General features: G+C 40.9%; 7 protein-coding genes across 20 annotated transcripts; 3 read left to right on the top strand and 4 right to left on the bottom strand.

Annotated features, from left to right (window-relative positions):
* Window positions 1–3,419: 3,419 nt before the first annotated feature.
* On the top strand, window positions 3,420–21,321 carry PIAS3 (protein inhibitor of activated STAT 3). 4 transcript variants are annotated; one of them, XR_011487610.1, is made up of 15 exons: window positions 4,170–4,284; window positions 6,192–6,609; window positions 6,768–6,852; window positions 7,096–7,146; window positions 7,389–7,479; window positions 8,196–8,330; window positions 8,533–8,638; window positions 9,358–9,431; window positions 9,574–9,734; window positions 11,010–11,143; window positions 11,224–11,392; window positions 11,529–11,662; window positions 11,840–11,877; window positions 16,346–17,416; window positions 21,121–21,321. XR_011487610.1 is itself a non-coding variant. In XM_020904160.2 (14 exons), the coding sequence occupies exons 2-14, from the start codon at window positions 6,195–6,197 to the stop codon at window positions 12,682–12,684; spliced, it is 1,860 nt and encodes a 619-aa protein (XP_020759819.2). In that variant the 5' UTR covers window positions 3,420–3,570; window positions 6,192–6,194; the 3' UTR covers window positions 12,685–13,584. The 4 variants fall into 4 exon arrangements, 3 of the variants coding, with proteins under 3 accessions (XP_020759819.2, XP_020759814.2, XP_070323318.1); XM_020904160.2 differs by lacking the exons at window positions 4,170–4,284; window positions 16,346–17,416; window positions 21,121–21,321 and adding exons at window positions 3,420–3,570; window positions 12,418–13,584; XM_020904155.2 differs by lacking the exons at window positions 16,346–17,416; window positions 21,121–21,321 and adding an exon at window positions 12,418–13,584.
* NUDT17 (nudix hydrolase 17) lies at window positions 10,838–16,192 on the bottom strand. 4 transcript variants are annotated; one of them, XM_070467221.1, is made up of 8 exons: window positions 16,090–16,192; window positions 15,596–15,782; window positions 15,339–15,364; window positions 15,095–15,187; window positions 14,744–14,842; window positions 14,393–14,529; window positions 13,854–14,006; window positions 10,838–11,379 (listed from the first exon to the last, which is right to left on the bottom strand). In XM_070467221.1, the coding sequence occupies exons 1-8, from the start codon at window positions 16,135–16,137 to the stop codon at window positions 11,376–11,378; spliced, it is 747 nt and encodes a 248-aa protein (XP_070323322.1). In that variant the 5' UTR covers window positions 16,138–16,192; the 3' UTR covers window positions 10,838–11,375. The 4 variants fall into 4 exon arrangements, with proteins under 4 accessions (XP_070323322.1, XP_020759867.2, XP_070323321.1 ...); XM_020904208.2 differs by having other exon boundaries at window positions 15,949–16,174; XM_070467220.1 differs by lacking the exon at window positions 14,744–14,842 and having other exon boundaries at window positions 15,949–16,175.
* On the bottom strand, window positions 18,161–30,384 carry POLR3C (RNA polymerase III subunit C). The gene is made up of 15 exons (XM_020904186.2): window positions 30,099–30,384; window positions 28,962–29,128; window positions 28,109–28,364; window positions 27,815–28,000; window positions 26,709–26,797; window positions 24,623–24,727; window positions 24,400–24,492; window positions 22,911–22,991; window positions 22,604–22,655; window positions 22,055–22,115; window positions 21,460–21,610; window positions 20,590–20,691; window positions 20,431–20,480; window positions 19,857–20,006; window positions 18,161–18,356 (listed from the first exon to the last, which is right to left on the bottom strand). The coding sequence occupies exons 2-15, from the start codon at window positions 29,106–29,108 to the stop codon at window positions 18,275–18,277; spliced, it is 1,605 nt and encodes a 534-aa protein (XP_020759845.2). The 5' UTR covers window positions 29,109–29,128; window positions 30,099–30,384; the 3' UTR covers window positions 18,161–18,274.
* Window positions 30,385–30,495: 111 nt separating this feature from the next.
* Window positions 30,496–100,245, top strand: RNF115 (ring finger protein 115). Of its 3 annotated transcripts, none has more exons than XM_020904228.2 (9): window positions 30,496–30,699; window positions 49,682–49,740; window positions 53,853–53,895; window positions 71,568–71,779; window positions 89,971–90,021; window positions 91,211–91,283; window positions 92,210–92,303; window positions 94,408–94,523; window positions 95,208–100,245. In XM_020904228.2, exons 1-9 carry the CDS (start codon window positions 30,598–30,600, stop codon window positions 95,337–95,339), a joined length of 882 nt encoding a protein of 293 aa, XP_020759887.1. In that variant the 5' UTR covers window positions 30,496–30,597; the 3' UTR covers window positions 95,340–100,245. The 3 variants fall into 3 exon arrangements, with proteins under 3 accessions (XP_020759887.1, XP_070323323.1, XP_020759893.1); XM_020904234.2 differs by lacking the exon at window positions 30,496–30,699 and adding an exon at window positions 50,487–50,538 and having other exon boundaries at window positions 49,704–49,740; XM_070467222.1 differs by lacking the exon at window positions 30,496–30,699 and having other exon boundaries at window positions 49,681–49,740; window positions 53,861–53,895.
* A 5,551-nt stretch (window positions 100,246–105,796) lies between these two features.
* CD160 (CD160 molecule) lies at window positions 105,797–125,718 on the bottom strand. The gene is given in 6 exon segments (XM_070467119.1): window positions 105,797–106,289; window positions 106,292–106,366; window positions 113,576–113,757; window positions 113,759–113,790; window positions 114,565–114,698; window positions 125,637–125,718. Coding segments are annotated over 6 exon segments (600 nt in total). The 3' UTR covers window positions 105,797–106,194.
* A 3,261-nt stretch (window positions 125,719–128,979) lies between these two features.
* On the top strand, window positions 128,980–178,252 carry PDZK1 (PDZ domain containing 1). Of its 2 annotated transcripts, none has more exons than XM_020904133.2 (9): window positions 128,980–129,003; window positions 162,284–162,495; window positions 163,251–163,497; window positions 165,433–165,569; window positions 166,410–166,605; window positions 168,777–168,973; window positions 175,111–175,335; window positions 176,032–176,328; window positions 177,768–178,252. In XM_020904133.2, the coding sequence occupies exons 2-9, from the start codon at window positions 162,286–162,288 to the stop codon at window positions 177,819–177,821; spliced, it is 1,563 nt and encodes a 520-aa protein (XP_020759792.1). In that variant the 5' UTR covers window positions 128,980–129,003; window positions 162,284–162,285; the 3' UTR covers window positions 177,822–178,252. The 2 variants fall into 2 exon arrangements, with proteins under 2 accessions (XP_020759792.1, XP_020759782.1); XM_020904123.2 differs by lacking the exon at window positions 128,980–129,003 and adding an exon at window positions 141,162–141,249.
* A 734-nt stretch (window positions 178,253–178,986) lies between these two features.
* Window positions 178,987–225,999, bottom strand: GPR89A (G protein-coupled receptor 89A). Of its 5 annotated transcripts, none has more exons than XM_020904146.2 (14): window positions 225,820–225,997; window positions 216,950–217,009; window positions 215,461–215,564; window positions 207,917–208,023; window positions 207,263–207,364; window positions 200,169–200,289; window positions 199,446–199,526; window positions 195,066–195,175; window positions 193,060–193,148; window positions 191,787–191,879; window positions 183,898–183,993; window positions 182,264–182,353; window positions 179,767–179,832; window positions 178,987–179,635 (listed from the first exon to the last, which is right to left on the bottom strand). In XM_020904146.2, the coding sequence occupies exons 1-14, from the start codon at window positions 225,859–225,861 to the stop codon at window positions 179,429–179,431; spliced, it is 1,368 nt and encodes a 455-aa protein (XP_020759805.1). In that variant the 5' UTR covers window positions 225,862–225,997; the 3' UTR covers window positions 178,987–179,428. The 5 variants fall into 5 exon arrangements, with proteins under 5 accessions (XP_020759805.1, XP_070323310.1, XP_070323313.1 ...); XM_070467210.1 differs by having other exon boundaries at window positions 179,574–179,662; window positions 225,820–225,998; XM_070467211.1 differs by lacking the exon at window positions 178,987–179,635 and adding an exon at window positions 180,317–180,390 and having other exon boundaries at window positions 225,820–225,999.
* Window positions 226,000–226,585: the final 586 nt, after the last annotated feature.

Below are 226,585 nucleotides of genomic sequence, written 5' to 3'. Positions count from 1 at the left end.
CTGCTCTTCGAGTTACCACAGAATAGAAAAGGAATATAACAGTCCTTATTGTATATGCAGTGAGGAGTGGGAAGAATGCAGAGATGGCTGAGAGAAGGGCCCAGAGAAGGGGAGATCATTTTGCTAAGTTCGAGTCAGGAAACAGTTCTGGTAATGGAAGTCATGCCTTTGGCTTCCTCTGGGGTTCCTGGAAGCTGATCCCAGGATGGCTGAGCTGTGGGAATGGTCAATGATGTTAATATTAACACAGAAGTAGAAACTTCTCCAGCCATGGGTTTTCCTAAGTAGTCTCCCTTTATACAACCCCCAAAACTGTTACCCAACAACTCAAGCCCTGACATTTTCCTTGATTTCATAAATAAATCTTTCTTTCTCAAAGTAACTCTAGTCTTAATGTTCCTGTCTTTCCTCCTGGACTGTCTCTTTAGTAGAACTTCAGTAGGGACTTAACTATTCCTGCTTCACTTCTCTCTCCTTCTTCAGATGGGATGTATGCATGAGAGGAGGTGAAGCTTGGTGAGCCCTGATGGGGTTTGAACCCCACACCATGTTTTTGAATGTCCTCGATCTGAAACTTGGTTCTGATGTGCAGTTCATTCTTTGTCTGGTCACATAACTTTATTACACTGATGTGAAGAGGGTCTACTAAGTGCTAGGCACTGGGGATAGACAGAGCTTGCAGGCAGGATCAGACCCAGGAGCCCTGGTTCCTAGTTCTGTGTTATCCTATAGGGATGCTAGAACTTAAAACTGCAATTAGCTTTCTTTTTTCCCCTTGTGAATTTGTTTTTCTTGAGATATAGCGGATGGGTTGGGGAATATCTCCATGAGTTATGCCCCATCAGTGAAATGTCCATTCTAATCTCCTTGGGATAGCTTTTGGAACTTTCTCTTGGAGCTGCTGCTCTTGCTACTGTTACCGATCCAAGTTCACTCTGCTTGCTGCATGGCAGGCCAAGGACTCTGAGAGACAAGATGTTGAGGCAAGGAATTTTATTTGGAAAACTGGTTGACCCAGAAGATGGCAGCATCTCAAAATAACCATCTTGTCCTGGGTCTGGATACCAGGTTCTTTTATGGATCAGAGATGGAGGGCAGTGGTAGGTGAGGAAACAAAGTAAAAAAAAGGCCATTAATCTTGCAAATATCTCCTAGAATGGCAAGCCTCAGGCAAGGGGATGTGTTAATTTCTTTCTTCCTGCAATCTACAAGTGGACAGGGTTATGAACAAAGGCACTTTTGCTTAACAGTGAGGCAGAGGGGCAGAATTCTCTGAAGTAGGGCTTTATGTATGATTATAATAACAAAAACAATGGAAAGCAAGTCAAAGAAACAGTTCCAACATGGAGTCAGAATTGACTTCTCCCTGCAACACTATCAGCAACCTCTTCAAGTCCATTGCTGAGCAGCTCCTCCTCGGAAGAGTGTTTCCTCTTTTTCTTGGGGATTCAAATGAACTATTATAGGGGATCCCTCCTTTATTAAATTACTAGCAATCAAGGTGAGGTTGACTTTTTTCCTTTATATTTTTACAGCTTTATTGAGGTATAACTGACATACAATAAGCTGCACGTAAAGTGTACAGTTTGATCAATTTTGACATATTTATTATAAAGTCATAAGGGGCTTCCCTGGTAGCTCAGCCAGTAAAGAATTCGCCTGCTATGCCGCAGACACCAGTTCGATTCCTGGGTCAGAAGGATCCCCTGGAGCAGGGATAGGCTACCCACCCCAGTATTCTTGGGCTTCCCTGGTGGCTAGACAGCAAGGAATCTACCTGCAATTCAGGAGACCTGGGTTTGATCACTGGGCTGGGAAGATCCCCTGGAGGGCATGGCAACCCACTCCAGTATTCTTGCCTGCAGAATCCCCATAGACAGAGGAGCCTGGTGGGCTATAGTCCATGGGGTCGTAAAGAGTCTGACACAACTGAGTGACGAAGCACAGCACATACACCCATAAACCATCACACCATCAAGATGATGAACATACCCATCATTTCCAAAGACTTTCCCCATCTCTCTCTTTTTTTTAATCTTTCCTATTCTCCTTCCCCTGAAACCACTGAAAATTCTAGAAGATATAAACTAGTCCACATAACTTTTGATTTGTTGCTGTTGCTCAGTTAGTTGCTCAGTCTTGTCCAACTCTTTGCAACCCCAATGGACTGCAGCAGGCCAGGTTTCTATGTCCTGCACCATCTCCCGATGCTTGCTCAAACTCATGTCCATTGAGTCAGTGATGCCATCCAACCATCTCATCCTCTGTTGTCCCCTTCTCCTCCTTTGATATAGAGGACTTAACAAAAAAATGAGCTCAGGGTTTGATGAAGACTCAAGTGTTGGAGGGAGCAGTTGGGATTTAGAACCAAATATTTGAGCTTGAGGTTTCACTACTGCTGGCAGCAGGGCAGCAAGGAAAGAACCTGAATGTCAGGAGAGGGTAGACATCCTCTCTAGGGACAAAATCCACAAAGTAGTTGGGCATGGTCCAGTTCAGCAGGTACCGGGGGATGTTGGTAGGCTGGCACCTTCAATCTTACAGTTTTGGGGTCTCATGGGAAGGATTATATTGAAAGTAAGCAAAATGAGAGGATTATTCATACTATTTACTAAAGTACTCTTTCTGTATGCCAATTATTGGTTTAACCATCTGGCTGCTGCTAGACTGGAAACTCCTGCAAGGATTTTATGTCCTCACCACCTAACAATCTCTGAACAGTAATCAAATATTTATTGAACAAATGACATTATCACTTAGGTCCCAACCAACTAAGTACAAAATGCTGTGTATTTTTCCAATACCTAGTTTGGGTAAACCGCTGGTATCAAGTTGGTATTTTCAAGGGAACTGTCTGCGAGTGATTAGCTTAGTTGAGAAGGTCTATGGCTTTGGAGGAAGGAGAGTAGGCAGTTCAGAGAGAGGCAGAAAAAGCGCCCTTCCTCGGTGAGAAAACCTCCCCTCCATTCACCTTCAACTACATTAAAGCTCTTAAGTCTCTGGTGACAGTCTGTGTATTTGAGGTAGGAAGTAGGGGACCACAGGTGGAGGTAGGGTTTAGGTACACTTCGGATTTTAGCAGCTCATGTTTTCTTTCCCGTAGGGAGAGACTCACTGTAAGTAGGTACCTCTTTAAGCGATCGGATTTCTGGCCCACACCGTCTTATTTGCAGCATACTTCCACTCAAAACGCATACAAGGGTTTGCTTGCAGGGAGTCAGAACAGTAGTGAGAATGGCGAGATCCAAGAACGTCTCTCGCATCCACTCCCTAGAGGAGTTAATCTTTCCTCCGCAGACTCAGAGTCCCGCCCTCTCCCGTCTCAGACTCCGCCCCCTCCCCACTTCTCCGCTGTCCTGGCGGGCTCATCCAGGAGGGGGCGGCCCCAGCCCCAGCGCTGGGCCGGGCTGAGCTCCCGCCCGGGCGGAGCTGCGGCTGCAACGTCCAGCTGCCGGACCGACCTCCAGCCGTGCAGACCTTGGGAGCGGCGCCGGGCCCCCTCCCCCCCCATCTCCCCAGCCCACCCTCGGAGCGTCCCGAGCCCCCTCCCTGCTCCCTGCAACTGTGCTGGTAAGTCCCACTCTCCGCACGAAACTTTTTTGCTGGCGAATTTGAGTCCTGCCGCGGGACCAGGAGATACAATGTAACCAGTGGGGGTGGGGAGGGGGTGAAGAATTGAGAATAGCCGTCTTGAAATAAACTATTCACGACTCCATAGCGTCCCTAAAATGGATTAGATCTCAGCCATTTCCCGAGTTCGTGAAACTCTTATTTGGCTGGTTAAATTTGTAGATAGGGAGATGAGGGGGTTTGCTCCAACTTCGCTCTCCCCTCCCCCATTTCTCTGAGATTAAGCCCTTCTCGAGACTTTCCCCTCCATATCCCAAGTATCTTTGGCTTTCTCAAAGCTCATCCCTTCCCGACTCCGGCGTGGCAAGGCCCCCCTCCCCCGGGTACTTCGGGTTCACCTCCTCTCCCATGCCACCGGGGACCCCGCGATCCTTCGGACTGCACACTCCCTCAGGGTCTATGGGTCTGGCACCGCGGCCAAAGACGTGCAGCGGCTGGGTCCGGCTGTGGAGGGAGGGGCTGAGGCTGGGGTTCGTCCGAAACCCGGCGGGCGGGGCCGGGAAGGGGAGGTGTAGGGGGCCGGACGGGGCGGAGCAGGCGGCATTTGCGGCCGGCGCCGGGGTGGAGAGTTGTGCGCCGGTCCCTGGGCCTGAGCTCCGGCTCGGGCTCGGGCGCCTGCGATGTCTCAAGATGGCGGAGCTGGGCGAATTAAAGGTACCGGCCCCCTCCCCCATCCCCATCTGGACTGAGCCCGGCTGTACGCCGAGTCTGGGAAGCGACCGAGACTGGGTGCTGAGGGCTCGGGTGGGGGCCGGAGACGTGGTGGGGACTGGCTGCTGGGGATGGTGAGAAGTGGCTGTGGGCGAGGAAGGGGCTGCGCGGGGCTCCGGGGGCGGGGCCGCGGGGCAGATGTAGGGGTGGGGCCGAGGGGAATTGCAGCTGCTGGGGGCCGAGGCTCAGGGGGCGGGGACGCGGGGTAGAAGTCGGATTTGGTAGTAGGGGCAGATGTAGGGGCAGGGCGGGGAGGAAAAGCTGCTGTAGAGGCAAAGTGGGCGAGTCGATCGAGGCCTAGAGATGTGACAGTAGGGGGCAGATGATGGGAATGGGGCTGGGGGGCCGATTACCGGGAGGTTCCTGGGGGAAAGGCGCTGAGAGGATAGGGACTTTGGGGCTGCTGTTGGGATCCGAGCCTTGGGAAGTACCAGTAGGTGGCTGAGATCTAGGGGGCGGGGCTGTACGGATAGATCGAAGGGGTGGGGCAGAAGCATCCTGAAGGCTGAGAGGAAGGTCCTGCCTTAGTGAGTCGGTATCTCTGGGCAGAGAGAGAGGTGTGAGACTATGGGATTGAAAAGGAGAATTTCTTGACAAAGTTAATGGAGAAATAAAGACAGGACAAAGGAGATAAGGATGGGGATAAAGGTAGAGGAGCAAGTTTTTAGTCATATTCCTCAAAAGGGGCCCAAAGCCATAATGCCTTCGTAAGAATTTCAGATGACTAGTTAGATCGGCCCGTGACAGGGTCTCCTGGAGATTCACAGACGTGAGTCCTTTAAGCGGAGAGTTTACCACTACCAGAATCTTGAGGATAACCATCTCGCAGAATCTTTAAAAACCATGGGGTTCACCCCCTTGCCTCCTGGCTTTATTCTGCCTTTTGAAATGGAACCAGAGTCATGGGAAGGCCTGAGGTCTAGTCACTGGTTCCAGCTTCCTAGGAGAGCGTGCAGTTCTGCAGTCTGGCTCAGGGGCTGCTCACTTTCTCCCCATTCTTCCAGGGGCTCTCTTTAGAGCTTTCCCCTTGTTTCTCCCACCGCTGTGGAGGAAGGGAAGGATCACTTACTTTCTCTGGGTAGGAGAAGCAGGTTATTAGTTCCTGGCAGATGAAGTAAACAGGTAAACAGGAAGGATACCTGGACTTCACAATTCATTGTTAACCCCTCACCCCAAGATTTGGTCCTGTTTCTCTCCCAGAAAAAATAGGACTGAGGGGTGAGTGGTTATGTAAATAACACCAATAAAAGGTTTGGGGAGTTATGAGCATTGAGCCCTGACCTGGCCACAAAAGCTTGGGGAAAATAGCTGAGGTAGATTGAGGTGTGGAGAGGAGTTGACTTCGAGGCACAAGCCTCCAGCCACCTGGCCCCTTTCTTCCCTGCGGGGCTGTCTGGCCTGAATCCTCTTCTCCCTCTCCTCTCTGTCTCCTGTCCTCTTCCCAGGAGGCTAGGATGGGTCTGAGAGTCTGAGAAAGAGCAGGAGAGGAGATAAGCGGCTTAAAGGAGGGTCCAGGGTCAAGGCAGGGAGGTGGGAGGAGGCTGTAGTGGACTCAAAGGTGTGGTGTAGGGTGGCATGCACCCTCTCCCACCTGGTCAACTCACAGGATGGGGAGACAGGATTGCTCAAGCCTGGGGGGTAGTGGAGAGGTGACCTGAGGGTTGCTAGAATGGGACTTAGATGTCCTTTTAGCCAGGTAGGCAGTGTGGCAGTAATCCACGGGCTACAGAGCATTTTTCAGATCCGTGCTGGAGGGAAAGTGCGTTGCCCACCGAATAGCTCAGCCCCAGTGTCTTTGGCAGGACAGGCCTGTGCAAGGTAGGATCCTCAAGCTTCTCTGATCTCCACAGCACATGGTGATGAGTTTCCGGGTGTCTGAGCTCCAGGTGCTCCTCGGCTTTGCTGGCCGAAACAAGAGTGGACGGAAGCACGAGCTCCTGGCCAAGGCCCTACACCTCCTCAAGTCCAGCTGTGCCCCCAGCGTCCAGATGAAGATCAAAGAGCTTTACCGCCGACGCTTTCCCCGCAAGACCCTGGGGCCCTCTGATCTTTCCCTGCTCGCCTTGCCCCCTGGAACCCCTCCTGTAGGCTCTCCCGGTCCTCTGGCTCCCATTCCCCCGGCCCTCTTGGCCCCTGGTACCCTGCTGGGCCCCAAGCGTGAAGTGGACATGCACCCTCCTCTGCCCCAGCCTGTGCATCCTGACGTTACCATGAAACCATTGCCCTTCTATGAAATCTACGGGGAGCTCATCCGGCCCACCACCCTCGGTATGGCTCTTTGTGGTCCCTGGGTCTTCCTGGCCTCCCTGCCTCTTCCTCAAGCCTTTCTTAGGCTTTCATCCTGTGAGATCAGCACGCTGGGATGGGGCCACTTCTGTGGCCACCTGGGCATGGGCTTGGGAGTAACTGCCCCTTTGTGTCTTCAGCATCTACTTCTAGCCAGCGGTTCGAGGAAGCGCACTTCACCTTTGCCCTCACCCCCCAGCAAGTGCAGCAGATTCTCACTTCCAGGTATGTCTCTTTGAGTCCTCCTGCCTCATCCTTGGGTGGTTACCCTGAGACTCTGCTGTCTGACTTTCTTCTTTTCTTTTTTGCCCTCCTTCTCACCATCTTCCTGCACCTGTTTTTTCCCTCATTCTCTTGTGTGTCTCATCTCTATCCACTGGACATCTAACTCTCTGTTTATCTGTTCACCCCTGTGCTACCTGCCAGGGGCCACATACTGACATCTCTCCTTCTCCCTCCCTGTTTCAGAGAGGTTCTGCCAGGAGCCAAATGCGATTATACCATACAGGTGCAGTTAAGGTGAGTTGGTGCTGTCTCCCAGCAGGACTCCCACTGAGGGTGGGAACGAAGTGAGGGTGTGAGTGTTCCTATTAGGAGATATCCCTGCTCCGTTCACATCCACCCTAGCCCTGGAGTTCTTGTTTGGAAGCTAAAGGCTACAGATATCCTTGACTGATTTTCTGAGATTGCCTACTTCTCTCTATCAGATTTTGTTCCAGAAACTGCCTCCCACACTTTCATCTTCTCTTATCTGTTACCAGGTTCTGTCTCTGTGAGACCAGCTGCCCCCAGGAAGATTACTTCCCCCCCAACCTCTTTGTCAAGGTCAATGGGAAACTGTGCCCCCTGCCGGTAAATGCTCTTCTTCTTCTGACAGTCACCCTGTCCTTATTTCAGTTCTTCAATGTTAGCTACACATCTATTATGAAAGAGACATGCCTAGTACAGTGCCTGACACATAGTAGGTGCTCAGTTTACTGCCTGAATCAATATAGTCTAGTGACAACTAGGACAGGGATGAATAAAGGTTCTCTTAGAACCCAGAGGAGGGACATTGTTGTTGTTCAGTCGCTAAGTTGTGTACAACTCTTTGCGACCCCATGGACTATAGCATGCAAGTCCTCTGTGTCCTTCACCATCTCCCAGAGTTCACCCAAGTTCATGTCCATTGAATCAGTGTTGGTATTCAATCATCTCATCCTCTGCTGCCCTTTTCTCCTTTTGCCTTCAATCTTTCCCAGCATCAGGAGGGATATTAGTTCAACTCAAAGACTCAGAGAAGATTCTCAGAAGTGATGATCCTAGAGTTGAGGGTTAGAAGAAATCAGGTATCCCTACTCTTCCTTTTTAAGAAAGCAGTGAACAGGTTCCTTTATCTTTGGTCAGTGAATAAGCTCTCCTTTTCCCCCAGGAATGAACCTCACTCCCAATCCTAGATAGTGCCCCAGTTTTCTGAGTCACTGAATGGGCCCCCATCTCCTTGGTCAGAGAGTGAGCTGACCTTTTCTCTGGGAACTGAGTAACCTAAGACAAGATGTGTTGACCAGTCTGCCCCCCATCTCCTCCAGGGTTACCTTCCCCCTACCAAGAACGGGGCTGAACCCAAGAGACCCAGCCGCCCCATCAACATCACACCCCTGGCTCGTCTCTCGGCCACTGTTCCCAACACCATCGTGGTCAACTGGTCGTCTGAGTTTGGACGGGTGAGCATGGTTGAGGCAGGGAGCCTGGAGAAGCCTGCAGGGAATGAGAGGGAACCATTAAGTGTCTTGGGCTGGGGAATCACCCATCTTTTTGTGGGTCTCTCTCCCTTAACTTGCTGTCTCTGGCCCTCGTGTGACAAAGCGGAGGTGGTGGTAGTCGTGTACAATGCAGAGGCTAATTGTTTCCCCCACCTCCAAGTAGAATTACTCCTTGTCTGTGTACCTGGTGAGGCAGCTGACGGCAGGGACCCTGCTACAAAAACTCAGAGCAAAGGGCATCCGGAACCCAGACCACTCCCGGGCACTGAGTGAGTAACATCTTGTCCCTCTTCCCTCAACCCAGATCCAGTTTTTCTTGGCCCCTGGTCTTTATAGTTAAACTTACACCCTTCTTGTGACAACTTACCTTGTTACCTTTTACATGAACCCTCACCCTTGTGGTACCCCTCTTACCAGTCTTTGTGGTTGAAAAGTGGGGCCATTCCCCACTTTTGAGGCATTGGGTGACACTCTTGCATTCCCAGTTATACATCTGCTTTGTACCTCACAGACCCTAACTGTTGGAATATGGGTTCTCCAGACCAGAAAGTCTTTTTTAAACTTAAAATTTTAATTATTTATGGCATGCAGGTTTAGTTCCCTGACCAGGGATTGAATCCGTGCCCCTTGCAGTAACATGAAGTATTAACCACTGATCACCAGGGAAGTCCCTAGAAAGAGTCTTAAGTATCGTCTACTCTAACCCTCTTGGCGATACTTCAGTTCCCTCTAGGTTTTCTCTACCGAGTGTCTAGGTTGTCTCTGCCAAAGATGCTAAAGATTAAGCATCTTTAGGGACTGGGAGATGCCCTTCCCCCACAGCCTTCATAATGCAGGCCCCAGGCCACCCCCATATGATATCCCATGGGCCCCCAAAGGCTCTCTCCCCAGCTACCTCTCAGCCGGGGCCATCTGCTTCTGGCTTTAGCATCTCCCAGGCCTCTCCAGCCTTGCTGACCCTGTGGCTCTGGCCCCACTCTTGTTTCAGTCAAGGAGAAGTTGACCGCTGACCCGGACAGTGAGGTGGCTACTACGAGTCTCCGGGTGTCACTCATGTGCCCGGTGGGTACCAGGGACAGGAGGAGGAGGAGAAGGGGTTGGAGGGGTGGGATGAACTTCTGGATGCAGATGAGGGTTTGTAGGGCAGTTAGCAGAAAGCTTTCTGGGACATGGGGACTCTGACCAGAGAACTTGTCTCTCTCAGCTCGGGAAGATGCGCTTGACTGTCCCTTGTCGCGCCCTCACCTGCGCCCACCTGCAGAGCTTCGATGCTGCCCTTTATCTACAGATGAACGAGAAGAAGCCAACGTGGACATGTCCTGTGTGTGACAAGAAAGCTCCCTATGAATCTCTTATCATTGATGGGTAGGACCATTCTACATTCTGCTTCCTTTTACTGAGGATATCTGCTATGACTGCCCCCCCCCCCCATATATAAATCCATATCTTTAACTTAATTCCCCTCCCTTGAACCCTCTTACTGGTCTATTTTATATAAATATTATGTATCTTCCCAACATTGAGGACTCACTACACATTGTGCTGAGAACTTTGCATGCCTTATCTCATTGAATCCTGTGAGATGCCAATAACCCTGTCATCATAGGTGAGGGAAGCTGAAGCCTAGAAAGATGGAGTATCTTGCTCAAAGTTATACTGTAAATCAAGTGGCAGAGCCAAGTATATGAACTGTTACATAGAACAATCACCTGACGTCTTACTGTACATAGCAGTCAGGTTCTTTTGAGGTCCTGGATGTGCTGATCTAGCAAGTTTTAACTCTCTTCCAGATTCTCTGTTATGGTTCTTGTTACCAGTGCCTTTTTTGAAGTGGTTTATAGAGTTCTGTACAGAGGGCTTCCCTGGTGGCTCTGAATGGTAAAGAATCTGCCTGCAATGCAGGACACCCGGGTTCAATCCCTGGGTCAGGAAGATCCCCTGGAGAAGGGAATGGCTACCCACTCCAGTATTCTTGCCTGGGAAATCCCATGGACAGAGGAACCTGGCAGGCTACAGTCCATGGGGTCACAAAGATTGGGACATGACTGAGTGGCTAACACTTTCGTAGTGTTCTGTACCTCTGCGCCTTCTGTCTTGTCCCTAGTACCACACGAAACAGATTTTTAAGAATGTATTTATTTTAAAACTTAGCATTTAAAGTTTTCACAGCTCTTTTATACACCTTGGGCTTCCCTCATAGCTCAGTTGGTAAAGAATCCACCTGCAATGCAGGAGACCCTGGTTCGATTCCTGGGTCGAGAAGATCCCCTGGAGAAGGGATAGGCCACCCACTCCAGTATTCTTGGGCTTCCCTTGTGGCTCAGCTTGTAAAGAATCCACCTGCAATGTGGGAGACCTGGGTTTGATCCCTGGGTTGGGAACATCTGGAGAAGGGAAAGGCTACCCACTCCAGTATTCTGGCCCATAGAGTCCATGGGGTTACAAAGAGGCAGACACAACTGAGCGACTTCACTTTCACTTTCTTTATATACCTTATTTTGATTCCAACAACCCAGAGAGGTCAGGAGGGTGGATAACAGCCCTAATTTGCAGATGAGGAAACAGGTTCAGGAAGGTGAGTCCTAGAACTCTGTGGCCACTGTTCCAGCCACGTGAATTCCCATCTTTCCTCTCCCCCAGTTTATTCATGGAGATTCTTAATTCCTGCTCGGATTGTGATGAGATCCAGTTCATGGAAGATGGATCCTGGTGCCCAATGAAACCCAAGAAGGAGGCATCTGAGGTTTGCCCCCCGCCAGGGTATGGGCTGGATGGTGAGTGACCCCCTGTCTCCCAGTTGAGCTAAGTCTTGTGTGGCTTCTTCTCTGAGACACAGTCTTCTTACCACCCACAGGCCTCCAGTATAGCCCAGTCCAAGAGGGCAATCCATCGGAGAGTAAGAAGAAGGTTGAAGTTATTGACCTGACAGTAGAAAGCTCCTCAGACGAGGAGGACCTGCCCCCGACGAAGAAGCACTGTCCTGTCACCTCAGCTGCCATCCCGGCTCTACCTGGAAGCAAAGGGTATGAAGAAACAGACTGAATCTACAGCACAGGGCACAGAGGGAGAAATCAGGAATGCGCAAACCCTGGGGCAGAGAGGGGACTTGGGATGCTGAACTGGGTGAGGGCACCTGTGATTCCACCTCTTCCCTCACAGAGTCCTGACATCTGGTCACCAGCCCTCTTCGGTGCTGCGGAGCCCTGCTGTGGGCACGCTGGGCGGGGATTTCCTGTCCAGTCTCCCCCTCCATGAGTACCCGCCTGCCTTCCCTCTCGGGGCTGATATCCAAGGTATGACACGGCTCACAGCATGGGGCCCTGCACTACCGCGTCCTCCCCCAAACCCGCTCAGAACCCTTGCTTTTCTGTAAAGGGCTACAATCCAGGGAACTTCTTTGAGTGTGTGTGTCTGTGTGTCTGTGTGATGTTTAGATAGGAGGCTGATTTTAATTTTTCTTTTCCTACCAGGTTTAGATTTATTTTCTTTCCTTCAGACTGAGAGTCAGGTAAGCGGTCCCTTCTCCACCTCAGATCTCTGAAGCTTTCTCTCTAGGCACTGATGGGGCCCCTCATTTTCCTGGGAGACCTAAATCGGCTTCTTCATGAAGGAAGGGTGGGGTGGTACGGGCAGATTATTTCCCTCGGAGGCCCCGCCTGGGACGTCCTCAGATTCTCACCCGTGTCTTCCTCTGTCCCGTAACTTACTGTTTGTCTCTAGTTTTTGGGTAGTTCTGCTCTTGTCTGCTCACCCTCACCCTGCCCCCAACCCATGTGCACTTGAGCACCGTGACTGCCCTAGCCGGACATTCCACACATTTCAGACGCCCACAGGGCCGAGCTGGTGGGGCTGTCTCAGGGCAGGGAAGAGGGGTGGGGTGTGGGGATGTGGGGGAAGGAGTCAGAGGAGAGCTCTCCTGCTTCTCAGAGAACTCTTTGGGATTCTGAGGGGTTGATTTATTCCATATGATATTTGTGAGATGAGTGACTGGGAGGCGGGTAAGGAAGGTCCGGATAAAATCTTACACCACACTCTTGCTTCCTCCCAGCACTATGGTCCCTCTGTCATCACCTCACTAGATGAACAGGATGCCCTGGGCCACTTCTTCCAGTACCGAGGGACCCCTTCCCACTTCCTGGGCCCGCTCACCCCCACGTTGGGGAGCTCTCACCGCAGTGCCACGCCGGCACCCCCTCCTGGCCGTGTCAGTAGCATTGTGGCCCCTGGGGGGACCTTAAGGGAGGGGCACGGAGGACCCCTGCCCTCAGGTCCCTCTTTGGCTGGCTGTCGGTCAGACATCATTTCCCTGGACTGAGTCTCCCAACACTGAACAAGTATGCTGTGGAGTCTAGACTCCTGGCCGCTCTGACCCCTTGGGGTGGGGAGGGGGCTTTGGTCAAAGGCCAGAAATACCTTCATGGACACTGGTTTTTTGGCCTTATCTCTGCCTGACGAGGCTAGCACCCAAAGGGTTAATATTTAACCTTTTTAAGGACATCTGGGGTCTGTTTTTGGAAATGTTCTTTGACATCCAGCACATTCCTTTGGGTCCGTTAACCTAGGCAGTGGGAGGCAGATGGGATGGGACGTGAGTTGGGGAAAGGGCTGAGTCCTCAGCCTTGACTGTCTTGAGCCTTGTGGGGAGGGGGCTTTTCTCATGTTCCCCAGATGCCCTCTCTTCCCAGCCCCCACAGCCGGCTCTGTTCCTTCCCCACTCCATCGTCTCTTCACGTCCATTCCGTTTTCTTTGGCCAAACAGACAGGTAGAGTAACTGAGATAGGCAGACACGTGGAGGGAGAATTCTATTTTGGGTTGCAGATATTTTGTGCGTAAACAAGAAAAACCAAAATATTCCAAAGATGACTTTCCTTGCCTCCTACTGCCCAGTATGACTGAGGAGGAGATAAGGCCTTAGCCCGGATTCCCAGGCGTTTGGGAGAAGGGCCTGGCTGACTGCCTGGGTCTCTATTTATATATTTAAGTTCACAACGTTGCTTACGCTGACCAGCCTGGGGCCTGAGCTTCTCAAGGCTGGTGGCCCTGGGGTTAGGTCTGGCTCATTCTGCACCTTTCCTGGGAGGGGGGAGCATCCTTGTGCTCTCTCCTGTCTCCCTTTTCAGGCTCCTCTGGGGCCTAGGATCTATGTTGTAATTTTACTTTTTATTTTCACAGTTGTAGCAAAGTTCTTACTCATAATAAAGGTTGTGAATGTTCTGTGAGTGTCACGGAGGTGGGCTGGGGAGGGGATTAAGCACTCGGCTTTCCAGATCCCTGGTGTGGGGAGGTGGGGAGGGAGGTCCATGCTCTGTTCTTCCCTTGCTGGCCCTGGGTCCAAGTGAGCTCCACTTCCTCATGGTAGGGGTGTTACACCGAGGACTTCCCAGGGTAGTTGCTCTTTCTTCCCTTCTTTTCCCCAAGCCCATAAGCACACTAGCCCCTTCAGCCCAACACTGTGGAGTCCTTATGTCCTTCCTCATCCTTACCTGCCCAGATGTTGCAGCCAGAGCGTGAGGGCAAACTTGGTCCCAGAGCTGACCCTCTCTCTGCAGTCTGCCGTGGCTGGTGTTGTCCGCAGCAGGGTAGATGTGGGCAAGGCCAGAAGGCGGGCTCCTCCATTCTCTGCTAGTTCCACTGCACTGCAGAATGACGGCTCCTGTCTGGGCTGGGCCTTGTGGCTTAGCCAGGCCCACTTCTATATCCATTAGGTCATGTGATCCTCCAACCACCACAGGAGAGGGGTTGGGGGGGGTTAACCTCATTTTACAGAAAGGAGGGTAAAGTGACTTGCCCCAATGAGAGTGCGGGACTGAAACCCAGGGAGGTCTTCAAAGCTAGCCAGTTAGACAGGAACCCTTGGGAGTATCATAGGCAGTGTCTTTGATCTATGTGCTTTCTTCATTATCAGTTGACCAACTCCCTCCCTAAATCTCCCCCACAACACACATCTTCCCCTGAGGAGGAGACAGAAGGTGAACTTCTCAGGGTCTATGTGTTGGAGGGATAGGGAGAAGTTCCTACTTACGGGACAGAAGATGGTAGGTCCTGGGGAAGATGTTTGAGGGTCTCTGTCCCATCCTCTGTGGCAGCCACTGCAGCTGCTATGTCTGGTCCCAGCCACATGAAGGCACTCACCTCTCCTGCATTTGGTTGAATCCGGGCCTGGGGCCAGACATGTTGATCCTTTAGTCAAGGCCTCTCTTGGAAGACCTGTTCTTGATCACAGCCTACCCACAGGTGGAATGGAGAGACTTGGAGCAGGGACAGGGGAGAGGCTATTGTATTTCGTGGTTATCTCTGACTTTCCCCCCAGCTTAGTCATCGTTGGAACCAGTTTGTCTGGGCCTCAGCCCCATTTCCTTTTTGTCAGCCCTACCTGGAGCTGCTGCTGTGACTCCTGGGAGATGACAAGTAGGTAGAGGACGATGTGATGGTATTTGGGGAGACCCCAGCTCAGCTTAGGGGGGTAGGCAGACTAAGAAGAAAAATAGAGAACTTCCTGTCCCTTTTTGAGACTTTGAAAACGCAGCTGAGGAAGTGGAGAGTAGAAATGGTATAGGAGGGACATGGGTCAGAGTCATGGGATTGGGGACTCCAAACCACCCACACTCCATCAGTTCCCCTGTGGTCAAGGCAAGTAGGGCTGTTCTGTGGGCTTTGTTGGGTTAGTATTTTTTACGTGCTCTTGGTTAGATAGGAAGGAACCTCTCCCAGGCCCCTGTCTCACCTCCCATAACCCCAGAGGGACCCAGGAGAACTGGCCCTGGGGCAGCTGGAGTCCACTTTCCTCCCAAAGCTCTCGAAGCCCCCCATCCAGCAGCTGGGGGGTGAGAGGATAGGAGGTCAGAGAGGCCAATGCCTGGCTCCTACAAGTCCTGTGTTTGCCCTTCCCCCAGCCCACACTCCAGCCTGGTCCCAGACAGGGTCTCTTCTTCAGCAGAGGGTGCAGGTTGGCTGGGTTGATTGGTTACCTCTTCATCAGGTTCCACATGCCCACCTGCAACAACAGTGGGACCAGTAGGTGAAAGGTAGTGTTCCTGTCCAGGGACCCCCCCCATTCACTATGCTTGCCCCCTCCGCCAGTGGGCACAGGTGCAGTTGTAGCCCCTTGTGATTCGGGGACCTATCACACTTCTGGGCCTACTTCTGTCATTCTGAGACTGGGAAGAGCACTGTGGGGTAGAGGCAGGCTTCTTTCCTGGACATTGGGCCTTCTCCGGTCACTCACCTGGCGGTACCCAGAGGTTGGGCGAAACTTTGAGGGTGCTTGTCCTTCGCGTCAACAAAACAGTCTGATCGCTGGACTGCAGAATGACCGCCACACCCAGATCCACACCTCGACCATTCGGGGGCAGCTCGACCCCCGGAGCCCTGGGCTGTTGGTCCAGGGCCGCAAAAGGGCAGAAAGGGGGTCGCTGGCGGGAGGGAGCCACTGGGGTTAACATCGCAGGAGAGACAAGGAACTGGAGGAGCCCGAGGCAGGTGACCGGCCCAGGCCTCTCGCCTCCAGCTCCCCCCCACCCCGCTCCCGGTCCCTTCCTTCGGCCCTTCACCCGCCCCGTCGCGTCCCCTCCGCCCCACCTGGAGCGGAAGCCTGGCCGACGCGCCTGGGAAAGGCTTATCCGAGAGAACCAGTTGTCCGCGCTTCAGGCCGCAGTGCGTGGGCCACGGCCCGAGCCCCGACCCGCCCAGGAGGCCGCACACACTCTGCGCGAAGCTCACCGACTCCGGGCGCCCGGAGAGGAGTAGCAGCACCCGTGTCGCCGCCATCACGGCTCCGGCGCGCTGGGCGCCCTCTGGTGGCCCAGCAGCGCTTCCCCTCCGAGCTTTCCGCCGGCTCGGAAGGAAGCCGGGCTTCCGGAACGGCCCAGGGGGAAATTTAGGGAAGAGCCTTGGGGATGATCCAGGAGTGTAATAAATGACAAAGCGGAACGCCTCTAAATCCTCAGCTCCTCTTGTCCTCCCATCTTCTGTTTAGGAAAATGATCCCCAGACTGAGTGATTTCTGGACTCACGTGTCATTTCCCACCAGTCAAGGGTGGAACTATGTAAGTATCTCTCCGGGGCACTCTGCACACCTGTGCTAGCAGGTTAACACCTGGGATTAATTACATCTATCTCTTAGCCAGACACCCAGGAAGCATTCTTGTCACCTTCTCTTTCTTTTCACTCAAATGGCAGCCAAGTCCACCAGATTCTACCTCCTTAAATGTTCTCAAATCCGTGTAATCTCCAGCCTCCAGTGCCCTAGTTCAAGTCTTCCTCATATTCTGCCCGAGGTATTATTGCAAGTCTGTAAGTAGTCCATCCTAAAGGTAATCAGCCCTGAATATTCTTTGGAAGGACTGATGCTGAAGCTGACACTCCAATACTTTGGCCACGTGATGCAAAGAACTGATTCATTTGAAAAGACACTGATGCTGGGAAAAATTGAAGGCAGGAGAAGGGGACGACAGAGGATGAGATGGTTGGATGGCATCACCGACTCAGTGGACATGAGTTTGAGTAAACCCTGGGAGCTGGTGATGGACAGGGAGGCCTGGCGTGCAGCAGTCCATGGTGTCACAGAGTCGGACGTGACTGAGTGACTAAACTGAAATAGTCCTGCCCCCACCAATTCATTCTCTACAGTTCAGAGTGATCTTTCCAAAACACAAGTCTGCTCATTTTGCTTCTCAGTGCTCTCAGGATAAGCTAAGCTACTTACCACAGCATAGCAAGGACCCACCAGTCCTTGCTCCTGCCTGTCAATTCTGGCAGGACTTATGCCGTTTTCTAGTCATATCCTATTTGTGGTTCCCCTAAGAAACGCTCTACTTCCCTCTGGGGTCTTTCCCCCTTTCACCTGGTAAATCCCTATCTTTCAAAATACAGATTGTGTCACTTCTCTTTGCTTACTTCTTTGCCTAACCCTTCCCCCCTTTACTTCTATACTACAGTCCCCCAACACATCCTTGAACTTATTTGTCTTCTTTCATTACGTTTGTGCTCGAGGCTATTCATCATTGCATCCGAGTACTGGGGACGTAACTTGTGCTGAAAAATAATGGTAAGTGTCTTGAAGGCAGAGACGGTATTGTATTAAGAGTTATCTTTGTATATTGTATCTACAGTTAATTGGCATTCCAATATTTAATGAATTAGGACAAACACTGGTAGGAGCAAACTGAAGTGATTATGAAACAACACCTAACTGCTTTAAATGAAATGAAGCTGCTGGGACAAATTATACCAACTAGAATAGTCATCTATCCACAGTACTGAGAGAGGGAAGTTACAATTGCCAGTTTTTAGGAATAATGGTGAAGAGAAAGTCAGTGATTTATTGAGTGCTTATCATATGCCAAGCACTGTGCTAAGTGTTTCACACACATAATTTCAGATGTGTTAGAAGCCCAGAGCTGGCAAATGTGACATTTATCCATAGATTCTAGTATGGCTGCTTGGGCCAATCCACCTGCTAGCCCTAAAAATAGCTTTTATCCCCCTCTCCGTGGTAGTCTTTCACATTCTCTACACTGTGTGTGTGTTTAATATTACAGTTTAACAAAGTAAAGAGCAGGTGCAGCTTTTTGAAAATGGAATAAAAAGCTTAGGAAGAAGTTTTTCTCATTGTCAGAGATGTTCAAACACAGCTTTAGCTGTGTTCTCGGTGGGAACTGATGCATCTAATAGATGATTAATCTAGTTGATTTAAGGTTCTTTCTCCTGCCAAGATTTGATGAGGGTAGAATATAATGATGGTTCTAAAACAGGATTAGCAAACTTAAAAAAAAGACAGGTCACACTCTGGTGTACTCTGGGTGGTAGGGAGAGGGAATGTCAGTACAGAATCTGGATCCTCTCCTACTCCTTTATTCGTCCTTCCAATCCCCTCAGATCTCTGGAGGGAAACTTTTCTTCTGGGTCACTGTCTCTTCATGGTGCTCTCGATGTATGACTCCAGCAGGAAGATGGTTTCATCCACCTGGATCTCACAGGCATCCAACCTGAATGAAAAAAATGAGAGCATCTGTCCAGACTGAACATTTATCAGCGTATTTAAGATTAGAGGCTGGACTGGTTACCCTCGAAAGTACTGGGCAGAAGGCAGGAGAACTAATAGCTCATTCTCCCACTGACCAAGCATCTAGTGTGTGCTAGGCACTGTGGGAATTGCTGAGGGTTCAAAAAACAACGCCTCTGTTCCAGGAGAAGTTATAGTCTCATTTGCAAGGAGGAAAAAGCACATGTTAAAGGCACAGGTGTAAAAGGACCTAGTGTCTTTTAAAATAGAAGCTGAGAGTGGCTGAGGCTGAAAGTGATTAGGAATAGAAGGGAGTACTGCTTCTACTGATATACTGATAAAAATCATCTATGAAAAACCCATACTGAGCATCATACTTAGTGGAGAATGACTGAAAACTTTCCCCCTATGATTAGGAACAAGACAAGGATGCCTGCTTTTTACTTCCATTCAACATTTCACTGGAAGTTCTAGTCTGGAAATTAGGCAAGAAAAACAAACAAAAGGCATCTGGATTTAAAAGGAAGAAGTAAAGCTATTTCTAATTCACAGATGACATAATCCTATGGACAGAAAAATCTCAAAGGATCCACAAAAAACTTACCACATCTAGTAAATGAATTGGCAAAATTGCAGGATGTAAAATCAAAACACAAAAATCAGTTCTATTTCCACACACTGGCAATGAACAATTCAAGAATGAAATTTAAGAAAACACTAAAACAGCATCAAAAAAATAAACAGGAATAAATTTAACCAAAAAAACTGTAAGACTTGAATAATGAAAACATCATTGAAAGAGATTAAGGAAGAACTAAGTAAATGGAAAGACTTTTCATATTCATGGGTTGGAAGATTTAGTATCATTAAGATGGCAATCTTTCCCAGAGTAATCTACAGATTCAAAGCAATCCCTATGAAGGTCTATGGTGAGGAGTGAAAGGAAATGAGGATGAAGGGACAGGCTAGTATGAAACCATGAAAGGACTTGTATGTTAGGCCAAGGAGGCTGGTCTTTTTGCTGTAAACAAGAAGTCAATAAAGCATTTAAAGTAGAAGAGTGATATCAATCCCTTTAAAGAAACTAACTTTGAAAGCATTATAAGAAATGGTTTGAAGGGGGAGGTGACTGCAAAGGTCTGGGAAAAAGGTGAGAAGGGCGTGCATGGAGAGCAAGATGAAAGGCCAGATTTGGGACACACAGCTGAAGTAACATCAACAGTTGTGGTGAACATGAGACAGAGAGAGAGAGGAGAGAGAAAAGAGATGAGAGGAGAGAGAGAGAGGTGAGGGACGAGAAGCTGAGAATATCTTCAGAAATTTGAGCTTAGGAAAATAGGTGGATTAAATTCTGTTAATTGACGTGAGGAGGAAGATAGTGAGTTTCAGTTTGCTCATGTTAAGAAGGAGGGGCGGCAGGACATCAAAGTGGGTTTGTTTGGAGGGTACTTTGAAACACAGCTTTGAGGTTTGTGAGGCTTACTTGTTGACGTTGCGTTTCAGGGTCTCTAGCTGCTGGCGTTCGGGGGCTGTGATCATCTCCTCTATTTCTTGTAGTTGTGCCTCCTCTGCACCTGTAGCCTGCATAGATGCAATGATGGCTTCTACCCTCTGAGACTTTTCTAGTAGACGCCTGTCAGAACAACACAACTCTGAGGCATGTCCCCTAGCCTTGGAAATTCTTTTATCCCATAGACCTGGGGCATAACTCCCCCTTTACTATGTTCCTGGTCAAAGTGGACAGTGTCACTCTCTAAGGACGTTTTCTACGAGTTTAATTAGAAATGTGACTATTCCTGAAACTCCTGCTGCTTCTCCCTTGTACTTAAAATTTGGTGCCAGTTTACATGTTGCTCATAAATTCAATCTGCAAAACTATTTCACTGGGGATATATGAGAAAAGTGTATACGAATGCATGATTATGCCAAACTAAGCCAATAATTCAGTGCAACCAGACAGGTTATTATCTCTATTGGTTTCCGTTTCTATAGGAAATTTCCCCATAAGCTTTATGGCCTTGAAAAATGTAATTACTCAGTTGAAAAATGTTACTCACTTGTTTTCTTTGGTTTCAAATTGTCTCCTTTCTATTAAGTTCGCTACACTCTGAGGGGAGAGAAGAAATGCACATAGTTCTATATAAGTAGCTCAGGCAAAACAACTAAAGGGGGTGCCAGGGTGAGACATCTCTGTAGAGGGGATGGGGAGGAGTTACCTTGTAGCACCTATGCAGCAGCATCCGGGCAGCTGACAGGATGCTCACAGTGTATAAATAGAAGGTCCGGGATGGGGCATGGTCTGGTGTTTTGGGAATTTCCTGTTTGTCCACAGAAAGAAAAATAAGGGACATTATACTTTCCTTCAGAACTGGCAAAGTAAATACCTGTGCCATCTGGAGTTACTAAGCCCTCTCTTTCACCTATATTCCCTCTCCCCCAGGCATACAGCATCTGTGTTTATAGCATAATCAGCCATATGGAGCGCTGGGATGTCCTGTTTTTCCCTTTGATTGTCAACATCCTGAGTGGGGAAGAAAGAGAAGGGACTTAACATTTACTGAGCAACTCTTATGTGCCAAGTAGACTGTATTTGATTTTTACAACAAACTATATTATTTCTGTTACCTCCATCTATAACCATTTTGTAGGTGGGAAGAAGGACGGTAGGTAATTTGCTTAGTGTAACTGGGTGATAGACAGAGCTGTGATTCTGATTCCAAAATCCATTCTATCTTACTTCCTTTTAGGGTAGAGTACATAGCTCTGCATGCAGTGAGGACCCAACAGGTGCTATTGATAGACTGACCGGTAATAAACTTAAGGCTTGAGGAAAGGATAAATCACAGGAACAAGGAGCTAAAGAAAAAAAGGTAGGGTGATTCTGGGGTGATTTCTTGGCTGTGCCTCTTTTTTACAAGTCCAGATAAAGCTCCATAGTTATCTTGCAAGTGCTTGCTATGTCTTTGTCAATTTTTTTTTTTTTTATTCTGTCTCAAAGATGGATACAGAGTTTGTTTGAGGTTCAGAATATTTGCTTCAGCAATTTCTCTCATCTGTCACCTCTGCTGGTTGGCAATTATTGTTACCTGCAGTGATATGAAATTTTCTGAGAGCATCTTATAAAGCATATCCTTTGCCTCCTTTGCTGGAATCATTGCAAAATCTTCTACTTGCTTCTGCTCCAGGTGTTTCTTTTGTAAAACTAGACGGAATATTCTGGCACAGCGAGATCCAAATCTGGAAAGGAATAAAGAAAGCAAATGGCATGCCAAAATAAATTAGCTTTAGTTCTTAGTCACAGAGGGTTGTTTAGTGTCTTATGTGTGGAGCAAGGACCTGAGAGGAATAGCAATCAGAGAATCCTTCCTAACTCCACAGATCAATGACAATACTGCTTATCATAAGAGTGTCACCAACTGCTGACTCGAATGCCTCAGTTCCCCCATTTGTAAGGAAAGGTGTTAGGAAGGATGATGAATTGGCATCCCTGGGAATTAAGCAGCAGGGTATTTAGGGTAAAGAGCAGTAATAGATGGGATCCATAGCAGTCCAATAGAAAATGGGGCAAGATGTACCAAGGTGTGCCTATACTGGTTGCTTACCTAATGATCAAATCACTTGTTCAAATGGGGTGTGAAAGGAAGTACCTGACCCCCAAACCTTTCAGGGTAACCCTCTTACCTCTCTTGTACGACGGACTCCAGAGTGGCCGTGGCTAGAGATCCTAGAGCCTTATGCAGGTCTTTATGTAGAGGGTAAAGGTCACTCCATAATGTTTTGGCCTGAATATTGTGCTCTTAGTTTTACTCCCGAGTCGTTAATTTAAAATTTAAATACTATTTTTTCACATTAGTCTCATTTATGTTATGTAAGTATTTCAAAACCTTAATTAACTTAAGGTGCTTAAGTCAGGGTTTTGATTAACTAAAATTTAGTTAGTTAACAGTCTGTTTTACTTCTTTATCATCAGTGTTTTAGTTCAATTTTCTAACTTACTTAGTATACTGTATGTGTGTGTTAGTTGCTCAGTCGTGTCCAACTCTGCGACCCCATGGACTGTAGCCTGCCAGGCTCTTCTGACCGTGGAATTCTCTAGGCAAGAATACTGGAGTGGGTTGCCATTCCCTTCCCCACTTAGTATACTAAATATCAAATCTTTCCTAAAGTCACCCTTCTGTTTCATAGTTCAGGCTGCCTGACTGTTAAGGAAATAACCACCCATAAGGATACTGATGACATACATTCCTCCACCACTGTCGCCAGACTTTCCAACAAACTCTAGCTATTAAAAAAAGAGGGAGAGAGAACATGTGTTATCTGAATGGAAAGTCCAGTGATTCTGTTTCCAGAAGAGCAAATCCACTAGAGTCGGTAGCAGGAGGCTCTCCCATCAGGCGATGGTAGAGAAGTTGTCTGAGCTGGCTAGGTAGAGAATGAAGCCGCAGAAGACTGCTACCAGTTATCAGCGGCAGAAATTAATCCTAAACACAATAGAAAAAAGAAAGAAAAGAAAAAAAAAAAAGAAAAAAAGACTTACTGGATCATCTGCCAGCAGAGTGAGATACTGATCAAGAACTTGCTTAGAGATGTTATAGCCAACAGGTAGGGATCTGAAGATCTATGGAGCAAAAAGAGACAGTGAAAATGGGTTTGGGAACTTAGAACTGGTGACATTGCTGAAATAAAGATGTTTTAATTTTAGATATCACAAGTATAAAAATGTCCCAAAGCACAGCAGCATTGTTGATAAGAGTAAAAAACTAGAAAGAATTCATATGTCCAATAATAAGAAATTCATTAAAATATAGTACAGTGTGGCCCCTTAAGTGGAATGTGATATGGCCATTATAAAGAATGAGATAGATCATGAAAAGGAAGTTTATGTATACTGTCATATGAGAGAAGCAAGTTTAGAATAGTATCCAGAGTATAATCCCTTTTAAAATTTTTATTAAAAAATATACATATACCCACATTTGAATGAGACTATATGTAAGATGTCTGAATAAAGATATGTACCAAACTACTGACAAAGATCTCTGGGGTTGGGATTATGCAAAACTACATATGTATTTAAATTAGAGTATGTTACATACAAGAAGCACAGATTGTAAGGATTCAGTTTGATGAGTGCTGATAATTGTATATACCCATGTAACTACCATCTACAAGATACAGCACTTGCCTGCCATTTCTGAAAGTTTGGGGAACTACAACTTTGAAAAACTATACATTTCTAGGGACTTCCCTGGGGGTCCAGTGGCTGAGACTCTGTGCTCCCAAAGCAGGGTGCCCACGTTCAATCCCTGGTCAGGGAACTAGACCCCACATGCTGCAACTAAGTTTGCATGCTGCAATGAAAGATAATGCATGCTGCAACAAAGATTAAAGATTCCACGTGTAGCAACTAAGACCCAGTGCAGCTAAATAAATAAATAAATATTAAAAAAGAACTATAGATCTCTAAATACAGGTCCATATAATTATTTTTGTCATTGGAAAAACATTTGTATTTAAATTTTTGTTATATAATAACTTAAAAAAATCTAAACACTGTAAAAACACAACTATATTTAACATGGATAAATATTGGTATGATTACAAACAGTAACAGAATATAAAGTATTTGATATATTAAATCAATAAAACTTAATAAACAAAATATTAAAACATTAAAAAATATATAATATACTGAAAAAAAATACAAGCAGCCAAATAATATCACTTTGCTGTAGAGCAGAAATTAACATTGTAAATCAACTTTACTTCAATAAAATATATTAAAAATGAAAAAAAAAAGAATTACTTGTACTTTGACAAAATAGTGGTTTAGGTTTTTAAAGGCTGAATTCCTAAGAGGCCAAATGTTTCAGTACGTACCACCTGGGGATAATCACTGTTCCACCTCAAATGGCAAAAACCCTTTCTTTCAAGGTCTGGACCTAACCTAATCCCAGGCTCTACGTATAATAATTAGAATATCCAAGAATCTGTCAGAAAACTAGTTTAAGAAGCATGAAGCTCACCTCATTGGAAGACAATGGCTGGGTGAAGGGGGCACCAGAGGGAGTGGTGACCTCACTCATCCGGAGCATGGTCCTCACGATCTCACTACTGGTCTAGGTTTGAACAGTGAACTGGAATTCAGAATTCACTCTGCTGCAGGGGCTCTGGCTATATGCCAATGGCCACGTCCGGTAAACAGTGTCATGTTCCTGATAGCCACTGTCCCACCCATTGAGATATCACCTGGTCCATCCTGTTGGCAACTGCGCTGACAATGGCTTGGTCACGGAAGTGCTGGTGGAATCTGTCAAGGTTGGCCTGCCAATAAATCCCATCATCTGGAATGGGCTGAGGAGGAGAAAAGTACCAGAAAGAAACATTTAGATACAGTGAAGTTTTCAGGGGAGGGGTTTGGATTTCACTGTTCCTTTTCCTATACAATAGTGACTAAATTGGTTGGAGAAAAAAAACATTCAATTGTGTGGATTTAGTGAAGTGAAAGTTGCTCAGTTGTGTCCGACTCTTTGTGATCCCATGGACTATACAGCCCATGGAATTCTCCAGGCCAGAATACTGGAGTGGGTAGCCTTTCCCTTCTCCAGGGAATGTTCCCAACCCAGGGATCAAACCCAGGTCTCCCACATTGCAGGCGGATTCTTTACCAGCCGAGCCACAAGGGAAGCCCAATCAGAGGTCTACTTTTCTTTATCTTGTCATTACCTTATTTTAGGCTCTAATCTTGACTCACCTGAATGACTATAGGTAGCCTCCTAACTAATTTTCTTTTTTTTTTTTAATGAACACTATAAAAGAGGATAATTTGGTTTTCTGTTTTTAATCTTTTTTTTTTCGCACTGTCCTCCCTGTTTCTCACAGAGCTGTGCTTTTTCAGCTTTTAAGGTACAGTTCCCCTGAAGAATCTGAAAAAAGCTATGAGTACTCTATAGAAAAATGTACATATGAACAAGTACAGGTGGACTCTCTGAAATGCATCCATGAAATTGTACAAGTTATGAACCACTGTACTATAGTAACATTTCTAAAACTTAAATCTAGCTACTTCATTCACCTGTCTACGACTCCCCCTTATCTTCAGGGTGAAGTGTAAACCTCTTAGTCAATCAAAAAATATTTATTGATATTATGCTAGTATTCCAGGTACCAGGGACAAGATATTGTCCTCAAAGAGTTACAGTCTATTGGGAGCACAAATAATACATAATTTCATCTACCTTTAAATGCTGTGAAGATGAAATGGGAAAATGTGGTAGAGAATGGAGTAGAGACTGGGCAAAGGTGCGCGAGCTCTTAAAAAACAGCATTTGAACTGAGATCGGAATGATGAAAAAGAGGCAACTACATGAAGATCTAACGAAGAAATCCTAGGGACGAAAGCCAAAAGACTAGAAAGAGCATGTATGACACATTTGAGGGACGGAAGGAAGAGCTGAGATTGGAGAGCCTCGTCTCCAGCAGATCATGCAAAGACTTAGTTCATGTAAAGGGTAATAATCCATGGTAAAGATCTAGATTGCTTCTAGGAGTAATGGGAAGTTTTAAAGGAGTCAAATATCAGTGATGGGTTTTTCTTTTTTTTAAAGAACAATTTAGGAAGTCATTTTGGCTCTTATGTAGGTATGAATGTAGGCAGAGAGACCACTTAGGAGAGCGTTGGTGAAGTCTTCACTACAGTGATAGTGGTTTGGACTAAGGTGACTGGTAAGAAATAGTCAGATTTGAATTAATTTTAGAAATTGGGTTGACAGGTTTTACTGTGAGGTCAGATGGCTCCCAGGACTTTGGTTTAAGCAAATGGTATCCTAGGTGGTTTGTCTTGGTGATGTCCCTAAGATGAGGAAAGCTTAGGAGGGAATAGATAGCTAGGAATGAGAAATCAATTACTCTGTTCTAGTCATACTACTTTCGGGATGCTTACTAGACATCTTTAAAGGGATGCTGAGAAGGCATTTGAATGTAAGAGCTCAGGCCTACATATATCTTTCTAGACTCATTTGTGTCCACTCATCCCTGTGGTCTCTATAGTCCAGCCACAGTGATCAATTTAAACTTTTTCTAGGCCCTTTATTTTTGCATAAGCTACTACCTCTGTCCAATGAGGTTGAGCCTCAGAAGGGAGACAGTAATGGACAGCAGAGAGACAGTAATGGGGTGCCCTCTTTGTTAGTCTGTCCCAGGCCAACATTTGATGAAGTTCATAATCCTACTACTTCTCAACCCAAGAAACTTGAAGCTCTTTTGGGGCTTGTTATCTCAGTGCTCTTCCTGGCTGGCCTCAGAGTGAAGACTCCAAGTCCAGAAGCATCATTACCTCTTTGTTATCTGTGGTCTGTTTTGGTCTCTTGGCCTTGGGCTCCCCAGTAGCATCTTCATCAGACGATCTCCTCCTTTTACCTTTCCCTGCCAAACAGAACAGTTGCACTGATAGGCTACATCTCCTATGATGACAGGAAACGGCGGAAGGTGACAGCAGGTGTCGCTATCCCAAAGACATCTGTAGTGGCCTCTAGGTAAGAGATGTTGAGGAGATGGAGAACTACAAGAAATTCAAGTTAATGATGAAGTCATCTGAAACTCAACATGTTCAAAAAGAAACTCATAGTCTCTCTCCCTCAAACTGCTTCTGTTCCAAGGCTTCCTTTCACAGTGAACGGTATGCTCATCCTTCCATGTACGCCAGCCAGATGTCATTCTTGATTTCTGTTTTCCTCACCCCTTCTATGCCTGATTATTCACTGGTTTGTCTACATTTACTTTTGCCCCATCCTTTCTGCAGACAGAAACATATTTTTAAAATGCAAATTAGATCATGTTACTTCCTCTAAAATCCTTTAGTAGTTTTCCTTCGCATCTAGGATAAAGAACAAGTGCTCTATGAGGTCTTGCATGATCTATTCCCTGCCTATCTCTCTAACCTTATTGTATGGCTCTCTTTCCTTTGCTCTCTATGCTTTAACTACACTGATCTTCTTTTAATTCCTCAAATATACTGTTTTTTTTCCCTCACTACATACAATTTCTTTTGCCAAGAATGCTTATCCTCTGTACCTCTTCACACCTTACCTCACTGACTGGCTCCTACTTCTGCTTCAAATCTTGGTTCAAATGCCATTTTCTCAAAGAAGCATGTGCCCCCAACTCCCAGGTAAATCTGGTCCCCTGTTATATATTTTCCTAACACTGCTAACACACTTTTCATACTTTTTCTTTGTGAGACTATCTGATTAATGTAATGCCTTATGGAGGGCAGGGACCATAATGTTTTTTTCATCACTTTATACCACAGTATCTGGCATAGAGCAAATCCTTGGTAACTGCTTCATTGATTAAGTCATTCATTTAACAATCACTATGAAACTTTCATGAAAGAATCTACAATTAGGGCAAGTCACAGATCTCAGGGGCAAAATTCCTTACCTATCAAGCTCAGTTTAGGAACCAGGTACATGTCCTTTTCATTGATGACAAGAGTGGGGGCAGGTGGTGGCGGCCCAGTGTCTGAATTCTCAGTGGCAGGCACCAAGGGGCAACGCTGCACAAAGTGTGTGTCCACGAGTCGCACAAATGTGTTTGACACCTCAGCATAGTCCATGGTCTTGCCATCTGTATGACAGGAGGAAACAGGCATGAGACGGCCTCAGATAGCTAAGGGTTCACTCCTGCAGCCAGTCAATCTATGCTTTCGTCAACAGCCGTGGACACAGTACTGACCTTCCATAGTCTCTGTGAGCCTATCTGCTACTTTCTTCACAACAGCGGACATTGTCATTTTGCCATTCAACAGCAGCTCCTCAACAATCAGCTCTCCCGTGTCACTGTACAGTGTTTTGGCGGTATAGATGTACCGGGGATACCTAAGCATTCGCAACACCCGGCTGCACTGGGCTTCATACTCCACCACGCCACGTTTGTGCACTTGATGTATCACCAAGTTGTGCTGGATGAGGACACAAAGGGCTTTTTTTACCTAGAGAGGATATAAAAGAAAGAGAAGAAAAATCTGAAGATGCAGTTCATTACTGCTGGCAAGTTTTGTCCAACAGTTTCCTAAATATCAAGAGACAGCTGCAAATTGCTCCCTCTCTCCACTGGAATAGTTAGAATCGTGAGTGGAAAAAATCAGGAAGATTCCTTACTATGATGCTCATATTTCCTCCAATCTTTATCTTTCAAAGTACAGTTTACTTCCCCTCTATTATTCTCATTCCTAAAATGTAGTACTGAGATTAACAGACTCATTATGAATAAATGAAGTATGGGATAGAGGGGGAAAGATTTGCCTAAGAAGATACAAGGAGCCAGAACTCTTTGAGAAGCAGAACCTTGGGCCCTATGTCTCATTCTCTCTCTCCTGTTAAATAACACCATTCTGATCCTAGGGCAGACTTTGCTCTTTTCCATTTTGTAGGGTTATCCAGTCTCTTACTCATGTCTGACTCTTTGCAACCCTATGGACTGCAGCACAGCAGGCTCCTCTGTCCTTGTGGGGCAGGCAGTAACAATATTCAAGGGTAGGTAAAAGAAATTAATGAAATGAAAGCAAATTGATGTGATCCAAACATACCTGATCCAGCGAAGTTCCTGTGTCATGGGCAATAACTCTTAGGGGCTGGCCGCCAGTTCTGATTAGGTGGACTCCAATTTTTTCTACAATCTCTCCAAAATGCTCTTGCAGCAACAAAGAACACAGTTTAATTTCTGCTTGAGTCATTATGCTGAGGAGTCTCAGAGCTAGGAAAAAAATAAAAGACAGTATGATGGGAAGTTTTTCTTTTATGTTGGGAGCAGAATTGCTGAATGTAAATTCATGTTCTTCCTAGATGGCAATTTGACAGTAGATATACCAAAAGCCTTAAAATCTTGCATATCTTTGACCTAAATGCTTTTGTTTTGGATATTCTGTTCCAAGGGAATGATAAAAATATGTCACTTTAGAATAATGATATTCTGGGAACCTAATAAGTGATTATTCCAATAAATTATGGTATATGCATATAATGGAGTTCCATGCCAACATTCATAATACAATATGTATTAGTGTAGAAAAGTATTCATTAAGTGAAAGATGCAGGTTACAAAGCAAAATGTAGAGGAAAGTTTAATTATTGTGAAAAAACCCCCACACGCATTGAAAAAGAAGACTGGAAACCTATGTATGTGAGATTTATCTTTATGGGATCATGTATGGTTCTAATTTTCTTGAAAGATTGGGTGTAGATGGTTTTGCGATCTATCACAGACCTTAGATTCTATACCTCATTGTTTCACTCCTATTGGGACTGAACAGGCAAACAACTTTGCAAAGTAAGTTAGGAGGTAAATGATAGGGTGTTTCAGATAGGAGATGAAGTATGTTGTTAGCAGGGCAGTATTTAATTCTGAAATTTCGATTTCTTCACTAAGTAGACACAAAAAGAAACAGACATGGTTAACTATACAATCACAAGTCCTATCAAACACTGGTTTGTGCATTTATTTCTCCCAATTCTTCAGAAGCCAACCCAGACTTTGCCTTTCAGCTTCACTATTCCCATCCACAGGTCTTTCGGGACACATCTCCAGACCCTCTGCCATCCTCTAAAAGGATTTCTAGAGAGCCTGGGTCCTGGCTCTTCACTCCCTTCCCGCTGGTTCCGGTTCCGGATTGGATCCCCGGGTCCAGGGACAGGGCTGCCTCTTTCAGACCGCATTTTCCACTAACCTCTGGGTCAGTGCAACGTAACGCCGCCGAGTTCCCCACGACTGCTTCGTGAGGTTCCCGCTGACCGCCGGGGCAGAGGGGGAGCCCAAGGTCCCTTCGCGCAGGAGCGCGGCAACCGAGGAGGACCGGCGAAGAGGAAAAACGTGTGCCGCTCTACCCCAGCGTTTCGGTGGTTTCCGGGGACGCTCTTTCTTTCTTCTCGCTGGGAGTTTGGAGGACCGGCGAGGGGCTGTTTGAGAAGACGGCAGGCGGGCGGCGGCGGGCTGACTCTCCTTCCTGCGCCTCTTTGGTTCTGGGAGGCGGGCCGCGGGGTCAGCAGCCGCGCCACCGCCGCTGTGGGCTGGGCGGACTCACGTGACTCACGCGGGCCAGATCTGGAGAGGCTGGCAGCACTGAGGAAGCGGCGGCGGCGGCCGAGGAGGCGACAGCAGCCGGGAGGTAGCGGCCTGGCGAAAGACCGGCCGGCTGCCCTCTCGGACAGCCGTGGCGAAAGAGAAAAATGGCGGAGGCTTCGGCGGCCGGGGCCGGCGCGGGCTCTGCGGTTGCCGCGCACCGGTTTTTCTGCCACTTTTGCAAGGGCGAGGTCAGCCCCAAACTACCGGTAAGAGCCCGGTTTCTCTGCGCTCGGGCATCGGCCCGGATTCCTCTCCCAGATGTCCTGGAGTGGGGGTTAAGCTTCCCATACAATCCCGATTCACCTGACATCGGTCTCTCCAGGAGCCTGCTGCCCCGGCGTCTCGGCCCAGACTCCGCACTCTCGCTCGGATGTTCCACCTGCCCCTCACTTTCTCTCCCGTCTTGACCAGCTCCTCCCTCCCCCCTCCCGCGCTCCATTTTTAATTTTTTTGGCCTTCTTTAGCAAGTTCTCTTCTGACATGTCCCCTGTTTTCATGCACTCTTCTTCACCTTGTCTCCTTCCCACGATGACCTCTCTTTTCCTGCAGTTCGATATTCTTTCCGCTGTTGTCTCTCACCTTTATTCCTTTTCCAATTTTTACCAGACCCTCCCCCTTCCCCCTCATTAAAGCAAAATAGCGGATTGCCGAGAATTGTCCTTATTCGGTCGTCCCTAGGAAAGGAAGCAAGAAAACTCGGAGAGAAAGAGAGGGTTGGAAGGTAACTGGGATGGAGAGGGGGATTTTGCTCTTCAGGGGTTTCCAGTGTTCTTCTGAAAGTGAAAACGGCAGTGTGCTAATGACTTGCAGACTGCCTGCGCTCCCTATCACTATTGAAGGAAATGGCTTTAGGAAGAAGGCAGAACATATTGTTTCAACTTGCTTATTTTGATTGTCATGCTGCCAGTGTCTTTCGCACCACCTGCCTTACTCACCCTTCCTCCTCTGGTTCTCTCTTCGCTTAATAAAAAAGATCTAGGACAGAATGCTGGGGACTGCATCATCTAATGTAAAATTGGTTTTCACTACTCTCTGCCGGATTTTGTTAGTCCCTAGAGAGGTAGTGCTATGGCTGTGAAAAAAAAAGTGCTTCTGCAGCAAGCTCGTCAGCTACAACACCGAAACCACACAGGCTTTTTTGGCTTGGGCTATAGACCCACCAGGATGAATGTTAATCCTGCCTTTGGCCAACCATCTTTAGCTAGTTATGATTGTTTTTCTCCTTAGAAGTATCTGTGTTCAGCCTTAAGTCAGGGTGCCTAACAACTTCCCTCGGTGTTTACAGCGTCTCTGATAAAATCTGTAAGAAAACCTACTAAAGTGTGTCTGTATATCTTATTTCTTAGAAACACCAATGGAGGCCAGGGAGAAAGTGCCTAAAGGTAGAGCCTTTTTGCCTAAAGGTTGTGCTTTTTCGGGCTCTTAGAGCATTTTGTTTCTTCACTATTTGCCCCACCCCCAATTTTGTAGTCATAGTTTCATCTACATGCTGTTTTAGTTTTGTTTGCTGCTTTTTGGTTGTGTTTGTGTCTGTCTGCTTTTTGCCATACTGCTCCTTACTGCTAATCTTGATCTGTCTATCTCAACTTCGTGTGTTTTTGATTTGGATCCTCTCAGATAAGAAGACAAATTTCTTTTAGAAAGGAGGTACTAAGAAATGAGGGGGAAATCGTGAAGGGAATTTTATTTTTTATTTTTTCCTGGAGAAAAAAGTTTAATAACATGTATACCTCCTATATACAGGGGAGATGCCAAGAAAAACTGAATCTCTCCCTGAAATGACTATAAAGCCATTACATTAAGTACTATCTTCAGCTAGAAACAGAAAACTTTGGGGAAGAGGGGAAACCAGTTTTGGCAGATTATCATGCAAAACATGGTAAACAAGCATGATTGTTTGCAGATTTAAGTCAGGACTTCTCCATTGATAAGAATTGAGGTTTCACTATCCTTCTGTTTCTGGTGCAAAGAGGGACAAACCCTTACAAATGGAGATTTCTGTGTTGTTAGTGTTCTTCACAAAAGGGCAATGGCTACTCAGTTTTTTTGAGATTTTAGAATGAAAATATTATTCGGTGGTATTGTTAGGTTTCAAAAAAGTCTTCATTTTAGAAGTGAATAATGATTCAGGAATTTTCTTTTTTATTAAAAATGTTTCCCTGTTTACAGTGAAAATAGTTTTAGTAAAATTTAGTAAATATTAAACTTGGATTTTATTTTTAAATTAATTAATTAAGTTTTTTGGAAAAGGAAAGAGTGGCTTTATTACTTTACCAGGCAAAAAGAACTGTGCCCTCCTCCCTGGTGAGTTGTTATTCAGTCACTAAGTCCTGTTCGACTGTTTGCGACCGTTTTGACTGCAGCACTCCAGGCTTCCCTGTCCTTCACTATGTCCCGGAGTTTGCTCAAATTCAGGTCCATTGAGTCAGAGATGCCATCCTACCATCTCATCCTCTGTTACCCCCTTCTCGTCTTGCCCTCAGTTTTTCCTAGCATCAGGGTCTTTTCCAGTGAGTTGGCTGTTTTCATCAGGTAGCCAAAGTATTGGAGTGTCAGTTTCAGCATCAGTCCTTCCAAGGATATTCAGGGTTGATTTCCTTTATGATTGACTGGTTTGATCTTGCTGTCCAGGGGATTCTGAAGAGTCTTCTCTAGCACCACAGTTTGAAAGCATCAGTTCTTCCTCTCTTAGCCTTCTTTATGGTCCAGTTCTCACATTCGTACATGACTACTGGAAAAACCGTAGCTTTAATTATATGGACCTTTGTTGGCAAAGTGATTTCTCTGCTTTTTAATACGCTATGTTTTTCTTCTGCATGAAAGACAGAAGTCTTTCTTCTGTCACAGCTTTTCTTCCAAGGAGCAACCGTCTTTTAATTTCATGGCTGAAGTCACCATCTGCAGTGATTTTGGAGCCCAAGAAAATAAAGTCTGTCACTGTTTCCATTGTTTCCCCATCTGTTTGCCATGAAATGATGGGACTGGATGCCTTGATCTTCGTTTTTTGAATTTTGATTTTCAAGCCAGTTTTTTCCCCGGTGAGTAGGGAGAGGTTATATAGTTGCTGCTGCTGTTGCTAAGTCGCTTCAGTCCTGTCTGACTCTGTGCAACCCCATAGACGGCAGCCCACCAGGCTTCTCCGTCCTTGGGATTTTCCAGGCAAGAACACTGGAGTGGGTTGCCATTTCCTTCTCCAATGCATGAAAGTGAAGTCGCTCAGTTGTGTCCGACTCTTAGCGACCCCATGGACTACAGCCTACCAGGCTCCTCCATCCATGGGATTTTCCAGGCAAGAATACTGGAGTGGGTTGCCATTGCCTTCTCCGTTATATCGTTAGGCAGGGGTATATGAAAAGGATCAAGGCAGTAACAGTCTTGCACTCTCTGCAAGGTTTCAAGAGGGTGGGGTTGTGTGCAGGGTCTTAGGTGGTAGGTGTTCGGGTTTCCTAATCTTGATGAGCCTCTCTGGTCCCTTAATCTTGCCTCAGGTGGTTCATTGGCTGCTCCTCCTTTGATTAGCAGTTGTTTTGCCCTGTGGGACTCAAGAGAAGGTCATGGAGGCTGGAGTCTTCCCTATAAGAAATTGGGCACAAAACAGCCTCCATGTGTAGTAGCCCCACAGGACCCTGCTTGGCATCAAGCTGAGAGTGAACAGAGAAGGGTCCAGAGGCCTATAAACAAGTGCATCCAGGAAGCCATTGATAGCTTAAGAGGAAAGGAGAGGCAGATCACTTAGGCTGGGGTCTGAGTCAGGGAAGGTTTCTTGGAGGCATTCCAGCCTAGAAAAATCAAGACAAGTGGACAAAGATAGGTCAGCATATTCCAAGTGGCCAGCATGGTTGGCGCTTAGGCAAAAGCAGAGCAATGCATGCGCTCTATGCTTCATTCAGGTCTGCCTCCTCTTGCCAATTTTTCTCTGAATTGGCATTGGGTGAATCGGCCTTACAGCTGTCTTCTTTGTCTGCCCCAGATGAGTTAGGGAGGGAGAGGGTGAGTCCTCCTCTAAACTTGGATTTTAAAATAAAGGATTTTGATTATATGGTCTGAAGCCCTAGTATTTCAAGTTTATATTAAGTATCATTGGGTAAATTAGTATTGTATATTTTTGATCATCAGATGACAGAGGAAATACTTAAGTAACTTAAAGTTATTTTCAGAATATAGCAGAAGCTTCTGCCTCACCTGTCTATCCACTGAGAGACACTGTGAAGCCAAGACTGATGGAGTTAAGTACGCAGCACTGAGAAATGCCCCTCAGGGATGACTGGGCGGTGCCACAGAGATCCATACTGTCCTCTCCCCTTTTAAAGTCAAGGTCAGGGAATATTACCTATGAGATTAAATTCTGTAGAGTCACTGAACAGGTGAGATAAATCATGCAGAGTAAACAACTTTTAGTATTGATGAAACTAGGGTGGTTCCTAAGTGTTTTATGGAGATCAGAGTATCTAGGCTGGCGAGGAGGCCAGTCTCGTTAAGGACTGCAAGTGTATTACTCACCTCTGAGGCTTTGCCTGAAGAAAATAGCCAACTTCTCTCCCTCTTCCGTCTCTTTATTATATCACCTTTGGACTAATAAAATGTCATCCTTATTAATAAGTAATATTACCTAGTTTGTTTCTTTTCCAGGTACTATACAAATCCCTTGTAGCTTAGTTGGTAAAGAATCTGCCTGCAATGCAGGAGACCCAAGTTTGTTTCCTGGGTCAGGAAGATCTCCTGGAGAATGAAATGGCAACCTACTCCAGTGTTCTTGCCTAGAGAATCCCATGAACAGAGGAGCCTGGCAGGTTACAGTCCATGGGATTGCAAGAGTCGGACACGACTTAGTGACTAAACAACAATACAAATCATTGTTATTGTGCTATACTTGTAATGACTCTAATACAGGAAAACTTTCTAACCACCCCATAAGAGAAGCTCGAAAGTAGACTTCTTAAAGACTTTGTGATTCTTAAAGCTCTAAGCTCCCTGTCCTTACTTTTTATTTTTTTTTAAATTTACTTACTTATTTTTGGTTGCAATGGTCTTTGTTGCTGTGTGTGGGCATTCTCTAGTTGTGGTGAGCGGGGCCTACTCTTCGTTGGGGTGCATGGGCATCTCATTGTAGTGGCTTGTTGGAGAGCACAGGCTCTAGGCATATGGGCCTGGTAGTTGTGACCCAGGGGCTCAGTAGTTATGGTGAATGGACTTTTGTTGCTCTGTGACATAGAATCTTCTTGGACCGGGGATCTAACCTGTGTCCCCTGCCTTGGCAGGCGAATTCCTATCTACTGTACCACCAGGGAAGTCTGACCTAGAGTTTTAAAAGTGCATGACTCTTAGGAAGATCCTAGAATGGTGTCTTAAGTAATATTAGTAGTTTTGTTGAACTGAAGGAAGGAATTAGTGGTTTGAACTGGATTTTAGAGGTTTTAGATTTCTTAAATTCTGCTATTGGTGACTTACCATCTAAAAAATCTGCTTGATAATCTAGCATCTTTCTGTGCTTTATAGCAGTTGCTTATTAAATGTCTCTTGACATATTCTGAGTTGAATTGTTATAGAGCTGGTAAGTTGTGTCTGACTCTTTTGCGACCCCATGGACTATAGCCCGCCAGGCTCCTCTGTCCGTGGGATTTCCCAGAGAAGAATACTGACGTGGGTTTTTCCTTCTTGAGGGGGTCTTCCCAACCCAGGGATCGAACCTGCAGCTTCTGCATTGGCAGACAGTCTTGACTGCTGAACCACCAAGCTGAGCCATCAGGAAGCAAGCCCTTGAGTTATTTTTAACTATTGAGTTACCCAATAGTTATTTTTAAAAAGTAGTGGTGTTAATGGTATGAGATCTTTATCTAAAAGGCTTCGGTGGAACAAAATGCAACCACTATCATGCGAAGTTTGAATATAACAGTGTCAGTAATTATATTCCTGCAAGGAGCTAGAAGAAAGATAGGCATGTTCTTATGGGTAGAAGGCTAGTTCTAGTCTTGAGATTCTGCTGATAAATTGACTTTTATGTATATCTTGGGGAAATCTTGGGATTTTTTTCAGTATGAAGAAGAACAAAAACCTTAAACTCACCACAGGTGAAATTCCTTATATTTTTAACGGGAAGTAGCACTTTTTGGCTGCTAATACTTTTTGTTTCTTTATGTTTACTTGGCTTTTTATGACCTTTGCTTACATTAAGGGAGAGGATGCTGAGGTCTCTCAGCCAGCCATCATATCCGAAGAGGAAAAACCATGTGGATTGTTTCTTATTCTCTCTAGTCAAATTAGAAGGGTCTGAGAATAAGCCTGTAAATGCTGACTTCTTTTCAACTCTCCACAGCTTAATGTTGATTGATAAAGGAGATAATGTGGAGCAGTGGTTCTCAACTGGGGGCAGTTTTACTTTTTAGGAGGAAATTTGGCAATGTCTGTAGACCTTTTCTGCAGCAGGGTTGTTGTCGCAGCTACCGGAAAGGGAGGCTTGTTGCTGGCTCCTGGTGGATAGAGACTGGGGATGCTGCTAAACCTGCTTCAATGACCAGGACAGCCCCAACAGCAAAAAGTTATTGGGCCCAAAATGTCCAGAGCACTGTGGTTCAGGAACCCAGGTGTAGAAGGATAAAAGGATAGTCGTTGTCTTGTGTCACTGCTGCTGAAGGTTTTGTCCTGGGGTAGCTTTGATTTCTAATTTTGGAATCCTGTTGAGAGTTTTCAGTGAGATAAAATTGAGATAATTTTAACTAAAGCCCTGATGGGAGGGATTGTTTAGAAGGTAGTTAAGTGGCATTCTATTATAGCAGTATCACTTGGGGTCACTTTCTCTCCTTGTGGTTACCGAGACCAGAGAAATTGGATCACGCCTCTCAAGTTACACACTGGGGCAACTTCTAAAAGTATGCAGATTTTTTTGTCAGTTGGAAATTAATTGAAGTAGTAACACAACAAGTAACTTAGTAAGACATCTGGAAATTCCAGTTTGAAAACAAAGTAAAAAGCAGACACCAAGTCTAACTTGCAGTTTTTCTGTAGCTCATCTTTGCATTAATTAAGCATTACTTTCTCTGTTTCTCTTAATGTTCTTGAGAGTTTTCATGAGCTTAGGAGATTTTGTGCTTAAACTTTTAGTTTCCCCAAATTCTTGGTTGAGTTGGTGAATTGAAGTTATCAAGCCTTGTTCTAATACTGTTTGTTCATAGGATTGAAGTTGAGTCATCTGACCCTCTCAGTTTGTCTTGGTGTATCCCACTGTAAAATAATACTGAGGTGTGCCCATTGAAAGCTTGAGTGGGCATTCAGAGAAATGGAGCTATGTAACCTCTCATTGAAAGGTTGTGTAGGAACGAGCAGTCCTTATTTGTAGAGAAATAAGGCCTTTACCATAGTAGAAACATTTTAGGTGGTTCTTACAGTTTCACATAAAAAAGTTTAGGTTAGATCCCGAAAGATTTTTTTGAAGCCTTTTTTTTTTTAAAGTTCAGTTGTTATTTCAGAGTTCCTTAGAGGTATACAGATACATGTATAATAAATAGAAGTGACTGGTGATTTTAAACCAGGCACACTGTTAAATAGATTGCCCAGCCTCTTTCCCCAAAACAGGCCAGTTAGTTTTGTTTTCCTTGAAAATCTGTTAAGGTACTGATCTCTTTCCTTGATGAGTTCGACAGGTATCACAGGAAGTAGGCAAGGTATCCTATATTCACCTACTTGCCACTCACTTTGATGCTGTGCAGATCTGAACCTAAACTACTGTTATTTTGATTGCTGATATAGTGTGAAAACTATAATGGTACATTTACTTTTTGTTTAATAACATGTAATAGGTAAATTCAGCAAATTAGCTTTTACTGCTGTTTTTAATTTGCGTATTTATGATTAAAAAGTGTTGGGAAGTAATATTCACAAATAAGAATAATGAAAGTGTTTAATTCCCTAAATTTTTCAACCTTATTTTACTAATCACTAAAATTATTGGCTTATTATTATTCTATGCCAAGTGTAGGTGCTAATTCAGTTAGGGAGACTTGTTTTAATAATATACTAGGATTTTGGTTCTTTTTTGTTTGTTTTTGAAATGGAAAATTTTATTTGGGCCAAACTGAGGATTTTAACCCTGGAACAATCTCTTAGAAAGCTTTGAGAACTGTTCTTTACTAGCATTCTGTTTTAGCATACAATCTGTATTCGATGAGCAAATTCAGAGTTCCCAAGGTTTTTAATAAGGTTAGCAGTGTAACATTGGTCTTTCTCATCTTGCAACACTCGTGCCATAAAAGGATTCCAGAAATCTGTTACTGAGTGTGAATTAGTTCTCTGAACTTAAGTATTAAGTGATTGTCCCCCTGACTGTTATTCAGGAAGAAAACCAGTTTACAAAAATAAAAGTCTACCATCAGGCCACAGTTTTTTAGTGTTATACAAAGATACCTTTACAGTTTAAATATTTGGAGAGCTGTGACTGAGTTTCAGGCCATTAGAACTGCATTTATTCCCTAAAAATAGTAACATTCACAACCGTCATCATTTTGTTCCTTCATTCCAAACCTGAAAGGTTGACACTATCAGGGATTCCAAACAGGAATATATAGTCAACCAACTTTCTTTGGTTCATTGTGTAACAAGGCAGAAAATCAGGTCAGGAGACAAAGTGTTATTTGATATAATTTGATCAGATGGTCAAGAAGCCAGATTTTCTAAGGAAAAAATAAATTGACTAAATTACAAGAATTATCAGAGATAAAGTTAATACAGTGTAGCCAGAAAGGGTTTAGTTATAGTGTTCTTTGCTTGCTTACAGTAAAGGCAGCCAGAAGGGGAACAACTCAGTGGCATAGATATAAAATGGTAAGTGATCCTAAAAGTTTGCCCTTAGTTCTGTTGTGTGCCGTCACAGTCTGAGGGAAAAGTTTGTCTTCCTACGTTCAGTTTAGGCTGATAGAGTCTTCTTACTTAAACTGACAACCTTCATGCATTCAGCAATTATATTCTAAGCTCTACATTCTAAGCATTGTGCAGAAAGAAAAGCATACTTGGTGGGGAAAGAAAAATAACCTGGGATTAAAAGTCACTGAAATCATGTACAAAGTTTATGTTCTAATAATAAAATTCCACTTAGGGAAGTAAAGACATATAAAACAAACTTCTGTGAATATCCTAATCTTAAGTGTGGTTGTTGTTCAGTTGCTAGGTTGTGTTCTTCCTCTTTCACAGCCCCATGGACTGTAGCTAGCAAGGCTTCTCTGTCTGTGGGATTTCTGAGGCAGGAACACTGGAGTGGTTGCCATTTCCTTCTTGAGGGGATCTTCCCAACCCAGGGATAAGACTGGCATCTCCTGCTTGGCAGGTGGATTCTTTACAACTGAGCCACCTGGGAATCCCCCAAATCTTCAGTATTATTTAACCTCAAAATAAGAATTGAATGAACGAGACTTCTTGTTTTCCTGAAGGAGAGTTAGAGGAGACAAGTAAATGAAGACAACATTGGTGTCTAGAACAAACTGTGTTCTAGTTTTACAGATGGAGAAACAGGTCTTCCCAAAGACCATGAACTGGTGGAACTGGGAATAGAACCCAGAAGTTCTGTTACTGACTTGGGTCTGTGGACTCATTAATCAATAGAAATTGATGAGAGGCCAGCTGAGAAGTTCAGGCAAGGCTTTATTGGGACTTGTGCTTCAAGTAAGAAACAGGTACTCTTGCTCATTTTCTGAGGTGAGGTGAGCTAGTGGTTCCTTAAATGAGGTAAGGGTAGGGGTGGATGGGTGGGTTGGGCAGGAAACATAGTTTAGGTGGTCTGCCCACCTCAGGTGATGCTGTGTGCAGGTACCATGTGCTTTTGTTCCCAACACTGCCTACATCTCCGAAAAGTCAGTCAGTTTGTGGCCTTTTTGTATCTTACTGTTCATAATTGCCCCAACTGCACGTATATGCAGTTACTGTTCAATTCAGTTCAGTCGCTTAGTTGTGTCTGACTCTTTGCGACCCCATGGACTGTGGCACCCCAGGCCTTCCTGTACATCACCAACTCCCAGAACTTGCTCAAACTCATGTCCATCGAGTTGGTGGTGCCATCCAACTATCTCATCCTCTGTTGTCCCCTTCTCCTGCCTTCAGTCTTTCCCAGCATCATGCTCTTTTCCAGTGAGTCAGTTCTTTGCATCAGGTGGCCAAAGTAGTGGAGCTTCAGCATCAGTTCTTCCAATGAATATTCAGGACTGATTTTCTTTAGGATTGACTAGTTGGATCTCCTTGCAGTCCAAGGGACTCTCAAGAGTCTTCTCCAACCCCACAGTTCAAAAGCATCAATTCTTTGGTGCTCAGCTTTCTTTATAGTCCGACTCTCACATCCATACATGACTGCTGGGAAAACCATAGCTTTGATAAGACAAACCTTTGTCAGCAAAGTAATGTCTCTGCTTTTTAATACACTGTCTAGGTTTGTCATAACTTTTCTTCCAAGGAGCAAGCATCTTTTAATTTCATGGCTGCAGTCACCATCTGCAGTGATTTTGGAGCCTAAAAAAATAAAGTCTCTCACTGTTTCCATTGTTTCCCCATCTATTTGCCATGAAGTGATGGCATGATGATAGTTTTTTGAATGTTGAGTTTTAAGCCACCTTTTTCACTCTCTTTCACTTTCATCAAGAGGCTCTTCAGTTCCTCTTCACTTTCTGCGTAAGGGTGGTGTCATCTGCATATCTGAGGTTATTGATATTTCTCCTGGCAATCTTGATTCCATCTTGTGCTTCATCTAGGCTGATATTTCGCGTGATGATTTCTGCATATAAGTTAAATAAGCAGGGTGACAATATACAGCCTTGACATACTTCTTTCCCAATTTGGAACCAGTCTGTTGTTCCATGTCCAGTTCTAATTGTTGCTTCTTGACCTGCATACAGATTTCTCAGGAGGCAGGTCAGGTGGTCTGGTATTCCCATCTCTTGAAAAATTTTCCAGTTTGTTGTGATCCACACAGTCAGAGGCTTTGTCCTAATCAGTAAAGCAGATGTTTTCCTGAAACTCTTGCTTTTAGTTGCTTAGTTTGTCCAGGTGCAAGCACTCCAGTAAAGGGTCCCAAGTCCCAGCCTATTTCAGATCTATTAACTTTGTTTTGGGGTTCACTTGATGCTTTTAAAAAGGCAGAAAGTGTAACCTGGATTGTAAAAGAATGATCATAGGAGATTATGGAAAACTTAAGGGCTTCCCTGGTAGTTTAGCTGGTAGAGAATCCGCCTGCTGTGCAGGAGACCCCATTTCGATTCCTGGTTGGGAAGATCCACTGGAGAAGGGATAGGCTACCCACTCCAGTATTCTTGGGCTTTCCTGGTGGCTCAGATGGTAAAGAATCCACCTGCAATGCGGGAGACCTGGGTTTGGTCCTGGGTTGGGAAGATCCCCTGGAGAAGGGAATGGCTATCTACACCAGTATTCTGGTCTGAAGAATTCCATGGACTATATATAGTACATGGGGTCGCAGAGTCAGACACAACTGAGCAACTTTCACTTTCTCTAGGAGAAAAGCAGTGTGGTTGATGTTAGAGACGTAAGTTGACATGAAATTCATGGTGTGGTGGGTTCTAGCCTAGGTAGGAGCTGTGGTGTGTTTCAGTTTGTTCCTAATCCTTCTAATTAGGAGTTTCTCAGTAATTTGCCTTGTGATACTCTGGAGAATATGAACAATAGAACATGACTGACTTAATATTGTGATCTTAGATTTGGATTCTGTCAAATGACGCAGAAAATAGGCTTTTCTTTTATCTAAAATAAAAAACTGATTTTGATTGTGAACACATAGAAAAACAAAGCTGTGGAATTAGAAAATAAATAGTAAGTTTTTATATTGTATTTCATATTATGAATAAACATTGGATATAAATTTGTATAAGGTTCAAGGGTATATAAATTTCACAGTATGGGATTTAATATAAATAAGTCTTGGCTTAGGTTATTGTTTTACCAAGACCTCACATTTTGTGATATTAGCCCATGAAATATGAGAAGGAAAATAAAATAATGCATTAAAACCATCCTTTCCCCCTAAAAACCACACACACAGAAAGAAAAACCCCAAAAGTCCCTTTTCACTTACATTCTGAGTGCTTTGTGTCTTCTAGGACTATTCTTCTAAGTGAGTTAAACATCAGGGCTAAGCTGTACTTAGGGAGTTGTCCCTGATTCAGACTACTAATGGTGAAAAATACTTCTCCTTGTGGATATTTTTAGATGAAACAGGCAGTGGATCTTCCAAAGTAGTTCATTCAAGTGTACCTGCTACTGAGTGCCTTCGCTGGAGTTGTATATAGTAAATGTTCAGACCCTGAAGGAAAGCAGTTTAGTTTGGAGACATGCATAGTGCCGGACCTGTAGTGAGCCTTTAACTTCACTTTTATCCTTGTTTTGCCCTCCCCTCCAAAACCTATTATGCTTAAAATTTAAAACTCTGTTATCTGGATATATTCAGGATGATATACTAAGACCAAGGCTTGGATGTGGGAAGAGTGTAGAGTCAGAGACTAGGTTTGGTTCTTGTTTGATCTTCTTACAAATTCTCCTTAATTCATGGATGTTCCCCCAAAGTGAACTTAATATTACTTCTGAAAAAAAATTAGGAAAAATTAAAATGCCACGTTAGCCATCTTTAGAAGTGACCCAAGAGAGAAATACTTAAAATCTAGTCTGGGTGTAATCTCAGTGTAGGGCAGGACTGAATTGTGATTGTAAGTAAGAAAATATAGCCAAGTAATTGTATTATATTTTAACAGGAGAAAGAATGTACTTGTTAGAGGAAGGTGTGGAAATTGTAGATCAGCAGTGAAAGAATAGAAAAAAGAGTCAGGGGCAAACATACGCTGTTTTCTTCCTGCCCAGAGGGAGAAGAAACACAGATCATTGATTTTGAGAATCTGGTTTTATGCTGATAGTGGAAATTGATATATTAGGCTATCTTAGCCTGATGACACAGGCTATATATTCAGTTGCCTACTGCTCCGAGTCTCTGCTTTTTTAACAGGTGATTATAATCTGGAATAACTACAGTAACTATATTATATGTCTAATGTGGCAATCATTGCATTAGGTTATTTGCAAACAGCTTAACCTTTATAATAATACAACTCATAAATAGAGACTTGAGTTTAGAATAAAGGTCTGTGATTCCAAAACTCCTCTATTCATGTGTCTTTCCTCTGTTCAGGTAGAATTATTTATTGAGGAAGACTGTGCTGAATAGTAAAAGTAAATGAGCCACTCGGTAACTTTTTCATTGAAATTAAATTGGCATTCTGGTTTTTATATACATGGCCTCTTAATTTGTTTTTATGTGAATCTTCCTCTTAAGAGACAGGTCTTCTCTAGGTGCTAGATTAAATTACTGATCTTGTAAGATAGAAGGTTTCACACCCTGAAATGTGTTCATCAGGGTAATTCTGTCCTGTTAAGGAGAGGAGGGGGCTGGAATGTTGCTGAATCTCCCAAGTCCTCATTTGGCCTTGACATAAACTTTTCCATTCAATCATCAGCAAATTATAGTTCTATTCCTTTCTTTAAAAGAGTAATTATTGTCAATCAGTGAGGTGTAATGAAAAGAATATGGGGTTTTAAATTCAAAAAAGACCAGGATTCAAAGCTCTTCATCCCTTGGTCAATATTCTGGTTTTCTCTTACTGCCTAAAGAGTCACCCCAAACTTTAGTGACTTGAAACAGTATTATCTTTCATGTTCCTGTGGATTTATAGAGTTGAGCTGGTCAATTCTCACTTGAGATCTTTCATATGTTTGTAGTCCACAAAACTGGAGGGAGCCGTCTGAAGGCCCTGCTGGGATGGACCTCCAAGGTAGTTTTTCCCTCTTACAATCCAGTCCTTCTCTGATGTCTCAGTGCTTGTCTGTGTGACCTGTCTGTCCAGCAGAGCTGTTGTTTAATTGCTAAGTCATGTCTGACTCTTTGTGACCCTATTGATTGCAGCATGTCAGGTTTCCCTGTCCTTCACTGTCTCTCGGAGTTTGCTGAACTCGTTCGTTGAGTTGATGATGCCATCCAGCCATCTCATCTTCTGTTGTCCCCTTCTCCTGCTCTCAATCTTTGTCCGCATCAGGGGTTTTTCCAGTGAGTCGACCCTTTGCTTCAAGTGGCCAAAGTATTGGAGCTTCAGCATCAGTCCATGCAATGAATATTCAGGGTTTGATTTCCGTTAGGATTGAGTGGTTTGATCTCCTTGCTGTCCAAGGGACTCTCAAGAGTTTTCTCCAGCACCATAATTCAAAAGCATCAATCCTTTGGCACTCAACTTTATGGTCCAACTCTTATATCCTTATATGATTACTGAAAAAAACCATAGCTTTGACTATACAGACTTTTGTTGGCAAAGTTAATGTCTCTGCTTTTTAATATGCTGTCTAGGTTTGTCCTAGCTTTTCTTCCAAGGAGCTAGTATCTTTTAATTTCTTGGCTGCAGTCATTGATTGGAGTGATTTTGGAGCCCAAGAAAGTAAAATCTGTCACTGTTTCCACTTTTTCCTCTTCTGTTTGCCATGGAGTGATGGGACTGGATGTCATGATGATCTTTTTTTGACTGTTGAGTTTTAAGCCAGTCTTTTCTGTCTCTTGTTTCATCCTCATCAAGAGGTTCTTTAGTTCCTCTTTGCTTGCTGTCCAGCAGAGTAGCCCAGACTTGTGTGGCTGCTCAGGGCTTTAAGACTCAGAAAGCAGAAACTGTTAGGCAGTTAAGAGCATTGTCTGGAATTAGCTCAGTATTCTATAGGTAAAGAAGTCACAGGGCTCTCCACATTCAGTGATCTGGTTCTTAGAACTATGTCTGGAATCACGAAGAGAGAACTTGTACATTTCTCTACTCTAAGTCAGTGTGATTCTTGCTTCAAGTCTCTCTTCTGTCTTCTCAATTATGATACCTACCTTCTGAAATTATTTTCTTTTTATCATAGTTCTAAACATCATTGAAAGTTCAGGATCAGTGTAGATGACCCTTTAAAGACCTTACTTACTCCATGGTGGGAATGTAAATTGATACTGTCACTATGGAGAACATAATGGATAGTGCTTAAAAAACTAGGAGTAGAATTGCCATATGATGCAGTAATCCCTCCATTGGGCATATACCCTGAGAAAACCATAATTGAAAGAGCCACATGTACCCCAGCTTTCGTTGCAGCACTATTTACAACAGCTGGGACATGGAAGCAACTTAGATGTCCATCGACAGATGAATTAATAAAAAAGTTGTGGTACAGATACACAATAGAATATTACTCAGCCATGAAAAAGAATACATTCAATCCTAATGAGGTGGATGAACCTAGAGCCTGTTATACAGAATAAGTCAGAAAGAGAAAAACAAATATCGTGTATTAACACCTATATATGGAATCAAGGAGCCTGTTCGCAGGGCAGCAGTGGAGATGCAGACATAAAGAACAGACTGTGGACACAGTGAGGAAAGAAGTGGATGGGGTGAATGGAGAGAGTAGCGTGGAACATAACTTACCATATGTAAAATAGATATGAAAATTTGTTGCATGATGCACCAAGCTCAAATCAGGTGCTCTGTGACATCCTGGAGGGGTGGGATGGGGTAGGAGGTGGGAGGGAGATTTGAGAGGGAGGGGACATATGTGTACCTATGGCTGATGCATGTTGGTGTATGGTAGAAACCAACACAATATTGTAAAGCAGTTATCCTCCAATTAAAAATTTAATAAGTACATGTATAATATTTCTATACATGCTTAATGTTGATTATGAAATAAATGTGATTATACAATGATAATTGTATAATTATTATACCACCTACTCTCATAGCTTTATCTTGGACTTTGTGATCATCCAAAACACTGCTTCTTTTGAAATCTTAGGCTTCACTATCCCATGAGCAGGCCCCAACTTCTTAAACTTCCAGCTCTTTTAATTGTTTACTTTCATTCTTACCATTCTCTGATTGTATTAGATTCTGGTACTTTGACTCCTAGTTGTGAGGTGTGTGGCAAGTAATTTCATGTTTGTTTATTCAGTAAGTATTTATTGAATACCTGACTGTCTTAGGGATATAATGGTAAACAAAATTGATCTGAACCCTGCCTTTATGAAACTTAAAGCTTTCTGAATGGGTACAGATATTAAGAAAGCATTAAACAAATATATAATTACAAACTGTGATAAGTGCTATAAAGGAATGAATTAGGTGCCATAAGGAGAAAATAAGAAGAGGAGGGGACTTCCCTGGTGTTACAGGTGGGTAGGAATCTGCCTGTGAGTGCAGGGAACACAGGTTCAATCCCTGGCCCGGGAGAATCCACACGCTGCAGAGTGGCTGAGCTTCCGGCACCACCGCTCCTGAAGCCTGTGTGCCTGGAGCCTGTGCTCCGCAACCAGAGAAGCCACTGCAGTGGGGAGCCCATGCACCTCAACGATGAGTAGCCCCTGCTTGCTGCAACTCGAGAAAGCTCACACACAGCAACAAAGACTCAGTGCAACCAAAAATAAATAAATTCTTTTCAAAAAAGAGGAGGAAAGCACTTTAGACTGAATGGTGAAAGAGGGGCTTTCTGACATGACCTTAAAATGGAGACCTAAAAGACTGGAAATCCCTTGCCATGCAAAGAGTTAGGGGAATAGTGTTTTCAGTTGTAGGAGCAGAATGTGTGAAAGCTTGAGGCAGGGATTAGCTTGATGAGTTAGAATGATTGAAAGAAGTTCTTTGTGGCTGGAATTCACTGAGGCAGCGTAGCCTAAAATGAGGTTGGCAAGTTAAACAGGGACCAGCTGAATCAAGGCCTTGTAAGTAATTTTTAAGACTTTAATTTTATTCTTAGTGTTTCTGGAAATAGTTGAAAGGTTTTAAGATGGGATGATATGGTCTGTTTTATGTTTTAGAAAAATCATTCTGACTTTATCACGCAGAACAGATGGGAAGAGCCTGGAAGAGAAGCAGGACAGCACTTGAGAGGGAACTTATTCATTGTTTAGAGCCAGTGCTGGCTTGGGTTATGATAGTGTGGCAAAAAGGCATGGAGTAGATTTGAGAAATGTGTTCGCAGTAGAAGTCCCAGGATTTGATGGTTGGATGTGGAAAATGACAGAGAGGGAGGAGTCGGGAGTGGCTCCCGACTTTTCCAGTATGAACAAATTTGATATGCCACCTCTTGATAAGTGTGTGTGTGTAAGAGAGAAAGAGCATGAGAGAGAATACATTTGAGGAGAAATGAATCTGGAGTCCAGAAGAGTGACCTGGGTTGGAGATAACACATTTGGGAGTTGTTGCACCTAGAGGATATTTATTTATTTTTATTTTTTTATTTTTCATGTAAAACAGTGGGAATGAATGAGAGAGGAAGAGAAAAGAAAGAGGAGGGCCTGACATTGGGATGCAAATCACAAATCACAACATTTTTTAATTGATTTTTTTCTTTTTAACTTTAAACATTAAAATAGATTTAAGGTAGCTTTCTGTAGGCCATCTCACTTGCTTTCAGATAACTTTCTTTGTGGGAGAGAAAGGAACATAGTTACTGCTACCTGGGAGGATAGGGGATGAAGGAGCAGAGGGAGGGGCTCAGGAATTTATATGTTCTCCAGATTATTTTCTGCCTGGGGTAATTCACAGTATGCCCATTACTAGTGTTTCTCATCTTTCATGTGTGTAGAGAAGAAAAAAGGTTGAGAGTTTCTGCTCTACAGGATAAATTTCATGGTAATCTAAGTTTTCCATAGTCTGGTTTTAGCCTGCCTATTCACACTAATCATACCGTTCCCCTCTAACCACCTTGCATGCTATATTCTATTATGATTTTTAGCTCATAATTTCCTTTTTTATTGAGCAAATAGACTAATATTTTAAGTCTCTGTTTCAGATAAAGCTTTTCCTGATTCCCTCAGGAGAACTTTGGTATTTGTTTATATTCCCAGTGTGCATTGCTTAAAGCAATTGTTTTATTAAATTTAAATGTTTTTCTTACATTGACTGCTCACCAAACTAATCTTCTTGATAGAAGGGATTGATTTTTTTCTTTTTGCCTCTTTTAAGAAAGCATTTGAATGTTTGAGTTACATTTCTAACTCTGTTTGAGTAGGCAAATACAGCTTACTTTTCCTTCTGATAAGACGAACTTTGGGGTTTAGAAAATATAGCGAGCAAGAAAATAGTTGAAGATGTCTTTTCCAGATCTATTTTAATAGGTATTAATAGTTAAAATATACTTTTTAAAATTGTGGTAAAGCAACCTCTGAAGTATATTCTTTCTTATCAGCCCCAATGTTGTTCAGTCACGTCCAACTCTTTGTGACCCCATGGACTGTAGCCTGCCAGGCTCCCCTGTCCATGGGATTCTCCAGGCGAGAATTCTGGAGTGGGTTGCCATTTCCTTCTCCTGGGGATCTTCCTGACCCAGGGATTGGACCCCCGTCTCCCGCATTGCAGGCAGATTCTTTACTGTCTGAGCCACCCAATTAGAGCCTTGGAGTGGAGAAATCCATCAAGTTAACCCAGAAGTTCTAGACTCAGATAATTGGCCCAAAAGCTTGATATTTAATTAAAAGAAAGATTCCTGGTAATGAAGGAAATAGAAGCTGACCTAATGGAATTATTCTGGTTATTTGAATTAACATGTCTATAGAATACCTGAGAATATTTAAGTTTTATTTGGAACCATTGATAATCAAAAAATAGGTTAGAAATACTGTAAAACTTCACTGTAAATTCCTAGTCTACAAATTGATTTATTCTGTGATTCAGTTTATGTCTCCTGTCGTTGTTCAGAGCCAGTACTAGCTTGGGTTATGATAGTGTGGCAAAAAGGCAAGGAGTAGATAAAGGAAAAAAACAGCATAGCAGGAAAAAAATAGCAATATCTGTGCCCATTGAATGTTATAATCTTTTACTGCTCTGATACATCTCTTGGAGCTTTTTCACTAGATTTGAAGAGAAAATTAGATAATGAACTCATTACAGTTAAAAAAAAAATTCAAGTTAAAGAAAACAAACTTTGACATTCTTCCTTTTAGCTTTCAGTGGGAATCACTTATGAAGCCATTCTATAATTATCACATGGAATTCATTACTTGCTGGAGTATAACAGAAAAAACTATCCTGAGAGTCAGCAAGTACAAACAGCATTTCACAACATCAGCTTGTGTACTGCATATTGTTCTGTAAGTATATACTTAGCTTTCTGGTGAAAGACTCATTTTTGTCTTCCTTTCTTTTATAGGAATATACTTGTCCCAGATGTGAATCAGGTTTTATTGAAGAAGTGACAGATGATTCCAGGTATAGTACAAGCCCATGAATAAATAAGGCATTCTGTTATAAAAATTATGGTTTTTAGCATCAACTGAATAGAAAGAAATTTGTTTTATAATTTACACTCTGCTGAGAGAGAGAGAAAGAAGAAAAGTAGCAGAGCAAAGGGAGAGAAAAATGGGAAAATTAGGAAAATGTGATAGTAGGTGTCTTGAGATCTACTGTGGTGTTCTTGGGAAACCTCTGTATCCCTATCAGAGTAAATTTGATGAGTTTTCATATATTTTCTGAGACTTTGGGGTTTCTCTTGGATTATTGGTTGGTTTTTAGTGACTACTCTGTTGCCTGAAGGTAGATTGCTGTTATACCCCTTTGGTGGGCTGGGGAGCAACTTATGACAAAGATTACCTAGTAAGATAAACAGGCTCTTCTAGCCAGGGAAACTGAGTTGTTATTCTTGAGGAAGCCTTGGGTCCTTTGTGCTTATTAGGATTATTGAGGTCAAACATACCATCTTGCCACTGTAGTATTAGTGTGTTGGTAATGCTTGAAATTGGCTCTTGTTGCTCTTACTGATGGTATAAAACCTATAAAAGGGGGAAGTTATTTCTGAAAGTGACAATGTTATATATTCCTTCTTGATTAATATGATTAAAACTATGAAAGCTTATTAAAAAGTAAAATAGTGTTGACAGGAGGGCTTCTTTTAACCTTGGAGTGACTTTGGGGGTTTTGATGGCAGTAAATAATTCCTTTACTGTTGCTGTTGGCAGAATATAAAGTTGAAGTTCCCTTCCACAACCAGGAAAAACTACACATTTTACAGTATGTACAATTAGTTTAACTTTATTAATGATCAGTGATTATATGTATAATCTGACCTGGAGCTTCTGGGGCAACATATGGCATGAGGATCTAGTTTGCTACAAACACTTGATGTAATAATCTTGGTTTTAAATAACACAATACCAGCTCAGTCTAAAAGATTCGCATGATGGCAGAATTAGCAATTTTGTGTGGATGGCATGCTAACTTGGGATAGCTTTTTATTTGTGCTGTTATAATTGCATCATATACTTGTTTCAAGCAGGGTATGCTCTGCATGTGTTATAGAGCATGTTAGTTGTTTTCGGGGGGAGCATTTTTTCAAAGGTTTTGAATACTAATTTTGGTTTCTTTAGCCATGAGGTTGGTGATTAACTACAAGATGAATCTTTTCTAGAAGAAAACGGAATTCTGTGGCTCCTGCTCTCACTTGAGTTACTTTTTTATTTGTGCTTTTGTGAGTTAAAGGTTGTCTTGTACAGGTGCTATTGGTAGCAGATGCAAAGATCATGTCTTTTGAAAGATCAGTGTTTTAAATAGTTGAAGAAATCTTTGCTTAGAATCAGTGTCTTAGAGGTAGCAGGGTATTTATTTCCTTCTATAAAGTTTATGAACATTTGCTGATTTGAATACTTAGCAATTACAGTGTTAAGTAGTGGATGGTAAAAATTAATGAGAGCAAGTCCTTATGTGAACATTGGATAATGGGTTCCATTTGCTATTAGACATTCATCTGGAGGAGCATCTTGTAAATTTTCTTAAGCTTTGTAACATTTCTCAGAAAAATGTGTTTGTTTTTATTATCCCTTTTCTATGATTAGCCCTATCATTATTTTTTTAAAAATTATTTATTTGTTTTTGGCTGTGCTGGGCCTTTGCTGCTGTGCATGGGCTTTTTACTAGGTGATGCGAGCAGGGGCTGCTCTCCAGTTGCGGTGCTCAGGCCTCTCATTGTGGTGGCTTCTCTTGTTGTGGACCAAGGGCTCTATGGCCTGTGGGCTCCAATGGCTGAGGCCCGAGGGCTCTAGAGGGGGCTCAGCAGCGGGCACAGTGGTTGCAGCTCCCAGGCTCTGCAGCACGGGCTCACGAGTTGTGGTGTACAGACGTGGTTGCCATGCTGCATGTGGGATCTTCCTGGATCAGGGATTGAACCTGTGTCTCCTGCATTGGCAGGTGGATTCTTCACCACTGAGCCACCAAGGAACCCCAGCTCTGTCATTTTTAATATACAAAGGAATTTAAGGAAAGGGAAGGCTGGTGGAGTTGCAGGGATAGAAGAACCCTAAAAGAAAGATTTGGTAGCTTTAATTACCAAAGATACCTGAATCCTGGAAGCTGTCAATATATGGTAAAGGCAGTAAGAGCCCTGGAAGCCTGTCTGCTGCTGCTAAGTCGCTTCAGTTGTGTCCGACTTTGTGCGACCCCATAGACAGCAGCCCACCAGGCTCCCCATCCCCGGGATTCTCCAGGCAAGAACACTAGAGTGGGTTGCCATTTCCTTCTCCAATGCATGAAAGTGACAAGTGAAAGTGAAGTCGCTCAGTCGTGTCCGACTCTTAGTGACCCCATGGACTGCAGCCCACCAGGCTCCTCCATCCATGGGATTTTCCAGGCAAGAATACTGGAGTGGGGTGGCATTGCCTTCTCCGGGAAGCCTGTCTAGGCTTGAGCAATAAAATGGATACAGTGGTAATTTAATTATTTATAGAGGCACTGGTAATTTGGGGCTTGTTCTACATAGGAAGTGTTTTTTACAAAAGACATTAAACTTTTGAAACAAATAACAGTTGTTAAATGGTTTCTAATCAGAGAATAAGGCTTGAGAATGATGCCATAGATAGAGAATGGCGTTAGCTTTCGTTTTTTCACTTTTGGTTCCAGACTAACCAGGGTGTGTGTGTTTTCTCAATGAGCTGAGTGCAGTGCCTGGATTGCTATTGTAATTCTGAAAATGAAAGCTGCTGTAGTAATTTGTGGACTTTATAGCGTTGGGGTGAGTGTGTGCATGCTTGTGTGCTAACGTGTGTACTTTTGTGCCCTTGTTTGTCTCTTGAAGTAAAAGTGATATCCAGCAGTTCTTGGTATTCTTTCCATCCCCTTTCTGTCAAAGTGTTTTAGCCAGTTTTCTCTCTTTGCAAATTTCGTGAGGACAATGGGATCTAATATTTTTTCCTAGTCTTTGGCAATTGGTTTACACATGCAATATTAATTCAGTAATGTTTACTTTTGAGTTATCAATGCAGGATATAGTAAAGCAGCATTATCAAAAGTGGTGAGTGCTGTGTATAATGGCTGATATATAATAAATACATATATTTGTGGTATTAATAAAATACAGTATTTACCCTCTGAATTTTATGTTTCTGAAAGAAGGGTAAGAAGTAGAAATGGATGAAACAAGTTCTAGATATGTATAATATAAGGTCAAATTTAGAATCACAATCAAGAGTGCAGAGGGCTGTGGATGAGTCTTGTTTGGTGAGTTTCAGTTCAGTTCAGTCGCCCAGTCATGTTTGACTCTTTGCGACCCCATGAATCGCAGCACGCCAGGCCTCTCTGTTCATCACCAACTCCCGGAGTTTACTCAAACTCTCATGTCCATCGAGTCGGTGATGCCATCCAGCCATCTCATCCTCTGTCATCCCCTTCTCCTCCTGCCCCCAATCCCTCCCAGCATCAGGGTCTTTTCCAATGAATCAACTCTTCGCATGAGGTGGCCAAAGTATTGGAGTTTCAGCTTCAGCATCAGTCCTTCCAATGGTGAGTTTAGTAAAGTCTTAATGGAGGATGGCTCTGAGGGGTGGGTAAGATAATCATCATCAGAAGAAAAAATATTTATTGTGCCCTTTTATAAGATGCTAAATATTGTACCAGACCCCTTGCATTACTACATTTAATCATTTCTAGTAGTTTCAAATGTTGTGTGTTCATCTGATGGTTAGTGGTTTTTTAGTGAAATATTATTTGGAGAATCTAGTTTTATTTTTTAGCTTCTGAGAATAAATATTTTTCTTCCTTTGCTCAGGTTTGAGTTGCATTGCTGGCTGTGGGTCCTTCTTCCTTCTCTGTGATGGCCCCTCTCTCTAATTTTTCATTTGGTTTTTCCTTGATTTTGTAGTTTGTTATAGTATTTTTCATAGATTAATCCACATGCAGGTTCTTCATAATTTCCTTTGTAGGTGTCACATTGGAATGAGCTATTTTTCCTTATTGGGATTTGTTCTCATTGTACCATTCTATATTTAGGTTCTGGGAGGGAAGCTTATTCCTGGGAATAGAAAATAGAATCACTTCTCATTGCTTTTTCTCTTCAGTTTTTTAGGTGGTGGCAGCAGCACATCAACACAGTTTTCAGAGGTAAGTTTTTCTTTGGCTCTATGGATTCTTTAGGTAGTGGGCTCGTGCTAAAACAGTGACAGATTTTCACTTGCCAGTGCAGCAAAACCTCAGAATGTTTAAGGAAAATGTAGGCAAGAGTAGTCTTAGAAAGATTTGTGTTCAATAGTTGGGGCTTTGGCATGTTATTTTTAGTAAACCTTGGATTAGGTGGTGTTTTCGGTTATTTTCTGCTTCTATATTGTGTATGTAGTGTGAGATTGGAAAGCTTGTGTTTTTTTTTTTAATAACTGTGTTGCAGACTCTTAGTGGTGTGACTGTCAAGTGAAGAGCAGGGGATGAGTTATAATTGAAGTCACAGTGAGGCACAGCCTACAGTTTTACACAGAGGTACTGGTTTCTAGAGATTACCTTTAATGAATGTGGTAGTTTGGTATATGTATTGGAATTTGGGTGCCAGATTAAGGATAAGATATTTACTTGCCTTCCAGGTCTCAAGATAGGACCTGTAGTTAATTTCCAGTTCTTTATATAATGTGGGTTCTCTTCCTGCGAAGCACAAACTCTGGGGCCTGTGGGCTTCAGTGGTTGTGACAGTGGTGTGACAGTGATGTGACAGTGTGACAGTGGTGGACTCAGTAGGCGTGGCTCTTGGGCTCTAGAGCGTGGGCTCAATAGTTGTGGTGCACAAGCTTCGTTGCCATGTGACGTGTGGGATCTTTCTGAATCAGTGAGCAAACCCATTTCTACTGCATTGGCAGGTGGCTTCCTTGCCCCAGAGCCACCAGGGAAGCCCTAAGGTGTACAGTTTTAAGTGACATTAAGTACTTTTTGTTTATAAGCATTAAGAGACTGTATCTCACAAGGGTAGACCCCCCTCTGCCTACAGAAAACACTGGTTTGCTTTTGCTCCTACTGCCATATAGTTTGGTTAGCCCTAGAAAGCTAACAGATGCTAAAAGAAAAAAAAATCAAATCCCATAACGGAATTTCTCTGTATTTCAGGATCACATTAACCTTTTTTTGGAAATAGTTCAAGTTTTGAGAATAAGCAAAACTTTTTAGTGTTTATTTGTGTATAAATTAAAACTGTATTTGCAGGTATTTCTGAAAACTGGTATTCAGTAAGAAGCCCATAAAACCCTAAGCTTCTCTCCTGTATCCTCTGAAAATTATTTTTAAGACTTGCAGCTCCCAGACTTTTTTTTTTGGCCACACTGTGCACCTTGTAGGATCTTAGTTCCCATCCTAGTTAGTTCCTCGACCAGGGATTGAACCCAGGCCCCAGTAGTGAAAGCACCAAGTCCTCACCACTGGGCCACCAGGAAATTCTCAGCTCCCCAGATTTTTTATGTTATTGGATTTATAGTCAAGAAACTTAATGTTTGGGTAACAGTCCTGTTTTATTAAGGGTATTTTCTTTTACTTACGGTCTGTGGTACTTCCCAATATCCGGTATTGAACTTTTTACTTAACTCTGAACTGACTTGATACGTGGGTTGGTTAGTGTGATTCAAGATAGATTATGTCTTTGAACTCCCATTTTATTGTTTTGATGGATGAAAAAACATTACTTAAAATTGATTCCGCTCACCAGGCCTGGAAGCCTTTCCAGTTTTAGTATGTTTTTTCCCTTGTGTGTGCTATTCCTGATAACACAGATTGTCACTTAACTGGTTATACATATGCAGAGGAAAAACTTCATCTGATTTTCCTTAAGTGTTCTCTTTTAGGAGATAGAAATACAAGTTTTGTAGTTATGACTCACTAGGAGAAGATGCATTCAGAATTAAAATAAATATATATATATTTAGTCAGTTTCCTAACTTTAGTAATGCTAAATCTGACACTGTGTGAGTTATCCTTCAGGTGTTGAAATAATTTCGCCTAGTCATAGCCTGTGACATCATGTTCTTCAGGATTTGTAGCAAGGGCATGATTACACCCAATTTTCCCTTGTCATCAAAGGGAATATTTCCGTTTTCTCCTTTTAAAATATTTTGTACTTATATAGAAAAAAATCTGTCTTCTAGTATTGTAGAAGTTGTCAAGGATTAAAATCAGCTAAGAAGTGTATGTTGAGTGCACTTCCAGCACTCTGTTAGAAGTTGGGGCAAGAAACAAGTGTTACAGTTGCCTGGAGTGTGAGGAACTTATAATTTAGTTGGGGAGCAAGTGCAAACATATGAAACAAGTATGAATACAAGAAAGAATGTACAGAGGGTATAATAAACTTATTGTGGGGTGTATATGACAGACAGTATAAAGGACAGGTTAGTTGGGCTGCAGTCTTTGAAAAGACTAAGATGTTTAGGAAAAGAGGTCAAATGACGTAGTGATATGCCCAGATCCAGATTGCCTAAGTTTAAATCCTGGGTCTACTGCTTACAGACTGTGTAACCTGGGCAAAATTACTTAGAATTTTTCACTGCCTCTGTTTCCTCCTTTGTAAATTGGGGAAAATAATAATACCTGCCTCAGAGAGGAGTTGTGAGGATTGAGTCGATATATGCCAGGTGTGTGGGCCAGTGTGCCTGCCGTATAGTGAGTGCTTAATAAATTTTAGCTGTTATTAATACTTCATGGAGAAGGTTAAACAAGGCTTCAAGTACTAGAGCCTTAAAGGGTAGGTGGAATTTAGATAAGCAAAGAGATGAGAAAACACTAACACTTTTCCTCTAGACAGTGTTCATAGGCTTTAAGTTCATAATTATACCCATATCCCTAGAGGAAAAGCTTAGAAAGAAAATTATGTTTGGAAACGAAGAGTTGTTTTTCTTTTCTATATTTCAGTTTATAATTCCAGCAAATGCTTATGCTCAGTTTTGCTCTATTTTTCTTCAGAGTTGCTTGTACAATGTAGAGATTATTTTCTTAATTATTATTTATTAATGCTGGATTCTTAAAACACTAGATATATTAGAAGAGGCTTAATCCAAGCGTATGTGTGTGTGTGTGTGTGTGTGTGTGTGTGTGTGTGTGTGTGTGTGTGTGTTTCCTAAATGAGGTCTGGGGTGGGGGAAACAGGAAGAGTGGATGAGGATGGAGAAGAGTTGCCAGTGAAATGGGAACAATGTTTGAGTAATGTGTGAGGGTTGGTGGAGAGTGAATTTAGAAATGTTGCTAATAGATTGTAGAGAGAGAGGACATAGTTATACTGAGGTCCCTGTTGATAATCTGGGGAATTGAACCCATTGCTATCTGAGCATTTCATTGATTACTTGAAAGCTTCTGACCCTGACCTGGTGCCAGAGAGACATCTGATCTGAAAGTTTCAGCTTTCCTGAGTATATCACTTCAGTGCAAGAGTGGCTATGGCTTCTGCCTCGGATTAGCAGAAAATAAGATAGATAGTTTTCTAGAAAAAGAACTCCCAGGTGTGCAAGAAGGCAAGGTACTCTGAGCAGCCTGATTTATATTTATTTAAATAAAATTTGTTTTTGTACATATGCAGCACTGTATTAGGCAATAAAAAAGGTGTTAAAATACATCTGGAGTTCCACTGTTCTAAGAGCCTCCTTTATATATTTCCTTTCAGGTTTTGTCCTGAGGCATAGATACTGAAAGATATTATAACAACATGAAGAAGATTTTTAAAAAATCTTCCATATTATCATTACCTTATTTTTTATTTCATCCTTTCCTTCCCTCCCTTTTTCATTTTCTTTCTTTCTCGTACTTTCCATTTCTCACATTCATGCTTCATAACTGTTTTCAGATGTATCATAGAATATGCTATGTTGTATTTCTGATTTTTAAAATTTACTTAGGATTATAGCATAAATTTTTTTCTTGACTCTTCCTAATTATGAGTTATCTATTTTATGGCTTCATATTCTTTCATGCCTTCTCTATATTAAACTGTTTTCCTGTGTTAAAACATGTCTGGCTGTACATGATGGTTGATTATTGATTATACCTCTTCACTTCATCTCAGAGTCTAGAACATGCTGAGAAGTAAAGTATAGATGCTAGAGAGATGGAAATAAAGATTTAATTTTTATTCAGTGAAGTTGGAAACCACATTTGACAAATGATGTGGCCAAATGAACATCCTAAGTCTGCACAGGATGCCCCTCCTGAGAATTAGAGGCAGCAGAGCAGGCACAAATACTCAGAATCACTTTTTTGGCCTTTGTGCAGAGTCCTTATACATGAACTCCACCAACTGGAGATATGTGACTTAGCAGATGTTAGGTTTTTGCTACTTAGCAATCAGATGCATCATTCCTCTGGTAGGAAAGAGTAATGAGGAATGAATAAAGAGGTTAGAAGTGGACGTGGAAGCTCTTGAGTCTTCCCTTCTCACCTTTGAGTTTAATAATTGAAGTCTGTAGTTAGCAAGGATCTGGGACTAGTACCTCTGGCAGTTAGGCGAGGAGATGAGTGGTCTGGGAGGGCACTATTATGTCTGCTTTCATGAAGCCTCTCTCCAGTACCCACTATCCTCTTGTGTGTGTGCTCCTGGGACCTGTGGAGAAGGCTCTGAAGTAATCAAGAACAACAGTAAATTAAGCTGAGCTAAATAAAATTGTTAATATTCTATTGTTCTTGACCTACAAAGATGGTAATTTTAAATGATTAAACCTAGTAAAGACAGTAAAGATTTCAAATCTTTAACTTTCTTTTCTCAAGTAAGTCTTCCCTTTAGCTGTTTGCTGTTCTTCTCAGTCTCAGCCAGAGGGCTTGTACTCAAATGCCAGGTAGAGTTTGGATTCTTTGAGTAGCTGCACCCTGGATGTGATCTTAAAGGATGAATTAATTCAACCAGGTCTTTCATCTGTCTCATTTTTTAGTATAAAGAGTTAAAAGAGCTCATTTCACAGTGCTACCTGCTTTATATCCAGTCCATTTGGAAATATCAACTCCAGAACTCTTCAGCAGTTGTTCAAAGAATAACTATGTTTCTCTAATTCAGTACTAAGTTCACACCAGTAATTCTGTTGCCAAGCAAAGAATGTAATATAAACTCAATGGTAACTGAAAGAACAAGAATGAAACAGAAAATAGTTTTGGTGTCAGCCTTGCCAGTTTTTTGTTCAGTGACTGCCAGTTGACCACATCTATAGTCTGTAAGCTTAAACTCATTTGGAAAAAGGTGCTTTCAAGACATAATTTATGGCACAGTGTTTAGATTTTAAGGAGTGGGTGGGCACTGGACATCATATTTTTTTCTTTGTGAATAGCATTTGAATACTCTGTATTTTTATAAAATTTAGGAATTTTATATTTGATTGAAAACTTGTATCCAGGCTATGTAGAGACCTCTTAAAATGGAATAATGAGAAAACAACCCATTTTTAGAAAATTGCAAAAGATTTAAACAATCTCCTTTACCAAAGAAGGTGTACAGATGGCAGAAGAAATCTCAACATTGTTAGTTGTTGTTTGTCGTTGTTTAGTTGTTTAGTTATGTCTGATTCTTTGTGACTGAATGGACTGAAGCATGCCAGGCTCCTCTGTCCCCCACTGTCTCCTATAGTTTGCTCAAATTCATGTCCATTGAGTACTTAGGAAAATGCCATTAAAACCACAATGAGGGAATTCCCTGGTGGCCCAGTCGTTAGGCCTCTCGAACTTCCACTGGAGAGGGCATGGTTCAGTTCCTGGGTGGGAAACTAAGATCCCACATGCTATGTGGTACGGCCCAAAACAAACGAACAAACAACTCGCCAAAGTGAGCTACTACATAGCTATCAGGATGGCTAAACTTTACAAGACTGACGATATTAACTTTTGGTAAGGCTGTGGAGCAACTGAAATTGATTGTAAAAATGGTCCAACCACTTTAGCAAACAGCTTTTTTTTTTTTAGAAATATCAGCCATATGATTTAACCATTGTACTCCCCTAAGATATGTACATAATTGTGCATAGCAACTATTGTAATAATAAAAATTAGAAACATTACAAGTGCCCATCAACAGGTGAATGGATAAACAAATTGTGGTATATCCATAGTATAGAAATACTATTCAGCAATATAAAGTATGTGGAATGTGACTCAACATAAACCCTTGATTCATGTAAAAATTAGAATGAGTCTCAATTAAGCTGAGTGAAAGAAGCCAAAGAATACATACAGTATGATTCCCTTTACATGAACTCCTGGAAAGTATAAAATTTGAGAAAATGCAAATCACAGAGTGATTAGTGGCTGCTTGAGGGCAGGGAGGGGCAGGAGGAGGGGATTACCAAGATGCATTAGGAAACATTTGGAGGTGATGAAAATGTTCTGTATCTTGATTTAGTGCTTTCGTAAGATTGCTTGTGAACTTTTTTCAAAATTGCACTTCTAAAGTTAGTAATTTAGAAATCACCCTCAGCTGACTCATCTCTGTAGACCATAATTTTTTTTTTTTGGAGATATAATTCAAATCCTGTGTAAAGTATACATATTGTGGTTTGGTGTATTCACTAACTTATATCACCATCGCCACTGTCTAATTCTAGAACTTTTTCATCACCCCTGGAAGAAACCCTGTATCCGTTAGTAGTCAGTCTGTTTTCTCCGCAATTCCCCCAGCTCTAGGAAACCATGAGTTTGTTTTCTGTTTCTGTGCTTTTGCCTGTTTAGGACATTTGATATAAATGGAATGAATGATACAGTATGTGACCTTTGTGACTGACTCACTTAACATAATGTTTTCTTGACACATCTATGTTTCATAGCATGTATCGGTACTTAATTCTTTTTTATGGCTGCATGACCTGCTGTATGGATATACTACATTTTGTTTATCTGCTCATCAGTTGATGGACATTTCCATTATTTACACTTTTTAACCATTTTAGATAACATTGCTGTGAATATGTGTAATTTTTTTCTGTATGTATTTTGTGTGTTCTCAAGTATATAAGTAGGAGGGAAATTGCTGGGCCATATAGTAACTCTAACTTTTCAAAGAATTGACCATAGTATTTGAGGTGCTCATATAATCATGGTTCAGTTCGGTTGCTCAGTCGTGTTCCACTCTTTGCGACCTCATGGACTGCAGCACGCCAGGCCACTCTGTCCATCACCAACTCCTGACACTTGCTAAAGTTCATGTCCATTGAGTTGGTGATGCCATCCAACCATCTCATCCTCTGTCATCCCCTTCTCTTCCTGCCTTCATTCTTTCCCAGCATCAGGGTCTTTTCCAAGGAGTGAGTTCTTCTACATCAGGTGGCCAAAGTATTGGAGCCTCAGCTTCAGCATCAGTCCTTCCAATGAATATTCAGGACTGATTTCCTTTACGATTGACTGGTTTGATCTCCTTGCTGTCCAAGGGACTCTTCAAGAGTCTTCTCCAACACCACAGTTCAAAAGCATCAGTTCTTCAGAGCTCAGCTTCCTTTATGATCCCAACTCTCACATCCATATATGACTACTGGAAAAACCATAGTTTGACTAGACAGAACTTTGTTGGCAAAGTAATGTCTCTGCTTTTTAATATGCTGTCATGTCTAGGTTGGTCATAGCTTTTCTTTCAAGGAGCCAAGTGTCTTTTAATTTCATGGCTGCAGTCACTACCTGCAGTGATTTTGGAGCTCAAGAGAATTAAAGTCTGTTACTGTTTCCATTGTTTCCCCATTTATTTGCCATGAAGTGATGGGACTGGATGCGTGCCATGATGATAATTTTTTGAATGTTGAGTTTAAGCCAGCTTATTCACTCTCCTCTTTCACTTTCATCAGGAGGCTCTTTAGTCCCTCTTCGCTTTCTACCATAAGGGTGGTGTCATATGCATATCTGAAGTTACTGATATTTCTTCCTGCATTCTTGATTCCAGCTTGTGCTTCATCCAGCCTGGCATTTCGCATGATGTACTCTGCATATAAATTAAATAATCAAGGTGACAATATATACAGCCTTGATGTACTCCTTCCCTAATTTGGAACCAATCTGTTGTTCCATGTTCGGTTCTGACTGTTGCTTCTTGACCTGCATATAGATTTCTCAGGAGGCAGATAAGGTGATCTGGTATTCCCATCTCTTTAAGAATGTTCCACAGTTTGTTGTGATCCACACAGTCAAAGGGTTTGGCGTAGTCAGTAAAGCAGAAGTAAATATTTTTCTGGAGTTTTCTTGCTTTTTCGATGATCCAACGGATGTTAGCAATTTGATCTCTGGTTCCTTTGTGTTTTCTACATCCAGCTTGAACATCTGGAAGTTCATGGTTCATGTACTTTTTAAGTCTTGCCTGGAGAATTTGAGCATTACTTTGCTAGCACCTAATTGACAAGTTCTGTCTTGAAAAACTGAAAATGTTACTCTGCATTGGAGGTAAAAAAATGATGCTTCAAAAAATATGTGGGCTGAAATACTTACATGTTCAATATAAAAAAGATGGAGTGACTTCCCCAGTGGTCCAGTGGCTAAGACTGTGCTCCCAATGCAGGTGGCCTGAATTGGCTCCCTGGTCAGGGAAGTAGATCCCACATACAGCATACATCCTCGCTTGGAGAATTTTGAGCATTACTTTGCTAGCATGTGAGATGAGCGCAACTTCTGTAGTTTGAACATTCTTTAGCATTGCCTTTTTTTGGGATTAAAATGAAAACTGACCTTTCCCAGTGCTGTGGCCACTGCTGATGTTTCCAAATTTGCCTTCATATTGAGTACAGCACTTTCACAGCATCATCTTTTAGGACTTGAAATAGCTCAGCTGGAATTTCATCACCTCCACTAGGTTTGTTTGTAGTGATGCTTCCTAAGGCCCACTTGACTTCGGACTCCAGGATGTCTGGCTCTAGGTGAGTGATCACACCATCATGGTTATCTGGGTCATTAACATCTTTTTTGGAAAGTTCTTCTGGCTAGCTTATATAATCGTGGTTAGTGTATAGCAAATTTTGCTAATTCTCCATATTATTTATTTATTTCGCTGCACCAGGTCTTAGTTGCAGCATTCGGGCACTCTTAGTTGCATGTGGGATCTAGTTCCCTGACTAGGGAGCCAACTCAGGCCCCCTGCATTGGTAGTACAGTCTTAGCCACTGGACCACCGGGGAAGTCACTCCATCTTGTGATATTCTTGTGATAACCTATGTGAGAAAAGAATCTAAAATAAACAATATCTGTTTTTAACTTGCCTTGAATACCCAGTTTTATTGTGTGAGCTATTTTTTTCTCTTACGTTTGTCTTAAGTCTGCTCAGAGGCAAATGACCTGAAGCTATTGTTTTCCTTAGTGTTGATTTGGTGGAAATTTGTGTGGTGTGCTCTTTTTATCAGGTGTTGTATGGTCAACATACAGTAGTATCTTGGGACAAATACATTGACTGCTACTGTCTGTTTGCGCTAATTTGCAGTTCTAAACAAGTAGAAAATGCCTTATGCTGATGTTGAAGCTGCTTCTAAGCTTGGGTTCCTTCAGAATTTTTACAAATGTTAGATGCAATAATTCATGTGTAATTATCAATGCAGATTATTGATATTATGAGTTTGGTGCTTAATTTTTCTTCTAATCAAAAATTTCAAATATTTATCCAAAGAAGACATATGTATATATAGATGACCAATAGGCATATGAAAAGATGTTCAGCATTACTAATTATTACAGAAATGAAAATCAAAACCACAGTGATAGCTATCACGAACAAGTCTACAAATAATAAATGCTAAAAAGGGTGTAGAGAAAAGGGAACACTCTCACACTGTTTATGGGAATGTAAATTGGTGCAGCCACTTTGGAGAACAGTATGGAGATTCCTTAAAAAACTAAAAGTAGGGCTTCCCTGGTGGTCTGGGGGTTAAGAATCTGCCTGCCAGTGCAGGGGACATGGGTTTGATCCCTGTTCAGGAAGATCCCACATGCTGTGGGCCGACCAAGCCCATGCACCACAACTACTAAGCCAGCCCTTTAGAACCTAGCCACAACTACTGAGCTCGTGCTTCGTAACTACTGAAACCTGCGTACCCTAGAGCCTGTGCTCCTCGACAAGAGAAGCCTCCGTAATGAGAAGCCCACGTACTGAAACTAGAGAGTAGCCCCTGCTATCCGCAACTAGAGAAAGCCTGTGCATAGCAATGAAGACCAAGCACAACCAAGAAGAAATAATCTTAAAAAAAAAAACCATAAAACTAAAAATAGAATTACCATATGATCAAGCAATCTCATTCCTGGGCATATATCTGTAAAAGACAAAAAGTCTAATTTGAAAAGATGTATGCACTCCAGTGTTCACAGCAGCACTACTTACAGTAGCCAAGACATGAAAGCAACCTAAATGTCCACTGACAGATGAAAGGATAAAGAAGATGTGAGGTACACACGCACATATACACATGCACAATGTAAAATACTACCCGGCCATTTAAAAATAATAATGCATTTGTACCAACATTTGTACCAATTTCTAGGATGGACCTAGAAATTTTCATGTGAAGTAAGTCAGACAGAGAAAGACAAATATCATATAATATCACTTATATGCAGAATCTAAAAAAAGATATGAGTGAATTTATTTACAAAACAGACCCACATAGAAAACAAACTACCAAAGGGGAAAGGATAAATTAGGAGTTTGGGATTAACTGATAACAAAGCTATATATAAAATAGATAAAAAACAGGGAGATATATGTCTATATATGCACATATACATACATATATTACACATATACACATATATAAACATATATAACTGAATCACTTTGCTTATACCTGAAACTAACACAACATTGCAAATCAGCTATACTTCAATACATTTTTTTAAAAAAAATATTTAGTTTTTATATTAACACAGCTCCACCCATCAACAGAAAATTGGATTAATGATTTACTGAGTATGGCCCCACCCATCAGAACAAGACCCTGTTTCCCCCTCTGTCAGTCTCTCCCATCAGGAAACTTCCATAAGCCTCTTATCCTTCTCCAAGAGGGCAGATAGACTGAAAACCACAATCACAGAAAACTAACCAATCTGATCACATGGACCACAGCCTTGTCTAACTCAGTGAAACTATGAGCCATGCCTTGTAGGGCCACCCAAGACGGATGGGTCATGATGGAGAGTACTGACAAAATGTGGTCCGCTGGAAAACGGAATGGCAAACCACTTCAGTATTGTTGCCTTGAGAACCGCACGAGCAGTATAAAATGGCAAAAAGATAGGACACTGAAAGAGGAACTCCCCAGGTCAGTAGGTGCCCAATATGCTCCTGGAGATCAGTGGAGAAATAACTCCAGAAAGAAAGAAGAGACGGAGCTAAAGCAAAAACAGTACCCAATTGTGGATGTGACTGGTGATAGAAGCAAGGTCTGATGCTGTAAAGAGCAAAATTGCATAGGAACCTGGAATGTTAGGTCCATGAATCACGGTAAATTGGAAGTAGTCAAACAGGAGATGGCAAGAGTGAAAGTTGACATTTTAGGAATCAGTGAATTAAAATGGACTGGAATGGGTGAATTTAACTCAGATGACAACTATATCTACTACTGTGGGCAGGAATCCCTTAGAAGAAATGGAGTAGCCATCATAGTCAACAGAAGACTCCGAAATGCAGTACTTGGATGCAATCTCAAAAATGACAGACTAATCTCTGTTCATTTCCAAGGTAAATCATTCAATATCACGGTAAACCAAGTCTATGCCCCGACCAATAATGCTGAAGAAGCTCAAGTTGAACAGTTCTATGAAGACCTACAAGGCCTTCTAGAACTAACACCCCAAAACCATGTCCTTTTCATTATAGGGGATTGGAATGCAAAAGTAGGAAGTCAAGAAACACCTGGAGTAACAGGCAAATTTGGCCTTGGAGTAAGGAATGAAGCGGGCAAAGGCTAATAGAGTTTTGCCAAGAGAACGCACTGGTCACAGCAAACACCCTCTTCCAACAACACAAGAGAAGACTCTACACATGGACATCACCAGATGGTCAATACTGAAATCAGACTGATTATATTCTTTGCAGCCAAAGATGGAGAAGCTCTGTACAGTCAGCAAAAAGAAGACCGGGAGCTGACTGTGGCTTAGATCATGAACTCCTTATTGCCAAATTCAGACTTAATTGAAGAAAGTAGGGAAAACCACTGGACCATTCAGGTGTGACCTAAATCAAATCCTTAATGATTACGCAGTGGAAGTGAGAAACAGAGTTAAGGGACTGGATCTGACAGACAGAGAGCCTGATGAACTATGGACGGAGGTTCGTGACATTGTACAGGAGACAGGGATCAAGACCATCCCCAAGAAAAAGAAATGCAAAAAAATAAAATGGCTGTCTGAGGAGGCCTTACAAATAGCTCTGAAAAGAAGAGAAGCGAAAAGCAAAGGAGAAAAGGAAAGATATACCCATTTGAATGCAGAGTTCCAAAGAATAACAAGGAGAGAGAAGAAAGCCTTCCTCAGTGATCAGTGCAAAGAAATAGAGGAAAATAACAGAATGGGAAAGACTAGAGATCACTTCAGGAAAATGAGAGATACTAAGGGAATATTTCATGCAAAGATGGGCTCAATAAAGGACAGAAATGGTATGGACCTAACAGAAGCAGAAGATACTAAGAAGAGGTGGCAAGAAAACACAGAAGAACTGTACAAAAAAGATCTTCACGACCCAGATAATCACGATGGTATGATCACTCACCTAGAGCCGGACATCATGGAGTGTGAAGTCAAGTGCGCCTTAGGGAGCATCACTACGAACAAAGCTAGTGGAGGTGGTGGAATTCGAGCTAATCTATTTCAAATCCTAAAAGATGATGCTGTGAAAGTGCTGTACTCTATGAAGGCAAATTTGGAAAACTCAGCAGTGGCCACAGGACTGGAGAAAGTCAGTTTTCATTCCAGTCCCAAAGAAAGGCAATGCCAAAGGATTCTCAAACTACCGCACAATTGCACTCATCTCACATGCTAGTAAAGTAATGCTCAAAATTCTCCAAGCCAGGCTTCAACAATACATGAACCGTGAACTTCCAGATGTTCAAGCTGGTTTTAGAAAAGGCAGAGGAACCAGAGATCAAATTGCCAACATCCGCTGGATCATCAAAACAGCGAGAGAATTCCAGAAAAACATCTATTTCTGCTTTATTGACTATGCCAACGCCTTTGACTGTGTGGATCACAATAAACTGTGGAAAATTCTTCAAGAGATGCGAATATCAGACCACCTGACCTGCCTCTTGAGAAATCTCTATGTAGGTCAGGAAGCAACAGTTAGAACTGGATGTAGAACAGCAGACTGGTTCCAAATAGGAAAAGGAGTACGTCAAGGCTGTATATTGTCACCGTGCTTATTTAACTTATATGCAGAGTACATCATGAGAAACGCTGGGCTGGATGAAGCACAAGCTGGAATCAAGATTGCCTGGAGAAATATCCTCACATATGCATATGACACCACCCTTATGGCAGAAAGTGAAGAGGAACTAAAGAGCCTCTTGATGAAAGTGAAAGAGGAGAGTGAAAAAGATGGCTTAAAGCTCAACATTCAGAAAACAAAGATCATGGCATCCGGTCCCATCACTTCATGGCAAATAGATGGGGAAGCAGTGGCAGACTTAGTTTTTTGGCCTCCAAAATCACTGCAGATGATGACTGCAGTCATGAAATTAAAAGTAACTTACTCCTTGGAAGAAAAGTTATGACCAAACTAGACAGCATATTAAAAAGCAGAGACATTACTTTGCCAACAAAGGTCCATCTCGTCAGAGCTATGGTTTTTACAGTAGTCATGTGTGGATGTGAGAGGATAGTATAGTATAGATGGACGGTAAAGAACGCTGAGTGCCGAAGAATTGATGCTTTTGAACTGTGGTGTTGGGGAAGACTCTTGAGAGTCCCTTGGATTGCAAGGAGATCCAACCAGTCCATCATAAAGGAAACCAATCCTGAATATTCATTGGAAGGACTGATGTTGAAGCTGAAACTCAAACCCTTTGGCCACCTGATATGAAGAACTGACTCATTTGAAAAGACCCTGATGCTGGGAAAGATTGAAGGCAGAAGGAAAAGGGTACGACAGAGGATGAGATGATTGGATGGCATCACCAGCTCAATGGACATGAATTTGAGTAAACTCTGGGAGTTGGTGATGGACAGGGAGGCCTGGTGTGCTGCAGTGCATGGGATCGCAAAGAGTTGGACACGACTGAGCGACTGAACTGAACTGCACTGAGAAGGCAGTGAGATAACATATTTAAAGTGTTGAAAGAAAAAAATGGCCACCTTGAAATTCTAAATCCAATCAAACTGTCTTCAAGAATGAAGGAGATATTAAGGCATTCCCAGATAAACAGTAGCTGAGGGAGTTCATTACTATATGGTTTATACCATCTATACAAGAAATGCTGAAGGGAGTCTTTCAGGCTTACTATAGACCTGTTGAGTTTACTTTCTGCAGTAGGATAGAAAAATACACATTTAAAAAATCAACCCCTTGTAGATTCTTATACACAGAAAACAGAAAGAGAAACCTCTAGGTGATAACAGTTGTTTTCTGTCTTGAAGACTGGTAAAAACTATTTTTTTAAAAAAGCCCTATTATCAAGTGTTCGCCAGGATTTGATACAGTGGAAACCCTTCAACACTCATGGTGGATGTGTAAATTGGTTCAACCACTTTGGAAAACAATATGGCATTAATATAGACCATATATAAAGTTGTATAGACCACTAACAGAAACTCCCTGTCTTTATAGCAGAAAACATATATAAGAATGTTCACACTGGCTGTTTGTAATGGCAAAAAACTGGGAACAGTATGTCCTTATGTTTATTGAGGGAAGAAAAGATTTTAAAAAGTGTGGCATAAAGTGTGTGTGAAAATAAATGTGTGGAGACAGAAAAGCAAGTGCTTTCATTAGGCACTTTCATATTAATTCATAAGGCACATTTTATTTATGGATATGTATATTTGTGGTAAAACTATTTAAGGAATGGAAAAGAAAAAATTGAGGGTAGTGGTTATCCCTGGAGGTTGGAGGAGGGAGGGACAAAGGGTTTCAGTGGTTTTGGTCATATGAGCTAAGAGATGGTTACATGACCATATGTTTTCTTTTTTAAAAATTTTAATTTATTTATTTTTACTTTTTTTGTTTGCGCTGGGCCTTCATTGCTGTGTGCAGGCTTTCTCTAGTTGACGGAGAACTGGGTCTACTCCTTGCTGCGGTGCACAGGCTTCTCATTGTGTTGGCTTCTCTTGTGGAGTACAGGCTCTAGGGCATGTGGGCCTCGGTGGTTGTGGCGCACGGAACTTGTTGGTTCACAGCATGTGGGATCTTCTCAGACGAGGGATGGAACCCATGTTTCCTGCATTGGCAGGTCGATTCTTATCGCCACCAGGGAAGTCCTGTTTTATTTTCTTATACCTCATTTATTGTGTCATTTTACATGTGTCAAATGCTATATATTATAATAAGAAATGTTAAAGACTATATAAAACATAAAACATCCATACTGTGCTGTTGTTGAAAAGAATGATATGCCTTTGTGTGTTCTGAGTTATTCATTGGAAGCCTTTTTTTCCTTTCATGGCATTGTTTTTTTTTGGAGGGAGGGAGAGTGTTGCTCTTTCCACTTGAAAATGAAATCTTTTAGGGCACAAGTTCTTATTTGTTTTTTGACATCTTGTTAATCGCTCTATTCTAATCATTCCCAGAAAGTGATTGGGATATAGTACATGCTCAGTAAGTATTTGTTGAATAAATGTGTGTGTATGTTTGTAAAAACTGGTGAATGTATGTACACATATATATTTAAAGATCTGGAATTCTAAAGCTTTACCAGTGAGAATAGGGGAGTGTCGCCATTGCTGTGCTGGCCCACTGTGAATGTGCATGCTGTCAGATGTCACAGACTGGGTGTTCCACTGCTCCGTTTAACCCCCTCCTCAGCCTCCCCATCATTTGGGGCAAGGGCTTTAGGCCATAATTTTAAAAGGAGGACCTGAATCCAAAGAAAGACACAGTCACAGCCTTTTATTGATTGAAAGGCTGGAAAATGACTTAAATTTGTCATACCATTTTTTTGCACTGTATTTTAATGTTTTGAAGTTTTATTTGCTTTTGTTTCATTTGGGTTTGTTTAGTTTTTGCAGTTGTTAATATAGGACCTATTTGGGGGGATGATTTCTCAGAGGTAAAATAAGTCTTTTCATAAACTAAGGTAAACTTTTCATAAACTGAAAGTCTCTTAATATTTCTTTTCTAGTCATTGTGTGTATTCATCAGATAGTTCTGTCTCTATGTTCTCTCAGTTTCTATTAGTGGAATGGCGCCTGTGTTCTAGAACTATAACAAACAACAACAACGAAGTCATAAAATATAAAAAGGAAAACAAAAGATAAAAATTTAACAATTCCCTCTCAAGAAAAACAAAAACAAAAACTGGAATTCTGCATACCAAATTAACCTCTCAGTAGTTCTTTGGAATTAGGGGTAGGGTTTGGTCACAGATGAGAGAATGGAAGCTATATTGTACTTTGTATTTTATATTCTGCACTTGCATTTTTATAATTTATATTTATTGCATATTTTTAACTAAAAAGGGAGAAAGCATCTTTGAAAATAAAGCAGAAATTATAAATTGGAAAAATTAGCAAAAAATGTTATCGACAAACCTAAACAAACCCCTTAACTTCAAGAATTGATGTGACAAATTATTGGAAGGTAGATTGAGACTAGAAATGGTCCTGGAATCAGCTTAGCTTAATGTGCAACTGAGCTGCTAACCCTTCTCTGAGTATTTCTAAAGGAGGCTGTTGCTAGTATGGGTCTCTGGAAGAAAGATCAGTCTGGGGTGGAGGAGCTGTGAGGATTTTAGGATCTAAGGTCATGTACTGAGTAGTTTAATATTTTAGTAACTTACTAAAATACAATAAATAATTAGGTTCTTTTTATTTTATTTAAAACTTCAAAACAACATGAAAAGACCAGGATGTGACCAGAGTTATGTACTTGGTTGGATGGAGTGCAGTAAGTTGTGTTCTGTGGAGCTCTTGAAATATCTGATGCCCAAATAAATAAAATTTAAATTATTTTAGAGGTGACTTGGATTTTTCCCCTCTTACTCTTTGTTTAGTGATTCCTTGGCAAAACCCAACAAACCCCTTCCCCCTTGCCCCTAGACATGCCTATCCCATGCCAATGCACTTTTAGTAAAAAGTGTGTACAATAGAATGGCCTTATCAGACCTTCTTGCACTGCTTTGGCACAGCTTTGACACAGATTTCTCATGCACCTTCTATAAGTTAAGTATTTTATAGACATCTGTCTTCACTTTGTAGTGTTGATGCTTTTTTTTTCCCCCACAGTGTATACATCCATTTTATTTAATCTTAGGTTATTCTATGGTAGAAATGTGGATGTCATTGTTACAATACACAAGGTTATAATGTTGATCTAGATGATTGATTGTACTTAGGACAGAAGTTCATGATCAACCTTTGGCTCATGTTTTTTATTTCAGTGTGGGAAACTGGTCAGAGCCATGTGGCTATGAGCTCAGTATTAAGGTCTGGCCATTGACTTCTTTCTGTATGAAGGGAATTATTTCTTGGTATACAAAATCTTCCCCCTGTGCATACACTTGAAAGACTTCTCTTTTTTCTTCCATGAAATTGGGAAGCATACATTTTTAAAATTTGGAACTGCTGAATTTTGAAGTCTTAAAAATTAATCCTATCTTTTTTTCAATATTTTTTTCATCCTGTTTCCTTTGTCACCTTTTCTTGAAACAAGTAACATGTTGTTTATTTTTGGTTTTTACTAGTTCTGGGACCGTTTGGACCCCACGATGTTTTTCCAAGATTTTAGACCCTTTCTAAGTAGCAGTCTACTGGACCAAGATAACAGAGCCAATGAGAGGAGTCACCAAACTCACTCTGACTTCTGGGGTCCAAGTCGGCCTCCACGGCTGTCAATGACTCAGAGATACAGATCTCGAGGAAGTACTCGTCCTGAGAGATCCCCAGCTTTTGAAAGGTGAGTACTCAGTTGTTATTTTAAATTCTTTTTAAGGGTAGTTTCAGTGAAGGACATATTGACATAATCTAATTGATATAAGATTTTCATACTTACTATCTTTGTGGACAAGATGAAAATATATATGCAGAATGAAAATGAAGCCAAATTGAATGTCTATACTCAACTAGTACCAGTTTACCAATGATGATAAACTGAAAGATGATAAAACTGATTACATAGGTCTCTAGTTAACATTTTTATTAATATTTCAGATAAATATCTAGGTGATATGTTTATCAAAGTTTCAGAAGATACTGAAAGAGGTAGCGGATATATTGGATAACATTAGGATTCAAAAAGACCTCAATAAATTGGAGTGATGGAGTTAATATGAAATTTAATAGAAAGATAGAATCTTGTGATTGCAAAACATTCACTCAACGAATACTTATTGAGTGTCTTTTATGTTGGGACACTTTACTGGATACTGGGGATTATGATGGTGAGCAAAACAGATAGTGGTCCTTGATCTCATGGATGCCATTTAGTAGGAATGATAAACACTAAATTTTTAAGTGTTTGCCATATGCATAGCATTGTGCTTTGTGCTTTTTCTACTTATCTCATTTAATCCATGTAAAATGGTAGGTGTTGTTGCTGTTCTCATTTTGTTATTGTTCAATGGCTAAATCATGTTTGACTCTGCAACTCCATGAACTATAGCATGCCAGTCTTCTCTGTGCTTCTCCTGGAGTTTGCTCAAACTCAGGTCCATTGAGTCTGTAGTGACATCCAACCATCTCATTCTCTGTCACCCCCTTCTCCTGCCCTCAGTCTTTCCCAGCATCAGGATCTTTCCCAGAGTCGGCTCTTCGTATCAGGTGGCCATGTGTTGGAGCTTCAACTTCAGCATGAGTCCTTGTGATGAATATTCTTGGTTGATTTCCTTTAGGATTGACCAGTTTGATCTCCTTGCTGTCCAAGGGACTCTCAAGAGTGTTCTCCAACACCACAGTTCAAAAGCATTGATTCTTTGGCACTCAGCCTTCTTTATGGTCCAGCTCTCACATCCATACATGATTACTGGAAAAACAATAGCTTTGACTATACAGACCTTTGTCACCTAAGTGATGTCTTTGCTTTTCAATATGCTGTCTAAGTTTGTCATAACTTTTCTTCCAAGGAGTGTCTTTTAATTTCTTGGCTGCAGTCACCGTCCACAGTGATTTGGAGCCCAAGAAAATAAAATCTGTCACTGTTTACTGTTTCCACTTTTCCTCCATCCATTTGCCATGAAGTGATGGGACCAGATGCCATGATTTTAGTTTTTTGAATGTTGATTTTTAAGCCATCTGTCCTCTGTCACCTTCATCAAGAGGCTCTTTAGTTCCTCTTCATTTTCTGCCATTAAGGTGGTATCATCTGCATATCTGAGTTTGTTGATATTTCTCCCAGCAATCTTGATTCCAGCTTGTGATTCATCCAGCCCAGCGTTTCACATAATGTACTCTCCATATAAGTTAAAAAAGCCTGATGACAATACACAGCCTGATGTACTCCTTTCCCAATTTTTGAACTAATCTGTTGTTCCATGTCTGGTTCTAACTGTTACTTCTTGACCTGCATGCAGGTTTCTCAGGAAACATGTAAGATGGTCTGGTATTCCAGTCTCTAAGAATTTTCCAGTTTGTTGTGATCCATGCAGTCAAAGGCTTTTGCATAGTCAGTGAAGCAGAAAGTAGATGTTTTTCTGAAATCTTCTTGCTGGAGTATAAAATTCTAAGAGAGAAATAGCTGGGTCAAAGGATATGACCATTTGAAAATTGATACTGTTCAGTTGCTCTTCTGAAAGACTATAGCATTATATTCTTACCAACAGTATTTGAAATATACAGAATATCCTTATCAAACTGTTATCAGTCTTTATCTTTCATGATCTGATAGACAAAAATATGCTAGTAATATGCTAAATATTACTTTCTATGTCTTTTTAATTTTTTCATTTGATTAAGCTTATTTTCATATAATTATTAGGTGTTTATATTTTTTCTTTTATGAATTGTTTATTAATATTCTTTGCTTGGTTTTCTTATTATGGAATTAAAAAATTGTTATAGGGGTTCTCTCTATGTAGCAAAGATCTTAATCTTTTATATATATATATATTTTTTTACTTTTTCAAGTGATTTTATTTTTTTATTTTTTTTATATATTGTTTACATATTACATATTTTAGATTTCATACCATACTTAGAAAGTCTCTCTCCTTATTTCATGATTTTAAAATATTCCCAAAAAACAAAAAATAAAAAAATAAGATATTCCCATATTTTCTCCCAGTATTTTTTTATCTAGTGCTTTTTGGTTATAATGGTCAGAACTCTTGTTATAAGCAATAAAAATTCAATTTAATATAACTTGAGAAAATTAGAATGTGTTGGTTCATATAACTCAAGTGGTTCTTGGCCATATCAGACCCAACATCTCTCCTTTTTTAGCAAATATGATATCATTTCTTATTATCCTGATTTAGAATTTGTTCATAATATAACCTATAAAATATATTAAAACATTTATGCCTATATTATTATTCTCCAACTAATATAAAAGAGAACTAAAAGTAATACATAAAAAATATGTTTTTAAATTTATAAATACTTGGCTGTGACTGATTTGGGAGGCTGTGAAATACCAGATGCTTGCTTCTGTGTGGAGAATCACTAAGAAAGTGATAGTGCCTTTCTGTCTGGCAGCAGCCGTTAGGTAAGCCAAGATGGGTACTTGTATTGATACAAGTATTAATACATCCAGGAGCTATAGAGGAAGAATCAGTAGATGTAATGCACTTTCTTTTCAGGGTACAGTATTGCCAGCTCTCAGAGCTCTGTGAGACTGCCTGCCCCACTTGGCTTGATAAAGTGCATAGACTGGGATACAAGGCCAAGTGAGATTATGTTGTATATTGGATTTGTGTGTATTTTAGTGGCTGTAAATGCACATTTCCTAAGGATGCATCCTATGGCAGGCCTGTCCATCAGGATGTTAAGCAGTGGAAATTTGCTGAAAGCCTTCAGTCTATTGCCGAGGAGAAAGCTAGATGCCATTATGGGGCTGAGAGTCACCACATGCAAAAGAATGAAATTGTCTTATACCATCCACAGACGTTAACTCAAGATAGATTAAAGACTTGTACATAAGACCTGAAACCATAAAATCCATATGAGGTAACATAGGCAGTAAGCTCCTTGACATTGATCTTGGTGATGATTTTTTGGATCTGACTCCAAAAGCAAAAATGAACAGTGGAACTGCATCAAAGGATAAAAAGCTTCTGCTCAGCAAAGGAAATCATCTACAAAATGAAGGGCAAATAGCCTAACAATCTGTTTAAAAGATGGGCAGAAGACCTGAATAGACATTTTTCCAAAGAAGACATACAAATGGCCAGAAAGGACATGAAAGGATGCCATGCATCACTAATCATCAGAGGAATACAAATCAAAACCACAGTGAAATATCACCTTATACCTGTTAGAATGGCTGTTATCAAAAAGACAAAAAATAAGTGTTGATGAGGTTGCGGAGAAAAGGGAGCAAACCCCTTTACACTGTTGGTAGGAATGTAAATTGGTGTAGCCACTGTGGGAAACAATATGGAGGTTTCTCAAAAAAATTAAAAATAGGAGGACTACTTTATGATCCAGCAGTTCCATTCCTGGGTATTTATCTGAAGAAAACAAAAACACAAATATGAAAAGATACATGGCATCCCATGTTTGTTGCAGCATTGTTTTCCATAGCCAAGACATGGAAACAACCTAAGGAGCCATTGATGGATGAATAGATTAAAAAAAATTGTGATATACATATATATATGTGCGTGTATGTTATTCAGCCATGAAAAAGGATGAAATTTTGCCATTTGCAACAACATGGATGGACCTTGCAGGCATTATGCTGCATGAAATAAATCAAAGAAAGACAAATACTGTATGATCTTATAGGTGGAATCTTAAAAAATAAATTTCATTAGCCAGGTTCATAGATACAGAGAACAGATTGGTGGTTGCCAGAGGGATTTTAGGGTGGTAGGTGGGTGAAATGGGTGAAGGGTGTCAAAAAGGACAGATTTTCAGTTATATTATAAATTAAGTCATGGGAATATAATGTACAGTGTGGCTGCTATAGTTAATAATGTTATTGCATATTTGGAAATTGCTAAGAGAGCAGGTCTTAAAAGTTCTCATGTTAAAAAAATTTTAAACTATATGGTGACGAATATTAACTGGACTTATGTGATAATCATTTCACAAATACATACAAATATCAGATTTAAAAAGCTCTTTAATTTGTTAAAACATTTTCTGCAGATTGCTTCGTGAATGCATTGGGAAATTATGAGAATTAAAGTGCAATAATATTAGAAGACTTAAGTGATAGTGTGTTTAATAAGATAAATAGTTTTATCTTTTACACCCCTTTATTTATTTATTTATTTTAAAATACATTTTCATGGAAATAGTTCTAAGGAGTAGGCCAGGAAATGGGGCCTGGGGGCGACATTAACATCATCCATACAGTATTTAACATGAATCAAAGCCTTACTGACAGCTTAATCCTGAAACTCTATAGAGTTAAAAATCATGTGGAAGCTGCTCATCCCTGGCTTTATGAACACTTTCATCTTTGCTTTATCTTATTAGGGAGTTATATGTCAGTGTTTAAAATGCTGTGTGGTATGAGAGGTGTGAGATAAAATCTTCAAAAGAGGGGTGTAGAAACCACCCCTGTAGATTTGTTGGTGCGTATGATGAGACCTTCAGCTTTACTGAGGTGATGCAGTGCTCTGCTGGTTTATTTTTAAGTAACTGTTTTAGTTTGGCAAGGACAAACTTTCAAATTATATTTTGATTAGAAATGTGTAGAGTGGGAAGAGGGATTTCCTAACCTTTTGCCATGATTATATGTAGAAAAATAATGAAAGTTGACCAGTGCCCCTATTTTTAGGTTTAATCCAGCATCCCATTTATATACCTGCTGCTTCTGAAAGGAGAAAAGTTTAAAAGAGTGCCACCATTTTTAGGAGAATTAAATAGAACTGTTGCAGAAGGGTTCTCTTAAAAATGAAACAAATCCTAGTTAATCTGGTTAGCTCAGTTGACCTCAGTCTTCATAATGCCTTTGAATTTCACATAAAAGATGAAGGCTTCTCATTGAATTCCATGTCTCCATGGGGTCTATGGAATCCTGATTATGCAAAGTAGTCAGTAGTGGTATCCACAATGGTATGTATTGAAACTGATGGAAATTGGACATTAGGTAAATGAGGTCCACCTTTGTTTAAAGGTATATCATTGCTCAGTTCAGTTATCAATATAAGTTCTTGTTTGCAGTCTTACTTTTTCTATAGCTATTTTTCTCATCCCCACTCTCAAAATCCTTATCATTCTATAAACTTGCCACAGGCCATCAATTGTGTCCTCCTTAAAAAGCATACCACCAGGAGTTCCCTGGTGGCCTAATGGTTAGGATTCCGGGCTCTCACTGCTATGGCCTGCGTTCCATCCTTGGTCGGTGAACTGAAATCCCACAAGCCACATGGGTGGCCAAAAAGCATACTACCATCTTCTGTTTAATTTATTCTGTTTGCATTATGTCTTCCAGTAGAGCAGGCATCTCTTTGCTAGGGTAAATCTGAGCATGTTGGAAATACAGAAGAGGAATTGTTACAGTTCTTTCCAGTTCTGAATGTTTAGAATTAAGAATAAGTAGTTTGATTTCAAAATTTTAAATGCTGATTTTCTTGAACCAGTTTTTCTCCTGTTTTGTTCCAGAGTCTCAAAGGGCTCAGTTAAGTGATCTCCAGAAAATATGTTGCAGGCTTATCAAAGCTCTTGAGACCTTGGATTCCTTTCCACTAAAAAGAAATTTTAAGCTATATGTTCTGATTATGTGTATAGATTTTTCAAATAAAGAATAAATGTCTATAATTAAAAAAAAAAGAATATGATAGGCAGATGGTATGAGAATGTAATATCTACCATCTCCGTCTACCACAAACAGCATGTCTGACTCTTTGCGACCCCCTGGACTGTAGCCTGTCAGACTCCTCTGTCCATGGGATTTCCCAGGCAAGAATACTGGAGTGGGTTCCCACTTCCTACTCCAAGAGATCTTCCCCACCCAGGGATCGAACCCGTGATTGCTAGTGTTAGGATTTTCCAAAGTGGTGAAGACTTCCTGGGAAAGTGCTGGGGGTTGGAATGTATAATTTTCCCTTAATTTTCACTGTAGATGTGTTACTAGAAAATTCAGTTAATTCTAAACAGACATTCCCCAAATGAATGTCCAGGCAGGATGTTCACAAATTACGTATGTTGGAAAACAGTTCCCGGCTGTCTTCCCATTTCTTGGCAGGATGACTAGTACTGCTCCTTCCTATCTATTGAGTATGAATGGTACTACCTCATTTATTGTATCTAGCAAAACCGTCTCTTTGGATTTCTCAGTTGCTGTGTGGGGGCAGTATTGACCACTGATGTAAATTAGATGTTCTTAGATGGATCTAAGTGGTTGGTCAGTATATTATCATCATCTGTCTCTGTCCTCTCTTTGTTGGCATCATTATTAGATAGCTCTCCTGTGTAAAATGATTGACAGCTAATGGTAGTTCCAAGTTTATAAGAACATTAGAGCATTTATCCCAGTGGATATGTGCCTCTATCCACTTCCAGGGAGGATATCTGTGTTTTGTGCACACACTTCTGGTACTGAGTGGTATTGTTCTTGTGCATTTTTTAAGTTACTATGTCCCCTCCAAATATATGAGTATAAAGTTATTTCGCATTATCATTTATTAAATAATCCATCTGACTTGAAATGTTACCTTTGTTATGTATACAGTTTCATATTCATCTCTAGATTCTGTATTATGATCTGATATTTTTTTGGATGCTCCTTTGCCTATGTCTTCCTGAATTACTTTCTATAGTTTTGTAGTATGATTTGATAACTAGTAGTGAAAATCTATTTCATTATTATTCATTTTTAAAAACTGCTGAGTGCTTCTCTTACATTTACTCTTTCAAATGAATTTTAAATGTAATTTGTCAATCTCTGACTTCTCTTATCCCATTGGAATTTTGATTGGAATTTCATTTATTTGGGGACAGTTGGTACTTTTTATAATATTGAAACTTCTCATCTGGACCCATGGCTCATGTCTCAGTTTGTATGGTTCTTTTTTGGTGTATTCAGTAAAATTTTATAGTTTCACTTAATTTTTAAACTGATAGATAGATTGCTACCCAACACCTTGCTCCTTAATTTAGTTGTCTTATTAGCTCTAATAGTTATTCATTTTATTTTCTAAGTTTTCTAGATTAACAGGTGTATCATTTACAAATATTGATCATAGTTTTTCCCTGTGTTTATGCCTCATTATTTTTCTTATCTGTTGCATTGACTTTATTATCAAAACAAAGTTACCTAATAGTTATCTTTGTCTTCTTCCTGACTTCAGTAAGAGTGAATTAGTGTTTCTTTATTAAACATATTTGCTTTTGGTTCCTAATATGTGCACTGTCACATTTATTTTATTCCTGATTTATTATGGGCTTTTAATTGAGGATGGTGAGTGATTTTATCAAATGCTCTTTGCAGTCCTGTGAAGATGACCCTTATAGTTTTTCTCCTTTAAACAATTAGTGCATTTTATTAATAGATTTTCTAACATTGAATGAACACTATGAATTCATCAGACTTTGATTAAAAACTACTTTGTAAAAGAAGCATTGATCTTTTAATGCATTGTTGGAGTTGATTTCTTCCTAATCTTTTTTAGGATTTTTGGGAAGCTGGTAATTTTCTTGTATAATCTTTATCAGATTTTGGTATCAGGGTTATTTTAGTTTGGTAAAATAAACTGGGAAATCTTGGTTTGTTTTTATGGTTGAGAATAGTTTAAATCAGGAATTATCTATCTTTTAAAGGTTTGATAAAAGTTACCTGTAATTTTTATCTGGGCCTAGCATCTTTTAGGGGACCAGATCTGTTACAACCTTTTCAGTTACTTCTGGGATCAGTGGTTTAGGGTGGCATTTTATTCATATTTGTATTCCCAGCTTCTAGTTAGTGTCTGTTTTATAGTGAATACTGTATATATTTGTGTTGAATGAATCTTCTGGAGAAAGAAGTGGTAACCCACTCCAACATTCTTTCCTGGGAAATCCCATGGACAAAGGAGCCTGGCAGACTCCAGTCCATGAATTCACAAAGTCAGACACCACTGAGCACAAACACACAACACACACACTTTATGTTTGTGTTGAATGAATGAATAATTGTAATTATGTTTCTAAGAGGTAAATGGAACATATGAATTAGTAGTAATAATAGCTAAGACTTTGTGCCAGATAGTAGTTTGAGTGCTTTACAATTATTTGTTTAATCTTCATTATAACTCTGGATAAGTTACTATGAATATTCCATTTTACAGTAGAAACTGAGGCACAGAGAGGTTAGGTAAATTGCCTGAAGATATGAAGCCAGTTAAATATTGGAGCCAGAATATGGCAAGAATGATGATATTTGTAGTTGGTGGGATTGTGACTGTTTCAAAATACTTAAAGAAATTTTAATAGTGTTTTATAGTCTTGACAATTAGGGGAAAAAAAGAATTAAGCATTTGCCTAACTTTCTCAAAATTTTCCTTGTAAGGAACACATATTAGTGTGTCAGTAAGTAAAACTTAGGAAGTTTTAAGTTCAGTTTATTTTTTCTTTTTGTTCATGTAAATGTAAATGGAACACATCTTTGGGGCATATCAACCCAGATTGTTCCACATGATTGTTATTACTTTACAGTAGTTATCATTACACTGTTACCCAGTATTTTGAAAGTACTGTACAATTTCATATTTTATAAGTTTTTTTATTGATTAAATTTTGGCTTGGCTTCTTCCTGATAACAGTTTGTCCTATTGATTTGAGAAGTAGTATAACTTTTTATCCTGCTTGTCAGGTTTTCAACCTAAAATATGTTCTCCTGAAGTTAACCCTAGGTTCTGGGACCATTGTTTACTGACCACTGCTCACACTCAAATTTTTAGAATTGACTTTTTCTGTTATTTAAAAATAGTAGGTTTATTTTGTTTTGTTTTTTGGCTTGGGTTGAAAAAACAGCATTACCCAGAAATTAGCCACAGTTGTTTCTTGATACATAATCATGTAGACCTTTTACATAAGTATATATGAGATACCTACATCTATATAGTTGAAAAGGAATCATACTATACTTATTTTATAATCTCTTTTTTAAATCTTCATAGATTGAATATATTTTTCAATGACTATCTGATTGGGCCCCATCTTAAGGTCTCTTAAGTCATTCAATAAGCGTTTGTGTATTACTGCCAAGTGCTATTCAGGATGTTGGGCATACTACATTAGTCAACAAAACAGTAAAAAAAAAAAAAAAAAAAAAAGATTGCCCTTGTGGAATTTAAATACTAATGGGGGATGACAGACAAGCAAAATAAACCTAACCATTAGAGTGTTAAACAGCAGTAAATGATATGGAAAAGAAAAAGGGGAGGGAGTTTGGGAGTGTGGGAGAAGTGAAGCTTCAAAAAGTATAGTCAGCAAAGGCCTTATTCAGAACATATTTAAATAGACATAAAAGAAATGAGGGAATGAGCTAGGAAGGTACCAACAAGGAGAGTCTGATGTAGAGAGAGCAGAATAAGTGAGGGGAATAGTAGGAGATGAGGTCACAGAGAACTTGTTGGGGCCAGAGATCAGGAGGTGAGTCTGAGATCATGTAGAGACTGGTAGGCTATTATAAAGGCTTTTATTCTGAGTGCAGTGGAAGTCCAGTAGGAGTTTTACAGTAGAGGAATGGCATGGTCTAACTTACACCTTTAAATGACCATTGTGACTGCTGTGTTGGTAAGAGAATGGCGAGTGGCATGTGTGTGTACAAGGGGCACGGGGGCAAAGACAGAAGCAGAGAAACCAGTTAGGAGGCTGTTGCATTAAAGTTAGAGATGCCAGTGGCTTGGATGAGGGTTAGTTTAAAAAAAAAGTTGGATTCTAGGTAAAGATTGACATTGGGCATGATAGGATTTACTGGCAGATTGGATATGAGGTGTAACAGAAAGAAGAGTTAAGGATGACATAAAGGTTTTTGTCTGAACAACTAGAAAAATGGAGCCACCATCAGCTAAGATGGGGAATGCTAGAAGGGACGGGTTTAGGGGAGAAGATCTAAGAGTTCAGTTTTGGACATAATAAGTTTGAGGCTCTTACTACACATTCAGGTGATGATGTTGAGTAGGGAGAGGTCTTGGCTGGAGATAAAACCTGGAAGTTGTTGCCTATATATGGTACTTAAATATAAAACTGGATGAAATTGCCAAAAGAGTTAAGATAGAAAATAGAAGAGCTCAGGGAATTGAGCTCTGAGCCCTCCTTGATTAGAAGTTTGGAAGGTAGGAAGAATAAGTAGAGGAGACTGAGAAGGGAGCTAGGAGCAAAACCTAGAGAGAATATAGCTCTGGAGACTTAAGTGAATACTCTTATCTGATTTTAGCATTTATCTTCCCTTCCAGACCCTGTGGATTTATTTTTCTCTTCTGTGGGTTGCTAAAATTAAATACATAAACCTCTTCCCCCACCCCTTTTAGCTCCTGTTACTTTAACAAGAAAGTATTTGTTTAAAAAAAGTCACTGTAAATACTGTGTATGTATCTATTGAAGATAATTTCCTGACATCAGCTAATACACTTACTGGGGTCACCTTGAGCTGCTGAGATGGAACCTGCATCTCACTTCTGGAGAGTAAGCAGCTGATAAAGGCGAAATCAGCAGCTGATCCCCTGAGGTGTCCCTGGCAGTTCCAAGTATTTATATAGGGTCTGTTTTAGAGCCTCAGGGAACTAGAGTCTTTCTCTCTGTCTCTGTCTCAAACTTGATTATTACCACTTACTTATTGGTTAATTCAAGTATGTGATTAACTGTTCTAGTTAGTCATCCCTCAGTATCTGTTGGACGGATTGGTTCCAGGACACCCTGTGCCCCCTGCTGGTCCCCAACTCTGAGAACTCACATCTCTGATAGAAAACAGTATTTGCAAATAACCTATAGTACATCCTTCTGTATACTTTAAGTCATCTTTAGGTTACTTAGCACTTAACACTTTAAACAATGTAAATGCTATATAAATAGTTGGTGGTGAACAGCAAATTCAAGTTTTGCTTTTTGGAGCTTTCTTGAGTTTCCCCCCTCCCCTCAGTAGTTCACAGATGCAGAACCTGTGGGTACAGAGGGCCAGCTGTACAGCTCCGCAATTTTCATTGCACTTTGCTTTATTACACTTAGCAGATGGTCCATTTTTTACAAATTGAAGGTTTGTGGCAACCCTGTATCCAACAAATTTCTCAGTGCCATTTTTTCAACTGCATTTGCTCACTTCATGTCTCTGTCACATTTTGGTAATTCTCGTAATATTTTAAACTTTTTCATTATTGTATTTGCTGTGGTGAGCTTTGATCAGTGGTCTTTGGTATTACTACTAACTTGCTGAAGGTTCAGATGATGGTTAGCATTTTTAAACAATGAAATATTTTAAAATTAAGGTATGTACATTGTTTTAGACGTAATTTTATCACACAGTGGACAACAATAAAGTGTAAACGTAACTTTTATATGCACTGGGAAACCAAAAAATTCATACGAGTGATTTTATTGCAACGTTTGCTTTATTGCAGTGGTCTGGAGAAGGAAATGGCAACCCACTCCAGTGTTTTTGCCTGGAGAATCCCAGGGACAGAGGAGCTTGGTGGGCTGCTGTCTATGGGATTACACAGAGTCGGACTCGACTGAAGCGACTTAGCTGCAGCAGCAGCAGTGGTCTAGAACCACACCTGTGATATTGCTGAGATATGCCTTTACTAGCAAACGAGGATGTACTAGTCATTTGTTGCTGGGTAAACAGATTATACAAATTTAGCAATTTATGATAGATAGAGTTATTGCTCAGTCATGTCCAATTCTCTGCAACCCCATGGACTATAAAGTCCATGGAATTCTCCAGGTCAGAATACTGGAGTGGGTAGCCTCTCCCTTCTCCAGGGGATCTTCCCAACCCAGAGATCGAACCCAGGTCTCCCGCATTGTGGGCGGATTCTTCATCAACTGAGCCAGAAGGGAAGCCCAGGAATATTGGAGTGGGTGGCCCATCCCTTCTCCAGTGGATCTTCCTGACCCAGGAATTGAACCAGGGTCTCCTGCATTGCAGGAGGATTCTTTACCAACTGAGCTATCAGGGAACCCCATAGCAGCTTTTAACAACAGACATTTATCATCTCACAGTTTCTGAGGGACAGGAATTTGGGAGCAGCTTAGCTAGGTGTTTTTGGTAAAGTTCTTCGTGATGTTGTAATCAAAATGTCTGCAGTGGCAGCAGTATTCTGAATACTTACCTGGGACTGGTAAGATCCATTTCAAGATGGGTGAACTAACATTGCTGTTGGCAGGAGGCCTCAATTCCTCACTGTGTGGACTTCTCCATAGGACTCTTTGTTGTCTTCATGACTTGGCAGCTGGCTTCCCCTAGAGTAAGTGATCCAAGAGAGAAAAACGAAGAAGGGAAAAACCATAATGCCTTTTGTATCCTGATCTCAAAAGACAAATACTGTCACTTCAGCCATATTTTATCTGTAAGAAGTGAGTCACCAAGTCTAGCCCACGTTCATGAGGAGGAATATTAAAGAATTTGTGTACATGTTTTTATTTACAAAATTTAAAAAAAAAATTGTTTTTTCTTAATTTTTTGGCCATGCTGCACGGCATGTGGGGGTCTTAGTTCTCTGACCAGGGATCGAATCTGCACTCCCTGCAGTGCAAGCAGTGTCTTAACCACTGGACTGCCAGGGAAGCCCCGGACATATTTTTTTAAAACTACCACAATTTAACCTTTGGCCAGAAATTTCTCCCATGTGAGAAATACACTCACCTCCTCCCAAGACCCACCAGAAGTCTTGTCCCTTTATAGCATCAACTTTAAATCCAGGTGTCATTTACTTAGGTCTGAGTATGGATGAGGCTCTTTGGGTATAGACAGAATTCCCTTTGATGTGGAGATCTAGAAACCAAAGACCCAAGTTTTCTACTCCTCACATATACAACATATAGTGATGGGACAGGCATATAATAAACAGGTATAGAGATTTCTGTTTAGAAAGGGAGAAGATGTAAGGCACACAGAAGTTACTGAAATTCATAGCAATTTTGATGTTTGTCTGGGTAAATGTTGGACGGTCCTTGATTAGGACTTCATTCTACTTCTGCCCAGGAAGGCTTCTCTGTGGCTCTTGTTTCCTCCTTCCTGGCTCTTGATTCCACCCTGTGAGTCATTTTTTTCCATGAAAAGCAGTCCAGATTTGCAGCTCCATAGTTTTCTTAGCCTGCATCTTGCCAGTAGAATTTTGAGGGCCTAAAAGATCTCTTTTCATTTTGTACTGCCTCTGTACTTTTCAACTTAAGGTGGTAGTGTTTCTTTTTAAAACTTTGGGTCTCCTGTGAGTATTAGTAAAGTTCATGCCATTAACAAAAGCTACGCTTGCAAGTCTTTTTTAGGTACTCTCTTTTTTACCATGGACTTCTGCCAATATTGCTGAAGGACAGTATTTGTTGTGGGTAGACCTGTATACTCCACCAGTGTTCAAGTCCTAACTTCCTAACTTAGCTGTGAATATGATCTTGTTTGGAAGTAAGGTCTTTTATGTGTGTGTGTGCTCAGATGCTTCAGTTGTGTCTGACTCTTTGCAACCCTATGGATTGTAGCCTGCCAGGATCTTCTGTTCATGAAATTCTCTAGGCAAGAATATTGGGTTGCCATGCCCTCCTCCAGGGGAGTCTTTCTAACCCAAGGATCAAATCCACATCTGTTAATGTCTCCTGCACTGACAGGTGGATTCTTTACCACTGAATCACCAGGGTGGCCCCTGTCAGCATCTTGATTTCAGATTTCCGACTTCCAAAGTTATGAGAGAATAAACTCCTGTTGTTTTAGCTACCCAGTTTGTGGGAATATGTTATGGCAGCCCCAGGAAACTATTAATAATACAACATCCACAGTTGTTTAATTGAATAATTCTCTAGGCACTATCTTTCAGAGGTCTTCATGAAGAATTTTTATAGCCACACTCTTTTGTTTTGGCAATGCCCATGATTTGATCTTTGCTTGAAAACCATTTCTTTCTTTCTTTCTTTTTTTTAAAAGCCATTTCTTAATTTTAGTATCATTTGCCATCTGGAGAGGCTGGGAATTTTCAGAATGATCCAATCTTAACTCCTTTTTAAGTATTCTTCCTTTAATGTAGTCCTCTTCTTTTGCATTTTAATGCAGCAGGATGGAACCAAAAGGGACCTTCAACATTCCTGTCTGGAAGTCTTGTTAGCTAGATTATCATCCCATTCACGAGCTTAACTTCTACTTCCCATCTGATGACAGGCTTTTGCCACTACATAACAAGGATCTCTTTCCCTCCTGTTTTCCTCACTTTCCCTTAAGTACTCACCCATAACTCTTCCTTCCACCTCTGCCCTCTGCTGTATTCCAGAGCTATTTCCACATTTTAGGGGGTTTTTGTTTTTTTTTACAGCAAGCTTCCCAGGTGGCCCAGTCGTAAGGAATCCACCTGCCAGTGCGAGAGACACAAGAGACATCTGTTTGACCCCTGGGTCTGGTAGCTCCCCTGGAGGAGGAAATGGCAACCCTCCTGCAGTGTTCTTGCCTGGAAAACTCCATGGGCAGAGGAGCCTGGCAGGCTGCAGTCCATGGGATTTCAAAGAGTCAGACACAACTTAGCATGCATGCACTCACTTCTGGGTATCAGAATCTATTAGGTATCTATTGCTGTATGACAGTTACCCCAGAGCTTAGAGACTTAAACAACAAACATTTCTTATCTCATAGATTCAGTGGGTCAGGAATTTGAGGGCAGCTTAGCTAGGTGGTTCTGGCCCAGAATCTCATGAGCTTACAGTCAGTTCACTGGCTGTTGCTGTAGTTTTCTGAAGAATCAATTGGGAATTACTCAGATTTTGGCAAGTTTGTTCTGGGTATTGCCAGGAAGCCTCAGTTCTTTATCATGTGGGCATTTCCACAGGATTGCTTGATATGGTACTTTGCCAGAGAAAGTAATCCATGAGAGGGTGCAAGGAAGAAGCCACAATGCCTTTTATGACCTATCCTTGGAGAAGGAAATGGCGGCCCACTCCTGTATTCTTGCCTGGAAAATCCCATGGACAGAGGAGCCTGGTAGGCTGCAGTCCATGGGGTCGCAGAGAGTTGGACACGACTAAGCGACTTCACTTCCACTTCCACTTTGACTTTTAGAAGTCATGATTATCCTGCCATATTCTATTGTTAAGAAGTAAGTCACAACTGATACTGATATAGCCAGAATCACTGAGCAGACTCTGTCTGGAAGAGGAAAGCAGAGTAGCTGGAGGACAGGATGAGACTGGAGTAATGAGCTCACAAGCTAAATGCTCATCTACTCCAAGAGGAAATCAGTAAATCAATAAGTGAATGACTACAGCTGATTGATCAAGAGACAAATTAATCATGATAGTACTTAGGAACATGAATATTTAAGAATCCCAGAAGCAACCACAGAAAGTGACTCCCTCCCGGGAGCAGGAACAGGAGGTTGGATAAGACAGAGAATCTTTAAGAATCTGTTTAAATAAGCCTTTGTGTCTTATTTGACTTCCTTAACTTTGGCAATGAAATAAATTTAATTTTTAATAAAAAAAAAGAAGTAAGTCACAGTATGGTATTGGCATGAAAATAGACATCTAAATCAAGGTAACAGAGGGCCAGAAGTCTATGCATATATGGTCAATTAGTTTATGACAGAGGAGCCAAGAATATACAGTGGAGAAAGAACAGTCTGTTTAATAAGTGGTGTTGGAAAAACTGGATAGCCACAAGGAAAAGGATGAAATTGGATCAGTGTCTTACACCATACAAAAATTAACTCAAAATGGATTAAAGACTGGAACACATGACCTGAAACTGTAAAATGCCTATAAGAAAACAGGCAGGAAGCTCCTTGACAGCAGTCTTGGTGATGATTTTTTTGGATGACTCCAAAAGCAGAGGCAATGAAAACAAAAATAAACAGACTATGAAAAGCTTCTGCATGGCTAAGGAAATCAACAGAATGAAAAGGAAACCAACTGAATTGGAGAAAGTATTTGCAAATGATATATCCAACAGGAGACTAATATCCAAAATGACACAAAGAACTCATGCAACTCAACAATAAAAACAAACATCCGAATTAAAAAATGTGCAGAGGACTTGAATAGATATTTTTCTGAAAAAAACATATAGCTGGCCAACAGGCACATGAAAAGATGCTCTGCCATCGCTAATCATCAGAGAAATACAAATCAAAGCCACAGTGAGCTATCACCTCACACCGGTTAGAATGGCTATAATCAAAAAGATAAGAAATAACAAGTGATGAGGGTGTCAAGAAAAGAGACTGAGCCCCCGATATACTGTTGTTGGGAATGTAAATTGGTATAGCCAATGTGGAAAACAATATGGAGGTTCCTCAAAAAAAAAAAAAAAAAAAGAATTGCCTTATGATCCAGCAATTCCTCTTCTGGATATTCATCTGAAGAAAACAGAAGGACAAATTTGAAAAGATACATGCATCCCATGATTGTTGCAACATTGTTTACCATAGCCAAGACATGGAAGCAACCTAAGGGTCTGCTGATGGATGAATGGATAAAGAAACTGTGGTATAGATACAGTGGAATATTATTCAGCTCTAAAATAGACTGAAAGCTTGCCATTTGCAACAACATGAATGGACCCTGAGGACATGCTAAGTGAAATAAATCAGAGAGAGAAAGACAAATACTATATAATCTTATAGGTGGAATCTTAAAAAAAAAAAAAAAGAATTCAGTATCTAGGTTCATAGATAAAAGAGAACAGATTGGTGGGTTGCCATAGGCAGGGGTTGGGGGAGAAGTAAAATCGGTGAAGGGGGTCAAAAGATACAAATTTCCAGCTATAAAATAAATATTGGGGATATAACATATAGCACAATGACTGTATTATCAGGGAAATGTAAATGAAACCCACAATGAGATCGAGTATAGTTCATTACTATTAATTACATTACAGTATTTTAATAGTGTATTGTGTGTTTGAAAGTTGCTAAGAGAGTAGATCGTAAGAAAGTAAAATTTTATAACTATGTATGGTAATGAATGTTTTATTATGATGCATTTGTGATATATACAAACATCAAATCATGTTGTACCTGAAAAAAAAATACAATGTTATATGTCAGTTGTACATTAAAAAAAAAAAAAGTCATTAAGTCCAACCTACACCCAAAAGAGGAGTAACTTGTGAACGTCTTAGTTAGCTCTCATGGAATTGTTTTTTAAAAAGGCTCTTTAGGGCTTCCCTGGTGGCTCAGTGGTAAAGAATCTGCCTGCCACTGCAGGAGATATGAGTTCAATCCCTGGTCTGGGAAGATCGCACACACCATGGAGGAACTAAGCCCGTGTTCCACAACTGTTGAGCCTGTGCTCTAGAGCCCTGGAGCCACAACTGCTGAAGCCCCCATGTCCTAGGGCCTGTGCTGTGCAATAAGAGAAGTTTTTTTCACAGGAGTGAAAAACCTCTACAAACAGCACCACAACTAGAAAACAGCCCGAGCAGCAAAGACAACCCAGCACAGCCAAATAAAGGGGTGGGCGGGGATGCTGTACCTTTAAATAGTGTTTTGCACAATGTATATAACACATAAAAATGGAACTACTCTTGTTGCAAGGAGGTGGGTCCAGAATCCCACTGGCCTAGCATCTCTTTAAGCCTTGCATGTTGCTGCCAAGGATCCAGGAATCATAGTTTGAACACTAACTATACAGTCAGAGTCCTTTCCTGCTTAATTCATAAAAATCTATTATTACATAAGGCAGCATAGCTCAGGAAGACAGCCATAATAGCAAAGTAGCAGTCTACCAGGTAGCACTGATTTCTGGTGCTATTGGATACAGTGAAAAGCCATTGTGTTTTGGGGAAGGAGTTGGTGATGAGTCAGCCATGGATATCTATAGAGTACTTTCATGAGTCTGTTGTCTTCCCTAATTTTTTTTCTTCAACAGAGTACTACAACAGATCATTGCAGGATTCATTCCTGGATCCCCATTTTCTTGGTAAGTAACTAGTTGCCTTCTGTCTTACGCTCCTGGAGTAGCATAATTTCCAGTACTGTAGTTTCTGTGTCGTAATGAGAGACAAAAGGAACTGCACAGGTGAGTGTACAGGTGTGATTGGCAGGCTGTTGTCTGCTGAGCCCAGACTTAATCAGAACTTACTTTTGTATAATTAAGGTTGATGAGTGCCATCCTGGTCCTGGAGGGTGTCTGATTCCATTCATACTCAAGTCTGAGGGTCGTGCTAAGGTAGGGAGTAAGGTGGTCCCTACCAAGTTTGGTGTCTGATTTGTGAGTTTCTCTTCGAGATTATATGGGAAGATTTTATTCCTTAAGAATTTCTGAAATTAAAAACATTGCTTCACTTCCTTTTCTCAAAGTAAGAAGGTTTTTTCAGAAGAAACAAAAGGCTTAAATTCAGTAACAGAGTGACAGTTAATTACGGTACAGGTTAAAGATGAAATGTCTTCTTGTCTGGACAATTATTTGCCACTTCTGACTCTACCCCAGAAGGCTTCTTTGCTCAGAGGGACCTTGGTCCTTCCACACAGTTACCCTGTTTTCCAGTCTCTAGTTTCTTTTTTTTTTTTTTCAGCCTCTAGTTTCTTTAAGCATGTTCCAGCCAAAGAGTCTGGATATCTGTCATGCAGGGTAGTATACCAGCAGCTCCAGAAAGAGGTGCTGCCAAATCCCCTTTGTAACTGCTCTAAGTTGTGATTCGGAGATATGCTGTGGCTGCTTCTCTACTTGAAAGCTGCTCTTTGTGTAGGGCCACAGGCTGCCCCTTAGAATGAGGGAACTCTGCTGTCAATTTTGGCCACTCAGGAAGGGAAAAATCTCCTTAAAAAGCAGCTCCATCTATGTTTAATTAAAATGGGCACAGAGGAGACAAACTTTTAACCAGCAGGCCATGAGTTACTCTTTTTGCTCTGGTTTGTCAGGTGGTATTTTAGGTAACTACACATTTTATGTTCCATACAGTTAAGCAGAAATTCCTGGAGAATGAGAGACTGCCTCTGGATAATCTGTTTGACCTTGAAATCACTGAGAAGTTCTTTGCCACTTGGTTCTAGAGAACTAGTGACGTGCCAGCTCTGAGAGGGAGCAGGATTCCTCTGCCAGCTTTTCTGTGGTGTAAGGCGGAGCCTGGTCACTCCATCTAATGCTGTCTGTCTCATCTCATGTATAGGAGCGGGATGCTGCACTCCAACCCCGGGGACTATGCCTGGGGTCAGACAGGGCTTGATGCCATTGTAACCCAGGTGAGGAGCTGCCGTTTGAGGGTGTCTGTTTAGTCTGTCTCACGGTTCCACAGGCTTCCTGCTTTCCTTCTGCTACTTTCTGGAATGGCAGTCACTCTGCTTTCCCTAATATTTTGAGCTTGTGGGTTTCTGTTTTACTAAAGAGATAAATGGTTTATGGGTTTAGCTCAGCATCCATGTACTTTCTTGGTCCTAGGGAACTTTCTAGAAGATAGCTTCAACTCCAAAGGAAAAAACTTCTATAACAAACAATATTTTCTGTTTTGGCCTCTTGTTCATTCCTATGAGGATTCTATTGACAAGTACTTCACAAAAAAGAAAGGTCTCCTCACATGTTGAAGCAGGAATTTCTGCTAGATGGAGCAAAGTAGGGGAAGGAAGCAGAGAAAAAGGTATTCCCATGCCATGAATAATTGCTTCCACTTGTTTATGTTTATTTTAATTTAATTGGTTTTTCATTTCTCTTGTGGATTGCTGAGACTAGAAAGCATGTCATTTATATCCAGGTCTTCTTGTAGGCAGTAATTTACCTATTTCTTGGCTTACCTTATGCTACTTTCCATACTCTCACCTTTTTCTTTCTTTCAGCAAAACGAAGTTTTTAAACTGGTTAAGTATCATTTTCTGTTAAGGTGTAGTTTTATTTGTGACATCACAACCCTTTTGCTGCCTCCAAGCTGCTTTATGCCCAGAGGTGAGCCTTGCAATGATGGATCTGTCTGTAGGCTTATACTAATGTCACTCTGAAATTGTAAAACAATTATTCTGGCAACAGGAAAGGGCAAACCCAAGCCTCTCAGAGCCTTGTGGAAGCCAAAGCAACTAACATTTCTAATGTCTGCACTGTTCTCAGATGGAGCAGCTCCCTCCTTAGGGATAGGTCGATGTCTGCCACTTCTTCTTTGCCTTTTTTTTTTTTTTTGTAGCTTTTAGGACAACTGGAAAATACAGGGCCTCCCCCAGCTGACAAGGAAAAGATCACATCTCTTGCAACAGTGACAGTAACTCAGGAACAAGTTGGTAGGTTCATTTTCATATGTGTGTTTCATTTTATTATATCTGTTCAGAATCTGAGCCATGTACTGTATTAAAAATCTTCCATGAAACTGTAGCACTCCTAAAGTTCCTACAATAGGAAAGGTACCTATCCCTTCATTAGGGTTAGTCAACAGGTAATTCCTGATCAATTACCATGCTATTTTTCTAGTTGCCATGCAGGAAATAAAGAAGTACAAAGATATATAAAACTTGATTTCTTGAAGAACTTACTAGAGGAAGCAAAACTCACCAAATGATTAGACATTATTATAAAAAGTACTTGAGCAAATGATACTCTGGGGGAAAAGGAAGAAAAAAAATAGGAGGCTAGGAATTTGTTTCACAAATTAGGTAGGTACTTAGGTACATTAGACATAGATATTTTATTTATAAGCATGAAAAGAACTTAGTGATGAGGGACATTATTTTGTACTTGGAGTTTCTTTCCCCATGAATTCTACTTTAGAGAGTCAGAAGATTTTAAAAGACAGGATGGGCCATCTTAGATTATTCCATTTATGGCCAAGTATGAACCAATGAAGAACGTCAGTATGGACATGGAGTCTGAATTAGGTATAAGGATGTAACCTCATTAGATCTGAAATAGAATCTAATCTGTGGATTGATGGGAGGTATGTATGAATCGGAGATGTAATTGGATACGTATGACTGGAGAGGTCCTTGTTGTAGAGGACCCTGAAACTGGCAGAGGAGTTAGGGCTGGGTGTTTGAGGTAGTAGGTAAATTTTGTAGGTCCCTAACTGGAGGAATGAAGGAATTTGATTTTGGGGGAAGATTAGTTTGGAGGGTAGTATCTAAAATATTGGAAGAGGGAAGGAGCAGAAATATTCTTAATGGGCTATTGCAACATTCTGATGGGGTTCAGGTGATGGTGGCAGTGCTACAAAAGAAAGGGTAGACTCAGATCATTTTTGAAGAAAGGCTTTCCTCTTTGATTGCATAAGGTAAGGAGGGGAAAAGGGGGAAAGTTGATTCTAAAGTTTTGCAACTCTGTAACTACAGAGGTGGTACTGACATCATCAAGGATGGAAGAATTGTGAGCAGGCCCTGGTTTGGATAAGGAGGTGATGTGATTTTTTAAATTTTGAATCTGTTGATTTTGGGGATGCCAACTGAGAATCCAAGAAAAGATGAGCTGGGAATTGCTGTGGAGCTGGTAAAACTAACTGGTAGCAAAGTATAGGATATATTTGGAAGGCTTGGAGTCAGAGTTGTTACCTAAGAGGCTATTGCAGTAAACTAGGCATGAGAAGTAAAAGCTGGAATTAGGGCAAACATCGTGGGAGTAGAGAGGAGGGAATGAATCTTTTAAGTGGTATTTTACTCCAAATGCTGTGAATACTGTGGAGCATGTAGCATACACACCCCAGCTGCTGGAGAGATAGACTAGCTGGTGTTACTAGCCAAACTTGGGAAACTTGGAATTTGCTGCTTGGTAATCCTAGTTCAGTTTGTAGCCATTTTCTCTCAGAAGAAGGTTTCCTGTCTCTGGACTTGGAGCCTGAGTTACCCTTGGGCCTTGCAGTTCTGTAGCAGTACCTCCTGGTACAGCTTTTAATAAACAACTTGTAGAAAGGGCTTTAGGTTAACCATGATGAAATAGGATGTGTAATGTCGAAAGTAGTAGAGTGAAAGTGGCTTGACACATTGAATGAGAACTGCTAAGATTGCTGAGATGAGTCCTTTGGTTGTGGTGGACAGATTGCCAGTGTTTCCTAAGTAGAAACTGCCAGAAGACTTTCACACATTTGAGAAGATGTTTTTCCTGTTTTACTTAACAGATAATTTAAGCCCCAGTTCTTCCAACTCTTTATGTTGAAAAATAGGCCTCATAGAGTTGTTGTCTGGACCTTATTGGAACGGGCCCATTCATCAGTCCTTTTCATATCCCTGGCTATTACCACCTCTGTCCCCATTTTGAAATAAAATTCTGCTTCTTCTCTGCCTCCACCTTAGACGCACTTTGTTTTTTCTTTGTGTCCCTTTGGTTGGTAAAGACAATGGGCTGGGGTTTTTTTCCTTCTTTTTGCTTGTTTATTTTAAAAGGCATTTCCTTCTCTAACAGATAAGGGCTTAGAGTGTCCTGTATGCAAAGAGGATTACACAGTTGAGGAGGAAGTCCGGCAGTTACCTTGCAACCACTACTTTCACAGCAGTTGTATTGTGCCATGGTTAGAACTGGTAAGTACAGACAACCGTCATCTGTGATGGGGCCCCTGTGCCAGTCATGTCTTGGATCAGTAAGGGCATAATTAACGGTTAGTAGAGAGCCAAGCGAATCAGATTTTAGTTTCTGGCTAACTCCTCGTAGCACCATTACTGTGTTTTAGGTTATTAATCTGTTCAGAACTTCTCTGACCAGGGGTTAGCAAACTATAGCCTACAGGTCTCGGTGGCCTGCCACCTATTTTTGTAAATGAAGTTTCATTGGAACACAGCTATGCTCATTTGTTTACAGATGGTCTATGGCTACTTTTGTGCTCCCTCAGCAGAATTGAGTAGTTGGAACATTGGTGGTGTGGCCTGCAGAGTCTGAAATATTTACTATTTTTCCTTTTAACAGAGCAAGTTTGCTGACCCCTGCTCTAGACCATCTCAGGTCATTGTTTCCAGTTAGTTCTGTTTGATAGTATGTGTTAGCTATTGTTAAGTTGCTGCCTCGAATTCTTTGTCTGTTCTGTTAAAAGTTCTATTTGGGAGATGTCCTGGAGTTACAGTTGAAGCCCAGCGGGTACTCTTGTGAGAATGCATGCCCCTTTTGTTTATCTACATGCTAACTGTCAAGGTTTCTTAAGTGTTTAGTTAGTTCTTCCAGCCTCTCGGGTCAGGCTGTTCACATGGACTTGTATCTTCTTTCCATTTCAGCATGACGCGTGTCCTGTATGTAGGAAGAGCTTAAATGGTGAGGACTCTACTCAGCAAACACAGAGCTCGGGGGCTTCTGCAAGCAGCAGATTTAGCAGTGACAGCCAACTCCATGACCGATGGACTTTCTGAGACTAAAGAGCATGTCTGAGCCAGGGCCATGGTAGACCTATCCCAGCTATTAATTGTATCAATGCAAAAAAAATAGTAGGTGGATTTAGGAATCACTTAAGAAACCCTAACTCATAATATTAATTCACTGAGTGTTTTTCTTCTCTAAATTTAAAGTTAGTGTCTACAGATGGAATTGTATCTAGAACCAAATGCCTCTTGTTCCTGAATTCAGAGTGATAATTTTGTAAGTGTGAAACTTAATTATGTGGGTTTCCCCTGCTAGAATAGAATTGGTTAATTATGTGGGTTTCCCTGCCAGAATAGAATTGGTTCCTTAAAGTCTGCCTAGGGTCTTGCTGTCTGTCATGTTACCTTGTGATGGTTGTTTCCACCTCTTTCTTCAACGTCCACCGTCTTTAGTGTACTTTATAGTAAATACAGTGGAACCAGAGCCCTAAAGTCCTGCTGATAAAGTGCTTCTGTTTTAATTGTACAAAAGCATCTACTCTTGGCCACATTCGCCATGGAGTGAGGTACTGTTAAATCAGGAATATGAGACTATTGATTTTTTTTTCCCTTAAATCTTTAGAGAGCAAATCAAAACAAAGTTACGGTGGAAAGGCTTCTAATTGTACTCTTTGGTTTTCTCATTTTCATTTTTAAAGACTACTTCGTAAGATGCAGCTTCTGTAGAAACCAACATGACAAATGACATGTCTTAAGAGTTTTATGTTGGTAGGAATCTGATTCTGGTTCCTTTTTGGGAATAAGTTGGGCAGGATAAAGGCTCAGAAAGACAGATGTTTGAAATCTCTGGTTCTAAGGTTTTTTAGTGATTCTCAACTCATTGTTTATCCTGGGGACCTTAAAGTAATTTCCCTCACAGAAATAGGATTATTTTATTACTGCTTCTACAGCTAATTCATATTTTTTTTTTTATAATTCATTGGTCTTCAGGAATTGAGACTTTATGTTGTTTCATTTTAATTTTTAAAGTTCATTTATCATCTCTGAAACCTTTTTGTTTGCTTGGTTCTGGCTTTACTCGCAGTCATATTGATTTTTGTGATCATGCTGAAACAACTTAGCCTAGGAGAGATAGGCCGCCTTTTTTCAGCCTTTTTTCCCATGTACATGCACATGCTCTTTGGTGCATTTAAGTGTTTAAAGTTGAATAAATGAAGAAGCTTAAGAATGTTGTTGGAACTTCAAAGTCTTAAAAATAAATGATGGGAACATGTAACCACAGTTGGTGCACCAAAAAGGGTGACAAGAGGGGCACCATTGGTGTGGTCTTATCAGCCCTTCATGGTTGGAATGATCAAAACAATAAGGTGAGTCTTTGGTGAGTCTCTTTCTTGGCTAGGAGTCTGTCACACACTGGTTTTGGGCATGAAGGGTGGGGTTAGAGATATCTGTGTAATTTAGTAGAGGATAGAGGAGTAGGGGAGGGAAGAGAGAAAGTGGGAGAATTTAATGCTGAATTAATAGCCTGCTTCTAAAAGTTGTGACCATAAGGTATGATTCAGGTTGGGCCCAGAGAGAATGAAACGTTTTCTCATATGCCTCTTATGTTATACCTCTGTAGAGAGTTTCTTTGGAGAATGTGAACTGTTTACTATGGTTATTGAAATGTAACCCAGAGATACACATTGGCTTTGAATGCGGAGAGGTGATGAGTCAGAGGTGACAGAAGAGGTATATTGTGAACAGCCATTGCTTAGGTTGAGACGGGCTCAAACGAAGTTGAAGTATGTTATGGTTTTCAAGTAAAACAATATTGACAGTATCAGCTGTCTCAGAAAAATGATGTTAGCCTGGAAGTTTTGTTAGTATCTGGAGATGCCAGGACAGGCAGGTATATTTTTACTTTCAACTAGAGAACTAGAATGATGCCAGTTAGATGATGATGCTGTTAAGGTGCTGCACTCAATATGCCAGCAGATTGGAAAACTCAGCAGTAGCCACAGGATTGCAAAAGGTCAGTTTTCATTCCAATCCCAAAGAAAGGCAATGCTAAAGAATGTTCAAACTACCACACAATCAAAGAGTGTTCAAACTACCGCACAATTTTACTCACCTCACACGTTAGCAAAGTAATGCTCAAAATTCTCCAAACCATACTTCAGTAGTACGTGAACCATGAACTTCCAGATGTTCAAGCTGAATTTAGAAAAAGCAGAGGAACCAGAGATCAAGTTGCCAACACCTTTTGGATCACAGAAAAAGGAAGAAAGTTCCAGAAAAACATCTACTTCTGTTTTATTGACTATTCCAAAGCCTTTGACAGTGTGGATCACAACAAACTATGGAAGATTCTTCAAAAGATGGGAATACCAGACCACCTTACCTGTCTCCTGAGAAATCTGTATGCAGGTCAAGAAGCAACAGTTAGAACCGGACATGGCACAAGAGACTGGTTCCAAATCGGGAAAGGGGTACTTCAAGGCTGTATATTATCATCTTGCTTATTTAACTTATAGGTAGAGTACATCATGCGAAATGCCAGGCTGGATGAAGCACAAGCTGGAATCAAGATTGCTGGGAGAAATATCAATAGCCTCAGATACGCAGATGATACCACCCTTATGGCAGAAAGTGAAGAAGAACTAAAGAGCCTTTTGATGAAAGTGAAAGAGGAGAGTGAAAAAGGTGGCTTAAAACTCAACATTCAGAAAACTAAGATCATGACATCTGGTTCCATCACTTCATGGCAAATAGATGGGGAAACAATGGAAACAGTGGAGACTTTATTTTCTTAGGCTCCAAAATCACTGCAGATGGTGACTGCAGCCATGAAATTAAAAGTTGCTTGCTCCTTGGAAGAAAAGCTATGACCAACCTAGACAGCATATTAAAAAGCAGAGACATTACTTTGCCATCAAAGGTCCGTCTTGTCAGAGCTATGGTTTTCAGTAGTCATGTATGGATGTGAGAGTTGGACTATAAAGAAAGCTGAGCGCCAAAGAATTGATGCTTTTGAACTGTGGTGTTGGAGAAGACTCTTGAGAGTCCCTTGGACTGCAAGGAGATCCAACCAGTCAGTCCTCAAGGAAATCATTCCTGAATATTCATTGGAAGAACTGAGGCTGAAGCTGAAGCTCCAATACTTTGGCCACCTGATGCAAAGAACTGACTCATTGGAAAAGACCTGATGCTGGGAAAGATTGAAGGCAGGAGGAGCAGGGGGCGACAGAGGATGAGATGGTTGGATGGCACCACCAACTCGATGGACATGAGTTTGGGCAAGCCTCGGGAGTTGGTGATGGACAGGGAACCCTGGCGTGCTGCAGTGCATGGGGTTGCAAAGAGTCAGACATGACTGAGCAACTGAACTAATCTAAACTAGACAACTAGAAAGACTCTTGAGTGGCTTTACAAAGGTATGCAAACAAAGTGCTGGATAGGGATTTAACTTTTCAATATAAGAATAGCAGATGGCATCAATCTAAGTTATCTGAAATTTCCTTCACTTTTTTTTTATTCTTTTAGATAAAGGAGATAAATCTTTTTGCTGTTTCCAAGACCCCTCCTACTTAATGAATCTGTAGTGTTTCTTCAAAGAATAGGAAATGTGTCAGACTTCCAGGTTAATTTAGGTAAGGAGTGTTTAGGGTTCTCCAGAGAAGCTGAATCATAAGGTTGTGTGTGTACATGTGTATAGAGATTTATTATAAAGAATTGGGCCACATGATTATGGATCCAAACACAGTTTGATATAGTGCCCAAAGCAGAAGACTTTTCAGATATTCATTTCTTTACAGCCTGAATGTTCACAGACTCAGGAAACTGGAGCCTTACTTGGAGTCAGCCTTCCTAGGAGAGATGATTCAGCTTTCCCTCATTATCAAAGCGAATAGAAGAAAGTTGCAATTTCAAATCTTAGGCATTAGACTTGAGGCCTTTACATTTGTACTAAATGACCTACCCTTTGAGTTCCATGCAGAGATAAGCAGATTGTTTTCTCATTCATAAATATCTTTTTTTCCTTAACCTTTTTTCATTATAATTTGAAATAAGAGGAAATAAAACTTTGTTAGCATATAACAAAGTCTCTAGGAGAGACTTCCTAGAGATTGGTAGACTCGAAAGTTAAGAAGTTATGTGGGTCAGCTCCAAGCTGGCCTCCGAGTGATTATTGCTTCTTGGGTAGTTTCCAGATGAATTAGAATTGGGCAGTTGGGTGGGCAGGGCAAAATGATGAACATTCAACAGAGAGAAGGAATAATCCTGGTACTAACAATTAATTTTCCCTCAAAATTCCTCTTATTGCCAGTTCTCTGAAGAGTTGGGAAACCTGGAGAGTCCAAATAGCTTCCTTAGTTGTGAACATTTGCTGCATAACAAATGAGCAAATACTTGTTAAATGTTTTCCTTAAGCAATACTCTGTCTGGTCCAATAGTTACTTCTCAAGTTAGAAGGAAGATTTGATGAGAAGAACTTGTTTCCCCCTCAACGAGTCTCACTTGGATTAAATAATTATTAGAAAAGTTCCTTGTTTATGTCTTTATATTGAACATGTGTGTGGTGTGTGTCCATAGGCACATGCATATATGCACATTTCACTCTAGAGGAAGAAGGGATTTCGTGGGCGCTGAAATAGATAAGTGAGCAGGGATGCAGCAGAGGGCTGGAGCCTCACGGTCTGATTCCCTCATTGTACCTGCCTTAGGCCCGTGTGTCTCTATCCTTCTCTATTATGGGGCACTGTTGGCTTGGGCAGGCATCCTGTTATGTGATGTGTGGCAAAGGGTTTCACTGGAGCTACAAGTCTGGTTATCATTTTTGAAGGCTGAGAATAAATGGCTTTGAGGAAAGGGTGTTCATTACCTGTTTTTCCTGTATTATAATTAGGTGAACTCTAACATAGTTGTCTGTTGTTTTTAAAATTTCTTTCTTGATAAATTATTGATGACAAATTGACTTCTCACATGACCTTCGGTGTGCTTCACTTTCATTCTTCTTGGTGTCCAAGTGCTATTTCTCAAGGAGTACAGGTATATCAGTACTTGACAAAATCTAATCAGGAAGGGATTGTAGTTTGTTTTGAACAACAACAAGACAGCCTCTGGGGTTTAGAGAAGTGAGAGACACCACCTCAGAGTTGATTTTTAGAGCTGATCTAGGAAGGCCACTGATGTCTGTGAAGGAAGACGGATTTAGGAGAAGGAGCAGGGCTGATGAATAGATATTTGATTGCTAGGGGAAATTGCGTTGGTCTCTGTGGTAGAGAAGTAGGAAGATAAAGGTGCTGTTTGCAAGAATGTACCAGTGGAGATTTGGGAGTTTGAGGGTACTAGCAGGAGAGAGTACTCTTACTGAAAATTTCCAGAATGAATCTAGCATAAGTTCTGATGTAGGGAGTTGGGGGGAAGATTTGGTGGGGTAGACCAGGGGATCTCACCCCTGGGCCGTGGACCGGTACTGGTCCATGTCCTGTTAGGAACTGTGCCACGCAGCAGGAGGTGAATGTCAGGTGAGCAAGCGAAGCTTTGTCTGTATTTACAACCGGTCCCCCTCACATAACCATCTGAGCTCCGCCTCCTGTCAGATCAGTGGAGGCATAATAAATTGTACCACTCTTGAATCATCCTGAAGCCATTTCCCCACCCTTATCTGTGGAAAAATTATCTTCCATGAAACTAGTGCCTTGTGTCAAAAAGGTTGGGGAACACTGAGGTGAACATATCACAGGTGTCCATCCTGTTGGGGGGCGGGGAATTGTAAGTTGCAGTAATGTCAGCATTCCAGCAGGCTGTGCCATGGGTTTTAAAATAGAATGTGTAGAATACAAAGTGTACAACCAGAAATCTTTTCCAGGATCAAGAGAGGATCAAAATGTCTTATCCAGTGGACATTATTGAGGTTTTGATCTCTCATATACTGCCAGATAAGTGGAATTATAGGCACTCAAGTTTCAAATTTTTTACATGTAAACTTTGTGTTTTGCCGAATTACACTTAAGGTGTCCCCAGAAGTAGAGCCCATATGTTACCTTTCCTCTTTCACCTGAAACACTTAATATCTATAAATCATGGAATGTAAGCTTATGATTCCTTTTCTAATAAGATGTATCATTTTTGAGGTCCAAAAATTATTAGATTCCCTCCCAACAAGATTGTAATTGTAGTTTTAGCATCTTTTGCTGGAACAAACACACAGCAAAAAGCTGCTATGCTTTCAGTAATGCTTTTAAATCAATTCGTCTTTATTAATTACACAAGAATCTACATCCAGTTGAAGAGAAGTATATAGTTATTTGTAAGATTAAAATGTTAGAGATAATACCTGCCTTATGTTAGAGATAATACTTATACAGATTTCTTATGTAACTGCATGGCCTTACAGAGGTTCAAATTCCTTCGGTTATGAATCACTCATATAGATTGAAGTTTAGACGTGTGTCCAGAAAAGTACTTATTCATGGATGGAAATTTATAGGCTTATTTGAAATCAGTGGTATTAATACACTTTGAAAGTCAAGATGTAAGTATTTCAAATTTCTGTTTAACTGTCTTGAAATAAGCAGAATAAATAAATTCTTTAGAAGTGGGACTCCTGACTTACTGTTGGCTTTGTTTATTCTGCTTAGTTCAAGTCAGAGTTAGTAGTCTAATGCTCTTGAATGTCTTGATAAACTTGGCCAGTAATCATGTGTCCTTTCTGCAGATTTTTTTTATGTAGGCTATAATTAGCACAGCACAATGGATAAAAACTTTTTCTACAGTTGGATGTGGCTTCTTTGTGAGACTTCCAGTGATTGTATAATATGGAGTAGTTTCAGAAGAGTCTTTGAATAGTGAAAATGTAAAAGACGTCTCCGCTCATGTAAACTTAAAATTTAGTTAAAAGAACAGCACTAGTACATAAAACAGGTCAATAAAGATTAAAGTGAGTATACTACAGTGGAGAAAGCTTTGGAGACTTCAGAGTCAGAATTCCAGTGGTTCTGGGTTTAATTCCAGTGATTCTGGATTAGAATCTCATTTGATTCTCAGAAGAATCCTATGGAAACAGAAGATAAAGTAAGAAATATGCCATTTTATGTAGGGTCATAAGAAGCTGCAAATAACATAATCATATGACAACAAAGATATAATAAATTATGTTGTCTAAAAAAAAATAAAAATAAAGAAAAATAAAAAGAAATAATACTAAAAAAAAAAAAAAAAGAAAGAAAATCCAATTATGAATATTTAAAGTGAGCTTCCCTGGTGATTCAGCTGGTAAAGAATCTGCCTGCAATATGGGAGACCTGGGTTCAATCCCTGGGTTAGGAAGATCCCTTGCAGAAGTGTATGGCAATCCACTCCAGTATTCTTGCCTGGAGAATCCCCATATACAGAGGAGCCTGGAGGGCTACAGTCCACGGGGTCACAAAGAGTTGGACATGACTGAGTGACCTAGCATAGCACATTACAGCAAAGTGATATGAATATGAGAAAAAGGAGTAACAATGACATTTGGCTGCCACAATTTAAAAGCCAAGTCACATAGAGAGCATATGATTTTTGAGGGGGTTCTAGTATGGAGAAATGAAACAAATATATATAATGATGGGGAGACTGAAGGTGAGACAGAACCTACTGGCAGAAGATGAATCAAAGAGTCTACCCCAAAACACAGCAAAAATATTCAGAGAGAATGCACACTTTACCTCTATGGAAGATTTCTAATTACTTTCCACAGAATTACAATCTTAGAATAAGAAAAAAGAATCTCTGAGGTCATCTGGATGAATGATTTAAAAAGTTGATTTTCAAATGGATAACTGATTCTCAAGATTAAAAAAAAAAAAAAAAGAAATATGCCATTTTACAGATAAGTAGATACAAATAGTTAGAAATAGTATCTCAAAACTTCATTTGCCCAAGGACACGTAGACACGTAGCTTGTATGTTACGGAGTCAGAATTTGAATTCAGGCCTTTTGACTTCATGCCTAGTCTTTTTACCTCCATGAGACAACAAAATCCAAAATCCTTAGTTTGAGGTTCACTAATAAAGGTCTTAACCCATCTGTTTTCAGCCTTTCTCCCTCTGTTCCTATAAACTTCAGCTCTCCCATTTTGCAGGTCCTGGCCAAGGATCACAGGTAAGGTGTCTGTTTCCCTTTGATGGTTTGCCATTTAGCCCCGGTTGAATTGTGTTCCCACCTCTTTATTCATATAGTTAGTTCCTCCTATCAGGAATATCCTGCCCCCACCTCTCTGCTTAACTATGATAAGAGGTTATCTGTCCAAAGAGAGACAAGAGGATTTGTGAACTTAGGGAGAAAAGAAAAGGCTGCAAATACTGCTTTGATGTTTATTTAAAAAGAGAGATGATCAGCGAGGTTGACAAGTATACTTCATTGAAGCTGGACAATTAGGATCTGTGGTGCACCTGGCCTACACAAATAAATCTTTCTCTTTCCCCAGCACCACTACATGGATGCTGTTCAACACCAAGGTCTCTTTGTTTCCTCATTTTCTGCCAAGTCAGTTACTGAGTCTGGTGTTCTTTTCCTATCCTAACTGTGTTTGCTTGTTTCGTCCACCTTCCCTTAAGGGAAGTGTGAAATAAAATTTCTTCCAAAAACATTGGTGTTCTCATTTTGTTTGACTTGCTGGTTTATTTGACTTTGTTCAGAAGGCATAGAGGAAAAGCTCTTCCAGGGTACAAAAACACAACATACTTAGCCAGTATTTGAGTGAGAACTGTACACCAACTGCTTTTGTGAGAGCTGCACTGTTTACTGGTGCCCGAGGTAGGAAGAAAGTTAGCTTTGTTCTGGCAGTGAGGAGGGGAGATGAAGGAATACATTTACTTGCCCATCTTATATTTCCCATATTCTTGGCATACTTAGCCTCTCTTCACCTTTTCCCAGTTATTTCCTTCTCTGCATACTGTGATGTGAAAGATACCAAGCTAAAGAAAGTCAGTTTTCTCTTGCTGTAGCTTTTAAAAAAAATTTCTTCTGGCACAAAGCTTACAAAGCTGTAGAAAGAAAAAGGAAGGTTTGTATTATGCTACAAACTTAAGGATAGCAACAAAATACCTGATCTACTTCATCCTGGGATGTGTGTTTGATAGACCCTTATGACTGGAGGGAATGGACAAAGAAAGGAGGGAAGAAAGTCTTAACATGTGTTGTGTCTTACTGCTTAAAGTTGCAATTGTGATCTTGTGAAATCTGCATGATCCTGATGGAAGTGGAGAAGAAGCCTACCTTTGATCTCTCCTTGCTGGAAGGTAGGACAATGAAAGAAGAAATAGATGCCATTCAATTTCAAGGTATGTTTTCCATGTATTGCAATGAATGCCTGGCACAGTGAAAGGACAGGGACACTTACTGAAATTGGCTTCATGAACTGCAGGAGGCATAGAGATCCAGGAAAGTTCCCTCATTTTTGTCACTTGTATGCATGGTAACCTGACCTAGTCATTTCTCTGGGTCTGAGAAAATGTGTGTTTTTGTTTTACTGAACACTACCACATCCATAGTTCTGCTGAGTCTTGAGTTGGGAGAGGGATTAAAGGGATGAACTGTCAAAGTTCATTCTCTTCACCTGGCTGGAAAAAAGGAAAAGAGTGTAGAGATTTTTTTTCCTCTAGCATAACTTAGGAGTCGGAGGTAGTAATAAATGATAGTAGGTTGTATGGCTAAACCAAATTTCCTCTTTAAAGTTTTTAATCTGTATGAATAATTAAAATTTATTTTGTCAATGAAATAGCCACCTGAGAGGATTTGGAGTCAATAAAGAATTATGTCTGAAGGGTCAGACTGCATGATATTCATCAGTTTCCTCCTGAAAACTGGCATAGGCTTACATTTGGCAGATGCTTGCCAAGGAGCACAGATTAAGTCTTTGTTTTCTTTTGATAGTTTAGCTTAAGGGGTGAAGTAAGAGTGTTAGGTGGTCCTGCTTCTGGAAATGGGAGGAGGCAGTCTCAGAATGGGGAGAGTGGTGATGGAGTTGAAAGAGAAATTGCTTAGCATGTAGTAGGTGATCACTGAGTGCACAGATTTTAGAGTGAGACAGTCCTGTATTAATTCCTGTGCCCTGGGGCAACCTTTAACCTCTTTATACATATTTGCTGGTGAGTAATCAGGGAATCTTTACCTGAAAGGTTAGAAGCACCTTGTAAAGCCTAGCCCATCATACAGATTCTTTAAACAAATTTACTAAGAGCCTGTTATGTGCCTGATACTGTTTTTTTTGTTGGGGTAAAAAAGACAAAGACCTTACCATATTTATAGAGCTTGCATTCTGGTGGCACTTGGAAAGTATTACTTACTGTAGGTAATACTTAAAGTAAGAAAGTATTACTTTCTATTGAGGAAGGCCTCAATAGGCTTGAAATTAAGAATGTCAAAGAGAGGCAAAAACCTGTATCAGTTGCCGATTATGCAGACATGAAATGGTAAACCATTGTAAATTCCAGTGTCTTTTTTTATTTAATAGGGAAAATTGATTTACGTTGATGCTCAGAGGACTCAACTACAAGTGTTTTATGTACTCAGACTGGCCATCATCCTTTGCTTAAGAGCTGCATTGTTTAAAGCCCACCTCCAGACCAAGTCTGTTTCTTGCCTTTCTTATCTTCACACTGTAGCCAGACATCTGTTGCCTCAACTTGTAGCCTTCTGTTCATCCAGTAAGTTAGGGATGTTTGCTTGCCTCTCCCACAGGCTTTCTCTCATAGGTGTGACCTCCTACCCAATGGAAAGTCTGATTAATCTACCTCTCCTAGTTAGTATGAAGTCACTAGTCCATTTGGACCAGTTTTGCCCTCATACTGTCTTGTGGACAGCCAGGGCCTGGGGAGCATTTCACTGTCCCATTCTGGACTTCCTTTCCACTCATCTCCTGGAGGGGAGTCAAGATGTTCAAGGTATAGCACCCTCATTTCTTGTGGCACTTAAGGCCCTTCTGAACATACCTTGAAGGGTCACCAGGCTGGTGAACAGCATCATCCAGACTGTTCTCTCAGGAAACCTGAGCTGAGAACACATTTACTGTGGCCAAACTCAGGGTGTCCTCTGTGTTTCAGTACCATTACTGCAGTTCAGAAGAGAATCAGTGGATCAGGAGAAAGTTTTGAAAATTAATACCTCCTTTTGCATAATCTCAGGACATCTTTTTCATGATCTCCAAGGATACCTCTCAGTATAATTAGTTGCCCACATAAGTATTTTTTAACGTTTGTGGGTGGTGATGATGACGTATTTAAGCAACAGTACATAAATATAGAATCTATGTGTGTCACAGTGGGGATGCAAATCGGCCTACCTTGAAGGAACTCTAAAGGCCAGAGAGACAGCTAAAATAGCTTAGTTACCTTAGATTTGAGTGTCCCCAAATCTCATTTGAAAACCATGTTCTGGAGTGAGTCAAGCAGTTTAGTCTAAGTTAAAATCTTGGATTTTTTAATAGGTCTGGATTTTTATTTACCACTCTTTACTAGCTGAGTGAACTTAACACAGATTACCTTTGAGTTTGATCTGTCACATGACAAGAATACTGCCTACCTCAAAAGGCCATGAAAATTAAATGAAATAATATATCAGCACAATGCCTGGCACACAGTAAACACTCAGTACATGGTAGACATTGTTTATTGGTATTATCTGTTACCTCTTTGGCCTTATTTCACCTTCCAAAAAGAACCTTATTTCCACATTTGGTGAGCATCCATATTTACTGACTGTAGTACTTAAGTATGCTGAGGATGAGAAAGACTCTATCTTAAGGAGAACCATCACAAGTATTAATAGAGATACTTAAGGAGTAGTGAAGTGAAGTGAAGTGAAGTCACTCAGTTGTGTCCAACTCTTTGCAACCTCGTGGACAGTAGCCTACCAGGCTCCTTCATCCATGGGATTCTCCAGGCAAGAATACTGGAGTGGGTTGCCATTTCCTGCTCCAGGGGATCTTCCCAACCCAGAGGTGGAACCCAGGTCTCCCACATTGCAGGCAGACGCTTTAACCTCTGAGCCGTATACTCCCATTCTATTCTCCAAGGCTTAGCACTGTGCCTGGAATATGCAATCAGTCTGTTCAGATGAATAAAAGGGGAGTTTCCATTAGAGAGATTAACCAGAACAGTATTCACTTAAGTAGTAGAATGAAATTTCTTAGAGCACCTCCAGGGCCAGGCTAAACTAATTCACTGCTGCATGACAGTGAAAAGCCATCAAAACTCTGAATGGTGTGTAGTTTGTACAGATTTACATTTTAGATGTCTGGTGGCAGTATGGATTAGAGGTAGAGATCGTATTTAGAGATGATGGACTATTTATTAGGCAGTAGCTCAGTGCCAGGCCCTGAGGTAGGTGTGGGAGGTTAAATATTGAAAAAGACATGGGCAGATTTGAGATCTGAGGTTTACCACTTAGGAGACTATACTAACTGTGAGATGTTGAAGACCTGGAAAACACCTTTGGAAAGAAAGAAATGAATGTGGGAAAGAACTAGTACTTACTGACCAGATAGGGGAAGAGAAAAAGGAGGAACCAAGGATGTGACTGTGAATCATGGACAAAAATATGGTCTCAGAGATAGGATTTTGAGTGAGGAAATGGGAGGGCATTCAAGAACAAGGAGTCTAGCTGTCAGGATAGATTTTTTAAATTGAAACTTAGGAAAGAGGTTAGAGTTGATTTGTGGGTCAGTTGCAGGGTGTTGCAGGTTTAAATCATGAGGGTGGATGAGAAATTGGGAGAGAGAGTAGAAAGGACTGAAGGAGTGGGGAGTGAGTCTTGAATGAATTTTCATGTTTGAGAGGCGGGAGGAGGAAACAGGCAGAGGAAAGAAAAGAACAGCCAGAGAGGTAGAAAAACCAGAAAATAGTCACAGAAGCCAGTAGAGATGAAAGTTTGATAAGGGAGAGAATGGAAGTGCTGAATGTTAAGCTGGTTAGGTCAGATGGGAAGACACCAGAAAGCTAGGAGGAAAACAAATTCCCTTAGGCTGAAGTAGAAAATTTGGATTGACTAGTAACTGTAGGTGGTGATGAAAATATTTGTTAAAAGGCTCTGGGATAGGTTTTTATTTGGGGTGAAGTGTTAGTCAACCAGTCATGTCTGACTCTTTGTGACCCCATGGACTGTAGCCCACCAGGCTCCTCTGTCCATGGACTTCTCCAGGCAAGGATACTAAAGTGGGTTGCCATTCCCTTCTCCAGGGGATCTTTCCAGGAATCAAACCCAGGTCTCCTGCATTGTAGGTAGATTCTGTTTGGGGGTGGGTAGGTGTTTGAGTAAACTCCGGGAGTTGGTGATGGACAGGGAGGCCTGGCGTGCTGCGATTCATGGGGTCACAAAGAGTTGGACACGGCTGAGCGACTAAACTGAACTGAAGTGTAATTTAGATCTATTTTTCTTAAAGTCAAAAAGATAGTATATGAAAGTTCATAAAAAATAATAGTGTGCTTTTATCCCCAGAGACAACCACTTGATAGTTTTTTTTTTTTTTTTTTTTTCATTTATTTTTATTAGTTGGAGGCTAATTACTTTACAATATTGTAGTGGTTTTTGCCATACTTTGACATGAATCAGCCATGGATTTACATGTGTTCCCCATCCTGAACCCCCCTCCCACCTCCCTCCCCATCCCATCCCTCTGGGTCATCCCAGTGCACCAGCCCTGACACTTGTCTTATGCATCCAACCTGGACTGGCGATCTGTTTCACACTTGATAATAGACATGTTTCAATGCTATTCTCTCAGATCATCCCACCCTCGCCTTCTCCTATAGAGTCCAAAAGTCTGTTCTATACGTTTTGTGTGTCTTTTTCTGTCTTGCATATAGGGTTATCATTACCATCTTTCTAAATTCCATATATATGTGTTAGTATACTGTATTGGTGTTTATCTTTCTGGCTTACTTCACTCTCTATAATGGGCTCCAGTTTCATCCATCTCATTAGAACTGATTCAGATGTATTCTTTTTAATGGCTGAATAATATTCCATGGTGTATATGTACCACAGCTTTCTTATCTATTCGTCTGCCAAGGGACATCTAGGTTGCTTCCGTATCCTGGCTATTATAAACAGTGCTGCGATGAACATTGGGGTACACGTGTCTCTTTCAGTTCTGGTTCCCTTGGTGTGTATGCCCAGGAGTGGGATTGCTGGGTCATATGACAGTTCTATTTTCAGTTTTTTAATGAATCTCCACACTGTTCTCCATAGTGGCTGTACTAGTTTGCATTCCCACCAACAATGTAAGAGGGTTCCCTTTGCTCCACACCCTCTCCAGCATTTATTGCTTGTAGACTTTTGGATAGCAGCCATTCTGACTGGTGTGTAATGGCACCTCATTGTGGTTTTGATTTGCATTTCTTGGATAATGAGTGATGTTGAGCATCTTTTCATGTGTTCGTTAGCCATCTGTATGTCTTCTTTGGAGAAATGTCTGTTTAGATCTTTGGCCCATTTTTTGATTGGGTCATTTATTTTTCTGGAATTGAGCTGCAGGGGTTGCCTGTATATTTTTGAGATTGATCCTTTGTCTTTTGCTTCATTTGCTATTCTTTTCTCCCATTCTGAAGGCTGTCTTTTCACCTTGCTTATAGTTTCCTTTGTTGTGCAAAAGCTTTTAAGTTTCATTAGGTCCCATTTGTTTATTTTTGCTTTTATTTCCAATATTCTGGGAGGTGGGTCATAGAGGATCTAGCTGTGATTTATATCGGAGAGTGTTTTGCCTATGTTCTCCTCTAGGAGTTTTATAGTTTCTGGTCTTACATTTAGATCTTTAATCCATTTTGAGTTTGTTTTTGTGTATGGTGTTAGAAAGTGTTCTAGTTTCATTCTTTTACAAGTGGTTGACCAGTTTTCCCAGCACCACTTGTTAAAGAGGTTGTCTTTTTTCCATTGTATATTCTTGCCTCCTTTGTTGAAGATAAGGTGTCCATAGGTACGTGGATTTACCTCTGGGCTTTCTATTTTGTTCCATTGATTCTATATTTCTGTCTTTGTGCCAGTACTATACTGTCTTGATGACTGTGGCTTTGTAGTAGAGCCTGAAGTCAGGCAGGTTGATTCCTCCAGTTCCATTCTTCTTTCTCAAGATTGCTTTGGCTATTCGAGGTTTTTTGTATTTCCACACAAATTGTGAAATTATTTGTTCTAGTTCTGTGAAAAATACTGTTGGTAGCTTGATAGGGATTGCATTGAATCTATAGATTGCTTTGGGTAGTATAGCCATTTTGACAATATTGATTCTTCCAATCCATGAACACGGTATATTTCTCCATCTGTTTGTGTCCTCTTTGATTTCTTTCATCAGTGTTTTATAGTTTTCTGTATATAGGTCTTTTGTTTCTTTAGGTAGATATACTCCTAAGTATTTTATTCTTTTTGTTGCAGTGGTGAATGGTATTGTTTCCTTAATTTCTCTTTCTGTTTTCTCATTGTTAGTGTATAGGAATGCAAGGGATTTCTGTGTGTTAATTTTATATCCTGCAACTTTACTATATTATTGTTTACTATATCATTGATTAGCTCTAGTAATTTTCTGGTAGAGTCTTTAGGGTTTTCTATGTAGAGGATCATGTCATCTGCAAACAGTGAGAGTTTTACTTCTTCTTTTCCTATCTGGTTTCCTTTTATTTCTTTTCCTGCTCTGATTGCTGTGGCCAACACTTCCAAAACTATGTTGAATAGTAGTGGTGAGAGTGGGCACCTTTGTCTTGTTCCTGACTTTAGGGGAAATGCTTTCAGTTTTCACCATTGAGGATAATGTTTGCTGTGGGTTTGTCATATATATAGCTTTTATTATGTTGAGGTATGTTCCTTCTATTCCTGTTTTCTGGAGAGTTTTTATCATAAATGGATGTTGAATTTTGTCAAAGGCTTTTTCTGCATCTATTGAGATAATCATATGGTTTGTATCTTTCAATTTGTTAATGTGGTGTATTACATTGATTGATTTGCAGATGCCGAAGAATCCTTGCATCCCTGGGATAAAGCCCACTTGGTCATGATGTATGATCTTTTTAATATGTTGTTGGATTCTGTTTGCTAGAATTTTGTTAAGGATTTTTGTATCTATGTTCATCAGTGATATTGGCCTGTAGTTTTCTTTTTTTGTGGCATCTTTGTCTGGTTTTGGAATTAGGGTGATGGTGACCTTATAGAATGAATTTGGAAGTTTACCTTCTGCAATTTTCCGGACGAGTTTGAGTACGATAGATGTTAGCTCTTCTCTAAATTTTTGCTAGAATTCAGCTGTGAAGCCATCTGGTCCTGGGCTTTTGTTTGCTGGAAGATTTCTGATTACAGTTTCGAGTTTGTGATGGGTCTGTTAAGATCTTCTATTTCTTCCTGGTTCAGTTTTGGGAAGTTATACTTTTCTAAGAATTTGTCCATTTCTTCCAAGTTTTCCATTTTATTGGCATGTACACTATCAACTCTTTGAGGTGTTTTACCAGATTCCTACACAGAGCCCTAAGACTGCCACTTCTTGATGATAAAGTTTAGACATTGTCTACTGACTTTGTGTTACAGAAAATGAGGGTATAGTTCTCTTAAACCTCTACCCTTCTCTGCATCTTTCAAAAATCATTATATCACAAATTTTATTTTTACATAATTTGAATTCTGTAAATGTTACTTATTACAGAGCCAAATTGTGAGCTATAATTGTGCTTCCTTTTGTGAAATTTCGTGTTTTCCCTGGAGATGATGATTATCTTAAACAGGCAGAGTTTTCTATATCCATATCTTTATCAGATCTCTCATTGACCTTCAGAAAGATGATGCGTCAATCCCATTTCACCCCTTAGAGATCTTTCTGAGCCCTCTATCATTTGCTTTCTTCACAACTAATTACTCGTTTGGGTCCTTTTTCCTTCTAGAATTTCTTTATCCCCTTCCCCATATTAGTTTTCTCATTTTCTGGATCCCATTTTATCCGCTGTACTGATTCACCTTCTTGGTTTACTGAAGCACCTTTTTTTTTTGAGTCATTGTGTGTCAAACTGAGTATTCTTTCCTCATGTTTAACTGGTAGTTTGGTTGGGTATAGAATTCTAGCTGGAACATAATTTACAGTTTTGAAGACTTGCTCTCTTGTCTGGGAATAGGAGGAAGTCATATATAAAGTTTAAGTTGGAGTGCCCATATTTAGGCTGTGCTAAAGCCTGGTGACTCTGTGGTAAAGAATCTGCCTGCAGTGCAAAAGATGGTAGTTCCATCCCTGGGTTGGGAAGATCCCCTGGAGGAGGGCCTGGCAACCCACTCCAGTATTCTTGTTGGGAAAAATCTATGAACAGAGGAGCCTGGCTGGCTATGATCCATGGGGTCGTGAAGAGTAGGACATGACTGAAAGGACTGTGCACATGCACACAAAGTAGTAACAAAGCAGGGGAACATACACGCAGGAAACGTGCAGAGATGAGAGGGCTTGCCACCCCGAAGAGATTAAGACAGTAGCTCGGGCTCTGTTGGTTTTCTGGTTGCTGATTCCAGAACTCATGAGGGCTTGCTGTACTTACTGTTATTCCCTGCCCCCCAAATCTGTGACAATTTGAGTGGGTTTCTATTTCTTTTTTTTAATAGATTTTTTTTTCTGATGAACATTCTTAAGATTTATTCTTTAAAAAAAAAAAACCAAAAATTTTTGGTTGTGCTGGGTCTTTGTTGCTGCATGTGGGCTTTCCCTAGCTGTGGTGACCAGGGCTACTCTTTTTTTTTTGGGGGGGGGGGGGGCTACTCTTGATTGTGGTGCACAGGCTTCTCATTGTGGCTTCTTGTTGCAAAGCACAGGCTCTAGGCACACCAGCTTCAGTGGTTGCAGCACACAGGCTCAGTAGTTGCAGCTTGCAGGCTCTAGATTGTGGGCTCAGTAGTTGATGCACATGGACTTAGTTGCTCTGCAGCATGTAGGATCTGCCTGGACCAAGGATCAAACCCATGTCCCCTGCATTGGCAGCTGGATTCCTAGCCACTGTGCCAATAGGTAAGTCCAGGTTTCTATTTCTTATGACTAAATGCTCTTCAAGACACCTATCCACTTATAAATTAAAGACCAAATGAGATACCTTTGTATCCATGCTTTGAGGAAAGGCAGCATTTGCCAATGGGAGTGATGGCAAAGGATTTAAGTAATGGGAAGGACTCTTTTTCCAAGGTTATTGCCTTGGAAATAACCAGGGCCAGATTTCAGGATCTGAAATAACTACTACTGTCTCTAACTGTGGACCCTGCTCACTGTTCCACCTGGTGGCATTGGGATGACATCAGAAGCTTAGCTATGACTCACATAGACAAAAATGGCCCTGAAGGTGGATATCCAGCTTGCGGCTTCTGGCACAACATTGGTAGGTCTCACTGTCCAATGGAATGGCTTGGTTTATGGTGAACACCAACTGAGATGATACTTCACTAATACCATCTCTCCCAGGATCCTATTTAAGTCTCAGTTGCTTCAAGCTTGTCTCGGGAACAATCTCAAAACTTGTCCTTGCACAAAAAACACTATTCCCACCTCAGTCTCTTCTTTCTTAAGCCTTACAGTTGCTTTCCCTCCTGGGAAGTTGAGCTGAGGGTGTGCATTCATTCTGGAATAGGAAGGAAAGTGTTAGCCGTGAAAGACAGGTATATACATGGTTAACTAAATCCACTCACATAAAAATGTTGAGGCAGAGATGGGGCTGCTCCCTAGACACTGAATAGAAGAGTAACTCTCTCTGTTAGAAGAGTAACCTACAGACTATACCTGTATCTGAGGTAGGTCTGCAATCCCAGTTCTTCATTCTGAAGTGGTTTATATTTTATTTCTATTCTTCAACTTGAACTTCTATAGGTCCTTTAACTATTAAAAAGTTCTTTTGTATATATTTATGGTATAGGCCTAGAGACAGGTATTAGTTTTCCCATTTTACAGATAAACTGAGGCACAGAGTAGTTAAATGGTTGCTAAAGTTGACAAATACTGGAGTATCTGGATATCAAATCTGGATTTTATAAATTTATAGTATATAAGAGCCTAAGGGCCAGATTACCAGGTTTTTTGCAACATATAGCAGAGGCAGATGTCTGATGGGAAGGGCAATAGTATTAGTTCTTAAAAAAAAAGAAAAATAAACTGTATTTTTCACCCTTTCATTAGTGTCATGAAAAATGGGTCCTTTTCTTCCCCACCAGAAAAAAAAAAAAAAAAAAAAAATCATGGGTCCCATCCCTCATGAACTCAGGATTCTCCCTGATGACTGTCTCTGCTCTGGGGATCTTTGGATGGGCTCTGATCACCATGAAGCTAGATGTCCACAATTGCCAGAAGAATGGGTAGGGCACAGCAGCCTCTCCATCAGCATGTTGCATGTTGTCAGCAGCCCCAGTAATAGCAGATGTTGGCTCTGCTGGTGTCCTTGGCCTCGGTTTTCCTGAAAGCACAAGGAGATCTCCTACACTAGGCCTGACAGAGATCCAAGACCATCTCCCTGCTTCCAGCAGCAACCTCACTTAGTTAGTCTGATGTAGGTTTCCTAAACCCTACCTTGTACATGCATTATTTTGCTAACGATGAATCTGTAGAAATGGCATTGCTGGTCAAAGGGTATATGCGTTTGCAATTTTGGGAAAGTTGCCATATTGTCCTCCACAGAGGTTGCACCAGCATACCTTTCCACCAGCAACATATGAAATGCTTCCTCATACCCATGCCAACAACATGATGATAATTTGAGAAGTGAGAAATGGTCTTCATACAGTTCTAATTTACAGTTATCTTATCATGACCTATGTTAAACACATTTTATATGTTCAAGAGACATTTGTTTGTCCCTTTCTGTGAAATTGCTCATCTCCTATAGGGTTGATGTCCTTGGTCCATCCATGTTGCTGTAAATGGCGTTATTTCATCCTTTTTAATGCCTAAATAATACTCCATTGTGTATACAAATGACATCTTCTTTATCCATTCCTCTGTCGATGGACATCTATGTTGCTTCCAGTGACACTGATTTTATTTCATCCAAGAGCATGATATTCCTTACCATTTTTAAAAGTCTTGTGTTTTAAAATAAAGGTCTTGTCCATTTCTTAAGTTTATTTCTTAGTATTTTATATTTTATGTCACTATTGAAAATGTTATGTTTTTCCTATTGTATCCTTTATGTTTGTCATTTTAATTTTGTTATCATTCATTATACCTTTTATCTCTTCAGTGTTTTTCACACCTAAAAGACCAATGACGATTATATATTAATTTCATACCCAGTTACTGTCTCTTACTCAATTCTATAATTGTTTTTAATAATTTTTCAGTTGATTCTCTTGGATTTTCTAGTCATATAATCATCTTATGTGTAAACAGTGATAATTGCTTCATTTTCTGTTTTTATATTTCTGATTTCTTTTTCCTATCTAATTGTGTTGGCTAATATCTTCAGAAGATATTAAATAATAGTGGTGATAATGAGTCCTGTCTTTTTCCTTAGTTTAATGGGGGATTCTTCAATTGTTTCCTTATTAAGCATTGTGCTAGCTATTTTATTATGTTAAGGAATATATGTTTATTTCTATTTTATTGAATTTTTAAGATATCAAGAATAAATATTGAATACTTTATTAATTGCCTTTAACCATCAAAAAAAAAGTTCATTTGTACCATTTTTATTTTTAGATTCCACATACAAGTGATATCATATGGTATTTGTCCTTCTCTGTGTTGACTTAAAAAAATACACAATTGTGAGAGTTATGAGTTTACTTTATTTGGGGCAAAATGCGGACTGCAACCCAGGAAATTGCACCTCAGATAGCTCTTTGAGAACTACTCTATAAAGAGGCAGGGGGGAAGAGGCAGGGAAAATAAGTTATTTTGGTGAAGAGAATACATGCAATCAAGCACATGTTTTTCTGGAAGATTTCTGCTTGTCTCCTGAAGGTTTCTGCTAGTCATGAAGAATAGCTGTCACCATGAAGGATTTTAGTGCATTCCTAGATCTGAGAAGATACAAGAGTTGGACTCATAAAATCGACTCCTGAAAATATCTTACTATCTGTTAAATAGTTAGGAAGACCAGTTTTTCCTTGAGTCTACAGTGTCTCGTTTCTGTTCTCCCTGAACCCTTTTCAGGGGGTGTTGAAAATCAGCAGCTATAGCAGCACATGATTTAATCCTTGTAGAGGTAGATGGCAAGTACCAATTTGTGGTTGACATCTGTCTGACTTACTTCATTCAGTATGACAATCTCCAGATTCATCTGCACTGCTGCAAATGGCATTGTTTTTTTAAAATTACTGTAATATTTCATTGTAAATATGTACCACATCTTCTATCCACTCCTCTGTCAGTGGACATTTAAGTTGCTTCCATGTCTTGGCTTTTGCAAATAGTGCTGCCGTGAACATTGAGTTGCATGTGTCTTTTTGAAGTATGTTTTTCTGCAGATATATGCCTGGGAGTGGGATTACTGGATCATATGGTAGTTCAGTATTTCATGTTTTAAGGACTTTTCATACTGTTGTCCATAGCAATTGTACCAATTTATATTCCCACCAACAGTGTAGGAGGGTTCCCTTTACTCCACACCCTCTCCAGCACTTATTTTTGTAGATTTTTTCATGATGACCATTCTGACTGGTGTGGGTGATACCTCATTGTGATTTTGATTTGCATTTCTCTACTAATTAGTAACATTGAGCATCTTTTCATGTGCTTTTTGGCCATCTGTATGTCTTCCTTGGAGAAATGTCTATTTAGATTTTCCATCCATTTTTTGATTGGGTGTTTTGTTTGTTTTTTATATTGAGCTATGGCATCTGGTCCCATCACCTCATGGGAAATGGATGGGGAGACAGTGGAAGCAGTGTCAGACTTTATTTTTGGGGGGCTCCAAAATCACTGCAGATGGTGACTGCAGCCATGAAACTGAAAGACGCTTACTCCTTGGAAGGAAAGTTATGACCAACCTAGATAGCATATTAAAAAGCAGAGACATTACTTTGCCAACAAAGGTCCGTCTAGTCAAGGCTTTGGTTTTTCCAGTGGTCATGTATGGATGTGAAAGTGGGACTGTAAAGAAGAGCGCCGAAGAATTGATGCTTTTGAACTGTGGTGTTGGAGAAGACTCTTGAGCGTCCCTTGGACTGCAGGGAGATCCAACCAGTCCATCCTAAAGGAGATAAGTCCTGAGTGTTCATTGGAAGGACTGATGCTGAAGCTGAAACTTCAATACTTTGGCCACCTCATGCAAAGAGTTGACTCATTGGAAAAGACCCTGATGCTGGGAGGGATTGGGGGCAGGAGGAGAAGGGGACGACAGAGGATGAGGTGGCTGGACAGCATCACCGACTCGATGGACATGAGTTTGAGTAGACTCCGGGAGTTGGTGATGGACAGGGAGGCCTGGCGTGCTGCAATTCATGGGGTCACAGAGTCGGACACAACCGAACGACTGAACTGAACTGAACTGATGTGAGTTGTTTGTATATTTTGGAGATGAATCCCTTGTCAGTCACATCATTTGCAAATATTTTCTTTCATTCTATACATTGTCTTTTCATGTTGTTTATGGTTTCCTGATTTCAACTCTTGATGACTGTTTGCTTGTCTTGTCTGAGGTCCTCCCCTGAACTTTATTTCCTCATTTGTAAGTGAGGAGGCTGCCTACTTTTAAATATTGAAAAAACAAACACACAGATTTGAACCTGACTTTCTCCCCAATTGAAAGATTTCAGTGACTCCATGTGGTGGGTATTTGTCATTCTTGTGGCTACTCAATAGTATCTTTTGATGGAACCAGCTGCTCCTCCTTTCTCCCTCATTATCTCCCTGTGAGAGTGTTGGTAGAAGGCAGAACCCTGATTTCCTTCCAGGAGCCCAAAAGACCAGATACACCTTTTCCCCACCCTCTGAAAGATGGAATTGGACTAATAGGATGTTCCCATCAGGTCTTTGGCTCTTGAGGGTATGCTGAAAAAATGAGGTGACAGTGAAATAATACTCACTGGTGAGATTTCTTCCAAGTCTAGTACCTGCTCAGTGTCCTACCCTTATCATGATGTTGTAGCCGAGTTCAGTTTAGTTCAGTCACTCAGTCATGTCTGACTCTTGGCAACCCCATGGACTGCAGCACACCAGGCCTCCCTGTCCATCACCAACTTCTGGAGTTTACCCAAACTCATGTCCATTGAGTCCATGATGCCATCCAACCATCCCATCCTCTGTCGTCCCCTTCAATACCCCGAAGCTATTTTACAGCTGCATATTTCTGTCCATAATGTTTACTTCTCCAGAGATATTTTCATTTCTTTCTTTGCCTGTAAACTCTTAATTATCCTTCAAATTTCAGACCATGTCCCTATGGGGGTGGGGAACACAATAAAATAAACTAGTTGAATAAAAGGAAAAAGTAAAAATTAGGAATAAAAAATAATCATAAATATCAAAGGAATTAAAAATTATAAAGGGTATTTTTCTAGCATTGTATGCTGACAAGTTAGAAAAACAGAAATAAATTTCTATAAAATACAAATAACCAAAACTGAGTCAAAAAGAAAGAAAAAACCTAAAAGGCCAAATAACCATAGGAAAAATTGAGAGTATTATTTGGTACTATCTTTTCAGAAAGCACGACTTTGGATTCTGATGCTATTCAAATTGGCAGCATAGAAGAAGGAAGAAATCTGATTTCTTTTTACTAATACCTTCCTTGGTGGCTTAGACAGTAAAGAATCCACCTGTAATGCAGGAGACCTGGGTTTGATTCCTGGGTGGTGAATATCCCCTGGAGAAGGAAATGGCAACCCATTCCAGTATTCTTGCCTGGAGGATTCCATGGATAGAGGAGCCTTGCAGGCTACAATCCATGGTATTGCAGAGAGCTGGACACAACTGAGTGACTAACACTTCACTTTTCACTTTCTAATCCTAAAAGAAAACATATAAAGGTCTACAGACCAATCTCACTTATTCATGTGAAATTACTAAATATTCACCTGGAAATACAAAAGAAAAAAATAACAAACCAATTCAGCAGGATGTTAACAATGTAATGTTGTCAGTCATTCACTTATGACTCTTTGGGACCCTGTGGACTATAGTCTACCAGGCTCCTCTGTCCATAGAATTCTCCAGGCAAGAATACTGGAGTGGGTAGTCATTCGCTTCTGGAGAGGATCTTCCTGAACCCAGGGATCAAAGCTGGGCCTGCCTTGCAGGTGGATTCTTTACTACTGAGCCACCAAGAAAGCCTGTTGGGTCTCATTACCAAGCATTATCTGATTGGAAAAGAAAGATAAAAAGGACTGCAGTGATTCCACCAAAGGATGTGGTTAAGTCCAGCAGCTTGTGTCCAACTCTTGATTCCAAAATTTACTTGTGTGACAAGTTTCTTAGGCTCCTGGGACAGGCACTACACTAAGTCTTTAATAAATGAATATCTTTGACAAACCTGAACACCTATGATGTGTCAGGCAACATAGGACACAGAAAGAACTAAAATACAAGGACAAACTATTTTAGTGGTTAAATGCAGCCTGTAGAATTAGGATAGGTTTGTGATCTAGCTTGGACAATTATTAGCTGTATAATGTTGGGCAGGTTTTTAAACCTTTCTGAAAATCAGTTTATTTATCTATAAGATGGTGATAATAATATTCTCTTCCCAGATTTGTTGTGTGAGTTAAACAAAGCAACCTGTGTAAACCATATATTATAGCACCTGGCATAGAGTAAGGGCTCAAAAAATGCTAACCATGATTATGTTTTTAATGGTTCCTCACATTTGAGACAATTTACAGTGTCTCAGGCACATACACATACATGACTGTGTTTAGTTCTTTTTTGTTAACTTTACATTTAAAGAATTTTAAAAGTTTTGGCTGTGCTGGGTCTTCGTTGCTTCATGTGGGCTTTCTCTAGTTGTGATGTGTGGGCTTCTCCTTCTGGTGGCTTCTCTTGTTGCTGAGCACCGGCTCTAGGGTGTACAGACTTTGGTAGTTGTAGTGAAGGGGCTTAGTTGCTCTGCAGCCTGTGGAATCTTCTTGAACCAGGAGTTGAACCCATGCCCCATGCATTGGCAGGTGGATTCTTAGCCTCTTAGACCACCAGGGAAGACCTGTGTTTGGTTCTTATCAAACACTGAGGTATTATGGTTATTTAAAAATTTGTCATTTGAGCTAAAGTGCATGGAGGCTTAGAGAGGCACTGTGACCACTTTAAAATCACAGCTTCTAAGTAGGGGAGCAAGGATTCTAACTCCTAAGTTATGAGGTCTTTCTCTTGGAATTTTCTTTGCTTCTTTTCTCCCACCCATCCAGCCATTCAGGAACAGCTGCAACACAAGGGACTGATAACAATAATAAGGTTGTAAAGTGTATCGAGGAATAGGGATGGAGAAATTCTAGATGAGGGATCTGGAAAGGCTTCAAGGTGACAGTGGAATTAGGCCTTGATAGATGTTTGCTGGTGCCTTATGGGTGGTGAGTAGACTGGGGGAGATTTGACTTCCAGACCTGGCTCTGCATTCGGCTTTCCTCATGACTCAGTGGTAGAGAACCTGCCTGCCAATGCAGGAGACACAGGTTCGATCCCTGGGTTGGGAAGATCCCCTGGAGAAGAAAATGGCAACCTGCTGCAGTATTCTTGCCTGTGACAGGGAGAATACTGTCCCCTCCCCTCCCACGGACAGGGGAGCCTGGGAGGCTACCCTCCATGAGGTTGCAAAAGAGTCCGACAGGACTTAATGAATAAACAACCTGGCTTTGCACTAGCTAGCTGCGAGATATGAGGTCATATCCCTTTTCCAGGCACGTTCCCTAAGGGACTGGTGCAGCGGGACAGGAGGGGGCAGTGCAGGGAATGCTTCCAAGAAGAGAGCGGCAGACAAGTCTGGCAGGCTTGCCGGAGGTGATACAAGAGTCGCCGGGCTTCGTGGTGCCTAGGGCCGAGCTGGAGCAGAGCGTGTAAGTCTGTCATGGGCTGTTATGGAGGGCTGTGGGTAGGCGGGGTCCACGGGACAAGGATGCTCTTGGAATAAGTCACCTTGGTGCTTGTGAGCATCCTCGTGTGATGCAGGCAGAGCCCTGCTGGTTCTGCACTCTGACCACTAGAGGGCGCTGCCTTCTTGGAGCCTTCCTGAGCCCAGGCTTTGGCCCCTTGAGCCGGGCGCGGGGTGGAGCTTGCGGGTTCACCCAGGAAAACCTAAACTAGAAGCAGAGGTCTAGGGTAGGGATATGCAATTACGGGCCTGATGGGTCCTGGGGTTACAGCCTGTACTAGAGTTGCAGCTGGCACTAAATAGCAGGAAAAGTGGTGGGGCGGGAAGTTTGGGGACATTCTGGGTCCACCACATGTGTGGGGACAAGTCTTATCTCCCTCATAGAGCAGAACGGGCAAATACATGGATGCTGACTAGGCTGGCACCAACTGGCACCCTCACATTTTGGCCTTTTCCCGGGGTTTCCTGAACTCCCTTGGCTGCCTAGAGCCTGTGGACTCTCCATATGGAGTGACCTCAGCCGCAGCCAGAGGGCATGGACTCCTTTCCCTGACCTTTTCAAATGGGAGACGCCTGAGTCCTGGTTTCAGATGCAAGCTTCCTGTGATGGAAGGCACGTTCCTAAATCAGGCTCACATTCCTCTTGTGTTTCAAGCTGCATCATGGGCATGTGATGCTTAAATGGCACGTGAAGCTGTACCCGAGGTTTTCTGGGACATGTGGACTGTTACTGGTGGGGACAAGATTGTAAGGAAGAGACTCCATTCTCTCCTCTCCCAAAGCCCAGACCTAGCCTCTCAGAGGAGCTGGAAGGTTAGCAATACACACAAACACCTCTGTTTGCAGATCTCCCACAACATTGAAAAAAATGCTTGAGACTCAGAGACAGGATTTCATCAGTCACCACAACTTCCTTAGGGTAGAGGCAGGGTTGTCAGTCAGCCAAAGTTCAGTCAGGAGACTCTTGGATCACTTGTCTGCTTTCTCAGGCCTCCTACTCTGACCCCTCTCAACACACTAGAGCAGGGCTTCTCGACCTTAACATAAATGCGTTATCAACACTTCTGTTGTCTGGTGAAGCCTGTGGATCTTCTTCACAAAATAACATTTAAAAATTCATAAAATATATAGAATAACAAAGGAAACAAATTATATAAAAACAGTTGTCCAAACATTAGAAGAATGTGTGATAGAGTGATGTATGGGTTTCTTTAGAAGTAGCATCAGTCTAAATAAACAATTGTAATTTCACAGAAGTGATGAGCATGTATGACATATTAAAAAATCTACAACAACTCTAAAGAGATTTGTAAATAACTGTAATTTCTATTGATGGCGAATTCTAATGTGGTTTGTTGCCTACATTCATAATGAAAGCAAATGCTAACTTTTAACTAGAGACTGGTGAAGATAAAGATGTAACATTTCTTCCTAATTCACGATCTCATGAGTGAATCCAAGCACTCCCCAGTTAAAAGGTCCTGCAGGACTGGCTCCTTATTTTGTCTGTGGGGAAACTGAGGCAACCAGGTCTCCTGATTCCTAGGTGAAGGGTCTTCCCACTAAAGTGCATAACTCTGCAACCTGGGGAGAACTATCTCCAAACCAATATCTTCACCCCGGAATTTCCAGGTTTACTCTGCCAGAAACATGCCAGTGGCCAAAGCCTCCCTTGTTTGCATCACCCCCAGAGCCTACATCTGGGATGTGAGCTCCCCTCAAGGCACCTCACAGGGCCAGCTCTAAGCTCCATGGAGCCTAGTGTCTTTTCCCAGGCTAGGCTTGGGATCCAGAGGAGAATTGATTCAAGCCTTGGTAACTTTCCTCTGCTAACTATCTCCTTTTTATTGATAAGAATGACCCTTTTTCATTCATTCCTCAAGACTGAACAGAAGAAAGGAGCCTGGAGGACTTAGAACTGCATAAGCAATTTAGACTTTGTCAGGTACAGTTACTTCAAGGAGTTCACCTGGCTCTCCCTCCCATGCACACACAGTGTGGTTCCTTCCCGTTTGAGGAAATTGTCAGGACAGGGTGTACCCCTGAATGCCTCCTGGGGAAGATTGAGCACTAAGGCTTCGTGGGCGTGAGGGTCACTTCTCTTCCCAGGCTCTTGAGGGCAAAGAACATTTCAAGACATGGGGCTTCCCAGGGACCTCACTGGAAGCCTGTCCTTGCCTGACCAGTCCTGTCTACTGTCCCATCCCCGCTCCCAGGCCCCAGGTCCCCAGTGGGCCTCTTAACCTTAGGACAGAAGTTCTTTCCTGCTCTCAGGCTGGGGGCTCTGGTGAAAGCTCTTTGAGCTCTCAACCCTCAACTTACTCTTCATTTTTGTTGAAGCCCCATCCCCCTCTTCTGTCATTGCTGGTGCCCTCATTACTGGTATATATGGTCTTTTAACGCCAGAGAATGAGTTCTTTATTAGCAGTCACGGGTCTTTCTGCTTTTCTCCTCCTCCTCCACTCCCCCTGTGAAATCTTTTCTTCTCTGTCTCCTCTGCCTCCTTCTCTACCACTTTCTCTTTTTCCTCTGTCTTTTGTGTGTGTGTGTGTGTGTGTTAGAAATAGACTAAGGTGCTGAAAAGGCTGAGAAAAAACACTCTATTTTCTTCACCTTGAGGGACAAAGATTTTTCACTTGGTAGTTTACTATAAGGATAAGACTGAAATTAGAATATCTTAATATCTTGAAGATATAAGGACAAAATGTGCCCTCAAGTATAAAGTAAGGTGCCTAGTCTTTTCTTGAGAGAAGACTTGTTTAGGAGAAGGACACTGAGGTCCTGATAAAGACATTGGGATCTGGGGTCAATCTCCTCTGGGAAGGAAGGCCCTTACCAGGTTATTCTTTCTTTTCCCTCAGCTGTGAAGGTGCCAAAAATTGACTCGTGGGTGCATCCTGACCCTGACTAAGTGATGGCATTTTTATGTCTTTATTCTCTATGCTTTTACTTTTTACTTTCCAGGTGGGCCTGTTAATCTATGTGGGCCTACTTCTGACTCCAAAAATCCTGAGTCTGCCGTTTGACTCTCCAGACAACGCCTTCCTGTCCTGGGCTCATTCCTTGGCCACATTCCACAATCAGTCTAATTACTGGGTCTTGCCTCAGATGGTAAAGAAACCACCTGCAATGTGGGACACCTGGGTTCGATCCCTGGGTTGGGAAGATCCCCTGGAGGAGGGCATGGCAACCCACTCCAGTATTCTTGCCTGGAGAATTCCATGGACAGAGGAGCCTGGTGGGCTACAGTCCATAGGATTGCAAAGAGTCCAACATGACTGAGTGACTAAGCACAGCACAGGACAGAGAACAGAGCTGCTTCAGGATGAAGGGGAAGATGGGCCAGGAGTGATGCAGGGAGGCTGGGGGAGCAAGGGTGATGAGGGGTGATGGCAGTCAAATGGTCCTATATGTAGAGGTGAGGGGGTGGGCGACTGACCTTATTTCTTCACTCATGACCCCCTCACCCATTTCTATTCTGTTCTGTTCCTCCTTGGTTGTTGATGGCCGGGGAGACTGCGGCGATTATTCCTAAACTCTAGATTGTGTACTTTGGTAGAGAGAGCCTTGGTCTGAGAACGAGAAACTCTAACCTCTGCAAGACTGGGCCAGGCCCTGTGCCAGAAGGGAGCCAGCATGACAGGAAGTCCCCTGGCTCTGCAGCAAACTCTACCGTGATCACCAACCAGTGCTGGGCTACCCAGGGGCCCTAACTGGGTTGGGGGAAGTTTTTTTAATGACCAGAGTCCCTCTCCACTTGTGTGGACAGGGAATTCCTCTTTTGTGGTACTCTGTGCCCCACCCCCAAATAGTAACAGGACTTCTGGAGTTTGAGGTCCTTTCAATGGACAAGGAAACCATTGTCTGGGCATTGTCAGGTAAGACATACATCAGGAACATCTTGTTATTCCATCGAAGTATTCAGCTTTCAGTATTCTGAATGAGTCAATTTCAGGAGCCTGTGGTATAGAAACCCTTGTTGAGAAGGGGGGTCTTCCATCCCCTTTCCATGTCTCTCACCAGCATCCTGGTCACAAGGCCAGTCCACCACGGCCCACAGGACACCTGACCCTGCTGACATAAACTCTTAAATTGGACCTGGTATCTGGTAACCCGGTATCCTTCTTTGCTGTCCTTACAATAGTGGTCAAATTTGTGACCTCCTGGTTCCCTAAAAAGGAGATTTGTCCATGCTTGTCTCTGTGGGGTACTTAGAAGGTTGGCTCTGAGGGCATTCAGCATTTCTCATCATCCAGGGATTATATAACAAAGATTGTTATGAACACAAAGAGGAGCTGAACATAACAGGGCTGTAGATTCATGAAGGCGGGCCCCCTGAGCCCCAGCAGCATAGATATGCATTCCACTGGTTACTGCGAAAACCTCCAAGTTCTGCAGAGGCCTCAGGGCTAGAGACTGAATCATAGAAGGCTTGTTTCTCACAGTGAGGCGGCATCTGTGCATCTTGTAAATAGTCGCCTAAGTCATTTTCCTAAGGTGCTGCTTCTGATCCCTCCGCACTGAGCATCATTGTATGGTAGGCACTGGGGGGCTGATGTGCCTGAGTGCCGGCGTCCTCTCAGGAGAACACACTCTGCTGAGGCCCCACCTCTGGGAGCCAGAGCCGACCGACTTCTCCAGGTGCTGCAAGTCACCCAGAAGTGAGAGGACACCAGGAAGGAAAGCGGGAAGAGGGACTAACCCGCGCACCAGATACTGCTGGGCACTTTCATGAACGGTGACATTTGAACTGAGCTTTTAAAGAAGAGACGATTTCAAAAGGTAAGTGCTTTTCAGATAGAAGAACAATAGGAATGAACAAGGAGCGGGGACACTTGGGGCTTGTTTGGAAACCAGTGAAGTGGCTGAGGTGGCTAGAACGTAGGTTGCTTGCTGGCTCGAGGGGCAGCCCCGTTGCCCACAGTCTCCCAGATATTTATCTTGTCAGCCTTCACATGTCTGAGGTACCTGAGTCCAATCACACAATTTAAAGGCTGATATACTGTTTCCAAGATATTTCTATAAAGTGCTCCATGTTAAAAGAAAATCTGGTTAGTTGTTAAATCATACTTGTATCTCACTTTTGTAGAACTGTGAGGTCTTAGAGATGGAAGGGATGAACACAGTCATCTAGTCCAGTCCCTGGCAGGGTGTAGAAGCTTTCTTGTCAGTGGTTCTCAAAATTGAGTGTGTATCAGAATCACCTGGATGGTTTGGTAAAATACACATGTCTGGGCCCAGCCATTAAGTTTCTGATTCATTAGGGTTGCAGTGGAGTCCAAGGATCTGGGCTCCTAATAAGTCCCCAGGTGCTGCTGTTGCTGAAATTCTTGACAACTGTGTTATTTAATACTTCTTGAATCCTCAGCTTTTATCTCTAGTTGTGTGTGGCTCATGACCACTCACAGCTCCCACCCACTATTCTTTGTTGAACCCTCCAGTTGTTTGAAAATTCTCCCTTCTGTTGCCTTCAGAACTGCCTTCCTTTTACTTCCACCCAACCATTGCTCCTAATTCTGCTGAAAGTGCCACACAGAACATGTCTGTGGATGGTGGTTGAGTCACAGGCCTGGGCTCATCTCCTTACTCTCCCACTAGGTATGTGAACTTGGGCAGGTCTCTCAGCTTTTCTGAATTTTCCTGATCTGTAGAATGGAAATAATAGGTTTCTAAAATATCTAAATAAGATGTTTAGAGTAAATGATAAAATGTGTATAAAATAATTAGCTTGTTTTTTGGCACATAGTAAGTAGTCAACAAATGTTGAGTTTTAGCATTACCCGGATTTCCTTCTCCATGTGTGTATGCGCTCAGTCTCAGTCATGTCTGACTCTTTGTGACCTGATCGACTGTAGCCCACCAGGCACCTCTGTCCATGGGGATTCTCCAGGCAAGAATACTGGAGTGGATTGCCATTTCCTTCTGCAAGGTATCTTCCTAACCCAGGGATTGAACCCAGGTCTCCCACATTGCAGGTGGATTCTTTACTGTCTGAGCCACCAGGGAAACCCTTCTCTATGTGGGATCTCATCAAATCACTAAAGAAAGTTAATCATTTTAGCTAACATTTCTGCTTTCTGGGGTAAATATCCTTTGTTTCTTCACCTATTCCTTATGGCACAGTCAATATTTCCTTCATTTTTGTTACTCTCCTCCAAACGGTCTGGTTTGTAAAGTTCCCTTGTCAAGTGTGCATGGAGCTCAGACCTGCCATTGGCCTCAGCATAGTTGGAGGCTAGTATACTCACTGCCGCCAAAGATCACTTTAGCTTTTATGGCTAATTTCCACATTTCACTTGACCCCATCAGACTTTTTGGCAATGAAATGCCTGAGGCCACATCTGCACATAAGGAAAAATTTGTTATTCTGTCACATTTCCCCTTGAAGCTCCCCTGGCTGCCTCCTCATGGGGCTCTTACTGTGTGTGGGGTGTTGGCTGGGGAGATCACTCTGATCCTGGGTCTGACCTGGGGCTTACACTTGCTTTGTGACTGCTGTGAGAGCGACCTGGGCAACAGGCCATGTGAAGAAGCATGTCAGAGGCTGACAGAGAAAAGGGGTTTACTTTTTTTCTCTGTCTTGGCCTCTGCCTCTCCTGGCTTCATGGGCCTGGTGGGAGACCCGGCGTCTTCCCTGGGGAAGGGTGAACTGACCCCTTTGGTACAGCCAATAGTTTTCTGGAAGGAAACCAAACTTCAGGGCCAGAGGGCATTTAGAGCAAAGCTGTGTAGGCATTTCAGTCCCCACCCCCTGCCTCTGTATCTATTGGCCTCTTGCCCAGAGTCCTTGGTAACATCATGAGGAGAGAGTCAGAGCTGTTTTTTATGGGGATGGTGTGGCAGCTTTGGGGGTGTAGGTATTAGGATGACAAGGCAGGCTCTGGGAGCAATGCCTCTCACAGTTTCAATCCTAATTTCCAGTCTGTAGTGAATGGCTTACTGGGAATAATGACCTCAAGTTCTAAACTGAAGGCAGAAAAAAATCTGTCTGCCTAAGTCACTGGTGTTCAGGAGAGTGTCTTACCTCTTCCTGGTCACAGAGGACACCAGTTCCTTTGCAGCCAGGCCTCCCTCCTGCAGAACTGCTGGCTCGGCAGCCTGAACACCGCCACCTGCTCCACCTGCTGAGCCATATGGCGATATACCAGGTTTTTTCAGAATACAGCAGCCTGGTGACAGAAATGGCTGCAGTCACAGCTCACTGTCACCACAAAGCCACACTGTGCTGTGTGAGCAAATAGGAAGACAGCTCCTTTCTGCAGTTCCCTGCCTCTTAGACAGCAAAGTCACACAGCACGTGGCTTTGAAGCTACAGATCCCCATCTTTCTCTGCTTATTACCTTTTGACAGCTGCCCCGCAAGAGGCAGGTGTGAGTCCCAGTCCTGAGCTCTGTTATAAGGCTGCTGCCGAGCTCTGTCTTTGGCCAAAGGAGTCGAGGAAACTAGCCTCCTGCATTTTGTGACATCTGCCTTCCTACAGCCCCTAGGAATCCCAGGCCTCCTGATGCCCAAGTCTTTGAATCAGGGACTTAACATTTTGTCCTTCAGAAGATTTCCAGGCTGATCTAGGGGAAAGGAAAACGATGCTGTTTAGCAAGGGATTCACTGCTGAGGGTAGGATTTCAGCACTCCTGTAGCTGGGGGCATAAAGACTGTATACCACCTTATGGCATATCAGATGGGATCATCTTTAATCTGACGGGCTTCTGAGAAGAGGTACTTTCTTCAGTGGATAACGAAGGTGAGTATTGTATGTGCGTGTGTGTTTCCGACATGTTAGAATTCTAAGCAATGGGGAAAAACAGCATGCACACGACTTAGTTGGTTCTCTTAACTAGAGCGTCAAGGAGTCCTGAGATCATCCTGAAGGAGGCAGTACTTTGAGGCAGGTGTGTCTTTTAAATCATGCCATAGACTTGGGTCCATTAATCTGTTCCTTGTCTTTATTCTCTCTCACTGGCCTTTCACTCCTGAATGGGATGGTCCTCAGTCTCCCTGTGAGGGCTGGAGTCCCTGGCACTTTCCTTGTTTTCCTGTCCCTAAGCTTGTCCCTTTGGGGCCCCAGAGAAGCTGGCTCTTTTAGACAGAATCGAAACTTCCCAAGGACCACTGATCCTCCATTTCTGTGTCTTTCAGAAATAGGTAAGGATAGACCCTAATCTGTATTCCAAGAGTGCCCAGACTTTGATACATTCAGGAAGGGAGGACATGGCCTGTTCTTGCTCTGCACCTCAGTTTCCCGCCCCCGCCTCCACCAGTGGAAAAGTACTGTGTATTCTGACCCCTCAGCTGGGAAAAGGAAGAGGGAGGGAATAACTACTAAAGTATCCTTTGTAGCCAACTTGCAAGTATTAATAAGTCACAGCTCTCTCGGGGTCCTCAGACCTGCCTTGACCTGCTACCTGGTCGCTGAAAAAACACTAGGAAGTTTAACTCAGCAATCATGTGGGGCCACAGTGTGTAAACCAGCTGAGGACCATGACTTTGCCCTTCCTCCTGCCCATTGCCTGGTACTGCTGTAAAACATTTATCTCAATTCTCTATCTGGACCCTGGCCTAATAAATTCCTCCAAAGTTATGCAGACTAAACAGAATGTCTCTTCAGGTGTTGGATGAGGCCAGAGTAATCTAGGGAATAACAAAGAAGACTCTCATAAACATTGACTCAGTCAGGGGCAGAAAACTGCTGGAGCTTAAAATATCAGGCTCTGGGTAAGTTAATGAGCTACTAAAAAGACAAGGATAATCAGGTCTGAAGTTGGGGTAAAAATATGAACATATCACAGATATATCTGAAATGTAAAGGGTGGAGGCTAGAATCTTGTACTAAACCAGGCAGACTGGTGTAGTAGAAGGACATTGGCCTTGGATTTACTTTTTATTGAACTATAGTTGATTTGCAATATTAGTTTCAGGTATACAATATAGTGATTCAATATGTTTATAGATTATATGCCATTTAAAGTTATTGAAAAATAATGGCTATATTTCCCTGTGCTGTACAATATATTCTTATTGCTTACTTATTTTATACATAGTAGTTTTTTTTATACACAGTACTTTTTAACTTTTAATCCCATACCCTGTTTTGCCCCTCCCCCATTTCCTCTCCCACCTGTAACCACTAGTTACAGTTTGTTTCTATATCTGTGAATCTGTTTCTGTTTTATTATATTTATTTGTTTGTTTTAATGTTTAGATTCCACATATAAGTGAACACACACAATTTGTCTCTCTCTGTCTGACTTATTCCATTAAGCATAATGCTCTCTAGGTCCATCTACACTGTTGCAAATGGCAGAATTTCATTCATTTTTATGGCTAGTATTCCATTTTATATACCACATTTTCTTCATTTATTGATCTGTTGGTAGATACTTAAGTTGATTCCGTATCTTGGTTATTATAAACAATGCTGTAATGAACATTGGGGTACATGAATTTTTCAAATTAATGTTTCCATTTTTTCCAAATGTATGCCTAACAGTAGAATTGCTGTATCATATGGTAGTTCTATTTTTAGTTTTTTTGAGAAACTGTCTATTGTTCTCCATAGTGGCTGCACCAGTTTACATTCCTACCAACAGTTGAAGGGTCTCCTTTCTCAACACCTTTTCCAGCATTTATTATTTGTAGAATTTCTGATGATAATCATTTTGACAGGTGTGAGGTGGGATTTCATTATTATTTTGATTTACATTTCTCTGATGATTAGTGTTGAGTATGTTTTCATATGCCTGTTGGCCATCCATATTTCTTCTTTTTTCAAAAATGTCTATTCAGGTCTTTTGCCCATTTTTTTTTTTCATTTATTTTTATTAGTTGGATGCTAATTACTTTACAATATTGTAGTGGTTTTTGCCATACTTTGACATGAATAAGCCATGGATTTACATGTGTTCCCCATCCTGATCCCCCCTCCCACCTCCCTCCCTTTTTGCCCATTTTTGAATCAGGTTGTTTATTTTGATATTGAGTTGTATGAGTTGTTTATCTATTTTGGGTATTAATCCCTTATCAGTCATATCATTTGCAAATACTTTCTCCCATTCAATAGATTATTTTTTCATTCTGTTGACAGTTTCCTTTACTGTGCAAAGCTTTTAAGCTTTATTAGGTCTAGTTTTTAAAAATTTTTTCTTTTCATTTACTTTAGGAGATAGATCAAAAAAATATTCCTACAATTTATGTCAAAGAGTATTCTGCCTATGTTATCTTATACAAGTTTTATGGTTTTATGGTTTCAGGTCTTACAATTAGGTCTTTAATTCATTTTGAGTTTATTTTTATATAAGGTATGAGAAAATGTTATAATTTCATTCTTTTGCATGTAGCACTCCAGTTTTCCTAGCACTGCTTATTGTGGAGACTGTGTTTTCCTCATTGTATGTCCTAGATTAATTGCCCTCATGTGTAGATTTATTCCTGGGCTCTATGTTCTGTTTCAGTGTATGTCTTGTGCCAGTACCATACTGTTTTGATTACTGTAGCTTTGTAGTACAGTCTATAGTCTGAAGTTAGGGAGTGATCCTTTCAGCTTTATTCTTTTTCCTCAAGATTGCTTTGGCAATTCAGGATCCTTTGTGGTTCTGTATAGATTTTAGGATTATTTGTTCTAGTTCTGTGAAAAAGGTCATGGGTATTTTGATATGGATTGCATTAAATGTGTAGATTACTTTGGGTAGTATGGACATTTCAACAATATTAATTCTTCCAATGCAAAAGCACAAGATAACTTTCTATTTATTTGTATCATTAATTTCCTTCATCAGTGCTTTGTAGTTTCCAGTTATTTCACCTCCTTCATTGTTTACTCCTTGGTACTTTATTCTTTTTGATGCAATTTTGAACAAGATTATTTTCTTATTTTCTCTTTTGGATAGTTCATTATTAGTGTATAGGAAAATAGCAAATTTCTATATATTTACCTTGTATCCTGCAACTTTACTGAATTCATTTATTAGTTCTAACAACTTTCTGTGGAGACTTTAGGGTTTTCTAGTGTCATTTGTTGTCATTGTTGTTCAGTCTCTCAGTCATGTACCATTCTTTGCAACCCCATGGACTATAACACGCCAGTATCTCCTGGAGTTTGCTCAAACTTATGTCCATTGAGTTGATGATGCCATCCAAATGTCTCATCCTCTGTCACCCCCTTCTCCTCCTGCCCTCAATCTTTCCCAGCATCAGGGTCTTTTCCAATGAGTTGGATCTTCACATCAGGTAGCTAAAGTATTGTCAAAGTATTATCTAAGTGTAATGTCATCTGCAAATAGTGAATTCTACTTCTTCCCTTCTAATTTGGATGCCTTTTATTTCTTTTTCTTTTCTGATTGCTGTAGCTAGGACTTCCAATACTATGTTAAATAGAAGTGGTGAGAGTGAACATCCTTGTCTTATTCTTGATCTTAGAGGAAAGGCTTTCAGCTTTTCACCATTCAGTATAATGTTAGTTGTGGGTCTGTCATAAATGTCCTTTATTATGTTGAGATATATTCCCTCTATACCAACTTTGATGTGACTTTAAAATGAATGGATGTTGAATTTTGTCAAAAGTTTTTTCTGTGTCAATTGAGATGATTACATGATTTTTATCCTTCCTTTTGTTAATGTGTTTTATCACACTGGTTGATTTGTAGATATTAAACCATCTTTGTATCCCTAAAATCACAAGTTTTTTATCCATGGCTCTGTTCTGAACTTGGGGTTAAGTGACTTGGTTAAGTCACTTCACCTCTTTGAGTCATTTTGCATAGTAAAAAAATTGAGTTGGTACAACTCAAGAACAGAAAATCAAGCAATTTGATTAAAAAATGGGCAGAGGACTTGAATACACATTTCTCCAAAGAAGATATACAAAAGTTTTAATAAGCACATTTCTAATATTTTGGGAAATGCAGATCAAAACCATAATGAGATGTCATTTCACACCCATTAGGATGGCTATTATTTTAAAAATACAGAAAATATCAAGTGTTGGTGAAGATACAGAGAAATTGGAAGCTTTGTGCATTGTTGATAATGCAAATAGAGCAGCTGCTGTGGAAAAACAGTATGGCAGTTCCTTAAAAAATTAAACATAAAATTGCCATACAATCCAGCAATTACACTTCTGGGTATATACTCAAAAGCACTGAAAGCAGGAACTCTAACAGATGTCTGTACACTCATTTTCATAGCAACATTATTCACAATAGTCAAAAGTAATCCACTCAACAATGAGTGAATGAATACATAAAATATGTTGTATACACACAATGGAATATTATTCAGTCTTGAAAAGGAAAATTCTAATACATGCTAAGCATGGATAAACCTTGAAGATATTTGCTAAGTGAAATAGGCCAGTCACAAAAAGACAAATACTGTGTGATTCCACTTGTAAAAGGTACCTAGAGTAGTCAAATTCATAAAGACAGAGAGTAGAATGGTGGTTGCCAGAGCCCCAGGGGATGACAATGGGCAGTTGTTGTTTAATAGACGTGTAGTTTCAGTTTGGGAAGATAAAGAGGTTCTGGAGATGGATGGTGGTGATTGTTGTACAACAGTGTGAAAGTACATAATGCCTCTGACACTAAAAAATGGTTAAAATGGTAAATTTTATGTTATATATACTTTTGCGAAATAAAAACAATTGAGGTGGAGAGATCCAAGATTCTTGAAGTATGCCAATGCCAAGATATAGATCCCTTCCAATTGTGGATACTGTGTTGCCACCTGAGCAGGCATCACCCCAAGCTCTGACTGCTGTTTTTACATTATATAACAGAATACCAGAATGAAGACAAATGAACTACAACTACACACAACAACTTGGATAAATCTCACAAATACCATATTGAATGAAATGAACCAGACCACAAAGGAATATACCAGAGCAATTTATTGAAAAAAGACTTGCCTTTTCCTCTGTTGTTGTCATATTGCTTCTATTTCTATGGGTTGGTCCGGGGGCTTTTTAGTCTATTCCAGTGTTACAGTTTACCTTGAGCCAACGCCATATTGTAGTAGTTATTGTCTCTCTAGTATCTTGCCACCCAGGAGAACAACTCCTTCCTTATTCTTATTTTTTCAGAATGAGCTTGTCGAGTTTCACTAAAAAAACCCCAAATATATAACCAAACAATCCCTGTGGGAAATTTGATTAGAAATACAATAATCTGTAGATCAGTTTGGAGAACTATCTTAGAGCTGAAGTTTCAATCAATGGATATAGTAAAATCTTCATTTGTTTAATTTTATTTAGTTGCTCTCAATGATTTTTTAAAAATATTTTTACTTTTTTTTCGGCTGTGCTGGGTCTTCATTACTGCCTGAACTTTTCTCGTTTGCAGAGTGCAGGGCTACTGTTCAGTTGTGGTGCACAGACTTCTTGTTGCAGAGCACAGGTTCTAGAGGGTGGGCTTCAGTAGCTGTGGTATGTGGGCTCAGTTGTTGGCAGTCCCTGGGCTCTAGAGCAGAGGCTCAACAAATGTGGCATGTGGGCTTAGCTCTGTGCCACGTGGCATCTTCCCAGATCAGGGATCCAATCTATGTTTCCCACATCGGCAGGCAGATTCTTTACCACCGAGCCATCAGGGAAGCCCTCGATGATGTTTTCTAGTTTTCTACAAGCATGCCCAAATATTGATCCCCTCACCCTCTGGGGAGTCTGGGCAGAGCTTGGGACAGTTGGCCCTACGCAGGTCACTCCAGCATTAAAAAACCTCATCTGTTTACTCTAGGGATGAGCTATGTAACTGTTACCAATTTCTCCATGTGAACATGATAGGAAAAAAAATGGAAAGCATTGGGATTGTTGTTTTAGTTTTCTGTTCCTGATCACTTGCACAAAATGCTGTGTTGTGTGTGGGCAAAAATGCCATCCATGATGCCCCAAAACATTCTGAACTCCTGAACAAAATTGTCCACTGTGTACTTCTAGCCCGTTTATTTCCATGAGCTTGCTTGTACAACGTGTGCCCATAAATTAAGAAGTCTTGTTCTTGCAAAAACCACAATAATGTTATTTTCTATTGAGGGTTCATCAGGTTCTGGGTGGTCTACAAATGTCTTTTTAAGTCTCCAAGAAATACTCTAAGGTTGTTAGTATCTGTACTTCATAGAAGAAGCTGGAGTTTTTTTCTTTAATGAATTTTTAAGAATTGAAGTATAGTTGATTTACAATGTTGTGTTAGTTTCTGGTATACAGTGATTCAGTTATATCTATCTATCTATCTATATATATATAGTTATACATATATAATTTTCACATTCTTTTTCCTTATATGTTATTATAAGATATTGATTATAATTTCCTGTGCTATACAGTAGGACCTTGTTAATTTTATATATAGTAGTGTACTCCCAACCTCTTAATTTATCCTTCTCGCCTTTCCCTTTTGGTAACTATAAGTTTGTTTTCTATGTCTGTGGGTCTGTTTCTGTTTTGTAAATAATTTAATCTGCATCATTCTTTTTTAGATTTCATATACAAGTCATATATTTGTCTTTGTCTGACTTACTTCACTTAGTATGATAATCTCTAGGTCCATCCTTGTTGCTGCATGTGGCATTATATCATTTTTACTTTATGATGGAGTCATATTCTATTGGATATATGTACTACATCTTTATCCATTCATCTGTTGATGGATATTTAGGTTGCTTTCATGCCTTGGCTATGTAAGTAGTGCTGCTATGAATATTGGGGTATATGTATCTTTTTCAGGGGGGAGGAGGTGTGTGTATCTTTTTTAATTAGAGTTTTTTGTCTTTTCTGGAGTCAATGCCCAAGAGTGGGATTGCTGGATCATATGGTAACTATATTTTTAGTTTCTTTCTGACCCACTGAGTCCTTACTGTTGCTTGTAAGCATTCTCTTGCTGTGGTGAAAGGTGGCGACTCGCTGATTGTGGTGTGTGGGTTTCTCACTGCGGTGGCTTCTCTAGTTGCAGAGTATGGGCTTCAGTGGTTGTGGCACATGGGCTCCAGAGCATGGACTTATTTACCCCATGGCATGTGGAATCTTCCTGGACCAGAGATCAAACCCATGTCCCCTGCATTGACAGGCAGATTCCTAACCACTGGAGTACCAGGGAAATCCTATTTTTAGTTTTTCAAGGAACCTTCATAATGTTCTCCATAGTGGCTGTACCAACTTACATTCCTCCCAACAGTGTAGGAGAGTTCCCTATTCTCCACACCCTCTTCGGCTTTTATCATTTGTAGACTTTTTGATGATGGCCATTCTGATTAGTATGAGGTGAACCTCATTGTAATTTTGATTTGCATTTCTCTAATAATTAGTGATGTTGAGCATTTTTTTTCATGTGCTTTTTAGCTATCTTTATGTCTTCTTTGGAGAAATGTCTATTTAGGTCTTTTGCCCCCCCCCCCCCTCTTTTTTATTGAGCTATATAAGCTATTTGTATATTTTGAAGATTAAGCCCTTGTTGTTTGCATTCTTTGCAATTATTTTCTCCCAGTCCATAGGTTGTCTTTTCACTTTGTTTATGGTTTCCTTTGCTGTGCAGAAGTTTATAAGTTTGATTAGGTCCTATTTGTTTATTTTTACTTTTATTTCTTTTGCCTTGGGAGACTGACCTGAGAAAACATTGCTATGATTTATGTCCAAGAATATTTTGCCTGTGTTGTCTTCTAGGAGTTTTATGATATCATATCTTATATTGCAGTCTTTAAGCCATTTTATTTTTGTGTATGGTGTGAAGAAGTGTTCTAACTTCATTGATTCAGCTGCCTGGCTTTCCAAATACCACTTGCTTAACAGACTGTCTTTTCTCCATTGTATATATATAGTCTTGTCTCCTTTGTTAAAGACTAATTGACCATCAGTGTGTGGGTTATTTCTGGGCTCTCTAGGCTGTTCCTTTGATCCATATGTCTGTTTCTCTGGGCTCTCTAGGCTGTTCCTTTGATCCATATGTCTGTTTTTGTGCCAATACCACACTGCTTTGATTATTGTATGTTTGCAGCATTGTCTAAAGCTGACGTTTTGAGAGGCAAAGTAATGCTAAGTGATAGAATCATTTCTGGAAACATGGCAGACTAGAAAATCTGAAATCCATTTCTCTACAAAGTTCATGGAAATACTGGGTAAAATATATTTTAAAAATTGTTTTCAACTAGATAGTTGAACTTGGAAAAGAGGAAAGAAATTGCTAAGGTCCAGAAGTGAAGAGAAAGTGAAGTGAAAGTAAGTAAGGAGAAAGCTGAAAACCAGTAACCAAGTAGTCTGTTTCCCAGGGTCACTTTGGGACAGGAGTTAAGACCTAGGAACTGAGACCCTGCTTGGAGCCCAGAATCTCACAACAGTCTCAGTGAAAGGGTGGGGTAAAAACCAATCCTGTTGGCAAAAGGAGATTCATTTATTCACTCATTCATTCATTTTTGGAAAGCTTGCTGTAAGCTAGGCTTATATTCTAGGCTCTTGGAATACAGTGACAAAACAATGACAAATCTCTATTCCTGGGGAGATAATATTCAGGTGGGGAAGAGACAATATAATTAATAAACATTATATAAACATGATAAAAGGTGATAGGTTTATTTAAAAAACAGAACAGAGTAAAATGGATCAGGAATAAGAAGGAAAGCATCTGTCTTGGCCTGGACTCTGAGAAGAAAAAGAATCTTCTCTTGCAAGATCCTGACCATGGATCTGCTTTCAGGAGGTGCTGGTGCTATAACTGATATTCATTATTTGCATGATCTAGAAGCATTACAGCAAGTAACCAACATAAATTAAACCAAGGTTTTTCATGTCTTTCTTCACCATTCTGTGTGTATGGAGAAGATCTGCTTGACAAAAACAAAACAGAAAACGCTCCACCCAAGATGCCAGGTGTTCCATAGATAAAGCCCAGGCAAACTTAAGCTCACAATAAAAAATATAAAACTGTTAATGGCAGATTTAAGATTCAATTCAGCATCTGTTTGATGCCAAATTCCATGCTCATAACTCTTGCCCCGACACACACCGGGGCAGGAGTCCACTATATCCTCATGGGCAGGACCCACAGCATTTAGATTCACAGAATCTTGGAGTTGGAAGCAACCCAAGAAATCACCTACTCCAATCCCCTAACAATGCAGGACTTCTTTCTGTAACATGACACAGGTAATTGTCAGCCTCTTCTTGAGTACCTCTAGGGAAGAAGAGCACATTCCCTGGATGGTGGGAGGCCTTATTGTAGAGGAAAAACAATTCTACCTAAGGAAACAGACAGGCTCTGTAAGCCTTCTGAGCCAGGAGATCTGATAGGATAATTAACCACATAGATTTAAAGGCTTCTTATCTGTAAAATGGGGATATTGTCTCATAAGATCATGCTGAGGGTTAACAATAAAGGATATAAAGGCTTACCAGGCACACACAATAGACAATGTTATTTACCCTTGTCTTTAATGTCTAGATCTAAGTAATTGATTTAAATAACCAGCAAAAAGACCTACTCTGCTTTGCATTAACCAGATCACAGCCACTTATTGCCATGAGATTTTTTGAAATCCAAATTTTAGTGAGGGCAAACCTCATTCAGTTCCACAGTGGGGAAGAATTTTGTCATTAAAACAAACAATTGCTTGTTTCTATTTAATTTTGAACCCATAGTGTATCTGTATATCAAGGCCTCTTTTATTTCCAGTTTCCAGGCTATTGCTATTTATCCCATTTGGCCTGGGGTGAAGAGTAAGGCTAAGAAGTCTCTGAATACAGACTGAGGGTAAACTGCACTGTGAAGTTGCCTTTTCTTTTAATCATCCAATTTTTTTTTTAATTTTAGGAATTTCAAGAATAATTCTGCTGACTTTGGCTAGTTTAAAAATTAAAGAATTATTTCAATGCAACACAACTCATCCACTTGTAAGTGTATAGTTTGGTTGGTCATTGTAGGCAAAACCCACACTCCAGATAAAGAACTAATTCCCTCACCTCCAAGTTTCCCCTTTTGGCCTTTGATTTTAAGAGGAATGTTGACAGGCTGGGATCCAGGGCAAGAAGTATTGAAGTCATGGCAAAGGCAGACCACCTGAAGGAATGAAGGAATCCATTGACTCCCAGAGGAATGAAGGTTTATGGGGGATATGGCTTCCCTGGTGGCTCAGTGGTAAAGAATCTGCCTGCAATTCAGGAGACTGGGGTTTGATCCCTATCGGGAAGATCCCCTGGAGAAAGAAATGGCAACCCACTCCAGTATTCTTGCCTGGAGAATTCCACAGACAGAGGGGCCTGGCAGACTATATTCCATAGGGACACAAAGAATTGGACACGACTGAGCGACTAACATACACATGGGGAATACATCAGCCTTCAAATATTTGAAGAACTGCTATGCAGAATAAAGAGTAGACTTAATGTGTAGCTCAGAGGGAGCCGTGAGGACTCAGGGGCAGAAGTGAGAGATGTTTTGATTCAATATAAAAGTGACTTCTAAAAACAATGTTATAACAACCATTTACCTGATGAAAGTAAGTGAGACTCAGAGTTAAAAATGAATTCCTCAAGGTTTCTTGGTGGTCCAGTGGTTAAGAATCCACCTGCTAATGCAGGGGACATGGGTTCAATCCCTAGTCCAGGAAGATCCCACATGCTGCAGGGCAACTAAGCCCGTGTGCCACAATTACTGAAGTCCACACACCCTAGAGCCTGAATTCCATAACAAGATAAGAGAAGCCACCTCAACAAGAAGCCCATGTATCGCAACTAGAGAGTAGCCCCGGATCACTGCAACTAGAGAAAGTCTGACTGCAGCAACGAAGACACGAGGCAGTCAAAATAAATAAATTCCCCTAGATCAAACACTTGGTAAGCGATGGAGTCAGAATTTGAATCCAGGTGTTCTGATCTTACATCCAGATCTTTCCCCTTCTACTGTCTACTTTGGAAGACATGTAGGAGGCCCAGGTAGATGTGAAGGTGGAGATGACCTGATATGAGCTAGCTGCTCAGATGTTTGTCATTGTTGACCATTTACCCTCTGGCTCCTGCCATGCCTTCACCTGAGAGCAGCCAAGGCCCAGCATAGACAAGAAGCCCTTGGAATGTAGGTGGAGGAGGGCGAGGCCACCCTGTCCTCAGCCTGTGGTTCTCTTTGCTTCACTGCTCGGAGCAATCTCTTGCCCTGATTTCCAGTGTGGGCTGAGGATCCAGGTCAGTAAGAAGCCCAGCACTGGGTCTGCCTGTGTGGGTGCTGCTGATAGGGATCAGCTGCTCGGGGTTGGGGGCTGAGCTCAGGACGCCACTGGGCTTCCCAGGCGCCAGCCCAGGAGCTTGTGGAAGTGCCTGCACCTGCCCAGCTGGGCTTGCCTGAGAGGTTCTGAGCGTGGACGGGGAAACCAGTTGTCGGAGAAGAGAAACAGAGCACCCTCAGGTAAGACAGAGAAAGGGAAAAGAGAGAGAGGAGAGTGTATGAGGAGAGCAAAGGAGTTGGGAAATAAGAGCAGGGGCTTTACTGGCTTAGCTTCTAGGGAGCCTGAAAGTAAGAATGCCAGGTGGAGAGGAGGCAGGATGGGCGTACACGGAGCTTTGCTCCTTTTACCAGGACTTCTTGGCCTGTGGCCTCCTGCGGGTGAGGTGGCACAGGTACTGCTCCCCAGGAAGACCTCAGGGTGCTCAGGTGCTGGTGATCAGTGCTGCCCTTGGCCTGGGGGACAGTGGTGGCTCTGAGGCTTGGGTATTGCTTGGGTGTGACTGAGGCATCTGCCGAGCGGAAGGCCCCTCCTCCCCTCCCCGCTCTGCTCCCCTCTCTAGGCAGGTGGGCCCGAGCCTTGGGTTTGCTGAGGGTTTTCCAGGTTTGCCCAGCTCAGAGCCCAGCCAGCTGACAGCAAGCTGGACAGAGGTCATTTGAACTCAGACCACACATCCCTGTTAAATATATCAGCTTTTAAATCAACCTTTGTTCAAAGTCCAGTGAGTTCCAAGTAGAGCTCACCAGCAGAGAGAGAACTGCCTGGTGAAGCCAGTGGCGCTTCTTCCTCCAGGACCTAGGTAAGAACTGACTCGGGGTCCCTGTGACTGAGGGTCCTGACCACCTAGGCCCAGATCCCCTTCTTTCTTTTTCTTTTTCCATTTCTACGTAGTAGCTGGTCATCCAGGGCAGAAGAGAGCCTGGTGGGGAAGAAGGCAGGCAGGCCCGTTTGGTGATGGTGGGACTGGGGGGTGAGGGATTCTCCACAGTCTGAGGTTCTCTGTGCATGAGACACCCGGACCTTACAGGCTGGGGTCTGCTTCACAAGAGAATAGGTAATCTGACTCTCAGAGCAAGGTTTCCCAGGGTCGCACGGGCGTTTGATGTGTAGCCAGAGGGAGGGAGACGACAGACTTCACAGATTTCCAGGGAGATTCTCTCTCACAGGACCTTTTCACTGTTCAAGGCCTTTGGGTAGTAGAGATTTTCTTTTAGAAGCAGCCGTTAAAAGGTACAACCTAACAACTTTCTCACTGGATAATAAAAACACCTTTTATCATGTTACAGCGCTCAGAAATAAAAGTTGGTGGATTTTTAGGCTGACCGAATTTTAAAACAGATCCCCAGACTTTACCCCCTGGAGTGTCTAGTTCTCTGGATCTTGTGAGACCATGAAAAATCTTTTTTTTTCCTTCTGCAACATGCCTTCAGATGATTCTTGTGGGAAGGGACATTTGAGAGCCGCTACTTAGTAACTTACTTCCTAAGCGGAAATGGTCAAGGGACTTAAGTGTGACTGACGTCTTGGGGCTCCCCAGTGGAGGAGATTCCTGGTCTGGGCTGGCTCTGCAGGAACATACACCTCCTCAGCTACAGTTCTTGCAACCTTGTACCCATGAGCAAACTCTCAGTCCTATTTCCAAAAGGCACAGGGGCTCTTTGTCTCAGGCCATGGTTGTCTAGTCACCTGGAGTCACATGTTCTTCCCTGCAGCAAATAACTCAGGGACTTTGAGTCTCTGTGTTATGACAAAGTAAATTGTTCTTATCTTTGACTCTTTTGTTTGTTCTTTGCACCATAAACTATGAAGTTGCTAGTAATGATGTCTTATGTTCATAGACCACTGGTTAGACAACTCTTTGTCATCCCAGGGAAGGAACATGGGACTGGAATACAAATAACTTGGGCTTTGATTCAGTTGTTAGTGACAGGCTATTAGACAAGTCCCTTTGCCAACTGGAGCCTCAAGTTTATTGCCTATCAAAGCCTCTCATCTTTTCCCCAAGGCTGTATTGAAAATAAAATTAGAAATATGTGTTCAAGCATAACCACAAATGTGCTTACTTTTCAAATATGTGTCTCCAGAGGCCCTGTGGAAGAGTGGGGCAGCCTTGTGGTCAGCTGGGAGATCTTGTGTTTTAATCTCGTTGAAAGTGAAAGTGTTAGTTGCTCAGTGTGTCTGACTCTTTGCGATCCCATGAACTGTAGCCCGCCAGGCTCCTCCATCCGTGGGATTTTCCAGGCAAGAATCCTGGAGAGGGTTGCCATTTCCTTCTCCAGGGGATCTTCCCAACCCCAGGATCAAACCCGGCTCTCACTCATTGCAGGCAGACTCTTTACCGTCTGAGCCAACTGGGAAGTCCTTAAGAAATGTGGAACGAATTGTATTCATCTCACTGAGTCTCTGTTTACTCATCTGCCAGTAAGGGGCTGAGATTGGACAATTGCTGGTGTCCTCCCCCCAACCCCCGCCCCTCTCCAAATAGGATAGATGCTGGAGCTTTGAACGCTGGCTCCTGCTTGTCATTTGGGTATGAATGGAAGTGTTACCTTCCCCGGAATGGCTTTTAAATTCAGCTTCCTCCTTCCACCTCACCACTGGATCTCATCATTTGTAGGCTTTATCATCAGAAATCATCTTGTTTACTTTTTGTCGCCTTTGGCAGATGTTAAGCTCCAGAGAGCAGCAGTCTTGACTTGTGTTACCTGCTCTTAGAACAATACCTGGCATAGAGTAGATGCAAAGCTTCGCCGATAAATGGAATTTACTGTGGCAGGGAGAGAGCTGCAAGAATAGAGTCAGTATGTTTGGATAACGCCTTAATCAAGGAGGAGGCTGAAGAACTCTGATACTGTCTCAGGCACTTAAGGTCCTTGCCTGCGTGCATGCTAAGTCACTTCAGTCATATCCAACTCTGTGGACTGCAGCCCGCCAGACTCCTCTGCCCATGGGATTCTCCAGGCAAGAATACTGGTGTGGGTTGCCATGCCCTCCTCCAGGGGATCTTCCCGACCTAGGGATTGAACCTGTGGCTCTTGAATTGGCAGGTGGGTTCTTTACCACTAGTGCCACTTGGGAGGCCCTTAAAGTCCTAAGTCTGATGGAGTGGGAATGGATGTCTCTGGACATCTTGGTTAAATGATTTTCACATTTGTTGTACAGGAATTTGATGAGAGTGGCAAGGCAGAGCTAGAACTAGACGTATTTTCCTAAAGAGTTCAGCATCTCCTTTCCTTGGCCCTTCATGATAATCTCTTTGCCTGGTGAGCATCATCACTAAATGATTAAGTATTAGAAACCTGAATTACAGAGCAGATGTATTCTTACTCTCATGAGGAAATGAGGAAATTGCTTATTTCCTCATCAGTCAAATGGGCGTCATAGAACCTAGTTCCTAATGTTATGAGGAGACTGGAGAAGCGCATAGTACCTCTTGCACCTTAAGTGCTACTATTCTGGTGATCATCAGACAGTTTTATGACGGGCACGACCCCAAGGAAGGAAGAAACCCAGGCAGTGGGGAGGAGTTTTGATAAATATGAAAGATAGCTCCTACTCAACTCCATGGCAGCTGTGGTCCGAGATTCACCATTCATGAACATGTGTGCTTGCTTAGTCACTAAATCGTGTCCAACTCTTTTTGCTACCCTATGGACTGTAGCCCTCCAGGCTCCTCTGTCCATAGGATTTCCTAGGCAAGAATACTGGAGTGGGTTGCCCATTCCTCCTCCAGGGGATCTTCCCTGCCTAGGGATTGAACTCGCATCTCCTGCACTGGCAGGCAGACTCTTTACTGCTGAGCTACCAAGGATGTACCCTGCCCGCCCTCCCCCCCCCTTCCCCATTCGTGAACATGCCTCTGCTATTCCTTTTGCCTGGAATGCCTTCCTCCTCCCAGTCTAACTACTTGGGTTCCCTAACACAGCCCTCATGGTTGGGAGGCTGGGCAGATGGTGGGAGGAACCCAGATTCAACTGAGTTTAAATCCAGGTTCTGCTGCTTATCCAAACAGTCATGGAAAACCAGCTTACATTTTCTCTTGTGAAACGGACCATTAGGATTAAGTGAGAACTCATAAAATGTAACCTACGCTGGTGCTTGGAGCCTAGTAGGAGCTCAATAAATGTGTATAAAATAACAAACATTTTCTTTTCTAGTTGAAATTTAGAGGCTGGAGTGATTCCTTCAGAATCATTGTAGGGGTCAGGCAAGGATTTGCATATGACCTAAAATTTGAACTGAGCCTTGAATATGGTTAGGTCTTTAATTCATCCACTTGGAAAAAAATATGACTTACTATAAATAAATAGTTGGGGGTGGGGGCTGGAGGTGTTTCAGGCAGAGCATATGGAGTGAGCAAAGGGCGGGCTGGGTGTGAGTGACCACATGTGTGCCAAAAGGTGACACTGAGGAGCAGAGGGGGATAAAGTTGGGCTTGCTTATGTTGTGCCTCAAAGCCTGATCAAGGAGTTTGGACTTTTAGGTTCTTTTTTTTTTTAAACTTTTTATTTTGTTTTGGAGTATAACCCGTTAACAATATTGTGATATTTTCAGGTGGACAGCGAAGGAATGCAGCCATATATATACATGTTTCCATTCTCCCCTAAACCCTCCTCCCATCCAGACTGCCACATAACATTGAGCAGAGTTCCATGTGCTATACAGTACGTCCTTTTTGGTTATCCATTTTAAATATATCAGTGTGTGCACAACCTTCCCAAACTCCCTAACTATCCCTTCCCCCATCCTTCCCCACTTCCTTGCAACCATAAATTTGTTCTCTGTTTTGTAAGTAAGTTCATTTTTGTCACTTCTTTTTGAATTCCACATATAAGAGATGTCAAATGCTATTTCTCCTTCTCTGTCTGACTTACTTCTCTCAGTATGACAATCTGGTGGATTTTAGGTTCTTAAGTGATATTTTTAGAGACTAACATGATGAAAGAAAGACCAGGCAATTTGTCTGGAGGCAGTGTCTGGGAGAGGCCAGAGGACTTTAAGTTATAGGGAAAAAAGCCAGGGGGCAGAAATGCAGTTTCAAAAGGTATTGAAAAGCAAGATACTTTACTTGGGAGACACTACTTTGGAAGACACTCTCAGTTCTGGCCAATCCTCAGGCTAGTTTGGCTGTTTTCAGGGACCAGTTCTGTCAGCACCACAAAGTATCCTTTCTCCAAGGGCGACTCTTGTTTTCACGTGATACTGACTTCCTCTCTCTCCCAACTTGCAGCACTCTTAGATCAGCAAGTAGAGTGGGGAAGGCCTTGAACTCCAACCAGGAGTCCTGTCTTCTAGGACAAAGTATCGTTCATGATGGGTGGGTGGGGGGAGGGGCATTCAGTACCAGCAGGCCAAATAAATTTCAAGATAAGCAGATTCCATTCCTTATCGTAAAAGAGAAACAAGAATCACTCACCAGGCCTCTGGGCACTCTTCTCTACTGGAACACATTTCATTAATTTCCCATACTTGAAATTTATGGCTGCCGAAGACCAAACAGTAATCTTTACAGTGGGAAAATATAGTTAGCAAAAACATATCTTGGGGCCCCACTTATTTTTCTATTTTTGATACTAATTTAAAACTAATACACTGAGTGTTTTGAATTTCCACATCTGTTGCTTTTTAAAGGAGGAATCCAGCTGGCTTAAATATAATCTGCAGCAAAGATACTGGATCTGTTCTAGGTGAAATATTTTTGAAGAAGGATGAAATTGAATTTCATTTATCTCCTCCTTGCTTGAGACATCTGTCAATACCAACTGAGATACAATAGGATTTCTTTTATGTTGTTGGAAGAAACCGTGTCTCCCAAGGCTCTTAGGCAGGCTGTGAAAGAAGGCAGACACACCTGGCCCAGCACGGAGGCCCTTGATCAGGGCTGTCAGCTATAGAGGATTCTCTGATGGTCTATAGGTGCTGACATAATATCACCAGTCTCTACCAGTTGTAGTTTTCCAACGAAAGTCTGTGTTAGTCACTCAGTTGTGTCCGACTCTTTGTGACCCCATGGCCTGTCGGGCTCCGCTGAGCATGGAAGTCTCCAGGCAAGAAATCTGGAATGAGTTGCCATTTTATTCTCCAGGGGATCTTCCCAACCCTGGGATCGAACCAGGTCTCCTAGCATTGCAGGCAGATTCTTTACCAACCAAGCCACCAGGGAAGTCCAACAAAAGTCTAGTGATTTCTTTGTCTAACTCGTTACACAGCAATGCTGAAGAGGCAGCATTTCTCACAAGGGTGTGATATGTGGATATGCCTGGCTGAGCTTCCTGGGAAGGTTGCTTTCTCCTTACTGAAGTTCAAAGTGTTTTATAGACCAGCATGGAGTTTTTATGGCAAAGTGAATAACATTCAGTTTGAATGTCAGCCGAGAGTTCCTGCCCTCTCTTCCCCTCATGCCTCAATGAAACGGATATCATTTACTCTCTGGTTACATCCTAGGTTATACAAACATCCTCTTACAGTTGCAGTAACTAGGATTAAACATTATTGCCCACTATCTTGCTCAGTTTTTGTTCTTTGAGTTTTTCATGCCTTGGGTGTTGGTTACATAAGCACCTTGTAAGGAGAGGTTGTGTTTTCTTTGCAGTCTGACACTGTCTGCACCATTTATTCCTAACCATTTTCCTCTTATCTAAAATAGATGGAGTATCTATTTTATAAGATGGTGGTTGATCCAAAGCACTCATGACTGATGGTAGTAGATGACTGTATTTATAGAATGATCAACTACATCCTAGACTTGAGGAGAAAGACAAAGAAGACAGCACTGGGTATTTTCTTTCCTGACAGTAGTCATTGCACCTGGCTGTCTCTGATCACAGCCCCTTTCTGATTTCCCCCTCCAAGCAGAATGCTGTTTATCCCACATCCTTTCTCTAATCTTTTGGAAATCCGGTGATGCTGGTCCAGTGAGGGAACCTGTTCCCTAGTTACTCCCTGGTAACCGTGATCCAGCCACACCTCAGGATGTTAGGCGAAACTTCCCTCACTCCATCTTCTCCACCCTTGTATGTGGGTCCCTTGGCTGCTCTATCTTGTACTCATATCTGTTAGAACTCATTTTCTTCAGATGTTTGAACTCTCTGGCCAGTTTAATTCTGTAAAAGTTCCCCAGAATCTTTTACCTCCTTAACACATGGCATTTGGTTCCATTTTGGTAATTCCCTAGCTTTCAGTCTTACATGGTAGTTCTTAGGGAAATCTGAGTTCATTATTTGAGCTTGATTTCATGGGGAAACAAAATCTTCAGCCGACTTTTCAGCAGCTAAAACTAACTTTGCAGAGGTGGTCCAGAGTGAGGAGACAGAGAATCTCTGACCTGGCAATCCAGATGCCTGCTCATCCCTAATCCATCACTCAATCTCTTGTTGGCTTCCCAAGGAAAATCGCAACTCCGCTCAAATGTCATCACAGGGAATGGGATTCCCATGGACTCAGGACTTCCACCAGAGAGCAGGGAATATGGTTCACCTGGAGTGGGCTTCTCTGCTCCAGACACTGTGCTTAGATTGCTCTACACCATCCATCTTCAGTGATCTTGGCCTGGTGAATTGACCCACGTGCATTTCCTATTTCTGGTATATTTCTATCTCCAGGTCAAAATTAAGGAAGCCACACATGTTCTCATAGCTAGCAAGTGGTAACAGTGGAATTAAAAAGCGGGTTTGGCTTTAAAACTCTGGTTCTTTCTAATGTACTTTATCCAGACTAGAATGCTCAGGGAAAATGGAAATAAACTCCCTTCACATCAGGCACATACCTATGTTTAGACTTTTTGTTACTGGAAACTACTCTGTTTACTCTGTAAACATTGTTTAAGATGACTTTTCCTATGTCAGCCGCTTAATTTTCAAAACTGTTCTTTCAGTCCCCTCATCCTCCCTCTCCCCATTCATCCTGCCCAGTCAGAACTAGAATTAGAACTAGCACTAGGTTTCCCTTGTGGCTCAGCTGGTAAAGAACTAGCACTAGAACTAGAACAGAAGCTAGAACACTTCGTCTTTTCCATCACTCCATCTTTGTAGCTCAGTGCTGCATGCATGCTCAGTTGTGTCCGACTCTTTGTGGCTCCATGGACTGTAACCCAACAGGCTCTTCTGTCCGCAGAATTTTCCAGGTAAGAGTACTGGAATGGGTTGCCATTTCCTACTCCGTCGGATCTTCCTGACCCAGGGATCAAACCTGGGTCTCTTGTGTCTCCTGCATTGGCAGGTGGATTCTTGACCATTAGCACCACCTGGGAAGCCCTCATGCAGTTTCTCTTCCTCACAATTCACACCAGCCTCAGAGTCTCATGTTTTAATGAACTCTGGGCTCATTGTAAACACCTCCTAGCTGTCTGTTTTTAACATGTCATGCTCCAACCTGGGGTAAAAGTGACCACTTTCTTCTTCTATTCTTGATTTCTTAGGTAAGCCAAAAATTTGTTTGAGTTTTCCCATAGGCTCTTATGGAAAATCCTGAATGAACTTTTTGATCAACCTAATACATAGTGAGAAAAAGGCATGAGAAATCATGCTGATTGGTCTTGTATAAATTCATAAGATCTATATTTATCTGTCTAATGAAAAAAATATATTTTGCCCTAAGTTGTTACTTAGAAATTTTTATTCAACGTGTTGCCTGTTTATAGTGAAACAATGCTGAGGCTTTGGATAGCCTTTTTGCCAAGATTATAAACTGCCAGCCCAGGGGTCCAATTCTGTTTACTTTACATGAAGTTTTTTTTTAAACTTTGAAATTGCTGCCTGTTTTTAAATATGGGGACATTTCACATAAATCTGGACTTTTAAGTTCTCTTGAGAGATTGGAAGATCCAGCGCACTGGGCTCTTATTTCCTCATAGCAGTGGCCTTTGGAGGTAAATACTGCTAATCCACACTCCTCTCCTAGCCACCTTCACTGATTTATCAGTTTGGGGCCCAGTGGAGAATGTGGAATGGTCCACATTCTCAAAGTTCCTCATTTGTCTCAGTAAGTTGACCTTATCTTCCTCTTTGTCTCATTTCCCCCACTCATCTCCTGCCTCAGTAGAAGTATTCCATCTCATCAAGGCCAAACCCATTTTCTATGCTGTCTGTATCATCCCTTGATATACAAATGTTAAAAATAAACCCATCCACTAACCCTACTTCCCCCTCAAACTGCTATCCCAATGCTCTCATGTATCTGTTTCAGGATGTATCTCTATTCCTTGCCTCTGTTATTTACTAGGGTTCACTTGCTTCTTAGTCCCTTATCTGCCTTGAACTTCCATTTTCTAAACTTAGTGGTGTTTTCTGTTTTTATTCTCTTTATCTCCTAGCAGGGTTTTGCATTGTTAACTATGTTGTATAGAAATTCCTCTTTTAGATTGGACTGTAAAATCTTGGCCATCTGATTATTCCTTCTCAGCTTCCTCCTCTTGTCACCTAGATATCAGTATCACCCAAGGCTTTATCCTTGGCTCCCCTCCTTTCATGTTCTTACTCCCGGGCGTCACATAAGCACTGCTGTGAGGATTCTAGGCCACCAGTGCCCGAGCTCCAGGTCCACACTTCTGTCTACCTGCAGGATATCCTGCCAACTCCTCTGATTTTTAAAAATTTTTAACTTTTGAAGGTTTATCCCCATGTTTTCTTCTAAGAGTTTAGAAGAAACAGTTCTAGCTCTTAATTTTTTCTTTGATGTTGAGTTAATTTTTGTGTGTAAAGTGAAGTAGATATTCAATTCCTTTTTTTTTTTTTCTTTAGTCCTCTTATTTAAAACCATCTCAAACTGACTTTGCCATATCATTCTTCATGACTATACCATCTTTTAATGGTACAACTTGTCTGCCAGTCACCAAGGCATGAACCTATGGGTCTTTTTCTTTATTTTTTTGACTTCTTCCTCTCTAACACTCAGCCCAAGTAGGCAATGTTACTTGGAAGATGCATTAGTCTCCTAGCTGTCATAACAGAATACCACATAACAGAATCCCTTGTTGCTTAAGCAGAAATTTCTTTCTTCACAGTTCTGGAGGCTAAAAGTCCAAAGTCAAGGGGCCAGCAGGACTGGTTTCTCCTGAGGCCTCTGTTGTTGGTTTGCAGATGGCAGCCTTCTTACTGTGTCTTCACGTGGCCCTTTCTCTGCATATATGCCGAGAAAGAAGACACATATATGTGTCTTCTTATAAAGATGCCAGACCCACATTTTTGGACCTCTTTTAACCTTAATTATCTCTTTACAAGGCTCTATCTCCAAATAGTCATAAGGCCTCAACATATGAATTTTGGGAGTGAAACAATTGAGTCCATAACAGATGGGGAGTCTAAGGCTTGAAGTAGAAAAAGTATCAAGGGTGAAGTGTTAGTTGCTCAATTGTGCCCAACTCTGGGACCCCACGGACTTCAGCCCACCAGGCTCCTCTGTCCATGGGATTTTCCAGGCAAGGATACTGGAGTGGGTTGCCACTTCCTTCTTCAGGGGATCTTCCCAACCCAGGTCTCTTGCACTGCAGGCAGATGCTTTACAGACTGAGCTACACAGGAAGCCCAGAAAAAAAATGAGCAAGGGTGATAAGTCCAGGGAAAGTATACCACTTGTGGGGGAGCAGACAGGATGAGAAAACGACCACAGAATTAGGGTGTTCTGGCAACTCAGAGCTGAGAGCAGGTGTCAGAAGCACAGCTGTGTTCACATTGGGCAGTGACCTCAGAAGACGGAATTGTGCATGTACCACTCTGTGCAACCTCTGGAGGAGAGGATTTCGATCCGGGGCCAGAGACCAGGCTTGACCACTGGAGCTTTTTGTGTCACAGAATTTTATTAACGTATAAGAGAGAGAGAGAAAGCTTCTGACATAGACATCAGAAGGAGGCAGAAAGAATGCCCCCTTGCTAGTTTTTAGCAAGGTGTTTTATGTCTGTTAGAAAGCTGTTGATCAGATAAGAGAGACACCTCAAGGCTGAGGGAGTTTCATCAGGCCCCTCTCCACAATATGAGTTTTATTTCCCAGTCATAAAACAATTGATATGAATACTGGTTTGTTAAGCCATCATTAGCTCAAGGTTTGAGAAGAGGAAAAAAGTTAGTCTTAGGCAGAACCATTTTGAAGAAAGGCAGATTCCAAAGCAAATACATAGTTTCATTAACATAGCTTAAGAAAAATATTTCCACAAGAAAAATGCATTGGTTAGCTCAAGGCAGAATCAGGTGTAGTCAACACAGAATTAAAAGAAGCTTCTCTTTTAAATTTGTGTAGAGAAGGAAAAAAACTGCCACTTGCAGTTTATTTCTTCCTGCCCCTTGGGGACCTCTGGCCTTCCTACCTGTTACCCTCTCAAATCCACAACAAACTGTGCATGAGTGAGGTAGGCAGTAATTAGGGAAAGTCACAGGGACCTGGTGTATCTCATGGTCAGTGTAACTAAATGTTTTGTACACCTGTGTTGTTGTACCTTCCTGTCTGAGGCCGTCTCTGTATGGAGAAGTCTGAGAGGACAGGATTGAAGCCTTAACACCACATGTGGCTGAGTCCTCTCTGGTTCCTCCAGCTCTTCCACCTCTCTCCTCACGTAGAGGTGTGGGCTCAGGCTGCACTTGAGGAGGATTAGTACAACAGCCTCTTACCTGGCTTACCTCCAGGGTGTCTTTGCTTCAGGCCATCCCTCCTACCACTCGTGGAGCCCAACTCTGATCCTGTCCTTCCTCTGCTTATAAGCCTTGCTTGGTCCATGCCTGAGTGCATGCTAAGTTGCTTCAGTTGTGTCCGACTCTTTGCGACCCTATGGACTGTAGCCTGCCAGGCTCCTCTGTCCATGGGATTCTCCAGGCAAGAATACCAGAGTGGGTTGCCATGCCCTCCTCCAAGGAATCTTTCTGACCCAGGGATTGAACCAGGCGTCTCTTCTGATTCCTGCATTGGCAGGTGGATTCCTTACCAATAGCGCCACCATGGAAGCCCCTGCTTGGTCCCTGCTGACCACAAAACTAAGGCCAGATCCCTTGGACTGTTATTAGAGGCCTTTACAGTCTAAGTTGTCACCCATGACAAAAGGATGTGTTGGCTGTCCTCCTGTTGGCTGTTCTTCAGTCACTTTGGGTTTTAGCTCTTCTTTGACCATCCCCAAGAACTTTGCCACTTCCATGCCTGAGGTTCATACTATTCTTTGTGGCTAGAATATTCTTTTCCTACTTCTGTCCTATTGAAGTCCTACCCATCTGTTGTCAATGTCTAAATCAAATCCTATGTAAATTGCGAAGCTTTCCTTAATTTGTCTCATGTTGTAGGTCTCATGGCATTTATACTCTGCTCATAGTGGTTGCTCATTCTGTACTAAAACTTTTCTTCACCCCTATTTAACTATAAAGTCCATGAGGATAGAGGTGTTGTTTTACTTTATTCCTTCAACTACTTAACAGTGTTCTGCATATCAGTTCAGTTTAGTTCAGTTGCTCAGTCGTGTCCAACTCTTTGCAACCCCATGAACCACAGCACGCCAGGCCTCCCTGTCCATCACCAACTCCCAGAGTCCACCCAAACCCATATCCATCGAGTTGGTGATGCCATCCAACCATCTCATCCTCTGTCGTCCCCTTCTCCTCCTGCCCTCAATCTTTCCCAGCATCAGGGTCTTTTCAAATGAATCAGCTCTCCGCATCAGGTGGCCAAAGTATTGGAGTTTCAGTTTCAACATCAGTCCCTAATCAGTCCTTCCAATGAACACCCAGGACTGATCTCCTTTAGGATGGACTGGTTGGATCTCCTTGCAGACCAAGGGAGTCTCGAGTCTTCTCCAACACCACAGTTCAAAAGCATCAATTCTTTATAGTCCAACTCTCACATCCATACATGACTATTGGAAAAACCATATCCTTGACAAGACAGACCTTTGTTGGCAAAGTAATGTCTCTGCTTTTTAATATGCTGTCTAGGTTGGTCATAGCTTTTCTTCCAAGGAGCAAGCATCTTTCAATTTCATGGATGCAATCACCATCTGCAGTAGAGGCAAATATTTGTGGCATGGACAAATGAAATCAGATTTGGGCCAATATGTCTTCTTCATGTTCAGCAGAATTTTGAGGGATCTTTGTTCATGATTCCAAACAAGTTGCATGTACTCCAGGATGCTCATTGGAGAATCTAGTTGTTTGGGTTTCCACCCATCGGATGATGGAGGAGGAGAAATGGCCTCAACTCTTTTTAAAAAAAAATATTTTGTCTGTACTGGGTCTTTGTTGCTGCGTGCGGGCTTCCTCTAGTTGAGGTGAGTGGGAGCTACTCTTTGCTGTGGTGCTCAGGTTTCTCATGGTGCTGTCTTCTCTTGTCACGGCGCACAGGCTCTAAGGCATGCAGGCTTCCACGGGTGTGCCATCACAGCGCGTGGAATCTTCCTGCACCAGGGGTTGAACCCCTGTCCCCTGCATTGGCAGGTGGTTTCTTAACCACTGAGCCATCAGGGAAGTCCCAGCCTCAACTCTTAAGATGGTTAGGTTTAGGGGGGCTGGAAAAGGTCCCCTCAGACTTAATTCACAGAACAAAGAGCCTGTGGGGCTATTAAAGTTTGCTTTCATCTGCTGGATTCTGTCTGCCTGGGTCAGATCTAGAATGTGGTGGGAAGCAGAGGCACAGGCTTTAGCTTGCCACACACTCCCGTGCTGCAGGTCAGGAGGGACCGTGGGCAGAGCGGGATCCTGAGAACCTCTCCTAACCAGGCTGCCGCCTTTGTTTCTCAAGTGGAGTAAAGGTTAGCTCAAGGTAGCTGTTAATAGTTCACCCAGCCTTGACATTCTTCTCTGACCCGTGAGGGTGTTATCCCAAGGCCGAGGGGGAGAGAAGGGGAGCTGGGAGCAGAAAGAGTGCTTTTGAGCAAGAGTTTGTTAAACTCATGGGGATTCTAAACATGCCCATGTTCCGTTTCAAGCCTGGGCTGAGTCAGTAGATCTGAGGTGGGGCCTAACTAAGCATCTGTTTTTATAAGTCTCTGCTAGTGATTCTGAGGGCCAGCTAGGATTGAGATTAAACATGTAAGGTGACTGTGAGGATTAAATGAGATCATGTAGCATGCCTGAATATAGCATGGTGAATTTTAAATAGTAATGTGATTTACTATTACTTGCATCACCTGATGGTCTATAGATTTATGCTAACCACTGAGAAAATCTGTTCTGTCAGAGGAAACCAGCTGCTGCCTTTGGGCAGACAACTCCCAGGACTGAGATGAATGAAGATCCTCTAATTCTTGCTGACTTCACTTTTCCAGGAGTTATCTTTTTCTTCCTCAGAAAAATTTGCTCTTCCCTGACTTGTGTTTGATCTGATCTGTAGTGGTTTGGGGATTCTTTTTTTTTAAAACTTTTATTGGAATATAGTTGATTTATAATGTCTTGTTTGTTTCAGGTGTATAGCAAAGTGAATCTTATATACATGTATATATAATACGCATATCTGTTTATATATATATATAAAGTATATAATATATCCATTCATTATTTTATATATATATATAATATACCCATTCTCTTCCCATATAGGTTATTACAAAATATTGAGTGGAATTCCTTGTGCTATACAGTAGGTCCTTATTAGTTATCTATTTTATATAAATATGTATATATATTTATATATAGTAGTATGTATCTGTCAGTCCCAATCTCCTCATTCATCACTTTCCCTCACTTTCCTCCTTTGTAACCAAAAGTTTGATTTCAAGATCTGTGAGTCTGTTTCTGTTTTTCTTTCATAAAATAACACCTGGAAACTAACAGGAGTTATCTAACTGCTTTAGAGCAGGAAGTAGTTTGGAAAACCCTCTGTTTCCTTTTGTTTTGGGAGATGCTTTGTGTTCTTATCAGGTTCCCACTGATCTTGAGATGCTCAAATATTTCTCAGGAGACAAGGGCTTTTGATAAACTAAGTACCTTTAAAATCCCCTCACTTCTAGTCCTCCCCTGCACTGAGTGGAAATGGGGGGCTTAGGAGCATTTCCGCCCATTGTATTTTTTAATTGGACCTTTCCACTTACAGCAACTATCACGGAACAGAGGGCTTTTTGAGGTGCCTGTGACAAGGCAGTGGTGCTTCACTGCTGGGGATCCCACTGACCTGGGGATCAGTTAAAACGGAATCTCACTATTTTCACAAACTAGCCTTGTTGGGGGAAGTCCTGCAGGTTCTAGACCCAAACACACGAACTGAGGGGAAACTGAGGCTTCCTCCTGGCCTTGGCCAGCTAAGCTGAACCCTTCTGGTGGTAAGTCTCACTTTTGTGGTCATGATCCTCTCAGGGGCAGCTCCTGCTCAGACTTGTGGTCCACCCAGCCCTGCTGGGAGGGTGGGTGTCCCCTGGCACTGGGTATGAGCCCATGTTGATGGACCTGGGAGACCTTTGCCTGCCTTGGCCTTGAAGGGTCTCCTGAATCCTACCAGACATTTCTCTCCTGTGGAAAATCACGTGGTGGTTTCAGTCCTTTCTCTGGCCACCTTCATAGGTCCTACCTGCCCTCCTCCCTAACTTCTAAGATGTACCTGCATTTTCTCCTTGACCAGGGACATATTATTCCCTTTCCTGGTAGCAATGATCTAATCCTTTTAGAAGGTGGGGTCTAAAGTTTCGATTAATAATTAAGTTTGATTTTTAAAAATCTCTTTGGCTCTTACCTAGAGTCTTCCCTACCTACCAGCTGGCACTTGGTTCTCCTTCCCACAGACAAACAACTTTGTTGCCAAGAATTGACTCTTCTCAGAGCTCAGAAATGGTTAGAGCTTTCTTTCATTCCCAGTATTTTATTTTGGCTATTTAAACTGGGGAATAAAGCTGACTGAGGGTTTGATGGACTCCAGTTTCAGATTGCTCATATGATGTTGTAGAAATCTATGGGCCTTCATTAATTACATATCTATCTACCATATTCTCAGGAAGTGGAAGATGGGGGTGGGGGCTAAAGAAACAGGATCTTTTTTTTTTTTTTTAAATCATTACCTTCACTTGTTTTTAATTTTTAAACATTGAAGTATAATGATTTACCCTATTCTGTTTCAGGTATGCAGCATACTGATTCAAAATTTTTATAGACTATACTCCATTTAATGGAGTAGGAAATGGTAATCCACTCTAGTATTTCTTGCCTGGGGAATTCCGTGGATAGAGGAGCCTGGTGGGCTACAGTCCATGGGGTCTCAAAGAGAGACATGACTGAGCAACTGAGCACATACATACTCCACTTAAAGTTATTATAAAATATTGGCTATATTTCCTGTGCTGTACAATATATCCTTGTAGCTAATTTATTTTATTCACAGTAGTTTGTATCTCTTAATCCCTGACCCATGTCTTGCCCCTCTCCGCTTCCCTCCCACCACTGGTAACTACTAGTTTGTTTTTTATATCTGTGAGTCTATTTTTGTTTTGTTATATACATTTTATTTTTTAGATTCCACATATAAGTGATAATATATAGTATTTGTCTTTCTCTGTCTGATTTATTTCATGAAGCATAGAACCCTCCAGGTCCAGCCATGTTGTTGCAAAGTTTCATTCTTGTTTGTGGCTAAGTAGTTTTCCATTGTATATATGTACCACATCTTCTTTATCCGTTCATCTGTCCATGGACACTTGGGTTGCTTCTGTATCTTGGCTATTGTAAATAATAGTGCTATGAACATTGGGGTGCGTATCTTTCCAAATTAGTGTTCATTTTCTTTGGATATATACCTAGGAGTGGAATTGCTGGGTCATATGATAATTCTATTTTTAATTTTTTGAGGAATCTTTGTGCTGTCTTCCATGCACCCATTTACATTCCCACCAACAAGTGTATGAGGGTTTCCTTTTCTCTACATACTCATCAACACTTGTTAGTTGTGGTCTTTTTGATGACAGCCATTCTGATGAATGTGAGGTGATATCTTACTGTGGTTTTGATTTGCAGGAAAAGGAGGAAGAAACAGGAAACACTATTTTAAAAAATTTATTTCTTAATGAGGGGAAAATGGCTTTATACTGTTGTGCTGGTTTCTATCACACATCAGCATGAATCAACCATGGTATACGTATATCCCTTCCCTCCTGAGTCTCCCTCTCACCCCTGACCCCAGCCCCCTCCTCTAGGTTGCCACCGAGCGCCAGGCTGAGCTCCCTGAATCATACAGCAAATTCCCACCGGGTATCTACTTTACACATGGTAATGTATGTGTTTCAGTGCTACGCTCTCAATTCATCCCGCCTTCTCCTTCCCCGACTGTGACCACAAGTCTGTTCTCTGTGTTTGTGTCTCCACTGCTGCCCTACAAATAGGTTCATTAGTACTATTTTTCTAGATTCCATATATATGCATTAATATTTCAGGAAACAGCACTCTTAAATACAAAGGTCCTTCCTAGCTCAGCCCCAGGTTCCAGAGTCCCAGGCATCCTCATCATGGAGCAGTGACAGTCTTGCTAAAGTGACGGATTACAGCCCTGCTTTAGGGGCCAGTGTAACACCAGGACGTGGACTAGACCCACAAGGACTGATCTGTACCAGAGCCCAGTCCTCTTGACTCCTGGCTGAACCATCTCTATACAAGATGGCAAGGAGACAAATAGTTTTAGGGCTCTATGTAAGTCCAGGCTTTGAAGGTTTTGATTGGCTTTCTGCACGATACAACTGAAAGTGTTAAATATTTCATCAGTTTGAGGTGGGCACCAGCATTAATCCTTTAGCGGTTGAATTGTGGGGAGGGCAAACAGGGTGGAAGGATGTAACCCGGGGCTTGGAGCAGTGGCTGTTTCCCCATCAATGTGGTAGCGTTTCTATCAGTATTTTCATCACGGTGAACTGGCTCTAATTCTCTGGGCTTCAACCATAGATGTTGAAAAGAAACTCTGACCTTGAACATCTGACCCCTCAAAGACATAAGTGCAGATCTGAGTGATTACTCTCTGGCTGTTTGAAACTTGAAACAAACAAAACAACTTGAGATTTTGCCCAGAAATGTATTTGTGTTTCCTTTTATTTCAGACTTTCAGGTCTCTTGAGATACGAGAAAGCTTTGCTCTTCTCCTCTCCCCAAACACTAGACTGTCCTGCTATCAGGGAGGTTTCACTTTCCATCCTTGAGAGTGAGATCCTGTGGTTGCCACCGCAGAGTGTGAGATGGCTGAGTTTTATGGGCGGGTACCTTATTATTATTTTGGGCTCCAAGATCACTGCAGATGGTGACTGCAGCCATGAAATTAAAAGACGCTTACTCCTTGGAAGGAAATTTATAACCAACCTAGACAGCATATTAAAAAGCAGAGACATTACTTTGCCAACAAAGGTCCGTCTGGTCAAGGCTATGGTTTTTCCAGTGGTCATGTATGGATGTGAGAATTGGACTGTGAAGAAAGCTGAGCGCCGAAAAATTGATGCTTTTGAACTGTGGTGTTGGAGAAGACTCTTGAGTGTCCCTTGGACTGCAAGGAGATCCAACCAGTCCATCCTAAAGATCAGTCCTGGGTGTTCATTGGAAGGACTGATGCTGAAGCTGAAACTCCAGTACTTTGGCCACCTCATGCGAAGAGTTGACTCATTGGAAAAGACCCTGATGCTGGGAGGGATTGGGGGCAGGAGGAGAAGGGGATGACAGAGAATGAGATGGCTGGATGGCATCACCAACTCGATGGACATGAGTTTTGAGTAAACTCTAGGAGTTGGTGATGGACAGGGAGGCCTGGCATGCTGTGATTCATGGGGTCGCAAAGAGTCGGATATGACTGAGTGACTGAACTGAACTGACCTTAGAAATGTGTGGCTTCCTTGGTGGCTTAGTGGTAAAGAATTTGCCTGCAATGCAGGAGACTCCGGTTTGATCCCTGGGTCAGGAAGATCTCCTGGAGAAGAGAATGGCAACCCACTCCAGTATTCTTGCCTGGAGAATCCCATGGACAGAGGAACCTGATGGGCTACAGTCCACGGGGTTGCAAAGAGTTGGACATTAATGACTAAACAACAACTTTATTATTTTTCAAAAATTAATTTATTTTAATTGGAAGCTAATTACTTTACAATATTGTAGTGGTTTTACCATACACTGCCATGAATCAGCCATTCTGAACCCCCTCCCACCTCCCTCCCCATCCCATCTCTCAGGGTCATCCCAGTGCACCAGCCCTGAGCATCCTGTCTTATGCATCGAACCTGGACTGGCGATCTATTTCACATATGATAATATACATGTTTCAATGCTATTCTCTCAAATCATCCCACCCTTACCTTCTCCCACAGAGTCCAGAAGTCTGTTCTTTACATCTGTGTCTCTCTTGCTGTCTTGCATATAGGGTCATTGTTACCATCTTTCTAAATTCCATATATATGTATTAATATACTGTATTGGTGTTTTTCTTTCTGACTTACTTCACTCTGTATAATAGGCTCCAGTTTAATCCACCTCATTAGAACTGATTCAAATGCATTCTTTTTAATGGCTGAGTAATATTCCATTGTGTATATGTACCACAGCTTTCTTATCCATTCGTCTGCTGATGGGCATCTAGGTTGCTTCCATGTCCTAGCTATTATAAACAGTGCTGCGATGAACATTGGGGTGCACGTGTCTCTTTCAGATCTGGTTTCCTGGTGTGTATGCCCAGCAGTGGGATTGCTGGGTCATATGGCAGCTCTATTTCCAGTTTTTTAATGAATCTTCACACTGTTCTCCATAGTGGCTGTACTAGTTTGCATTCCCACCAACAGTGTAAGAGGGTTGCCTTTTCTCTGCACCCTCTCCAGCATTTATTGTTTAAACAAAAAACTTTAGGAATGAGCATTCATATGACGATTATAAACAGCCTCATCTCTTGATGAAAATATCTAATGCTCTTTATTTTGAATAATTATAAGGACATGTTTAGAATTTTGTAGGATTTGGATGAAGAGTCTCTATAATTACCTCCAAATTTCAGAGGGATTTTCTTTTTTTTCCTTTAAGAGTTTTCAGGCCTATGAAATTGAGAGCTAATAGGAATCTAGGAGTAGGTTTGGACATAGATGTGGATTAAAGTTGGAAAATGGAATCGATGCTCGTGGATAGATGATCAGCAGAAAGAGAAGCCAAAGGTCAGAGTCAGAAGGACCACACACAGATGCCTCTGTGTGAGAAGCCCCACTCTGGTGCTGCCCTCTTCTCCCCTAATTGCCTACTTCCCCCCGTCCCCCCCAAAGCAGCATCTTCCTGGTGGCTGGTCCTGATACAGTAGAGCGGCTAACACTCTCCCAAGTGTGGGTGGGAACCTTGGTGATTGTGTCTTTACTTTTCTCCGCCCTTGGTCCTCAGTGGGGTGAACTCAGCCTTAGGTTCTTGTCAGGCCCTGGTAAGACATTACTTGAAACACTGTTTTTGTTTCCTTGGCTGCTTAGTCATCCACGCCCCTGGTGGCTTGTCTGCCAGACTCTGCAGAGACCAAGTGAAGTAGCCACGGGGTCAGGCCATGGGAGGCTTTCTGCCCCACGTGTACTGTGTGTTTCTGTGGGCATGGAGGTTAGAGATGGCCATCTGGAAACACCATGCGTGGCTTCTAGGGAGCCTATTCACCCTCCCCACCCCTGTGCAGTTTTCTGCTCCTGTCCTTCCAGGAGAGACGGATGGTTTATTCTGAGTTACTGGTGGGGAGCTGTGATGAGGGGAACATGAGGGTTTGCCCAGCAGGCAGTTGACCCAGCAGAGTCTAGCCTCTGCTTTACACACACCAGCAGTTCTGGCCTCTGTTCTCAATCCCCTATGGAAAAAAAATTGCTTTCACCAGAAGGGGTTGGGGACCCCTGGCCGGAAATTTTTTTTTTTAATTTTATTGATGTATAGTTGATATACAACTTTGTGTTCTTTCTGCTGTAAAGCAAAGTGATTCACTTATACATATTTTTCATATTATCTTCCTTTATGGTTTATCACAGGATAGTGAATATAGCTTCCTGTGCCTGGCAGGAATCTTACACTTAATGACTGGGTGACAGGGCTCCAAGCTTTTACACTTTTCCTTTCCTCATCCTGTGGCCCGGGACCTTGTTCCTACAATGGGGTGAAAGTAGTAGCAAGGTCGGTGGAAAAAGAAGGGGCTTCAGGAGGGATAAATCTGACCCGGCAGTGGGAACCCTCTCTCTGTGGGGGAATCCCTATTCCTGACTAGAACTTCACGGTCCTGGAAACTACTTTTCTCTTCCCAATGTGTCATGTCAGCTCTTAGGTCTGGCTTCTCTGATTTTTAATTGTTTGAGGTCTTCCTTATCTTGTCCTATCTCACCACTCTAATTTTTCAGGTCTTGGAAAAGTCATTTCTCTAGGAAGCTGTACTTTATTCTTCCCACCCCATTCCTTGCTCCCAAGACTCTGTTATATTCTCCCTCATCACTCTGTTCTTCCCTAGAAGATCATTCACCACGTTTCTGTAAAAACATGTTCTCCCTGACATGAGAGGAAAAGTATAGATTTGTTTTGTCCACAGATTTATCTTCAATGCCTTGAACTTGGCAAGCCCTTCAGATATTTAAATGGAAGTGGACTTGGATTTTCTTAAAAATTTTAAGTAATATATTTGGAACTAATTTCTTTTGGTCAGGGGACAAAAGGGAATTTGGTTTTGGAACTACTGAAATTGAAGCATCTGTGTCCAGTACCTAGCTGAATACATAGGTCTGAAACTCAAGTGAAAGGTCATCTTTGGGGAGGAACAGATTTGGAAATCACTACCAAGTCCTGGAAGGTGACCTCCCATACCCCAAATGTTGCTACCTGAACAGCTGGGAGCTGGTGTGATTAGAAGAAAAGATGTATAGGAGATGGAGTACAGATTTCTCACCCCAGTTAGACTCTTTCTCGAGGATTTACCCATTTGCTTTTCATCACAGAAATGGCCTCCACCTTCCACCCCCGAGAATGTAAGCTAACCAAACAGGAAGGGAAAAGCTATGGCTTCTTCCTGCGAATTGAGAAGGACACTGACGGCCACCTGGTCCGGGTGATTGAGAAGGGTAGCCCAGCAGAGAAGGCGGGTCTCCAGGATGGAGACAGAGTTCTTAGGATCAATGGCGTCTTTGTGGACAAGGAAGAGCATATGCAGGTAAGTGGGACATTTGGAGTTCTTGGAAGATCTCTTTAGCCCCTATATCTCTGATGATTTTAGTTCTGGGTGTTAGTGGAGCTTTCCTGGCTGCCACTGGTAGGGCAGGACACCTTTACAGCTCTACTCTGCCAGCTAATCAACTCTCCTATGATTAACCAAGAACTGTAAAAGTTATTCCTAGGTTTGAATAGTGTCAGGTCTAATGTGCATTGCATATTTGCTATGTGAACGGGACTATACTAAGCAATTTCACATTCATTATTTTGTTAAATCCTTGGCACAACCCGTGAGGTACCATTTGACAGTCGAGGAAGTGGAAGCTGATCCTTTAGCTTGCTAATGTGTTCCACACAGTGAACATATGGGAGTGTCTGACCTCACCCCAATTCTATCTGCCTCTAAGTGGGTGCTCTTTCACTGTACTATGCTGTCTCTGTAGACTCAGGACATGCTGTGCTTCAGGACAGCATTCATCCCGGGAGAAGAGCAGTCCGAGTAGAAGTTCCCTGGGCTGGGCTTGGGCTGCACTCTATAGTGTCCAGTGGTGCTAAGGGCCCAGCCTAATCTGTCCCTGGATCTTGGTGGGGCCCAGGGGGAGATGGCTGGGGGACAATCTACTGACTATCGGATGTCAGGGGTCAGTTGATAGAATCTCCAGAGTCAGATGGTGAGCACTGCTTTCTCACCCACAACCCTGGTGGTTGATAAGACGGTTATTGGTTAAAGTTAATCTTTTTCTTTCTTCCTCTTAGGTTGTGGATCTGGTCAGAAAGAGTGGGAATTCAGTGACTTTACTAGTTCTGGATGGGGATTCCTACGAGAAAGCCATGAAAAAGCAAGTAGACTTGAAAGCGTTGGGTCAAAGTCAGGAGTCGAGTTTGAACAATAAGAAGCCGCCCTCTGAGATGAACGGAGGAGCACAGATGTGGACGCAGCCACGGCTCTGCTACCTAGTGAAGGAGGGGGGTAGCTATGGCTTCTCTCTGAAAACTGTCCAAGGTGAGCTTGAAGGTGGGGCAGGGACAAACAGCTTTCTGGAAGAGAGAGATTGGTATCTGTTAATGACTTCGTTGACTAACTCGTCAATTGCTATGGAGATTCAACAGCAGCCTCTCTCTCCCTGGCCCTTCCTTTGTACAGTTGTGCAAAGAGGGATCAGGATGTTGGACAACAGCGCTGTGGAGGGACACTGGGCACTCCTGTCTCCTGTGTTTGTTAAGCTGAGCCCTCCGGGCCAGAGGGTTAGAGGGTTGATGCTTCTTTGGGGGTAAAGATGGAGGAGAGAATGGAGAATAAGAGGCAAGAAAAAGGAGGTTCTCCGTGAACTACTTTTGAATGAGAATGATATCTCTTTTCATCTCTGAGTGTCCAGGTGGTCACTTATTCAAAAAATCCTTGCACACCTATTTATGTATCAGCTGCTGTTACAGTTGCTACAGGCACGGCCAAGATCCCCACCCTCCTGTGGCATCAAGATAGTACCCTCAGCTATGGCTATGCTCTGAGATGTCTCCCTGACCTCTAGCTGAGAGGTACAGTGATTTGAGAAACCCCAACCATCAGAAAGTACTACAAGTTCTGTTCCTAGAATTTCAGAGTTGCAGGCTGACCCATGAACAGTTGACCATGGTTTTCTAATGGTTTCACTGGGATTGAGGTTGGAACCATAGCTGAATTAGGGTTTTGGTTCCACCTCTAATGTTGCTCCTTCCCTGTTCTTTCTGCACTAGAGAGGCACTGGTGGTGGGTCATAATTTGGTTAAGTGATAAAGAGCTTCCTAGGTGGCTCTATTGGTAAAGAACCTGCCTGCCAGTGCAGGAGATGTAAGAGATGCATGTTTGATCCCTGGGTTGGGAAGATCCCCTGGAGAAGGAAATGGCAACCCACTCCAGTATTCTTGCCTAGAGAATTCCATGGACAGAGGAGCCTGGGAGGCTATATACAGCCCATGGGGTTGCAAAGAGTCAGACATGACTGAGCAACTAAGGCTTGGCTTGGAAAGAGTGGACCAATATTAAACATGGTTTCGAAGGCTTATTTAACCTGTTAGCAAGAGAAATAAACTAGCTATAAGAGATATCTCTTGAGTTTGTCAGTTGTTAAAACACAGTGATATAGGTGGTCAAGGGAAGCTTGGCATTTCTCAGAGGTTTATTATCAGTAATATGGTAAAAAAAAAAAAAAAAGAAAAAAGAAATTGCAGTTCAGACTCTATTCGTTTGGCCTCCGTGTAATGTCCGTGGTGAAAAGTTTAAATTAGCTTTATGAAGAAAATGTTTTCTTCATGACAAACATATAAAAAGGTAACAGGAGAAATGCCAAGAATTTAAGGAAGCAGAGTTTAAACTATTATTATTCTTTACAAATGGTTTATGTAGTCATAATGAAGGTACCCTTTGCCTAGGCTGAAATATTAATATCTTGAAAGAACTGACAGCATTTCTCTAAGAAAGACCTAAATCACACTACCTGCTAATCCAGACTGACCGTGTGTGTGTATGCTTTCCTCTCTTCCTGTGCCTGTTTTCTTTAGCCTGCATCAGTGAGATTCATTCAGTCCACTGGGATGTGGTAGTTGGACAGAAGAGCAGATGCCATCTAATTCTACAAATGCAAAGGAGAGGGAGTATGACCCAGTGATGCAGAGTGGGCATGATTTGCTACTTTCTGGTTCAAGAGGCCAGTGCCACTTGAGATTCTTTCTGTGTACTTAGTTGGGCTCAGAAATCCTATTCAAATCAATGAAAATCAACCGAGTAATGGCTGTGTCAAGTTTGTGCTATGAGTTCTAATTGTCCTTCTGTATTAAAGTCTATTTGAGTTAGCCCTAAAATGCGAAGTTCTAGTTTTATATTATTGGGAGAAAACCCTTTGCTGTTAGACTTTCAGTGTAATAGCGTTGTGACACTTGATTACCCCCTACTCTCCTTCAGGTAAAAACGGAGTGTACATGACTGATATAAAACCTCAAGGTGTGGCTATGAAAGCTGGAGTCCTGGTTGATGACCACGTGATTGAAGTGAATGGAGAGAATGTAGAGGATGCCAGCCATGAGGAGGTAGTTGAAAAGGTATATCCCAAAGGAGTACTTTTCTCACCCTTAACTTTCACTCTGCTCTCATCGGAAGCGACAGGAAGACAGGAATGGTAGTTTATGATGGGAAGACTATGATAATGGGAAGCTAAACCTTTGTATTAATAGCAAACAGACTAGTGGTGTAAGCAGTGTTAACATAGGGTTTTGGAATGAGGCCTTTGCTAGTTTCATGTTGTCTTGAAAAGTGTTCTAAAGAACCATTATCTTCTGGATCTTATGTGTAATTGACTGGAATCACTCTCTAAACTTGTAATAAATTCGATGTTGAACCAATGTTACTAAAGTGTTTTAATACAAGCTGGAAGGTGACCAGTGTGAGTGATGAATCTCGAGTTACACATGGGGAGTATTTGATGTGTTATACCCCAAATCTTACGCCCCAGCATGATTCCATGATGCATGAAAAACACTCAAGAGGTTTTCCTCTGGGGTCATATGGAACCTTGAAAATTGACCAACTTTATCTTTTCTTGGTAGAATGATATTTCAAAGTAGACCTTTACTTTCTTTTCCAAATTCCTTTCCTAGTCTTCACCTAAGTACCTTTCTGGGTTTTCTGAATTCCAGCTTTCACTTGGGTTCAGTTAGCATCTGTGTGGGTGACATCATACTTAACAAAGGGAGAAACAACTGTATGAGGGAAGATAAACAAACACCAGTGAAGTAGCACAAAACAGTTTACAGCTGAACTCAGGACTTACAGCCCATAAGTCCTGTTAATCTGGAGACTGTGCCTCCACGCAGAAACTCTCCCATTTCCCAGCATCTTTCTCGGAGACTGATGGTGGTCCTCACCTGTGAGTGTTGTTGCAGGTGAAGAAGTCTGGAAGCCGCATCACGTTCCTGCTTGTGGACAAGGAAACTGACAAGCACCATAGCGAGCAGAAGATAAAAGTCAAGAGAGAAACTGCCAGTCTGAAACTGCTACCCTGCCAGCCCCGTGTAGTAGAAATGAAGAAGGGAAGCAATGGCTATGGTTTCTACCTGAGGGAAAGCCCAGAACAGAAAGGTAAGGCACTTGAAGAGCAGAAAACTTGGCAGTGTAACCATCCAATTCTTCATCCCAGTGTGACTCCAGAGTTCCATTAGGCCCCCACAGCCCCCCCATCAGGGTATCCTTAGGTTTTCATAGCAGAATAAGGCGGCAGAATTTTGGATCTGAGCAGTAGCATGCTAGTAAATTGGCTCTGGGAAAAAAAAAAAAAAGCCCTATCTGTAGCATGTGTTGCTTTGTTGTGGTGTAAATACTCCCACCATGTCTGATTTCAAGCTACAACATGCTGTCATAGAATGCAAAGTTGAGAAGTATTCTCATGAGCTGATTTGAGACAGCGCCAACACACCACTAGATCTGAGGCAGAGGTGTGGGTGGGGATCTGGGACATGAATAGAACCAGGAGTCTTTCTGATTCCCTGTAATTCAGTAAGAATTAAGGTCCTCCTACACAAGCTGAATACATTAGGAAAAAAAAATGTAGGTTCAGGCCATGAAAACTGTTATTCACCCCGAAGTTGCCATTTTCTTTCCATCATATATATTTACATTAATTTATGAAACATTAGTTTGGCTCATATGGTATAAAAACATCCTCAGGATCTTTGAGAATATCAAATGAATGCGATGAGAATTCTTCAGTCCAGAAGACCCCTATTTACTTGAGGAGATAAGACACATATGTCCATAACTGAAGGTAGATGGTGAGAAACATCTTAAAAGAGGGCAGTTAAGATACTACGGAAATTCAATGTTGGAGCAAGTTTTTCTCACTAAAAAGGTATTGGGAGGCCTCATAGTAAAGGTAGCACTTGAGCTCTGGCTTTGTAGTATGAATAGAATTTGGGCAAGGTGATGGGATAGGGACAAGTAAGTCCAATCCGTGAAGATAAGATTGTGTGAATAAAGCAGGAAGACACAGGCTCAGTTTGATGGCCATTTAAAGTATAGCACAGAAAATCAAGTTAGAAAGGTCAGTTGAAGAGACATATGCTGGACTATGAGTGCATGTTGAGGAGTTTAGACTTATTTCCAGGTTGGTGGGGAGTTATTTTTTGAACAGTGTGAGAGAGAAGAAAAATTAAGCCTACATTGGCTTGGGGGCTTTACACATCTCAATTACTCCTAATAATTTTGCAAGAATTGCTGTAATTGGGGACTTAAGAAGATACAACAATTTTTACATGGTCAAATAGTTCTAGTACAGCTAGAATCAAAATTAGGTCTATTTAGTTCCAAAGCTCACACTCATGCTGTCGTGCTGGGGAGTGACTTGCTCATATGCTGCATCAAGATGAACCTGAAGGCAGGTCTGTACTGGAGAAGGCAAACAAGGAGGGGAGAGCAACTGATAAGGTAGCAGTTTAGGAAGAATTCAAGACAGGAATACAAACTGCATTTCAGGCAGAAGAACGAGGGCTCCAGAAGAGATGTGTAAAAATATTAAGGTAGCACTGAAGGACTTGGCTGATTAGACACAGGGAGTGGATGCTGAGGAAGAATCATGCTACGTGTCAGTGACAGGAGGATGGTGCTCCCACTATCAGGTGACCAAGAGATGCCAAGCAACTAGCTGGAAAAGTGAAATTGGAGCTTGTTAAAACTGTATGAGGGGCAAAAAAAAAAAAAAAAAAGGGTGAGAGATCTGAAGGCTTCTAGTGAAGATAGTTCAATTCCTGAAGACTCAACACCCATAAGTGTGGCATGCACTCAAAAATCCATTCACTACTGAATTTACCCAACTGCTACTAAAAGGCTACCTTGGGTTTCCTGGAGTCTGAATTCTTTGGTTTTGTTCACCATTCTTCCCACCCTCTCCTCCCCTTTTTTATGGCTTAGCTTCTACATGAGCATACAAGTATGCACACTGACCTGGGACATTGCTGACCCTTATTGCTTAGCATGCTGTTTTGTCAAGATTGAATCCCAAACACTTTTAGTAATAAATTCTTTTATTTAAGACTCTTTCATTATTAATGACTGGGTTTATTCCTGTAATGAGTTCTGACCAGATTGAGGTGGATAGGATGCGTATAGATATCCTAGTGGGAAGGACAGGAGTTGTACTCAGCATGCCTTTTATATCTATTTTATAAGGGCTTTAGGCCCCAGCAGAAATCCCCACATTTGTTTTCTAGGGATCTTTCTGATAATTTTATTTAAATTTTTTTTTTTGGTGGGGGTAGGTCAAATCATCAAGGACATAGATTCCAAAAGTCCAGCAGAAAAGGCTGGCTTGAAGAACAATGACCTGGTGGTTGCTGTCAATGGCAAGTCTGTGGAGTCCCTTGATCATGACAGTGTGGTGGAAATGATTAGAAAGGGCGGAGATCAGACCTCTCTGTTGGTGGTAGACAAAGAGACAGACAACATATATAAACTGGTAAGTAATACAAGGTCACATATTCATGAATTAAGTTTGGGTCCATTCACTCATGCCCTCAAACTTTGGTTAAGTTACCACTTTGATCTTCATACTGGAAGAGGCATAACAATCATCATTAAGGCTGCACTGAAGCTCAAATTGGTAGATAAAAGAATGTGATGGGTTCATGAGGTTTAAGTCCTTGGAAATAAGATTTTTGAAAGAATTTGCAAATATAACTTCAGAATTTCTCTTGGTGACCTGGGAAAAATCTATGAAAAATAGCCTGGAAATACGCAGATGTAGTCCTAACTTTCCCAAATAGAGAATGACTGGATTTTAACCTATAGACCAATGTGTTCTATCAATCCCATGTAAAAGCCTAGAAGGGATTATTACTTTATAAACCCTTAGCAAGGGAGTAGAAACATAGACTCATCAAGACCAAGCTGTGTCAAACTAACCTTATTTCCTTTTATCTTTTAGTCACAATACCTATTGTCTGCATATTTTAAGGTTTTTTATAACACTTTTATCACAAGAATTGAGGTTCACTCTAGCTTAGCAGACATTCGGGGGCCTTCTAAAGTGCCATCTGCCTTGTTGGGTGTTGGTCACAAAAATGGACAAAGATGAACTTGTTCTATGTGATATACAATAGAAGCATCCAAAGGTATATAAATGATATAGAGGGAAGAATATTTTGGGTGGTAGAATTAGCCTCCTTCAGATTAAAAAAACCTGAAGCTTAGACAGACTAAGTGACTGGCTAAAATCACCCACTTTTATCAAAGACTGAAGTCAGTATTTGAAAGCAAGTTTTAATTTATTATGCCATACTCCCTTCTAGCACATTTTGAATAGACATTTCAAGACATTTGTGTAAAGAAGACTAAAGAGTGAACTGGATGATAGAAAAATTAATGGGTTTTTAGCTAGTTGAACAACCATACCTAAGAGCACTTGATACTGGACCAAATGTCAACCCGAACAGATGTCTAGTAGCATGCTGTTTGTTCCTAAGCTAGTATATTATTAAATATGGATGGAGACATGGAAAACCAATTTAATATACTTAAGTCACCAGTTCAGTTCAGTTCAGTCACTCAGTCATATCCGACTCTTTGCAACCCCATGAATCACAGCACGCCAGGCCTCCCTGTCCATCACCAACTCCTGGAGTCTACTCAAACTCATGTCCATGGAGTCAGTGATGCCATTCAGCCATCTCATCCTCTGTCATCCCCTTCTCCTCCTGCCCCCAATCCCTCCCAGCATCAGGGTCTTTTCCAATGAGTCAACTCTTCGCATGAGGTGGCCAAAGTACTGGAGTTTCAGCTTCAGCATCAGTCCTTCCAATGAACACCCAGGACTGATCTCCTTTAGGATGGACTGGTTGGATCTCCTTGCAGTCCAAGGGACGCTCAAGAGTCTTCTCCAACACCACAGTTCAAAAGCATCAATTTTTCGTCGCTCAGCTTTCTTCACAGTCCAACTCTCACATCCATACATGACCACTGGAAAAACCATACCCTTGATCAGACAGACCTTTGTTGGCAAAGTAATGTCTCTGCTTTTTAATATGCTGTCTAGGTTGGTCATAACTTTCCTTCCAAGGAGTAAGCGTCTTTTAATTTCATGGCTGCAGTCACCATCTGCAGTGATCTGGGAGCCCCAAAAAATAAAGTTTGACACTGTTTCCACTGTTTCCCCATCTATTTCCCATGAAGTGATGGGACCAGATGCCATGATCTTAGTTTTCTGAATGTTGAACTTTAAGCCAAGTTTTTCACTCTCCTCTTTCACTTTCATCAAGAGGCTTTTTAGTTCCTCTTCACTTTCTGCCATCAGGGTGGTGTCATCTGCATATCTGAGGTTATAGATACTTCTCCCAGCAATCTTGATTCCAGCTTGTGCTTCATCCAGCCCAGCATTTCTCATGATGTACTCTGCATATAAGTTAAGTAAGCAGGGTGACAATATACAGCCTTGATGTACTCCTTTTCCTATTTGGAACCAGTCTGTTGTTCCATGTCCAGTTCTAACTGTTGCTTCCTGACCTGCATACAGGTTCTCAAGAGGCAGGTCAGGTGGTCTGGTATTCCCATCTCTTTAAGAATTTTCCACAGTTTATTGTGATCCACACAGTCAAAGGCTTTGGCATAATCAATAAAGCAGAAATAGATGTTTTTCTGGAACTCTCTTGCTTTTTCGATGATCCTGATGAACTATGGACAGAGGTTCGTGACATTGTACAGGAGACAGGGATCAAGACCATCCCCATGGAAAAGAAATGCAAAAAAGCAAAATGGCTGTCTGAGGAGGCCTTACAAATAGCTATGAAAAGAAAAGAAGCAAAAAGCAAAGGAGAAAAGGAAAGATATTCCCATTTGAATGCAGAGTTCCAAAGAGTACAAGGAGAGATAAGAAAGCCTTCCTCAGCAATCAATGCAAAGAGTTAGAGGAAAACAACAGAATGGGAAAGACTTAAGTCATACAGATGACTTAATGTGTTGATAAATAATTACTAGAGACTAATATCTAAAATATCTAGTCAAGATAGAAGAATAAAAACTAGTAAGTTTAAAGTTTAATCAGGAATATATTTCAAGTACTAAACTAACTTAAAAGTAAATTGTATAAATACCAAATGGTGAGGCCTGAACTGATGACTATAGAAAAAAGTGCAGAAAACTTGATGACACTCTAAGTAGCTGCCCCTACCCAAAAAACTCAATTTAAGGTTACATTAATTGACATTTGGCTTTTGAAGATGATAGTATTACTGTTTTGAGTTGATCAGACTACACCTGAAATTACCAGTAATGTAATTTTGGGTAAATTACCCTCCTTGTGCCTGTTTCCTTCCTTGTAAGGTGGGTGTATCTATGGCGAAGGGTGGTTATTAAGCGTTAAATGAGTTAATCAACAATGTGTCCAGTCCTGACAACCTCACTTTAGGCCAGTGTCAAGAAAGGTAACCAGGGAATAGGTTTTGTAAGACATTATGTGAATATTTAGTTTGAATAACCATAGGTTTTAGGGAAGAAAGGAAAACATTGTCAAGAATTTAAAAGGCTAAATTGTAACTATGTAAGGTAATGGATCTGTGTTAATTAACTTGATCATGGTAATCATTTCACAATGTATATGTCTAGCAAATCATGATGTGTACACCTCAAACATACACAACTGTAACTGTCAATTATACATTGTTAGAGCTTGGAAGATACATGAAGCAAAAATTGATGAAACTGAAAAGAGAAATACAATTCTACAATAATAGTTGGAGACTTCAATAGCCCATTCTCAATACTGGATAGAATAATCAGACAGAAGTAAGGCACTAGAGGACTTGAACAATGCACCAGTTAGATCTAACAGTTAAACAAAGAACACTCTACCCAACAATGGAATACACGTTCTTCTCAACTGCACATGGGATAGTCTCCAGAACAGACCATGTGCTAGGCCACAAATCAAGTCACAAGAGCCAAAAGATGGAATCAACCCAAGTGTCCATTGACAGATAAATGGATTTAAAACAAATAACACACACACACACACACATGAATTTGAAAGGCTATTACATGTGGGAAGTAGCCTTATTTTTGAGGTGTCCTACTGGGCACAGCTTCACCAAATAGAGAAGGCATAAGGAGCTAGCTTTTGGCTTAAAGACAACCAAAGCTACCAGGAACAAGCTCTGCAGAGTGGGGAGCTCCCAGTTGGAGGAAAAAAATCAAACAAGTCAGAAGGTCACTGCAGTAGCTGCTGTAAAGGGAATTCAGGCATCAAGTCCTCTTCATGCATGCTTGCTTGTGTGCTTGCTGAGTTGCATCTGCCTCTTTGCAACCCCATGATGGACTGGAGCCTGCCAGGATCTTCTGTCCATGGTATTTTCCAGTCAAGAAAACGAGTGAGTTGCCATTTCCTCCTCCAGGGCATCTTCCCAACCGAGGGATCAAGCCTGCGTCTTCTGTGTCTCCTGTGCTGGCAGGCAGGTTCTCTACCACTAGCACCACCTGGGAATTCCCAAGTCCTTTTCAATGCCTCCTAATCTTACGACAGAGTGACTTAACTATAATTTTAATGTTTTGATTAGTATGAGAGAAATTGGATCTAAGATGCCTGTCTCCATCCTCTTCCTCCCTCTTCTCTCCCAAAGTAACTTCCATAGATGGGTAGGTGCATGAGGGTTGGATCTTTGATATATATATATATATATCAGTGACTAAAACAAACACTTAGACCAGTTCTTGGCACATACCAGACACCCAAATATTTGAATGAAGATGAGTAAAGACTCATTATCATCCTCTGCCTCAAGACTAGCTGCTATTGTCAGATACAGTTGATCTGTAGTGATAGCAGAAGTATTTTCGCATGTGATGAGTCACTGACAATTTTCCACATTTTAAAGAGAAAGAAATGTGGGAAGATTTGCAAGCACAGCATTGAAAGATCTGAGGTTCATTGAATTGGGTAAGTAGGAGGTTCTGTGCTGGTGCTACTCTTTTTAAAAAAATTTTATTTTAGGTTGTGCTGGGTCTTTGTTGCTGCGAGAGAACTTTCTCTAGTTGTGGTGTGCGGGCTTCTCATTGTGGTGGCCTCTCTTGTGGAGCACAGGTGGAGCACACGGGCTTCAGTAGCTGCAGCTGCGGACTCTAGAGGGCACAGACTCGAGTAGTTGTGATGAACAGGTTTAGTTGCCCTAAGGCAGGCAGGGTCTTCCCAGACCAGGGGTCAGGCCCATGTCCCCTGCATTGGCAGCATTCTCATCCACTGTATCAGCAGGGGAGTCCTGTGCTGGTGCTACTCTTGTTTAGAAAGGAAGATGTGGCCTTGGGGTAAAACAGATGATACTAGGACCCCAAATCCAGTTTTAGCCAGGTTGTTGAACAAGAAGTAGGAGACCATAAACCTAAACTCTGCAGGCTGGCTAAAGGTGAAGATGGCTATGGCTTTCACTTAAACGGGTTCGGGGTCAGCCAGGCTTAGCTTCAATTGCTTGATTTTCTACTCATTGCCTAACAAATGTCCTGCACACCTGTGGGCAGTAATTAAACTGCTGATCCAAAATCTTACCATATCCAAATATACAGCTATATAAAATATACAACTAAATAAAGTTTTAATTCTCTTAACTAAAACCCACAGTCAGCTAAACTCTTCATTCTGTAACAAAAACTAGTCCTATGTTTCCTGTTTCTCTGCCTTTTTATATTTAAGACCATCACTGCCTTCTTCACATGGACAGTCTGGGAGCTGAGATGGATTAGAAGTATTTAAAGATAGTGAGGAGTCTGGATGGGATGGAGTTTGGGAGAGAATGGATACATGTATATGTATGGCTAAGTCCCTCTGCTGTCCACCTGAAACTCTCGCAACATTGTTAACTGGCTATATTTCAATCCAAGATAAAAAGCTTAAAAAAAAAAAAAAAGATAGGAGTCTAGCATAGCAGAGTGTCAGCTAATGGTTATAGCAGCAAATAGTAAAACAGAGTACAACAGACAGGACTGGAGCGGGGAGTGGGAGAAGCAAGTAGTAAATGACTGGAATTGACTTTTGTTACCATATGTGACTGTATGATTGCCAACTTCCTCTACCTACTCCCCCAAATGATCACTGTAATTCAAATAGTGACAAAAATATCATCTTATGTTTCACTTTCTCTAATGTGTTTGAGGGGCTCTGAACAGTTCTGAAGACCATCTTACTGAAGGAAAGGGCGAAGTGAACCTCCTCTGCATGAGGTATTGGGCAAGTCACTCAATGTCTTATAATCTCCCAACAGGGAGACTGCTGACAATTTGTTCAGTGACTTGCTCACTATCATGGAATCAGAATAAACTAGCAGTTCTGTTAGATTTGGATCCTTGTACAACATTCTATACTGCTTTTATGTGTATGTACATTTGCTTACACAAATGTATGTATGTTTGTTTATGCTCATTATTCTGTAACTAAGCTCAATCCTCCTTTATACCTTTTCTGTTTGGGGTAGTAGAGATATTTTATAGCCCACAACCAGATGTATCTGGAAGAGGAGTGGAACATAGTGGATACCTTATAAATTAAACCAGCACATTTAATAAAGTGTAAATTCTCATACTTATCATTAATGTTTTTTTCCACTTTATTTTCAAAAGGCTGGCTTTTCTCCATTTTTCTACTATCAAAGCCAAGAGCTGCCTAATGGTTCTGTCAAGGAGGCTCCAGCTCCTACTCCTGCTCCTCTGGAGGTCTCAAGCCCAGAAACTACAGAGGAAGTAGGAGATCATAAGCCTAAACTCTGCAGGCTGGCTAGAGGTGAAGATGGCTATGGCTTTCACTTAAACGCGGTTCAGGGTCAACCAGGCTCATTCGTCAAAGAGGTATGGTGAGCTGGTTCCAGCAGCCCAGTGAACACAACCACACTAAGGAGAGTCTCAGTTCCTCCCACTCACTAATGGCTCAGTAAAAAGATTACACCAAAGGCTTATACTGAGTGTCTCACTTGGGTTCAAGTAAATACTGGTCTCATACCCTTTAAGATAGCTATGAGTATATCAAAGTTCACATCATTTGTTTCTGAAACATCTGTGTGTCTCTTTAGACATTTCAAATCAAATAAACAGAGTGAGTTGACATGACTGTAGTTGATAGTCACTACTAACAACTCTTGTCTGGAAGTAATACTTGTTTGCTTCTGTGTGTCTGGCATAATGCCACTATCCTGCAGATACTGACAGTTAGAAGACTATCTCTGTAGCTCTCAAGTTGGGAATGAAGACGGGGCACCTATGGAATCTAATGCCTTCACCCTGGAAAGCACCATATGAAAGATATACAATAGGATATTCAACCACTGTGAACACTATTCTTTTGAGTAGCACTTATGAAATTGTAGCTTTCATAAGCAGAAAGCATTAGGGCACCATTTTAAACTTCTGTACCTCAAGGAGAAATGTCTGTATTCTCAACATGACTGAGAATAAATTCTCAAAGCCCTCATCTCTCCTCTGCAGAATTGCTAGTCTAACACTCTGTGGCCTCTGTTTGGAAGTGGTAACTCAGAACTCTGCTCACAGGTGCAGAAGGGCGGCCCTGCTGACCTGGCTGGGCTGGAGGATGAGGATGTCATCATTGAGGTGAACGGAGTGAACATGCTGGATGAGCCCTATGAGAAGGTGGTGGACAGAATCCAGAGCAGTGGCAAGACTATCACACTCTTAGTCTGTGGAAAGAAGGCCTATGATTATTTCCAGGCTAAGAAAATCCCTATCGTTTCCTCCATGGCTGATCCGCTGGATGACGACCCTGATCCTGATGAAGGAAGGCTGGAAGAATCAGAGCAAGACTCACACACTGCAGAAGAACGAGAACGAGTGAGTGGTGACACATTGTTTTTAGTGATCTAACTAAACAGAGTACGGTAAAGTCCTTAACAAGTGCACCATGTATCTACGCTTACCACAGTTCTCCTAAAACACTAGAAAATTACAGTGTAAAGAGAACTAGCAAATTCAGTACCATGGGTGAGAGGAGGTAGTTTAAGAATAAACTAATTTTTCATAGCATGGAGTTGACAGTAACTTATCAAAATTACAATGAAAACACCAGAAGAACCCAAATCAGACTATTTACATACAAATTCTGGAATTGCCATTTATCACTCTTGGGTAATAGGCTGGGTAATTTACCAGCCTTGGGTAACAAGTAACAGAAAAAAATGGATTTATTCTCTGTGCCTCAGTTTCCCCACCTATAAAACAAAGATAACTTGTAGGATTGTTACCAGGATATATTAAGACTGTTAAAGTCTCTGAACAGTGCCTGGTTCATGGTGAGCATGAAAATGAATGGTGGTGGTTAGAGACAATATTCTTTTTAAAATAACTGGCAGGTATTCAAGTTTCATTACTGGGAAAGAATAAACATTATTCTGTTTGTATTTCATTTAGATAAATTCCTTGACAAGTCTCAATTTCTCTTCATAGATGAACTTGAGGCCCAAAAGTAAACTATCCAAGTTCATAAAGGAAATGTATGACAAAGCCAAGACTCTAAATAAAAGTTTTACATTTTTTTCATTACATTATTTTTGCAGATTGGTACTCTAAAAAGCAAATACTCATTTTTAATGAATATAAGCTGTCTTAGTCTATTTGGGCTGCTAAACAAAATACCATAGACTTGGTGGCTTATATACAACAAACATTTATTTCTCACAGTTGTGGAGGCTCAGAAGCCCAAGATTACGGCACTGGCAGATTCAGGGTCTAGTGAAGGCCCTCTTCCAGGTTGCAGACTGCGGACTTCTGGCTTGCCTTCATATGGTAGAAGGAGCTAAGGAATTCTGGGAGGCCACTTATAAAGGCCTAATCTGAGTCATGAGAGCTCGCGCTCCTGACCTAATCACCTCCTCATCACCTTGGGAAACAGGATCTGAACCTCTGCACTTTGGGGAGATACAAACATGCAGACCATAGCATACATGTTGCCATTGACCTTGTTTCCTATATTGTTTCACAAAGAAAGTATTCTAGATGTCTTTTAAAAAATTCTATAATAACTCTATAGAAAGTCAATTATAGTACTATGCTAGTTTATAGAAAAGAAATATGTATATATATATATAGATAATAAAAGGAATGTGTCAGGGTCAAACAGCAAGCTGGAAATGAAGCCAAGTGCAGAATTATGGACACCAAGCTTCTAGTGAGTGACTCTTCTTCCTGACTCAAGAGGTGCAAATCTAAAACAGACCACCCATCTCCTTAAGTTCACACTCTTATCACTTACACATCTGTTTTCTTTTGCACAGGCCCACAGTACAGCCTCTCATTCTTCTTCCAATTCTGAAGACACACAGATGTGAAGAGAACAAGCACTGGCTCTGGCTGACAGCTGTTTCTTGGTATTTAATAGGAATCCTTTCCCAAGGAATGAGCTGACATCCGTTTACTGTCTTTGTTAGAGAAGAACTCCTTGGAAACCAGTTCATCACATGTGATTGTCTTCTGCTGTCATCTGTCTCAGGGGTGGCTACTGCAGAAAGCTTATTTATGGCCAACTTAGGAAAAGTTAATATACGAGCCATATGCTTTTCATGAGATCTCTTTCAACTTTCAACTTAACTGCTCTTCTCTGTTTGATGTTATTTCTTCTATAGGTTCCCAGAGCACCAAAGATGATTCATAAATCTGTATATGTGAGAACTGCTAATTAAGGTATCTGAGCAGATAAGCCTATTAAAACCATGCTATTGTAAGAATGTTGTTGTTGCTGAAATAAATGCCATTAAAAATGCCTTTTGAGTATGCTTGAATTTTCCCTGTTGGCTGATAGAACCTTAATAGTGCTTTTGTTTCTGGTAAACTTTTTTTGTTTTAACCTTCATTTTGCCTCTAGAAACCCCCAACACAACAAAACTCAGAATAAGATCTCAGTAACAAAGAGAGACTTTCTGGTAATAAAATTCAAGATTTTCTTAAATTGCATTTCTGAGTGTCCTACAAATTTTCCAAAAGCTTCCTATTACAGATGAAGACTGAGTCCTAGGATAGGAAAGTGACCTATTCCAGTTAAGTTAGTCATTGTTTTACCCCACAACCCCACAAATGGCAGATGAAAAGAAAAAATGAAATATCACCAGTGACTTTAGAGTAATTCCCTTTTAAATATTACTAGTTTAAAGTGAAAGTGGAAGTTGCTCAGTCGTGTCCGACTCTTTGTGACCCTATGGACTATACAGTCTGTGAAATTGTCCAGGCCAGAATACTGGAGTGGGTAGCCTTTCCCTTCTCCAGGGGATCTTCCTAACCCAGGGATTGAAATAAGTTGAAAGGAAATAAGAAAAATGTCATACTCTGAAGTCTCTCTTGGTACACTCTATTTCAGTTGCATACCACTCCTTCCCCAACATAGATGAACTTTTGGTTATTTGAAGGGGGAAGGGGATGGGGAGGAGGGCTGGGATGCTGACTTAGATCACACAAGCATGATACCAAGCTATCCCTGATAGAATGACAGTAAGGCCCAAGTGTTAACAATCTCTGATTTTAATGATAGTCAATCTCAAGGGAAAGTCATAACCTCCTCCATGGGATCCTTAATTAAACAGAATCTCATGTGTTTAAGCAGCTACCTTACATTTCTCTTACCCCAGAGTTCCAGTGTATTTTCTCCCTTTAGTTTCTTGGCTCCTTTTAGCCCCACCACCTGGCATACTCCACCAGCCTCAAACCAAACAGCGTACTCTTGGCTGAGTGCTAGCTTGAGTTACTTCTCTCTCATATAAACGAGAAACTGAAGCTACTCATGATTACAGTGTCATCTGAGGACGAAGGCGTAAGCTGCAGGTAGAATATGCTACCACAGCACTATGTTGTTTTAAAAATGTTAGGCCCTGGCTCCTCCAGTTTTTCCCTCTTATATCCAAATTCTGACACCACTGGCCGGTAGCAGTCTGTAATAGGCATGAGTTCAAGGTGCCATATGCTTCTCTGGTGCCTGTTTGTGGGCCAGATAGAGGAAGAGTATGCTGGAGAGAGCACTGACCAGGAAAATGACATCAAACCAACGGTGATAGAAGTTGAATTGCAGCTCTCCAAGGACTTCGGTGATGATGGTGCGGTACTCCAGAGGCATGCTCATTCGGATCAGCAGCACAGATGAGACGAAGTACATGCCCTATAGGTCAAATGAATCCAGAAGGGGCTTGAATGCAGTGACAGACAAAGGAAATTGTTAAAATACTAAAAAGTATGAAACATTTCTGGTATTTTACGGCTCTACACATAAAGCTAGTTTATTAAACTTACCATTATCTGTGCTAATAGCAGGACAATGACATTGGAGGACTTACTACTGGAGATGGCATAAAAGAACTGTCAAGAAAGGGAGGAGAGATGATTATACAGTACTTCTATATTCCTGTGTCAACAACATTTAGTATAGTTAGCATGTAAATAAAAGTGTTTTTTCCATGCCACCAGCTTGTGTAGAACCGTTCATAAGATTAAGGCTATAAATAAGACATTTAAACAGGCTGCCCCAAAAGGATCCACTTATAGTTTTCCCATATGGGTAAGTATGGGAAAATATTACTACAAATTAGTAGCATCACTACTAGTGATACTTTGAAGGAAGCATCACTATGAACAAAGCTAGTGGAGGTGATCGAATTCCAGTTAATCTATTTTAAATTCTAAAAGATGATGCTATTAAAGTGCTGCACTCAATATGACAGCAAATTTGGAAAACTCTGCAGTGGCCACAGGACTGGAGAAGGTCAGTTTTCATTCCAATCCCAAAGAAAGGCAATACCAAAGAATGCTCAGACTACTGCACAGTGGCACTCATCTCACATACCAGCAAATCAGTGCTCAAAATTCTCCAAGTGAGGCTTCAACAGTATCTGAACCAAGAACTTCCAGATGTTCAAGCTGGATTTAGAAAACACAGAGGAACCAGAGATCAAATTGCCAACATCTGTCGGATCACAGAAAAAGCAAGAGAGTTCCAGAAAAACATCTGATTTATTGACTACACCAAAGCATTTGACTGTGTGGATCACACCAAACTGTGGAAAATTCTTCAAGAGATGGGAATACCAGAACACTACCTGCCTCCTAAGAAGTTTATATGCAAGCCAAGAAGCAACAGTTACAACCAAACATGGAAAAACAGACTGGCTCCAAATTGGGAAAGGAGTACTTCCCAATTTAAGGCTGTATATTGTCACCCTGCTTATTTAACTTATATGCAGAGGACATCATGAGAAATGCTGGGCTGGATGAAACACAAGCTGGAATCAAGATTGCTGGGAGAAGTATCAATCACCTCAGATATGCAGATGACACCATCCCTATGGCAGAAAGAGGAACTAAAAGGGCCTCTTGATGAAAGTAGAAGACGAAAGTGAAAAAGCTGGCTTAAAACTCAACATTCAAAAAACTAAGGCCATGGCATCCAGTCCCATCACTTCATGGCAAATAGATGGGGAAACAATGGAAACAGATCCAAAATCACTGCAGAGAGTGACTGCAGCCATGAAATTAAAAGACGCTTCCTCCGAGGAAGAAAAGTTATGACCAACCTAGACAGCATATTAAAAAGCAGAGACATTACTTTGCCAAAAAAGGTTCATCTAGTAAAAGCTATGGTTCTTCCAATAGTGACATATGGATGTGAGAGTGGGACCATAAAGAAAGCTGAGCACTGAAGAATTGATGCTTTTGAACTGAGGTGTTGGAGAAGACTCTTGAGAGTCCCTTGGACTGCAAGGAGATCAAACCAGTCAATCCTAAACAAAATCATTCCTGAATATTCACTGGAAGGACCGATGCTGAAACTGAAGCTCCGATACTTTGGCCACTTGATGCGAAGAGCCGACTCATTAGAGAAGACCCTGATGCTGGGGAAGACTGAGGGCAGGAGAAGGGGGCGACAGAGAACGAGATGGTTGGATGACATCACTGACTCAATGGACATGAATCTGAGCAAACTCCAGGAGATAGTGAAAGACAGGGAAGCCTGGCGTGCTGAAGTCCATGGGGTTGTAATGAGTCAGGCAGGAATTAGCAACTAAACTGAACTGATATGGGTAAGTTGGTGGTTTTAAGTATTATAACGTGAAAAGATTCCTACTTACCAGAAACCATGTGATACATATGACTTTAGCATCATTACATAACATTAAAGCAAATTACACCAGACCACTCCAAGCCCCTGTAATTGTTTCTGGGTTCCTGGGCTCTTCCTAAAATTGTGCTCAATGTTTGCAGAGCCCTTTCCCCCTCCCAACCTCTTTGCTCCTTTCATTTCAACAGCTCTTGGATTTTGAAGTCCCACCTCTTCTGCCAGAGAATTTACCTTCCAGTTCCATGAAACTTTCCTATGTTGATCAGAAAACAGCCCAGCACTCAGCTTCTCCTGCTTCCATATCTTTACAAGTAACTCTCCCAGTTATTCGTCTCACCTCAAATACCACCTTCTTTATTCATTCCAACTGTCTGCTACTCAGTGTCTACCTGCACCAGTTTCTGTTCTAGATGCTGGTGACACAGCAGTGAATGAAACATATTGTGATCTTATTCTATGACCTTTGGTAACTGTACTTATCTGCCTGGTGTATGATGTAAATACATTATCATCAATTTATGTGCTAGTCTAACTTTTTCTTTTATTCTGTCGCATGTCTTTTACAAATTTGTAGCTGTTGTTTAAGATCTCAGAAGGCAGAAATCTTAATTAGGTAAAGTTATCTCACAGTGCCACATGTAATTAAGTACTTTTCAACTCTGTGATACAACCTACCTTGGTAAGAGTGATCAGCAGTCCTCTGATAGATGTGACTATGATTATTCCAACCAGAATGAAGGAAATGTGTTGGGACCAGAACTTCACCTGTCAAGACAAGAGGAAGAAAAAATATTTGTTAAATCTCTGTTCAGAGAGATGGGAAAGCTAAGATGATACATTATTATCACTTAAGTGACTGTGAGAGGGAACTTCATTAGTAAGTAAGTGGCAATAAAAACATGTATGCAAAGACTTCAGTGGGTATCTTAATTAGCAGACCTAAAACTTAAGGACAGAAGACAGCAAATGCAGTGAAATGATGAAAATAATACTAATAAATCAGAAGAAACACAAAGCAAATAACATAGCTTCAAGTAAAAAGCATGAATTAAAAGGAAACTAAATAGCAGCCTGATAATGTTTAATATTTGTGAATGACAGTTCTCTGATCACCCAAAACTTAAATAATAAAAGAGTATGTAGACATTCTCAGCTATGGTCTAGGAAGTAGTTGACCTTTATTTGAATCACAGGATGATACCTTTTCCGTCTCTTGGATTGCTTCAGAGTGAGAGGCAGCTGTGATACCCTGTGTTTGATTCAAGGCTGAAAAGCATCAGAGGGGAGCTGTATTGCCAACATCTGAGAGATGTTATTCAGATTTATGAAATGTGGAGTGGTGTGTAGATGAGTTACAGATGGAACACATATACATACACAGCAACTAGCCCTAGAAAAGCACTAACAAGGAAGGGCATTTCTAAAAATTCACCCCAGTAAAAAAATTTTAAAAGAAAAATACATATGAGTGAAGCATGCTCTACCACATAATTTATATACTAGTTGAAGGAAAGAAACCATGCTCCTTCACATGAAAAAGGATACACTGTTGATTTATCATCTAAGAAATGTGTGCCTTGAGTTGTTTCTCAAGGACTGGAGTTCAATTTGCTCTGGTGTATTTTCATTTTATCCAGCTACCAGGGGCACGTCCAGCTGAGGGTATCATGCAAACTACGGCCAGGATCATAGAACAACTAAACGGCACTCGTAAGGACTAAGAATGTGATACTGGTTTTATTACCAAAGTGCCAACCAGCTAGAATCACCGGCCATATAAATACCTGGAAAATGCACTATTCTACAAATAAAGACATTAAACTCAAATTGGGACAAGACTGTCACAATTATAAAACAGGTAGAAAGAAGATTAAAAAAAAATTTGTGCACAAGGGACAGTTAACCATTTTTAGCTCAAAGCCCATATGAATTATACAGATTTCTTATAGCAGAAATCATTTTAGTTCTAACACAAAAACACTAATTAGTAGCTAATTTTCTACCAGAGGAATCAAAGGTGAGTTATATGTTTAAAGATATCATCAAGTATCACAGACAGAAATATTTGAATATTTGGTAGGGAGAAGCTGGAGAGTGGCAGCTGTGACTAAGAAGAGAAGGAACTGAGAAGTGATCACTACCCGTGAAAACAATAATTCCAGTCATTAGTTATGGTTTTAGGCCCTTTACGAATCTGCCATGTGAATATGCCAAAACAATAGAGAGGGAGAAGAATGAAAGCAGAAACAAGTACCTAGAGTAAGGACATAGAATCTTAACATAAACAAAGATTTTGATACAACTCTTACATCAAATTGGATCCCCAGATAATTCACAGTGATTTCAATGCCTCTTGTGACTGGATCAGTTTTCCCAACTCGGTCAAATACGATATTGATGGTTGCCTACAGAGACACAGACCTTTACATTAGAGTATCTCAAAAATTAGTTTCAAAAAATGATTCAAAATAATGAATCACCAAGTGTTTCTTACAGGTGGATATTCCTAAAAATGCAATTCTACTTTCAGTCTAAATCATACATAAGAAATCTATTTTGGCTATTCATACATCGGCAAACAAAAGTCCGTATCTACCCTATCTTTCTTTTCTGTAGAGTGTAAAGGGGGATAAGGCTATGACATATACACCTCAATTTATTAGGATCCAGAAAGGTAACATTCTGGTAAAACACAAGGTAAGAGAATCAAGGGATTCCAGGGTCATTCCCTATGGTTATTTTCTGAAAGCTCTAATAGCAATCACTAAAACAACAAGGAGAGTTATTATAGCTGACGAGCCAACAAAGATCAAACGGAATTATGAAAAATAATCGATTAATCCAAAAGAAGAAAGACAAAAGGAAAAAATAACACAAGACAAATAAAAACATACAGCAACAGGGTTGCTCAACCATAACAATAACACATTGAATATAAATGGTTTACTACTGTATAGCACATGGAACTCAGTGTTATGTGGCCTGGATGGAAGGGGAGTTTGGAGAGAATGGACACATGTATATGTATGGTTGAGTCCCTTTGCTGCTCACCTGAAATTATCACAACATTGTTTGTTAATTGGCTATACTCCAATACAAAATAAAAAGTTTAAAAAATATATAAATGGTCTAAACCAGAGGTTGGCAAACTCTGCCATGGTCATATGACTGTGTAGATAAATGGACTTGGCTGTGTTCCAATCAAACTTTTTAAATAAAAGCAGGTGGTGGCTGGATTTGGCCTAGGGGCTACAGATGGCTGACTCCTGGTCCAAATATGACAAATAAATGGCAGAGACCATTAGATTAGATATAAAAGCAAGTTGTTTACAAGAAGTCCACTTTAAATATAAAGATACAAATAGGTTAAAACTAAAAGCATGTAAAAAGATATATTATGCTAATGATAATCAAAAGAAAGCTGGAATGTCTATATTAATATCAGACAAAGTAGATTTCATAGCAAAATAATGTTGCCAGAGACTAAAAGGGTCATTTCATAATGATAAAAGAATCATTTCATCAAGGGGTACATAGTGATCCTACATGACATATATGAAGGAAAAAAAATGATATAATTAAAAAAAGAAATAGGCAAATCCACAACAATAGGGGGAAATTTCAATACCCCTCTCTCAATAATTAAGCAGTCAGAAAAGCAGAAAGAGTTTAGAAAAACTTAACAATATTATCAATCAACTTGACCTAAGTGAGACCTGTAGGCTATTCCACCCAACCAGAGTAGAATACACTTTCCATTCAAGTGCACGAAGAACTTAATTAACCATGGTTGACCATACTCTGGGCCAGAAAACAAGCCTCAATAGACTTATAAGATTTAAATCATATAAAATATGTTCTCAGACCACATGAAATTAAATTAGAAAGTAGTTACAGAAAGATATTCAGAAGATGCCCAAATATTTTATAACATACTTCTAAATAACCGATGAGTCAAAGAAGAAATCAAAAAGTAAATCAGAAAGTATTTTGAACCGGATGAAAATAAATATAGACATATCAAAAAAGTTGCATGTGTGATATACAAATAAAATAGTGCTTAGTAAGAAATTTGTAGCATTAAAATGCCTACATCTAAAAAAAGTTTCAAGTCAATGATCTTAGCTTCCTCTTTAAGAAATCAGAAAAAGATACCCAAAAGAGCAGCAGAAGAAAAATAATAAAGATCAGAGCAGAAATCAATGAAGTAGAAACCAGAAAAATAGAGAAAATCAATTAAGCCAGATGCTAGTTCTTTGAAAAGTTCAATAAAAATCGATAAACTTCTATCCAGATTGATCAGGAAAAAAAAAGAATGAGAGATATCAATTCACATCCACCAAAATATTGAAAGATATACCCAATTGAAGGCAGAGTTCCAAAGAATAGCAAGGAGAGATAAGAAAGCTTTCTTAAGTGAACAATGCAAAGAAACAGAGGAAAACAATAGAATGGGAAAGACTAGAGATCTCTTCAAGAAAATCAGAGACACCAAGGGGACATTTCATGCAAAGATGGGCATGATAAAGGACAGAAACGGTATGGACCTAACAGAAGTAGAAGATATTAAGAAAAGCTAGCAAGAATACACAGAAGAACTATACAAGAAAGATCTTAATGACCTGGATAACCACTATGGTGTGGTCACTTACCTAGAGCCAGACATCCTGGAGTATGAAGTCAAGTGGGCCTTAGGAAGCATCACTACAAAGCTAGTGGATGTGATGGAATTTCAGCTGAGTTATTTCAAATCTTAAAAGATAATGCTGTTAAAAGTGCTGCATTCAATATGCCAGCAAATTTGGAAAACTCAGCAGTGGCCACAGGACTGAAAAAGGTCAGTTTCATTACAATCCCAAAGAAAGGCAATGCTAAAGAATGTTCAAACTACTGCACAGTTGCATTCATTTCATATGCTAGCAAGGTAATGCTCAAAATCCTTCAAGCTAGGTTTCAATAGTACATGAACCAAGAAATTCCAGATGTACAAGCAGGGGTTAGAAAAGTCAGAAGAATCAGAGATCAAATTGCTAACACCCATTGGATCATAGAAAAAGCAAGGGAATTCCAGAAAAACATCGACTTCTGCTTCATTGATCATGCTAAAACCTTTGACTGTATGGATGACAAGAAACTAGAAAATTCTTAGAGAGATGGGAATACCAGACTACCTGACCTGCCTCCTCTAAGGAGAAACCTGTATGTAGGTCAAAAAGCAACAGTTATAACTGGACATGGAACAACAAACTGGTTCCAAATTGGGAAAGGAGTACGTCAAGGCTGTGTATTGTCACCCTGCTTAATTAACTTATATGCAGAGTACATCATGAGAAACGCTGGGCTTGAGGAAGTACAAGCTGGAATCAAGATTGCTGGGAGAAATATCAATCACCTCAGATATGCAGATGACACCACCCTTATGGCAGAAAGCAAAGAGGAACTAAAGACCCTCTTGATGAAGATGAAAGAGGACAGTGAAAAAGCTGGCTTAAAACTCAACATTCAAAAAACTGAGATCAGGGATGGCATCTGGTCCTATTACTTTATGGCAAATAGATGGGAAACAATGGAAACAGTGACAGACTTTATTTTTGGGGGCTCTAAAATCACTGTAAACAGTGACCGCTGCCATGAAATTCAAAGACTCCTTGGAAGAAAAGCTATGACAAACCTAGACAGAGTATTAAAAAACAGAGACATTATTTTGCTGACAAAGGTCCATCTAGTCAAAGCTATGGTTTTTCCAGTAGTCATGTATGGATGTGAGAGCTGGACCATAAAGAAGGCTGAGCACTGAAGAATTGATGCTTTTGAATTGTGGTGTTGGAAAAGACTCTTGGGAGTCCCTTGAACTGCAAGGAGATCAAACCAATCTAATCCTAAAGGAAATAAACCCTAAATATTTATTGGAATAATGATGCTGAAGTTGAAGTTCCAATACTCTGGCCATCTGATGTGAAGAGCTCACTTACTGGAAAAGAACCTTATGTTGGGAAAGGCTGAGGGTAGGAAGAGAAGTGGGCAACAGAGGATAAGATGGTTGGATGGCATCATCAACTCAATGGACATGAGTTTGAGCCAACACCGGAGATAGTGAAGGACAGGCAAGCCTGGCGTGCTGCAGTTCATGGGGTTGCAAAGAGTTGGAAATGACTCAGCGACTAAACAACAACAAAATGACTATAATTAAAAAGATAGATAATAAGTATTGGAGAGGCTGTAGAGAAATTGCAACTGTCACACATTGCTGGCAGGAATATAAATGGTGCAGATGCTTTGGAAAACAGCCTGGTAGTTAGGCAGTTTATTAGAAGGTTAAACATATAGTAAGCATATAACCCAGCAATTCTACTTCTACAGATATATACCTAAGAGAAATGAAACACATGTCCACATAAAAACTTATACATGGGGTTTCCCTGATGGCTTAGAGGTAAAGAATCCACCTGCCAATGCAGGAAACACAGCTTTGATCCCTAGTCCAGGAAGGTCCCAAACGTCGCAGAGCAGCTAAGTCCATGTGCTGCAACTCCTGAGTCCACACATCCTCGAGCCTGTGCTCTGCAACAAGTGAAGCCAGCACAACGAGAAGACTGCACTGCAACAGCAGAGTAGCCCCTGCTCGCGGCAACTAGAGAAAAGCCTGCACAGCAATGAAGACCCAGCACAGCCCACAAAACAAACACACATGAATGCTCAACAGCATTATTTATAGTGGCCAGAATGTCACAATAAAACAACTCAAATGTTCATCAACTAATGAGTGGATAATTTAAATTAATGTGGCATATCCATATAATGGAATAAATATTATTCGATCATAAAAAGGAATGAAGTATTTATTGATAGAGGCTACAATATAGATAAACCTTGAAAACATTATGTTAGTAAGCCAACCACAAAAGATCACATCTCATGACTCCATTTAATAAAGTTGTTAATATGTTTATATATTAACATTCAATTACAGAATTTAATTATATATCACATTCATTAATTTATTAACATATTAATATTCCATGCAAACCCTTCTACTAATTGGAAGAGAAAGAAATACTTCTCAACTTATAGTTTAAGGTTAGACACCTAAACCAAAGACATTAACAAGAAAACTATACTCTGAAATTCTTCATAAACATAGATGCAAAAACTCTTTAACAAAACATTAGTAAATTAAATCTAACAAAACATTAAAAGAATAATACACTTGGCCAAGTAAGGTTTACTCCAGGAATGTGAGTTCAGTTTAATGTTCAAAAATTAATTTTACTGTATTAGCAGACTAAAAAAGAAAAACCATATGATCATCTCCATAGATGCAGAAGTGACAAAATCAAACATGCTTTCATGATTAAAAACACTTAAGAAACTATTAATAAAAGAAAATTCCTCAATCTGACAAAGGGCATCTAGGAAAAACCAACAGCTAACACCATACTTAATGGTGTAAGACTGGATGCTTTCCCCCTAAGATCAGGAACAAAATCAGGGTGACTGCTTTACTTAATTTTGTTACTGCAGGATTTGGTCAGTGCAGTAACGCTTGAAGAGGAGGAAAAGATAGGATGGAATTGTCTATGTAGGAAATCCTATGTAATTTATAAAAAGCTTCTAGAAACAATAAGAGAGTTTAGCAAGGTAACAGAATACAGGATCAATATACAAGAATCAGTTGTATATCTATATACTATTAACACTTGAAAATTAAAATTATAAAAACATTGTCATTTATAATAGCATCTAAAAATCAAATACTTAGATAAATCTGATGAAAGATGAGAAAGATCTGTACACCAAAAACTATAAAACACTGCTGAGAAAAATTAAGAAAATCTAAATAGATAAAAAGTTGTACCATGTTCATCGATTGGAAGACATATTGATCAAGACAGTGTGGTACTGGCAGAAGTAAATATATAAGATACACATAAATCTCAATAGAAAAAAAGAGAACAGAAATAGACCCATATACATAAGGTCAATTAGTTTTTTTTTTTTTAAAAATTGCAAAATTGCCTCAATGGAGAAATGATACTCTTTTCAATGAATGGTGCTAGAACACCTGGATATCTATGTGAAAAAAGTGAACTTGGATTCATACTCCAATATCATATTAGAAATTTAACTTAAGATGGCTCACAGACATAAATGTAAAATCTAAAACTATAAAATTTCTATTTTATATTTTTCATATTAAGAAAACATGAAAAAAAATCTTTGGGACCCCAGGTTAGACAAAGATTTCTTAGATACAACACAAAAGCATAATTTATAATAAAAGAAGAATAGATTGGACATCATTGAAATTAAGACCTTTTGATTTCTGAAGGATACTAACAGAATGAAAAGCCAAGTCACTGATGGGAGAAAATATTTAAAAATCACATATTTGATAAAAGGTTACCAGAATATACTGAAAAACTCTCAAGCCCAACAAAAAGAAAACAATCAACCTATTTAAAAAATGGGCTTCACAGGTGGCCCAATGGTAAAGAATCTGCCTGCCAAAGCAGGAGATGTAAGAAATGTGGGTTCAATCGCTGGGTTGGGAAAATCCCCTGGAGGAGGAAATGGCACCCCACTCCAGTATTCTTGCCTGGAAAATTCTATGGATAGAGGAGCCTGGAGGTCTACAGTCCATGGGGCTGCAAAGAGTTGGACATAACTGAATGACTGAGCACAATTAAAAAACTGGCAAAAAATCTGAACAGATACATCACCAGAGAGGATACACAGGTGGCAAAAAAGCACATAAAAGTTGTTCAACATCATTAGGCATTAGGAAAATGCAAATTAAAATGATTTAGTACCACCTCATATCTATTAAAACATCTAAGATTTAAAAGACTGACTACACAGCCTTAGCAAGGATGTGGAATAATTGAAACTCTCACATACTGCAGGTAGGAATGTAAAATGGTACAACCTCTTTGGAAAAGTTTGGCCATTTCTTCAAAAGTTAACCATATGTCTGCCATATGATCCAGCCATTCTACACGCAAATGCTTTCTCCCAAGAGAAAAGAGAACATATGTCCAAACACAGACTTGTAGACAAATATTCACAGCAACTTTATTTGTAATATTCCCAAATGGGGAACAAACAAATATTGATCAGCAGGTGAACAGATAAAACAAATTGTGGTGCATCCATACAGTGGAATACTACAAAGTATAGAGAGACAAAGGGGCCTGAGGAAACATTCAGAAGTGATGGATGGGTATGTTCTCTATGTTGATTGGCTGATGGCCATTGCATAGGTATATGCATGTATCAAAACCTACCAAATTGTATATGTTAAATATGTACAGTTTGTTGAATGTCAACCACATCTCAATAAAGCTGTTAAAAAATGTTACACTCTCCTAAAGGCTGCATCTCAGGGAAACCTTTAGTAGCTTAATAATATGAATACTTGATAACTGAACACACTATCTTCATTTATCCTCTCCCGCTGAAGAAGTCAAGATTTTAAAATGTCATCTGAATGGGTATTAACATCAATTTTTTATAACATTTACATCTGTTAAATCTAGAATCTTCCATTCATCTACACTGATCAAAATTAACAAGCTGACAAAGCTCCTCTTTGTGCAAGCACAGCCTCAGTGGGAAAGTCATCAAACTAGAAAGTCAAATCAGCCTTTTTTATAATCACACTGAAATCCATTAATACCTGCAGATGGGTCACAAGTAAAGACAAATAAAGCAGTGCATCAAATGCACATAAAGAATAGAGCGGGAGGGCAAGCCACAAAAGAGTAAGAGCTGGAAGCACAGAAGATGAATTTATCTGTAGGAATATGTTTTAGAATTTACTTTTTTCGGGTATATACAGATTATTAAAAAGGACAGGTGGTTTCTGTTCTGAGCTGAAGGTTGGAGTAGTGTTATATAGTCATGTACTCATGGGTAATATGAAGAGTAGGGTGTAAAACAGGAAACCCCTATAGGCACTTCATATATTTCACAACCTAAGAACTTACTAATGATTTCTGACAGAAGACAAATGCAACCTCCTGTTTCTAGGGAACCCAAAAAGAAGAGGGGGAAGAGGCTCAGATATGTGAAAGATGACATGCTCTGTTAATGCAGTTGGATTTGGCACTTAGTTCACGGCCTCAACCAAACCCAATTTTCTCTCTGCCATTACTAGAGAAAATCATCTAAACCCTGATAATTAAAAAAATATACTTACCATGAAAATTTTCCAAACACAGTAAATAGAGAAGAAGTAACCCAGAAAATTAAAGTATTTCCCTTTGAAAGTTTTGGAGTATTCTATTCTCTCCTGAGGGAGAATAAACACAAAACACGGTTAGTCCTAGCAAAATGTATACTTACATCCTACAAAAATATTTCTGCCTCTATAAATCACTGTTCAGGCTAAGGATTAAAACCTTAATACAATAATAATATTAAAATAACACACGATAATAATATTAAAATAACAATAATAGTAGTAGTGGGAAAATTTATTGAATGATTACTTTAAACCAAAAATTAGGATAAACACCTTACATGCAGTGTCTACTTTAATTTTCATAACAACTCTTACGAGGTACGTCCTTTTTAATTTTACAGATAAGAAAATGAAGGCTTAGAAAGGTTAAATAACTTGCTTAAGGACACACAGCTAGTGAGTAAGGGAAGTTAGGCTCAGGTCTACCTGTCTCTAAAGTCTATGTTTCTCTCTATCCTATACAGCTATTCCTGTGAAGTGATCCTCAAAAAGGATTAAAATAGTCTGAACAACCTTAAATAACAGATTTGGCATGTTTAAATTATATTGCATTTTAGGTGTACATAGGAAAGTTTCTTCTTGTAGTTAGGTTCCTTCCTAATCTGGCTCCTTTAAAATAGAGCTAGACCACAGCAGGGGCTTCCCCAGTGGCCCAGAATCCACCTGCCAGTGCAAGAGACTTGGGTTCGATCTCTGGGTCAGGAAGACACCCTGGAGAAGGAAATGGCAATCCAGTCCAGTATTCTTGCCCGGGAAATCCCATGGACAGAGGAGCCTGGCGGCCTATAGTCTATGGGATCACAAAAGAGTCAGACATAACTTAAGGACTAACAATAACAATAGACCACGGCAGATGGATATCTTACTGCTCTTCCAATATTACTAACTTGCAAGAGAATAAAAAACAATCACAAGAGCTACCATAGGAGCTACCCTCTTGATCTTGGCCATCAGCAGGAAGTGATGTGTGCAACCTTCCTAGATGATTAAAAGCTTCTTCTGACTATTCCAGTAGTTTCCATTTTTGAGAGCGTTCCATTAAGGGTTTTGCTACTGGTAGGAGCAATGTCACAAAGAGTCCAGGTATCAGTGCTTCATGACTGATACTGAAGCTACTGAGGTGCCTCTTACATGGCCTGGCCATAGAGGATGCTACAAAGCTTATTTAGTCTTGCTCTTTCTTCAATCACATTGGTAAAAACCATACTGCAGCTTCCTTGCTCTGTACCTTGGTAGCATATAGATCAGCTGTTTCCAGAAAAAGTTGCCTGCTTAGTTCTTCCAAAGCATCCACTTCCTGTTGAATAAGAGTAAGATCTGGCACAAAATGGGCATCAAGGTTTAAATCACACAGAAGTTTCAAGGAATAGCAATGAAGAAAGCACATGCTTTTGGTTTCTTCTATAGCGGGTCCTAGGAACTGCCCATATTTCCAATTTCCTGCTTCAATAGCCAGCAGTACTATTTCAGAACTATTTTTCCAATCTCAGACACAGGTGTATAAAAGCTTTACCATTAACAGCACCACCACCAAACACCTACCACTCAGTTTTACACTAGCTTGAAAGTGGCTCAGGTAGGTACTTCTGTTTATTTTTGCTTTATCTAGTTAGCTTAAGTCAAATGTCATTTTTGAAATCTCAAAAGGTTACATAGTAAGAAAAACACCTACAATATATAGCAAAGTTTTCTCTTGCATTATCTTGAATAAATACGATGTTAGGAAAAGGGATCTAATATTTACTGTGTTCTAATACAGGCTGGGATTTATAGACATTACCTTCTTCAGTTCTTTACAGATCTTATCTTCTATCATTCACAACAATCCCATGAGATAGGTGTCATTATCCATTTTGCAGATAAGGAAAGTAAAGCTCAGAGAGTCAAATATCTTGCTCAAAGTCACACAGCTAATAGGCGTGGAAGCAAAGTCAGAGCTGCCTTACTCCAAGGTCTGCTCTTTCCATTACTCTATGCCACCTTCTAAGAAGGCAGTGAGGCTGTGTGATTATCCTCTCCATTTAGGAAAGGACTCAGAGAAGTTCAATAATCCTGATACTTTTTTGACTTGGTTTAGTGTTGCTGAGATAGCTTAAACCTAAAGTTTGGCTTTTATGAATTTTTAAGTCATAAAAATAGTAAAGATAGCCCTTTCTAAAACAGAAGTTTAATTGGTTTTAATCCAAATCCTCCCTCCTCTCTGTGATTTTTCCCTCTATTACCCAAATCAGCAAGTGCCCTTCAGCTCCCTCCTCAGTAGTGGCTGCTATTGGCACAGTTCAGGCCACTGACTACATGGCTCAGTTACAAGTCTGGCTCCCCCATGATTAGGCAGTTAAGTTCCTTGAGGAGAGAGGCTATCTTCTGCTCATCAGTTTAGCGCACTGTTTGGAAATAGGAGACATGAAATAAATGTTTAAATAAATTTAAAGTCACCTTTTTACCCCCCTCTCTCCTGTTGTCATCCCATTTTGTTTGTTCTAATTCCTACCTGCATTTCACACCAGAAAGGTATATCATAATTTATAGCAAGAACAGGTTACATTCTTTTCCTTCAATTGAGGCAAAAGGAAATTTGTTCTTCCTCAGGCCAGAGAAGGGAGGAATACGCTTAAGCTATCTCACCTCTAGTCCCTCACGCCAAATTTTGGCTTGAGAGCCTGGTAGCCACAAAGAGATGTGGTTACTCAATTTGGGAATTAGTTTAACACTGCAACCACCTGGGCCAAGACAAATTTATTAACACAATCTCCTTGATTCTTTAAACCAGAAAGTTACTGGAGATAAAGAGCTGCTTAAAATGTGTTTCTAAAACTGACTGCTTTAGAAATGGGCCCTTACAATCCATATACAAACCAGTCATTTTAGGGAGTCACTGTTCTGTGGTGTTTTTTTCAAGTTGGGAAATATAATAGTGTAGTGGAAAGAACTAAGGAGACCACAGTTCTGGTCTTACATTTGCCACAAGCCACTGTGTGACTTAACTTCTCTGGGTCTATTTTCTCATCTGTAAAATGGAAAGACTGACTTGTTTGGATCCCTTCAGCTCAAAGACAATGGTTTTATTATTTTAGGATTATCTAAGGCTTTCTTTTTCCTAAGCCCAGTCCTGACCAGCTGAACTGTGATGCAGTCAGGTATCTTAGAAGAGAATGTCTCTGTCCCAACACTAATTTTTCTTCTGCCTTTGGTCCACAGTTGAGAAAAAGAAACAAGCCAATGGATAAAGGATACTTTCACTTCCTGGTGCTGAAGTGGTAACGCTCTTTATCATCCCCCAGAATCCTGATGGTTTGTTATGCACCTCCCCCTTCTGGAAAATAGTCCTCCGTGTCATTGCCATCCTGAAATAAAAGAAAATGTAAAGACTTAGAGAATGAACTTACGGTTGCCAGGGGTGGGGAATGGTGGGGGTAAGGATGGGGGAAAGGGATAGTTAGGGAGTTTGGGATGGACATGGACACACAGCTATAATTAAAATAGATAACCAACAAGGACCTACTGTTAAAAAAAGAAAATGTAAAACCTCAGCAAGGGAGCATGGACCCTCAAAGTCCATTCTTGTCGTCTCATAGCTGCTCCTTTCATTTGCTGAGCTGTTCAGGAAAGGAATAAATTCTGGAGTCCCACTTTTCTACTGCTTACAACTGAGGGAAAACTATACACTCCCAGAAGGAATGTGGAATAGGTGAAGGAGCACAGAATTGGAGCTGGCAATAAATCTGAAGATTGGATCTGCCACTTGGAAACTGTAAGGCTTTAGAGTTTTCATGTCCTCATCTCTGGATGATTAGGAAGATCAACGAAACAATATATTTACTTATTACCATTATCATTTAAGAACAAAATAAAATAACAGCTAACATGCCTAGATAAAGGATCAGGTACAGGGCAGGAACTCAATAAATGTTTCTTTCCTTCCTTTTCAGAAGCTAACAAAAGAAAAAAAAAATCAGAAAATCACACAAACCTGGCCTCTTCTAAAGCACCATTCTCTCTCTAATGTTAATCTCTTCCTACTACTGAATAAATCAGTGGGACATTTGTTCTTCCTATCAGTTTATGGAAGGACCTACCACGTCAGTGGTGGCTGCTGGCATGTTCCAGCCTATCACACAGATATTAAGAACAGGGTCCTTGTGAGGAAAAATAGACCATTTGTTCATTAATGGTTACTTGAAGGGTACAATAGGCCAAGGCCTACAGGCTTAAAAAAAAAAAAAAAACACAAGATGAGTTTAATAAAAGTAGATTTGTAGAACTAAAGAAGAATTTAATTCAACGTTAACCTCAAAAGGGTGACAAGAGATAGAAGCACTAAGGATAAAGAAGCAGCACCGGTGTTCATGGTTAGGACCAATACAAATGGTACCAAATACCACATGGTATTTCTGTAGGCTAAATTAAGCCATTGGCTAAAATAATACAATAAAGACTGCCCTGGTGGTCCAGTGGTTAAAAATCTGCTTGACAATGCAGGGGACATGGGTTTTAACACTGGTCTGGGGAGATTTCATATGCCTCGGGGCAACTAAATCCATTTGCCACAACTACTAAAGCCCGTGTGCCCTAGAGCCAGCCCATGCTCCACAAGAGAAGTCACTGCAATGAGAAGCCTTTGCACCACAACAAAGAGTGGCTCCTGCTTGCTGCAACTAGAGTAAGCCTACGCACAGCAACCAAAGACCCAGTGGAACCAAAAAAAATAAATAAAAATTTAAAAATAAACAAAAAATTTTAAAAAGCATTAAAAGAATGTTAAGTGTATTGGCCACATTGACTTAACTGTTTCCTGTTAAAATTACCTTTACCTGGATACTGAGTGAATGGAATATAGTTTCCAAGTTGTATTACTTTCTTCATGGTTCCCCTAGATTTATTACTTCATGGCAAACAGATGGGGGAAAAGTGGAAACAGTGACAGATTTTATTTTCTTGGGCTCCAAAATCACTGCAGACAGTGACTGCAGCCATGAAACTAAAAGATGCTTGCTTTTTGGAAGGAAAGCTATGGACATGAGTTTGAGCAAACTCCAGGAGATAGTGAAGGACAAGAAAGCCTGGCATGCTACAACTATATCTATTCATAATTTTTCTCTTAATGCTTTCAAGACTTTTTGTCTTTCAGCAATCTGACTATATAAAACTAGTCAAACTTGTGTTTGACTTAAGCCTCTTAGATCTGTAAATTAATGTTTTCCACCAAATTTGGGAGGCCTTTGGCCATTATTCCTTTAAGTACTTTTTTTTGCTCCTTAATCCTAGAGGACTCCAACTACAGGTACCTGTTGGACTGCTTGATAGTGCTTCATCCTGAGATTTTCATTCATTTTTCTTTCATCTTTTATTTCTCTATTCTTCAGACTGAATAATTTCTATTGACCTACTTTCAAGTTCACTAAATAATTCTTCTGCTATCTTAACTCTGCTAAGCCTACCTAGTAAAATTTTCATTTTAGTTACTGTTGTTTTCAGCTTTTGAATTTCCTTTTGCTTCTTTTTAAAAATATAGTTTCTATTTCTCTTTTGAGACTCCTTTTCCGTTCACTAGTTAATACTGTATATTCTTTCATTTTTAAAAATGTATTTATAATAGCTGTTTTCAAGTCTGTTTGTTAAAGCTGTTATCTGCGCCCACCTGGAGTTAAGTGTCTATTAGTTGCTTTTTATCTTGAATATGGGTTGCACAGTTCTGTTTCTTTGTATGCCCAGCAAGCTTTGACTGAAGACTTGACTTTGTAGATATTATGTTTCAGTGACTTTGGAATCTGTTTTATTTTTCTGAGGACTGTTATTTTTTGTTCTAGCAAGCAGTTTATCTAGCTGTACTTGAACTGGTAGTTCCACCAGGTAGAGAACTGTGATAATTAGGTCAAATTGGGAGGCTGATTCTTCTGAGAGCCACTCAAATTATGAAGACATGCTACAGGACCACAAGCCATCCCAGATCCTGAGTTAACAAGGTCTATAGGGGTTCATGTACAGATCAGAGCCAAATGGTAAGAAAGATTATTGATGAAATGTCTTAAAAGTGAACATCTGCATTTGATGTGAGTCATGACTTTATATTCATCTCTCTACATGAATAAAGTAAATACAGTAAAAGGGAGAATAATCTTGGGAATCCAAACAGTATGTTTCTATATAAAACAGTATGTTTTAATACTGAATAACATGGCAACCCACTCCAGTACTCTTGCCTGGAAAATCCCATGGACGGATGCTATAGTCCATGGGGTGGCTAAGAGTCAGACACGACTGAGTGACTTCACTTTCACCTTTCACTTTCATGCACTGGAGAAAGAAGTGGCAGCCCACTCCAGTGTTCTTGCCTGGAGAATCCCAGGGACGGGGGAGCCTGGTGGGCTGCCGTCTGTGGGGTCACACAGAGTCGGACACGACTGAAGCGACTGAGCAGAGCAGCAGCAACACTGCTCTTATTGCTGTATTCTAAAAATCGACAATCATATTCATTCATGTAAAATAAACTGTTGAGTTTGAATATTATTAATACAAAACATATATAAGTAAATAAATGTATACACATACGTATCTACTTCCAGTCCCCTAGTGAAGATGTATAGAAATGGAGATAAGAATTAGTTGGTGAATCTGGACCTCTTCATCATTCCAATATCTATTGTTCTCTCTTACATTAAGTCTTACATTAATCATAAGACTTGATTATGTATCTTACTATAGGAAAGTGTTGAAAGAAGACACATGAAATGGAAAAACACTCATCAACTTAGAGCTTCTATGACATTTCTATATGAGTAATACTAACTCTAATAAAAACAGTAGACTAATAAGTTTCACGAAGGTAGGAATTGATTACCTTGCTCATCATTCTATCTCCATGTACTATTCAGCATTTATTATAGTGTCCAACATAAACTAGGCTTTCTACAATTAAGTGAATGATTCATTCATATGAATGAATAAAGGCAAAATATTAAAACCAAATGACTGTCCTGCCAAGATTATTAATAAATAGTTTCCCTTAGCTATTTATAGTTCACTATTCTAAGAAGTCTGCATGTCAGTCAACTCATTATCATTATTACCATTTTACAGATAAGTAAATCAGGACATAAGGAAATAAAGCAACTACCTTAAAGTCACACCAAGTTGTAGGCCAAAGATTCAGATCCAGATAGTCTGAATCTAGCATCTGTGCTTTTACTCACTGAGACACAAATTTCTAGAAATGCCACTTTGAAAACATACATTTTAAAAGTACTTTTAAAATAATAAAAACAACAATAGTTGGGAGACTGAAGGATTTTATAAAGTAGTTGGAGAAAAGGAAGTTGAAACAAAGTATGAAAAAGTTTATAAAAATGCAGGACAATAGACTGTTAAAACACTCAATGTAGAATACCTTCAAATATTAAAAGATATTCTAAAATTTATCTAAGAGAATTTATATTTGAAGTTAGGAAGTAAGGTTGATTTGAAAATTTTCCTTCACACAAGATTAGACACTAAAGTCTCTGGTAGTTCCCTAACTTAAAAATAAATGAGATGAAATTCCTTGTTAGCACCAGTCATGTCAAATTTCCTTGTTGAGAAATTTGAACAGCACAAGTTTTTACCATGCTGACAGCTTACCTTTTCTTTTTGCTTATGATCATATCCATAGTTTGGAGCAGTCGGCGTTCCAGGGCTAGAATATCTGTGTCAGTCACATTCCTGTAATAAGCATAAGCTGTTAGCAGAGTTTGGGGTTCCATCTTTGGGCATAATACAGGGCAGCTGGAGTAACACAGGAACCTCAGTCATTACCGAGTAATTTAAGGAACTGTACTTTTCCTGGGGAATATTAAAATAAGTATAATAAGCAAAAAAAATGCCTTTATTGTCACTTTTTAATAGCCAATACTCCAGGGGCCTCAGGGGAGCAGAAAGTAACTAGCTATCTTATATTTCCTTAGACTTGATCCAGTGACATTTAGGATATATGTGTATCTACACTTTAAACTTGGCATTGTCGTCTACTGTTTTACCTTTGGGAGGAACCAATTTGCTGAAGTTAGGACTGGCTCACATTGTTGTCCATTAGAAATGTGCTTTAAAAAGTGGGAGTGAAAGGGGTTGGAGGTCAGATTGAAACTGCCATTTTAAAAATAAATGTAGGATAAATAACAAGGTCAAGCAATATATAAGTAATAGGACTCATTTAGAAAGATTCCTAGGCCAATATCCAAAAGGACAGAGAAGAATAAAAAGGCAGTATCATAGATCTAATATTTAAGTATTAATGATGGGGGCATGATGTGACATATGTATTCAAGAAGTAATGGGAAGAAAAGGAAAAGACAAAATTCTTGTTACCTGAGGAAGTAGGACATGTACGTGTACGGACAGTTGACAGCACCAAATCCAGAAAGGAGAGCCATGAGAGTCACGCCAATCACACCTACCCGGCTGATGAGTTGTTCTATGGATAAGATCCCTAAAAATATGAAAGCACATTAATGCCAGGTGATACAGATAAACCGGCTTTCATCTCACAGCAAAAGGAAACATCACTGAAAACAGCAACCATTACTTTTAGCTAACTTACATGAGCTAAATTATTAATATGTGGATTTTTCTCTAATAAATATAAAAGTCTGTTGATTTTCTTCTTATCCCAAGTGCTTCCAGAATCATCTCTATTCTTGGGCAATGGTAAAATAACAATAACATTTGCTGACTATTTACTCAAGGTAACGTGAACTCTAACAAAGTAGTACTTTCAGGAAAGCAAATCTGCTGGAAAAGTATAAATAGGAGATAATACTTTCCACTATAGTTACCTTCAGTCTACATATTTTCCCCTAATGTCATCAGTTCTTTAGCTATGTCTTATTCATTTTTGCCACCAATAAGCACATAATGCATCTAATAAATGGGCTGAATTTATAGAATGAGTAAGTATGTGAGTTTTAGATACTCAATTTTATTCCAATTATCAATTGTTTCCTATTCTTTGAGAATGCTGAAAATCAGTGTGGTAGTTAAAATAAATCCTATTTTTTATGTATTTGGAATAAGTAAAAGAAAGCAACGCTAAGAGTAACTCAGAAAGTCGTGTCACAGGAAAAAACTAGTTCAAATTCGGTCTCACTTCCTATTTCTAGGATAGAGCCGACTTCAGCCATCCACTCCTGTGGCCTAACACCAGAGGGACCACTCAGGAATTCTATGGGCTCTGAAGCTGTACTTTCAATACTTAAGTCCTCCTGTGTCTGTGTTTCCACTACGCCATTTTAGAGCTCATTGTGACCGCTGGTCTCTAGTCTTTTGCATCCCCTGACCTTCTAATTCCTTCTTTGCTGAACCTGGACTTCAAGCTTGTTTAACTTCTCGTCGGGACCCTCAGCCCCTACTCTCCTCCTAAAGCATTGATCTGCAAACTCCTAACCTTAGATCAACCTGACACTCTGCTTTCCCAGTGCCCATGCCTGAGTTGCCCAAAACTACTAGAATGCATGCTGACACTGATGCCATTATAAGAGTATGGTCTCCAGTCTTAACAGAAATCATTCACTACTAAGGAATCCTTTTCTTGCCCTTGGTCAGTCATCTCTCCCTCTACCCCTTAGCAGATAATACTTTAACCCCTTTATTCCAATCTTTGTTCTTTTAAGCTAATGTGCTTATCATGTAAGAAAGAAGTTATTAGACATCAACTACCTTCAAACATTTACATCTGCTATCATCCTTCTAACTTGCCCCCTTCAGAACAAGACGGTGTCCACAGCTAAGGCTTCTCTTCCTGTGCTTTTGATCTTATGCCCCTTCCCCCTCTAAAATTTGTTTTACTGTCTGTCCTCTCTCTCTCTCTCTCTCCCTCTCTTTTATCTTCAATCTTTCCTTCTTTGCCGATTTTTTCCTTTCAGTTTCAAGTTTCTTTCCTAAGAAAAAGTCTGTCCTTGGCCTTGAGTGTACATCTAGTTACCAACCCACTCTATTGACCCCTTAAATGGAGGAGCTTCTCTCACGTCCATTTATTCTTCAACTGGCTGCAACTCAGCTTTCATCCCACTGTTCTACACTGAATGAAAGTGCTTTCACTAAAAATCATAATATAGGTAATATTCTAATAGGTAATATTCACCAAGCACCTGTTATATACTACGTACTGTTTTAAGTATTCTGCTGCTACTGCTGCTAAGTCGCTTCAGTCGTGTCCGACTCTGTGCGACCCCATAGAGGGCAGCCCACCAGGCTCTGCCATCCCTGGGATTCTCCAGGCAAGAACACTGGAGTGGGATGCCATTTCCATCTCCAATGCATGAAAGTGAAAAGTGAAATTCATTTAATTCTCATAACAACTCTGAGGTGGATATTACTGAAGATCTCACTTTACAGATGATGAAATAGAGGCACAGAGAAGTTAAGTAACTCAGTCAAGCTAACATAGCTAATAAGTGGCAGAGTCAGGATTTAAACCCAAACAGCCTAGCTCCAGAGCCTGGACTCTTAGTCATTATCATAATATGGTCAGGAATTTTCTTCTGATTGCAAAATTCAACATTTTCCAACCCTTGTTTTATTTGATCATTTATGACATTGAATTATTCCTATTTTACATTATTTTCCTTTCTTGGCTTTTATACGACCATTTCTGTTTTCCTTCTCTACTTGCTTTTTCTTGGTCTGTTTTTGCTCTCCATGGACCAGAACTCCCTCTTTCATCTCAGTCTATACATTTTCCTTGGGTGATCTTGTCTGTTTCCCCAGTGTCACCTAACAGCATTTAGCTGATGATATCTAATTTTTTAGATTCCTGGAATTATCTCCAAGAGGACAGATAAATCTATACTTTTAAGTTCCTGATTTGTGTATCTAATTACCTACTGAATATCACTTAGATGCACACAGGCAACACAAATTCTACATATCCTAAACTAAAATCATCTTCCTTCTTCTGTATTACTTTTCTTAGCAAATGACATTATCAACTATCTGGTCACCCAATAAAAAAAATCTATATCATTAGTTTCTATTCGCGGTCTCTTACTTGGTCTTGAATACACCTCAGGGCTTTACATGATGTCTCTTGTGACTTCCTGTTGAATATACCTTTTGTTTTGTCCTTTAAATCTCAGCTTGAATATCACTTTATCAGAAAGATTGATGCTAAGGGCTTGCAATAAATTTGATATCCTTATCTGCATTATTTTCTATGATAGCTTTTGTTCATGGTTGTATCTCTAGCAGTTAATATAAAGTAGGTGCTCAACAAATATTTGTAGAATTTTAAATGAATGAATAAATCCAAATTCTGTTGAAGGTACTCTTCACATATCTCTTGAATTTGTATCCTTTTTACAGGAAGGATTCATATCTTATTGATCTTTACTTACTGCCTGGCACATGAAAGGTGTTCAACAAATGTTTGTTGACTGTGGATACATAATTATCACCAAGTTACATTAGAAAAAAGAAAACCCCAAGGGATTAATACAGGTTATATAAAAAACTGGAAAAAAATGTCCCCTCTCTTTTATTCTCTTTAAGGTACTGTCCCTTTATTAAGTATCTTTTTCGGGCTTAAAGTACTTTTAATACTATCTACTTAATCTCAGTATTTCTATGAAGTAAAGGTTAACCATTATAACTCTTGTTTTCTAGCTCATAAATGGAAAGTCAGAAGGATTAAGTGATTTGCAGAAGACTATCTCACTGATGCTATTTGCTCACACAGATTCCTTCTAGCTTCATATGACTTCTTAGTTTCTCTTACTCTTTCCTACTATGGAATGTCTTCCAACCTTCCTAGGTGCAGGCACTGCACAAGGAATACTTTTACAGACATTTTTTCTTTTTTTAAAATTTAATTTTCTTTTTTTCAGACATTTTTTCATATAAGTAAAGATCGAACCTTATAGTTTTTTCCATGGTGTCCATAGCAACAAACCACACTGGTTGTTGGGACAGTCTGGTGAAAGCTCTAAAAGGCAGTGTAAGCCTGGCTGCTTCTTAGCTATTGCCTAAACTTTTCTTCCTCCTTATTTCTCTTACAGGGTCAAATTAATTAGATACTTGAACATTCAGAAATAAAACCAAAATGCTTATTTACTGGAGCACAAAGGAAAGACTAACACTGAAACTATTTGTTAGCTCTTCCTCTGGGTGTATTCTTCAGGATATCCCTACAGAATTCAAAAAAGGGATGGATGAAGTTACAATAGATGTGATAGTCTTTATCCCTCTCAGGCACTGTCTGGCTGCACTGGTCACGTGACTTGACTGCTCTCCAGAAGGCTGGAAAAAGGCATTAGTCACACCTTTGAACTACATGTGAGCTTGCACTATCACTGTTAGCAGCTCTGGGGTCCTCTTACCACTACTGTCCCTCATTTCTAGTATCACAGACAAATCTCTCTCTGGGCATTCATTTGAAACAGTTTATATGAGAAGCATATCATCAGGGCCTCTCTACTCCAACTTTTGTCATACAATGACATGGGCATGCTGATCACACTAGCAAATCTTAAATTCCTAACCAGAGTGTTACATTCTTGAACTTGGAGAACCAATTTTTTTCATTCACTAGTTCAATAAATATGTATTAAACACTTATTATGTGCTAGGTTCCATGACAGGCACTAAGGATAAAATGACCTGACCTCAGGGAGCTCACAGGTTAACGAGGAAGTTGGATAAGGAAACAAGTAATCACAGGTTTTAAAGGTGATATAAGTGTACTGAAGCAGGAGAAACTGACATCTCCTAATGACCGCCAGGAAAGTCTTCTTAGAGGAATTGACAAGAGTTGAATACTGAATAAATAAATAGATATTTTCCAGGCAGAACAGAGGTGAAGGACTATCCAGGCTGATAGAACATTCTAGAAACTTTAATTTGGCAGGACAGATAAAGAGAACAGTTGTCAGGACGTGGAAAGTATTTTACAACACGATAAGAATATGAAGGATTTCAGTATGCTGGTGTTTAACTTTTGGGGACTTATTTGATATTATGTGAAATTTCAAAATAGTTATTTTTGTTTAAAAAGTACACAGTTTATAACATTGCACATGCTTTTATTTATTTTTTTCTTTTCTTCCCAATTATTTTTATTAGTTGGAAGCTAATTACTTTACAATATTGTAGTGGTTTTTGCCATACATTGACATGAATCAGTCATGGATTTACATGTGTTCCCCATCCTGTACCACCCTCCCACCGCTCTCCCCATCCCATCCCTCTGGGTCATCCCAGTGCACCAGCCCCAAGCACTTGTCTCATGCATCAAACCTGGGCTGGCAATCTGCTTCACACTTGATAATATACATGTTTCAATGCTATTCTCTCAGATCATCCCACCCTCACCTTCTCCTAGAGAGTCCAAAAGTCTGTTCTATACATCTGTGTCTCTTTTGCTGTCTTGCATATAGGGTTATCGTTACCATCTTTCTAAACTCCATATATATGCGCTAGTATACTGTATTGGTGTTTATCTTTCTGGCTTACTTCACTCTGTATAATGAGCTCGTTTCATCCATCTCATTAGAACTGATTCAAATGTATTCTTTTTAATGGCTGAGTAATATTCCATGGTGTATATGTACCACAGCTTCCTTATCCATTCATCTGCTGATGGGCATCTAGGTTGCTTCCATGTCCTGGCTATTATAGACAGTGCTGCGATGAACATTGGGGTGCATGTGTCTCTTTAAGTTCTGGTTTCCTTGGTGTGTATGCCCAGGAGTGGGATTGCTGGGTCATATGGCAGTTCTATTTCCAGTTTTTTAACGAATCTCCACACTGTTCTCCATAGTGGCTGTACTAGTTTGCATTCCCACCAACAGTGTAAGAGGGTTCCCTTTTCTTTACACCCTCTCCAGCATTTATTGCTTGTAGACTTTTGGATAGCAGCCATCCTGACTGGCGTGTAATGGTACCTCATCGAGGTTTTGATTTGCATTTCTCTGATAATGAGTGATGTTGAGCATCTTTTCATGTGTTTGTTAGCCATCTGTATGTCTTCTTTGGAGAAATGTCTGTTTAGTTCTTTGGCCCATTTTTTGATTGGGTCATTTATTTTTCTGGAATTGAGCTGCAGGAGTTGCTTGTATATTTTTGAGATTAATCCTTTGTCTGTTGCTTCATTTGCTATTCTTTTCTCCCATTCTGAAGGCTGTCTTTTCACCTTGCTTATAGTTTCCTTTGTTGTGCAAAAGCTTTTAAGTTTCATTAGGTCCCATTTGTTTATTTTTGCTTTTATTTCCAATATTCTGGGAGGTGGGTCATAGAAGATCTAGCTGTGATTTATGTCAGAGAGTGTTTTGCCTATGTTCTCCTCTAGGAGCTTTATAGTTTCTGGTCTTACATTTAGATCTGAAACTAAGATTCTGAATGTCACCTGGGTTGCCTCATATCCACTTGCCCATTTGAGACCTCAAACACAGACGTGAATAATGTGGGAGTGATGACAACACTTGGAAACTGGAGCAGCTGGAGCCATTTCTAATGTCTGGTCCCCAGTCATAGGTCCTAAGTGGCAGGTGACAACTTCTATGGTTTTCTTTTTCCTCCAAATGTAGTACTATGTGGTTGGGTGTTTCTCTTTACTATGTAGCACTCAAGTTTGACACCCTACTTTGCCAGAATTTCTAAAAACTCCCAATACACTGTAATAAACCACTTCCTGTTTAAACTAGTTAGAGTAGAACCTGTTTTCTGCTATAAGAACCTTGACAGGTACGGCAGGACAGTAAAATGAAAAGATGTATATAAAAAAAAAAAAAAAGCTTCAGTATATGAAAGTCCCAGTATATCCATTACAGGTAGGTGCTCTAATATAACATTCTGGAGGAGTATTTATTTCTGAAGTAGTTCTAGAAGAACTTGCTTGTTGAGGGATTTTGCCCATTGATTAGCATAGAAAGCAGGGCTCTGTCCACGACCACTTGTTGTATTTAAAATGAACTTTTTTGTGTGGAGAGACACTAACTCCTAAAAAGCTTTTCATCGACTAATATATGTCATTGCTCTTTTCCAGAATACAAACACTCCCTAGAGACGATCTTTGTTATCACTTGAGCACTGACCATTTACCTCTGGGTCACAGACCACTTTGGGAATCTCATAAGAGCTTATGGATACCTCACTTCCAAATATACATATGCATTCCCATCATTCTGCATAAAAACCAGGAGGCTAAAGTTAAAGATACCTTTCTCAATCCATTATTCCCTTAAAGTTCATTCACTAACCTAAAGTCAAAACTCCTGCTCTAAAATGATATAAGTCTGTTCCCAAACCAGCATCTGATACCTCCTAGGATGAAAGAAAAATTCAGTTCAAAACCAAACATTTTTTTAGAGAAATAACTTGTTGTGTTTCCCATAAAAAGTAATTTATAAAAATTGATTTTTTGCAAAGTAGAAAATGATAACCCTTTTCCCCTCCCCACCACATACACTCACCATGTTTGGGGCTGAGAATGGGAAATGGATCTCCTAGTTTCCAGAAGAAATACATAAAGGTCAACCATAAGAGACAGGAAAAAAGCAGTCGCTGTTTATGTACTAAGAAAGAGGAGACAAGGTGAAATAAGTATATGTAAAAGAGTTTCCTGTACATAAGTTTATGGGATCATCCTAATTAATATTTGGCTGCCTTGCTGACTTGGTAAGTGAATGGTGGAACAACATAAATTTTAGAAATTGTTTTCTAAACCTCTTACCATTATAAGAGAAATCTAGTTGAGTTAGGGGAGACTTTTTTTTAAGAATGAAGAAGTCTTTTAAAATGACAGTTGAAGAGGGGGAAAAGGTCATTTTCATAAAGTACTAATAACAAGCCCCTACAGTACAAATCAAAAAGTAGAAATAGTACCCTGAATTGGAAAAATGAAAGGCAAGACGTTATAGTAGAAAGAGAAATAAAGCTGTGGCAGGACAAATAACCCATTATTCATTTAATATTTATTTTGGGCTAACCTTTTAAAGATGCTGTGTATGAGGTGCCCCCAAATAACATTAGCTACTGAAAGTAATACAGAAACGAAGCTCTCTGCAGCCTCAATCCCTAAGAACACTCATCTTAATCATGTGCTGATATGAGGGTAAAATACTCACGTAGTCGGATGTTGCTCACAATAAAATAGCCAATGTAAAAAGGCACCATGAAAACCAGGATCAACAAAATCACGCACAGGTTCATCTTCCAGTGAAAATAACGGGAACTGCAACAGACGTCAGAGAATGATCACTAGGAGGGGAAGAGGGCAGCTAGTTTCACTCTCTTTAGTCTTCCAAAGGAACTCTTGCTCTTTGAACTCAATACTGAATATTTTTCATCTCATTAGTCAACTAGGCTGTTACTATCTACTCATTTATAGAGATTAAAAAATATAAAGTTCTGAAAGGTATATATGGCCATTGTAACCTCTTAAGAATTTCATTTTTTAAATTGAGACTGTTAATGCTCTGGTTATATTCATAGGCAATATATAATAACATATATCAATATATATTATTACTGGTAGATGACTATTGTTTCACTTAACACTGGGAGTCATATTTCAGTATAAGAGTTAAAAGAAAATAAATGTTAATAAAATGCATTATAAAGACACATAAATAGTTCTTCTGTAATCTCAATACAACTAAACAACTGATCTGCATGATTGCTTTCACTACTGCTTATAAAATATTTTATTTATTGATTTTTAGGACTTTTTATAACAATTTACTGAGACATAATACACATATTTAAAGTGTACAATATAAGGGTTTTCAGTATATTCACATTGTGCAACCACTACTACAAGCAATTTTAGAACATTTTCATCAGTCCATGATGAAACCCAGTACCCATTAGCAATCACTCCCCTTTCCTTTCAACCTCCCCAGTCCTAGGAAGAAGAGCTTTCCATGTAGCTCAGTCAGTAATCTGCCTGCAATGCAGGAGACCTGGGTTCGATTCCTGGGTCAGGAAGATTCCCTGGAGAAGGAAATGGCAACCCACTCCAGTATTCTTGCCTGGAGAATCCCATGGACAGAGGAGCCTAGCAGGACTTCTGCCAGGGGGTTGCAAGAATCGGACACAACTTAGCAAGTAAACCACCACCACCACCAGTCCTAGGAAAGTGCCAATATACTCTGTCTCTATGGACTTGCACATTCTGGACATTTCATGTACATGGAATCATGTAATATATGATCTTTTCTGACTGACTTCTTTAACTTAGCATTAAGTTTTCAAGGTTCATCCATGTGCAGCATCTATCAATGTTTCACTCATTTTTATGGCTGAATAATATTCATACCATTGTAAGGATATACCACATTTTGTTTACCCATTCATTAGTTGGTGGACAATTGGGGTTTGTTCCACTTTTTAGCTTAACCATTTGCATATCTTATTTGGAGAAATGCCTACTCAGATCCTTTGTCCATTTTTTTTCCTTTGTTTAATTTTTGACTGTGTTATTTGTCTTCTTATCATTGAATTGTTAGAGTTCTTTACATATTTGAGATAGAAGTCTTATAACAGATTCATGGTTTACAAAACTCTTCTCCCATTTCTGGGATATCCGTAAACTTTCTTGATGGTGTCCTTTGTATTTATTGATTTTAAACTTACTTAAAACTAGGCCTGGTTTCAAAGAAGGTTAAGTAGTTAAATGGCTTATGAGTATATATTAAATACAAGATGATGAAAAAAACTATAAGGTAATACGAAAGGAAGGAAAAACAATGGCAAAATATAGGCAGAATATCAGGCTAGGCCTGATGGCTATTGTGAAAATTCACACCTTAGAGTTCTAGAAACTTGCTACCTATAGCAATAAAATTTAGCTTTACCTTTTCTAATGGTCAATGTAGAATAGAAAAATCAATCAGTTTGATATATCATAGTGTATGTAAGAAAAACAAATTATAAGGGAAGCATGCTGCTGCTGCTAAGTCACTTCAGTCATGTCCGACTATGTGCGACCCCATAGACAGCAGCCCACCAGGTTCCCCCATCCCTGGGATTCTCCAGGCAAGAACACTGGAGTGGGTTGCCATTTCCTTCTCCAATGCATGAAAGTGCAATGAAGTCACTCAGTCGTGTCTGACTCCTAAGCAATGCCATGGACTGCGGCCTACCAGGCTCCTCCGTCCATGGGATTTTCCAGGCAAGAATACTGGAGTGGGTTGCCCCTGCCTTCTCCGGAAGGGAAGCATAATTATTACTAATTATAACTGAATTATTACCATGATCATATTGAAATTTCTCCAAAAATTTCTTAAAGAAGAAAATATGAGGGCAGTTAACAATGTTCTTCACACCATCCTTTCAAGAGAAACATAAGTGAGTTTCAGAGGGCTATTTCTTACTGTTTACTCCTTAGTGCATATGGCAGGAATCATAAAACACAGAGCTACTTAGTAAAGGCTATCCTACAGAGAGCCAATACCATTTAGTTTAGATAAACTGACAGCTTTTGCTCATCTGGATTACCCACTTTTGAGCATTGAGAGAAACAACATGCACATCCTCCAGGCAATTGTACTCAGTATTTCAGCTAAGTTTCTGAAAGATACTGAGAGGCAGTGGGTTTGAAATGCCAAGTGTAATCCATATTGCCCATTAAAAGCAAACCATATATTTTAACTCTAATTTGAGCTGAGGGTAAAGTGACAGTCTCTTGAGAAAATTAAGGATACCAACAAGATTGCATATTTGAATAGGAGGCTATAGCACTTCTGCTTAGAGATGAGCCAAAAGAATACTCTTGTTCAGGTCGGAGATTTTCCTTTGAAAACTATTCTGAATAGTCAATGCACAGTTAATAATATATGATCACAATTCATAATTCTGTTACATTGTAGGACCAACTGTTAGTATGAAAAAACAGGTATAACTGAAGATATATCTTAGCCTACCCAATCCTCAAAAAGGACCTACAGAAGAACCAGATTTAGCAATGCTACTTACATAATCTTTAAAATAAGCTATTTGAGGAATATAAATCCAAGTAACTGAGTGACATATCTTACTATATCGGATTATTAACAATAAATGAGACAAAAGTTGGGGGACATCAGTTACCAAAAACAATAACTTTTGTTTTAGATCGAGTCAAAGTCCTTTCTAAACTACCTAGACATTACTCATGGCCAGTCAGTACCTGTTTTTATAAATGAAGTTTTACCGGAACACAGTCACACCCATTTGATTACATATTGCCTATGGCTGCTTTGGCTCTGCAACAGCAAGGCTGAGTAGTTACAATAGAAATAGTGTGGCCCACAGAGCCTAAAATATTTACTCTCTGGCTCTTTACAGGAATGGTTGCTGACCTCTGGTTAGATAGCAGTAAAACTTTCAGGTTGTGATAATAAAAATTTTTTTCTAACTTTATTGAGAAATAACTGACATAGACCACTAAATAAGCTTTAGGATTCCACAATGATGGTTTGATTTATATATTGTGAAATGATTAAAAAAGGTTTAGTTAACATCATTCTCTCATTTAGATACAGTAAAAAACAAAACAAAAAGAAAACTCTCGTGATGGGAACTTTTAGATTTACTTTTAACTTTCCCACATATCACACAGCAAATTAGCCACCTTCCTTCAATTTCCCCTCCTCCAAACTCCCACCTCTAGCAACCACTAATCTGATCTCTTTTTCTATGAGTTTGGTGTTCTTATTTTTGTGTTTGCTTTTAGGTTCCACATATAAGTGGAACCATATAGTATTTGTCTTCCTCTGTCTGACTTGTTTCACTTAGCATAATGCCTTCAAGGTCCATCCATGTTGTCACAAATGGAAGGATTTCTTTATTCTATACATTGTATATACATTTCATACTTTATCCATTCATCTCTCCATGGACACTGAGGTTGTTTCATGTCTTGGCTACTGTAAATAATGCTGCAATGAACATGAGGTGTTTCGAGTTAGTGCTTTCATTTTCTTTGGATATACTTTAAGAAGTGGAATTGCTGGGTCATATGGTAGTTCTATTTTTATTTTTTTGAGGAGCCTCCACAGTTTTCCATAGCAGCTGTATCAATTGACAATCCCAGCAACAGTGCACAAAGGTTCCCCTTTCTCAACACCAAAACCACTATTTGTTATTTTTTGTCTTTCTGATGATAGCCACTCTAACAGATAAGAGGTGTCATCTCTCTAATGACTAGTAATGTTGAGCATTTTTTCATGTATCTGTGGCCTGATAAATCTTTGGAAAATGTCTATTCAGGTCCTTTGCCCATTTTAAAATTGTTTTTTTGGGGGTTTTTTTGCTATTGAGTTACGAGTTCTTTATATGCTTTGGATATTAACTCCATATCAGACACATGATTTGCAAATGTTTTTTCCCTTCTATAGGTTCTTTTCACTTTGTTGATGGTTCATTTTGTTGTGCAGAAGCTTTTTAGTTTGATATAATCCCACCTGTTTGTTTTTGATGTTGCTGTTTGTGCTTTAGGTGTGATTTCCAAAAAATTCATTTTCAAGGAGTTTTTCTGCTATATTTTCTTCTAAGAGCTTCATGGTTTCAAGTTTTACATTTAAGTCTTTAATCCATTTCAAGATCTCTTCAAGAAAATTAGCGATATCAGGGGAACATTTCATGCAAAGATGGGCTCAATAAAGGACAGAAATGGTATGGACCTAACAGAACCAGAAAATATTAAGAAGAGGTGGCAAGAATACACAGATCTATACAAGAAAGATCTTCACGACCCAGATAATCACGATGGTATGATCAGTCACCTAGAGCCAGATATCCTGGAATGTGAAGTCAAGTGGGCCTTAGTAATCACCACTACAAATAAAGCTAGTGGATGTGATGGAATTCTAGTTGAGCTATCCCAAATCCTAAAAGATGAGGCTGTGAAAGTGCTGCACTCAATATGACAGCAAATCTGGAAAACTCAGCAGTGGCCACAGGACTGGAAAAGGTCAGTTTTCATTTCAATCCCACAGAAAGGCAATGCCAAAGAATGCTCAAACTACCGCACAATTGCCCTCATCTCATACTCTAGTAAAGTAATGCTCAAAATTCTCCAAGCCGGGCTTCAACAGTATGTGAACTGTGAACTTCCAGATGTTCAAGCTGGATTTAGAAAAGGCACAGGAACCAAACTGCCAAAATCCGTTGGATTATCAAAAAAGCAAGAAAGTTCCAGAAAAACATCTATTTCTGCTTTACTGACTATGCCAAAACCTTTGACTACTGTGGAAAATTCTTAAAGAGATGGGAATACCAGACCACCTGACCTGCCTCTTGATAAGTCTGTATGCAGGTCAGGAAGCAACAGTTAGAACTGGACGTGGAACAACAGACTGATTCAAAACAGGGAAAGGAGTACATCAAGGCTGTATATTGTCACCCTGCTTATTTAACTTATAAGCAAAGTACATCATGAGAAACGCTGGGCTGGATGAAGCACAAGCTGGAATCAAGACTGCCAGGAGAAATATCAATAACCTCAGATATGCAGATGACACCACCCTTATGGCAGAAAGTGAAGAACTAAAGAGTCAAAGAGGAGGGTGAAAAGTTGACTTAAAGCTCAACATTCAGAAAACTAAGATCATGGCATCTGATCCCATCACTTCATGGCAAATAGATGGGGAAAGAGTGGCAACAGTGAGAGACTTTATTTTTTTGGTCTCCAAAATCACTGCAGATGGTGACTGCAGCCATGAAATTAAAAGACGCTTACTCCTTGGAATAACGACCAACCTAGATGGCATATTAAAAAGCAGAGACATTACTTTGCCAACAAAGGTCCATCTAGTCAAGGCTATGGTTTTTCTAGTAGTCATGTATGGATGTGAGAGTTGGACTATAAAGAAAGCTGAGTATCGAAGAACTGATGCTTTTGAACTGTGGTGTTGGAGAAGACTCTTGAAAGTCCTCTGGACTGCAAGGAGATCCAACCAGTCCATCCTAAAGGAAATCAGTTCTGAATATTCATTGGAAGGACTGATGTTGAAGCTGGAACTCCAATACTTTGGCCACCTGATTCGAAGAACTAATTCATCAGAAAAGACCCTGATACTGTTAAAGATTGAAGGCGGGAGAAGGGGATGACAGAGTATGAGATGGTTGGATGGCATCACCAACTGGATGGACATGAGTTTGAGTAAACTCCAGGAGTTGGTGATGGACAGGGAGGCCTGGTGTGCTGCAGTCCATGGGGCTGTAGAGTCGGACATGACTGAGTGGACTAAATTGAACTGAATCCATTTCCAGTTAATTTTTTTGAGTAATATAAGATGGGGGTCAAGTTTCACTCTACTACATGTGAGTATTTAATTTTCCATCCATCTTTTATTGAAGATCTTTTCTTCAATACTGAAAAGATATTGAAGTCTTTTGTCCATTGAGTATTCTTGGCTCCCTTGTCAAACAGTTGACTGTATATACTTTGGTTTATTTCTGGACCCTTACATAAAATTTAATAATTAGCATGTAAAATAACACTTGCCTAGTCTCGACAGTCATAGGATCTATATTTAGCTCAGCCAAGAAAGGTTTGGATTATTAAGTAAAGTCGCTCAGTCGTGTTCGACACTTTGCGACCCCACAGACTGTAGCCTACCAGGCTCTTCCCATGGGATTTTCCAGGCAAGGGTACTAGAGTGGGTTGCCATTTCCTTCTCCAGAGGATCTTCCCCACCCAGGAGTCGAACCCGGGTCTCCCACATTTTAGGCAGACGCTTTACCGTCTGAGCCACCAGGGAAGTCTAAAGTACAAGTTTAAGAACCACAAAGTCAGAACATATTCCTGTTTTGCCATACAAGTTCTTAATTTATCCATCAAGAGACTATAATCATCAACTCTGATTCTCAAAATAGGAATTTGAGAATATAATCTCTTTATAAGTCTCAAGAGTCAGGGGTCTATATATAATGAGTTACACAGCTTAGCTCAGCATTGATTCCTGACTACAGAGCTGATGCCACTTTATTCTTAAGACTTTTCCATGTAGTGATTAAAAAAAAGTACAACAAAACTCTACACAGAATAGCTGATGTACTCTAAATACGAATACTGGCCCCTAAAAAAAGGAAGCTCGCAGTTTAACAAGCAAGAAATATTTTGGATAGATTGTTCAATAAACTAACAGGTCTATTTTTTGGAGGAGGACAGGAGTTACTTTTTAAAAATGCTTTAAAGAACACTCTTAAGTTCAATCAGACTTGAACATGCCTATGAAATAAACAAAATTAACTAGATTGGTAAGAACTGGAGTTCAATCTTCATCGAAGCCCTTAACTAGCTCTGAGGAATTTGGATCTTTTCAGGTAGAGATTTCTCTGTCAGCAGGACAATGTGAAGGGCTCTTCTTGGGATTCAATCAGAGAGCAGCTTGAGAAAAATAAAGCTTCTTGTAGTAAACGCTGGGACCTAGGTTCTCACAACCCAGTCTCAATTAGTACTTCAGAACTAATGTTCAGACTTGTTTTCCTGCTATTTCACAATCTTTGTCAAGCCAGTTACTAGGTGCCTGGAAACCATATTTGCTATGATTATTACAGTTACTGAGACTAAACTCACTACACAGTGGATTTTTTTCAGCTACAGGATCCTAGTAAATCTTCCACCATAAAGAAAGTAACATAGGTCTCTTTAAGAGGAGACCTAATTAGTACTCTTACTCACCTGCTATTCAATACTCCTAAGATTTCAAAGATGATGAGCTCAAACATGGTGCAAGAAAATGCGAAAGTCACAGAGAAGATCACCTGTACCACATACTGACGCACCTGTTAAAAGTCAAATAGAGACTAAAAGTCATTTCCTTGTGTGAAATATTGAGTTGATGCTTACAAGTTTCTGATTACAAGTCAGAAAACTTATTGTGAAGAAATTCTCAAGTTATTAGAAACAGGACCATGACAGTAATCTATCTAGAGCTAAAAGAATAGATGAAAATAGGTTGTACTTCTAATTCATAGGTCACTATTACCATCATCCTCTTGTGGATGAAAAATTTAAAGCACAAGAAGATGAAGTGACAAGGTCAGAAGCAGCACTTAGAATTCCTGATGTACACTGACAAAAAATGACAGATTTAGATATACAGGTTAGTTCTAAAAGGGTTTCAACATTCTGCACAGACCTTAAAACAGTTTTAGAACCTCTCCTAGGAGGCAGTAGTGAGCAGAACAGAATCTCTAGAATTCTGGGCTCTTTTAGACAACTCAAACTCCCTGGGGAAGTTTAATGGAGAACATACTAGAAATGACCCCAAATAGTCCATGACCGTTGAGCTTATTACTAAATGAGGAAGATTAATCAGGAAATGTCCAGTGTAGGCTGTCATCTTTCTGAATTCAAACCCTAAGATATTAATCAGACCAGCCTTAGAATTAACTTAGGATGTCAGACTGATAATTAACACTGAATGCCAGATACCAAAATGAATGAGTACATCTATGAGACATTACAAGTTAAATTCTCTCCCAAAGAACTATTTGCTATTGGTGCGTATACTAATATGACTAAACCATGATATTTCTTGATCCTGGCTTCTGGGCTATATTCGACTAGCATTAAAAAAAAAAAATCAACTAAGCTTAATTATATTCTCCAATTTAAGAATTATATAGTATAGTAGCAAAAGCTTCCCATCTTGGGAGTGAATATGATTATCTTTTTTAAATTTGTTTTTGACCATCACAGGTCATGAAAGTTCAAGCATAATGAAGTATAGCTGATTTAAAATGTTTCAGGTGTACAGCAAAGTGATTCATATATATATATATACACACACATATTTCAGATTTTTTCCATTATAGGTTTTTACAAGATACTGAATACAATTCCTTGTGCTATACAGTAGATCCTTGTTACTTATCTATTTTATACGTAGTAGTGTATATCTGTAAACCCAAAGTCCCAATTTATCCCCTTCCCCCCTTCCTCCACTTTCCCCATTGTAACCGTGAGTTTGTTTTCTATGTCTGTGAGTGGACTTCTATGTTGTAAGTAAGTTCACTTGTATCATTTTTTTTAGATTTCACATATAAGTGATATGATAATTGTCTTTCTCAAACATGATTTTTTCTTTAATGGAGGTATTTTTCTTTTCCCATTTAAAACAATAAATTTGTATAATATTAGCATAATCAAAATGATCTCTTCTTACCTCGTAGTCCTTAAACAGCTGTCGCATGAAAAAAAGCCACCCAAATCCAAAGAAAAGTATCTGGAGGAGAAAAGATAGAAGATCAACATGTCAATACATAATCTTTTGAGAAATGCCTTTTACAGACTATTTTATGATAAAAGGTTGCCTAACTAGCTTATTTTAGAGATTAATGGTGACATCCACTCATATAATACCTACTTATTAAAGTCCTCAACAGTGGACCAGATGTTGAAATGCTCTTCAATTTTTGAAATTATCCTTGTTTTAGAACATGTTTTAAGTTGGGCACAAATTAAGATAGTAGCCACATGACAGTTCTGTTCATTGTTCTAAAGCTCATTTATTTTTCACTGGTAAATACCTTCTCCACATACACATACTCTGACACGACTCCTCTTCTTGTATTGGCTAGGAATGTCATCAAAGAATAAAATTCTTTTTAAAAATTATAGTTGCTTTAAAAGGTTGTGTTAGTTTCTGGTGTATTCAGTTATACATACACATATACATATACACACACACACATACATACATACATATTGTTTTTCATATTCCTTTCCATTATGGTTTGTTACAGGATATTGGATATGGTTTCCAATAGTGTGCTATACAGTAGGAACTTGTTGCTTATTTTATATATAACAATTTGCATCTGCTGAAAACTCTGAAATTTATCCCTCCCCCACCCCTTTTCCCCATTGGTAGCCATAAGTGTGTTGTCTATGTCTGTGAGTCTGTTTCTATTTCATAAGTAAATTTGTGTCATATTTTAGATTCCAAATATAAGTGATATCATATGATATTTGTCTTTCTCTCTGATTTACTTAGTTTGATAATCTCTAGGTCCATCCATGTTGCTGCGAGTGGCATTATTTCAGAATAAAATTCTTTTATGCCTTCCAACTCACTTCAGCGGCAAGTGTGAACTCTCGAGTATGGTTTAGCAGATTCTTCCTCCTCTTACTGTGTCCCTCGTATCTACCAAATTCATGTTTTCAGCCATATGGAACTGCCTGTACTTCTTTAGATATAACATTCTTTCATACCAAGACCTTTGCAGATGTTATCCTTTGACAGGAGCTTCTCTCCAGTTCCCTCGTTACTTATCCTGCAAATCTTAACTATTATTACCTCTAGAATGCCTTCGCTGGCCTCTGAAATACAGATAACTTGCTCTTTTTACATAATCCTATTATCCTACCTTGTATTTCCCTTACCAAGGCACTTGCCACATAGTTTTTTAATGTCTAATTTAAATATATTCTTTTTAAAAACACTTTAAGTTCTGTGAGGATAAGGGTCACGTTTGTCTTGTCAATCTGTATTTTAGCACCCAGCACAATGCCCAGCACATAGCAGGCTCCCCATAAATGTTTGCTGAATGGATAAATGGTGCACAGTGAAAGATGGCTTGTTCTTCAGGAACATTCAATCTCAATACTTTGGTAACAACTTCTATGTACTGTGCTAATTGATGAGGACACAAAGATGAGTAAGATTGTTACTACTCTCAAGGAGGTATAGCATAGTGGTGAAGACACTAAATAATTATAGTGTAATATGGGACATGCAATGATAGAGACACGCACATGATATTGTTAAAGAATATGAAAGAGGGAGACTAAACAAATCTGGTATGGGGTTAGGACAGATTTTTCCGGGGAAGCTAATACCTTGGCTGAAGGAGGTTTTAATTTAGAGTTAAAACCTGGTATCATGTGCAAATTTGAGGATTATATGCATTTTTCTAGAGAGAGACTTCAAGGTATTCCCATACACTCGAAGGTTCCCACTGTCCCTAAAATATTTTAAAACAAACAAAAGAACCAAACACTCTCTTAAAGTGTTGAAAAAGAATTAGGCAGGTAAAAGACAGGCAGTGGGAGTGGACAGGTCTTCTTTTTCAGACAGCACAGAGCATGAGTAAAGGCACAGAGGTGGGAAATAGCATGGTATACTGGTAACTGCACATGGTTTGGTGCTGCTGGGAGACAAAATTCAAAGGAAAAAGTGGTTAAAAATGAGGCAAAGAGGGGATGAATAGAGGACCAATGACGGAAAGCCCCAAAGGTCACTGTAAAGAGCTTGAATCACAGTCTGTAGGTGATGAGTTATTTAAGGATGGAAAAGACAGGGCCAGGTTTACTTTACAGAGAAACTATGGAGGCAACAACACTGTAGAGAAAGAAACATAACAGGAGGTCGCTGCAGCAGTTCAGATGAGAGATAATAAAGGCCTGAATTAAAACAGTAAAATTGGTTTTTCCAGTGGTCATGTATGGATGTGAGAGTTGGACTATAAAAAAAGCTGAGCGCAGAAGAATTGATGCTTTTGAACTGTGGTGTTGGAGAAGACTCTTCAAAGTCCCTTGGACTGCAAGGAGATCCAACCAGTCCATCCTAAAGGAAATCAGTCCTGAGTGTTCATTGGAAGGACTGATGTTGACGCTGAAACTCCAATATTTTGGCCACCTGATGTGAAAAGTTGACTCATTTGAAAAGACCCTGATGTTAGGAAAGATTGAAGGCAGGAGGAGAAGGGGACGACAGAGGATGAGATGGTTGGATGGCATCACTGACTCAATGGACATGAGTTTGGGTAAACTCTGGGAGTTGGTGATGGACAGGGAGGCCTGGTGTGCTGTGGTTCATGGGGTTGCAGAGTCGGACACAACTGAGCAACTGAACTGAACTGAACTAAAACATCAGTGGTTGGAGAGGAGGGAATGGATTTGAGTACTTCGAAGGTAAAATCAGCAGGGAGGAATTAAGGATGACTAGTTTGGAATATTGGAGAAGGCAATGGCAACCCACTCCAGTATTCTTGCCTGGAAAATCCCATGGACAGAGGAGCCTGGTAGGCGGCAGTCCATGGGGTCGCGAAGAGTCAGACACGACTGAGCGACTTCACTTTCACTTGTCACTTTCATGCATTGGAGAAGGAAATGGCAACCCACTCCAGTGTTCCTGCCTGGAGAATCCCAGGGACGGAGGAGTCTGGTGGGCTGCCGTCTAAGGAGTCGCACAGAGTCGGACACAACTGAAGCGACTTAGCAGCAGCAGCAGTTTGGAATATAGGATGAAGAAGGAGGCCATCCACTTTATATAAAGACGACTGGAGGAAAAAAATTTGGGGAGTGTGGATGAGAGACAAGAAGATGATAGGTTCATTTTTAGATATGCTAAGTGCTTGAGGGCCATCCAGGTTGACATAAAAGATTATGAAGGGAGGGCTGAGATCCACCTGAGAGTTGAAACCATCAAAGAATATGAGATCATTCATGAATAGTATATAGAGTGAAGAGAGCAATATGCCAAGAAGAAAATAGTAGAGAGTTGGAATGGGAAGAAGAGACCGGGAAGGAGATAGAGAAGGAATGGTCAGAGAAATAACAGGTGCCAAAACAGTGTGGTATCCTGAAACTAAAGGGAATAGAGTTTAAAGACATGTTAAAAAAGCAGATGGACAACAGAACCAGGATTGAAAAATGTTCAAAGGATTTGGCAACTGAGAAGTCAATGCTGACCTTAAGGAAAAGTTTGAGTAGTGAGGTGGAGGCAGGAACTAGACTTCACCGGGTTGGGGGTGCATGGGGGGTAACGCAGTAGAGACAATAAACACAGATTACTCAAGGGACAGCCAAGAATGAGAAAGACAGAAAACATCAGACCGTAGCCTAAAGGAGAATGTGGGTAAAGAGAAAAATTCATAGGCCAAGGGGAAGAAAGCGGTAAAGAGATAAACTAATATGAGAAGAAACTGGATGTGAGTTACTATTAGCAACAGCTATCTTTTACTGACCATTTAGTATATTCCAGGAACACTAAGTGCTTAGCCTTGCAATCACATTAAATAATAAAAACTTGACAAGGTAGGTTTGATTGTCCTCATTACAGAGATAGGAGAAGGCAATGGCACCCCACTCCAGTACTTTTGCCTGGAAAATTCCATGGACAGAGGAGCCTGATAGGTTGCAGTCCATGGAGTCGCTAAGAGTCAGACACGCCTGAGCGACTTCACTTTCACTTTTCACTTTCATGCAGTGGAGAAGGAAATGGCAACCTACTCTAGTGTTCTTGCTTGGAGAATCCCAGGGACGGGGAAGCCTGGTGGGCTGCCGTCTATGGGGTCGCACAGAGTCGGACACAACTGAAGCGACTTAGCAGCAGCATTACAGAAAGAGCCGAGGTTTAACAGAAGTTAACTCATTTATAGTGGGTGTCAGAATCAAGATCAAGCTGAAGTCTGTGTGGCTGACTCCAAAGCTTCTGCTTATAATCACTTCACAATAAGCTGCTCCACAATCAAAGGCACATGTGGAAAACATGGCTTTAAACAGGAGTAAGGGGCACCTTATCTTCTGACATGGGAGGAAAGGAGTTGAGAATGGTTATGGACACAGACAACTGCTTAGATTAAGATGTAGAAAGAGCTCACACCTTTTGGCCTCACTTTTGTTGATCAAGTAGGAGGCGAGGTCATCTGCTAAGGGCAGGAGAGGTGAAATTGAAAAAAGGGGCTTTGAAAAGAGTGATTAAAAACTCAGAGAACTTATGAAGAGAAGGGAACAAGGAGTTGATTAAAGTCAAGGAAAAAAAAAAAAAGTCAATGACCTGAGGATGTCCATAAACTCAAGGCATCAGCAATCTGCACATATGTGATTTTCTACGAAAGCCTTCAGGCTCCTGAGTTCAGTTCAGCTGCTTAGTCGTGTTCGACTCTTTGAGACCCATGGACTGCAGCACACCAGGCTTCCCTGTCCATCACCAACTCCCAGAGCTTACTCAAACTCATGTCCATCGAGTTGGTGATGTCATCAAACCATCTCATCCTCTGTCGTCCCCTTCTCCTCCTGCCTTCAATCTTTCCCAGCATCAGGGTCTTTTCCAATGAGTCAGCTCTTTGCATCAGGTGGCCAAAACAAAGTATTGGCTCCTGAGTTAGCAGTAGACAAAACTACAGCAGTGATCCAATTGTCAACTTTACATGTAGGCAAAGAAACAAGTGAATATGAAGGAGCTTGGATCCATGATTTCAGACTGAGTAGAAAAGGAAGAGAGTGAATAGTTTAGGACAAACACCCCTAGACTACTTATGAGATCCCTTGGCTATTTTAAATCATCACCAGTGGAGACATTTAAATTCATAGTTTAGAGTGAGTGAGTGAGTGAGTGAAGTCACTCAGTCATGTCCGACTCTTTGCGACCCCATGGGCTAATGTAGCCCACCAGACTCCTCCGTCCATGGGATTCTCCAGGCAAGAATACTGGAGTGGGTTGCCATTTCCTTCTCCAGGGGATCTTCCCAACCCAGGGATCGAACCCAAGTCTCCCTCATTGCAGGCAGACACTTTAACCTCTGAGCCACCAGGGAAGCCCATATTTAAATGATTTCTGAAGTCATGACTGCAGTTGAAGTTAGGCATTTAAAGAGTAGTGTATATGGTGAGATGGATAATAAAAAATAAAATATTTCACCAAGATCACTCTGAAATGGGACTTTAGACAAGGAAAAGAAAACAAATGAAATCGATGTCTATATGAGGTGGTGGGAAATGGGAGAAAAAGAGAAAAGAGATATGCACCTTTGTATTTCATTGTGGGTTTGACAAAAAAAAGTTTAAAAAGACTTCTACACAACTAATATAAAAAAATACCAGAAAAATTCAAGAAGTCCAAGATTAATACAAATTCTGGCAAGATTATACAGGATCTAAAAAGCACACAAAAGGAAAAACAATTTTAAACATTTTGCAAATAAAATAAGAATGTGCACTGCATTTATTAAAAAAAGAGAATATTTTTGAAATTGTGCAGTCTTGACTTTGAGACTTAAGAGTGTACTTTGGAACTGATAAGTCTTATAACTGTAGAGAAGGCTGAAAACAGATTAAATAACAGTTGCTTTCACAAAAGATAACTCCTAAATTGAAAATTAGCTACAGATTAAAAAAAAAAAAAAGGCCATTAGGAGGATAGTTTAAAGAACTGACTAGAAAAAGATTCCTTTCTTGGATCATTTATTTATACTTTTATTTAACAAACATTTATTGGTGTCTAATATGTACCAAGTATTAAGGGTAGAAGGGTGAACAAGATAGCATGGACACTGCTCTCAAGATTTGTAATCTATGGAGGAGATAGACAAGGAATTATGAAACAGTGCGATAGTGCTACTACAAGGGAAGTGGGCAAAGGGTACTAGGAAAACATGTCAAGGGATATCTAGTCCAGTCTGGAAGAGGTTTTTGGATATCCATGCTGAGAAACAAAGGCTGAGTAGGAGTCAGTCGGGAGAAAGGAGTTTGGGAAAAGGTCCAGAAAGAGAACAGCCTGGCGGAAACCTGGAGGCATGATAGCATGGCCAGGTTAAGGGACTAAAAGAAGTTCAGTAAGGCTAGTGTATAAACTTAAGTGAGAAACGGTGAAGGCCAAGGCTGAAGAGGTTAAGAGCTGAGTCTCATCATAAGAGACCACATAAGCCAATTAAGGATGCGAACTTCATCCTGTGGAATGATGAACAATCTCTATACCAAGATGTTGCCTGGGGTGAACCAGCTTCAATATATGACCTCTGATTTCAGATTTCCTTTCAAATAAATCATTCAGTTCATATAAAACATGAAAAATGAGGGGGAGATGTTTCTAAGGCAATTACACCTCTCCAGAAAGGTGCTTTTTATTAAATATTTATTAGGCTTCTACTATAGGGCTTCTCAGGTGGCTCAGTGGTAAAGAATCTACCTGCAGTGCAGGAGACATGGGTTCCATCCCTGGATTGGGAAGATCCCCTGGAGAAGAAAATGATAACCCACTCCAGTATTCTTGACTGGGAAATCCCACGGACAAAAGAGCCTGGTGGGCTACAGTCCATGGGGTTGCAAAGAGTCAGACACAATTTAGCAACTCAACAACAACAAAAAGGCCTCTACTATGTGCCAGAAACTGATCTAGATACTGGGAAATACAGCAGAAACAAGACAGAGAGTATCCTGGAACTCATGGAGTTCAACTCTAACAAACACAAACAGTAGTGACAGATATGAGAAGAAACTAAAACAAGGACATGAGACAGAAGGTGGCTGGAATGGATGTTAACCTTGACTAGGAGCAGGGAATCAGGTAAAGCCTCCCTGAAGTGTCATTTTTACTGATATCTAAATGATGATGAAGTAGCCACATAAATATTTGGACAGAGAACATACCACACAAAGGATTCTTTTGGGTCTTAGTTCCTCGTTTGTAAACAGCAGCTTTGAGAATTAAATTTAATACTGCATGTTAATGCATGCGTGAAGTTAAAATATTATATGGCACATAAGATCAGAAAGCCACTTTCTTGGCTTATCATATCCATGCTATAAATCTTAAAGGTTACAATACAATACCAATTTCCTCAATGACATTCTTATTTTTATTCTAAATGAAAAAAATGCTACTTAAATATTGTCATTTTTCCTGGGTCGATACTGGGGCTAAAAATAACCCTGAGTTGTCATAAAAGGCAAACAGGAAGCCTTAGAAAAGTTAGAAAAGCAAGAGAATTACATGTCTAGATTTTTGTACATTGATACATTTGAATATTATGTACCCAATAAAAGCAATAGTTATGAAAACTTATAAAAGGTGGTAAATTTAAAAATAAAAAAATTATTGTTATCGGGATGTTACTTGTTTCATACTCTGTAAAGTATTTCAATAAAACTTTTTCAAGAAACAGGGACAATGCTCCACTTCAAAGGCAGAAGCATTAGGATAAAGTAATACAAACAGAAAAAACAAACAAAACCCAGAAAACCTAAGATTTAGTTTACTTTAAACTCCTAGAAGGAACCGTTTCTGTCATGTGCCACTTGTAAAAAAGAGCAATTAAAGAAAAATACCTTGTTAGTGGAGAAATGAGGTAGGGGGGAGATCAGTAATTAGGTAGTCTGAGCTTCTACAAATTTTAACAGTTGGCCAATAAATACTTATTGTGCGTTTGCACCTGGAGGGAGGATAGAGCTATTAAAAAGACAGGCTCTCAAAAAAAAAAGTTCATAAATAAATGAATACATAAATGATATCAGTGCTATGATAAATACTGTGGAGAAAATAAGAGTAACTAAAAAAATTTACATAGTAAAAACAAAAAGCTCACTAGACGAAGTTTCTATACGGCAGGGACAAGTCAGTGTCTTACTTAGGTGTGTATCCTCAACTTTATATAATGCTCCATAAACGTGTTTGTTGACTGTACGAATGAATAAAGATGGCTAATCTGGAAGGAAAGAGGTTCAGAGAAAGATCCGAAAACGTGGCCGCAAACAGAGGACACACATTGTAGGTACTACTGTACAAACGAAAACTGATACTTAGAAGATCTCTGAAGTGACGGCGGCAAATCCCTCCATATCCGGCTTCAGAATTTGACAACTAACCAACAAAGCCCTCACGTGTCCCCAGGAGCCAGCCGGATTGGCGAGTGGCGCACTCCGCACCCGGAACTACACTCTTCCCTAACCCATGGATCAGCCGCGTAGCCCAGAGCTTCGGGGCGCTCTGGGGACAGCTCCCTTCTCGCGGCACCGTCTCTGAGCCCTAAGGCCACCTGACCTCTCCCCAAAGTGGGAAGGAAACCGGGGGGTGGGGTAGCATGGAGTGAGGAGGAATGGAGTATGAGTGGGAGCGCGGACGGCCGCGGGACTCCTCCTGACAGCGAGGGAGCAGGGAGCCGGACGCAGCAAATCCCACCCCCTCTCGGAGCTCTGAGCATGGGAGAGGCAGGCGAGAAGGGCGAGACTCCGAGCCAGCCCGCATCACCAGGCCTGGAGAAGACGACTCGGGAGAGAAGTTGAGGAGTCCTGAGGCGGGACGCGGTGGCTCACCTGGGAAGTAATCATGATGCTGGAGTCGATTAGGAAACTCATGGCGAAGAGTAAGGAGGGCTCGTGCCTCCACTTTCCCCAAAGCCACAGCACGCTAGGTCCCGGGCCCCCTCACACAGGCGGCAGTCGCCCGGGGGCCTGGACTCGCCAGCCCGACGCCATCAAGCTGCGCCCCAGCCAGCCAATCAGCAACTACGTCCAGCGCTTCCCGCCTCGGACTACGAGTGGGAGGGACGCTGAGGAGCTGAGAGCGGGGGGCGGGGCCAGGGGAACTTCCTGGGGGCGGGGCTTAATTAGAGGGGGCCTGGCCAAAAGGAGCAAAGTACAGCAACGAGGTCTGAAAATTCAAAAGCAGACGTAATGAAGGATAGCATTTCCACTTCTGAGGCTAACGGAGGTGGGGCCTGAGATAACATCTTATTTTAATTCTCTTTTATAATAGAGAAAGTGAAGTTTTCTGACTCGTGTCCGACTCTGCGACCCCATGGACTGTAGCCTACCAGGCTCCTCCGTCCATGGGATTTTCCAGGCAGGAATACTGCAGTTGGTTGCCATTTCCTTCTCCAGGGCATCTTCCCGACCCAGGGATAGAACCCGGGTTTCCCGCATTGTAAGCAGACGCTTTACCCTCTGAGCCACCAGGGAAGTCCTTAAAATGGTTAAGTTAATAATAATGTATTATACCACAAATCAGGCATTGTGTTCAACATGTCACAACTTAACTTGAGTCCACAAACAATGGCATAAAGAGGGAAGAATATAAAGG

Source organism: Odocoileus virginianus, chromosome 5 (assembly GCF_023699985.2).
Source record: "Odocoileus virginianus isolate 20LAN1187 ecotype Illinois chromosome 5, Ovbor_1.2, whole genome shotgun sequence".
NCBI lineage: Eukaryota > Metazoa > Chordata > Mammalia > Artiodactyla > Cervidae > Odocoileus > Odocoileus virginianus.
This window is presented reverse-complemented; position numbering and strand designations above follow the sequence as displayed.

Excerpts from the sequence above, each read along its gene's own strand:
- PIAS3 (XM_020904155.2), top strand. The coding sequence starts at position 4,261 with ATGGCGGAGCTGGGCGAATTAAAG. Across the intron at positions 9,432-9,573 it reads GGGTGTCACTCATGTGCCCG|CTCGGGAAGATGCGCTTGAC; the intron begins GTGGGTACCAGG and ends TGTCTCTCTCAG. Across the intron at positions 11,144-11,223 it reads GCCAGGGTATGGGCTGGATG|GCCTCCAGTATAGCCCAGTC; the intron begins GTGAGTGACCCC and ends TACCACCCACAG.
- NUDT17 (XM_020904208.2), bottom strand. The coding sequence starts at position 16,137 with ATGGCGGCGACACGGGTGCTGCTACTCCTCTCCGGGCGCCCGGAGTCG. Across the intron at positions 15,783-15,948 it reads CGGCCAGGCTTCCGCTCCAG|CGACCCCCTTTCTGCCCTTT; the intron begins GTGGGGCGGAGG and ends CCCTCCCGCCAG. Across the intron at positions 14,530-14,743 it reads AGTCACAGCAGCAGCTCCAG|GCCCGGATTCAACCAAATGC; the intron begins GTAGGGCTGACA and ends GTCTGGCCCCAG.
- POLR3C (XM_020904186.2), bottom strand. The coding sequence starts at position 29,108 with ATGACTCAAGCAGAAATTAAACTGTGTTCTTTGTTGCTGCAAGAGCAT. Across the intron at positions 22,992-24,399 it reads AGCCATTGTCTTCCAATGAG|ATCTTCAGATCCCTACCTGT; the intron begins GTGAGCTTCATG and ends TTTGCTCCATAG. Across the intron at positions 20,481-20,589 it reads TGCTGCATAGGTGCTACAAG|AGTGTAGCGAACTTAATAGA; the intron begins GTAACTCCTCCC and ends CTCTCCCCTCAG.
- RNF115 (XM_020904228.2), top strand. The coding sequence starts at position 30,598 with ATGGCGGAGGCTTCGGCGGCCGGGGCCGGCGCGGGCTCTGCGGTTGCC. Across the intron at positions 49,741-53,852 it reads GAAGTGACAGATGATTCCAG|TTTTTTAGGTGGTGGCAGCA; the intron begins GTATAGTACAAG and ends TTTTCTCTTCAG. Across the intron at positions 90,022-91,210 it reads CCTGGATCCCCATTTTCTTG|GAGCGGGATGCTGCACTCCA; the intron begins GTAAGTAACTAG and ends TCTCATGTATAG.
- PDZK1 (XM_020904133.2), top strand. The coding sequence starts at position 162,286 with ATGGCCTCCACCTTCCACCCCCGAGAATGTAAGCTAACCAAACAGGAA. Across the intron at positions 165,570-166,409 it reads ATGAGGAGGTAGTTGAAAAG|GTGAAGAAGTCTGGAAGCCG; the intron begins GTATATCCCAAA and ends GTGTTGTTGCAG. Across the intron at positions 176,329-177,767 it reads CTGCAGAAGAACGAGAACGA|GCCCACAGTACAGCCTCTCA; the intron begins GTGAGTGGTGAC and ends TCTTTTGCACAG.
- GPR89A (XM_020904146.2), bottom strand. The coding sequence starts at position 225,861 with ATGAGTTTCCTAATCGACTCCAGCATCATGATTACTTCCCAG. Across the intron at positions 200,290-207,262 it reads CATTCTCAGCCCCAAACATG|GGATCTTATCCATAGAACAA; the intron begins GTGAGTGTATGT and ends TCATATTTTTAG. Across the intron at positions 199,527-200,168 it reads TACATGTCCTACTTCCTCAG|GAATGTGACTGACACAGATA; the intron begins GTAACAAGAATT and ends TGCTTATTACAG.